This window comes from Myotis yumanensis, unplaced genomic scaffold, assembly GCF_028538775.1.
Source record: "Myotis yumanensis isolate MYYU_CA2020_CCGP unplaced genomic scaffold, mMyoYum1.0.hap1 SCAF_3, whole genome shotgun sequence".
NCBI lineage: Eukaryota > Metazoa > Chordata > Mammalia > Chiroptera > Vespertilionidae > Myotis > Myotis yumanensis.
The window spans coordinates 87,269,359-87,537,132 of NW_027223754.1; the positions used below are offsets into that span (position 1 = coordinate 87,269,359).

General features: G+C 40.9%; 2 protein-coding genes and 1 non-coding gene across 6 annotated transcripts; 2 read left to right on the plus strand and 1 right to left on the minus strand.

Moving 5' to 3' along the window:
- Positions 1 to 25,390: 25,390 nt before the first annotated feature.
- Positions 25,391 to 228,006, plus strand: FNDC3A (fibronectin type III domain containing 3A). Of its 4 annotated transcripts, none has more exons than XM_070409066.1 (27): positions 25,391 to 25,637; positions 56,515 to 56,753; positions 68,745 to 68,882; positions 83,662 to 83,737; positions 142,988 to 143,064; positions 157,573 to 157,810; positions 164,575 to 164,844; positions 165,337 to 165,395; positions 175,713 to 175,870; positions 178,209 to 178,268; positions 179,364 to 179,502; positions 189,674 to 189,727; positions 192,510 to 192,634; positions 192,977 to 193,151; positions 194,757 to 194,843; positions 204,696 to 204,834; positions 205,371 to 205,439; positions 206,511 to 206,629; positions 209,204 to 209,309; positions 209,397 to 209,572; positions 210,951 to 211,064; positions 211,773 to 211,922; positions 212,019 to 212,302; positions 212,405 to 212,617; positions 214,064 to 214,230; positions 215,451 to 215,578; positions 224,245 to 228,006. In XM_070409066.1, exons 3-27 carry the CDS (start codon positions 68,784 to 68,786, stop codon positions 224,557 to 224,559), a joined length of 3,597 nt encoding a protein of 1,198 aa, XP_070265167.1. In that variant the 5' UTR covers positions 25,391 to 25,637; positions 56,515 to 56,753; positions 68,745 to 68,783; the 3' UTR covers positions 224,560 to 228,006. The 4 variants fall into 4 exon arrangements, with proteins under 4 accessions (XP_070265167.1, XP_070265165.1, XP_070265166.1 ...); XM_070409065.1 differs by lacking the exon at positions 25,391 to 25,637 and adding an exon at positions 26,229 to 26,317; XM_070409064.1 differs by lacking the exon at positions 56,515 to 56,753.
- Positions 228,007 to 232,175: 4,169 nt separating this feature from the next.
- MLNR (motilin receptor) lies at positions 232,176 to 236,993 on the plus strand. The gene is made up of 3 exons (XM_070407470.1): positions 232,176 to 233,091; positions 233,729 to 234,109; positions 236,402 to 236,993. The coding sequence occupies exons 1-3, from the start codon at positions 232,176 to 232,178 to the stop codon at positions 236,428 to 236,430; spliced, it is 1,326 nt and encodes a 441-aa protein (XP_070263571.1). The 3' UTR covers positions 236,431 to 236,993.
- On the minus strand, positions 235,095 to 235,226 carry LOC139007841 (small nucleolar RNA SNORA72). Its single transcript, XR_011470987.1, has one exon. It is a non-coding gene; the product is annotated as a small nucleolar RNA SNORA72 (small nucleolar RNA).
- Positions 236,994 to 267,774: the final 30,781 nt, after the last annotated feature.

Genomic DNA, 267,774 nt, shown 5'->3' on the forward strand with positions numbered 1-267,774 from the left:
TTCAAAGCATAGATAGTCCCCAACTTGCAAATGGGTTATATTCCAAAAGTTAATTTGAAAGTCAGTTGTTTAGAACTTGCAAAGGCACTTTGTCATGGAAACAGAGTTATAAATGACAGTTGAATTTCCAGGGTAGCCCACGAAAGTCTATCTAACCAATAATGTGTCTGAATCCAATTGCTTCAAGGAGAGGTTTATAACAGAACATAATAGTTCACTAACAGGATGATTGGGAGCCCATGTAATCAGTGTCTCTCAATTTAGTGTTGTTGACTTGCCATTTTGATATTTCTTCATTTTAGCCCCTGAAGATGTATTAGTCAAATAACAACACCATTCTATAAAAAGTACTTAATTCATTTCTCATAGCCATGTGAATTATTTTAGGACTTTGATTTATCTTAAAACAAGGAACGTATTCTTTCTCTGTGATAAAAGTCAGTTTCTTTCTTCAAAAGATTTTTGTTTGTTGTGGGTTTTTTTTTAGATTAAATCTTTATTGTTCAGATTATTACAGTTGTTCCTCTTTTTTCCCCCCATAACTCCCCTCCACCCGGTTCCCACCCCACCCTCTGCCCTTACCCCCCGCCACCCACTGTTCTCATCCATAGGTGTACGATTTTTGTCCAGTCTCTTCCCACACCCCCCACACCCCTTTCCCTCCTGCGCCCGAGAATAGTCAGTCTACTCCCTTTCTATGCCCCTGATTCTATTATAATCACCAGGTTTCTCTGTTCATCAGATTATTTATTCACTTGATTTTTAGATTCACTTGTTGATAGATGTGTATTTGTTGTTCATAATTTGTATCTTTACATATTTCTTCTTCTTCCTCTTCTTAAAGGATACCTTTCAGCATTTCATATAATACTGGTTTGGTGGTGATGAACTCCATTAGCTTTTCCTTATCTGTGAAGCTCTTTATCTGACCTTCAATTCTGAATGATAGCTTTGCTGGTAAAGTAATCTTGGTTGTAGGTTCTTGCTATTCATCACTTTGAATATTTCTTGCCACTCCCTTCTGGCCTGCATAGTTTCTGTTGAGAAATCAGCTGACAGTCGTATGGGTACTCCCTTGTAGGTAACTAACTGCATTTCTCTTGCTGCTTTTAAGATTCTCTCTTTGTCTTTTGCTCTTGGCATTTTAATGATGATGTGTCTTGGTGTGGTCCTCTTTGGATTCCTTTTGTTTGGGGTTCTCTGCGTTTCCTGGACTTGTAAGTCTATTTCTTTCACCAGGTAGGGGAAGTTTTCTGTCATTATTTCTTCAAATAGGTTTTCAATATCTTGCTCTCTCTCTTCTTCTGGCACCCCCATAATTCGGATGTTGGTACGCTTGAAGTTGTCCCAGAGGCTCCTTACACTATCTTCGTATTTTTGGATTCTTTTTTCTTTTTGCTTTTCTGGTTGGGTGTTTTTTGCTTCTTCGTATTTCAAGTCTTTGACTTGATTCTTGCAATCCTCTAGTCTGCTGTTGGAACTCTGTATAATATTGTTTATTTCAGTCAGTGTATGCTTAATTTCTAGTTGGTCCTTTTTCATATCCTCGAGGGTCTCAGTAGATTTATGGAGAGTCTCACTAAATTTATCAGCGGTTTCTAGAAAATTCTTGGAAAACCTTATAAGTGTGGTTTTGAACTCTATATCCAGTAGTTTGCTTTCCTCCATTTCTGTCATTTGTGACCTGTTTCTTTGTCTCCGCATTTTGTATGCTTCCCTGTGTTGATAGAGTGGCTTTCTGTACTAGGTGTCCTATAGGGCCCAGTGGCTCAGCCTCCCCAATTAGCTGAGGTGGACACTCTTGGTGCACCCCTTTGTGGGCTTTGTGCACAGTCTTGTAGTTAAGCATTGATTGTTGTAGGTATCACTGGGAGGAATTGACCTCCAGGCCAACTGGCTGTGAGAATCAGCTGTGTCTATGGTGGGAGAACTTCTGTGCTGGAGACACGCTTCTGGGGCAAGACTTGCTTCGGTGGGGCTTTGGTGCTCACTGTGTCTGCCCCCTGAGTGTGTCCCTTATGGATCTGAGGAGTTGTAATCTGGATGGTCCCACTCTGACCACTGGGTACACTGGCTCTTGGATCTCTAAGGAGGTGCTAATTTAGCCTCTGTCTGAGGCTACCCAGCAGGAGCTATGGAGAGATCTGCAGATTCCTCTTCTTTGTTTGAGGTTTGGAGGTGCTCAGATGAGGGCCAGCTGTGAAGCAATGCAAGCTGCTGTGGGGCCTTGGGCCTTCTTTTGGAAGTTCTGGGTCTCTTGACCCAGCTGTAGTTTGTTAGGTGATTTTCAGATTGCAAAGGGCCAGGCCTTTCATATGCAAAAGCCTCTGGGCACAGCTTGGATGGGGCGGGGTCTCAGGGGATCAACAGGGCGGAGCAAGCATCTATGGCTCCTCCTCAGTCCTACCCTAAGAGGCCCTGCGTCTCAGTGTCCTGGTAATCTAATCGCTGCAAGCACCTCTGAGAGAAAGCCACCTTCGAGTTCCAACCAATGCCAGACAGTCCAGTTTCTCCTATATGAGTCTGGGTCCCCAGAGACTCACCCAGAACTGGAGTTCAGAGCAGTCAGGAGCTTGAGACACCCTCCCGATTGAAAAAGACAACCGTGTCCTCAGTGGCCAGCCCTTTCCACATGCGCCTCCGTACCTCTGCACTTTACTCCCGCACCTCCTCTGAGTCTCAGTGTGCTTTTATCTTTCCTTCTAGTTGTAGAATTTCCACTCAGCCAGCCTTCCTGTGGTTCTGGTTGTTGTGTTTTTTAATTATCCTAAAATTTATGAAAAGTTAAAATTCCTTTTCTAATCATTTGTTTTGATAGCAGTAATCCATACAGGTTTATTTTCTCTTGTTTTAATTTTTTGATAATTTAAGAAGCCTTTGATAACATCAATGGCTTGACAAATATCAGTGATGAAGTCCATTAAACATGTAATACCAAATATGTTTCACTTTTGCCATTTTACTTCTCTGACCCCTGATTAAACAATAAGTGGTTCCTGGTTCCAAAATTAAGTGAAAGCTACATTGACTTTCTCCCAAGATCAAACTAGAATTACAACTAAAATACAGAAAAACCATCCTGAATAATCAACTGGAGACTACCTGGAGAGACTCCTGATAACCAAGAATGGAAAGTGGAGACCACATAGAAAGTGGTAAGAACTGGGGAGGCAAAAGGAAGCTGGCCTGGCACCCACAGGCAGTAGCTGAAGTTCTGGAGGAATATTTCAGCTGTAGGGGGGATTCCCACTGAGAACTCTGGTGTCTAAACCCAGAGACCATAGCATCAGAACTGAAAAAGGTGCACACATAACATCTGGTTGTGAAAAGCAGTAGGGTTGCTGTCTGCCAAGGAGAGATAGCTGGGAAAGCAGGCACCCTCTTAAAGGATCAATGCACAAAATTTTGTGTGAAGCCACTCACCTTGGACTCTGGCAGAGGAAGGGCAGAGTGAATTAGAGCTGTATGTGGAGAATCCATGGTTGGGAGCTCTGTGATTAGAGCTCAGAGCTCCAGTCTCCTGTGCTGAGGCATTCTCTCATACTGCAGAGGACATCTTTCTCAGGCAGCCCTTTTCCATCCAGGCAGCTTTTGCCTGGAGGTAGGGGAGAAAACAATTGCTCCATCCTGTTGGAAAACATCTCTCTCCACCCTGTGGAGTCTATATCATGCTATGGTCTATAGGCTGAGGCTTATTAAAACTGAGAATAACAGACTGAAGGCAGAGGTTGATCTCTGGAGGCTTTGAGTCTTTGCTTGATCTCCTTCTGGACCTGAGGCTAGGAAAAGCAGACCCTGGTGCACACCTTTCCAAAGGCATCCAGTCCCAGCAGATCAAGCCACAAGCCATGGATAGCTGATAGCTCCAAATAGTACTCAGATCCAGTCACAAACAGTATCTAAAGTTGTCCTGCACCAGAGACTGGGAGTTGTAGCAGATCTACATAATACATAAACACAAACCCAAACACAGTCAAAATGGGGAGACAAAAAAAAAGTCCCAAAAGAAGAAAAAAAAGAGAATTCTCTAGAAGAGCTAAAAGAAATGGAGAGATAAGAAGTTTATCAGATATAGAGTTCAGAATAATGATTACAAGGATGCTCAAAAGCATGACAAAAGAAATAGAAACTATGAAAAAGGACCAGTCAGAAATGAAGAATAACATACCAATATTAAAGAACATATTGGAAGGAATACACAGCAGATTAGGGGAAGCCAAGGATTGGATCAGTGAATTAGAAGCCAGGGTAGAAAAAAGTCAATCAGAGAACCAAAAGAAAAAAAAACAATTATAAAACAGGCATACTGCTTAAGGGAGCTGTGGTATAACATAAAATGTAACAATATTAGCATCATAAAAGTGCCAGAAGCTGAAGAAATTGAGCAAGGGATAGAAAACGTGATTGAAGAAATAATAGCAGAAAACTTCCCCAACCTGGTGAAGGAAAAAGTCACACAAGTCAGAAGGCATAGAGAGTCATAAGCAAGAAGAACCCAAGCAGATCCATGTCCAGAGACATCATAATTAAAATGACAAAATTAAAGATAAGGAGAGAAATCTTAAAGGCAGCAGGAAAAAAGCAATTTGTTACCTACAAAGGAGCTCCCATAAGGTTGTCAGCTGATTTCTCAACAGAAACTCTACAGGCCAGAAGGGAATGGCATGAAGTATTCAAAGTAATAAAAAGCAAGGATCTGAAACCAAGATTACTATATCCAGCAAGGCTATCATTCAAAATTGAAGGTGAAATTTTTTTCAAAAAGGCTAAAGGAGTTTATCACCACAAAACCAGCACTGCAAGAAATGTTAAAGGGACTGCTGTAATAATAAGAAGAAATAGAGAGAGAGAAAAAACATAGGGATAAAGAATTAAAATGGTAATAAATAAGTACCAACCAATAACAAACTTAAATGTAAATGGCTTAAATGCTCCAATCAAAAGACATAAGGTAGCTGAATGAATACAAAAACATGACCCAAATATATGGTGTCTACAAGAGACCTACCTCAGAACAAAAGACTGCCACATGGTGAGATTTAAGGAATGGAAATGAAAAAAAAGTTTGGGTAGCAATACTCATATCTGACAAAATAGACTTAAAAATGAAGGCCATGAGAAGAGACAATAAAGGGCACTACATAGCACTAAAGGGATTGATACAACAAGAGGATATAACCCTGGTAAACATATATGCACCCAATATAAGAGCACTTAAATATATAAAAAATTTCTGGAGGACTTTAAGGGAGAGATTGACAGCAATAAAGTCATAGTAGGGGACTTAAACACCCCACTGACTTCACTGGATATATCCTCTAGACAAAAAAAAATCAACAATAAAACAGTGATTCTAGATGTTACACAGGATCAGATGGATTTAATTGACATTTACAGAAAATTTCACCCCACAGTTGCAGACTATACATTTTTTTCAAGTGCACATGGATCATTCTCAAAGATAGAACACGTTAGGACACAAAATGAGCCTGTACAAGTTCAAAAAGATTAAAATCAAATCAAGAATCTTCTCAAATCACAATGGAATGAAATTAGAAATTAACTACAGTAAAAACACTCAAAAAATTTAAACACATGGAGGTAAATAAACACATGGAGGTTATTAAACAATGAATAGGTTATCAAGAAAGAAATCAAAACTTCCTGAAAACAAATGAAAATGAACATACATCAACCCCAAATCTATGGGACACAGCAAAAGCAATCCTGAGAGGGAAGTTCATAGCTCTACAGGCCTTCCTCAAAAAACAAGAAAAATTATTACAAAAAAATATCTAATCCTACAACTTAAAGAATGAGAAAGAGAAAAACAAGAAAATCCAAGTAGAAGGAAGGAAGTAATAAAGATTAGAAGGGAAATAAATGACATAGAGACTAAAAAAAAAAAAATAAGTGAACCAAGAGCTGGTTCTTGAAAAGATAAAAAAGACTGATGAAACTTTAGCCAGACACATCAATAAATAAAGAGAGAGCCCTAACCAGTTTGGCTCAGTGGATAGAGCGTCAGCCTGTGGACTCAAGGGTCCCAGGTTTTATTCTGGTCAAGGGCATGTACCTTGGTTGTGGGCACATACCCAGTAGGGAGTGTGCAGGAGGCAGCTGATCAATGTTTCTCTCTCATCAATGTTTCTAACTCTCTATCCCTCTCCCTTCCTCTCTGTAAAAAATCAATGAAATATATTTAATAAAAAAAAGAAATAAAGAGAGAGGACCCAAATAGTCAGAAACAAAAGCAGTGAAGTAACAACTGACAACAAAAATACAAAGAATTGTAAAAAAATACTATGAACAACTATATGCCAACAAGGTGGACAGTATAGATGAAATGGACAAATTTCCTAGAAAAATACCATCTTCCAAAACTGAATCAGGAAGAATCAGAAAACCTGAATAGGCCAAACACAACTGATGAAATAGAAGTGGTAATCAAAACACTCCCAGCAAATAAAAGCCCTCGTTCAGACAGCTTCACAGGAAAATTTTACTAAACATTCAAAAAGAACTAACACCTATCCCCCTAAAACTATTCAAAAAAAAAAAAAAAAACCATGAGGAAGGAACACTTCGAAGCTCTTTTCATGAGGCCAGCATTATCCTAATTCAAAAACCAGATAAACACACTACAAAGAAAGAATTATAGGCCAATATCCCTGATGAACATAGATGCTAAAATCTTCAATAAAAGATCATATACCATGACCAAGTGGGATTTATTCTAGGGATGCAAGGTTGGTACAATATTCTAAAATCAATAAGTGTGATATATCACATAAACATATTGAAAGACAAAAATTGCATGATCATATCAATAGACACAGAAAAAGCACTTGATAAAATCCAACATCCTATTTTTTATTATTATATTTTTTTGTTAATCCTCACCCAACGATATTTTTCCATTGAGTTTTAGAGAGAGTGAAGGGAGAGGAAGAGACAGAGAGAGAAACATTAATGTGAGAGATACACATCAATTGGTTGCTTCACCCATATGCCCTTACCAGGGCCGGGGATTGAACCTGCAACCAAGGTGCATGCCCTTGACTAGAATCGAACCCGGGACCCTTCAGTCCACAGGCCGACGCTTTATCCACTGAGTCAAACCAGTTAGGGCCCAACACCTTCTTTTTGATAAAAACACTCATTAAAGTGGGAATAGAAGGATTATACCTGAACATAATAAAGGCCATGTATGACAAACCTACAGCCAACATCATACTCAATGCACAAAAACTAAAACCATTTCCCCTAAGAACAGGAACAAGACAGGGATGTCCATCTTCATCACTCTTATTCAACATAGTACTGGAAGTCTTAGCCACAGCCACCAGACAAGAAGAAAATATAAAAGGCATCCAACTTAGAAAGGAGGAAGTAAAATGGTCATTATTTGCAGATGACATGATAATGTACATTAAAAACCCTAAAGACTCTACCAAAAAACGATTAGATTTTATAAATGAATTCAGCAATGAAGCAGGATACAAAATTAACATCCAGAAACTGATGGCATTTTTATACACCAACAATATTTCAGAAAGAAAAACTAAAAAAAAATTTCAATTTACCATTGCAACAAAAATTTAAGATACTTAGGAATAAACTTAACTAAAGAGGTAAAGACTTGTATTCAGAAAACTACAGGATGTTGAGAAAAAGAGCGAGAGGAATATATGAACAAGTGGAAGAATATACAGCATTCATGGACTGGTTGAATTAACACCATTAAAATGTCCATACTACCCAAAGTATGAATATATATATATATATTCAATACAATTCCTATTAAAATACCAATACCATATTTCACAGATCTTGAACAAATACTCCAAAACTGTATATGGAACAACAAAAAAAAAAAGACCTTGAGTAGCCATAGCAATCTTGAAAAAGAAGAACAAAGTTGGAGGGATCACACTACCAGATAGCAAGTTATATTAGAAAGCCACTGTAATCAAAGCAGCCTGGTATTGTCACAAGAACAGGCATGTAGATTAATGGAACAGAACAGAGAACTCAGAAATTGACCCAAGCCATTAAGCTTAATTAATATTTGACAAAGGAGGCAAGAGCATTCAATGGAGTTAAGACAGTCTCTTCAATAAATGGTGTTGGGAAAATTGGACAGGTATATGCAAAAAAAATGAAACTAGACCACCAACTTACACCATACACAAGAATAAACTCAAAAAGGATAAAAGACTTAAATGTAAGTCGTAAAACCATAAAAATCCTAGAAAACATGGGCAGCAAAATCTCAGACAAATTGTGTTCATAGCAGCACAATTTACAATAGCTGAGATCTGGAAACAGCCCAATTGCCCATCCTAATATAGAAAAAGCCAGGGACTGATACAACTGAAACAACCGGATGGCAGGGGGGTTAGTGAGGAATGACCAAACGACTGAACAGCAGGCTGAGTGGGGCGACCAGGCTGGCAGGGGGGGCAGTTGGGGGCGACCAGGCCAGCGAGGGGGGCAGATGGGGGTGACCAGGCCGGCAGGGGGGGCTGTTGTAGGTGACCAGGCAGGTGGGGGGTCAGTTAGGGGCGACCAGGCTGGCAGGGGGGAAGTGAGGGATGACTAGGCCAGCGGGGGGGGGGGGGGGCAGTTGGGGGCAACCAGGCTCGCATGGGGGGAGCAATTGGGGGGTTCAGGCTGGCAGGGGGGGCAGTTAGGGGCAATCAGGCAGGCAAGCAGGTGAGCAGTTAGGAGCCAGCGGTCCCGGATTGTGAGAGGGATGTCTCACATCCACCAAGGAGTACCAGATTGGAAAGGATGCAGGCTGGGCTGAGGGGACCCTCCTCTTGTGCATGAATTTCGTGCACCAGGCCTCTAGTCAGTAGATAAGTGGATAAAAAAAAGTGTGGTATTTACACCATGGAATACTGGGCAGTGTTAAAAAAGAAAAGAAGGATATCTTACCCTTTGAGACAGCATGGGGGACCTGGAGATCATTATGCTAAGAGAAATAAGTCAGTCAGAGAAAGACAAGTTCCACATGATCTCACTCATATATAGAATCTAATGAACAAAATAAACTGATGAAGACAACAGATCCAAAGACATAGAAACATGGAACAGAGTGTTGAAACTCAGAGGAAAGGCAGGGTAGGTAGGTGAGTGGGAAGAGATTAACCAAAGAACTTGTATGCCTATATGCATAACCCATGGACACAGATAATATTGTGACAAAGATCTAGGGCTGGTGGTAGGGGTTGGCTAGAAGATGTCAATGGGGGAAAAGGGGAGACATATGTAATACGGTATTTTCAACAATACAGATTAAATAATAAAATAAGTGGTTCCTAAATTCCTCATGTGTCCCCGTATTAATCTAGCCGAACATAGTTTTCCTGCCCTGTGTTTCCAATACTTTCCATCACAAACTTTTGTGCCAATTTATTTCTTACCTCTAAACACACTTGGCATTTTCCCAATCTTATCCCTTTGTTACCTGTTGTTCCCATTAAAGTACTTTCTCTTGACCATTCTATTTGAAGCCTATTCAAGGTTCATCTCAAATTTCACCCCTTCTGAACTAATATGGAATGAATTAATCACACAGACCTAGGTATGAATACCAGCTCTGCTACTTTCTTAGTTGTCTATATGTGAACATACGTAGAGCCGAAATTTCTCATCTATAGAATGGAACTAATAGAACTTTGTTGACAAAGTTGAAGATTAAATAAAAGAAATTAAATTTTAAAAGCACAAAGTTTGTGTCTGGTCATCCCATAACAACTGATTGCTTGCCTTTTTGAATTCATGCAGCAAATTTTATCTGAACTGTTCATTTCAAATGCTATATCACTGAGTGTCTTTTTGCATGAGTATATTTTGTTTCCCTATCCAAAATTTATCTGATTAAAACCTGCAAAGTGTAGGCAGGATATAAAATATCATGCTAGGTATTCCAAACAGAGGAATTTAATTCAAGAAATTAGTCAGAAAGATATTGAAAAACTGAAATCTCAAATGAGGGACACTGGAGGATGTTAGCTAATAGGCCGAGGTGGGGCAGGGAACTAAATGGGAAAAAAACAAAAACAACAACCTAGTTACTTGGAGGGAAGAGTCCTCAGGACTCATATAGTTAGTTAGTACTCAGATTTCCAAGGGAGATTTTGTAGGCTAATGCTTATGTTAACCAGGGACACAGTTGGCTAGTCCTGGTAGCCATGAAGGGATGTGAATCAACTAGTGCTAAATATGCCAAAAGACATTAAGGCTATTTTGTAGCTCTCATTTTTTTTTATAGGAATTGCAACTAGGAAGCAAGTCCTATTCTGCTTCACTTGCTTTCCAATCTCGTTCTAGTTGCTACAGCCTCCATTTGTGGATCCTAATTGGAAAGCTGTTGGATCCAGACCTAGCCTAGTATACTAGAGCAGAGTATTAGATGATGGGTTTGGAGCTGAGAGCAAAAGATAATTAGCACAAAAAGTAAATGTATTGTTGTCAGGACATTTGTTCTTTGTACAGAGCCTTTAACATAAAAGGTATTCTATAAATATGTCCTGATTGATTCTCTCCTTTGCACTGAACCCCTCTCTGAAGCATATTTGGATTATCATTTTAAATTAGATTCTTAAAGAAAAAAGTTTGCTCTTATTCTATGTTAAGAAAGATGCTTAGTGTAAAATCAATGCTCAATAGACATTGTTATTAAGAAAATTAATATCTCTCTATATAAAAGCCTAATAGGCAAATTGTACTCTCAGGAGGTCGACTGGGAGACCAAGAGTTCACTCACTCACTATGACATGTGCTGATGACCAAGGGGCAGCACAGAATGAAGGAAAGCCCCGCCTGGCAGCCAGCAGCCAGGGAAGGGAGGCCCCACCTGGCAGCCAGGAGGAAGGCCCCAGCCGGCAGCCGGAAGGCCCCGATTGGCCCTGATCGTCAGCCAGGCATAGGGACCCTACCTGTGCATGAATTTTGTGCACCAGGCCTCTAGTAATAAATAATTTCAGTAGCATCCACATCCCTCATCCAACATACTTAATTGTTTTTGTAGCTGGGGTCACAGCTTGAGCTTAAACTGTTTTTTGCCCTAGGATTTGAGCATGTTTGGGCATGTCTATAGAGCTGGTAGAGCAGGTCTATTTAGAAAGGAAGGAAAAAAAACTCTTCCTAAGAGAAGAGACATATGAAAAGTTTGCTTCAAGCTCAATTGCCATGTGTTAAAAGCCTTAGTGCAACAGGTTGTCTATTCTATGAATTCATGTCCTAGTGCTAGAGCTTCAAACAAATTATATAATTACTAGAGGCCTAGTGCATGAAATTCATGTATGGGTAGGGTCCCTAGGACTGGCTAGTGATCAGGGCCAATCAGGACCTTCCTTCCCCTGGCTGCCAGCTGGGGCCTTCCTTCATTCTACACTGCCCCCAGGTGGTCAGCGCACATCAGGGTGAGCGGTCAAACTCCCAGTTGGTCGAACTCCCAAGGGGACAATTTGCATATTAGCTTTTTATTTTGTAGGATATGCTTCACTATGATGGACATGGGAATTTGGGAACTGAAGACACAGCAACAGGAGATGGTGCCCCTGAAAAATTATATCATGGTACAGTCATGGGTGCCCTTATCAGGGGTTGATAGTCAGCATAGACGCACTGTAGTGGGGGAAGCTTTGTTGGCTATCTAAACAATAGGATAGAACACTTCAATACGCCAAAAGGGAAAGGAGGAAGGTGGTGAAAGTCATGTAATTGCTCAGGGGACTAATTCTTGGAGTGTAGCTGCGCAAATCCTGGGGATTCTTAGAATCACCTGGAACAAATCTATAATAATGAAAGTGTAATAGGCTAATTGGACCGGACAGCCAAATGACCTTCTGGACGTCATTCCGGATGTCCTTCCGGATGAAGCCGCGGAGGTGGGGGCCAAGGCAGAGGCAGTTAGGAGCTATTAGGCAGGCAGGCAGGCAGACTGGTTAGGGGCGATCAGGCAGGAACGCGAGTAGTTAGGGTGATCAGGGAGGCAGGCAGGTGAGTGGTTAGGAGCCAGTGGTCTGGACTGCGAGAGGGATGTCCAACTGCCTGTGGGATCAGGCCTAAACCAGCAGTCGGACATCCCCCAAGGGGTCCCAGATTGCAAGACAGTGCAGGCCAGGCTGAGGGACGACCCCCCATGCATGAATTTCGTGAACCAGGCCTCTATTTTGAGTATAATGAGAAAAGAGTAAGAGGCTACTCTTTGAGAATTTAACCATGACCTATTTTTACTCTTAGTCTTATGTAGCTTGGGAAAATTGGTTACATTTAAATTTCCAAAGTTTTAAGTCATTAGCTTTTCTAATTTGAAGACTCTAAATAAAGCTCAAGTGCTCATCAGTAGATGAGTGGATAAAAAAAGCTCTGGTACATTTATATAATGAAATACTATGCAGCTATAGGAAAGAAGAATCTCTTACCTTTTTCCACAGCATGGATGAGCCAGTATTATGCTAAGTGGAATAAGCCAGTCAGAGAAAGACAAATATCACTTATATGTAAAACATAATGAACAAAATAAACTGGTGAACAAAATAGGTCCAGAGGCATGGATGCATGGGACAGACTGACAGATCTCGGAGGGGAGGGGAGTGGGGGACAGGAAGAGATCAACCAAAGGACTTATATACATACTAGAGGCTCGGTGCATGAAATTCGTGCATGGGGGGGTGGGGGGGAGTTTTCTCAGCCCAGCCTGCACCCTCTCCAATCTGGGACCCCTTGGGGGATATCTGACTGCCTCTCGAAATCCAGGACCGCTGGCTTCTAACTGCTCACCTGCCTGCCTGCCTGATTGCCCCTAACCCCTCTGCCTGCCTGCCTGATCACCCCTGACTGCCTCTGCCTCACCCCGCACCCCGGACCCAGGATTCCCTCCTCCAGCCAGTCGCAGGCACCCAGGACCCAGGCTTCCCTCCCTCTGGCCAGCTGTAGTCACCCAGGACCTGGGCCAGCTTCACTTGGGCTGGCCACAGCCACAGGGGACCATGGGCAGGCTGCTTCACCTGGGGCGCAGCCACAGGTGCCCAGGACCACGGGACAGGTGGCTTGTCTCTCTCCCAGGCCGCAGCCACAGGCACTGGTGCCTGGGACCATGGGGTGGGAGGCTTGTCCCTCTCCTGGGCTGCAGGTGCAGGCGCTGGCACCCGGGACTGTAGGGGCCGTGGGGCATGCAGATTGTCCCTCTCCCAGGCTGCAGGCACAGCCCCAGCCACTGGTGCCCAGGACGGCGTGGCATGCAGCTTATTCCTCTACCGGGCCACAGGTGCAAGTGCAGGTGCAGCTGCAGGCACCTGGGACCGCAGGGCAGGCGGCTTGTCCCTCTCCCAGGCCACAGCCTGGCTGGTCCCCTTTCCTCTCTCATGAGCTCATTTGTGCCTGGCGGTCCCCATTCCTCTCTCCCCAGTGTTGAGTGTCTGAGCAGTTAAGTCATGACCGCATGAGGGCGTGATGATGTGAGGGTGTGATGACCATTTGCATATTAGCTCTCCATTATATAGGATATACTAGTATATGGTCCATGGTCACAGACAATAGTGTGTTGAAGGCCCCGGGTAGAGAAGGGGCTGGGTGGAGGGAGATAATGGGTGGAGGGGAAATAGGGGACATTTGTAATACTGTCAACAATAAAAAATAAATATATTTAAAAAGAGCCTTTTTATTTTACTTTCTTTTGGTAATGGAAATTACTATAATAAATTAATTTTAGCTTTTGTCTTTTCAACATAATAGTACTTGGTTTATATCTTGTATGGTGAAAGAGAAAGTAAGATCAAAGTTCAGATGTGCCTTAATTTTTAAAATTTTATACATAAAAATTTGAAATAATAAATACAATTGGTATTTTTATTTACTTCATTAAAATTATTCAATTTACAAATGATTTCCCTGGTTTTTCCCATTATTATACATCATTGTCCTTATTTAAAAGATGCCTGTTTCATTTGTATTTTACATATAAAAATCAAAAACAGCATGGCCAGTGTTGCCAAGTGGTTGGAGTGTCAACCCACAGACCAAAGGGTCTCAGGTTCGATTCCTAGTCAAGGGCAGGGACTTGGGTTGCAGGTTCAATTTCTGGCTCCGGTTGGGGCATGTTCAGGAGGTAACCAATCCATGTGGCTCTCTCACATTGATGTTTCTCTCTCCCCCCCCTTCCCATTCTCTCTAAAAGTCAATGGAAAAAATATCCTTTGGTAAGGACTAACAACAATATAAAAACAAAGCCCAGCCGGTGTTGCTAGGTGGTTGAGCATCGCCCTATGAACCAGGAGGTCAAAGTTTGATTCCAGGTCAGGGTACATGCCTTTTTGGGGCTTCATCCCCAGAAGGGGGTGTGCAGGGGGCAGCTGATCAATGATTTTCTCTCATAATTGATGTTTCTATCTCTCCCCCTCTCCCTTCCTCTCTGGAAATAACATTTTTTTAAACTTACCATATAAGGATATTTACTATTTATGAAAGTTGATTTGTCTAGTAATTTAAAAATGCAATTTGGTTTAAATATTTAATTCTAAAATTTGAGGAAGAGCATTAAATTTGGTGACAACTCAATGTAAATTATCTGAATTTTCATTTCCTAAATCACTTAAATTTTATTTTTATTTTTTTTCAAGATTAAAATCTCATTGTAATCTTGATAAAGCATTGCTCCATTTTGAAATTTTCTTTTTGTAATAAAAAAGGCAGGTAATTTGAGGACAGTTTATTCAAATCCCAAGCACCTTTGGCCCCATTATTTTTACAGATGCCTATCACCTTCTTCTGTTTTTAACATTGATTCATATGTCACCTAGAAATGCTGAATTATGATCATTGTGTGTTCAACCCCAAGGCAGCTATCGGAGCCTTCTAAAGCTGTATAAAACATCAAAGAGCTATTGATAGTCTAAAAGACAGCTATAGAAATCTTTTTTTTTCCAACCTAAAGAAAATCCTTATAACCGGTCTATTATTGTATAACCCCTTCAGGTCAGGAACCTATTCAATAAGTCCTGGACAGTAACTAGATAAAACTTTCTCTTCTCTGAAAGTAAGACTGTCTCTAGTAGCAATGCTTTGAAACCGTATCATTAACATTGATTAACATTCAAAATCTTTTATAATGGACTATTAGGATTACCATTTTGTGATTAAAGAATTTCTTGGTCTTTCCTAATTAGTTTCCCTATTTAAAAAAAACACAACATTATTAAAGACTTAAACCATAGATGAGCAGTTTTCTTGACCAATTGAGTCAATTCTAGTTTAACTCCATGTCACAGGGAGAAAAAACTATCTTATTTGTGAAAGTTGACATGTTTGAGCGGCTTTATGATGTGCAAAGCATGGCTCATGTATTACCCACATCAGAATCTGTTACAGTGCTTATAAAATGCAGATTTTGGTATCCAAATCTCAGTGTGGAGGACACATGGTAGAACCACTATATATTAAGGAAGCTTCCTATGTGATTTTTGTTCATGCAAAGTTTAAGAATTACTCAAGAAAAGAGTTGCTCTTTAGTTTAGCAAATCACTTGAATGGATCTTTTTTTTATTTTGGAAAGGAAGCTAAAGTGTCCAAGGCTATTCTGGATAAAAATGAGGACAGAAAACAAATTTCTCTGAGTAATAATAAATTAACAGGAATTTGGGAACTGTCCTCAGGTAGCTTTAAAGGGAAGTGGCTTTAAAAGGGTCCCCCAAATTTATAAAACTGTAGAGAAGATCCTTGTTAGAATGAGTGTCCATAGCAATATCATGGCAGAATAGGGGTCTGAGAAGAATGATGGCCAATGAGAAATTCCCTGCAGTGGAAATAGCCAATGTTCAATATCAAGTTGTTTCCTATTTTGTGTCTTATTTCCTTTGCTTTTAGGAATGGAGCTGTTCCATCCACGAAGTAAAGCATAGCTGGGAAAGCATAGTGAGGCGTAGAGATTGCAACAGGATCAAGAATTTGGAGCAAGACTTGATCCTGGCCAAATCTCTTCCAAGTGTCTTTGTAAACATTGAGGAATGATCTTGACTTCCCTAACTTCACCAGGTCATAATTAGCAAGGACAGTCTAATCATATAGCTATCATTTATTTATTGAGCATCAGGCATGTGCCAGGAATTTTTATGCATTATGTCAATTAATCCTGCAAAGTAGGTATTTTCTCTCTAGTTTACAGTTGAAGAACTGAGGCTCAGAAGAATAACACATTCAAGATCAATCATTCAGAAAGAGAGCTGAGATTCAGCCCACATTTACCTGACCCCAAAGCCTGTCTCTCTTCCCCCACATAATAACACTTCTCAGAGACAAAATACTTCTGGCTTTTTAAACTCATGTGCCTTCAGATCAACTGCTTTCACCTCTTTCAGACTTGTACCAGTTCCCCATCTAAAGGGAAGAGCAATGGCTGTGTTCTTTCTGCCTGCCTTTAGAATTAGGACCCCCCAATGTTGCTTAGAGAATTCAGTCAGCATAATCCTCCCACCTCAATCTCCTGCTGTCCTAGCTTTCTCCTGCACCAAACTTCTATTTTCCCAACTTCTTAAAAGATGTCTCCAATTGCAGTTTGACTTCTTCATCTCCTTCTTTCTCTTCAACCCACTGTACTAGTATCTTATCAAGAGCTATGAAGGGTCTGCAATCTTAATAACTTACCTACTATGGTTTCTTGGATGCTAGCAGAAGACCTGAGTCTTCTGGGTCAAAGGACTATATCACATATGGCACAGCAAACAGCACAAGCTTTATGTCAATGACAATTTCTTTGCCTCCCAGGTCTCAGCCAGGGACAACATGGAGTGGCCCAGGTGATGCTGGTTTGCATCACAGTTGAGGAACCCCATGATTCAAAATGGGCTACAAGGAAGCCTGCGCAATCTTTTCCAGAGAAGGAGACATCATCATATTGAATGATAAACACTGGTGCCTGCTACTCTGGTAGAAAACACTATTTCTGTCTTCCAAGGCTGTTTGCTATACAACCATCCTGGAAAAGATAGTCTGAAACAAAAGCTGCTAGTGCCACTGCTCACAAGATGTACAGAAATATGACAGTCCCATGGAGAATTGTGTCCTAATATATTCTTGTATCTCTTCCCACTAATCATACAGAAGATTGCTCTCTTAAAAGTGATCAATTGCATGTTTCAACAACCTTCTAGAATCTTCAAAGGGGCCTCAAAGAACATTAAATCGTCCAAAAAATATTTGTTGGACACCTACCACATGTGTTAGCAAAATTATGCACTATTTTCCTCATAAAGGAGCAACAGACATACTTAGTATTCACACATACTGAAATGTTATTGTTATATTGTAAATCAGTGAGCTGAACATAAGACGCCTTAATAAGCCAAATTAATTTGGAGTCTTTTATTATGCTAGTGGGCTCAGAGGAATATTGCTTCCAGAGTCTAAGCAAAGCAACATGGAGGAAGTTTTCCCTTTATACTTTCCTAATGTCTTTGTCTCCTAACTATGGGGTTTCTGGTCCCTTTTGCAAGTTTTCAAAAGAGCCCTATGAATGCTTAGCAGATATCTCGCAGGAAGCCTGTAGCCTTGAGTACAACACAGTTCAGTAACCTTGAGTACAGATAACTAAAAGACACCTGGTATGGGGGTAGCTAGGGACAGCAGTGGAGCGGCTTATAAGGTCAGACAGTTGAGCTTATTTTTCCTATCATTAGAACAAATGCGTCCAATAATAGCAGAATGAATTCACAAAACAAAGGGTTGTCTATGTCTAGTGGAAATTTCAAACAACAGTTTTTACAAAATAGAGGTTATTATGCTTCATTACAAGTTGTGGTTAAGGCAGAGGGAAAGGTAAATGTTAGAAGAGCTGACATCAACAAGGGGTCGTGAACTTGTCTGGGAATTCAGGAATGCCTTTTGCTTACTTGGATGAGTAAGAGAAAATGGTTAAAAGGAAAAGGAAGAGCAATGCAGAGAGCCTGTGGCTATTGGGATCACAGCACATTTGAGAAACTAAAAGAAAGTCAGGAAGTCTCCCACTTAGTAAGCAAGGAGAGTGAGATGAGATGAGAATGAAAAAGGCAAGACCCCTCACATGGTCTGGTAGGCACCTTCAAAATTCTAGTCTTTCCTCAGAGCAATGAGAAGTTGTTTAAGAGTTTCATATGAGAAGTGATATGTAGTCTTATTTGCTTTTCAAAAATCATTTTGGCTGAAAAGTAGAGAAGGGCTCCAATTGTATGCGGTGAGACCAGATTAAATTGGTGGCAATTGGAAAGAAGTAGACCAATTTGCAAGATTTTGGAGATAAAATTGCCAGGACTTGGTGGTGCAATGAATATGGGGACTGAAGGTAAGGAAGATATGACTACTACATATTTGATGTGAACAATTGGATAGAGAGGGGAAAGAAGACAAGAAGAATTTATGAATTCAGTTAGCCTAAACCAGTGGTCGCTAAACTCATTAGTCAATAGAGCCAAATATCAACAGTACAACGACTGAAATTTCTCTTGAGAGCCAAATTTTTTAAACTTAAACTATATAGGTAGGTACATTGTTATTAACTTAATTAGGGTACTCCTAAGCTGGCCTTTGCTAAAAACATCCTCAATCTGATTGAGGTATGTTCGATGAGGTCGACCCCTTCCAACTCTCCCATCCTCACTTGTCTTGTATACTTGTTTCGTCTATCTCCTTTAGTTCATCTTCTCTGTATGTCCAAACCATCTCAACATACCTTTCTCAATCCTTGACACTACATCTTCTTTCACTCCACAACGTTCCCTAAAATTAACTTAATAAACTTTACTTTTGTCACCCGCACGCGATTTGCTGATGTGACTAGCACTAACCACTGCACAATGAGACTGCTGACTGACTGGCTCACTCAACTCGTGCATGAATCGCGCGCGCCTCCCCCACACTGTGTATCCCGAGGCCCGCCTGCGCAGCGTCTCCTGACCTATTGACACCCCCCACTTCTTCTAACGCCACTTCTTCAAAATAGACTCGCCCAAGCCGAAAACCGATTTCTGCGCATGGGCCACGAAGTTTCAATCGCACTGTACGTGCGTGCCCGCACGTGGTGTTTTGTGGAAGACCCACACTCAAGGGGCCAAAGAGCCACATGTGGCTCGCGAGCTGCAGTTTGCCGACCACTGGCCTAAACTGTTGTGACATTAGTGAACATGTCATTGAAACAGCTGGTATCAGATCTGGAATTTAAGGGGAAGGTCTGGGCTAGAGACACATATTTGGAAATCATCAGCATATAAATGATAACTAAAACCACTGGTGTGGGTGATGTTTAGATCAAGAGATTATAATGAAAACAGAAAAGAACCCAAATGAAATTGAGAGGTAGCCCTATATTTAATAACTAGGGAGAAGAAAATAATCTGCAAGGGAATTAGAGAAGCAGCACCCAGAAATATAAAAACAAACAAACAAAACCAAAAATTGCAAGGAAATTATAATGCCAAAGGAAGAATAAATATTCAAGGAAGTAAGTTGTCAAAGTGTTGAGTATTGTTGAAAGCTCAATAAAGATGAGGACTGAAAATGACCCTTATTTTATTGATTAAAAAAATGAAGCACTGAAAAGTGATTTGTTCATAGCCAACATAAATTCTTGTCCCTCTCTGGATTCTCAGAAAATTCATGCTGATGCCCATGCTAGGGTTATGTGTGTGATCCATTCTCTCCACAAGACATACATTTCCCAGTCCTCACTTGACTACACTTACAGCATTGTATATTGTTAACTACCATCTCTAGGTCTACTTCAATGATATTCCTGAATTGTGTCTTATTCTCTTTCAAAATAGCTGTTCTTTGTTGTTTCATATACACATGTAGGTATGCCCAAGAAATGCTTTAAATCCTCATACTTAAAAACAATATAGAGTTATGCTTTAGTTATTCAGAGATCAGCTTTCCAGCAATTTTGTCTGAAAGAGGACCAAATCTAGAAGCTAAGAAAAGGGGAGGGGATTGAGTACAAACTTCCAGTTATAAAATAAGCTTCAGGGATATAATGTACAGTATAGGGAATAGAACAGATAATATAATAACTATGTCTGATTGTTGGGGTTCAACTCCATCAGGTCCAGGGGTTCCCAAAGGTGTGGACGGAGTCAGCGAAGAAGGGATGACACAGAGACAGTGTTCAGTTGATCAGCATAGCGAGGTTCTCCAGCCAGGTTCTGTTGCCAGGTTCTCCAGCCAGGTTCTCGCCAGGTTCTCACCAGGTTCTGTCCAGGATCTCCAGCCAGGTTCTGTCTTTTATTGTCTTGTTACATCTGTATTTATACCAGTTGATTTTAATCCTGTCAATTTCTATTCCAAAGGTTAGCGTGTTTCTTATCTCCATTCCAGGGAGTAAAGATTATGTAGCTTAAGGGTGATTGTTCGTAGTTAAAGTGATTAACTACCCGCCTGGCATTTAGTTAAGGGGTTTTATTCCCTCCCTAACTTCAGGGGAAAATCCCTACCTGGGGAAACAACCTTTCTCGGAGAGGTGACCTTGGTTAAAACACATAGTGCCAAGAAGGTGAGCAAACATATTAAGAACAGTATGCCATATACGCCAGGTCCCTTGAAACATATGCTGTGCAGATGTTTCATCCCTGCAGCGACTGTGTCAAGCAGCAAGGATGGACCGGCTTCCGGCAAATTCCCCCCTTTTATTTTTTAAATGATAGCTCATGTAAATCAGCGGCCACCTCTTGGATTGGGTTGTTTAAGACTCGGAAGAAGTCTGACAAGCAATGATAGCAAGCATAGCTATAAACATAGTGGATGGAGTACACAAGGAGCCTTGTTCCTTTAGAAGGTTGCTGGCCTCTTCAGTCAAGGGATTTCAGCTGTTCTCAAGTCGGGGGTTTGGTTGTCCTTGTTGATCTGGCTAGTGGGCGGCGTCATTGGTGATGGGCTTCCTTCCCGAAGTGTCAGTGAGTTGAAGGGCTGCATCAAAGGGTCCATCAGGGCCGTGCTTGATGGTGGTTTCGGTGTCCGGGGAGGAGTCAGCTATGCCCTCTGGGTTGGCCGATATGGATGATACTGGGGAGGAGGATGAGGCAGAGATGGAGGGTAGTAGAGAGAAAAAGAAGAGAAAGCAAAAGAACTACAAGGCATGGAAGTGTTTAGAAAAAAGAGGGAGAAGAAAGGGAAGAAGGCAGCATCCTGACACAGCCCTTTCCTTCAGCTGCCCCTTTCCCTGTGGTCCAAGGTAGAAATGGGAAACAAGTCCTGTTGCAGTGAGAGGGCAGCTGCTGTCAGCCAGTCTCTGTCTTTACCTGGGTCCCGATCTGAGCTGGGCGTGGGAAGCGAAGCAGCCATGGGGGCAGGAGACCTCCCTCAGAAGGGGTGAGGGTTCAGGCCTCTGCAAAGTTGGGGGGGTGAGGGTCTGTGCCCCATCTCTGTTGACCCCCAAGTTGTCTCCTGATGGCCCCTCTGCGACTGTGCCTGTCTTAGGTTGTTCCTTCCCTGAGGAATCTTACCCGTCTCTGGCTAAACAGCCATCCTCTGGGGCCAAGCAGGGTGATGTGAGGTGTGCGAATGAGGGAAGGGAAGTGCCCCCCTGCAAGAGGCTCAGTTCTGTCTCCTTGGTAGCCTATGCCCCTGGGCCTCCACGCCCAGCACCTGCCTTGGGCTCCCCTCGCCTGCTGGCGGGGCCCCGGCTCTGGTCACATCTCTTGGGGAACCCAGGTTTCTTCTCCAGGGAGGGCCCAGCTCACACCATTGGGCGAGAGACAGATTCATGGCACCGGCCACCACGAGTCCTCAACTTCAGCGTGAACAGAGAGCCCAGGCAACAGCTGTGGGCAAATGGACTGTGAGAAGGGGGTCCCTCTTGACACAAGGGCAAGAGGGGCCAATACTGGACAAAGGAGAGTCCCGAGACAGGGCTTTCTCAGCCTAGGATGTCAGGCTCTTGGCACAAGACAACTCCACATATGGGGCATAAACCAGACACCCCCAGTCACGGCAGAAAAGGGAGGTGCCCTTCCTGGAACAGTAGGGTAGGGAGATTCTAGAAAAGGCTGTGTTCAGGAGAGAAGAAGAAAGGCCAAAGAACCAGCAAACAAGTAGTCAGATTAAAAAAAAGAAAAAGGAAAGGAGATGTGGGGCAAAGCTGGGACATATGAACAGACAAAAAGGAGGCACATGTGATCCTCCCAATGGACAAGTGGTTCCAGCTCAGGGCTGCACATCTGCTGCAGACGGGCACTGGTCAGGTGTGCTAGGGTGAGGTGGAGACGGAGGGTGGTGAGACATAAGGTCTGACTAGACGGTCTGGAATCCACACAGGTGAGTCTGCATCCTGTGGAAATATACAAGCATATCCTCTCCCCCTGGTTAAAAGTACATCAGGTCCCTTCCAGGCTCCTGTAAGCAAGTCTCTCCATTTGACAAGGGCTTTAGGTTTAGTTAGATCAGGGTTTCAATGTCTGTACATCGGGGAATTTCCCTCAGAATCTACATTTAATATATTAATTACAAATAGAGTATGTTGTAGAACATGATGAGGAGAGGAATATTTAAACTCATTTTCTTGTAATTTTTTTGTAACAGGAGTAAATCAAACACTGTTGGGGCTATATAATAGAACGGGGCTATATAATAGAACTCCCATTTGAGATAAGATATCTCTTCCCCATAATGTAAAGGGGATACTTGTAATTACATAGGGACAGAATGTTCCTGAATGTTGATCTTCATCAGCTCAAGTTAAAATCTGAGAACTCTTTTTTACATTAGATGCCTTGCCTAGTCCTACTAGGGAAGTGGAGGTGGTGTGCGTGGGCCATGAAGAGGGCCAATCCTTCCCTGCTATGCAGGAAACATCTGCTCCTGTATCCAATAGACCTTCAATTGGTTTTCCCTGAATTTGTAAAATTTTTGTAGGTCTAGCAGCATGGATTTCTTGTATCCAAAATGCTGCATCACTAGATCCAAAGCCTCTGGCCCCTCTGGCTTCCTGGGTAACAGCTGTCCCTATTTTATGTATTGGTAACAGGAGTAATTGGGCAATTCTCTGGTTGGGCTGAATCTGTATAGTTGTGGTGCGTGGGGAAAGTAAAATCTGTATTTCTCCTGTGTAGTCTGCATCAACAACTCCTGGGATGACTAAGATCCCCTGTAACGAGGTGGAGCTCCATCCTAATATTAAACCTACAGTTCCCTCAGGCAGCGGCCCGGACACTCCTGTAGGAATGGCTGCTACCTGCGAGTCTGGGGTTAGTATTGCGTGGGTGGTTGAATGGAGGTCCAATCCTGCACTGCCTGGGGTTGCCCTGAAGAGGTCACTGACGGATTGAAATTCGCAGCAGAGGGGTTGAGGGTCGATGCCCCTATTATTGCAGGGGCCTGGGGCTAGCCCCCTCTCAAGTTTCCCAATTGAGGTGATGGGAAATAACCTCCTAGGGAGCGGTTTGTAGAATTTAAAGACCGACCATTTTTATGGTATTTTGATCTACATTCCTGTGCCCAATGGAATCCTTTCTGACGTCGGGGACAAACAGTTTTTGGAGGGTTAATATTATTCCCTGATATATTTCCAGGCTGTTGAGGAGCTTGCCATCTGGCCTGAGTATTATTATTTCTATTTGGGCATTCTCTGCTAAAGTGCCCAGATAAGCCACAAGAGTAGCAGTTCATATTTCTCTTATTAACTGTATTATTGCTGGCTTGTCCTATGCCCTGTACATATTAAGGGTATGTCTCCCCTTTGAGAGCTGCAGCTATAGCTACACCCTGTATAAATGCTGGACTTACATCAGCACACAGTTTTATAAAATCATTTATAGTTCTCGTTCTGCGAATCGGCCTTAATAAAGCCTGACAGGTATGGACCGGCTTCCGGCATCTGTTGACAGTTGGTTACTTGTCATATTGTGGTGGTCACTTTATAAGGCATATAAATGTTCAATCACTATGCTGTCGTACACCTGAAACTAATATGTTGTATATCTACTTTAATTAAAATAAAAAATTTAAAATATACTAATTTTTAAAGAAAATTAAAGAAAATGAAACACCTCTCACAGGAAAATAACTTTTGATAATGAACAGCAATAAAAATATCTCAAGATACCACTTGATATAGAGTCACTGCCCTATTTACTGATGGAAAGAAAAAAATTTTCATTAGCTGGATGTAGATAGAAACATCTGATTATTCATCACCTGGAGCCATAGAGAAAAGCAGTCAAGAAAGGAGAAAATAATAAAAAATAAACAGTAAAACAGGAAGGATGAGAGGAAGGACCAGAGGCGGGGAGGGGGGGTGGTGAGCAGATGAAGAGATGAGAAGCAGTGACAGTCACTAGAAAAGGAGATGAGAACATGCCAAAGGAAATAAAAGAGATCACTAGAGTGAGGATCCTACATATTTCAGCAATCCCCTGGGACTTAAGCGCAAGGCCACGGTATGGAATTGAAGGGTCAATCATCAACAAAAGATTTCATCCATCATTGTATTCTTTAAGAATCTAGGCAGGGAGTACCTTGTGAAAGGATTTCTGTGAAAAGGTTAAAATAAAAATACTGCTCTTTTAAAAGGCAGCCCCGTTTAAAAAAATAACACTGACATAAAGCCAGAACAGGGACCCTGGTGGCGCCCGGCACGGCTGTGGCAGGAGCAGTGCCCGGGCGGGCTCCCGCTCCAGGACCCCCCTTCCCGAGCCCCCGGGGCTCAGTGCGGAAGTAGGCGCCGCCGGCCCGCAGGCGGCTCCCGCAGGCGGCCCGCAGCGCCCCCCGGAGCCGGAGGTGGAGGCGGTCGCTGCCGAGTTCACCTGTAGCTCTTCGCGCTGTGGTCCAAACTCAGGTACAGTCGTGGGTTTTCACGCGGTTTGACTGGGGAACAGACGGAGGAACTACCTCCCACGGCTCGGACTGAAGTAAACACCTAAGTGTGTTTGCTGGCGGGCGAGGTCCCGGGCTGCAGTGCTCAGGGCCGGAGGTCGTCTCCTTATCCCGAGGGGGAGTGTCTGTGCGGGCACTGGCCCCGCGTTAAATTCGCGAAGAGGCGGACCCGCCGCGTCCCGGGAAGCGGGGTTGGCGGGGGGCGGGGGGACGGGGGGGTTGCAATTTGGGCTGAGAATTGTGAGGGGCCCCGGGAACTTCAATTAACGCCACATTTCCCCGCTGTGGCCCGGGTCCGGCCACGGCAGAGGCTTCGAGAACCAGGCGCAGCCGGGCCTCGGGTAAAGGCCTGCAGCCGCGGAGGGCGGGGAGCTGAGGGGGCGCTGAGAGGGCGCTCGGACATCGCCGCCCCGCGGGCAGCTCGCGCTCCCGGGAGAGACCCGGGGCCGCGGAGTCCGGGCCGCCGGGGGCGCCGTCGGCGGGGCTCGCGCAGCCGCACTGGGCGCGCCGACGCCGGGCTCCTCCTCCCGGCTCCGTAGTAAGCATGGCGGCGGCGGCGTTCGTGGTCCCTCGGGTGAAACAGAAAGCGGGAGCTGCGCGGAGAGGGAGCGAAGAGCGGGGCTGAGGCGGCGCCGTCACAGCCGGGAAGACACCCCAAGAGTCAGCGCGCCGGCGGCCGCGGCGGCCCCCGAGCCGGCTCTGCCTCTGAGGCGGAGCGAGAGCGGTCAGTCACCGAAGACGAGGCGCCAGGGTAGCCGCCTTCCTCCGCCCCGAAGCGGCGTGACTCGGAGGTGAGAGCGCGGGCACTCCCTTCGGTGAAGGTGGGAGAGACCGATCCACCCCCGCCCAGCCCCGCCCCTCGGCCGGCGTCACGGAAACCGTTAGGCTGGGGCTGCGGGGGCCGGTGCGCCGAGCGGGGCTCGGGCCGTCGAGGGCCTGGACCTCCCCGTCCGGTGGGCGCGTCGTGGGCCGAGGGGAGTGGGGGCCGCACGGGACCCGGCCGCCGGCGGGGCATCTGCGGGTGGGGGTCTCACCTCCGGGCGATTCCGGGGGCGCGGCCCGGCCGCCAGCCTGAGGAGGCGGCGCAGGGGCGCGGGCAACATCCCCCGCCCCCTATTCAGCCCCCCTCCCGCCCCCCGGGCCCGCGGCGCCGCTCCGGGAGGCGCGGGGGCGGGAGTGGAGCCCTGGGCAGAGGATCGGGGAGCGGCCGCCGCGCCTTCGGTTTTGGCCTCCCGGCAGCCGCCGGACTTGCAACGCGTTTCTGAAGAGAATTTTCCCCGCTCAGCGTGGGGTTAAAACCTCGAAAACCCGCCCTGTGTGTTTGGTCTTGGTGGGTTGTACCTGGTCGTCCCTCCGCCCGGCGGAGGTACCACCTGTTCCGTCGGGAGGAGGACGGGCTGCCGTCCTCGCCCTGGCAGCAGCCGGCATCCGTGAACTTTTGAGACGGCTGTGGAGGGACATCCAGCGTTAGGTAAAGGAAAATGAACAAATGATTTAGTCGTAAAATCGCGGCGGCTGTTTTAATTAAGGTAGTCGGTCATCGTTCTTTTACTAAACTGCGTTCAAAGCCTTGGGATATTTTGGGAGGGGGTGGGTGCATAATGATTGCCGAGGTGCTAAGAACCGTGAATTAAGAAATTTTCTTTTGTGAGATTTTGTGAAAACCTTTGTGTCTCAGCATCGATTAAGAATAACAGGCTGACAAGATTTATTTTTTACAGTATAATCCTCACTCACGTACGTGTTCACCGTGGGCTCTTAAAACTGAGCAACATAATTAATCTGCTGCTTAACTGTGGTCTGTGTTTATAGTTCTTGAAACCAAAGTTTTTCTGTATTATAAGAATGAAATAGCAAAAGCTGAGCTGTTACTATAATATTTTATCACCATGCCGTTACCAGCACCAGTGCTAAACATATGCTCCTCAGGAGTTGGAACCATATGTTAGGCAGAAACTAATTGGGTTTTGTGACTACGTGCGTGTGTTTGGATGAATATTTAGCTTTTATGTATTTGTTAAATCTGTAATTCTTGCCATCGTGCAAGTTTTATTTAAGTCACCTAAAAATATTCAAGAGAAATGAGCCCCTGCCTTTTTGATATTTTCTTGGTTGAATTGACTTTTCTCATGTCATGAGATAAAGTGCCCACTGAGACAGATGGTGGACTTCACAGAAAAGAATGATAGGAATTATTTTTAACACATCTTTTATAATATAGAACCTACAATTTTGCTTTCAGCGTTTTAGCCCACTGATATTGTTGCCATAAGTAATAATACCAGTTAGTGGGAAGAAGGGATGATGATTTGACAGGAAAAAAATCTTGTTCAAAATTTTTATTAAAAATTCTATATTTAAACACTTTAGCACTATCACAGTATATTTTACTATATTTTCCTTTCGTACATACATCATCTCAGTTTTCTTATGTAAATTAACTGAAATTTTTTAAATTTCAGTCTGGCTGCCTTTAGCCACCTGTATGCTTCTGAATTAACTCCCTCTTTTTCCTTTTGTCCGACTCCTCAGAATCATTTAATGCTCAGGAAAAATAAACTTCTGGTTAATACTGGCTTCAGTCAAACATAATTATGAAGGTAATTTGCTTCTCCCAAAGTAAAGATATGGCTTTGAAAAAACTGATTCTAGGATTATCTTTTGATTCTATGATATCTTTTGGTATCATCTGTTTTATCACTTCCCCTCTTCATATGAGTAATTGAGAGTGGATTTCTTTTACCATGCATTTAATAATTGTTTCGATTGTGAAATTTCTACAGTGTAATACTAAGCATATTACTAATTTTAAAAATTTCCCCGTTTTCTGACTAGCTAGGCATAGGTCAGGTCAAGAGACTATAAAACCAAGAAAAAAGAGAAGGAATCCACAATTAATATTCTCATGTCTTTTGTGGCTTTACTTAGGTAAAGAGCATTTAATTTATAATTTGTCAATTTTTAGTCTAGTCCCAGAGTGGGGCAAAATAGATTTACAGTTATTTGTATGGAAAATAATACAATAAATAATAATACAAGAATAAACTGTGTTTCTTGTACTCACAATTGTAAATTTACTTTTGTCCCATCTCTGTACTTAAGCTTCTTTTAAAAATTTGCATTTTTTAATGTTTATACATCCAAGGCTTATGCACCTTACGTTTTTGCCTATATTTTTAAATTACAATTTGAAGTAACCTAAAAAGTCTTTTTGAAAAATGTTTTTGGTGCTTTTTAAATAAAAATGAATCTAGGTGGTATCTTTAAGAGTGATGTAAGAATATGCACAAGATTTTTCATTTTATTAATCAGGTAATCAAAAGATAAATGATTGTGTATGTTTTATATTCCTAGCATTTTCTAGGAAACTTCAAATAAATTCACAATATTGTAAATTCAGAAATGTAGAATACTTTGCTTATCTATCCCATTGAATCTTTTACTGCCTCAGTTTATGACTTTGCTAAAAAGAAAATAAAAATTAAAAATGGCCCCTCTGGATATCAATGTCAAGAGCTGCCTTTTTAAAAAAATATATATTTTTATTGATTTCTTAAAGGAGGGGAGAGGGAGAGAGAGATAGAAACATCAATGAGAGAGAATCATTGATCAGCTGCCTCCTGCACACCCCCTACTGGGAATCAAGCCAGCAACCCAGGCATGTGCCCTTGACCTGAATTGAACCTGGGACCCTTCAGTCTGCAGGCCCATGCTCTATCCACTGAGCCAAACCGGCCAGGGCAAGAGCTGCTTCTTAAAAAGCAATGAATGTCTAATAGTGTTGAATTCAGGGTGGATTTTTTTTTTTTTACATGATTAAGAGCTTTTATAATTTTCTTAATATTTTGGACTCATTTTTTTTTAGAGTATTATTTAGTGGTCTCTTTTTATCTCTTGATCCTTATCTCTCTGTTCTCCCCCTATTATAGTTTTGCTTGTTTATCACATACACTTTCTAAGTTCTCAGTGTAACCCTATGGTCTTCCATCAAGTTCTTTTGTGGGTGTCATCTTTTGATATTTCCAGTCACTTACTACCCTTTACCCAGCCCTCGGGCTATTTTTCTCCAAGATAGAGAGGTACACCTGGGAGATGACGTGTGCTTAGAAGATGATGAGCTGTTATTAAAATGGAGATACAGATAAAAGCAGTGTGATGTGTTTCCTTCCTTCAAGTAGTTTACAAATTAGTTGGGGATACTAGATTAACACATGGGAAATCATTAGCAAAAAATAACATGATATTATTAAGTTGTGTAGCAAGGACTAAAATTTAAAGGAGAATGAGGGCCACTAGAGGGCTAGAAAGATCTTGAAAGGCAATCAGAGGAAGTCAGAATTGAACTTAGGAAAGATTTAGATAGCAAAAGGAATGACATTCCTAAAAAGACTAATAGACATAGCTGGTACTAGTAGCAAGGAGACCATTCTGAGAACATCCAAGAACAAGTATTAGGAGAATGAAAGAAGGGTAGAGATTTTGGCTAAGCCTTATGGCATGGTCAAGAGAGGAATAGGCAGGGCTGGACAAGACAGTTTGGCTGTATCATGATGAACCCATCACTGAAACAACGATACATTTACTTTGACATATTCACAACTTAAGCTTTATATATAAGGGATGTCTTATATGTGTTTGCTTATTATAGCTTAGACCAAGGTTTGGCAGATTTTTTCTTTAGACTGGGAGGTAGTATTTAGGCCTGGTGGGCCACTTAGAGTCTCTGTTGGATATTCTTTTTTTGTGTTTTTTTTGTTTTGTTTTTTTTTGTTGTTTTTTTTTTTACAATCTTTTAAAAACAAAAAACATCTTTACCTCAAGGGCCAAACTGAAACAAGTCAGCTTTGGGTAGGGTTTGGCCAGTGGGCCTAATTTGCTGACCCTTGGCTAATAATTGTCTAGATAATTGTCCATATAGCATATGTGAGGGCCTTATTTCATTTGTCTACATGGTTATTTAGTGTGTTTTGTTATGTCATTTGTATTTTCCCCTATGTTATAGTAAAAATAAAAATATGCAGAAATAACTACTGTTGTCATTGTTATTTTGTGGCCATACCTTAGCAACAACCCAGATTAGGTCTTAGAACTAGGAAGTGAAAGAAGAAAAACTTTTTAAAAAACATATATTTTATTGATTTTTTACAGAGAGGAAGAGAGAGGGATAGAGAGCCAGAAACATTGATGAGAGAGAAGCATCGATCAGCTGCCTCCTGCACACCTCCTACTGGGGATGTGCCAGCAACCAAGGTACATGCCCCCGACCGGAATCGAACCTGGGACCTTTCAGTCCGAAGCTTGACGCCCTATCCACTGAGCCAAACCGGTTAGGGCAAGAAGAAAAACTTTTGAGCCAGGCCTTAGAGCAGTGAAAATTGCTACATCCAGGCTGATTTAGAATTTGTGTATGGTTAAATATATGAACTGCCTGTTTTGGTTTTACATATTTTAAAATACAACTGGCATTTTAGAAACTTTGGCTAGGGTGCTGGGAGCAGATAGTAGGAAACCTTGTTTTTGAAAGTAGTTTAGGGTGAGTTAGTGAAGAAAAAAACAATTGGACAACCCTCAATAACTAAGAAAACACACTGTTTGTAGGTCAGCCTAATCCTATATAATAAAGAGCTAATATGCAAATGGTCATCACGCCCTCAAGCCTTCACAGGTAATGGGTCAGACACTCAACACTGGGGAGAGAGGAATGAGGACCAGCCAGACACAAGTGAGCTTGTGAGAGAGGAATGGGGACCCACCAGGCACAAATGAGCTTGCAAGAGAGGAATTGGGACCAACCAGGCTGCGGCCCAGGAGAGGGACAAGCCACCCGCCCAGCAGTCCAGATGCCAGCAGTTGCACCTGCGGCCAGGGAGAGGGATAAGCTGCACGCTTCGCGATCCCAGGTGCCAGCGGCTGTGGCTATGCCTGTGGCCGCGCCTGCACCTGTGGCCCGGGAGAGGGACAATCTGCCTGCCCCATGGTCTCGGGCACTAGTGGCTGGGGTTGTGGCCTGGCCTGGGAGAGGGACAATCTGCACGCCACACAGTCCCTGCAGTCTGGGGACCAGCAGCTGTGTCTGCACCTGCAGCCCGGGAGAGGGACAATCTGCCTGCCCCGTGGATCCAGGTGCCAACAGCTGCGCCATCGGCCCAGGAGAGGGACAAGCTGCCCGCCCTGCAGTCCCGGGCACCTGTGGCTGCGGCCTGGGTGAAGCCGCCCGTCCACGGTCCCCTGTGGTTGCGTCTGGCCCTGGCAAAGCTGGCCTGGGTCCTGGGTGCCTGCGGCCAGCCAGAGGGAGGAAAGCCCGGGTCCTGGGTTCCTGCGACTGGTCGGAGGAGGGAATCCTGGGTCCCGGGTGCGTGGCGAGGCAGAGGTGGTTAGGGGCAATCAGGCCAACAGAGGAGCAGTTAGCGGCGATCAGGCCAGTAGGGGAGCAGTTAGGGGTGATCAGGCCGGCAGAGGTGGTTAGGGGCGATCAGGCAGTCAGGCAGGCGAGCATTTAGGAGCCAGCAGTCCCGGATTGCGAGAGGCAGTTGGACATCCCCCAAGGGGTCCCGGATTGGGGGGGGGTGCAAGCTGGGCTGAAGGAACTCCCCCATATGCATGAATTTCATGCACCGGGCCTCTAGTCTATAATAATAAAAGCATAATATACTTAATTAGACCGGACAGCCGAATGGCCTTCCAGACATCATTCTGGACGAAGCCACGGGGGCCAAGGCAGAGGTGGTTAGGGGTGATGAGGCAGGCAGGCAGAGTGGTTAGGGGTGATGAGGCAGGCAGGCGAGCAATTAGGGGCAATCAGGCAGGCAGGCCAGTGGTTAGGGGTGGTGAGGCAGGCAGGCAGAGTGGTTAGGGGTGATGAGGCAGGCAGGCGAATGATTAGGGGCGATCAGGGAGGCGAGTGGTTAGGAGCCAGTGATCTGGGTTTGTGAGAGGAATGTCCCACTGCTGGTTTCGGCCCGAGCTTGCAGGGATCGGACCTAAACCGGCAGACATCCCCCAAGAGGTTCCGGATTGCGAGAGAGTGCAGGCCAGGCTGAGGCACCCCACCTCCTCACCCCGTGCATGAATTTCATGTACCAGGCCTCTAGTCTATATAAAACCCTAATATGCAAATAGACCGAATGGCAGAACAACCGGTTGCTATGACATGTGCTGACCACCAGGGGGCATGCGCGGAACATAGTGGGCATTGGCAGCCAGCGGCAGAGTGCAGAACATGGCGGGTGTTGCTTTCAGTGGGATGGTGGAGCAGGTGAGTGGGGGTGCCAGACCAAGGTAGGGCACCGGTCACTGTCATTGGGTTAAGCCTCTGGTGGTTACTGAAAATTATTTGCTCCCTCGTGCCGCAGTCCCACCCGGTCCTCACATCTGCTGCCGGCACCAGCCCTGATCACACCGGCTGCCAGCGCCAGAGCCACCGTTTGCACCTGCTGCCAGCCCTGATCGCTCGGCACCATCAGTGGGTGTGAGTGGCGGCTGCCAGCCCCGATTGCCCCTCAGGGCTTCTCCACCTCCCCCTGTTCCTGAGGGGTGATCGGAGCAGCACCTGCCACTTGCACCTGCTGCTGGTGCTGGCCCCGGCCCCACTCGCTCTGCGCTGTCGGCGGGTGCAAGCAGGGCTGGCACTATCAGTGTGTGGGAGCGGCGGCAGCGGGAGCGGCGGCAGCGGGAGCAGGGCTGCTGGCAGACGGGACTGGGGGCCAAGGCAGGAGGGGCCAGGTGGGTACCTGGAGGAAAGGAACCTTGTAGCCCACAGTTCCTTTCAAGGTGCACAAATTAGTGCACTGGGCCACTAGTAATTGATATTTACATTGATGAGTTGGAGTCATCAGAAAAGGTTATATTGTGTGCAGATTAAGGCAGAGAAGAAAGACCTAGACATCTTTTTAAAGATTTCCATTATGATTGTTTAAAAATAAGTTATGGTGATTTAAAGGTATCAGTAATTTTGAAAATTCATTTACATGAGCTCTCTCTTTGAAGTTTCTAAATTTATAGATGTGTATTTCTAAGGCGTTCTGTTTTCTTTCACACATTGTGTTTTATTTAATCATTGTCAGGTGAATAGTGGTGCATTGAGTTATGGTTGCATTAATCAGTTGGCTAGGGTTACTCTGTATTTTGTGTCATCAGAAAAACGCAAATACATTATGTATATCAGAGATAGTATTAAGTGCTGGAAAAAGTAAAGATGTATAGGATGGAGAGCTGCCTGGATAAAATCAGTGGTGCTTTTTTTCCTTTTAAAAGCATTAAAGCCAAACAAACCCCCAACATTTAAGTTAACTTTGTATTTTTATTTATACTAGCATTTTCTATACTTCATAAATGTGTATGTTCTCTTAAGTTTTAAGGCAATATCAACCCTTTGCCAGTTTGGGTCAGTGGATGGAGCATTGGCATGTGGACTGAAGGGTCCTGGTTCGATTCTGGTCAAGGGCAGCACATGCCTGTGTTGCAGGTTGATCCCCAGTAGGGGGCATGTAGGAGGCAGCCAATCAATGATTCCCTCTCATCATTGATGTTTCCATTTCTCTCTCCCTCTCCCTTTGTCTCTGAAATCAATAAAAATATATTTTTTAAAAATAATAAAGTTCAGCCTTCATAAAGTGCTGCCTAATAAAAGTTTATTTTAAAAATTTTTTGGTATAAGGAGAAATTAACAATTCACTCTCCCACTCCCCTTTAATTTTAGAAATTAAAATCACACCATAATTTCTGCTGCATCAGTTATTATGACTTCTGTCTCTATTTCAGAGTCTATACTCTGTCGATATCCTGTGACTATATCTATTTCCTACTGCTCTCCAACTTTGTGTAGTACAAAGGGCATATGTTTTGCATTAAGGAGATAATGGGTTTGTGTGCTGGCTGTTTCTCTTACTGGCTATGTATAAATGAGCAATTTACCTCTCTGAGTCTTAGTTCCTTCACTTTCGGCAAGGGTAATAATAGGATCTAAGAAGAATTGGCTATTATAAGAATTAAAAAAGAGAGTCTATTTAATATGGCAGGTAAAATGCTTGCCATAGAATATTTATATCTAGAACTTAGTCGCACGTGTCTAATCATTGCAACCTAGGTGTTCTATTTTTGTTTCACCATTGTTATCCATCTATCACTTGTTAAAAATCTTAAATGTCCTAGATACTTAGAATATGAATGTCAGAAAAATGAATGTCATACTCCCTTTCCTCTGGTAAATCACACACTAGGATAAGAGATAAAGACATGTAAACAAATGCATATTTTAAAATAATTAAAAGTAAATAAAATATCTCTTCTTTTGCCTCTTCACTTGTGTGAATCCTTCCTGTCATTTAGTATTGAATTACTATATTTCCATAGTAACACAGTATCATGATTGAGTACTTATCATACTATAGCATTTATATTTCTTCACTTGTCTTTCTCATCTATTAAACTATGAACTTTCTGAGTTTGAACAGTTCTGGGGTTGGCAATTTTTTTTCTGTAAAGGAACAGATAACCAATATTTTAGGCTTTGTGGCCACATGGACTCTGTTGCATTTACTTAACTGTGCTGTAGGAGCATAAAAATGACTACAGGTATAGAATTTACCTGGTTTGGCTGTGTTCCAGTAAAACTTGATTTATAAAAACAGGCAAAAGGCCAGATTTAGCCCACAGGCCTTACTTTGCAAACTCCAGCAATGCTGCCGTGTGCCTGGCTAATGTAAGGCACTTAGTAAATAAGAATATGTATTAAACAATTCTTATATTCTGGGTGCTGTTGAAAACAACTTTACATGTATCGATTTACTGAATCCTTAGAACAACCCTCTGATGTATATACTGTTGTCACCATTTTAAAAATGAGGAAACTGAAGGATAGGGAAGTTAAATAACATTGTAAGATCATATAGCTAGTTAGTGACAGATTTGGGATTTGAACTCAGGAATTCTGACTCCAGAGCCTGGGCTTTCAGTTATTAAGTTACACCAGTTCTGATATGTTGAATCCCAGTAGTGCAATATTGATTCAGTATTAGAAAACATATTAATGTAATTCACTATATTAATAGATGAAAGGGGAAAACTATATGAGAGTAAAAACAAAATGGCAAAACTTTTAGGAGAAGTGAACTAAAAATTATGGGAGCGGGGTAAAGAAAGCCTTTTCAGGTGAGACATAAAACTTAAATGCCATTTTAATCAGTTAACTGCCATAAGCGTCTATAAATAGATGCAAGCGGCAGACCTTTTTTAATTAAAATATCGTGGCAGTTAACTGGTTAAAAAGGCAAGCAATAGATTGTGATAAACTTTTTGACATGTAATAGACAAATTAAATATTCAGAGTTTGCAAGGTGTGTCTAAGTTTGAAAAAGACAACCTGGTAGGAAATGAGAAAAAATGTAAGTAGGAAAATCATGGAAGTAGAAAACTAGCCTATAAAGTTTTGAAGAGATACTCAACCACACCAGTAATCTGAGAAATTTCAATTACAACATTAATGAAATAGGATTCCAAAAAAATATTTACTACTACTAATAAAATTGGCAAAATGTGGAAAATTTTATTAGTGTCAAATTGGAAAGTATGCATTAAACTACTGAAATGAGTATAAATAGGTTCATCTTTTTAGGAGAAAAATTTGGCAGTATCTATCAATTTTTAAAGTGCATACTTCTGTATATCTATAATACAGAAATGCTATGACAGGTTCCTAGAGAATGTTACATGGTTATTCCCTCCAGAGGGAGAAATGTATGAAGAAAAATAGAAGCAATCTGTCTCAGCATTCATTAGAATAGTGAAATAATGGTATGTCCTTACAGTAGAATATTAGGCAGCCATGAAAAAGAATGAAATAGATACAGAAATAGTTCTTTAGGAAAATAGGAAAATTTTAATGATATTTTACACAAAAAAGCAAGACACTGACCAGTACATGTGATTTCATTTATGTAACAACTACTGCCAGAAAGCCTCATATACAGATAAGTGCAGAGAAGAAATCTGAAAGGGTACATCCCACAGAGGGTAGCTGTAGAAATGGGAATTGGATTTGGGGGCAGGAGTAATAGTTAAAAATAATGTCTGTATGTTTTCCAGTACTGTATAAAATGTATAGCTTTTGTGATGTAACAAAAATAATGAAAAAGAAGAAGGTTTGAATTTGGTGATTATGATTAGTCCTTTTTTGAGCCATACTTGCTAGTTGGACAGCCTTGATTTACTAGTATGTCTGTTTTCCCTGTGTAGTTTTTATTTATTTATTTTTAAATATATTTTATTGATTTTTTACAGAGAGGAAGGGAGAGGGAGAGGGATAGAGAGTTAGAAACATCGATGAGGGAGAAACATTGATTCAGCTGCCTCTTGCACGCCCCCCACTGGGGATGTGCCCGCAACCCAGGTACATGCCGTTGACTGGAATCAAACCTGGGACCCTTCAGTCCGCAGGCCGACGCTCTATCCGCTGAGCCAAACCAGCTAGGGCTCCCTGTGTAGTTTTTAATAGCACTTCTTCCTTTCACTCACAAAAGCCTCCAATTGTTGTGTGAAGTCATTGGTACTTTTAAAAATAGCCATCTCAGCTCTAGCTGGTGTAGCTCAGTTGGTTGGTTGTCATCCTGTGCACCAAAGCATTGCCAGTTTGATTCCAGTCAGGATACGTGCCGAGGTTGTGGGCTTGATCCCGGGTGTGGGGATGTGCAGAAGATAGCCAGTCAATGTTACACTCTAACATCAATGTTTATCTCCCTTACTTTCTCTCAAACAATCAATAAACAAACAAAAAATAGCCATTTCAGTACATTATTGAGTCTAAAGCTATGTATAGTGGGTTAAAGAAGTGAGAATTATAACAAGTCATTCTCAGCTTTTAAGTGCCAATTAGGACATAAAATTGTCTGTGTACTTTATTTTGTAAATCTCCAATATAAAAGTGGTTTCTTTTCCAAATATAAAACAGTCTCAAATACCTGGATATTTTTACCCTCCATTTTAATATTAGAACCTAATGTTTTTAAAAAGTTGGTAAATTTCAGCTTAAGCTAAAAGAGTAAAGAGAAGGAAGGTTCTTTAAAAAAAAAAAAAAGATGAGGGAATAAGAACTTGTTTAGATAATTTTTAACTCAGGCATAGGTGTAGATTTATAAACAAAGAATTTGGTTATTTCAGAAGTGAGCACATTACAATACTGGGTTGTACAAACTTTTTTTCATGGAAAATACAGAAATGTTTCTTGATTTTCTTATGATAAAATTTTCTTTTTGAAAGTAATTAATGGAGGAAACTTATTAAATGTGGTAAAGTTATTATAAGCCAGTAGCTTTTAAAGAGGAATTCAAATCCTTTTGTTGTGAACCTAGATGTTTAGGTGATAAATTAAATGGTCAAGAACATTTAAATAGTTATGATTGTATTAGATACACTGACAAAACTAGAGGAGAGATTGAACATGTTAAGGACAAGTGTCTTCTAGATTAAAATTATAGTGTCAAAGATACAATACAGTGGATGAGATTAATGGCATGTTAGACATTACTGAAGAAAAGATTAGTGGACACGAAGACATAGCAGTATAAACTACCTAAAATGAAAAACAGAGAAAAGAGAATTGTTTAAAAACATGAACTAAGCCTGGTTATGTGGCTCAATTGGTTGAGGATCATCTTGTCCCCCAAAAAGGTGGTAGATTAGATTACTAGTTAGGGCACATACCTAGGTTGCAGGTTCAATCGCCATTTGGGGAGTGTACGGGAGGCAACCCATTGATGTTTCTCTCTCACATCGATGTCTCTTTCTCTCTCTTTTTCTGTTTTCCTCCCTCCCTCTCTAAAATCAATAAAAACTTAACCTTGGGTGAGGATTTTTTTTTTAAAGATGAATTGAAAAATTATATGAAGAAATAATCCCCAAAATTTCTAAACTTGATAGACTATAAACTGAGAAATACAATAAGCATAAGATGAATAAAAATGACACTAAGGAACATCATAAGGAAGTTGCTTAAAACAAGTGATTAAAAAGCAGCCAAAGAAAAACAGAACTAAGATAAGGGTAACAGCAGATTTCCATTAGAAGCAATGTAAGCTAGAAGATAATGGAGCAATATCTTTAGAACACTAAAAGAAAAAATTGTCAGACTCTGGTCAAGATGACAGAATAGGTAAATACTGTGTTTACCTCCTCCTATGACCACATCAAAATTTCAGCTAAATTATAGAATCACCCTTGAGAACTGCCTGAAGACTAGCTAAATAGAACTCTTATAACTATGTATATAAAGAAGAAACCACCTGAAACTGTTAAGAGGGGTGGAGATGGGAAACAGGCTGGTACATACCTGCACGTGTTGGTTAAGAATCAGGAGGGGGGTCTTGGCAGTGGAGGTCTTAATGAGTTAGGGGTCCCACCCCCACATGAGGCAACCTGAACCCAGACCACCAGTGCTGGGAACGTGTTCCAACAGCAACTTAACTGTGAAAATCATTGGGAATTCTGTCTGGGTGAGACAGAGGGCTGCTGGAGGCCCAGGTGTTCCTTTTATATGGCCCACACATGGACTTACTTGCTGAAGAATGCACTTGCTCTCACCTCTAGCACTGGGTAGCAGCTGGAAAAGCACCAGGGACATATGGGGAGAAACAATGTTTGGCTTCAAGGTGAGGGCTGGAGGGGCAGCACTCTTTACCATTTAGTTAATTTGTTGAGTCCTCCCAACAGAGGGGTGCCAAATTCTTTTGCTGAGCCCGCCTCCTACTCAGCAGTCAGGTGCCAAATCTGAGACTCCATCAAACTCACCCCACCCTGGTGATTCCCTGAGAATCTACCCTACCCAACTTGCACACAGGCTGGAACCTCTTTCAGCAGCTATTATAAGTAGTTGTCCTCAACCCATGCTATTAGACATTCCAAAAACCTCTGAAAAGTCCACAAACCCCAAACAAGCAGCACTTGCATCATTATGCCACTGTGCCCCTTGTTAAGTGGCCCCAGCCTTGCACCAGTGGCCGTTTGGCATTGGTTTGAAGCATAGCCTCTCTGAGGCACATCCAAGCCCAGCACAGGCAGCTATCAACTGTGGATCACTTTGTAGCTTTTATAGGTGGCGCCAAGCCAGAAACAGGCAGGTTTGCACCAGAGTCCTTCCCAAGATTCCTCAGAATCAGCATACCCAGTGATTAGCTTCACATCACACCAGAGTACCACTCAGTTAGCTCTACAACAACACACATGAAGGGTGGACTTAATGGGCACCAAAGCCCTGCAACAGCAAATCCCATTCTGTTGGGTCAGTCCACACAACCATTCATCTGCTGTAGTTCTGGCCAGTCCTCAGCCAATCAGCCTGAAGATCAGTTCTATCCACTGATGTACCGAAAGCAGTTAAGGCTCAAACACAACCGGAGAGCATACACAGCCCACACAAGGGATACCCTGAAGCACCTGCTCAGGTGACCACAGCTTCTGTGCCACTGGGTTTCACAGGACACCTACTACATAAGGCCACCCAGCCAAGACTTAGGAAAAGGAGAAGATCTACCTAATAGGTAAAAACAAAGAGAAGCTGCCAGAATGAGATAAACATGTCCCAAATGAAAGGATAGGACTCCAGAAGAAAGAAAAAAACTAAGCAAAAGGGAGGCAAGCAATCTAACCAGATACATAGTTCAAAACACTGGTTAGAAGGATGCTCCATGAATTTAGGGGAAAAAGAGATGAGCTCAATAAGAAAGTTAGGAAATATTAAAAAGGACATAAAAGCCCTGGCTGGATAGTTCAGTTGGTTAGAGCATTGTCCCAATATTCCAATGCTGTGGGTTTCATTCCTGGTCAGAGGACGTACAAGAATCAGCCAATGAATGCATAAATAGTTGGAACAACAAGTTGATGTTTCTCCCCCCCCCCCCATCTCTAAAATAATCAATCAATTAAAAAACACGCACATAGAAACCATAAAAAGAACCAGTCAGAAATGAAGAATATATTACATGGAATCAACAGAAGACTATATAAAGCAGAAGATCTAATCCGTGATTTGAAAGACAATGTAGCAGAAAACACCCTATCAGAACAGCAAAAAGAAAAAGAAAAGATTGTTTAAGGCAGCAGTCGCCAACTGGTGGTCCACGGACCACTGATGGTCCATGAGGTCTGAAAGGTTGGCGACCGCTGGATAAGGAAACCTTTGGAACAGTGGTTGCCAACTGGTGGTCCTTGGACCACTGATGCTCTGTGAGATACAAAAGGTTGGCAACCGCTTCTTGGACCTCTCAGACAGCTTCAATCCTGAAAAGGTTCACACGATAGGTGTGCCAGAAAGAGAAGAGAGTGAGCAAGGAATTGAAAACCTATTTGAAGAAATAATGATGGAAAACTTAATCTGGTGAAGGAAATAGACACACAAGTCTAGGAAGTGCAGAATTGCAAACAAGATGACTCCAAAGAGGCCCACATCAAAACAAATCATAATTAAAATGCCAAAAGTTAAACACAAAGAGAATCTTAAAAGCATCAAGAGAAAGGTAGGTAGTTACATACAAGAGAGCTCCCATAAGACTGCCAGCTGATTTCTCCAAGCCAGAATGGATTGGCATGAAATTTTCAAAGTGATGAAAATTAATGACTTACAGCCCAGATAACTCTACATAGCAAGGCTATCATTTAGAATCAGAGAAGTGATAAGGAGTATTCCAGACAAGCAAAAGCTAAAGGAGTTCATCACCACTAATGCAGTATTACAAGAAATGTTAAAGGCTCTTCAAGAAGAAGAAAAAAAGATTAAAAAATATGAATATTAAAAAGGCAGTAACCACATACCTACCAATAATAAGTTAAATGCTTCGATCAGGAGACTGGGTGGCTGAATGGATAAGAATACAAGACCCATAGATATGCTGCCTCCAAGAGACTGGCTTTAGATCCATATACATGTACAAAGTAAAAGGGTAGAAACAGATATTTAATGCAAGTGGAAATGGGGGGAAAAAACCTGTAGTAACAATATTTACATCAGATAAAATAAGCAACAAAGGACATTACATAACGATAAAGGGATCAGTTTATTAAGAGGATATAACTGTTGTAAACTGTAATGCACCCAATGCAGGAGCACCTAAATATATTAAAGCAAATATTGAGGGACGTAAAGGGAGAGATTGATAGTAATACAGTCACAGTATGGGACTTTAACAGCCCATTTATACCTATGGGTAGATCATCCAGATAGAAAGTCAACAAAGAAACAGTGAGTGACCATATATGATACATTATAACAGACTGATTTAATTGGTATTTTTAGAACATTTAACCCCAATGAAGCAGAGTATACATTCTTTTCAAGCATATATGCAACATTTTCGAGGATAGACCATGTTAAGCCACAAAACAAGTCTTAGTAAATTTAAGGAGATTGAAATTACACCAAGTTTCTTCAGTCACAATGGTATAAAATGAAATCAGTAACAAAAAGAATACAGAAAAACACACAAACACATGGAGGCTAAAAAACGTGTATTAAGCAATGAATGGGTTAACAACAAGATCAAGGAAGAAATAAAAAGTTACCTTGAGACAAATGAAAATAAAAACACAACAACTCAAAATATATGGGACACAGTGAAAGCAGATCTAAGTGGGAAATTCATAGCAATGCAGGCCTAACTTAAGAAATAAGAAAAATCTTAAATAGTATAACCATACACCTAAAATAACTAGAAAAAGAACAACAACTGAAGGAAGGAAATAATAAAGACCATAGTCTGAAATAGAGTCTCAAAAGCAAAACAAAAGATCAATGAAACCAAGAGCTGGTTCTTTGAAAAGGTAAACAAAACTGGTAAACCTTTAACCAGACTCTTCAAGAAAAAAAAGAGAGGACCCAAAACTGATACCACAGAAATAGGATTATTAGAAAATACTACAATAATATGACAACCAGAGGCCCGGTGAATGAAATTCGTGCTTTTGGGGTGGGGGGGTGTCCCTCAGCCCAGCCTGTACCCTCTCCAATCTGGGACCCCTCAGGGGATGTCCGACTGCCGATCCACAGGGATCGGGCCTAAACCGGCAGTCGGACATCCCTCTCACAATCCAGGACTGCTGGTTCCCAAACACTTGCCTGCCTGCCTGCCTAATTGCCCCTAACAGCTTCTGTTCGCCAGCCAGATCACCCCCTAACCACTCCCCTGCCGACCTGGTCATCCCCAACTGCCCTCCCCTGCTGGCCTGGTCCCCCGCAACTGCCCTCTCCTGCCGGCCCAGTCAGCCCTAACTACCCTCCCCTGCCGGCCTGTTTGCCCCTAACCACCCTCCCCTGCAGGCCTGGTCACCCCCAACTGCCCTCCCCTGCTGGCCTGGTCGCCCCTAACTGTCCTCTCCTGTTGGCCTGATTGCCCACAACTGCCCTCCCCTGCCGACCATCTTGTGGCTATGGGTGCCACCATTTTTGAGGGTGTGACAGTCACTTAGGATATTCCCTCCTTATTGGCTGTGGGTGCCACCATCTTTGCAGCCTGCTGCTCAGTCGTTTGGTCATCCCTCACTAAGCCCCCTGTTGGCCTGGGGTCACCCCACACAGCCTGCTGCTCATTCGTTTGGTCGTCTCTCACTAACACCCCTGCTGGCCTGGTTGCCCCACGCAGCCTGTTTGGTTGGGATGGTCGCTTAGGCTTTTATATATATAGATAAGTAGGACAAACGAAGAAATGGATACATTTTTAGAAATACAATCTTCTGAGACTGAATCAAGTAGAAACAATATATGAACAGACCAATTATTACCAACAAAATTGTATCACTAATATGAAGATATATACATCCTTATGTTCATTGCAATATTATTTATTATTTATACCCAAGCTATGGGAGCATATATCAATGGATGATTGGATAAAGAGGTACATATATACAATGGAATATTACTCGGCCATAAAAAAGAATGAAATCTTACCATTTGTGACAACATAGATGGACCTTGAGAGTCCATTATTATGTTAAGTGAAATAAGTGAGACAGATAAAGACAAGTACCCATATGATTTCACTCAAATCTGGAATCTGAAAAACAAATGAACAAACAAAACAGAAAGAAACTTACAGATACAGAGAACAAACTGATGGTTACCAAGTAGGAGGGTGCTTGTGGGGTGGGTGAAAAAAGTGAAGGGATTAAGGAGTATGAATGGGAAGATAACAAGTCACAGAGATGCCCAGTACACCTGAGGGAACATAGTAAATAATCCTATCTTATATGATAATCTTATATAATAAAAGGGTAATATGCAAATCGACTGAACCACGGAACGACTGGTTACTATGACGCGCGCTGACCACCAGAGGGCAAACACTCAATACAGGACCCAAAGGCTGAGTGCCGCTCAGCCACAAGCTAGGCTGACAGCTGGTGAGCACAGCGGCGACGGTGGGGAGCGGGCCTGAGCCATCAGTCACACATTCCCCAAGGGCTCCCGGACTGCTAAAGGGCACAGGCTGGGCTGAGGGACCCCCTCCTCCTCCCTGAGTGCACAAATGTCATGCACCGGGCCTCTAGTAATGTAATAAATATGTATGGTGTCAGATGGATCTTCACCTTTTTTCATCCACCATATTGGAAGGATCACTTTGTAAGTTATAAATGTCTAACCCCTATGCTAAGAACCTGAACCTATATAATTCAATGTCAACTGTAATTGAAATATTTTAAAAAATTTTTAACTGTCAATCAAGGATTCTTTACTCAGCAAAATTATCTTTCAAGAACAAAGGCAAAATAAAGCCTTTTCAAACATAGCAAAGCTGAAGGAATTCATTGCCTTCAATCCTTGCTAACACTAAAGTTATGTGGAGTCCTTAAGAAGAAGAAAAATTAAACTATATGAATATCTGGATCTATAGAAAGGAATGTGGAACACTGGAAATGGTAACTATATGGGTAAGTATATAAGGTTCTATTTAGATATCTTTATAAGACAATTGACTGTTTAATGTAAATATAATGGTTGCAGGGTTTATAACATATAAATTAAAATCTACACTAATAAAAGAGAAACATGGTAATTAGCGTACAACCGCTACCCTTTTCATTGGCTAATCAGTGAGTATATGCAAATTAACTGTCAGCCAAGTTGGCGGCCGGCAGCCAGGCAGCTGGAAGCGAACATGAGGCTTGCTTGCTGCAGTGAAGGAGGACTCCAACGTTCCCCGCCTCCGCTGCCGGCCTCTGAGCTGCAACTCTAAGAAACTTTGTAACAAATATAGAAGCTAAACAAAACCCCAGGATCTCAGAGCTGGAGTTATACATTGTTTCGATTATAGAACGCAAACAAACCAGCAGAAGCCTCAGAGCTAGAGCCAGAGCTAAAGCTGGCCCAGAATAAAATTTAAAAAAGAAAAAAAAAGGAGCAGTTGGGAGCTTCAGTCAACAACCACCAGCCTGAAAGCAGCCCTCATCCCCTCATCCAGGCTGGCCAGGCACCCCAGTGGGGACCCCCACCCTGATCCAGGACACCCTTCAGGGCAAACCAGCCGGCCCCCAGGCCTCTATCCTATATAGTAAAAGGGTACTATGCCTCCCAGCACCGGGATCAGCAGAGCCTCGAGGCCTCCTGGCACTGGATCAGCGTGATAGGGGGCAGCGCCCAAACCCCCTGATTGCCCTGAGACTCTGTGTGTGATAGGGGGCGGGGCCACAACCTCCCTATCCGCCCTGCTCTGTTCATGACAGGGGAAGGCGCCCCAATCCCCTGATCACCCTGCGGCTCTGTGTGTGACAGGGTGCGGCGTCCCAACCCCCTGATCGGCCCTGCTCTGTGACAGGGTGCGGCGCCCCAACCCCCACCCCCCCCCCACAGGCCCTGCTCTGTGTGTGACAGGGTAGAGCCATAACCTCCCCATTGGCCCTGCCCTGAGTGTGACAGTGGCGGTGCCCCAACCCCCTGATCGGCCCTGCTCTGTGGGTGATAGAGGGCGGCGCCCCAACCCCCTGATCTGCCCTGCTCTGTGTGTGACAGGGGTCGGTGCCCTAACTCCCCTATTAGCCCTACTCTGTGAGTGACAGGGGCGAGCTCCCCAACCCCCTGATGGGCCCTGCTCTGTGCATGACGGGGCAGCGCCCAACCCCCTGATTGGCCCTGCTCTGTGTGTGACGGGGTGGCGCCTCAACCTCCCCATCGACCCTGCCTTGAGTGTGACAGGGGGCAGTGCCCCAAACCCCCAATCGGCCCTACCCTGAGCATGACTGAGGGTGGCATCGCAACCTCCCGATCCGCCCTGCTCTGTGCATGACGGGGCGGCGCCCCAACTCCCCAATCAGCCCTGCTCTGAGCCCGACCAGGGGCTGCACCTAGGGATTGGGCCTGTCCTCTGCCACCCAGGAGCAGGCCCAAGCCAGCAAGTTGTTATCTCCCGAGGGGTCCCAGACTGCGAGAGGGCACAGGCCGGGCTGAGGGACCCCCCCCTCCCCTCCCCCGAGTGCACAAATTTTTGTGCACTGGGCCTCTAGTCCTATATAATAAAAGTCTAATATGCAAATAGACCAAATGGTGGAAAGACCGGTCACTATGATGCTCATTGACCACTGGGGGCAGACGCTCAATGCAGGAGCTGTCCCCTGGTGGTCAGTGTGCTCCCACAGGGGAGTGTCACTCAGCCAGAAGCCGGGCTTATGGCTGGCGAGTGCAGCGGCGGTGGTGGGAGCCTCTCCTGCCTCCGTGGCAGCACTAAGGCTGTCCAACTGCTGGCTTAGGCCTGCTCCCCCCCCCCAGGCCTAAGCCATCAGTCGGACATCCCCCAAGGGCTCCCAGACTGCAAGAGGGCGCAGGCCGGGCTAAGGGAACCCCTCCCCCCCACCCCGAATGCACAAATTTCGTGCACCGGGCCTCTAGTATATAATAGCACAAGGAAGAGGAGAAATTGCAGGTATATTATTGTAAGGTTTTCTGATACTTATACCTGGAGTAGTATAAGTTAAACTTATACTACTTATATGGTAATAAATTAGATTATGAAAAGTTAGACTGTGGTAAGTTTAACATGTATATTATAAACCCTAGAGCAACCACTAAAGTAACAAAACAAAGAATGATACTTTATATGACAACAAGAGAGATAAAATGACATAAGAAGAAATTATCCAAGACAAAACAAATAAAGAGGGAAAAGGGGATGAAGAACACATGGGACAAAAAGAAAACAAATAGGATGGCAGATTTAACCCAATCATATCAATAATCACGTTACATATAAATGGTCTAAACACTGATTAAAAGGCAGAGATCATTGTATCCTATTTTTAAAAAATCAGAAACCAAGTATATCACAAGAGTTCCACTTTAAATATAAATACACATATCTATTAAAAGTAAAATGTTTGAAAATATTTACTGTGCTGCCCTGGCTGGTGTGGCTCAGTTGGTTGGGCATCACCCTGTGCACCAAAAAGGTTGCTTGTTCCATTCCTAGTCAGGACACATGCCCAGGTTGCAGGCTTAATTCCTGGAGGGGAGTGTGCAGGAGGCAGCCCATTGATGCATTTGTTCTCACATAGATACTTCTCTCCCTCTCTCTGTCTCTCTAAAAAAAGAATCAATTTAAGAAAGAACATATTTACTGTGCTAACCCTATGCAGAAGAAAGCTAGAGTGACTAGATTAGATTAGAAGTTAGATTTCACAGCAAAGATAACTACTACCAGGGATAAAGAGGGTCATTTCATAATAATAATGGGATTAATTCATCAGGAGGACATAATCCTAAATTTTTATGAATCTAATAAAAGAGTCAAATTACATAATAGAATTGCAAAGAGAGATAATATGCAATTTTAGATTCCAATATCCCTCTCTTAATAATTGATAGAACAAGTAGAATGTAAAACCTAAAAGAATAAAATTTCATGAATAAAACAGAAGAAAAATTTTGTGACTTGTATTAGGCAAAGATCTCTTTATTTTTTATTTTTATTTATTTTTAAAAACGTTTTTATTGATTTCAGAGAGGAAGGGAGAGGGAGAGAGAAGCATCAGTGATGAGAGAGACTCATTGATTGGCTGCCTCCTGCACACCCCCAGCTGGGTATCGAGCCCACAACTGGGGCATGTGCCCTTGACCAGAATCGAACCTGGGACCCCTCAGTCTGCAGGCTGACTGAGCCGAAGGGCTAGGCAAAGATCTCTTTAGATACAGCACCAAAAACAACAAAATAACAAATTGATAAGCTGCACTTTATCATAATTAAAACTGCTCTTATCTGTGTTAAGAGAACACAGATAAGCCACTGGGAGAAAATCTTAGTAAACCACTTGATAAAGGACTGGTATCTGGACTATATAAAGCACTATCAAAACTGAGTAATAAGAAAACAAAACAACTCAGTAACAAAATGGGCCAAAGTATTGAACAGATCCTTAACCAAAAAGCTATAGGGTGGAAATAAACACATGAAAACATGTGTAACAATTATTGAAATGAAAACTTGGGATTACAAATAGTAAGAAAATTTGGAGGTTGATGGGTAGGTTTATTATCTTGATTGTAGTAATGGTGTTATAATGTGTTTATTCATGTGTCAAAATTTATCAAGTTGTGCACTTTAAACATGTTCATTGATATATGTCAGTTATAACTCAGTAAAGCTATTTTAAAAATCTAGAGTAGTTGCTATTCTGTATTTGCTGGATACATGTTTGTTTAATACATTTAACTAATATCTCTGCCATTTCCCAAAAACATTTCAAAGTTCTGTTTTTTCTTAAACCTATAGGAAATAGTAGCTTCAATCTGAGAGGAAAATTGATTTGGCTCATAGTATATTGATTTGAATGAAATATCCAAGGGCAATTTCGAAGACCTCATTAAACTTGACTACTTTATAAACACGTTCTTCTCCTTAAGGAAACTATATTTTATCTATTTATAGTTGAAGAACAGGAATGTATTCACATATGGGATGGGGCATTCAACAATGAAGCAAACCTTACCTTGTTATCAACTTGACATCATTATCACTTAATACCTATGTCCTGTGCCCTCTCACAGTCTGGAACCCCTTGCTCCTTACCGCCCACCTGATTGCTGCTCCCTACCGCTTGGCTCACTGCTCCTTACTGCTGCCACGGAGGTTCCTGCCACCTCCACTGCACTCGCCAGCCGTGAGCCCGGCTTCTGGCTGACAAGCACTCCTCCTGTGTGAGCGCATTGAAAACCAGGGGACAGCTCCTATGTTGAGTATCTGCCCCCTGGTGGTCAGTTCATAGCGACCAGTCATTCCACCGTTCGGTCGATTTGCATATTAGGGTTTTATTATATAGGATATTCACTATTCCATACTTTGTTTCTCCATGACTATTCTGTAACTACCAATTTGTACATCTAATTCCCTTCCCCTTTTTTGCTTATACCCAAAACCTCCCTCCCATCTGGCAACTGTCAAAATGTTCTCTGTATCTATGAATCTGTTTCTGTTCTACGTGTTCATTTATTTTGTTCTTAGATTCCACATTTAAGTGAATACATCTGGCATTTGTTTTTCTTCGACTTATTTTCCTCAGCACAATACCCTCTACGTTCATACATGTTGTTACAGATAGCAAGATACTCTTTTTTGTGACTGAATCATATTCCATTGTACATATGCAATTCTTCTTATCTATTGATGGATACTTAAGTTGCTTTCATATCTTGGATATCTATAATAATAAAAGCAAAATATGCAAATCAAACAAACAGCTGAACAGCAGAACTACTGTATAGACGACCTTCTGGACGACCTCGCTATGACATGCACTGGCGCCAGGCCAGCCAAGGCAGGTGCGATACGATTGGTCAGGGGGCCCCGCCATCGCCCCATGATCACCCCACAAAGGGAGGCCTAGGCCACCCTCTGCAGGGCAATTGATGGGGGCTCCACGATTGATTGTCCCAAAGGGGGAGGCCCAGGCCACAGGTTGGGAGGGGCGATTGATCATGGGGGGTTCTGCAATCACCCCAAAGAGGGAGGCACATGCTACCCAGCTGGCGGCACTGTGGTGAGTGGGCAGGACCTCCCTCTGCTGGGCTATCAATCGCAGAGCCCCGCATTCGATCACTCCAAAGAAGGAGGCCCAGGCTACTCGGCCGGCGGTGCTGCGGCAGGTGGGAAGGGCTTCCCTCTGCTGGGCAATAGAACATGGGTTGCGAGAGGGCGCAGGCTGGCCTGAGGGACACTCCCCCCCGTGCTTGAATTTTGTGCACTGGACCTCTAGTTGTAAATAATCTATATAATAAAAGCCTAAGCTACCATTATGGCAGAACGACTGGTCACTATGATGCGCACTTACCACCAGGGGGAAGACGCTCAACGCAGGAGCTGCTCCCTGGGTGGTCATTGTGCTCCCACATAGGGAGTGCCGCTCAGCCAGAAACCAGGCTCATGGCTGGCGAGTGCAGCGGCGGTGGCAGGAGCCTCTCCCTCCTCCACAGCAGTGCTAAGGAGCAGTGAGCTGAGTGGTAAGGAGCAGCGAGCAGGCAGGCAGTAAGGAGCGAGGGGTCTGGACTGTGAGAGGGATGTCTGACTGCCAACAGGCTGACATTTCCCCAAGGGGTCCTGGACTGCGAGAGGGCGCAGTTGAGAAATCAACTGACAGTCTTATGGGAGCTTCCTTGTACGTAAATAACTGCTTTTTTCTTGCTGCTTTTTTCTAATCCTCACTCAAAGATATGTTTCTATTGATTTCAGAGAGGGAGGGAGAGGGAGAGACAGAGACAGAGAGAGAGACATTGATGTGAGAGGGACACATAAATTGGTTGCCTGCCATATGCACCCCAACTGAGGATTGAATCCACAATCTGCATATGTTCCCTGACCAGGAATCAAACTTACAATCTTTTGGTGTACCAGATGATACTCCAATTCACTGAGCCACACTGGGCAGGGGTCTCTTGCTACTTTTAAGATTCTCTCTTTGAGTTTAATCTTTGGCACTTTAATTTTGATGTTTCTTGGTGCAGGCCTCTTTGGGTTCATCTTGTTTGGGATTCTCTGTGCTTCTTGGACTTGTATGTCTGTTTTCTTAAACAGGTTAAGGAAGTTTTTTGTCATTTTTTTCGGCTAGCTTTTCTTGCTCTGTCTCTTATCCTTCCAGCTCCCCATGATATGAATGTTGGTACTATTGAAATTGTCTTAGTGGTCCCTTATACTTAGTGGCCTCTTAGTGGTTCCATTTTTTTTATTATTATAGTGGCCCAGTGCATGAATTCGTGCACATTGAAAGGCAGTTAATTAGAAGAAATATTTTAATAACGCTATTTGCCCTTTCTCTATAATAGAAGTGTCAACCAAATTCACAATCGACAATGACAGATCGAAACACTGTGTGATTAGCGCCAGCGAGAGCTTTATATGTATTGCGCATGTGCGAGTCAACTTAGCCTTTTATAGATATAGAATAAACTTGCTTAATTAGACCTGCTTTCTGATGTAACTAAACTTTTCCAGCCCAGTGAAGCACCCCAGCTTCTCTTTCAGGTAATTGTCAGCAACATAGCAGTAAATATCAACATGAAGCAGATTATTATTGTAGATCACACAGAGAGAACAAAGGGTAAAATATTTAACTGCAGCAGTGTTTGACTATATTCTGTGCAGTGAGGAAAACCTGAAGTCATTTTTAAGGTCCACCATTTCTTCTTTTCAGTCGGGTCAAGTTTCTAAGCTTTCTAAATCTCCATTTTCCAGCTAATGAAAAGAAGATAGGATTCTACCGAGTCTCCTATCTACCAACAATTACTCCAGGACTTCTGTGAGGATCAAATGAGATGAGGCATGGGAAAACACTTCACAGGCATTTGGTTAAAGTGTGAAATATTTGCCTTTGGCTGTAAAGCAAGTTGTGATTCTGGGCTGAAGAAACTGCAAGGAGGCTAGTTGTCACTAGGGAGAGGAAGCCAGGCATTGCTACGTGATGTCATTACCCAGCACCCAAGTGACTGTTCAGGGCTGGGTTGGATGTGGGCCACGTTTTGTACCATGGGGTCTTAGCAGCGATTTGGTGGGGTGTTGCTCCGGGGTGGTGGCGGGGCCTGTGTTCCCCTTGGGGGAAGCCGAGTGTTGCTTTGTTGGTGTCAGTTCTGCACGCCGATTCTTTGTAAATGGCAAGTGCGCATCACGGCAGCTCCTGTGTTGAGTGCCTGCCCCCTGGTGGTCAGTTTGCATCATAGCGACTGGTCGTACGGTGCGAGGGACACTTAGCATATTAGCCTTTTATATATATATGTGTGTATATATATATATATATATATATATATAGACTAGAGGTCCAGTGCACAAATTTGTACACGGGGGAGGGGCCGTGGGCAGTTGGCAGGCTGGCTCTGCCCCCTGGTCCAACTCCCGGTCCAACTCTCGGTCTAGGGGACAATTTGCATATTAGCCTTTTATTATATTGGATTGTTTTTGCTGTTCTGAATGGGTATTTTCTGCTCCCTTATCTTCCAAATCTCTGATTTGTTCTTCTGCTTCATCTAATCTACTGTTGATTCCTTCTAATGTATTCATTTTATCTATTGTATTCCTCATTTTTTACTTTTTTAAAAGTTTTCTATCTTCATTTTTATGTTTCTTATATCTTTAATGAAATTCTCATTTCATTTCTCTATTATTCCCCTAAGTTCTTTCCATTTTGTTTAGTTCTCATTCTGGAGTTTTGTTCTGTTTTTCCATTTGGAATATATTTTCTTATCTCCTCATTTTGGCTACCTCCCTGTGTTTGTATCTATGTACTAGGTAGAGCTGCTATGTCTCCCAGTCTTGGTATAGTGACCTCATGTAGTAAGTGTCCTGAAGGGCTCATTGGTGCAGCCTCTCCAGTCACTCCAAGTACACCCCCCCAAAATGTCCTGTGTACACACTCCTGTGGTAGTTGCACTTTGATTGCTATTGATATGTTAGTTGGAAGAATTTACCTGCAGGCTGAGCGGCTATGAAGATTGGCCATAACAACCATGGAGGATCTGCTGTCCAGGGGCTGATCCCATGAGGAGATCTCACTTCAGCAGGGCTCAGGTACTGAGTTGACTTCAGAGTGTGTTGCACATGGAGGTGCTTGGGTGGTGTTTCGTTGTAGTTTGAAACCATCTATAGTGTTCACTGATTCTGGGGCCTCCTGGGATGTACAGGTCAAGGTCAACCACCACCTATGCCCTGCCTGGGGTTACCTGTCATGAACTGCAAAGTGATCTGTAGATGGCTGCTACTTGTGCTGGGATTGGCCCAGAAGAGACCAAGCTGTGAACCAAGCTTGGCTACCACTAATGCTGGACCTGGTGCCAAACAGCAAGAATTACGGGATACAAGCCAGATGCTGCTTGTTTGATCGATTTTAGTAAAGTCAGAATGAACCAAGACAGACCATTTGTATGGAATAGCCATTAGAAACAGCTTAAGTGGGCCTTCAAGTTGGGTGGGGAAGAATTCCAGAGAATCACCTGAGGGGCCTAACAATGTTAGCCTTGTTGATGGAGATTCAGATCTGGTGCCCGCCTGCTGCCTCTGTGGGCAGGGCTCAGCAAAGGAATTATGGTCTCTGCCAGCACTTGTGTCTGGGAATAAGTTGCCCAGCCCTTGCCTTGATGCCAAACAATTTAGTTTCTACCTTTATGTCCCTGGCACCTTTTGAGCTGCTGTCCTGGTGCTAGAGCTAAGTCTGACTCAGTCCAAGTAAATCTGTGGGCCCTTTAAGTGGAATTCTTGGGACTCCAGCAGCCCTTTGTTGAACTCAGCCACAGTGTCCGCTGGCTTTTACAGCCAGAAATTATGGGGACTTCTCTTTCTGGTATTGAAACTCTTGGTTGGGGGGCCTGCTGTTGGGCTGGGACCTCTTGCTCCTCAGCTGAGACCTCCACAACCAAAATATCCTTCCTGATTTTGAGCCGCATCTCCTACCAGTCTTGATGTAACTTCCTTTTTATATCCATAGTTATAGGACTTGATTTCAGGTGGCTGTAAGTGATATTTTTCTGTAATTTAGTTGTAATTTAATATAGTTGTGGGAAGTTTCAAGTATTACATTTACCTATGCCACCATCTTGACGAAGCCTAATGTTTTCTAAATTACCTACATTGAGTGACTCAATATATCAAGATGATAAGATTCATTAGTTATACCTATACTAGAGGCCCAGTGCACAAAATTTGTGCACTTGATTCGGGGTTGTCCCTCAGCCCAGCCTGCACCCTCTCGCAATCTGGGAGCCCCCGAAGAGGCTCCCGCCACTGCTGCTGCTCTCGCTAGCCATGAGGCCGGCTTCTGGCTGAATGGCGCTTCCCCTGTGGGAGCCCACTGACCACCAGGGGGCAGCTCCTGCGTTGAGTGTCTGCCCCCTGGTGGTCAGTGCGCGTCATAGTGACAAGTCATTCTGCTGTTCTGTCAATTTGCATATTAGCCTTGTATTATATAGGATGGTCTAGTTATTGTCACCTTAAAGGACAGGCATAAATTATTGTTTTTAAAAACATTTTATAGGAATCACGACACTCAAATAGAAAATAATTAAGGTTAAAAGAGGTTTTAAAAGACATGAAAGCTAATGGTAATGTGTGCATTTAGTATGAATTTTGATTCAAACAAATTTTAAAAAATAATGAGAATTTGAAATTTGAACACAGCATATTTGATGAACTAAGGAATTATTTATTTTTACTTTTAGGTAATTTTTTTATTGGTTATTTTTTCCTTGCTGACATTTTGTTATTATGTCTTACATTTTTAATAGTCTACAATGTTTATATTTACACTCTGAATCATTAATGACATTATTGTGGTTATGTCGCTTTGTTGTGTGTGGTTTTTTTTAATTCTGAGGATATGTTGTTGTTGATTTTTTTTTTTTTTTTTTGAAGCACATAAGTTATCTGGTTTCACAGGTTCATGTCTGGAGAAGAATTTTGCCCCAGGATGAATTATACCCTCAGGCAATGAATGTATTTTGCATGCAAGAAGGACATGAATTTTGGAGGGCCGGAGGAAGAATGTATGAACTAAATTTTGTGTCCTTCTGATATGGATAGGTTGAACCCTTAAGCTTGTTGTGATGGTATTAAGAGGTGGAGCCTTTGGGAGGTAATTAGGTTTAGATGAAGTCTGAAGGGTGGAGTTCCATGATGGGGTTAGTGCCCTTATAATCTAAAAAGAGGAAGAGTGACCAGAGCTCCCTCTCAGCCCTGTGAGGATACATCAAGAAAGTGGCTCTTACTTAGCAAGCCAGGAAGAGGGTCCTCACCAAAAACCTGATGATGCTGGCACCCAGACCTTGGACTTTCCAACCTCCAGAACCATGAGAAATAACTGTCTGTTCTTTAAGCCACCCAGTCTGTGGTATTTTATAGCAACTGGAGCAAAGTTTGCAAATATTTTTTCCCATTCTGTAGGTTGTCTTTTCACTCTGTTGAATGTGCCCTCTGATGCACAAAAAATTTCAAGTTTGATATAGTCCCATTTTCATTTTTGCTTTTATGGTCTTCACTTTTGGTGTTATATCTAAGAAGTCTTTATCAAGTCTAATGCCATAAAGCATTTTTCATGTTTTCTTCTTGAAGCTTTATAATTGTAGGTCTTAGACTTAGGTCTTAATTCCATTTTGAGTTAATTTTATATATGGTGTAAGTTGCAGGTCCAACTTTTTTCTTTATAAGAAGATATGCAGTTTTCCCATCAACATTTGTTGGAGAGACTGTCCTTCCCGTCATGTGGTTTTGGCACTCTTGTTGAATATCATTTGACCATAAACATGAGAGTTTATTTCTGGTCTCTCTATTCTATTCCGTCGGTATATTTATCTGTCTTCATAACAATGCCACACAGTTTTGATTATTGTGGCTTTGTAATGCATCTTGAAATTGGGAATTTTGAATCTTCCTACTTTGCTCTTCTTTTTCAAAATTATTTTGGCTGTTAGGGGGTCCCTTCAGATTCCATATGAAATTTATAATGAATTTTTCTATATCTAAAAAAAAAGCCACTTAGATTTTGACAGGGATTGCATTGATTTTGTAGATTGCTTAGAGTAGTATGGATATCTTAACAATATTCTGTCTTCCAATGGTGAACACAGGATGTTTCCAGAATGTCTTCTTTAATTTTTTAGCAATATTTTGTCAGTTTTCAGTATATAAATCTTTCATCTCCTTGATTAGATTTACTTCTAGGTATTGTATTCTTTTTGATGCAGTTGTAGATTGAATGTTTTTCTTAATTTCCTTTTCAGATTAATTGGCTAGTGTATAGAAATGCAACTGTTGTATTTTGGTTTTATATCTTGCTTTTTTTATTGAATTTGTTTATTGGTTCTAACAAGTTGTGTTTGTTTTTTTGTGTGTTTTTTTGTTTTAATCTTTAGGATTTTCTACATATAAGATGATGTTATCTGTGAACAAAGATAGTTTTACTTCTTCCTTTCCAAGTTGGGTGCCTTTTTTTTTTTTTTTTTCCAGGCCTAACTGCTCTGGCTAGGACTTCCAATACTATGAATGGATGTGGTGAGAGAGTGGACATCTTACCTTGTTCCCAATCTTGGAGGAAAAGTTCTCAGTCTTTAGTCACTGAGTATGATGTTAGCCACTGACTTTTAATGTGTGGCCTTTAATATGTTGAGATAATTTCCTTCTATTACTAGTTTGAGTGTTCTTTATTATGAAAGGGCATTGAATCTTGTCAAATGCTTTTTTCTCTATCAGTTTAGATCACCATGTGGTCATTTTAACTTAAAAATTTTTTTATTGACGTATACATGGAAAAGTACGTATATAGGGTGGGGCAAAAGTGGGTTCACAGGTGTGAGTACTCGAAACTGTTTATTCTGGTATTATTATTGATTGGTTATTCTATTATTTTCCATAAGAACAACTTAAATTTATTTTTGTCTCACTCTCTATATCAGTGTATAGCTCAATTCATAATGCAATGGCAGCTACCATATAAATGTCCCAAGTCAAGACATAGAACAGTACCAGCACTCCATAAACTGCCTTCATGCTTCTTCCACTCTCCATCCTTTATTCATCTCCAAAGGCACCTTTTGCTATCTTGACTGTTAATAATATAGATTGGTTTTATTGGTTTTTGAACTTTCTATTTAAAAAGTTGTATAGTATATACTTTTCTGTGTCTGTTTTTCACCCTCCTTAAATTTGTGAAATTTATTCATGTTGTTCCCTGTATCACAAGTTCATTAATTTTCATTGTATAGTTATCCAATTGGATGAATCAGATATGGTTTACTATTTACTGTGGAGGGTTGTTTAGGATATTTATAGTCTTGAGCTATTAAAGAATAACGCTGCTGTGTGCCGTCATTTACTTATCTTTTGGTGCACAAGTGCATGCATTTCTTTCTGGTGTACGCTAGGATCTAATAACTGGATTTTAAATAGGTCATAGAATACTTATATGTTCAACTTTGGTAGATCATATCAAATTGGTTCCCAAAGTGATTTTGAGTTTTCATTCTGTATCAGTGTGCCAATTACTCTGTAGCATCACTAATACTTGATATTGTGATATGGTAGTATTTTATGGTTTTAAATTAGCTTTAGCCTAGTAATAATTTGAGAATCTTTATATATGTAAAACCTGTCTTGAGTTTACAATATTTTGTGAAGAGCGTATTCAGGTCCCTTGACATTTTTTTGTTTCTTTTTTTTTTTTTAAATCAATTTGTAGGAGGCCTGTATATGCCTGGTAGGGTGAAAGTAGGTTTATAGTGGAGGAGAACCAAGATGGCGGCATAGGTAAACACCAGAGACTGCTGCCGCAAACAACCACTTCAAAAACACAACTAAAAGACGGAACAGACATCACCCAGAACCACAGGAAAGCTGGCTGAGGAGAGACTCTTCAACTAGAAGGAAAGAGAACAGCAAACCGAGGCTCAGAGGAGGCGCAGTGTGGAAAATACAAAGGTACCGAGGTGCGCGCGCAAAGCGGGCTGGTGGCTGAGGGCGCGGTTGTCGTTTTCAGTCGGGAGGGAGTCTCAGACTCTGGGTTCCAGATCCGGGCGAGTCTCTAGGGACTCAGACTCAGACGGGAGAAGCAGGATTGTCCGGCATCAGTTGGAATCTGAGGGCAGCTTTCTCTCCGAGGTTTGCAGCGGCTGCCGGGGTTCTGAGAAGCAGAGCCTCTGGGAACGGGACTGAGAGCAGCCGTAACTGCTCCCTCCGCCCACCCTGTTGATCCCGCCCCGCCCAAGCCCTGCGCAGAGCCATTTGCCGGATCGCCTCAGGCAAAGGCTAGATTAGCACCTCCCCAGAGTACAGAAGTTTTCCACACAGCTGATTCTCACAGCCAGTCAGCCTGGGGGTCAAATCCCTCTAGTATTAACTACAACAATCAAGGCTTAACTAGAACAAGACTGCGCACAAAGACCACAAGAGGGTGCACCAAGAAAGCATAAAAAATGCGGAGACAAAAAAACATGACAGAAATGGAGGATATAGAGCTAAAAAACGCAATTTTGAGGGCTTGCAAAAAACTTGAGGAGAGCCTCACAAAAACTAATGAGACCCTCGATGCTACGATAAAGAAACTAGAAATTAAGCATACACGGACTGAAATAAAGAATATTATACCCAATAGCAGACCAGAGGAGTGCAAGAATCAAGCCAAAGATTTGAAATACGAAGAAGCAGAAAACACCCAACCGGAAAAGCAAAATGAAAAAAGAATCCGAAAATACGAAGATAGTGTAAGGAGCCTCTGGGACAGCTTCAAGCGCACTAATATCAGAATTATTGGGGTGCCAGAAGATGAGAGACAGCAAGATATTGAAAATCTATTTGAAGAAATAATGGCAGAAAACTTCCCCCACCTGGTGAAAGAAATGGACTTACAGGTCCAAGAAGCGCAGAGAACCCCAAACAAAAGGAATCCAAAGAGGACCACACCAAGACACATCATAATTAAAATGCCAAGAGCAAAAGACAAAGAGAGAATCTTAAAAGCAGCAAGAGAAAGAAACTCAGTTACCTACAAGGGAATACCCATACGACTGTCAGCTGATTTCTCAACAGAAACTATGCAGGCCAGAAGAGAATGGCAAGAAATATTCAAAGTGATGAATACCAAGAACCTACAACCAAGATTACTTTATCCAGCAAAGCTATCATTCAGAATTGAAGGTCAGATAAAGAGCTTCACAGATAAGGAAAAGCTAAAGGAGTTCATCACCACTAAACCAGTATTATATGAAATGCTGAAAGGTATCCTTTAAGAAGAGGAAGAAGAAAAAGGTAAAGATACAAATTGTGAACAACAAACATGCATCTATCAACAAGTGAATCTAAGAATCAAGTGAATAAATAATCTGATGTACAGAATGAACTGGTGATTATAATGAATCAGGGACATAGAAAGGGAATGGACAGACTATTCTTGCGGGGGAAAGGGGAATGGGAGATTCGGGAAGAGACTGGACAAAAATCGTGCACCTATGGATGAGGACAGTGGGTGGGGAGTGAGGGCGGAGGGTGGGGCGGGAACTGGGAGGAGGGGAGTCATGGGGGGGAAACAAAAGAGGAACAAATGTAATCTGAACAATAAAGATTTAATTAAAAAAAAAAAGAAAGAAAGTAGGTTTATAGTTGTGAATACATGAAACACGGTTTATTTTTCTATTATTATGTATTGTATTATTTTCTGTGGGGAAGCACGGGACTTGGTTGGAATGTCTGTAAGGAGGATTCTTTGAAAGGTTGGGGGGCATCTGAGGGGGCTTTGCTGAAGACGGCAGCCCCTACCTTGACTTTTCCAAACAATTCCAATCCCCTGGGGTGGTTTGCTAGAATCTCTATGTATAGTCTTTAAAGACCTGACCTTGTAGGAGCATATACTTTCTTAAGAATGCTTGCCCTGCTGATTGTATCTCAATGTTAATCTGAGTTCAAGCTGTTACTAAAAAGCCAACAAGGCAGGCGAACAGGACTGCTTTTACCACTGAAGTAAAAGAGTTCCTTAACCCTCTCTTTTACAGAAACCTATGTCACAGAAACCTATGTTCATCTGTCACTCAGGGTCTGCTGGTCAGCCCCGGCAATTTATACAAACAATTGTAAACCTACTTTTGCCCCACCCTGTGTTCTAAATATGTGGTATTTTTCAGTATGTATGTTATAAATATCTTTCAGTCTGATTTGCCTTTTCATTCTCTTAAAGATAATTCTTAGTGAATAGCAGTTATTAACTTTAATGAAGTTCAGTGTATCATTCTTTTTCTCTATGACTTAAGAAATATAATTTATATCCTGTTTGAAAAAAATCTTTCTCTGTCCTACAGTTATTAAGATACTTTTTTGTGTTTTCTTTTAGAAGCTTTTTTTGTTTTACCTTTACATTCAGATATGCAACCTGACATTAATATTTTTAAATAGTTTAATTTGACATTAATTAAAATGTCAGACTTACAGATTTTTTTCACTCAAATTCCTAAAATGTTAAGATTTTATTATGTTATTAGTGGCCCGGTGCATGAAATTTGTGCACATTAAAAGGGAATTAATTAGAGGAAATATTTTAATATTGCTATTTGCCCTTTCTCTATAATAGAAGTGTCAGAGATGAAAGGAAATTAGTAAAATGTGTATGAAAATCTTCCTCCTATCAGGGTCTGGGGCACGCCGTGGGACCAAGAGTCAAGTCCCCGCCTACCCACATGTGCCTCAAAATTGTGCGAGACCCAGACCAGGCCGGCCCCACCCCATTGGGCGAGATCTAGACCCAGTTGGCCCTACCCCTGTCAAGCCCCGCTGAGCGGGGGGCACAGCTTCAGGTCCCCCGGCACCAGGGTGGGAGGCACGGCCTGAGGTTCCCCCAGCCCAGTGCTGGGGTGGAGGGCGTGGCCTCAGGTCCCCCAGTCCAGGGCGGGGGGCATGGCCTCAGGTCCCCCGTCAAGCCCCGCCAGGTTGGGGGCATGGCCTGAGGTCCCCTGTAAAGCCCTGCTGGGCAGGAGGTGCGGCCTGAGGTCCTCCGTCAAGCCCTACCAGGCGGGGTGGTGCAGCCTCAGGTCCCCGGCCCAGCACCATGCAATCTAAGGTTCCTGCTGATCGCTCGTTATGGCTTGTTATGGGAACCCCGCCTCCACTGTGGGTGCAGCCATCTTGTGTTACGGGAACCCTGCCTCTGCTGTGGGCGCAGCCATCTTGTGATGGTATGATGGAGTGAGGGTCAATTTGTATATTACCTCTTTATTATATAGGATTACTACAATGATAGGTGAATATTGATATACAAATTCTATATAATAAAAGCCTGATGTGCAAATTGCTCTCTCAGGCGGTCGTTCAACCAGGAGACCGGGAGTTTGACCGCTCGTTATGACATCCGCTGACCACCAGGGGTCGGCATAGAACATGGTAGACATCGGTGACACGCTGTGACCTCTTGCTGGCTACCTGGGGGCAGTGGTGATGGGGACGGAGGTGCAGTGAGAATGCTGAGTGTCCGCTGAGCTCGCTCTCAATCCCTCTGCTACCCTCCCCCAGTACACCAGGGCTCATGCACCGGGGAAGCCCCCATGCTCAGGTGCTGGGCACCCACGAGGTGCCTGCCCCGCATTCGCGTGGCGTCTTCCCAGTGAGCTGGGCCGAGCCGCTGGGACCACAGGGGCTGGTCGGGCTCCCCATGCAGGAGCTGGTCTGCAAGGCTGGCCAGGAGAGAATGCGCTGCCTGCCTGGCTTCCGTGAAGCACCGCTGGGCGGCCCAGAGGTCCACGCTGCACCCCGGCCCGCAGCATTCGGCTGCGCTCACCACATCTCTGCGTGGAGACTTGGGTGCTGTGACTCAGGCGGAGGGGGGTGTATGCTGCCCAGGGCCCAGAGGATAGCTGGGACCTGCCCTTTTATGCCAGACAGCCGCGCTTCAATTGCCGGCTGTGCATGAATTTTGTGCACCAGGCCTCTAGTTTATACTAATAAAAGGGTAGTATACTAATTAGACTGGGCGTCTTCCAGACAACCATCCAGATGTCCTTCTGGACAAAGCCGCAGCAGCTGCCTGAGGCTCAGGGAAGCCGCGGATGGTGGCTGCTGCTGCCCAGGGCTGGCCCGAGGTGCAGACAAGCCATGGATGGTGGCAGCCACTGCCCAGGGCTGGTCCGAGGCTCAAGCAAGCCACAGATGGTGGCTGCCTCTGTGAGGGCCTGAGGCTCAGGCAATGAGGGCTGAGTGGAGACTCAGGCAAGCCACGGTGGCTGCGAGGGCTGAGGCTCAGGCAGAGGAGGTGTTATAGGGGCATCACCTTGCCTCCCACAGAGGGAAGCCAGAGGCAGCAGCAGCCAGAGGGTGATGGGGGTGGTGTCCTTCCCTGATTGGCTCGTTGCCTCCTGCAGAGGGAGGCCAGACTGCACCGTAGGACCGATCCCCGCCTAAGCCATTAGTAGGACATCCCTAAGGGCTCCCGGACTGTGAGAGGGGTCAGGCCGGGCTGAGGGACCCCCGTCAGTTTTTTGTGCACCGGGCCTCTAGTCTACACTAATAAAAGAGAAAGATGCAAATTGGCCATACCTTCATGATGCCCACCAGCCAATCAGGAGTGAGTATGCAAATTAACCTCATTGCCTCTGTGGAGACTGACAGCAGGGAGGAGGCAGCTCCCAGCACTACACAGCCTGCTTGGCCGTTGCCACTGTGACTGGGGAGCAGGCAAGCATGGCCCGCGGGCAGCTCCCAGCACAGCCTGCTCAGCCGTTGCCGCGGCGACCGGGGAGCAGGCAAGCCCAGCCCGCAGGCAGCACCCAGCACAACCTGCTTGGCAGTCACTGCAGTGTGGAGCAGGCAGGCCCTGCAGAGAGCAGAGAACCATGAGGAGCGGGCCTAAGCCATCAGTATGACATCCCCTGAGGGCTCCCAGATTGGTGAGGGTGCAGGTCAGGCTGAGGGACATACACACACACACATACACACACACACACACACATACCCACACACACACACCATGCATGAATTTCGTGCACCGGGCCTCTATTATAGATATAAACATTGAAATGCTAGAACCATCTTGTAATTGTATACAAAAGTTGATGATTAAAAATTCAAAAATTTTCATGTCAATATTAAATCATGATAACTTGAAATGAGACATAGAGGAGTATTTATTTCATGGAAATTAGCAAATGCAAGAAATCACTCTTTCCCCCTTTTTTATATCAAAGTACATTATCTAAAAAAGTAAAAATAAATGCATAACTTAAAATAAGTGGGTGTGTGTTGTCACAAGATAAGAATGTAGGAAGTGAGTAGTAACACAATTAGAAGAAATAGATTGAAAGAAGGTAACAGTGTTCTCTATGCAAGAATTCAGGAATTTTTAGGTTCTTAAATGTGACATTTCAGTTGCATGACCAAAGTTTTCAATTTGCAAGCTGAAATAAAACCAACTACTTTGCCTATAGTATGATGAATATGGCTATACAATAAATCAATTCTTAAATGAAACCATTTTTAATTGAAACTTTAAATGGATTATTGCTTTACAAAAAATGAAATGAGATAACACTTCACTAGAATGATAATATTGAAACTTAGCATATAGCTTCAGATCCAGTCTATAATAGCAGTGTTTTTGGAATTAATTGGTGGTTCAGGAGAAATTTGTATTTGTAAAGCTTGTATTGTAGTCTTATCACCTCTTGAAAACAAACTATGGTTGTAATTTCAGGATTACTTTCTAAAATTTAAATAATGTGATTTGCAGTTTTAGTAAAACGTATTTAAAATTATCTTATCTAATAAAGAGTGGATATGCAAATTGAGCATCATGCCATAACGGTCACAATGGCTGCTCCCACAGTGGAGGCAGGGATTCTGTAACACAAGATGGCTGCACCCACAGCGGAGTCAGGGATTTCCTAACCCAAGATGACTGCACCCATAGCGGAGGCAGGGATTCCGTAACACAAGATGGCTACGTCCATAGCGGAGGCCGAGTTCCATAACAAGCCTTAATGAGCAAGCAGCAGGGACCTGAGGCTTCGTGACGCTGGGCCGGGGCTGGGGACCTGAGGCTGCATCCCCCGCCTGGTGGGGCTTGATAGGGGACCTCAGGCCGCGCCCCGCCCTGGCACCAGGCTGGGGGACCTCAGGCTGCGCCCCCTGCCCAGCAGAGTTTGACGGTGGACCTCAGGCCACGACCCCCACCCCAATGCCGGGCCGGGGGACCTCAGGCTGCGCCCCCCGCCTGGCGGGGCTTGATGGGGGTGGGATCAGCTGGGTCTCGATCTAGCCCAGTGTGGGTGGGGCCAGCCAGGTCTGGGTCTCGCGCGATTTTGAGGTGCATGTGATGGGCAGGGACTTGACTCTGGTTCCCATGGCGTGCCCCAGCCTCTGACAGGAGGAAGATTTTTATATACATTTTACTAATTTCCTTTCATCTCTGACACTTCTATTATAGAGAAAGGGCAAATAGCAATATTAAAATATTTCCTCTAATTCCCTTTTAATGTGCACAAATTTCGTGCACCGGGTCACTGGTAAATATAATAAAATGACAAAATAAAAATTACCCAATGGTTATTTTTAAAAATTTACTAATTTACAGAAAATGAATTACTTACAAACTTTAACTCTCGTTAATCCTGAGTAGTTAGCTTCCCTAAAGTGTTTCTTCTTAAACTAAATGCAAGAGTGAAAATAATAAATTGACTCATTCCCATTTTATCATTCGTTTGTATATGCCATGGATTAAAATTATTTGACATGATTTAAAGTATTCAGTAATTTTATTGAATTTTAGGAAATATACCAATACAGATTAAGCCAGAAGTTAGATTTGTGTACCCCTTTTCTATATACTCATATATACTCATACACATATATATACAATAGGTAATATTTATATAAATATATATCTGTTACGCTTACATTGCACCTATTTTATGAGAATGTTTTATGTTATGGATTTACATATCAAATCATGAAGTAGATGCCTGTATTGGATATTTTTAAAAATCTTACAAGTTTTTATGTATCTCCATAGAGAATTGTCCTAAGGTTAATCAACTTGTATGAGAGTTTCTGCAAAGACTCAAGATTTTAAATAAATAAAACATTTTCTGTGAACAACTATATATATTCCAACAAATTGGACAATTTGGGCAAAATGGACAATTTCCTAGAATCTTCCCAAATTCAATCAGGAAGAATCAGAAAACCTGACTAGACCTATAAAAACTAATGAAGCAGCAATCAAAAAACTTCCAGCAAACAAAAGTCTTACTACAAATGGCTTCACAGGTGAATTTTACCAAACATTCAAAGAAGAACTGACACCCATCCTCCTCAGATTGTTCCAAAAAATTTTCAAGAAGAAGGAAGACTTCTAAACTCTTTTTACAAGGCCAGCATTATCCTAGTTCCAAACCACATAAAGACACTACACAGAAAGAAAATTATAGGCCAGTATCCCTGATGAACAAAATATTAGCAAATAGGAACCAGCAATATATTATAAAAATCATAAACCATGACCAACTGGGATTTATTTTGGGGATGCAAAGTTGGTACAGTACTTATGAATCAATAAATGCAATACACCACATAAAATGAAGGATAAAAAACACATGAATATATCAATAGATGCAGAAAAGCATTTGACAGAATCCAGCACCCATATATGATAAAAACTCTCACTAAGGTGGGAATAGAGGGGTCATACCTCAACATAATAAAGGCCTACATATGAAAATAATCTACAGCCAACATCATAATGGTCAAAAACTAAAAGCATTTCCCTTAAAACGAGGAACAAAATAGGGATGTCCCCTTTCACTTCTCATTCAACATAGTACTGAAAGTACTAGCCACAGTGATCGGACAAGAAGAAAAAATAAAAGGCATTCAAATTGGAAAGGAGGAAGTAAAGCTATCATTATTTGCAGATGGCATGATATTGTATATAGAAAACCCTCAAGACTCTATCAAAAAGTAATTAATAAATGAATTTGGCAAGCTAGCAGAAAACAAAATTAGCATCCAGAAATTGATGGCATTTTTATATAGCAATGATGAAGTCTCAGAAAGAGAAACTAAAAAAAATAAAAAACAACAATCCCATTGCCTTGGCTGGTGTCACTCAGTGGTTGGAGTGTAGGCCCTCAAACCATAGGGTCGCAGGGTTGATTCCTAGTCAAGGGCATGTACTTGGGTTGCATGCTTGATCCCTGGCCACAGTCAGGATGTTCATGAGGCAACCACGTATCTCTCACATGGATGTTTTTTTCTCTCTGTCCCCCACTCCTCTTTCTACCATTCTCTCTAGAAAATTAGTGGAAAAAATATCCTGGGGTGAGGATTAACAACAAAAATCCCATTTACCATTGCAATAAATAAAACAAGTTTTTACCTTGGAATAAACTTAACCCAAGATGACAAATACCTGTACTCGGAAAATTACAAGATACTGAAAAAAGAAATAGAGGAAGATACAAACAACTGGAAGCATATACCATGTTCATGGATTGGAAGAATTAACATCATTAAAATGTTCACACTAAAGCAATCTATAGATTCATTGTAATCCCTGTTAAAATACCAATGGTATATTTCACAGATCTTGAACAAATATTTCAAAAATTTATATGGAACAAAAAAATGAAAAACTCCAGCAGCCACAGCAACCTTGAAAGAAAAGAACAAAGTTGGAGGAATCATAATACCAGATATCAAGTTATACTGCAAAGCCACTGTAATCAAAACAGCCTGGTACTGTCAAAAGAACAAGCATATTGATCAATGGGACAGAACAGAGAACCCAGAAATTTACCCAAGCCATAATGCTCAATTAATATTTGACAAAGGAGGCAAAAGCACACAATAGAGTCAATTCAATCTCTTTAATAAATAGTGTTGGGAAAATTGGATGAATACATGCAAAAGAATGAAACTATACCACCAACTTACTTATACCATACATAAGAATAATCTCAAAATGGATTTTAAAAAAACCTTAAGTGTAAGTGGTGATACCATAAGAAATCCTAGAAGAAACCATAGGCAGCAAAATCTCAGACATCTCTCATAGCAATGTATTTGCCTATACATCTCCTAGGGCAGTGGTCAGCAAACTGCAGCTCGCGAGGCACATGTGGCTCTTTGGCCCCTTGAGTGTGGCTCTTCCTAAGCCTTAGGAGTACCTTAATTAAGATAATAACAATGTACCTACCTATATAGTTTAAGTTTAAAAAATTTGGCTCTCAAAAGAAATTTCAATCGTTGTACTATTGATATTTGGCTCTGTTTACTAATGAGTTTGCCGACCACTGTCCTAGGGCAAGGGAAACAAAAGAGAAAATAAACAAATGAGATATCTACACCAATAAAATAAAGACATGCAAATTGATGTCACTCCACTATGCCCACCAGCCAATCAGAGCGACTGCAAATTAACCCAACAAAGATGGCGGTTAATTTGCATACACAGGCGCTGAGCGAAGACTGAAGGCTCCGGCCAGAGTGAAGACTGAAGAGGCTTGGCTTCTCCGCTGCAGCTGCAGCGGAGAAGCCAAGCCGCGTTGCGGCCTTAGCAGAGAAGCCAAGTCTCGAGGCCAAGCAGCTGTGGCCTGGGTCCTGGGTCCCAGAGGAAAACCAGTGCCTGCAGCCAGGGGAAGGAAGGCCTATTGCGTGAATCTTCATGCACTGGGCTTCTAGTATCAAAATAAAAAGCTTCTTCACAGCAAAAGAAACTATCAACAAAATGAGAAAGGAGCCCACTGTATGGGAGAACGTATTTGCCAATGATACATCTGATAAAGGGTTAACTTCCAAAATATATAAGGAACTCCTACAACTTAACAAAAGGCAAACCAACAGTCCAATTTAAAAATGGGCAAAGGACCTAACTAGACACTTCTCCAAAGTGGACATACAGATGGCCAATAGACATAAAAAAAAATGTTTAATGTCACTAATCATCAGAGAGGTGCCAATTAAAATGACAATGAGGTATCACCTCACACCAGTCAAAATGGCTACCATCAACAAATCAACAAATGACAAGTGCTAGTGAGAATGTGGAGAAAAGGGAACTGTAGAACACACTGTTAGTGGGAATGCAGACTGGTGCAGCCTTTATGGAAAACCCATATGAAGTTTCCTCAAATTAAGTATGGAACTGCCATTTGACTGAGTGATCTCACTTCTAGGAATATATCCTAAGAAACATGAAACACTACTTAGAAAGAATATATGCACCCCGATGTTCATAAGCAGCACAGTTTACAATACCCGAGATCTGGAAACAGCCCACGTGCCCATTGGTAGATGAATGGATAAAAAAGCTTTGATACATTTACACAGGAATGCTATGCAGCTGTAAAAAGAAGAAACTCTTACCCTTTGCCATACATGGAGGGACCTGGAGAGTATTATGTTAAGTGAAATAATCCAGTCAAAGAAAGACAAGTATCACATGATCTTACTTATATGTGGAATCTAATGAATAAAATAAAATGACAAAATAGGACCAGAGGTATGGGTACAGGGAATAGATTGGCAAATCTCAGAAGGGAGGTGGTTGGGGGACTGGAATAAATCAACCAAAGAACATACATGCATAACCCCTGGACACAGACAGTAATGTGAAAGCCTGGGGTGGGATGGGGGAAGGAAGTAGGGGATTAAAGATGTGGGGAAATGAGGACATCTGCAATACTATAAACAAGTTTTGAAGTTAAGCATTTTGACACTACTGAATTGTAGAATGCTGCAAGTATCCTAAAATGTTTGTTATTTTGCCTTTCAGTATAGATTCAATAAAATTTATGATTGAGCTCTATTGTTTTCATCCTAACATGTAATTGGCTGATGTTTTATTGGTTGACATATGTGATAAACTAATATTGCATATGCAGGTCCTCTACTTTTTATACAAGTGACATCTGTTTAAGGATTTCTAAATGTATGTGGTTTTATCACTGAAATGATTTGGTTTATAGTAAAGTAGGTGTCACTTAGAAAAGAAAAATAAAACCAGAATGGTAGAAGGCCAATGTCAGAACATAAAAGTTAGGACTTGAAGGGTCTTATTCTAATCCTGAGCAAATTTTTCTGTCATTTTGCTCTGTCTGAGGAATCAGTGAAAAATCATAATTCCTATGTAGTTCCTAGAGACTGATAGGATGATGAGGAGGGATTGAGTTTTCATAATCATCATCTTTCCTCGTAAAAAATAAGAAGAGTGGTAGAATTGCTTCACTCAGTCATTGCATTTAGTGCCTATCCCAGTGTTTAACTAAAGTGGTGTGGTAGTTGAATTAAATAAATATTGTATAGAGATGAAATGGATAGAGAAACAGATTTTAAATAGACGGTGCTGATATATTGGCTTTCTTAGATCTTAGTTTATTGTCTATAATGACAGACAGTTGGTTAAATTGTAAGAAATGTATTTCCTTAAATGGTCTGTTGACTAAAAAGTAGTCAACAGAATATTGTAAAATTTCCTTTGACAAGACTATCTCTTTAGGTTAAAGAATAAGACAAATCTTGAGGCTCTCTCTGAAGCATAACCATACCTTTCTTCCCTCTCAGGCGTGCATCTTTACTTTTCTCTCCTATACTCTAAGGGTCCTCAAGAAACTTGCAGCCAGGAGAGCAGCTGGCAGCAGCAGTTCATCCTGAGCTTACTCCCCCGAACCTGTCTCCTAGACCCCCTTTCTCTGACTTTTCATTGAGCTAACAGCAGCTCACTATGGCTCACTTTAAACTAAAACATTTCTAGAGAACCAAAATCAGAGCACCACCTAGGCACTCTCCTGTTGCTTTTTCTATCCTAATCCCTTCTTTTGGTTTCACTGCCCCAGGTTTAATAAACATACTCTCGAAATAAATGTATAACCTAAGAAAACAAATCTTGGATGTATCATATTTTAAGGATATATAAATATGCTATATATTTTTGTTTTTCAGAGTTGGAGAGTTATCCGGTATATTAATGTCTTATTGATAATGGCAGAACATCCACCACTACTGGATACATCTCAGATTTTAACTAGTGATATTTCTCTTCTATCAGCCCCTATTGTAAGTGCAGATGGAACACAACAGGTAAGGAAAATAAATGTTTATTTCCTTATGTCTAGTACCCATGTATTTCTTTCAGAAGAATGCAAAATTTAAAACAATAAATATCACCTTAGTGGGTTCCTGTTAATTCATGTTTTAAACTCCAGTTCAAAATGTTGTTTTGGTTTCATAAGACAATGAAATGAGACCATACATGTTTTTGAAGTCACTTCTAAAATGTCGTAGTAATTCATGCTTAAATTTTGTGTATGTATATAAAGTTGTTTTTGTTTTCCTTTAGAAAAAAATGTAGTTGTCTCTGAGTGTTTTTTTAACTAACTTTAACCTGGTTCTTCATGATTATTATAAATTATGACTTGAAGTCATTATTTAATTATATAATTAAATGGCTGCCGGTATTATATAATAATTAACTTTATCTTCTTTTACCTCCTACTCCTGTCTACACTCCCTCCTCCCAAAAGGAAATACACAGTTTTTGAAAAGCTGCTGTGTTTTTCCCACCAACCCATGGCTTTATAAGTATAGTTCTGTAAAGGGATGAGAATGATGGGCTTATATTAAGTACCTCTTAATCACCAAGCAATGTGCTTAGTTTTCACAGCAACCCTACGTGTAGGGATTTTAATATTGTAAGAGAGGAAACAAAGACTAAGAAGAACAGAATAATAATGAGGAGGAGAAGGAACATTTTGAGTGCTCACTATGTAAAAAACATTGTACTAAGATCTTTATGATCTTATTTTTTTAACAATCTTATGAAGCAGGTATACTTGTGTCCATTTTGCAGATGAAAGAAAATGAAAGGCTCAAGATCACATAAAGTTGCCCTGACTGGTTTGGCTCAGTGGATAGAGCATCGGCCTGTGGACTGAAGAGTCCCAGGTTCGATTCTGGTCAAGGGCATGTGCCTTGGTTGCGGGCACATCCCCGGTGGAGGGTGTTCAGGAGGCAGCTGATCGATGTTTCTCTCTCATCAATGTTTCTGGCTCTCTATCCCTCTCCCTTCCTCTCTGTAAAAAAATCAATAAAATATATATATATTTTTTAAAAAGATCACATAAAGCTTTTGCTCATACTGCCTCCCTGGGAAACTACGAAAAAATTAGTCATATTTTGTTTCTTTACAAACTTAGTGGGCAATTATGATTTTCTTACAAGATAGGAGGCTTTTTTTGTTAACTGCTGTTGAAAATGCAAGAGTGGGTTGAATTGTAATTTTTTCTGTTTTGAATAAATATGGCATGATAAGTGTATCCTGGGTTTAATTAACTTATAGCAGCAACTTCATTTCACTAACTTTTCTTTATGGTCAAATTTAAGTCTGTTAAGATTCTTTTTTTCCTGCAAAAAGAATAAATATGGCAGGTATTCATTTACTTTGAGGTTCCAGGAGTGTCTTCAGTTGTCATTGTTGTTTCAGGCAGATCACTGGCTTCATGTTATTTAGATAGTCCAATGCATAAAAGAATCTATTAAGCAATTAATTACAGTACTATACATTGATGTTGCTACAGTGTGTAGTCCAAGCATGTCAAACTCGTGACCTGCGGGCCACATGTGGCCCACAGCGAATATTTTTGTGGCCCAGCCAATATAACGGTATGTAAGAAACGTTTTAATAAAAATTTTGTAACTTAATTTTTACAATATCCTGTTATACATAATTATTAAGAACTAGCTACAACGTTCGCTAATGACTGATTACTACAATCGTGTTGCATTCATTTCCCTTACGCACCTTTTGCACAGGCACACCCTTTCTCTCCACTAATACTAGCAGCGGATATTTTAGCAGCCAATTGCCATGTCATTAGTCTTGGACTGACTTGTTTGGTGTGTGCAACAGGAAATATTTCGCTTTCAGAGAACAAGATAAATAGGTTTATTAGCATTATGCTTATTAATGTCTGGTAAGTAAGTTAATGTTCAAGAAGAAAAAGATATTAATTTTTGTTAAAATGTTCTATTATTTTATGTTAACTATTACTCATTTATTTCAGCCCTTTGTATTCAGCTTGTCTCTATCGAAATAAACCTACGTTTCTATGAAAACTGAAGCTTTCAGCTTTTTTTGCAGCCCACATAAATTTAAACCTCATTTATTTGGCTGTGTTAGCCTTTGAGTTTGACATCCTTGGTGTAGTCTGTTAAAAAGAAGGCAGTAGGCTGAAATAAGACCACCTGCCCTCCTGAAATCTTGATGGGGGACCATGCTAGCAAGTGACAGTAGTGGCATTGATGGATGCAGTAAACCTTGATTTTATGAACCTTGATTTAATGGACTTCGAATTTAATGGAAGCAATTTCTGGTCCATATGTAATATGTGAAAATTAACACCCTGTTAATTTTAAAATGCTTTTAACCAAGATTTGCTTATAATTAAATTAGCAGGTTATTTTTTTATTATTAATTCACTGTTATTTTTAACAAATTTTAGCAAATAGCCATATGTTGGAAGAAACAGTCATTTGCCAACATAAGTAAATATTACATATCTATAGCTATAGTCTGCATATTTAATTCCACAAATCACTGCTCATAAACAACGTTCAGCGAATGATTACCACGTGATCACACTGCATCTCATGTGGTAATTGGTTCTGTTGTTTTATGACGTGACTTTCTGCAGCAGTTTTAACATGCTCTAAGCCACACCCCAGCCATGTGCATTTGTTTACTCACAGTGACTGGTGATTGCAAGCATTTACTAGACCTATTCAGTATAAATTTAAGGTACAGTAATACATATAGAAAACTTTTCTGTGAAATTAAGCTTTCATACATACTTAATTTTAATTATATAAATGTATGTACAGAAGTAAAAAAAGTAAACTAGTCTAGCCAGTCTGATTCAGCGGTTGAGCATTGACCCAGGAACCAAGAGGTCATGGGTTCAATTCCAGGTCAGGGCACATGCCTGGGTTGTGGGCTTGATCCCCAGTAGGGGGCATGCAGGAGGCAGCTGATCAATGATGTGTCTTTCTCATTGATGTTTCTATCTCTCTATCTATCTCCCTTCCTCTCTCTCTAAAAAACATTGGTAAAAAAAAAAATCCCCAAACATTAAAAACAAATAACAACTAAACTGATTTGTCAATTTTTTTAACATATACATTTGGGAAACCTACTTTATTATATGATAGACTTTTGGCTTTAAGGGACAACATCTCACCTGAATTAATCCGTTATATTAAGGTTTTACTGTATAGAGAAAGGGGCTAGGAATAGAAGAATCTACTAGAACAAGATTTGAAGGATCAGATATGGTTATTATGTCTAGAGGACAGGTTTTTAGATAGGATTTGAAAAATAGGTTTCAGGAGGTGTAGTAAAACCTTAAATTCTAACTAGCAGAGTATCTTGTAGTTTTATAGGGAGAGATAAAGAGGAGTGGGAAGTATACATGACTTGGTTCATAGATTTATACTTGATTTGAGTGCACTCAGACAAGTTTTTAAACTTCTCTAATTGCTCTAAAATGGAAGTAATAATAGCTTCTTTAGAGTAGCTATAGCTATGAGGGTGAAATGAGCCTGAAGGAGCTCAGTAAATGTTTGCTGAATCTGAATTGAAGCACTCAATAAATGTTTGAAATACTGAAGAAATTTATAGAAATGCCTGTCAGGACTTAAATCAATAGATGTAGTTATAGTAAACAGTAGATCAAGAAACTAAGAGGTAGTTATACTAAAGTGTAAATGTGAAGCAAAAGTGGACCAATAGCTGTGGTAGAAATGGAAGGAACTGAACAAAAGTAGGTAATAATTTCCCTAGCTGGGCTAAGTGGATAGAGCATCGTCCTGTGGACTGAAGGGCCCCAGGTTCGATTCCCTGTCAGGCCACATGCTGGGTTGTGGGCTCAATCCCCAGTAGGGGACGTGCAGGAGGAAGGCGATCAACGGTTCTCTCTCATCATTGATATTTCTATCTCTCCCTCTTTCCTCTCTGAAATCAGTAATATATATATATATATATATATATATATATATGTATATGCAGCTAACAATTAGAGGTGGGAAGTAAATAAACTTAAAAACAGGCATTTCTTTGTCTTAATTTAGGAACTTATTGGTATGCCATACATGATCAAGTTAGAGCTTTCCTGTAGAGATATGACACCTGGTTGGTGCCTGGAGTAAAAAAGCAAACCCAAAGATACTTCCTGATAGGAGGAAGTGTCAAGTGCATGCATGATGTTAAAAACTCTTATAGTTGGCCATCCAGATTATCCATTGCCTCATCTGTATTTTCTGGTTTTATATAGTAAACGTTTGATACTATGCCATATTATATATAGTGGGTCTTTTGGCATATGAATTATACTAGAGGGAATCCCTCCTGACATTATTGTTACTAGTGTTGCTTTTAGGGAAGCTGTAATATACATTTTTTATTCATTTTGACTAGCAGCATTTGAACTCTTTTGTGTTTGAAGAATCTTCATCACCCTTTAAAAAAAATTATTAAACTTTATTTTTAGAGCAGTTGTAGGTAACAAAAAGTAGAGAGCTTTCATATATCTGAGATAGTACCAGTTCCCTATTATTAACATCTTATATGGATGAGGTACATCTGTCACAATTATTAACTTCCACAGTTTATGTTAGGGTTCACTTGGTATTTTACAGTTCTTTGGTTTTGACAAATGTATAATGTCATATATCACCATTAAAATATCATAGAGAATAGTTTAACTACCCTAAAAATCTTCTGTGCTCTACTTGGTCATCCCTTCCTCACTTTCCATCCCACCCCAATCCATGGCAACCACCAATATTTATACTGTCCCTATAATTTTATCTTTTCCAGAATGTCATATAATTGGTTTCATACATTATGTAACCCTTTCAAACCAACTTCTTTCACATAGCAGTGTGTTCTAGATAATTTATTTTCATGGCTTAATCGCTCATTTCTTTTTATTATTGAGTGATACTTCATTGTACCATAGTGTTTATTCACCTAATGAAGGACTTGGTTGTTTCCAGTTTTTTAGTATGATGTTAGCTGTGGGCTTGTCATATATAGTTTTTGTTATGTTGAGATACATTTCCTCTATATTTAATTTGTTAAGGGTTTTTGTCATGAACAGATTTTGAATGTGGTCAGATGTTTTCTCCATGTCTATAGAGATATCGTTTTTTATTTTATTCTATCAATGTGATATATCATATTTATTGATTTGTGTATGGTAAACCATCCTTGCATGCCAGAGGTAAATCCCACTTGATTATGGTGAATGATCCTTTCAATATGCTACTAAGTTTGATTTGCTAGTATTTTATTGAGAGTTTTTACGTTTTTATTCATCAGGGATTTTGGCCTGTAGGTTTTTTTTGGGGGGGTTGGGTGGGGTGGATTTTCTTATGGTGTCATTTTTTGCCTTTGGCATCAGGGTTATATTGGCCTCATAAAACAAGTTTGGGAGTGTTACCTCCCTTTTAATTTTTTGGGGAAGAGTTTGAGAAGGATTGGCATTAATTATTTAAATGGTTGGTAAAATTCGCCAATGAAGCCATCCTATCCTGGGCTTTTCTTTGATGGGAGATTTTTAATTACTGATTTACCTTCTTATACGAATTGATCTGTTCAGATTCTCTATTTCTTCCTGATTCAGTCTTTGTTAAGTATCTTTTTAAGAAATTTTCATTTCTTCTCAGTTGTCCAGTTTTTGCATATAGTTGTTCGTAATAGCCCTTTATGATCCTTTGTACTTCTGTGGCTTGAGTTGTAATGTCTCTTTAATTCAAATTTTCATGATTTGGGTTCTCCCTTTTTTCCATGGTTAGTCTAGCTAAAGTTTTTTTCTGTTTGCACATGGCTTGATCTTGTTCATAGAAAATCTCAAAGAATCTTCAAAAAATGACTAGAGGCTTGGAGTCAAGATGGCAGCAGAATTACAACTAAACTACAGAACAGCTATCATTCAGATTTAATTTCTAGCTGAACAAAAGTCCTAAAACTATAGATATAAAGAATGCAGATTGAGAGTGGTAGGAGGGACAGAGATGTGGAACCAGCTGGTCCAACACTCACCTGTGGTGGTTAAAAATCAGGAGGGATATCTCAGCTGCAGGGGCTCCCCTGAGGAATGGTAGGTCCCAGCCCCACATTAGTCCCCCCAGGTCAGAGTTCCCATGCCAGGAAAAGAAGTCCCCATAACTTCTGGCTGTAAAAGCCAGTAGGAACTATGATTGAATGAGGGAGGGCTTCATTTCCAGACATTCCTCTTAAAGGGACCACACACAGACTTACTTGGACTTACTCACTCTGAGCTACAGCATTGGGGCAGCACTTCGAAAGGCACTTGGGACGTTTGGGGAGGAATTGAAGTGTCTGGCATCAGGATGAAAGCTGGATGGGTAGCTTTCTCCCAAGCAGAAGTGCTAGCGGAGGTCATTATTCCTTTTCTGAACCCCCCCCCCCCCCCAACACACGCACACACACACACACAGAGCTGGCAGATCAGCACCATATCTGAGTCTCCATCAACCTGGCTAAAGTGATTCGCCTCACCCTGGTGATTCCCTGAGACCCTGCCATGCCCTACTTGTCCACTCAAACTGTTTCCAGTGGCTTTTCCAGATAAGTGGCCTGTCTTGACTCATGCTTCAGACTTTCCTAAAATCTCTTAAACAAGCAGCATCTGGACTTGGCGTGCCCCATATCTCATGCTAAGTGACCCCAAGTCTGGCACTAGTGCAGCTGGCCTTAGTTGACAGCTTGGCCTCTCCTGGGCTCCACTAAGCCTAGCACAAGTGCATGTGCAAATCGCTTTGTAGCTCATGCCAGGTGGCGCTAGGGCAGCGGTTCTCAACCTGTGGGTCGTGACCCCTTTGGCGGTCGAATGACCCTTTCACAAGGGGTTGCCTAAGACCATCCTGCATATCTGATATTTACATTACGATTCATAACAGTAGCAACATTACAGTTATGAAGTAGCAACGAAAATAATTTTATGGTTGGGTTACAACATGAGGAACTGTATTTAAAGGGCCAGAAGGTTGAGAACCACTGCGCTAGGGAGAACACAGGTGGTGGCTAACGGCCTGCACCTCCTAGGAGGCACCAGAGCCAGACCACATTGAAGCACCACCCAACTACCTCCACAAGTGACACATTCAAGGAGTGGACTCAGCAGTCACCAGGGACCCACTAAAGCAAGTCCTGCTCCATAACTGATCCAACATAGTGGTTTCAGTCAGTCCTTGTACCTGATTGGCCTGGGGATAAATCCCTTCTATTAGGGTGCCAATCAAGGCTCAACTACAACAGGAGGTTGCACACAGCTCCTATGGGGCTAGGTGGGTTGGAATGACACACCTGGAGTGTCCAGCTTGGGTGTGCCACTGGACCATACAGAACACCTACTATATAAGGTCACTCTACCAAGATCAGGAGACATAGCAGCTCTACCTAATGCATAGAAAAAATAAAGAGAGGCTGTGAAAATGAGAAGACAGAGAAACATGTCTCAAATGAAACAGAACAGAACTCCAGAAAAAGAAATAAACAAAATTGAGACAAGCAATCTAGTAGATTCAGAGTTTAAAATACTGGTTATAAGGAGGTCAAGAGTAGATGAACCTAGGGAGAACTTCAACAAATAGATAGAAAACATAAAAATGAAATTAGCATAAAAAAGAACTAGTCAGAAATGAAGAATCATTAACTGAAAAGAATACATTACAGGGATTTGACAGTGGAGTAGATGAAGCAGAGTGTAAAATCAGAGATTTGGAAGATAAGGAAGCAGAAAACTCCCAATCAGATCAGCAAAAAGAAGAGAAAATCCAAAAAAAAAAAATGAGGTTAGTATATGGATACACTGGGACAACTTCAAGAGTACCAGCATTCACATGATGGGATGCTGGAATGAAAAGAAAGAGCAAGAAATTGAAAACCTATGTGAAAAAACTATGACCTCAAACTTTCCTAGCCAGATGAAGGAAATAGACATACAAGTCTAAGCAGCACAGAGTCCCAAACAAAACGAACCCAAAGAAACCCACATCAAACACATCATAATTAAAATGCCAAACATTATACACAAAAAGAGAGTCTTAAAAGCAGCAAGAGAAAAGCAGTTAGTTACCTACAAAGAAGCTACCATAAGACTGTCAGCTGATTTCTCAATAGAAACATTTCAGGCCAGAAAGGACTGGCAAGAAATATTTAAAGTGATAAAAAGCAAGGACCTACAACCAAAGTTACCCTACCCAGCAAAGCTATCATTAGAATGGAAGGACATATAAAGAGCTTCCCAAATAAGAAAAAACTAAAGGAGTTCATCACCTTCAAACCAGTATTACATAAAATTTTAAAGGGTCTTCTTTAAGACAAGGAAGAAAATAATAAGAATAATAAAATGGCAATAAATAGCTATCAACATTTGAATCTAAAAAACAAAACAAATGACATCTCAAACAGAAGCAGACTCATAGATACTGTGAATATTTGACAATAGCCATACGGGAGGTAAGTTGGGAGGGTGGATAAAAAAGATGAAGGGATTAAGAAGTACAAATTGGGAGAATCAAGATGGTGGCATAGGCAAATGCTTGTACTTGCCGCCTCCCACAACCACATTAAAATTACAACTAAAATACAGAACAACCATCATCCAGTACTGCCTGAAAGCTGGCTGAATGGAAGTCCTACAACTAGAGAAGTAAGGATGAAAGCACATTGAGACTGGTAAGAGGGGCAGAGGTGTGGAACAGGCTACACCGGCACCCACATGTACCTTTTTTTTAATCGGGAGGGAAATTATCTCTCCAGAGACCCCCCCCCCCCCCCCCATGAGGAGCAAGGAGTCCCAGCCCTACACCACACCTCAAGTCCAGGCTCCCAGAGCTTGGAAAAGAAGTCCTCATAACTATGGGCTGTAAAAACCAATGGGTATTGGGGCTCAGTGACATGGAGGCTGCTGGTGACTCAGCTTTACCTCTTAAACTGAACTTACAAGTTCCTGCTTCCTCTGAGCTCCAGCATCAGGGCGAGGCTCTGGGGGGGTCACAGACACATATGAGGAAGAACTGGATTGTTTGGCATCAGGGCAGGAACTCAGGGGCAGCTTTCTCCTAAACAAAAGTGCTTGAAGGGGTCATTGATCCTATGCTGGGACCTCCCCAGTCATAGGACTGATGGGCAGCCACCTTTTTTTAAATTTTTTTTTCTTTATTGATTAAGATATTACAAATGTGTCCTTATCACCCCCATTGTCCCCTCATTGGGCAGCCATTTCTGTTTGCTCTGTCTGGTGATTCTCTGAGATAATTTTTTTTTTCTTTTAAAAAATAAATATTTACAAACTTAGGGAGGAAGATTCAAAGAATCAGAGCATTTTCTCTCCAAAAGCACAAATGTCCCATGTGAGTCAAACCAGTGTAAGTCCACCAACCCACTAATGCAACAGCCCCCACCCCTGGGAACTCTCCCTGAGGCAAGAGCAGGGAGCTGGTCTCTGGCTCCGAGCCCCTTAGTCCCCCTTGGTGATCAGGTCTTCGATGTAGGCATCCAGCTTGTCATCTGTATTGATGTCAATGTCCCAGACAAATGTGGGAACCCCATGCAATTTTCAGCCCCACCCAACCTATGTGCTGTGCTTTTGCATATGAATGGCCTGTTCTTGATCAAGCTTCAGACCTTTGCTAAAATCTCTCAAACAAGCTGCAGCTAGGTCAGGGAGCCCCAAACCTATCAGTAAAAGGCCCAAGACCTGGCACTAGCACCAGCCTGCCTTGCTTCACAGATGGGCCTCATCTGGGCACTTCCAAACCTGATACAAATAGGATGAATCTGCCTATCTCTCTGTAGCTCCTGTCAGGTGGCCCCAGGATTTTTTTCTGATTATCTGGGATGAGTAGAACCTATAGGACATTGTTTATATCCCTATTATACCACTGTGACACTGTACAGTTGAGTACCTGTCTGTCTCCCTCACTAGAATGTGAACTCTTGAGGCCTTAGACTGTGATTTATTTTTTTTCTTGGTACCTACAGTACATCTTATCTAATAAAAGAGAAGCATGCAAATTGACCGTACCTCCGCTACACTCACAAGCCACGCCCATAAGCCACGCCCACTGGCCAGTCAGAGCAACTATATGCAAATTAACACAACCAAGATGGCGGCTGGCAGCCACGGAGCTGGAGCAAGCAGGAGGCTTGGTTGCCCTGGCGATGGAGGAAGCCAAGCTTCCCGCCTGTCCTGGCCAGCTGTGGCCTCCGCTCAAGGCAACAAAGTTTCAATTATAGAAGATAAATAAATCCCAGATACCTGCTTCCAGCCAGCCTCCACTGGGAGCTTGGGTGGCTGGGGGCTGTGGCCAGCCTGAAAACAGCCATCAGCCCCTCACCCAGGCTGGCCAGGCACCCCAACAGGACCCCCACCCTGATCTGGGACACCATTCAGGGCAAACCAGCCGGCCCCCACCCGTGCACTAGGCCTCTATCCTATATAATAAAAGGGTAGTATGCAAATTGACCCTAACAGCAGAACAACTGGGAATGACTGGTCACTGTGACACACACTGACCACCAGGGGGAAGACGCTCAATGCAGGAGCTTCCCCCTGGTGGTCAGTGTGCTCCCACAAGAGGAGCTTTGCTCAGCCACAAGCCAGGCTGATGGCTGCCAGGACAGCGCTGGTGGCAGGAGCCTCTCCTGCCTCCTCAGCAGCGCTAAGGATGTCTGACTGCAGCTTAGGCCTGCTCCCCGCTGGCAAGTGGACATCCCCCGAGGGGTCCCAGACTGTGAGAGGGCACAGGCCTGGCTGAGGGACCCCCTCCCCCCGAGTGCACAAAGTTTTGTGCACCGGGCCTCTATTATAAAAATAGGCATCAAACAATGGGTGTTTAATATATGATTTTCAGATAAATTAATTTTATTGCTTACTATTTTCTGGATCATATAATTGAAAAGAGGCCTGTTTCTCCTTTTTATTTAATAGCAGGATATATTATTTATGTATATGTCATGTTTGGTTTTCTTAGTTTTATTTATTTTTGTCAACCTTGTAGTGAATGAATTCATTAAAGCAGAAATTAGTGTTTTATAGAACTTCTCAGTACCAGGACTGTGAGATGATCATGATTTTAAAGAAATAACATGTATATAAAGCAAACAGCATTATGTGACACAGTAAGGACTACTTTAGGTCTTGGACACCATTAAGAATTTAATGAAATCTAAAGAAAACAGTGAACCCTTTTCTAGAAAATGGTAATATCTACAGAAAGTTTCCTATACAATTCTGGGTAGTTCATAAAGGCTGTGAATAGTTATCTATGGCCCCTCGTTAAGAACTCTCCTGTTTTAACCCAATGCTGGCTTCGGGTAACATCCTTCAATAATTCACCACCTCTACCAAATTTCAACACTAACTAGAAAAGAGTGAAAAAGACAGAATGAGTTAAAAATAAGAACCAGGATTTGTTGGGATTGACAAAAATATATTGGAAATAAAAGCAAACTGAAAATCCTCTAGCCCATTTTACAAATTTTGTTTTCTTTTTTTTTTTTTTTAATATTTTATTGATTTTTTACAGAGAAGAAGGGAGAGGGACAGAGAATTAGAAACATCGATGAGAGAGATCGATCAGCTGCCTCCTGCAAACCCCCCACTGGGGATGTGTCCGCAACTAAGGTACATGCCCTTGACCGGAATCGAACCCGGGACCCTTGAGTCCGCAGGCAGACGCTCTATCCACTGAGCCAAACCGGTTCGGCAAATTTTGTTTTCTTTAAAACAATTCTTGGATCACAGGAAATTAACAACAAAATAACAGAAAATTATAAAAAAATACTAGTGAAAATATTCTATGTGGTTAAAACTGAGTTCAATAAAGTTTAGAGTCTTAAAGTGCATATACTACTAAAAAAAGAATGAAATAGGTATTCAAATGAAAAAGTTAGAAAAACTTCATGGTAAGTTTAAGGAAAACAAAAGAAAATAATAAAAACCTATACTAACAAAAGGGTAATATGCTAATTTGACCGGATAGACCAGACGTCATTCCTGATGTCCTTCATGACAAAGTCGGGGCCCGGGTGAAGCCACCCTGGGTCCCAGGTGCCTGCAGCCGGCTAGAGGGAGGGAAGTCCGGGTCCCGGTTGCCTGTTGCCAGCCAGAGGGAAGGAAGCCAGGGTCCCAGTTGCCTGTGGCCAGCCAGAGGGAGGAAAGCCTGGGTCCTGGTTGCCTGCTAGAAGCTGGAGGAGGGGAGCCTGGGTCTTAGGTGCCGGAGGAAAGCTGTTGCCAGCAGCCAGGGGAAGGAAGGCCTACTTTTGCACGAATTTTCGTGCATTGGGCCTCTAGTTGTAAATAAAAGTTAATGCATTAAGCCTGGCCCATGTGGTTCAGTTGGTTGAATGTCGTCCCATATACCAAGAGGTCACAGGTTTGATTCCTGGTCTAGGTACATGCAGATTTCGGCTCAGTCCCCAGTGGGGGCGTGTGCAGGAGGCAGCCTATCAATGTTTCTTTCTCATCGATGTTTCTGTCTCTCTCCCCCTCCCTCTCTCTCTAAAAGTTAGTGAAACACATTTTTTTTTTTTTTAGTGAAACACATTTAAAAAATATAAATAAGTTAATGCATTAAAAGAAACCCACTTAAATAACTGCTATAGCCTCCTGACAGGTCTTCCTGTACATACCTGATTGCTACAGTGCAGCCAGACTGATTCTCCATAGCACTACCTGCATAAATAACACTCTTCATTGCCCTTAAAATGACTCACAAGACCCTTTATAACGGACTTGTGCCTACCTTTAAAAATTATAGTAGCCACATTAAAAAAGTAAAAACATATGAAATTAACTGTGGTAGTGTTTACTTAACTCAGTATGCCCAGAATATTATTTCAACATGTAATCAATATAAAAACTATTAACAAGGTATTTACATTGTTTGGTGTTTTTTGTAATGCCTTTGAAATCCAATATGTGTTTTACACTTACAGCATATCTAAATAGAGACTAGCCACATTTCAAGAGCTTGATAACCAGCCATAAGTTAAATTTAGAAGCAGTAGAAGATGGTCACCAAGACAAAAATAGATAACATTGGCTATAAGAAAATAATCAACTGTGCTAAAAATTAAGAAGAAAAGGAAATAGGAATATAATTGCAGTATAATATAGAACAATATCATTTTTTAAATATATTTTTATTGAGTTGAGGGATGGGGGGAAGAGAGAAACATCCATGAGAGAGAAACATCAGTCAGCTGCCTCCTGCATGCCCCTTACTAGGGATTGAGCCCAAAATCCAGGCATGTGTCCTCACTAAGAATCGAGCTGGCAACCTTTCTCTGTACATGGGATGATGCTCAACTGACCCACACCTGCCAGGGCTTATTACTATTATTAATATGCAAAGAATACAAATCACTAGGAACACTTAAGACCCCAAAAGATAACATAAACAGCCAGTTTATAAAAGAGCTAGTAACAAAAATAAAAGATCGCATTTAACCTCATTAAAAATTGAATACAAATTTAAAAGATAGTAATATACTATTTTCATCTAGCAAGGTGGCAAAGATTTTAAAACTATAATTTCCAGGTTTATGGAAAATGTGGTAAAAGGCTGTTCCCAACGACTATGTAGGGAGAATATGAATTAGTAAAACCTATGTTAAAAGCAGTTTAACAATAGACACAAGAATTAGGAATATATCAAAAGGGAGCAATATTAATTATATAGAGGGGAAAAGTACATACCAAAATGTTCACTTCTGCATTATTTATAATAATAGCAAACTAAAACTACCTAATTTTCTTACATTAAGAGAATGGTAGAATAGCTTATGGTATAGTCATTTGATGAAATACTGTGAATAATAACGTGGAAAAGTCTTTTTATAATATTTGAATACATAACAGGAGATCATATATCTATGTTTAAGGAGAAAAATTAAGCCTATGTGTAGAGAACAAGACTAAGAAATTTATCAGAATGTTAACAATCTTAGGATAGGACCTCAGATTTTTTTCCAGTTTTCCGTTTTTCAAATGCCATAAAATTGGTGAGTACAGTAGGTCCTTGGGTTACGTCGGAGATCCGTTCCTACAGCTCGATTTCCACCGTAAGTCAGAACCCACCTACATAAGCACCTACGTCACTCACATGGAGCACATACACAGCAGTAATGAAGTGAAACAGTAAAAAAAATTGAAAAGAAAGACAACAATTCCTGACTTTTACTTGTGGTAAGTAAATAATAAAAAACATAAAGCGCATATATACATATGTCAAAATGACGGAACTTTTTTTAAAATAAATAAATGGGAGATGGTGACGTAACCACGAAATGATGTACGTCGAGTCCAACGTAACCCGAGGACTACCTGTATTATCTATAAAATTACAAGAAAACTTCTTAAAGTGGTGGGATTCTTACATATAATTTTAAAAGTCATATTGATTCAAATATGCTCTACTTACAAAGCTGTATTTTATGTTTTAATGAATGCAGTGCTTAGCAGCAGATGAACTAAATGTAAATGATCCAAATACTCTGTGGTTTGACTTTGCATGTTTCATAGCGACGTTTATTAACTTTCCAGTAAAAGTTTGCCACTATCTTTTTCTTATTCCCTTATTTTTGACTTAAGTCTGACCTCTAGAAAAGTGAAATAATACTTTTTTAACTAATGTGTAAAATGTGTAATCCCCATTTTCCTTTCCCATTTCATAGGGTAAAATAGCTCATATCTACTCTCTTACTAGCTTTTGATATACTAATTTGCTCTACTGTTGTTTTGATTAATACTTCTTCCCTCTTTTTAAGGTTATTCTGGTACAAGTTAACCCAGGAGAAGCATTTACAATAAGAAGAGAAGATGGACAGTTTCAGTGCATTACAGGTAAGAATGGTAATTTATTATTGTTTGAAATGAGAAAAATTTATAATACATAAAAATATATATGCTGGTGATCACTTCCTTTCTTTCTCACTATCACTACACCAAGTCAAACTCTGAATATCTTATAGCTTAACAACTGCAGCATCCTAATTAGTCTCTTTGCCCTGGTTTCTTGATTAATCTTACTATAATATTACTAGAAGCCTGGTGCACGAATTCATGTACATTGAACGGAAATTAATTAGAAGAAATATTTTAATATCGCTGTTTGCCATCTACACTAATAAAAGAGAAACATGGTAATTAGCGTACGACCGCTACCCTTTTCATTGGCTGATCAGTGAGTATATGCAAATTAACTGTCAGCCAAGATGGCAGCTGGCAGACAGGCAGCTGAGAACAAGATGCTTGGTTGCCCCAGCGATAGAGGAAACCAAGGTTCCCGCCTGCAGCTGCGGGGCTCTGAGCTCCTGAAGGAACAGCTCCAAAAGATACAATGTTTCAATTATAGAAGCTAAAAGATGGCGGTTAATCTGCATACTCAGACTCCAAGCGGTAGAGCGAAGCCAAACAGCCCTGAAGCCGCAGAGCAGAGAGGCCTCCCGGCCCGGGTTTCAGCGGAGCCGAGAGGCCTCCCGGCCCCAGGATCAGCGGAGCCAAGAGGCCTCCCAGCCCCGGGATCAGCGGAGCCTAATGGAAGCCCTGTGTGTTTATGCACCCTGGGGGTTCAGAGGTCCTGTTCTAGGCAGAGGCCTATGGCGAAATTTTCGACTCTGAGAATCAGCCTACGGGCTGGAAGGCGGCTCCTCTGACCTCAGTGCTGGAGAAGACCATTAAGCAGAAAACTAAAGAAACCGATTTTACATCATTTCCCAGGTGGAGAACAGTTGGCATGTAAGCCCCTGACCAGTGCCCAGCCTCTCCTCTGTCAGTCTGTCTCACTCTTAGGTACCATGTTCTTTGTTCTGTCTTAACTGCAACTCATTTTTAAACTAGATTGCTTTTAAAAGAAGACAATAAAGTTTCCCTTAAGTTATTTAGGTGGTGCTGGGGCTGCTGGGGGACTGATAGAAGACACAAACACGCCAACAGGGGGCCTGTACCCAGCAGCCCCAAGGTCCGCCACCTTGGTGCTGGGGCTGCTGGGGGTATCAGAGACACAAACCCGCAGGCCTGGCACCCAGCAGACCCAAGGCCTTCGTGGCAGCACTAAGGAGCAGCAAGCCAAGCAGTAGGAAGCAGCAAGCAGGTGGGCAGTAACAAGGGAGGGGTCCCAGACTGCAAGAGGGCACATGCTGGGCTAAGGGACCCCCCACCCATCCCCAGTGCACGAATTTCGTGCACCGGGCCTCTAGTTTCTCTATAATAGAAGTGTCAACCAAATTCACAGTCAACAATGACAGATTGAAACATGCATGCGATTGGCCCCAGCGAGAGCTTTATATGTATCGCGCATGTCGAGTCAACTTAGCCTTTTATAGATATAGAATAAACTTGCTTAATTAGACCTGCTTTCTGATGTAACTAAACTTTTTCAGCCCAGTGAAGCACCACAGCTTGTCTTTCAGGTAATTGTCAGCAACACAGCAGTAAATACCAACACAAAGCAGATTATTATTATAGATCACACAGAGAGAACAAAGGGTAAAATATTTAACTGCAGCAGTGTTTGACTATATTCTGCACAGTGAGAAAACCTGAAGTCATTTTCAAGGTCCACCATTTCTTCTTTTCAGTTGGGTCAAGTTTCTAAGCTTTCTAAATCTCCTTTTTCTGGCTAATGAAAAGAAAATAGGATTCCACCGAGTTTCCTATCTTCCTACTCCAGGTCTTCTGTGAGGATCAAATGAGATGGGCACGGGAAAACACTTCACGGACATTTGTTTAAAGTGTGAAATGTTTGCACCTGGCTATAAAGCAAGTTGTGTTCCTAGGCTGAAGAAATTGCAAGGAGGCTAGTTGTCGCTAGGGAGAGGAAGCTGGGCATTGCTACATGATGTCATTACCCAGCACCCACAGCAACCATTTCAGGGCTGGACTGGGATATGGGCCACATTTTGCGCCATGGGGTCCCAGCAGCGTCGGCTGCAATTTGATGGGCTGTTGCTCCGGGGTGGTGGCGGGGCCTGTGTCCCACTTGGGGGAAGCCAGGTGTTGCTTTGTGTGTGTCCGTCCATGGTGCCATTTCTGTGTGTGCATCACTGCAGCTCCTGCGTTAAGTATCTGCCCTCTGGTGGTCAGTGCGCATCATAGCGACTGGTTGGACGGTAAGACACTTAGCATATTAGCCTTTTATATATATAGATATTGTTTATGTTACTCACCTGCTCAAAAATCTTCAGTGAATCCAATTCAGGTTCCTTAATCTTTTTTAAAAGATCATTTTATCTTTCTAGTCTTTCAACTCATTTTCCCTTCAGCACTCTTTTACTTCTAGCTTGGTAAATTATTCACTGTCTTTTGAATCTGTCTTGTACTTACTGTACTATTCTTCTTATCTAGAATTCACCCTTATCACCACCACCCCTAGCCTATCCAAATGCAAGACTGAGCTCAGATCTTATCGTTAAAAGGTTTTTTGTCATTTTAATTTGATGATTAGTGACTTTGAGCATTTTTTCATGTGTCTCTTGGTCATCTGTATGTCCTCTTTGAAGAAGTGTCTATTAAGGAAATATATCCTAAGAATCCTGAAACACCAGTCAGAAAGAATATATGTGCCCCTTTGTTTATAGCACCACTATTTACAATAGCTAAGATCTGGAAACAGCCCAAGTGCCCATCAATAGATGAGTAGATAAAAAAAACTGGTACATTTGCTTAATGGAACACTATACAACTTTTAAAAAGAATGATCTTTTAACCTTTGAGACAGCATGGAGGGGCCTCGAGAGTATTATGCTAAGAGAAATAAGCCAGTCAGAGAAAGACAAGTATCACATGATCTCATTTATATGTTGAATAAAATGAAAATAAACTGACGAACAAAATATCCAGAGACATGGAAGCATGGAACAGACTGGAGAATCTCAGAGGCAAGGGGGGATTGGTAGGGGGAAGGCTGGCAAGAAGTTAAACAAAGAACTTATATGCATATATCCATAATCCATGGACACAGACTGTAATTAGTGTGGTAAGCCTGGGATGGGCCGGGACCAGGTGGAGAGGGACAATAGGGGGCGGGGGGAAGGAGGACATTTGTAATACTCTCAACAATAAAGATAAAGTAAAAGATATTTTTAAATAAAAAATAAATTAACGATTTTTGTAAAGTCTTCAGTGAGTATTACCTCCACATTGCTCACTAGCCATCCCTTCCCTCCCCCCACATTACTCACCCCCTACAAACACACTTGTAACAAACAAAGATGTCTCCAGATACCACCAGATGTTCCAGGGTGGTGGGATTGAGGGGTGGGCACAAAATCACCCCCAGTTGAAACCATCTGCTCTATGTGAAGACAAAAGCAATATAAAGGTCACTGGCTTTGTATTTAGAGAACCTGGGTTTAAATCCCAACTCTGTCACTGATTGTCTGTGTAAACTTTCATATGTTATTTAACCTCTATCAGGTACATTTCTTATCTGTAAAATTTCCATTCTTGTGAGAATAATAGTACACCTCATAGGATAATTGTGAGGATTAACTGATAGGTGTGTAAAGCACTCTAGAGCAGATCTGGCACATATAAGGCACTCATTAAATTGTGATGTCGGGTGCTGTGATGTTAATTATTTCATAGAAAGTTACTCCATCTTCTGTGAAACTTCATAATACCAATTATTGTGCCATTATTTAGCAAGTAACTATGTTCTTTTTTAGAACATTTCTTCTTGTTTTATTTTTTAAAGCCATTAAAATTTTGTGTGTTTAACTTGAAATGTTTATTTAGTCTCTTCAACTTAAGTTTTGAGCACTTTAAGAGCAGATACCAGCCCTAACCGGTTTGGCTCAGTGGATAGAGCGTCGGCCTGCGGACTGAAGAGTCCCAGGTTCGATTCCGGTCAAGGGCATGTACCTTGGTTGCGGGCACATCCCCAGTAGGGAGTGTGCAGGAGGCAGCTGATTGATGTTTCTCCCTCATCGATGTTTCTAACTCTCTATCCCTCTCCCTTCCTCTCTGTAAAAAATCAATAAAATATATATTTAAAAAAAAAAAAGAGCAGATACCATTTCTTACATTTCTTTGCATACCCTTCAGTTATTGGCCTTCCATATATTGAGTATCTAAATAATAGGCTTTCATTTGAAAAGAGCACATTAGAAGTAGGGTGACCATATGCCTTATCATCCAACCCAGCATACTTCTGAGAACGAAAGAGGACTCTCTAGCAATTACTCCAAGACAACTGTTGTCAGCCAAGATTATCCTAGGAAACCAGGGCTTATGATACCTCCCATTTTACCTGGTCTGTCTATTCGATTTAATCAAAGAAGAAATAGATCTGACTCTTTCTAGAGAAGCAGTTAGCTCAGTACTTACAATTAAAAATTTTAGCCTGCCATCTAAACCTTACATGTCTTGGAGTTAGCACTTTCTCTAAGTTAATTTAAGCCGTTTGTATGGCAAAAAAGGTAACTTCAAAAAAGGAAGGATCCACATATTATGAGCTTAAAAGAAACCACATAACAGGTCTTTATGCAATATAGTAAATTTTGCCTCTTTACTGGTCAATTAGGTTTTCATAAAAATTATTTTTTATTGGGTACCTCTTAGAATGTAAGTTTCTAAGAGCACCCACCTTAGGTTTGTTTGTATATCTCTTTTCAAATTGTCTTCAATAAATATTGTTTATGATGGAAGCATTTTAACTAATATAACATTGGTCTTTTTAAACACATCTGCAGATGAGGATACTGTACTCATTACTATTTTAATGTGGCTAAAAATATAAAAACTGCTAATTGCACTTGGATAACCAGACTCTGATTTTTAAATAACATATTTTAAAAGTCAATTATAACTATAAATTTTAAATCCCCCCTCCTCATAATATTAATTAAATTGATTTTTATATGGCAGTTACCTCTTCAGTCAGGACCAAAAAAGTCTGTCTAATTTATAATGTACCTGTAGTACTAACAGTATCCTAATAGTAGAAACTGCTTATGATATGAAGATATTTTTAGGCAGGAACACATTTCTTTGCTTCAGTAGAGAACAGGGAGACTCCTTTCTCTATATGACCAATTATAAGAGCGAAAACTTTGTTTTAAAATTACAAGGTAGTTTTCTAAAACACAGGAAAGGATAAGGCGAACCAGACAAAGTAAAAAACTCTTCCCTCTTTGTTTTTGTTAGTCCAAAATTAAAACATGGGATGTAATGGAAAGAGTAGTGATGGACAGGTGACTAGGGTTTAAGTCTTTGTAAAGACCAGTGTGCCCTCACTCCAAGCAAGAGAAGGAGATGGGATGAGAAAGTAATTGCTGGATCTCATCTTTTTCCTTTTCTTCCCCTTTGCCATCACTAATTTCTATCACATGGCAGTCATCTTCCTGAATTAGTTCTGGAGCTAGGTAAAAAAAAATAAGAGTAAAAGTAGAAGTAGAAGTGGAGGCAGCAGATAAAGAGAAAGTCTTAAGAGAGAAAATAATATGCCAGTAAAGCTGAGAGAAAAATAGGGCCTTACAGCCAGCCCTAAGGCCATCCAGTTCTGAAAGCTTTTCTCTTTACAACCATTATTGTAATAAAATAAACCTTTATAATGAAACCTAAAGAATTGAGTTAAATCCAGTATAATTTAATAAGCATTTTAATTAAAGACTTCTTTTTAATGTGGTTTATTACCTAACAAGAATTGTTAGAGATCACAGGGAAATTTAGAGATCTAAATCACTTATTGTAGTGGAAGTTCAGAATTGGTCAGTTATAGCTAATTATGGATAGAGCTCAGTATAGTACTTTTTCTACTATAGCATACTGCTTGAAAAGACAGATTGCTAATACTTATTTCATGAATTTACTAAGTATCTGCTGAGGTATAATGTGCCAGCAGCCAGGAACTCAAAGAAAACTAAAACACAATTCTTGCCATTCAAGAACACAGTAAGGAAGAAAGAAGGAAAATTAACAATTATATCCTATATAATAAAAGGCTAATATGCAAATTGACCAAACAGCGGAACGACCAGTCACCATGACACAAACTCACCATGAGGGGGCAGATGCTCAATGCAGGAGCTGCCCCCTGGTGGTCAGTGCACTCCCACAGTGGGGAGTGCTGCTCAGCCACAAGCTGGGCTCACAGCTGGCGAGCACAGCGGTGGTGGCGGGAGCTGCTCCTGCCTCCATGCTAAGGATGTCTGACTGCCGACTTAGGCTCAATCCCCATGGGGAGTGGGCCAAAGTCGGCAGTCGGACATCCCCCGAGGACTCCCGAACTGTGAGAGGGAGCAGGCTGGACTGAGGCCCCCCCCCCCACACACACACACACACACTCCAGTGCACAGATTTTGTGCACCGGGCTTCTAGTTACAATATAAAAAGAACCATTGAAGCCCTGGCCCATGTGGCTCTGATCAGAGCTTCAGCCTGAGCCCTGGTTGCAGGTCAACCCCTGGCCAGGTGTGTGTGGGAGGCAACCAATGTGTCTCTCTTGCATCTCTCTCTTCCTCTCCCTCTCTCCCCCCCTTCCTTCCTCCCTTCCACTCTCTCTAAAAAATCAATGGAAAAAATATTATCGGGTGAGAAGTAACAACAAATAGAACCTTTACAGACATGCATAGAGTGTTAAGGGAGCATAAGAGGGGTACTCTAACACAGAGTGATAAGTCAGGAAAAGAATTCTTCAAGAAGAAGGTGACATGTGACCTCTCTTTAAGGAAAATAGTAGTTGGTCAAATGGAAAAAGGTCAAGAAAGCATTTTATGCAGAGAAATAGTGTGCAAAAGCAACAGAAGGAAACAATAACTTGCCTTTTTTAAGATAACTGCAAAGAGATCAAAATTGCTAAAAAGTTTTTAAAAAGGAATGTGAAAGGAGACAAATTTGAAAATGTAGTCACATCTTGAAATGGCTTAATGGCTATACTAAGAACTGTAAACTTTATTGTAAAGGTAAGTAAGAGCCATTGAAGGAGATCATACAGAAGAGTTAACATCCATTTAACAGTAGGGAAAGATTAGTGATGTCTCCCTGTTTTCGGTTACTTATTAACCTAAAAATCTTCTTACTACAAACATCTAGAAATGTTCAATAAAATGTCACAAGTATTCTTTTAAATGCATTCTCTCTCTTCCCTCTACCCCCACACCACCTCTCCAAAAAAAGAGGGGGGAAAGGAAATAAATTATGGGCTAGAAAAAGGACTTTGAGGTATTTGTTTTTCAAAATACGTTTCATATTTATAATGAAAAGAATACACTTTGTTCATTTGATTTGATCATTTTTTATTGAGTCCCATCCAAAATCAGATGTCTGTCTTCCCTTATTATTTACCTTATTTCATGTCCTTTTAGGTCCTGCACAACTCCTAAATATCTAGATGTGTAGCTTCCTACCTTTTACTACTTTCCAGTTTGCCATTCTGCTCATTGGTTAGATTTATCTATACTGCTTGATTCAGACCCATATCTCATTTTTCCATCTTACTCCCAGTATTTGGTGGTTTCAACACAAACACATTATTCCTTTTAAAATTAGGGTACTACCTTAAATCTGTCTCAGTTTTTATTCCTATTAAAAGGTATTTTTGAGCCTGGCCCATATGGTTCAGTGGTTGAGCGTCAACCTATTAACCAGGAGGTCACTGTTTGATTCCCAGTCAGGGCACATGCCTAGGTTGCAGGCTTGACACCCCCCAGTAGCGGGTGTGCAGGAGGCAGCCAGACAATGGAAACTAAGGAGAAAATAAACAAATGAGACTATATCAAAATAAAAAGCTTCTGCACTGCAAAAGAAGCCATCATCAAAATAACAAGAGAGCCTACTACATGGGAAAACATATTTGCCAATGATACATCTGATAAGGGGTTAATCTCCAAAATATATAGGGAACTCATACAACTTAACAAAAGGAAGTCCAGGAGTGCTAGAGGGCACTCTGCAAAGTTGCTGTCACTCAGCAGCTCCTGCATTGAGCATCTGCCCCCTCGTGGTCATTGCACGTCATAGCTACCAGCCGGTCAGCCAGTTGCTTAGGCTTTTATATATATAGACTAGTGGCCCAGTGCACGATATTTCTGCAAGGGGGGGCGGTCTCTCAACCCAGCCTCTGCACCCTCTCCAATCAGGGACCCCTTGGAGGATGTCCAACTGCCAGTTTCGGCCCGATCCCACCAGCAGTTGGACATCCCTCTTGCAATCTGGGACCAATGGCTCCTAAGCGCTCACCTGCCTGCCTGCCTGATCACCCCTAACTGACTCTGCCTGCCTGCCTTTTTGCCTTTAACCCCTCTGCCTGCCTGCTTGATTGCCCCTAACTGCCCTCTCCTGCTGGCCTGCTCTTGCCCCCAACTACCCTCCCCTGCCAGCCTGGTTGCCCCCAACTGCCCTCCCCTAAAGGGCTGATCTCGCCCCCAACTGCCCTCCCCTGCTGTCCAATTTGGTTCTGATTGGTCCATTTCTATGCCAGTCAGCTTCTCCGGGCCTGATCAGAGAGGCGGGGCTGATCAGCAGCCTCCATGGAGGCCCAGAGAAAAACAGGCGTGGCTGCTGCCAAAGCCTGGAGAGGGGGAGAGAGGCAACAGCTGATCAACAGCTGCCACAGAGGCTGCAGATCAGACCCTGCCTCTCTCTTCAGGCCTCTCTCTGGGTCTGATCCACAGCCCCCTCGGCAGTCAGTGCTGGGTCGCCGCGCCCGCACAGGGGCAGTCAGTGCTGGGTCACCATGGACTGACTTCCAGTGTTCAATTGAGCCTTCGGTCGGTCATTACAAACCCTGGGTTTTTATATATTAGGGTAAGCATATCCTGTGGACACAGACAATGGGGTGGTTAGGGCCTGGGGTGAGGGGACAACAGGAAAGGGCTGGAAGATGTTAATGAGGAAAAAAGAAAGACCTATGTTATAATTGCAACAAGAAAGTTTGTTTTTAAAAAATCCTATATAATAAAAGTTTAATATGCCAATTGTCCCCCCGGGCAGTTGTTCGACCAGGAGTCAGAGTGTTTGACTGCTCGCTATGACGTGCGCTGACCACCAGGCGGTGGCGCAGAACATGGCAGGCGTCGGTGACGCACTGCCACCTCTCCTGGGCTACCTGGGGGCAGGGGTGATGGGACAGAGGTGCGGTGAGAATGCAGGGTGTCTGCTGAGCTCACATTCCCCCTGCTAGCCTCCCACAGGATGCCAGGGCTTGTGCACCAGGGAAGCCCCCTCACTCAGGTACCGGGCCTCTGCAAGGAGCCTTCCCCACACCTGCATGGTGTCTTCAGGTGAGCTGGGCTGCAGCTGCTGGGACCATGGGGACTATTCGGTTTCCCCGTGAGTTCACCCAGGATCTGGTCTGCAAGGCTGGCTGGGAGAGAGCGCACTGCCCTCCTGGCTTTTGTGCAGCCACGCTAGGCGGCCAGAGGTTCATGCTGTGCCCCAGCCCACGGAATTTGGCTGTGCTCACCGCATCTCTGTGTAGGGACTTGGGTGCCATGACTCAGGCAGAGGGTGGTGCATGGGGGCCCGGGGGCCCAGGTGCTGCCCAGGACCCAGAGTTCAGCTGGGACCTGTCCTTTCACACCAGATGCTTGCACTTCATTCGCTGGCTAGGCCTAGGGACCGCACCTGTGCAGAATTTCATGCACTGGGCCTCTAGTAAATAAATAAAATTTTTTTTAAAGTTTAACAGGTTGGTAATTATAGGCCTTTTTTTTGTTTTCCAGTAGATGGTGCTATATTATAGGTTTTAGTTTTTCTTACCTGGGCTGACTCTCATTGTATTTGAGAGCCAGCATTTTCTACCCTTCACCACCTCTGGCAAAGGTGTTGCAGATGCCCTCTTCATCATTGCTTTTGCCTCCAAGGTCACTAGTGCCTTTCATCTCCTGTGGATGCTGTAGTCATGGGTATTGCTGCTTGTGTCAGCAGAATGGTGAATGCCCTCACTATGTCAGGGGGTTACCTTGGTCTCGAGCTCCACCACCATAGTGGGGGGATGGTGTGGGTGAAAGGGAAGCCGCGGTCTTGAGGTATGCGACCATTGCTATCCATTTCTCTGTGACCACTGCCACTACTGTGTCCAGGAATCAAGTGTGCTACCTCTGCTGCTACTACCAGGATCTCTGGTAGTATGGGCAACATCACAACTGTGGGAGGGAGCTGGAGTCACACGCTCCAATTCCACAACTACCCTTCTTTTTCTTCACCATGGTGGTTGGGAGGATAGGCAGAATCAGGGTCAAGGGGCCTGCCTCTTTTGCTGCTACTGCACTCTCACTGAGGTTGCAGGCTCAACTGGGGAATGGGATCACAGATATTGTTCCTGCCATTCCCCTCATTCTACCTCTTCTATTTATTCCAATCCACCAACCTTCAGATGTGCAGATATGTGGATCTCTCTGGCATCTATAATAATAAAAGCATAATATGCTAATTAGACCAGACAGCTGAACGACCTTCCGGACGTCCTTCTGGACGAAGCCATGGCAACGGGGGCCGAGACAGAAGTGCTTAGGGGTGATCAGGCAGGCAGGCAGAGTGATTAGGGGTGATCAGGCAAGCAAGCGAGCAGTTAGGGATGATCAGGCAGGCAGAGTGGTTAGGGGCCATCAGGCAGGCAAGTGGTAGGGGCAATCAGGCAGGCAGGCAAGTGTTTATGGGCAGTCAGGCAGGCGAGTGGTTAGGGGTGATCAGGCAGAGTGGTTAAGGGCGACCAGGCAGGTAGGTGCAAGCAGTTAGGGGCATCAGGCAGGCAGGCAGAGGCGATTAGGGGCGATCAGGCAGGCAGGCATGCAGAAGGGTTAGGGATGATCAGGCAGGCAGACAGGCGAGCGGTTAGGAGCCAGCGGTCCCAGATTGCGAGAGGGATGTCTGACTGCTGGTTTAAGCCAACCCGGACATCCCCCAAGGAGTCCCGTATTGCGAGAGGATGCAGGCTGGGCTGAAGGATCCCCCCTCCGCCATGCACGAATTTCATGGATCAGGCCTCTAGTCTTTGTATGTTGAATAGAGGAACTTTTTTAAAATTCCAGATGTCCCCACTGGTTTTACATAGAAAGGAAGAGGCTAAAGGCACATCTCTCCCACCATAATGACACCACTCTCCTTTAAACTTTTTAAATAATAGGTAGATCAGTACTCTAAGAATATTATTTTTTATAACCACTAATTGTCTTTGACTCACTGACTTTTCCTCTGTACAAATCTGACTGAATTTAACCCAATTCTTTAGCTTCTATGGAAATTATAAGTAACTCAAGTTGATTCTTATTCCTATACTAGAGGCCTGGTGCACGAAATTCGTGTACAGGGGGAGGGGTCCCCTCAGCCCAGCCTGTACCCTCTCCAATCTGGGACGCCTCGGGGGATGTCGGAATGATGGTTTAGGCCCAATCTTGGGGAATGGGCCTAAACCGGCAGTCAGACATCCCTCTCACAATCCGGGACCGCTGGCTCCTAACTGCTCACCTGCCTGCCTGCCTGATCGCCCTTACTGGCCCCCCTGCCAGCCTAATCACCCCTAACCACCTCTGCCTGCCGGCTTGGTCTCCCCCAATTGCCCCCTCCCTCCGCCAACCTGGTCACCCCCACCTGCCCCATCCCTGCTGGCCTGGTCACCCCTAACTGTCCACCCCACCAGCATGGTTTCCCCTTACTGCCCCACCCCCCTGCTGGCCTGGTCACCCCTCACTGCCCTCCTCTGCCGGCCTGGTCGCCCCATGCAGCCTGCTGCTCTGTCGTTTGGTCGTCTTTTACTGCCCCCCACCCCCCCGCCAGCCTGGTTGCCGTACGCAGCCTGCTGCTTAGTCGTTTGGTTGTCCCTCACTGACCCCCTGCCGACCTGTCGCCCCAGCAGGCTGCTGCTCAGTCGTTTGGTCGTCCCTCACTATCCCCCCTGCTGGCCTGGTCACCCCACTCAGCCTGTTCAGTTGTCCATTCAGTTGCGATGGCCCCTGGTTCTTTATATGTATAGATTATATGTATAGATGAGTAGGTATTACTTAGTTTTTCATAATTTAGCAAACTAAACCGTGTCCTTTATACATTACTTAGAAAATCTTACCTAGCCTTAGAAAATGCTGTAAAGTAAAAGTAACTATTTTTCATAATGCTGGAAATAATATAATTATATTAAAAACGTTGCACTTTACAAGTACTCCTTCTAAGATAAAAACATCAGTTCTAGTAGAGAGGCTCAAAATATTAGTTTTGAAACATTAATGAGTCTTGTTTGTGAAAATGAATTATAACTTAATTCATAAATTCAGCTCATTTTAGGTTAAGTGAATGACTATGACTCATCCTAAGTACATTGTGTAATTGGCCCAGGTTGCCCCTAAAAGCTATTAAGTGTTGCTTTTCAAGAGAAACCATGTTATATATGACTTAGTTAAGAGAAAATTGCAACATTTATGCTAAAAAGGAACATATAGGCAAATTAAAATGTCATCATTTTTTGTGTTCCCAGTGAATAAAATGACACTGTTACAGTTCTTTTGGAATCAGGAAATCTAAAGCAATTTAATGAGTTCTATTAAAATAACTGACAAAACAAAAATCCCATTTAATGAGTGATGGCAAAAGGATATTAAGATGCAGAAATGTAAATATATGAAATAGTTTCTTTAACCCATTGCATCTGACACTTTTTAAATATTAGTGAATAAAATGGATCTATCAGGATCTGTGCCTTCTCTGAATTGGCCTCACAAAATGGTATTTTAATAAATAGGCAGAAATATGAATTTAAAAAATGTTTGTTTTGGGTGCAGTTTTCTCTCTCTTTTAAGTGACCCATTTTAGGAAAGAAACCACCTATTAAAGGTAGATAAGCGCTAGGGACTGAGGAGGATAGGAAAACAGATTGACATAGAATTGGGGGGAAAATGGCAAATTAGATCATTTTAAAGGCAAGAAAGAAAGATGAATTTGAATGCTTTAAATAGAATCAAAAGTCAAAGAAGAGCTAAAGTATCTTCATTTTAAGGAGCTTTTAAACTAATTACTCTTAAGAGCTACATGTCGAAGCTAGTTTCTGCTCAGTTTGGTTTTTATAGCTACTTTTTAAAAAATATGCTTAACAGTTATACATTGAGTATATCTAAGTAAATGAAATTGATAACATGTTTTCATGAGTTGGAGGTTGGTAGGTGTTTAAAATTAAGTGACCATTCACATGGTCAGTTATATCTGTTTCAAAGTATTTATGTTCTAGGTGATGGATAGGAAATTAGAAACAATCAGTTTTCTAGAGAAGAAACATGTTGCTGTGTTCTTAATTTTTCAGATGTTTCCCTTTCCCTATATTATTATGATTGGATTTTTATTAGAATTAAATTTACTGAAGCCCTGGGTTAGAATTGGCATTATTACTTGCTTGTTTAGATGAAAGTTAGTTCAATAGGCAAACTGTTTTTTTACTGACCATTCAATTTTTTTTTTAAATCTTAACATTTTTTATATCTGAAACAATTAAAGAAATGTTCAATTATAATGAAGTTATTTCTGGCATGATGTAAACACTCAGTAAATATAAATGGAATAAATGATCTTAGTAGATAGTTATGTACATATAGGTAATCTCTTTAATTTTTTTCATTTTGATTTTGTATTGGTTTCAGATGTACAGCTTAGTGGTTACATAGTTATTTACTTTACCTAGTATCACTCTCGATATTTACAATACCCCAACTGCAATATTATTGACTATATTTTCTATGTTTAACTTACTTCTCCATGATTATTTTGTAACTACCAATTTGTGCTTCTTAGTCTCTTCACCTCTTTCACCCAGAGCCCCAATACATTCTCCCCTCTTGCAATCTCAAGTTTTCTCTCTCTGTATTTATAAATCTGTTTCAGTTTTGTTTCTTCATTTATTTTGGTCGTTAGAGTCCACATATAAGTGAAATCATATGGTATTTGTCTTTTTCTGACTTATTTCACTGATTAAAATACCCTCTAGGTTCATCCATGCTGTCACAATGGTAAGATTTTATTTGTTTTTATGGCTGAGTAACATTCAATTGTACCACAGCGTTTTTATCCACTCATCGATTGATGGGCACTTGAATTGCTTCTATATCTTGGTTATTGTAAATACAGGTGTATATATTCTTTCAAATTAGTGTATTGGGTTTCTTCAGGTAAATCTGCAAAAATGGAATCACTAGGTCAAAAGGCAAATCCATTTTTAATTTTTTGAGGAAACTTCATACTGTTTTCCACAGTGGCTACACCAATCTACATTCCCACCATGTACAAGGATTCCCTTTTCTCCACATTTGTGGATTAATTGATGATTCCCATTCTGACAAGTGTGAGATGATATTTCACTGTGATTTTAATTTACATTCTCTGAAAATTGGTGACATTGGGCATCTTTTCATATGTCTATCAACCTTCTGTATGTCCTGTTAGGAGAAGATAATCTGTTCATTTGTTTTATTTGAATTGTTTGTTTTTCTGGTGTTGATTGGTATGAGTTCTTTATAAATTTTGGATATTAACCCCTTATCAGATAATCATTGGTGATTATGGTCTCCGTTTATCCATTTCATCCAGGTTGTCCAATCTACTTTTAGTAGGTTGTCTCTTCATTGTTGTTTTTTACTGTTTTCTTTACTGTTTCCTTTACTTTTTAGTTTGATATAATCCCATTTATTTTTTTTCCCCTTACCTGAGGAGATATATCAAAAAAATATTTTTTAAAAAATATCTCAGATTTTACTGCCTATGTTTTATTGGAGGATTTTTATGGTTTCGAGTCTTACATTTAAGTCTTTAATTTGTGTTTATCTTATATACAGTATAAGAAGGTGGTCTACTTTCATTTTTTTGCCTGTATCTGTCCATTTTCCCAGCACCATTTATTGAATAGATTGTCTTTACTCCATTGTAAGTTCTTCCCTTCTTTGACAAATGTTAATTAACTACATAGGCATGGGTTTATTTCTGGGCTCTCTACTTTGTTCTATTGATCTATATATCTGTTTTTGTGTCAGTATCATGGTGTTTTGATAACTGTGACCTTACACTATACTTTGATATCAGGTAGTGTGATAACCCTAATTTTGTTCTTCTTTCTCAATATTGCTGAAGCTTTTCGGGATTTTGGGACATTCCATATAAATTTTTTAATTATTTGTTCTAATTCTATAAAATACACCATGAATATTTTGATAGTGATGGCATTGAATTCATAGATTGCTTTGGGTAGTATGGACATTTTAATATTAAATTCTTTCTATCAATGAACATGACATATGCTTTCATTTACTTGTATCTTCTTTGAGTTTTCTTCAGTGCCCTATAATTTTTCAAGTACAGGTGTCTAACCTTCTTGGTTAAATTTATTACTAGGTATTTTATTTTTTATGACACAATTATGGATGGGATTGTTTTTTTTAGTTCCCTTTCTGATAGTTTATTATTGATGTATAAAAATACACCTAATTTCTGAATATTTATTTTGTATCCTGCTACTTATTAAAATTCATTTATCAGCTCTAATAATTTTTTAGTGGAATCTTTACTATTTTCTCTAAATAGTATCATCTCATTTGCATATAATGACAGTTTTACTTCTTCCTATCCAATTTGGATGGTATTTATTTCTTGTCTGATTGCTGTGGCCAGGACTTCAGTACTATCTATAATAATAAAAGCATAATATGCTAATTAGACTGGACGTCCTTCCAGATGACCCTCCGGATGAAGCCAGGGCTGCGGCTGCGGGATCCAAACAGCTGCCCCCGCTGCGAAGGCCTACTCTTGCATGAGTTTCATGCATCGGGCTTCTAGTGTTGAATAAGAGTGGTGAAAGGGGACGTCCCTGTCTTGTTCCTGATCTTAAGAGAAATGCATTTAGTTTTTCCCCATTGAGTAAAATGGTACTGTGGATTTGTCATATATGGACTTTATTATGTTCACATTTTGCTGAGAGTTATCATAAACGAGAGGCCCGGTGCATGAAATTCGTGCATGGGGGGGAGGGTTCCCCTCAGCCCAGCCTGCACCGTCTCCAAACTGGGACCCCTTGGGGGATGTCCGACTGCCGGTTTAGGCCCAATCCGGGATCAGGCCTAAACCGGCAGTTGAACATCCCTCTCACAATCCTGGACCACTGGCTCCTAATCACTCACCTGCCTGCCTGCCTGATTGCCCCTAACTACCCCTCCCCTGCTGGCCTGATCGCCCTCTAACTGCCCCCCCATCAACCTGGTTGCCCCTAACTGTCCCCCCTGTCAGCCTGGTTGCCCCCAACTGCCCCCTCCCACCAACCTTGTCGCCCCTCACTGCCCCCCAGCCTAATCACCCCCAACTGCCCCCCCTGCCAGCCTGGTTGCCCCCAACTGCACCTCCCTCGCTGGCCTGGTCTCTTCTTACTGCCCCCCCTGCTGGCATGGTTGCTCCCTACTGCCCCCCTCTGCAGCCTGGTAGCCCCTCACAGCCCCCTCCCCCGCCAGCCTGGTTGCCTCATGCAGCCTGCTGTTCAGTCGTTTGGTCGTTCCTCACTAACCCCGCTGCCAGCCTGGTCTTATGCAACCATCTTGTGAGGGTGTGAGGGTTAATTTGCATATTATTTCTTTATTATATAGGAGAGGATGGGTGCTGGATCATATATATAAATACTTTTTCTGCATCTACTGATATGATTACATGAATTTTATCCTTCATTTTGTTTATGTGATATATGACATTAATTGCTTTGTGGATATTGTAACCCACCTTGCATCCCAGGAATAAATCCCCTTGATGATGTTGTATGGTCTTCTTAATGTATTGCTGGATCTGGTTGGCTAATATTTTGTTGAGGATTTTTACATCTGTGTTCATCAGGGCTGTTGGCTTACACTTTTCTTTCTGTGTAGTGTCTTTATCTAGTTTTGGAATTAGGATAATGCTGGCCTCATAAAATGAGCTAGGGAATCTTCTCTCCTCGTGAATTTTTTAGAAATGTTTTAGAAGGATTGGTGTTAGTTCTTTGAAGCCATCCAATTTAAGACTTTTGTTTGCTGGGAGTTTTCTCAATAGTGCTTCAATTTCATTGGTTGTAATCAGTCTTTGCAGATTTTCCGATTCTTCCTGATTCAGTTTTGGAAGATTGTATTTTCTAGGAACTTATCCATTCATCCAATTTGTCCAATTTGTTGGCATATGGTTGTTCATAATACTTTTCTTGCAATCCTTTGTGTTTCTGTGGTGTTAGTTGTTACTTCTCTTTCATTTCTGATTTTATTTATTTTCGATCCTCTCTCTATTTTCTTTGTGAGTCTTGTTAAAGGTTTGTCAATCTTTTCAAAGAATCAGATTTTGATTTCATTTATCTTTTGTATTGTTTTTTTAGTCTCTTTGTCATTGATTTCCGCTCTGATCTTTATTATTTCCTTTCTTCCTTCTCCTCACTTAGGACTTTATTTATTTTTCTTTTTTTGGTTAGTTTAGGTATAAGGGTAGATTGTATATTTGAGGAAGACCTGAATTACTATGAACTCCTAGGACTGCTTTTGCTGTGTCCCATACATTTTCAGCTGTTATATGTTCATTTTTATTTGTCTCAAGGTATCTTTTGATTTCTTTCTTGATCTCACTGTTGACCCATTAATAATGTGTTATTTAGCCTACGTGTGTTTATGAAGTTTTCTGTTATTTTTTCCTTTTTTTAAAAAAAGTTTTTAGTGATTTTAATCAATAATCAATAAAAATCTATTTTTATTGATTCACTGACTGGGAATCGAACCAGCATCCTCTTGGTGCATGGGTCAACGCTCAACCACTAAGCAACACCAGCCGAGCTCAGTTTTTTTTTATAATTGATTTTTACTTTCATGCTATTGTGATAAGAGAAGCTGCTTGATATGATTTTAATCTTCTTAAATTTCTTGAGATTTGTTTTGTGTTCTAACATGTGGCTTATCCTAGAAAATGTTTCATGTGCACTTGATCAAACTGTATTCTGCTGCTTTGGAGGAAATGCTGTGAAAGTATCAAATCCATCTGATCTAGTGTGTCATGTTGTTTAAGGCTGCAGTTTCCTTGTTGAATTTTTGTCTGAAAGATTTAGCCATTGATGTCAATAGAATATTAAAATTCCCTACAGTAACTGTATTCATGTCAATCTCTCCCTGTATGTTTGTCAAGATTTTATTTACATATTTAGATGCTCCTATGTTGTGTGCACAAATGTATCCAAGGTTTAGTATATCCTCTTGTTGGGTTGATCACTTTATCATTATGTAATGTCCTTTATATCTTATTATAGTTTTTGTTTTAAAGTCTATTTTGTCTGATATTAGTACAGCCACCCAGCTTTCTTTTGTTTCTATTTGCATGATATATCCTTTTTTTATCCCTTTACTTTCATTTCAGTCTGTGTGTTTCATTCTCAGGTGTGTCTCTTGTAGACGATTAGATATAGATATAGATATAGATATAGATATAGATATAGATATAGATATATCTTGTTCTCTTATCCATTTAGCTACCCTATGTCTTCTTATTGGAGCATTTAATTCATTTACATTTAACATGAGTATTGATAGGTACATATTTATTGCCAATTTGTTCTTTATAACTATGTTCCTCATTTTTTTCTACCTCTTAAAGAAGGCTCTTTAACATTTCTTATAATACTGTTTTGGTGCTAATGTTCTCCTTTAGCTTTTTCTTATCTGGGAAACTCTTTATTTCATCTTTAATTTTTTTTTTTTTTTTTTTTTTTTTTTTTTTTTACAGAGAGGAAGGGAGAGAGATAGAGAGTCAGAAACATCGATGAGAGAGCAACATCGATCAGCCACCTCCTGCACACCCCCTACTGGGGATGTGCCCACAACCCAGGTACATGCCCTTGACCGGAATCGAACCTGGGACCCTTCAGTCCGCAGGCCAACGCTCTATCCACCAAGCCAAACTGGCTAGGGCTATTTCATCTTTAATTTTGAATGATAGAATTGCTGGGTAGAGTAGTCTTGGTTGTAGGTCCTTGTGTTTCATCACTTTGAATATTTCATGCCAATCCTTTCTGGCCTGAAATGTTTAGTTGGAAGTCTTATGGGAACTCCCTTGTAGGTGACTAGCCAGTTTTCTCTTGCTGCTTTTAACATTCTTTGCATTTAAGTTTTGCCATTTTAATTTTGATGTGTCTTGGTATAGGCATCTTTGGGTACATGTTGTTTGGGAATCTCTGTGCTTTCTGGACCTGTGTATCTTTTTCCTAAACCAAATTAGGGAATTTTTCAGCCAGTATTTCTTCAAATACATTCTTGATTCCCTGGTCTCTCTTTTCTCCTTTGGTACCCCTATGATGTGGATGTTGTTATGCTTCATATTGTTTCAGAGGTCACCTAGACTATCCTCATTTTTGTAAATTCTTTTTTCTTTTTGCTGCTCTGATTGTTTTCTGCTACCTTGCCTTTTAAATTGCTTATTCACTGCTCTGCTTCATCTAGACTGCTATTTATTTCTTCTAGTATTTTCTTCATTGTTAATATTGTATTATTTATTTCTGACTGATTCTTTTTCATGGCTTTTATGTCTTTTTTCATGTTGTTGAAGTTCTCACTAAGTTCTTTGAGCATTTTTATAACCATTGGTTTGAACTCTGTATCTGATAGCTTGCTTGCCTTTATATTCTTTAGTTCTTTTTGGGAGGATTTCTCCTGGTCTTTCATTTGGGGCATGTTTCTTTGTCTCCGCATTTTGGCCTCTCTGTATTTACTTATGTGTATTAAGTAGATATGCTATGCCTTGGTATGGTGGCCTTATGTAGTAGGTGTCTTGTGGGGCTCAGAGACACAGTCTCCCTAATTGCCTGAGCTGGGTGCTTCAGGAATGTTGCCCTGTGTGTTTTATTTAAATTCTCCTAATATAGTTCAGTCTTGATTACTGTTTGCCCTTCCGTGAGTGGAGTTGTCCTTATGGCTGGCTGTGAGGATTGACCCTAGTGCAATGTATAGGGTGTCCCAAAATTCACACAAGATTTGAATTTTGCGTGAGCATTAACAACAACAAAAATATATAAAAGCCTAATTTTACTTGGTTTATTGAATCAGATTCTAATATCTGTTGCCCTTTGATTTCAATCCCTTCAATTTGATAAGCATTACCAAGTACCAATTATGGCCCAGGAGCAGGGACAATGAAGACCAATGAAGACCACGGCTTTGCATATGTGCCAGCAAAGCCGTGGAGGCCATTTACCTGATGTGCTATTCCATACATAACCCTATACTGTATACTTTACGAATCAATAAAAAATTTACACTTTTTAATTATAAACCTGTGTTTTCTATCAAAATTACTTCTTGCGTGAATTTTGGGACACCCTATATGAGTTGTTGTGCAGGGACTGGCTCCACAAAGCTGAATTTACCCCAACAAGGTCTGATGTCTGGGGAGATCTCTGTTTGTGTGTGCCACTTGTGGAGCTAATTGGGTAGTGCTTTGATATGGTCTGAACTACTGGTTATGATGGGTCTGGGGCATCTTGAGAGGGGAACCAGTGCTTGTCAATGTAAGTGCTATCAGTGATAGGCCCTAGGCTAATTGTTTTGGAGCTACAAAGCAATCCACAGTTTGTGGCTTTCTCTGCTGGGTCTGATTATGTGTGGGAAGGGCCTAGCTGCTCACCAAGGCAGGTTTTCAGCAGCACCAAGCCTGGAAATAGGTCAGTAAAAGGCGCAAGGCTCCCCAAGATCTGCTCTCACCTGTTAGCTGCCCATTAGGCCAAGTTTCAGAAAGAATCTCTGCCAGTCACCAGGTAGGAGCAAGCAGTGTTCAGAAGATTGAAGCAGATTTACACTCCTCATCAGTGCTGGATTTGAGGCCACTGAGCAATGCTCTCAGGGTTTACCAGCATTAGCCATCAAATACCATGTCCCCATGGATCTTTGTGGTGGGGTCAGGTGTCACAGATTCATCAGGGTAAGGCCAGCAGTGTTCATCAGACTCACACAAACCAAGCTTTGGCTATGTGAAGGGAGGGCTCTGCACAGGACTGGTGGCACTGTTTTGGTGTGTGTGGATAAAATAGCCGCACCCAAGAGCTACACAACTCAGTTTTTTCCAGAATCTACTGGACCTTCTGGAAAGTCTTCTGCACCAGGGACCAGGCTGACCACAGTAGGCTGAGAACACTGAGGAACACAAGTTCAGCAGGGCAGGTTCACCAGGAGATAGGAGAATGGAGCTAATGGTTTTCCCCTGATGTGGCCAGTGGGTCTCCCTTGGGGGGTTGGGATGCAGCTACTCTGGCTGTGGGGGGCTTGGGGTGTTCTGGTTGGCCAGTGGTTCTATTGCTATGGCCATGGGGGTCAGTGCACTCTAGGTCAGTGTGTGTGAGAGTTAGGGGAGGTTCTGTTCTCATGGCAGGAGCAGGGCAGAGGACTCTAGACCGGTGGATGGCTCTGCTGCTCATATACATCATCCCTTAATTTTTTACTACCCATGTTTTTCTCTGAAATATTTTCTTTAAAATCCCATTTCATTGTGAAATGATTTGGAAACTGAGGACAAAGAGATTGTCTTTGGGTTGTTTTATGCCACTCAGACTCTGGAAATCTCATACCAGGGGAAATAATCCATAATAGTAGTAACCATGGTAATCAGATAATACTAATGCTTATAGAGAATTCTTGTGTCACACTCTTGTCAAGGTCACCAATGACCTCTATGCTACCAAAATGTGTGATCTCAGTTCTCATCATAACTTGACCTCTTCAGTGTTATTTGACACGGTGTATTATTTCCTCCTTCTTGGAGCATTGTTCTTTTGACTGTTCCTTCTGTAATTTACATATTCTCCTGATTTTTCTCCTACCTCACTAAAAATCCTTCTCAGTCTTTCTTTTATGTATGTTAAGACACAAGTTCAAAAGTATGTAACAGATAAGTGAAATAAGCTAGTCACAAAAAGCCAAATACTGTATGATTCCACTTTAGAGTCAGAAAGTAGAATGGTGATTACTAGAGCCAGAAGGAAAATGGAGAGTTAATTATTTAATGTAGAGTTTCAGTTTTTTAAGATGCAAAACGTTATGGAGATGGATGGTGGCAATGATTGTGCAACAATGTGAATGTACTTAATGTCACTAAACTGTGCTCTTGAAAATAGTTAAAATGGCCCTGGCTCGGTATATCAGTTGGTTAGAGTAGCAGTCGCCAACCTTTTGGACCTCACAGACCACCAGTGGTCCATGGACCACTGGTTGGTGACCGCTTTTCCAAAGGTTTGCTTAAACCAGCGGCCCCCAACTTTTCAGACCTCACGGACCACCAGCGGTCTGCAGACCACCGGTTGGCAACCACTGGGTTAGAGCATCATCCCCAAATGCCAAGGTTGTCAATCCTAGTCAGGACACATACAAGAATCAACCAAGGAATGCATAAGTAAATGGAACAACAAATTGTTATTTCTCTCTCCCTCTCTCTCAAAAAAACCCTCTATGCAATAAAAGCCCAGCAACCATTACAGCGGAACAACCAGAATGACCAGGCGACCAGCCGATAGCTATGACGTGCACTGACCCAGACCTTGCTGTCGGCACCCTAACAGCCCTGAATCCCATTCACCCGCACCCCAGACCCTGACAGCAGGGAGGCGGGAGCCCCATTCCTAGCAGAATTGGCTCCATTCCTGGCAGAATCGGCTGTTGGTCAGCTTGCTGTCCATGCCCTGACAGCCCTGAATCCCGTTCTCTCGCACCCCGGGCCCTGACAGTAGGGAGGTGGGAGCCCCATTCCTCGCGGAATCTACCATTGGTCAGCTTGCTGATCATGCCCTGACAGCCCAGAATCCCGTTCACCCATACCCCGGACCCTGACCAATCTCATGCAATCACAAGATTAGCTATTCATTTGCCAAATGATCAGAATTTGTATTTTCATACCGATGATTTTGCTGAAGTTATAGATAGGGCTAAAAGACATAACTCGACTTTGGTGGCTTGGTTTTTATTGAATAGAGAAGATTCCGATGAGCATAATTATTATTATTGGGAGATTCCAAAACATTATGTGTTTAATAATTCTTCGTGGAGAAAACGCCAAAAGAACGGAAATAAAGTATTAGGTAGACTGTTGACTGTGAGCTTTAGAGAACCAGAACAATATTACCTTAGACTTTTGCTTCTGCATGTAAAAGGTGTGGTTAGTTTTGCTGATCTACGAAATGTAGGAGGTATAATTTATGATACATTTTGTGAAGCTGCTAAACATAGAGGATTATTAATTGAAGACACCATCTGGAAAGATGCAATTGACGATGCAATCATCCTTAATATGCCCAAACAACTACGGCAACTTTTTGCATATATGCTATGCGTGTTTGGATGTCCCTCTGATGCAGACAAATTATGGGATGAGAATAAACCTGATTTTCTTGAAGATTTTTGTTGGAAATTACACCAAAGAGAAGGTACCTCTGTGAATTGTGAAATGCATGCCCTTAATGAAATTCAAGAAGTATTCACATTGCATGGAATGAAATATTGGCATTTCATACTTCCAGACTATCCTTTATTAACGAATACAACTACATGTGATGAATTGTATGAGCGAAAACAGGCAGAGGTTTTGATAAATTCTCTGAACAATGAACATTTGAGAGCCTTTCAGACTCTAACTTCCGCCATCAAAGATCAAACTGCACATCCCAAATGCTTTTTCTTGGATGGCCTAGCCCAGTGATGGCTAACCTTTTGAGCTCTGCGTGTCAGCATTTTGAAAAACCCTAACTTAACTCTGGTGCCGTGTCACATATAGAAATTTTTTGATATTTGCAACCATAGTAAAACAAAGACTTATATTTTTGATATTTATTTTATATATTTAAATGCCATTTAACAAAGAAAAATCAACCAAAAGAATGAGTACACGTGTCACCTCTGACACACGTGTCATAGTTTCGCCATCACTGGCCTAGGTGGTAGTGGAAAAACATATCTTTATAAAGTTTTAATACATTATATTAGAGGTCATGGTGGTACTGTTTTACCCACAGCATCTACAGGAATTGCTGCAAATTTACTTCTCACTGGAAGAACCGTTTATTTCCAATATAAATTCCATTAATTGAAACTTCAATTTCTAGACTCGATATAAAGAGTGAAGTTGCTAAAACCATTAAAAAGGTCCAACTTCTCATTATTGATGAATGCACCATGGCATCCAGTCATGCTATAAACGCCATAGACAGATTACTAAGAGATTATGAATTTGAATGTTGCATTTGGTGGGAAAGTTCTCCTTCTCAGAGGGGATTTTCAAAAATGTCTCAGTGTTGTGCCACATGCTGTGCGATCAGCCATAGTACAAATGAGTTTAAAGTACTCTAGTGTTTGGGGATGTTTCAGAAAGTTTTCTCTTAAAACAAATATGAGATCAGAGGATTCTACTTATAGTGAATGGTTAGTAAAACTTGGGGATGACAAACTTGATAGCAGTTTTCATTTTAGGAATGGATATTATTGAAATTTCCCATGAAATGATTTGTAATGGATTTATTATTAAAACTACCTTTGGAAATAGTATATCTATAGATAATATTAAAAATATATCTAAACGTGCAATTTCTTGTGCAAAAATTTAGCATGTTCATAAATTAAATGAAGAAATTTTGGGTATACTTGATGGAGATTTTCACACCTATTTGAGTAATGATTGCATCGATTCAATGGATGATGCCAAAAAGGAAAATTTTCCCAACGAATTTCTTAATAGTATTACTCCTGCAGGAATGGCATGTCATAAATTAAAATTGAAAGACTGTGCAATCATCATGCTACTGAGAAATCTTAATAGTAAATGGCGTCTTTGTAATGGTACTAGATTTATCATCAAAAGATTGCGATCTAACGCAATCAAAGCTGAAGTATTAACAGGATCTGAGGAAGGAGAGATTGTTCTGATTCCAAGAATTGATTTATCCCCGTCTGACACTGGCCTCCCATTTAAATTAATTCAAAGACAGTTTCCCATGATGCCAGCATTTGCAATGACAGTTAATAAATCACAAGGACAAACTCTAGACAGAGTAGGAATATTTCTACCTACACCCGTTTTCGGATTTGGTCAGTTATATGTTGCTTTCTCTCGAGTTCGAAGAGTGTGTAACGTTAAAGTTAAAGTTGTAAATACTTCATCACAAGAAATCAATCAAGCACTCTGAAAGTGTTTTTACTCAATGTGGTGTACAGGGAAATATTAGGATAAGTTTAATCAATTTATCAATCATTGTTTGTATCAATGTTGTTTTTATATCATATTTTTATTGTTTTTATGTCATGTCTTTGTTGTTATATCATGTTATTGTTTATTTATTAATAAATTTATATATTACTTTCATATACATTTTACTAATTTTCTTTAATCTCTGACACTTCTATTATAGAGAAAGGGCAAATAGCGATATTAAAATATTTCTTCTAATTCCCCTTCAATGTGCACAAATTTGTGCACTGGGCCACTAGTCAATAAATAAAAATTTTTTTAAAAATAGTTAAAATGGTAAAGTTGGTTATGTATATTTTAACAACAACTTTTTAAAATAAGTTTTAAAAATGTATTTTCTCCCTGGATGGTGTGGCTCAGGTGGTTGGAGCATCTTCCCATACAGCAAAAGATCACAGGTTCAATTCCTGGTCAGGGCTTCAATTCCTTAGGTTGTGGGTTCAGTCCCCGGTAGGGGCATATATGAGAGGCAACCAATTGATGTTTCTCTCTCACATCAATGTTTCTCTATATATATTCCTTCCTCTTAAAAAAAAAAATTCAATAAACATCCTCAGGTGAGGATTTAAAAAATTTATTCACTTTTAACAACAAAAAAGTACCTGAGGAAAACCTGAGGTCAGATTTGGTGATGTGGTAGATAGAATTCTAAGATGTCTCTCAAGAGTATTGCCCCCATTGCGCACACCATACATAATTCCTGGGACTATAAATATGATGAATTTTACTTTCAAGATTGTGTTATATAATATGGTAGAGTTCACTTTTAGGAAAGCGAGATGGTCTGGAATAATCTCACCTAATCAAGTGAGCCCTTAAGAAGAGACTGTGCTCTTCTAGAAGTAATATATTTGGGAAAGGGCCACATGACAAGGTATGTGGGTCTAGGAGCTAAGAGTAGCTCCCAGCTGACAGCAAACGGGAAATGAGGATCTTTGTCCTACAACTGCAAGAATATGAATTCTGCCACAACCACAGGAATTTGGAAAAGGACTCCAATCTCCAGATGAGAACACACCCTTGGCCAACACTTTGATTTTTATCTTGTAAGACCCTGAGAAGACAATTCATTCACACTGTGTCTGGACTTTTGAACTACAGCTGTGAGTTAATAAATGAGTACTTTTGTAAACCACTAAGTTTGTGCTAATGTTACACAGCAATAGAAAACTAAGACAACTTTTTTATTTTTCAAAAGTAGGCAATTAATGCTTATATGGACTTCTCTGCCCCATGAATGATACAGGGACCCAGGTTACTTCTATCTTGTTCTGCCATCCTAGGATACTGTGCTCATATACATGATCCAGGGTGGCTACCCACCATGTCCATGTCCTAGACAGAATGGAAAAAGGGAAAAGAAAGAAGAAATATGAGATTTGCCCTCTTTCTTTAAGGACACATCTGGAGATAGTACAGATCACTTCTCACATTCTTATTGCCCATAACTTAGTTCACTGCTTGTAGCTCGAAGCAGGGAGGGGGGGACAATGCCCTTGGTTGGGATAACCATGTACCAACTAAAATTCAGGGGGTTAGCCTATCTGGTGTTGCTCAGTGGTTAGAGCATGGGTGGGCAAACTTTTTGACTCGAGGGCCACAATGGGTTCTTAAACTGGACCGGAGGACCAGAACAAAAGCATAGATGGAGTGTTTGTGTGAACTAATATAAATTCAAAGTAAACATCATTACATAAAAGGGTACGGTCTTTTTTTTTTTTTTTTTTTAGTTTTATTCATTTCAAACAGGCTGGATCCGACCCGCGGGCCGTAGTTTGCCCACGGCTGGGTTAGAGTGTTGGCCCTCACATCAAAGGGTCCTGGGTTTGATTACCGGTCAAGGGCATATACTTGGGTTTTGGGCTTGCTCCCCACTCCCTGGTTGGGGCATGTGCAGGAGGCAACCAGCAATGTGTCTCACATCGATGTTTCTCTCTCTCTTACTCCTCTGCCCCTTCATTTCCTCCCTCCCCTCCTTTCCTTCCACTCTCTTTGAAAAACAATAGAAAAAAAAAATCCTCTGGTGAGGATTAACACTCAAAAAAAAAAAACAATTCAGGGAGTTAAAATATTTAGGAGATAATTACTGTGGAAGAAGGAAAGAATAAATAGTAGAAGGTGACTAATAGATACCACAGACTCTAAAAATAATAATAAATCTTGAAATATCATCCAAAAGTAATTACAGTGTTTACCTATGGAGTGGTAGTGCATAAGATGAGGAACAGGAATGGAGTGAAAGTTTTCCCTCTACCTTTTTATAATTTTCATTTTTGAATCTTCTAAATGTACTTCCTACTTAAAATAATGTATTTTATTTATTTAAAAAAATAAGGGCTATATACAAGGTATGTGTGTATATCTGTTATTTATTAATTAGAGGCCCAGTGCATGAAATTTGTGCGCTGGTAGCGGTGTGAGGGGGGAGGGAGTCCCCTCAGCTCAGCCTGCACCCTCTTCAATCCGGGACCCTTCAGGGGATGTCCGACTGCCAGTTTAGGCCCGATTCTCGGGATTAGGCCTAAACTGACAGTCAGATATCCCTCTCACAATCCAGGACCACTGGCTCCTAACTGCTCACCTGCCTGCCTGCCTGATCATCTCCAACCACCCCCCCCAACCGGCCTGGTCACCCCTCACAGCCCCCCAGCAGGCCTGGTCACCCCAGGCAGCCTGCTGCTCGGTCGTTTGGTCACCCCTCACTGACCCCCACTGCCGGCCTGGCCGCCCCACGCAGCCTGTTTGGTCGTCCGTTCGGTTGTGATGGTTGCTTAGGCTTTTATATATATAGACTACAGGCCTGGTGCATGAAATTCGTGCACTCAGGGTGGGGAGGTCCTCAGCCCGGCCTGTGCCTCTTGCAGTCCAGGAGCCCTCTGTGGATGTCCAACTGATGGCTTAGGCCCACTCCCCATGGGAGAGGCTCCTGCCACCACAGCTGCACTTGCCAGCAGTGAGCCTGGCTCAGGACTTCTGGCTGAGTGGCATTCCCCCTGTGGGAGCGCACTGACCACCAGGGGAAGCTCCTGCATTGATCATCTGCCCCCTGGTGGTCAGTGCATGTCATAGCAATTGGTCATTCCGCTGCTTGCTCGATTTGCGTATTAGCCTTTTATTATATAGAATTACATATTACTTTAATGTCTCATTTCCCAATATATGACAGTCACTTCTTAAAGTATGTTTAGGCTGCCTGGCTGGTGTTTCTCAGTGGTTGAGCATCAACCTATGAATCAAGAAGTCACAGTTCGATTCCTGGTCAGGGCACATGCCCAAGTTGCAGGCTAGATTCCCCAGTGTGGGGTATGCAGGAGGAAGCTGGTCAATGATTCTCTCTCATCATTGATGTTTCTATCTTCCTCTCCCTCTCCCTGCCTCTCTAAAATTAACAATAAAAATATATTCAAGTATGTTTAGGCTAAAAATTTACAGTCCTTTGGTATTACCCAAACAATTTAAATATTTGTAGAAAAAGTAAAAACCTACTTTTTCAATAGTTTATCAGTATTACTACTGAGTCCACAAACAATGAAAATAACAAAAGACCTACTCTTTTACTTCCTTTTAAATTCCAATTATTGAATCATAAATGGTACTCCATTTGAGATGATATTTTATGCAGAATTTTTGGTGAATTATACTGAACTGTTAGTATGATTTCTTCAGAGTTCTTAATCAGGATAAATCCTCTTTCATTTTTCAGGGTTACTGAGCTGTAGAATTAGATCTTGATGTCACTATTTATCTTCAGATGGTAATATGACATAATGGAGATTAGCATGGACTCTGAACGTTGAGGACCCAAGCTCAAATAATAAGTGACTTGCAGTGCTAGAAAACACTTAAATTTAACTCCACCTGTGCATGAAACATAAATGTAGAGATCAAACTTCTTTACATATGTAACACCCAGTATAAGATGTAGAGTCTTTTTCAAGATTTTAGAAGTTTCTTTCATCCCCCCTTCTGATTACTACCCTCAGAATTTCTTAATTTTCTGACCTTTATAATCATTGATAGTACCATCAGTTCATGAAACTCATATCAGTGGATTTATATGATGTATTCTCATTTGTGTCTCACTTCTTTTGCTCAACATAATATCTATGAAATTAACCTATATTGTTCTTCATATCAGGATTTTATTCTTTTTTTGTAGGTGTGTAGTATTCTATTATTTGAATTTACTACCATTCTTCCATTTCCTGTAGGCAGATTTGTCAATTGTTTCTAATTTTAAAATATTATGAAGGTACTCTAAACATCCTTTCACATATGATTTTGACGACCTATATGCTCATGTCTTTTGGATATATAAAAGCAGTAAATTTAATGACTCACGCTGCAGGCATTTGTTTAGTTTTAGTAGATATAGTTTTGCATCCTTTTATCCAAGTTATACAACCACCTGCAGTGAATGAGAGTTCCAGATCCTGCAGATACTTGCCAATAATTAATATTATAAACCTATTTAATTTTAGCTATCCTGGTAAGTAAGTAATGGAGGAATAAATTTGAGTTTACCTGGAGAGATGATATTGAATATATTCCATATATATTTTGAGATTTGGATATTATTCTTTATCAATTCTTGTTTCCATTTGTGTTTTCTCTTTCCTGAGGTGCCTTGATTTTCCTCATATTGCTGAAGAATATTGTCATTGGAAATAGGACTCTGTTGACAGTTCTTCTAATTTTAGACTTTATGGTTTCTAATGGAAAACCTATTGTCATGAGAATTACCTTTTCCGTATAGATACAGTGTTATTTGTGATTCAGAACTTTCAAGATTTTTTTCTTTGTTTTTATTTTTCAGAAGTTTGACTATGATGTGAGTGTTGCTATCTTTGGGTTTATCTCATTTTGTATTTCTGCACCTTAAAATTGAGGATTTCTGTCTTTTGACCAATTGGAAGAGTTTTCAGCCATTATCTCTTCAAGTACTCTGTCGGCTCCATCTTCTTTAATTTTTTCCTGGGCTCCAAATGTTACAGTTTTATTTATTTATTTTTGTTGTTGTTGTTGTTATGACTCCACTGGTTCCTGTGGTTCTGATGTTTTTCTGTTGTTGTTTTCAAGCCCATGTTCTCCCTATTCTCATTGGATATTTTTATTGTTATATTTTCTAGTTTCCTCTGTTCCATCCATTCTGCTTTGAGCCTATTCACTGATTTATTTATTTCAATTATTATATTCTTCTGTACTACAATTTTCATTTGGTTCTTCTTATAGCTTCATTTTCTTTGCTGAGACTTTCTATTTACTTGCCATAACTTTCTTTTTTTCCCATTTAAGCGACTTTCAGTGATTTAAGGATGTTCAAAATCACTCATGTAAAGATTGTTTTGATGGCTGCTTTAAACTTATTATCAAATAACTGTCATCTCTACTATCTCAGTGTTAGTATCTATTATCTTTTTTGTTCAGTTTTAGATCATTCTGCTTCTTTGTATGAATAATTGATAATTGAAACCTAGAAATTTTGAGCATTATGAACTCTGGATCTTTTTCAACCCTGTGTTATCTGGCTTTGCTTTGATACTGCTCTGGTAAGGGAAGGGTAAGATGCCACCTCATTATTTCAAGAAGAGAGTAGAAGTTCAGGTTCCCCACTTGGCCCAAGGTTTGTAGTGTGTGTGTCGGGGGGGAGGGGGGTGGGTATTCATTATTGTTATGAGATGGAGAGAGTTCTGGCTCACTGCTATTCTTCTAGCAATATCTCCCCATGTGGAGGGATAGGTCTGCCTTGTTTCTATTTCTTATGGTTTCCACTTACATGACCCAGGACTGACTCCCACCCAGCACGGCCAGACCCGGCACTGATTCCTGCCCCGAACTGACTCCCGCCCGGGACTGACTCCCGCCCTGCATAGCGACCGCAGCCACGGCAACCCAGCACTGACTTCTGGTCTGGTTGAGCCTTAGGTCGTAAGGGTCCTTATACCCTGGCTCTTTATTATATAGGATTGTATCGTCCATACAAACAACTATAAACTTACGTTTGCTCCACCCTTTCTTTTTACCCAAAAAAAGATACTTATGTGCCTTTTCTCAATCACATTTCACCTGTCCCTTTGGGATTAGTGTTCTTTTTTTTTTTCTTTGTATCTCTTGAGACTTTTGTCATTTGGAGTTTAGCCAGTGATCCTGATCCTGGCCCAAAGGAGGCTATGCCAGATACAGATTGATCTTTCAATCAATAAATGGATAGATCAAGATTAAATATTTTAAGTGTTTTATACATCCCAATGTATTTCACAACAATTAATAGAAGGAGGTTTATCCCATTTTTGTTGTCATTGCATATGCACAGTATTTTAACTACATTTTAGGCCATGTCAGTTTTTATTGGTGCATTTTTATGTATTTATACTACCATTTGTAAAGTTGAGAGAGCAGAGTAGTGCATTCTGGATTTGAAATATCCATCTTGCCTATTCACTTGCTAACAAGTTGAGAATTAGCTATAGGAAGCAACTTCTTGTTAAGTGAGGAAACCAAGGCTAGATATATTATGATTTAATTAAATCTACCTAACTACCTGTATAATTGGGAGAATGTCCACAATAGCCACATTGCAGTTTTTGAACTAGATTTGATTAAAATTTGTCACAAAAGTCCATGTTTAACATGTATTACACCTAACTGAGTAGTTTTATGGCCTTTCAAGAGCATTAGTCCCACATTAATCTTATTTAAAGTTGAAAAGAGTGAGAAACCAAAGGTTCATTAGAGTCTCATACCTATTTATTGGAAGATCTGAGACTCAAATGAAGGTTTTCTGTCTGCAAAGACTATGATTTATATCACTACACAAAGGGATCTCAGAATCAACTGGGAAGTTTAAGCATACAGATTTCTGAACCCATATCTACCTTTCTTAAGTGATTATGGTACAAAATCATGGCACTATAGTATCCTCCCTATGTTCTAAATCTCCTTCCCCTCCTCATAGCACCTAGAGCTGCCCCTTACATATATAGAAACTCGGGAAATGTTTATTGACTTCTTTTAGGAATAAATGGTAGTATTTTTTTCATTTTAGCACTTATTCATTTCTAATTGCAAGATCGATGCCTTCTAGATCCTCAAGTAATGAAAAAAGGGGAGAATGTGATTTTGTAATTTATTTAGCATATGTGATATTAGCTAATGGTTATTGAGCAGTGACTACAAGTTTCTGTTGTAAACATTCTACATGTAAATTAACCTATTTAATACTCCCAACAACCCTGTGAGACAGCTGTTGTTTACTTCATTTTATGGACAAAGGAAACTGAGACATAGGTTAATAACTTGTTCAGAGTTACCAGTTAATGAGTGGCTGAGTTGGGACCTGAATTCTAGAATGTCTTATTTCTAAAGATCTACAACCAGGCCTGGCTAGTGTGGCTCCGAGATTGAGCATTGACCTATGAACCAGGAGGTCTAGGTTCGATTCCCAATCAGGGCACATGCCAAGGTTGCAGGCTTTCTCCCCCGTAGGGTTAATGCAAGAGGCAGCCAATCAATGATTCTCATCATTGTTGTTTCTATCTCTCTCCTCTTCTCTTTTTCTCTGAAATCAATAAAAAATTTAAAATTTAAAAAAATCTGCAACCAAATACTATAAGCCAAGAACCTTACACATAATTCCTCTCTGAACTCCAAGACCATCCTATAAAAAGTGTGACTTAGCTTTATATACACTAGGGGCCCGGTGTACGAAATTCGTGCACTCGGGGTGGGGATCCCCCAGCCTGGCCTGTGCCCTGTCACAGTACGGGAGCTCCACAATCGATTGCCCCAAAGAGGTAGGCCGGAACCAGGGGTCCTGCCTCTGCACTGCGTGGAGCCAGGAGGCGGGACTCCCAGGCAGGCTCCATGCCGGGCATGCAGCGTCAAGCCCCACCCCGCCCACCTGCACGTGCCCGCTGTGTGCGCATCCATCTTTTGAGGGCATCATGGCATGAGTACCACTTAGGTTTCATTAGTAAGGATAGTATTATATGATGATGGGTCAAACAAAATCTCTTTTAATTGCAAAATGTAACTTTTCCTCTCAGCATTGAACGAACATGTTTCATTTCACTTACTAATCCTGTTCTTTGTGGTGGGAGTCCACCAAAATAATATTAAGGAGTAAACAATACCGTCTACTAGTCCTATATAATAAAAGGGTAATATGCAAATTGACCCTAAGGTGGAATGACCAGTCACTATGATATGCTCTGACCACCAGGGGGCAGATGCTCAATACAGGAGCTGCCCCCTGGTGGTCACTGCATTTCCACAGGGGAAGCGCCACTAAGCCAGAAGCCGGCTCATGGCTGGCCTGTGCAGTGGCAGTGGCGGGAGCCTCTCCCGCCTCTGCAGCAGTGCTAAGGATGTCTGACCAACGGCTTGGGCCGCTCTGAGCAGGCCTAAGCTGTTGGTCAGACATCCCCTGCGAGCTCCCAGGCTGCCAGAGGGATGTCTGACTGCCAGCTTAGGCCCAATTCCCCAGGTAGCAGGCCTAAGCTGGCAGGTGGACATCCCCCAAGGGGTCCCGGACTGCGAGAGGGTGCAGGCCAGGCTGAGGGAATCCTTCCCCCCCTTTGAGTAATATGGCCATTTCTCTAGTATAATAATAAAAGCGTAATATGCTAATTAGACCAATATCCTTCCAGAAGACCTTCCAGACAAAGCTGGGGCTGTAAGGCAAGACCGAGTCTTGGGTATCTGCCGGCAGCCAGAAGGAAGCCCAGGTCCCAGGTGCCAGAGGGAAGCCGGTGTCTGCAGCTGGGGGAAGGAAGGCCTACTTTTGCACGAATTTCATACTTCGGGTCTCTAGTATTTTATAAAACACTAAGTATTAGAATTTGAAGTTTCCCTATCATTTATACTTAGGGAAGATCTTAATTTTCATTACCCTAAAAGTGGAGGGAAGATTAATATCATTTAATTCCATTTCTCATCTTTTGGGAAGAAATCTTCATCAGTTGGCTTCAAGATGTTTTTGCTAAAGATGATATTATTAGAGTTAATAACTAAAGGCATAAAAGTGTGTGCTTTAAATTTTAACCTGGTGCAGAGTATTCTTATAAAACACCTTTCTGCTTTGTTGAAAACCTTTTTCCAACTTACATTACTGAAAATGTTTACAAAATAAACACTTAAATTTAACCTTGGTAAACAGAATATACTGAAAATAATTCAGAATATGCCAGTGCTCTAAATTATTGTAAGCATTCATACTCATTGTATGATAACATAGTGTGATTATTTAGAAGATTACATTGAATAAATTGCTGAGTTTAGATTATAATCTAAACTGGAAGTTCCTTTTTAAACCAAGTCTTTTATTTAACAAATTATTTTGAATTTAATATGTAAAATCAGTATTCCAAAACTCTGAAAATTTAGTGATGAGTAAGATAGACTCTATCCCTGCCCCACACAAAGTTACAGTCTCCTAGGGAAGACAGCAAAAGTATTCAATAGTGAAAAAACGTTCCGTGATTAAAAAGAACAGAAAGGGTGCTATGGAAGCTCACAGCAGGAGTATTGAAACCAGTCAGGGTTTATGCTTCCTAGAGGACACATAAAGGATGAGTCCTGGTTTTTACATTTTACCTCCCCAAAATTAAAGACTTAAAAGTTTTATTAATAGGTTTAATTTATCAAGATTGGAATCTTTAAAAAAATGTTTTATTAAATTTACTGTGGTGACATTGCTTAATAAGATTATATAGGTTTGAAGTATACAATTCAATAATACATCATCTGTATATTACATTGTGTGTTTATCACCCAAAGTCAGATCTCCTTCCATCACTATAAATTTTACTCTTTACTACCTCATCCCACCCCCCAAAAAAACTATCCCTCTGGTAACCACCATGCTGTTGTCTGTGTCTACGAGTTTTCCTGTTTGTCTTGTTTGTTCATTTGTTGCTTTAAGTTTGTATTCCACATATGAGTGAAATTATATGTTCTTGACTTTTTTTGTCTGATTTATTTCACTTAGCATGATATTCTCAAGATCCATCCATGTTGTCATCTTTTCTTATGGCAGAGTAGTATTCCATTGTATATATTCACCACATCTTCTTTATCTGATCACCTAACAAAGGATACTTCAATTTTTTCCATGTCTTAGCCACCTTGCATAATGCTGCAATGAATATAGGGGTACATATGTCTTTATGAATAAACTAGAGGCCTGTTGCACGAAGAGATTCATGCAACAGGCCTTCCCTTCTCCTGGCTGTGGGCACCGATTTTCCTCCGGCACCCAGGACCCAGGCCTTCGCTCTGGCCGGAGCCGCCTTCTGTCCTGCAACTTTATTTGTTTATTGTGTTTTAATAGTTTATAATGGCGTCTTTAGGGTTTCTATATAAAGAATCATGCCATCTGCAAAAAGTGACTATTACTTCTGCATTCCCAGTTTGGATGTCTTTAATTTCTTTCTCTTGCCTGATTGCTCTGGCTAGAACTTCCAGTACTATGTTGAGTATCAGTGGTGAGAGTGGGTATCCTAGTCTTATTCCTGATCTTAGAGGAAAAGCTTTTAGTTTTTCACCATTGAATAGGCTATTAGCTGAGGATTTGTCATATATGTCCTTTATTATGTTGAGGTACTCTCCTTCTATACCCATTTATTGAGTGTTTTAATCATAAATGGATGTTATATCTTATCAAATGTTTTTTCTGCATCTATTGATATAATCATATAATTTTTATCCTTTATTTTGTTAAAGTGGTGTATTATGTTGATTGATTTGCATATGTTGAACTGTCTTGTGCCCCTGGAATGTACCCTACTTGATCGTGATGTATTATTTTTTTTAATGTATTGTTGTATTCAGTTTACTAGTATTTTGTTTAGGATTTTTGCATCTTTATTCATCAGATATACTGTCCTCTAGTTTTCTTTTTTTGCGTGTTATTCTTAGTATCACTATAATGTTGGCCTCATAAAATGTATTAGGAAGTATTGCTTCTTATTCAACTTTTTGGAAGAGTTTGAGAAAGATAGGTATTAAATCTTTGAATGTTTGATAGAATTCACTAGTGAAGCCATCTGGTCCTGGAGTTTTACTTTTGGAGATGATTTTGATGATTGTTTCAATTTCCTCACTGTTGGTGATCTGTTTAGCTTTTCCAGTTCTTCATGATTCAGTCTAGGAAGGTTATATATTTCTAAGAACTTGTCTATTTCTTCTAGTTTATTGAATTTGGTAGTGTGTAGTCTTTCATAGAATTCTTGTATGATCCTTTAATTCTCTGGTGACTTCTCTTTCATTTCTAATTTTGTTTATTTGAGTCTTTTCTTTCTCTCTCTCTCTCTCTCTCTCTCTCTCTCTCTCTCTCTCTCTCTCTCGTCTAGCCAGAGATTTGTCAATTTCATTAATCTTTTCAAAGAACCAGCACTTCGTTGCATTAATTTTTTGTATTGTCTTTTCTCCATTTCATTTAATTCTGTGCTAAATTTTATTATTTCATTTATTTTGCTGACTTCAAACTGCATTTGTTCTTTTTCTGGCTCTTTATTTGGGATTTGTGTTGTTTGAGAAAGGCCTGCTATGATATCATATAAACTTTTCTCTCATTACTGCCTTAGCTGCATTCTAAAAGTTTTGATATTGCGTATTGTCATTCTCATTTTTCTTTATGTATCTTTTGATCTCTCCTTTATTTCATTTTGACCCAGTCATTTTTAGTAGCATGTTGTTTGATCTCCACATATTTGTGGTTTTTCCCACTTTCTTTTTGCAGTTGATTTCCAATTTCAAAGCATTGTGCTCATAGAATATACGTGGTATGATTTCAATCTTCTAAAATTTGTTAAAGCTAGTTTTGTGTCTCAACATATAGTTTATCTTTGAGAATGTGCCATGTGCTCTGGAAAAGAACGTATAATCTAGTGTTCCAGGATGAAAGGCTCTATAAATGTTAATTATGTCCATTTGGTCTAATGTGTCATTTAAGGCTGATATTTTCTTTTCTTTTTTTAATATATTTTATTGATTTTTTACAGAGAGGAAGGGAGAGGGACAGAGAGTTAGAAACATCGATGAAAGAGGAACATCGATCAGCTGCTTCCTGCACATCTCCTCCTGGGGATGTGCCCGCAACCCAGGTACATGCCCTTGACCAGAATCGAACCCGGCAGCATATGGTTGGGTTTTGTTTTTTTGAACCAATCTGCTACTCTGCCATTTTAGTGGTGAATTCAGTCCATTTACATTTAGGGTGATTATTGATGTATAAGGATTTCTTATAGCCATGTTATCTTTTGTTTTCTGGTACTTTGTGTCTCCATTGTTTTCTTTTTCCTTGTGTTTCTGTCGTTTTAGTTTAACAGTATTCTATGATTTTTTTCTTCTGTTTCCTCTATGTTTAAGTTATATATCTCAGTTTTGGATGTTTTTATGTGTGTGGTTATGCAAAAGAAAATTTCATATGTACAGTAGTCTTTTTTCTTCTGAATGCATCTTCGTTCTCCTTTGCAAATTCAGACCTTTATGTTTCTGTTATCACATATTATCCCTATTTATGCTATTAGTTCATTTCTGAATTGTAATAGCTATTGTCTTCTTCTATTTTTACCTCCTTTAACCAATATGTTATATTTAAGTGTAAGATGCCCTATTCTGAAAAAGGGTTGCAATATCCTGCTTCTGTTTGTTAATAATCTTACTGATAGTTTTGAATTCTTTTATCTTATTTCTGGTAGAATAACACCCCCCCCCCCCCCTCAGTTATTTCCTGTAATGGAGGTCTTGTGGTACTAAATTCCCTCAGCTTCTGTATGTTTGGCAAAGTCTTTATTTCTCCTTTATATGTAAAGGATAACTTTGCTTTATATACTCTTCTTGGCTGGTAATTTCTCTTTCAATAGTTTGAATATTTGACTCCACTCTCTCCTAGCTTGTAGGGTTTCTACTAAAAAAAATATTTTCTTTATAGGTTACCATGTTCTTTTCCTGGCTGTTTGAGAATTCTTTCTTTGTCATTAATTTTTGACAGTTGTTTTTTTTTTTCATTCTGTACATCAGATTATTTATTCACTTGATTCTTAGATTCACTTGTTGATAGATGCATGTTTGTTGTTCATAATTTGTATCTTTACCTTTTTCTTCTTCTTCTTCTTCTTCTTCTTCTTAAAGGATACCTTTCAGCATTTCGTATAATACTGGTTTGGTGGTGATGAACTCCTTTAGCTTTTCCTTATCTGTGAAGCTCTTTATCTGACCTTTAATTCTGAATGATAGCTTTGCTGGATAAAGTAATCTTGGTTGTAGGTTCTTGGTATTCAGCACTTTGAATATTTCTTGCCATTCCCTTCTGGCCTGCAAAGTTTCTATTGAGAAATCAGCTGACAGTCGTATGGGTATTCCCTTGTAGGTAATTGACTTTCTTTCTCTTGCTGCTTTTAAGATTCTCTCTTTGTCTTTTGCTCTTGGCATTTTAATTATGATGTGTCTTGGTGTGGTCCTCTTTGGATTCCTTTTGTTTGGGGTTCTCTGCGCTTCTTGGACCTGTAAGTCCATTTCTTTCACCAGGTGGGGGAAGTTTTCTGTCATTATTTCTTCAAATAGGTTTTCAATATCTTGCTCTCTCTCATCTTCTGGCACCCCTATAATTCTGATGTTTGTACGCTTGAAGCTGTCCCAGAGGCTCCTTACGCTATCTTCGTATTTTCGGATTCTTTTTTAATTTTGCTTTTCCAGTTGGGTGTTTTTTGCTTCTTCGAATTTCAAATCTTTGACTTGATTCTTGCGATCCTCTGGTCTGCTGTTGGGTGTCTGTATAATATTCTTTATTTCAGTCAGTGAATGCTTAATTTCTAGTTGGTTCTTTATCACAACATCGAGGGTCTCATTAGTTTTCTTGAGGCTCTCATCAAGTTTATCGGCAGTTTCTAGAAAATTATTGAAAGCCCTTAAAAGTGCGATTTTTAGCTCTAAATCCTCCATTTCTGTCATGTTTCTTTGTCTCCGAATTTTTTATGCTTTCTTGGTGCACCCCCTTGTGGTCTTTGTGCGCAGTCTTGTTGTAGTTAAGCCTTGATTGTTGTCGGCAATACTGGGGGTGAATTGACCTCCAGGCTAACTGGCTATGAGAGTCAGCTGTGTCTGCAGTGGGAGAGCTTCTGTCGACAGTTTTAATATAATGTGCCTTGGAAGAAGGCCTTTTTGAATTGAGAAAATTGGGTGTTCTGTTTGCTTCTACAATTCAAGGATCAAACTCTTTCCAGTGCTATGGGAAGTTCCCATGAATTATTTGAATAGGCTGTCTGTTCCCTTCTCCCTTTCGTGTCCTTCTGATATCCCCATTATTTTTATATTGCTCTTTCTGATGGAATCAGACAGTTTTCATAGAATTCTTTTTTTTTTTACTCTCAAATCTCTCTCTTTCATCTGTGTCATTTCTAGATTTCAGTCTTCGATATCACTAATTCTTTTCTCCATATGGTCAACTCAATTTTCTAGATCATTCTTCATCTCTTTTATTGAGTTTCTCATCTCCAAAATTTCTTTTTGATTAAAATTTACTAAGAGTGAATCATCTTTAATGTTTTTAAAGCTGCAGTCTCTTTAGTAAAGTACTTCTTTTGTTGTTTGTTTTTATTTCTGAGCTCATTAACTGCCTGTGTTTTCTTGTATCTCATTGAGTTGTTTTAGAACTGCATTCTTGAATTCCCTATCATTTAAATCATGTATTTCCATGTCTCCAAGTTTATTTTCTGGAGATTTTAAAATTTTCTTAGCTGTTTTGTTCATTGGTTATTCATGGTATTTAATGGATTCCTTCTCTGTCTATGAGAATGAGAACTGCTTTTTATTTTTAAGAGTGGCACTTTTTATTTGGTAGGCTGATAAGAAGTCTTTCTGTTGTTTTCCAGTAGATGGCCCTGAGCGTAAGTTTTTTAGTTTCTCTTGCACTGCTCTGGCTTCTCCTATCTCTATAGGGTGGTAGAAAATGCCTTGTATTCTCTGGAGAGGAGGAGTCTCCTCTGTGACTAGTTTGCCTCAGTCTCAGGTACCACCTCTAATGGGGGCATGTGGTGAGTGATGGGGCTCTGAGCTTGTGGAATCCCAGGCTGTCCCCTACAACCAGACACTGCCAGCAGTGCAGCCACTGTGGCTGAGGACAAGGTGAGCTGGGAGTGGCCAGCTGGTGCATTTGTGGTTTTGTTCTCACAGCAATGACGACTGCCAGGTATTGGCTGCCTTAGTGAGAGCCTGCTAATGCTCAAGGAAAAAAAATTCTTCTGTCACTCCAGTTCTTAGGGTTGCAGTTAATGTACTCTGTAGCCTGGCTCTCACTACTACAGCTTAGTCTGAGGCCCACTGCTAGCTCTGGGAGGGTGTGGGGAGGTTGCCAGGCTCTGTGGCTTTGTTCTTATGCCTGGCATTGGCAGCCACCAGACAACCAAGGTCATACCTCTGTACTGCAACTCTGCCCAGGTCACTGGGTTCAGCTGCACTTCCTATAGACCACTCAGGCAGGAACCCTGGCCTAACTGAATCTCTCTGTGCCTCCTGGCTGCAGGGAGTGCAGGTGACAACCTGATTAGTCCCTTCTCCTGAGACCTACATGTCCATGACACACATCTCTGCTCTTCTCCTTTCCCTCCTTTCCACTTGCTCTGACAGCCCACCTTAATATGTTTCAGTGAGCAGATCTCTCAGATATGTTTGTGTGTTGAACAGGGAATCTTTTGTTGAATTATAGCTGTTCAAATTGTATCTTCAAGGGGAGACCAGAGGAACCTCTCCTGCCACTATTCCTCTAGGACTTGAATCTTGATGGCCTTTAAAGTACATATACATTTCAGAGAGGAAGGAAGAGAGATAGAAACATCAATGATGATAGATAATCATTGATTGGCTGCCTCCTGCATGCCCCACACTGGGGGATTGAGCCCGTAACTCAGGTGCCCCGACCAGGAATTGAACTGTGACTTCCTGATTCATAAGTCGACGCTCAACCACTGAGCCACACCGACTGGGCTTGATGGCCATTTATTTGATTACACATTATTAAGAATGTCAACAGAATTAGACCTTTTTGTAATAAGGAAAAATATTACTTTTAATGAAGATATATACATCAGAAATAATTTTGGCACATTTCCTTCAAGTGCCTGTCATATGATAGGATTACAGGAGTGTGTGTTTTTGTGATATGATAGGATTACAGGAGTATGCTTTCTATATAATTAGATAATTTTGACAAGCATTAATTCATTAAATAATCATTAATGATGTTTTAACCCCTTCTAAATTTTGTTCAATTTTATTTTATAAAATTTATAGATTTTTTTCTTTAAAGCTGTTATCCTAAGCTCATTAGGGAAATTGGTAAACCTATTATTGGTGCATACAATCTATTTTGGTGCAGATAAGAAAATGCAAACTGAACTACATTAAGATGTTATTTTCACCTTTCAGATTGAACTAGTGAGGATATGTTAATGAGACTATACATTAGTTCAAACTCTAAGATTTAGTAATGTTAAAAATGTAAATTCTCTTTGATATAGCCATTCTACTTCTAGTAATTTATCCTACAGATATACTAACCCATTTATGAAATGTTGTCTGTGCAAAGATATTCATTGCAGCATTGTTTGTAATAGCAACAGGTTGAATACAACTTGACCCTCTATCAATAGGGGAATAGTTAAATAAATTGTGGTTCATTGTTACAGTGTAATAATTTGCAGCCAATAAAAGACTCTACATGTACAATATGGAAAAATCTCTAAGCTATATTATTAAGGTGCAGAACAGTATTATAGTATACCAACATTTGTATTTTTAAATATACACATAATTGCTTTTATATGCATAGAATATTTTTAAAAGGATTTACAGAAACAAAGAATGGTTGTTTTTGAGAGGGAAACTATATAGCTGGGGCACAAGGTTGAAAAGGAAGGTCCCAAACCTCCAAAATGTTTCATAGTCACAGGCAACGAGCCTGGGGAAAAATCTGTCTCCTGCCGTTCTCTACTTAATCTTATTATAAACTAGAGGTCAGGTGCACAAATTCGTGCACCAGTGGGGTCCATCAGCCTGGCCTGCAGGATCGGGCCAAAACCGGCTCTCTGACATGCCCCGAGAGGGCAGAGGCTGGATGCAGGAGGTTGGCCAGCCAGGGAGGGACCGCGGAAGGGCTCCAGGGTGTGTCCGGCCCATCTATAGATCAGCTGGACCCCAGCAGCAAGTTAACCTACCGGTTGGAGCGTCTGCCCCCTGGTGGTCAGTACAGATCATAGTGACTGGTTGACCAGTCAACTTTCTGCCCCCTGGTGGTCAGTGCACATCATAGCAAGTGGTTGAGAGACCTTAGCATATCATTAGCATATTACACTTTGATTGGTTGAATGGCCAACCGGTTGACTGAACACTTAGCATATTAGGCTTTTATTAGATAGGATTATCCTATCTAATAAAAGAAACATGGTAATTAGCGTACGAACTCTACCCTTCCCATTGGCTAATCAGGGCGATATGCAAATTAACTGCCAGCCAAGATGGCGGTTAACCGCCAGCAAAGATGGCGGCTAATTTGCATATCCTGCAATGATGGGAGGCAAGAGAGGAAGAATGGAAAAATGGTGATCGGAAACCCAGGCGCAGGCAAGAAATGGGGGCGGGCAAAGGCGGCCATCAGAAAGCGGGGCTGGCCTGTGGCCTCATGATCCCCGAGGTGATTGGGGTGAGCGGGAGCCCGGGCGCAGGCCGTGTGATCCCCAGGCAATCTGGGCGAGCGGGAGCCCGGGCGCTGGCCATGTGATCCCCGCCAGGCCGGCTGCGTGATCCCTCAGCGAGCAGGAGCCTGGGCGCTGGCCGCGTGATCCCCGCATGAGCGGGAGCCTGGGCGCAGGCTGGCCGTGTGATCCCCGCAGCGATGGGGGCGAGCGGGAGCCCGGTGTGATCCTGGCGGCAATCGAGCAAGAGGGAGCCCGGAGGCAGGCCCGCAGCGTGATCCCCGGGGCGATAGGGGCAAGCGGGAGCCCAGGAACCCCAGCACCTGACATGCAAAGGTCGGGGATGAAATGACTTTTCCCAACCACATCTGCAAATATCCTGGGGAAGGCATCACTGAAGAGTTCACAACTCATTACTTGGCAAGGAAGAAAACAGTTGGCAACGGAAACAATCCCTTACATCAAAGTTAAGATCCGTCTGGGTAAAAAAGAATATTTCCAATGTAAAGGAGGGAGCAGGCAAAAATAATATGTTCTCATGACTTCCACTGAAGATTGAGCATATGACAGAGTCAAAACGAACATACAGATTAAAACAGACAGTGGACATTCAGATGACCCGAATCAACTGTCACTGTTTGTGCCAATAGCAGCAATGCTTATGTGATAATATAGTTTAACAAACATACAAAACAAGTCACATGATAAGAGAGGTTCAGCTTCTAAAGTAAATTGAATATGTTCTTTAAAAATTCTCATGTCCTCCCCTCTGACTATAATTCTTAATTTTCCAATCAGAAAATTACCCCAGGTGATCCAGTAACATGTAGAACTCCAGTAACCTAACTTATTTAAAAAGCAAACATCCAAACCATTTTTAAAATATTTAAATTGATATTTTAGGGTTAAAATTATAGAAGATATTTAGATCGAAATATATTTTCTGAATAGAAAATACTTCAGTTTTTGATTTAAAAAAAATAAACATAAAAAATATATAAGTGACACATTTTCCCAAGGAACTCTGAATTAGTACCTTTCCCTCTAACTTTCTTCAAATTAAGAGAACCTATGGAGTTCCCTATACTGCACAAGTTTTAATGAAAGAAAATAAGACCTTCTAAGAGCATCAAATACATGTTTTCTTATTTACAAACATATATACTCTTCTCTCTCTCTCTTTAAAATATATTCTTACTGATTCAGAGAGGAAGGGAGAGGGAGAAAGATAGAAACATCAATGATGAGAGAGAATCATTGATTGGCTGCCTCCTACACGCCCCTGTACTGGGTATCAAGCCCACAACCTGGGCATGTGGCCTGACCTGGAATCAAACTGTGACTTCAGGTTCATAGGTCAATGCTAAAACACTGAGTCACACCCGCCGGGCTTAATTCTTATTTATAAATTAATTCCAAGGACATATATAGCTTGAAAAGCTTTGGAAGCAGTTTCAAAAAAAAACTATCTTTTAAGTAGCAAGAAAACAGTTATAGAAGAAAGTTTAAATTAAAAGAAAAAAATTGTTTTAATTTATTCAAGAGTGGGAACATCCTCCATGAAAATGTGTACCTTGAGTGTGGATGGCTGGGTGGCCTTATCACACCTTAGAAATTCAAATGCTTTTTACAATGACAAGAAAGAGAGAGTTTCATCTCATTTCTCTCCCAGGGTAGGTGTCTGTCAACAGAAGGTGGACATCAATAAAAGGAGGGTCTTGCACAATCAATCCAGAAAGTCAACAATCTATGAATAATCCAGAACTGAGTATTTATCTCCTCTGCCACACACCCTCCCTCCCAGCCAGTGAGCAAGATAATTACTCTCAAGTCAAGCTAAGTGCCCCCCAATCATAGAGGCCCAATGCTGACATACAAAGCATACAAATAAACCTCACTCTGGCATAAAAGTGACAAATTTCTTGGAAGAAAAGCAGATACTGTAAGTTTCTCAAAGTCTTCCTGAAACATTTATTAAAGTAATTTTTACTTCTTTAGAAAAAATGCATACATGGCAAACCATCTGTAATAAAAGGCCCATTCTATAAAATTTTACCTGGTCCTACTCATACCTGCAATCATAATCATATTTACAGACAAATGTATCTATACTAATAAAAGAGTAATATGCTAATTAGACTGGGAGACCTTCCAGGAGACCTTCCATATGTTCTTCTGGACAAAGCCATGGTGGCGGGGGCCGAGGTAGAGGCGGTTAGAGGTCAAGAGGGGAGGGCAGTTGTGGGTGATCAGGCTGGTGGGGGGTGGGGCCATTGGGGGTAAGCAGACCAGCAGGGGTGGCAGTTGGGGGGCAAGCAGGCCATTAGTGGGGGTCAGTTGGAGGTGATCAGGATAGCAGGGGGGCAGTTTGGAGTAAGCAGGCCAGCAGGGTGACGGTTGGGGATGAGCAGGCCAGTGGGGAAGGAAAGTAGGGGCAAGCAGGCCATCAGTGGGGGCAGTTGGGGGTGAGCAGGCTGGCGGGGGGGGGGGGGCAGTTGGGGGCGAGCAGGCCGGCAGGTGGAGTGGTTAGAGGCAATCGGGCAGGCAGGCAGGCAGGCAGGTGAGCGGTTAGGAGCCAGCAGTCCTGGATTACGAGAGGGATGTCCGACTGCTGATTTAGGCCCGATCCCTGTAAACTGGCAGGACATTTTTCGAGGGGTCCCAAATTGGAGAGGGTGCAAGCCAGGCTGAGGAACACATCCTCCCCTATGCATGAATTTCGTGCACCGGGCCACTAGTCTACATAAATAAGACTCTATTTTCCAGTCCGGTAATGTTTGAACCTGAAGTGAATGAGAGGGAAATGAGGCCTCTATTCCTACCTTTGCCTTTTGTGGAGTTTTCTCCTAACTCTTTGCAGTCTTTCACATGTCAACAACACAGTGAATTTTTAATCTCCCTTTTCCATTTAAGACCCTATTAGTTGACAGGGACTTGCCCAGAGAAGGTTGGAATGAGTAGGATAAATTAGGGAAAGACAGCAGATGATCACAATATGCAAATCGTGATAGAGGAAAAATAAGACCTTATAGTCCAGTCGCCTCCTGATGAAAGTTGATATATAGTAAGTATAGAAGTGTTTTCCATTAGAAATAGCATTTATTCTTTACCATAGAAAATCCAGATTTAAAGAGTGCCCCTCAAAAAGAAATATGAAGACAACTATTTAGTCATTTTTGTTTTGTTTTTGTTTTTTTAATCCTCACCTGAGGATATGTTTATTGATTTTTTTTATGTTTTTGGAGAGAAGGGGTTGGGGGAGGGAGAGAAATACTGATGTGAGAGAGAAGCATCAATTGGTTACCTCCCATACTTGCCTGACCAGGTATCAAACCTGCAACCTAGGTATGAGCCCTGACCAGGAATCAAACCCACCACTTCATGGTGTACAGGATGACACTCCAACCACTGAGTAACACCAGCCAGGGCACTGTCTCAGTAATTTTTATATTTTCCAGATATTTCTTTCAGATAATTAACAGTTTAAAAAACAAATGAACCTTTTCCTTTTTCTTTTCTTTGTTTTCCTTTTTTTCAATTTCTCATAAGAAACAAACTAGCAAGTGCCTGAGAGCATAGGAAAGGATCCTTGGCATGTTTTCAAGTTAGGCTGATTATGTCAAGTTAATGATGATACAAGAAAAGATATTAAACATCTCCAGTTGTCATATCCCTTTGACTGTCCAGTTCTCCTGGGAAGTGATAAAATAGAAGGAAGGATAATGCTATAAAGTCTAGAAGCCTAGTTTCTTTTCAAAAGAACCTACAGCAGAATGGGAACATTCTGTGTCAAGCCTCCAGGGATAGGTTCCATTCTGTTACAGGAGAGGAAATCTCAAATTTCAGGTAGGTATGTTTAATTAAGGGAGAAGATATTTTGAAACATTATATATGGTTACTCATAATAAGTCATCTTCTCCAATCATCTGTAATCATAATAGATATTAGTATTTTGATGTCAATAAAACTAAAAGCAATAAAAACCCCCAAAAAGGTGACAGTGGGAAAAAGATTCTGAAGTAACAATGAATTGTGAGACCACCCTGTAATGTTCCAAATCTAAACCTAAATGTTACTTGTCAAGCATAACATTTTACATAAAACTAGAGGCCCAGTGCATGAATTTGTACACCATTGAGATCCCTCAGCCTGGCCTGCGGGATCGGGCCAAAACCGGCTCACCCACGTCCCCCGAGGGGTCCTGGACTGTGAGAAGGCGCAGGCCAGGCCAAGGGACCCCACCGGTGCACAATCAGGGTTGGGGAGGGACGCAGGAGGTTGGCCAGCCAGGGAGGGATTGCAGGAGGGCTCCAGGGCATGTCTGGTCCATCTCACTCAGTCCCGATCAGCTGGACCCCAGTAGCAAGCTAACCTACCAGTCAGAGCATTTGCCCCCTGGTGGTCAGTACATGTCATAGTGACTGGTCAACTGGTTGACTGTCTGCCCCCTGGTGGTCAGTGCTTGTCATAGCGAGCGGTTGAGCAGCCTTAGCATATCATTAGCATATTACGCTTTGATTGGTTGAACGGCTGACCAGCCAACTGGACACTTAGCATATTAGGCTTTTATTATATAGGATGCTTAATTAATGGTGGCTCATTCTACAACATGTGTGTCCAAAGAACCTAGATAACTCATATGCACTAGTGGAACCTTAAGGTCGACCTTAAACCACAGAAACTGTGAGGAAACTTAAATATAGTCTGTCATGTGGGAAATCTATAATCTAAAATTTTAAAGCTTACCTAATATGTAAAAAGAACCTAGCACAACCCTTTTCAACATTAGCAGTAATGATTTAATGCAGTCTGTGCACGTGTTGGATGACTGGTTTGCCCTGTCACATGGGCACTTTTTTTTTCAACCCTTCTTGCCTTAATGTTAGATTCTGATAGGATTTGCATCATTGATCCATATCACTGCCTGATGTCAGCATGTAGATGTGCAGTTATTGAGACATAGTTAACCTAATGTGCTGCAGTTAATCCCAAGCACTATTTCCTACTAGGATAACAAAGAATGATTCATCATTGTTCACTTTAGACTGATACTAAAAATAGCAGTGTTCACAAGCTGCTGTATGTATGCACATTAATATCAGCCTTTGTAGCTTTCTAAAAAGCACTAAAAATACTTTTGTTTCGAAACAGATGCAGTCATGCTTCAAACTTTCTCAGTGTGCTTCTCAATGATATATATAAATCCTTAGCAATACAATTATAGGAATATTCAATTACCTGTACACAGATAAATGAAATTGCCCATAATTCTGAATCATACTTAGGCCCCAAATCATCTAAGCAGTGAATAATGACCATGATTTTTTTACAGAGAGGAAGGGAGTGGGATAGAGAATTAGAAACATCGATGAGAGAGAAACATCGATCAGCTGGTCTTGCACGCCCCATACTGGGGATGTGCCCGCAAGCAAGGTACATGCCCTTGACTGGAATCGAACCTGGGACGCTTCAGTCTGCAGGCCAACGCTCTATCCACTGAGCCAAAACAGTCAGGGCGACCATGATTTTTTATCTTCTGTAATTTTCTGCCTGATTCTATTCTCAAATTATAATCACCAATTAGTGAAATTTCTAGACTTAAGGCAATTACTACTTGCCTACCTCATGTGAATAAATGTTGCCAGGTATTATGTAGCCTTAACAAATAAGCATTTCCTATCAATAGGAAATTCTATTTTCAGCTTGCTAGCTGTGAGACTTTGCAAGTTACTTAATATCTTTGTATCTTAGTTTCCTCACCTATGAAATGGAAATAGTAGTTGTTCGATTTCATAGGAATATTATACAGATTAAATAAGTTAATATCTGTAAAGCCCTTAGATTAGTGCCTGAAACCCAACCCAGTAAGTGCTTCTAAACAATATCACCCAAGTATAGTGCTAGTGATTGTGTTGACAAGCCTACCTGAAAATTAGTAGTTCAGATATGTGTTAAAATGTTACCAGGAATTCCATACAATTGGTATAACATGTCATGGTTTAATTTAAGAGAGCCCTCTGCAAAATAATTGCTAGTGTTTTTGAAAAACAAAAACAAAAACCGGTTCATACTAACTTTTCTAAAATTGTCATTTTATCAGGTAAGAAAGGGAAAATGGAAACTATGCAGCCAACATGTGTCCTCAGTAGAGACTTTCTTAGCTCTTGAGGAGGTTCAAGCAGTCTCAGGGAGTGTCGGAGATGGGTATGTGGAGAAGCTGCATTTTGTGGCTCTGGGAAAGGGGCCATTTTTCTCCCCTGTGAGCCTGACCAATAACACACCACCCTTACAGGAGGTCCACTAGCCCCACCCTCCTGACTCCCTGTATCCCCACCCTGCCAATCTTGCACCCTGCAGAGGAGTCTGCTGGCTGTAGTCAGGCTGCGCCCAATGTGCAGACATGCAGACTCAGGAGTTGGTTGAACAGCTGGCAGGCAGAGGCAGATCTGTCTTGTGACTTTTGTTGACCTGCCCCTGGGCTTGGCATGGGTGGCAGCTGGCCTTGGTATACAGCTTGGGCCCTCCCATGTACAACCAGGTTTAGAAGATGCAACCACAAACTGTGGATCTCTTTGTAACCCCAAAAAGGTAGCCCAGGGCTGGTCACAGGCAGCATATGACATTGACCTGTGCCAGAGATCCTTTCAGGAGGCACCAGAATCAGCACTGTCCTGTGGAAACCTTCAGACCACATCTGAGCATGACCCAACTAGCTCTGCAAGTGGCACACCCAAAGGGAGATCTCAGCGGCACCAGATCATGCTGGGGCAAATTTCACTTCATCGGGTCAGCTCCCACAGTACAACTTGTGCACTGTGGTCAAGGTCAATCCTCGGAGTCAGCCAGTCTGAGAGTCAACCCCACCCACTGACAGGCCAAAAGCAATCAAGACTCAACTACAACAGAAGGCTCACAGAACCGACACACTGGACATTTCTGGAGCACCTCCAATAATCATCAGACTGTGTCATTGAAACTCACAAGATACCTACTACATTAGGCAACCATACCAAGACTGGAGACAGCAGATCTACTTAATATACAGAAACAAGTACAGAGAGACAGCTAAAATGGGGATACAAAAAACATGCCCCAAATGAAAGAATAAGAGCAATCTGGAGAAAAAGAACTAAATAAAATAAAGGCTAGAGGTCAAAACAATGTACAGAGATTATGAAATGTTAAAAGGATTTCTTTAAGAAGAAAGAAAAAGAAGGCCAACATAATTATAAAGAATACAGTGGCAATAAATATGTACCTATCAGTAATCACTTTAAGTGTAAATGGATTAAATGCTCCAATCAAAAAACTCAGGGAGCTGAATGGATATGAAAACAAGACCCATGTATATGTATGCTTTCTATAGGAAACCCACATCAAAACAAAAGACAAAGATTGAAAGTAAAGGAATGGAAAATTATATTTTATGTAAATAGAGACCAAAAAACTGGGGTACCAATACTTAAATCTAACAAAGTAGATATTAAAACAAAAACTATAATAAGAGAAAAAGAAGGACATTACATAATGATAAAGGGATTAATCCAACAAAGGATATAAGCCTTGTAAACATTTATGCACACAACATAAAAGCCTCTTCTCTAACCACAATGGTATGAAACTAGTAACCAATTTCAAGAAAAAATTTTTGAAAAACACAAACACATCAAGGCTAACTAATATGTTACTAAACATAAATGGGTTAACAATGAGATGAAGGAAGAAATCAAAAGTTACCTTGAGACAAATGAAAACTCAAAATCTCTGGGACACAGCAAAAGCAATCCTGAAAGGGAAATTTATAGTATTATAGGCCTACCTCAAGAAACAAGAAAAAGCTTAATCTAATTTTACACTTAAAGGAACTAGAAAAAGACCAACGAAGTCCAAAGTGAATAGAAGAATGAAAATAATGATCAGTATGGGGATAAATGGAATAGTCTAAAAAAAATACAAAAGATCAAAGAAACCAGGAGCTGGTTCTTTGAAAAGATAAACAAGAAAAAAAGAGAGGGGCCCCAAATAAATAAAATCAGAAATGAAAGAAGAAAAGTAACAACTGGCACCACAGAAATACAAAGGGATTATAAGAAAATACTATGAACAACTATGTGCCAACAGATTGGACAATCTGCATAAATTTCTAAATACATACAATCTTTCAAAATTGAGTCAAGAAGAAACAAAATCTGAACAAACTAGTTACAACCAATGAAATCAAAAACTCCAACAAATGTTCTGGACTGGATGACTTCACGGGTGAATTTTACAGGATATTCAAAGAAGAACTAACATCTACCCTTCTCAAACTATTCCAGAAATTCAAGAAAATGTAAAATATGCTCATCGCTGTATAATGCATTTCTATAATTGTAATACTCTCAGTGTATCCTCTCACTTTGTTTTATATGGAAATTTTTGACTTATGCACTTTCTTGAATTAACAAGTTCTTTAGGAAATATAAAATACATCTATTTTATACTTTCTTCATTATAACTGAAAGACCCTTGAAAGTATGGATCATGTCACTAATTCTCAGCATTAGAACTTTGTGGCAATTGCAACAATAGTAAAGGTATAGAACGGAGTCTCCTTAGAATGGTCCTAAAGACAGGTGAAAATACTGAATGAGACCAAAATGACCAATAAAGCAAAGACCCAGTGGAGAAGAAAGTGGAGGTAATAACAAGTGTAAATGTGGAGAGATAGCTTTGACCTAGTAAAGGAACAATAATTCTGAAAATAACATTGAAAGGGTTCAATTTTATGCTGAGATATGTGGATGAGGTCAGTTTGGGGAAGGTCTTTAAAGAGTAGTGAGGCCCTGACTGGTTTGGCTCAGTGGATAGAACGTCAGCCTGCACACTCAAAGGTCCCGGGTTTGATTCCAGCCAAGGGCATGTACCTTGGTTGCGGGCACATACCCAGTAGGGAGTGTGCAGGAGGCAGCTGATCGATGTTTCTCTCTCATCAATGTTTCTAACTCTCTGTCCCTCTCCCTTCCTCTCTGTAGAAAAAATCAATAAAATATATATATATTTTTTAAAAAAGAGTAGTGAGGATCTCTGATAATCTCTCTAGAAAACAGGATGGTTATTAATCATTGATAAATTCCTGAAAGAACTCCTGAGCAATACTGACAGTTGAGTTGAAGTTGTAGATAACTAAATTTATAAGCATGACAGTCTGAGTGCTATTTTTTAAATATATTTTTATTGTCTTCAGAGAGGAAGGGAGCAGGAGAGAAAGATAAAAACATCAATGATGGGAAGAATGATTGGTTGCCTCCTACATGCCCTCTGCTGGGGATCAAGCCCACAACCCAGGCATGTGCCCTTGATGGTAATCGAACCCAAGACTCTTCAGTCCACAGGCTGACACCCTATCCATTGAGCCAAACCAGCTAGGGCTTGAGTGTTATTTGATTTCTACAGTTCAGGTCTAAGAGAAGGGAAGGTGATTATCTGATTGATTGGATTTGGGGATTTTTCAGGGGAGAGGTTGGGAAAGAAAATCAGTCTATGAAGGCAGTGTTGAATCAGAAGAAAGGGGAGATCATTATGAGAAAAAAACACATGTAGAAGAGAACTGGAGAGGTGAAAGATAGATATGGTGGCCAGAGACTTAAACATTAAACTTTTTAAAAATGTATCTTTAGCCGAACCGGTTTGGCTCAGTGGATAGAGCGTCGGCCTGCGGACTCAAGGGTCCCAGGTTCGATTCCGGTCAAGGGCATGTACCTTGGTTGCAGGCACATCCCCGGTGGGGAGTGTGCAGGAGGCAGCTGATCGATGTTTCTCTCTCATCGATGTTTCTAGCTCTCTATCTCTCTCCCTTCCTCTCTGTAAAAAATCAATAAAATATATTTTTTTAAAAATGTATCTTTATTGTTGAAAGTATTACAGATGTCCTTTATTCCCCCATTGACCCCTTCCACCCCGCATCCACCTCTCCCAGGCCTTCACTGCACTATTGTCTGTGTCCATGGGCTTTGCATATAAGTTCCCCAGTTAATCACTCTCTACCCACCCCTGCTTTCCTTCTGAGATTTGTCAGTCTGTTCCATACTTCTATGTTTCTGGATCTCTTTTGTTCATCAGTTTATTTTGTTCATGAAACTAAGATTTCTAACATGAGAGTGGAATTCTAAGTGAAAGTTTCATGATATGTCTTTGAACAGAATGGAAGAGAAGAGGTCAAGAAAGTTTGAGGCTAGATTTTTGAAAACTGTGAAATAGTGCCAAAGTTCTCAGTGAGGACTGAGCATGACAGCAGTTAGATGGGGTAGAAAGTTACATACTCATATGGTATAACCTCAAGGAAAAAGAAACTTTAGCATGAAATGGGAACAACAGTGGTAATGAGGAAGCAGCCTTGGGGTATCTGGAGACTGCCTCAGAAGAGAAAGGGAGGTCTCTGCTCCCAGGGGCTGCTAGAAAAACTGTCCTAGGGGAGAGCCAGGTTTCATTTAAGGGAAGTATATGAACAGCTGTTCTGTGAAAAGGTTGAGAACATAAGGGAATTTATAACGGGGGAAATGGTTCTACTGAGCACAATTGAAAAGGTAACCAGTGGGTGGAAGGGGGCAAAAGGGAGAAATGGGGACATCTATCATACTGTCAACAATAAAAATTAATTTTAAAAAAAAAGAAAGAAATGGAAACACAGCTGTGTGAGAACACAGCCAAAATGAGGAAGTGGGCTTGCAGGGGCTTGCTTTTTGTTTAGGGACTGAAGATCAGAGGCATGGTTGGAATTATTTCAGTCCAGCCTTGCCTTTTAGTAGGAACTCAGAAGTTAACAATTACCCTTCCTCGTGTGTGAGAATGGTCTTTTAAGGTCTTATCTTGATGTCATCCCTTGTCAGTTCTTGTTCACTTATTTTGGAGACTGGCCTTTTGAACATGGTTAACTGTTTAATATAGCCTTAGATACTGAATTTTCTTCATTGTGTGCCCTTAGCATATTACTTAACTTCATTTAGTTTCTTTGCCTGATGCCTACTTTAATTATTATGAAGATTACGTGGGTTAAACATGTAAAACACTCCTGATGATGCCTGGTATATACTCTGCACTCTATAACTTTATTTTTTTGGGGGGGGGGGGGGGAGGCAGGGAATAGTGATCATACTTTTATGTATATTAACTATCATTTATTGAGCAGTGCCAACCATATTTAGTACTTTAAATTTATCAAATATGATTCTCACAATGCTATGAGGTTATTTTAACCTTTTTGCGGAAGGAAGCAGATTCAAAGAATAAATTGCCTTGCTAATAAATATGGAAGCTGTTATTAAAACTTATCTTTTTATACCAAAATTCATTTTCTTTCCATTCTGCAACTTGTTACAAATCATAATAATTATCATTACCTGTATATTTGTGTTAACTATTAATACATTTCCTTAACTAACATATCACCATAAAGTGATGAAAAGGCCTCCAAAAGTTTTTACAGTCTTCTTCCCCTCTCTTGTAATCTTTGGTCTCCTTCCTGGTCTCCATCTGTGCCTGGGTAAAGTGCTCTAAGCCTAAACCCAAACCCATGATCTATCTTTTCAGTTTTCACAGATATGAGTAAAAATGCCATCCACCAAATATCCGTATTAATATCCAGGGTAAATCTTAAATTTTAAAAGAGAGAGAGAAAAAGAAAAGAAAAAGAAAACCAAAATAAAAGTAGTAGCCGTTATTATTAGCTTCAGGGGTAAATACCAGCCTGAAACATAAATCCCCCTTTGGGGAATACATTGATCAAGCTTATGTTCTTAGTCAATTCTTTATGGGCATTTTTAAGGGCTGAGTATGGAATGTGGATCAAGTTACACAAAGATATTCTACAGTGAATCCTCTAAATTAATGTTATACATATCCTAAACTTTCTAAAGGAAAAGTGCAGGCTGGATAATAAAATTTGAATTAGAAGATTTTGCCTGGGATATTACTGGAGGAGCACGTAAACAAAGAGAATCGCTTTACATCAAATATTTTTGTACTTGTATTTTAATGAGCGTTTGAGTTGGCTTATAAGGGAATTTGAAAGAAGGTCAAATTCAAGGCAGCGACAGGAGAAATCATTTAATCATTTACTATATCCGAAACGCTGCCTACAGGAACGGTTGCTTTTCCTTCTTCCCTTTCCGCGGTTAACTGCAGGCCACGTGATAGCGTCACGTGACTCGGTCAAAGGCTCTTTCCTCAGCTTTGGGGGAAAAAAAGCGAACCGTTCTCCAATTAAAACTGTTAACGTGTACTACGCTGTTTCCTTGTTGGATTTTCTTGTTCCCTGCTGCTACTGTAAAAACAAAATGAGTGGTAAGATTTGCTGACTGTTTTTGAACCTTCTGTTTTTATTTTAAAGCATAGGAAGTGCTGTATTAAGCTAACGTGTGCTTCCGTGTGTGTGTGTGTGTGTGTGTGTGTGTGTGTATGTGTGTGTTTCAGTAGCTGCCAAACCTATCGCTATAAAAATATTTTAAATTGTTGCCACGCAGTTATAAAAGATAAGACTCTAGAGTTGGGCTGATTTTATATTTCACAGAATATTTCTTTCCAGCGTTTTTATCTCTTTTTTGTTTTTACAACTGAAATCTGAACATTGGCATCAGAATATTTGGAAGCCATTGTGAAAGCTTGCTTATAAAGAGAATGTGTAGCACATCAGCAGCTCGTTTCATTTTAAGAATTTAAACTCAGAAATATTTGTACATTCGTTTAAAAGAACTTAAATGTGAACGTATGCTAATAAAGAAAATAGAATTTTACTTGTACTAGATGATATATCACCTTTAATAAGTTATTGATGGCACTTCTAAGGAATTGAGGTGAGGGGGCTCTCAAATTTCTTAAGATGATTGGTGAATAAAAATGTTTCTTCTTCTGCAAGATTTTGGAATAAGAAATATGACCTTAAAAATAATAGCTCTATGACTTGGGGCAGATTTTGCTCAAATCATATAGATTATTCAGAAGCTGCTGGGTGTATCTACGGTGATTCAGATATAGCTACTCATATGCAGATGTGCATTTAATGGTACAATCTGTAACACATTTAGCTGCTTCATTGGAATAAAATTCCCCTCACTGCTTTTAATTAGGGTTTGTAGTTAATCTTTTAGTATTTCCCTAAATTAAAAAGTATCATTGTATTAAGGAGGTAATCAATCATTTGCATCAAGTATGTAAGGTTTTAGGACTTAGCTACTATAGTCAGGAATAGCAACAGAAATGTAAATATTGTAGTTCGAAACATCAGTACTTGTATTTGCTATATTTACACAATGGTAGTTTTATGTAAAGTTCAGTTTTCAGTGTTACTTCACACCAGTATTTTAGATATAAATATAGTACCCCTGAATTGCCTCTTTAAAAGCTAACCATGCACCATTTCCACCTCAGGATAAGGAAATTTACTTGCTAGCGTGAAATGATTACTTCCTAGGGAAATTAGTTAATCATTATTCCAATACTGCAACTAGTAATATATTTACAACTGGTTTATTTTGGGTTGGGTTTGTTTTATTCTGTTTTCAGTAACACACTTAAATACAATTAAAGGCTAAAGTAGAATTTCATACTACTAAATTATAAACTATTTGACAGCTTTCAAAGTATAATATTGTTTGAATTATAACCACATATTGATGTTTTTAGTAAAAGAAGGGCAACCCAAAGTAGTTATGTAGTTTTACAGTTTTAAATTTAATCAGCAGTAACTTTTTTACCCTGATGGCTAAAAAGAAAAAACAAAAAACACTACACTGATGACTTGATACAAGGATTAAATTTGACAACATGTGAAAGGAATCACAGTCCGTGGCATATATAGTAGAAACTCAATAAATGTTAAATTCCTTTATTAAGATTACAAACAAGATTTTCAAGGAATTCTCTTTCTGGTTCCCAGTTAAATTTCACATATGATTAATAATATCTGTCTAAGCCAACTGTCAGGATTCAGAAGTAAACCAGCATTAGTTAAAACTGTTCTCGTTTTTTCTTGAGTCCAGCGTATAGAAGTTAAAAGGTGAGTTTTAGATGAAGCCTTTCTTGCCTCACAAATTTTATTTAGCACCTCACAAATTTTATTTAGTAAATTAATAAGTAACGTCTTAAATTTCAGAAAAATTTGTTTTTCCTTTCTTTTTCAAGAGTATAAAGATAATGAGGCCTTAACCTTTCTTAGAAACATCAGCACATGCTTAAGTCTCAAATTACATTAGTTACCAGTAATGCATAATATTCTATTTTAATGTTTCCTGAATATGTAATTGAACTATATCCTTAGAAATGAAACTGCCTGATTTTGTATCCTGATTTTACCACTTAGGTAAGCTTAACCTCTCTGCCTTAATTTCCACATCAGGAAAATGAGAGTAATAATATTTCCCTAATAGAATAAGTATAAAGAGGAAAAAAAAACCATAAAAGGCCTGGCACACAGTAAGTTAGTATTAGCTATATATAATTAGATATTGTAAGATAGTATTCTGAACAACTTCATGTATTTAGTGGGCTAGATTTGAATGGGAAGAGTATTTTATTGAAAAGTTATTTTTATAATCATCTATTACATAGCATAATTTGGTAGTCTGCCCCCCACACATACATACACATGCACTCCATACTTCCTCTTAACTACTTGAGTGTTTTCCCTACTCTTCCTTCCCTACCCCTTCTCTTCCCTTTCTCCTATTCCTTTCTTTACTCTCCCCTTCTCTCCTTTCCTTCCAGCCCCTCTGTATTCTCTTCCTGTCCTCTCCCTTACCCTCCCTATTCTTCTGTTGCTTCTCCTCCTCTGCCCCTCCCTTCCTCTCTCCCTTCTTGCCTTTATCTTGTTCCCTACCCTCCCTTCTCTCCTCTCTCCCCTTTTCCCTTTCCACTGTTTAGTATTTCCTTTCCTGGATCCCCCTTTTTCCTACATTCTTTTTTCAGTTTCTTTCCCTATCTCTCACCTCCCTTTTCCTACTCCCACTACCACTTTGTTGTTGATCATTACCCCTTATTCCTTAGAAAGAGGAACGGTGCTATCTATAGAATTGCTGGCAACCTCCATGCTCTTTATTTTGTTTTTCTGACTTATGTGTAATGTTACCAGTGAAATTTGTTTCTTTCCTGCCCTATAATTAAGTTTTTCCTCTTTTATAACTAAGATCCATTATATGTACTACAGGTTGAAATTCTACATATAAAAGGAACTCTTTCCCCATTACGTTCTTCATCAGACTCTTGGGTACCTCTCTTTCCTTAGAAATGAGTAAGGCTCTTTGAGAAAGTTTCATTTCAAGTTATTAAAACAATTGGGTGACGGGACAATGCAGTCTAAAGTTACCAGGAAAAGGGGATCTGAAGGTGAGATTTTCTTTTTAAGTTAAATAAAGCAAGTAACATTTTAGTTCCTAGAAAGAATAAAACACACCTTCCAAAGTGTCTGTTTTATCTCAGAAAGGTTAAGAGAGAAGGTAAACAAGATATATTTATAAAAGTTGTTTGGAAAAGGTAACACTGTAAAAATGAAAGGAAATGTAGAATAAAACAAGCTGAATTTTCTTTCTTTTTAAAGAACTTCTCAGTGTAAGAAACAAAAACCTTTTTTCTGTGACTAAAAATACATGTGGTGTTTTTATTTGTTCTCAGGCCCGCACAGACATGACTTATGCATTACACAAGAGGCTTATTTAACCCTAACAAAGCAAGTTCCAAATTCCTAACTATTCTTCCTTTTATTGTTTTTTTCCTCTTGAGTTTTTCTTGATTTTTCCTATTACTTTTCAAAATTTTGCCTTTTTATCTTTCATTTGTTTTATATGCAAAGTTTGGTTTTATTTTCCTCGAGATCAGTGTTTCTACATTTGCACAATAATAAGAGTCACCTGGGATATTTGTAAAGTAAATATACTGATTCAGGACTCCATTTACTATAAGCATACTAAATAAAAATCTTTAGGAGAGCCTGGAAATCTATATTTTTAAAAGTTTCTCTGGTAACTATTAAGATCACCAGGCAAGTTTGAGAAACAGCTGCAGGTAAAGCAGTCAGTGTACTTTATAAGATAAAGTTTTATATATTATAACTTTTGAATCATCTGAGTTTCTTTTTATAGTTATATAGTTCCTATTAGTTTGAGTGTTTCGTTTAAATGAAGTATTCAGGTGTAATTCAAATTGTTTTCAACTTTAGCTTGCTAAGTAATCCTGGATTAATACATTATTTCTGTGGCCCATTCAGGTCCTGCTCAGGTTCCAATGATGTCTCCAAATGGTTCTGTGCCTCCTATTTACGTGCCTCCTGGTTATGCCCCACAGGTATGTTTTTATGTTATTTTTCTTTTAATATCTATATAATAGAGAGCATAATGTTACTTTAATTTCCCAATACAGTGTATCTTTGGTAAATTTCAGGTACTGTAGTACATTTGGTGTATTTGGAAAGGAGAAAACAATTAAAGTGGTAGCACTCATCATTTAGTTTTTCTTTGGGTGTTGAATTATAATAGAGAATAAATTCTAGAGTTTTGTTCCCTGAATATGTGACTATTGTAAGTACTATAAAGGTTAAAAGGTACCTACACTAACATTTTTAAAATTATTTGCTTAGAAGTAACCCAAAATATGCTTCAACCTTATTCATACAATGGCTCACAGATACCCAGCACATTGTAGTAAATCGAAGGGAACTGAGACCTGTAAACCTGCAACTCTAAGGACTAAGAGGATCAATACTATCACACACCTGTAAGGCTTCCCTGCACACCAGTTGGGAACTTCTGACTTAAAGAATAAAGTATAACTAACTTACTTACACAGGCAAACTGAATTAAACTATAATATACTGCAGATGTTCAGTATATTCTGCTACTAAGATTCTGCGTAATTTGTACTCATTCCTAAAATCCTTTTGGAGTACAAAGTTTTTTTTCCTAGCAATGAATTTATACTTGAAATTTTCTTCAGACTCTCTCTTATTTCCTTCCTATTTTATGCCAGAATATTGTGAGGTTCTGTATCTTTAGGCCAAGAGCCACTAAAATAATCTTCCCATATTACTTTGAGCTTTTCACTTCTTATCATAAAGAGCCTTTAGTTGGCTGGTTCACTCAAGGAAGTCTAGATTTCTTGACATAATAAAGCCTTACACAGTTCTGTCCTACCTTTCTCTTGATAGGTCTAATCACATATCTAATCATTTTTGCAGCCAAACATGATTACTCACATACTCATGTGATGTTTTCCTTTCTCCATGGTTTTGTTAATGCTGTTACCTGGGCATCTTATTCATTCCTTCATTACTGCCTCTTAAAATTCTACCCATCCTTGAAGACCTAGGTCAAGTTATTTGTAACACTTCTTGGTTATGTATTTATACACCACCTAATATTATGATGTACATATATTTTTTTCTCTTAGGGGATTTTAAGTTCCTTAAGGCTAAGAGATGCCTTTTAACTATTTTTGTTCTGTGGTAACTAGAATATAGTAGTTATAAATATTTGTCAAATAAGTGAATGAGCTTTAGCAGTAATCTTACTAGAAGGATTATGTGAGGCTAGTGGGCTACTATTATCAATCTTAATTTAAGATTATCTCTAGGAAGTGTATCATTTTCCATTACACAGGGTAATCCAAAGACAAAAATCTAGTCTTATAAGGATTGAAATAATGTAAGTACCCACTGTGTAAGAATGGATTCTAGCATTTTGACATCACTGTGAAAATGCAATTTCTGACTTTAGAAAATACTTATTAGTTCTAGCACAGCTAAGCACTTGATAATTATCCACATCTTGACATATAAGCAAACATAATTATATAGCAAATTTAGAAGCTATGAATTGAACTAAATGTTAAGACACACAAGTGACTATAATAAAGTATAGGTTGTATATGGCTCAATTGGAGCCACATAGCACACATGCTAAACCTATAAATAGCTATCTATAGTCTCCTTTCAGACTTTTGCACTGATCTCTCCTCAAGGCATCAGGTTTAATCACCTTCATCCCTTGCCTTATGTGTTGTTGTTGACTCAAGGAAGGTCAAATAATGTTTTTGCTGTATCATCATGTGATTTTGCTGTATCATCAATGGGATTCAGCAAATATATATATCCTAAAAAGTTTGATCAGAAAAACAAGGACTACAAAAATAAAAATCCAGTGGCTGGCCAGTGTGGCTCAGTGGTTGATCATCGGCCCGTGAACCAGGAGGTCACAGTTTGATTCCCCTCCAGGCACATGTCCAGGTTATGGGCTTGATCCCCCAGTAGGGTGTGTGCCGGAAGCCACCAAACAATGATTCTCTCTCATCATTGATATTTCTCTCTCTCCCTCCCTTCCTCTCTGAAATCAATAGAAACATCTATACCAATAAAAGGGTAATATGCAAATTGGTCAGGACACCTTCACAGTAATGACTGAACAGCAGGCTGCACGGGGCGACAAGACTGGCAGGGGGTTAGTGAGGGACGACCAAATGACTGAACAGCAGGCTGCGTGAGGCAACCAGGCTGGCAGGGGTGACCATGAGGGGCTGCCAGGCGGGGGGGGGGGCGGGGGGGGGGGGCAGGAGGGGGGGCAGTTGGCGGCGACCAGGCCAGCGGGGGGGGGGGGGGGCAGTTAGGGGTGACCAGGCCAGCAGGGGGGGCAATTGGGGGTGACCTGGCCAGCGGGGGGGCGGGGGGGACAGTAGGGGGTGACCAGGCTGGCAGTGGGGGCAATTAGGGGCGATCAGTCCGGCAGGCAGAGGCGGTTAGGGGTGATCAGGCTAGCAGTGGGGGCAGTTAGGGGCCATCAGGCAGGCAGGCAGGTGAGCAGTTAGGAGCAGCAGTCCCGGATTGTGAGAGGATGTCCAGCTGCTGGTTTAGGCCCGATCGGACATCCCCTGAGGGGTACCAAATTGGAGAGGGTGTAGGCTGGGCTGAGGCCCCCCTCCCCCATGTACAGATTTCGTGCACTGGGCCTCTGGTATAAAATAAAAATCCAGTGTTGGGACTTTTTAGCTCTATCACTGAGGAAATAATGTGGCATACATACACCTAAGAGTATATTAAGTATATTAGAGAAGAAAAATTAAAAGTCCCAGAGATAAATCAATCTTAATTTAAGATTAAGATCAAAATTTAATCAAAGTACTTAATAGAAGAAACTTATGAAGAAATCATGATTTACCTAGGGTATAACAACCTTCAAATTTGTGATATTTGTCCTAATGGCATGTCCCTATTAAGTTGAGAACCACTTCAAAAATGAATTCATTAACTCTTGCATATATTTTAACTCATTAACATGAGACAGTCAGGATGTCATACATTGGGTAGCTTTGGGAGTAAATGGTTTTATATTTCTCATTTGCAGAATTTGCACAGTCCAGACCTGCTATTAAAATTGCCAGTTATGTTAGACAGCCTTTATATTCTTACCCAGGAGTTCTACAGTATTGTTTATTTTATAATCTTTGCACCTTACTCCTATGATACTGTAGCATTCTACTCAACAATAATGGGAATCGTGACTTAGTTTTTTAGTAATACACATAATTTTTATTATCAAATCAGAAAAATGGATCACAATTTTTAAAAAATTATTAATTAAAAAAAATTTTGTTTACCATAACACTACTGTTCAATATAATAGGGAGACCTAAAGCTAATTAAAAATGATATGCATAAAGCAAAATGAAATTGTTCACCAGCAGCTTAAATAAAAAGGAATATTAATTTTGTAAATAAGGCAATTAAAATCTATTTTGTGATAAATAACAAATATAGTTGTACATTTTAAACTACTTTTCTGATCATTGTTATGTAGAAAAACTTGGGAAATATATAAAAAGGTAGAGAAAAAAATTACATTGAATATTGTAATCCAGAAATACTTTCTGTAAACACTTAGTATATTTTTCTTTAGCCCTTTTTCTAATTGCAAACATAATTTTAGACGTGACCTTAATGAGCTTTATTATTGTAGTTCAACACATAAGAAAGGAAAGTTTGTGAGAGTTTAACATACTGCATAGAGGCAGAAATGTGTGCCAACTGAATGAACTAAGATATTAAATGGGGAAACACAAACTGTAAAACTCAAACACAAAGCAGTTAATGACAGAAAGCAAAAGGTGACAGGAGTCAAAGGAGCTTAACTTACTGGCAAATAATACTGACTTATAGGCACTAAAAGCATAACACTTGGTATTTTAGGGATGAATATAGACCACCTGAATGGGACTCCTGAAAGGTAACATCCAAAGTTCTCTCCTGCCTTTCTTGTAATGGCTCCCTGTTTTTTATGGACTGTGGATAGTTATGGTATGAAAGGGTACTCAACAGGGAGGGGTAGATCTCATAACGCAGGGAGAGGGCCTGTATCAAATCAGGTGAAGTTTCAGATTATGATTTTGAGCTGCACTTGACCTTTATGTCAGCATGCATCAATGGAGGTCATTAAATTTTCCAAAGATTCTCCAAACCAGTCTGAGCTCAGTCTTCTCTGTCTCTCCTGTAGAAAACAGCCAAAAAAGATGGGTAGGATAAGAAATTGGAAAATAGGGGGATATAGAGGTTTAAATAGGATGACGACTTATAGTTAGAGCTATAGAGAAAAAGTATGGTGTGTGTGTGTGTGTGTGTGTGTGTGTGTGTGTGTGTGTAGATAGGTAAAATAAAGATCTGTTGAATGAATGGTCAGAAATATCTATATTGTTGAATAGCTTGAAGTAGGAATAGTTTGGATTCAGGGTAAGGCCATAGAGTAGAAGGGAAGCAAAATTTTTGAGAATTGAAGAAATCACAGATCCCTGTTAGCTTGGCGTTCCTTTTTTTTTCTTACATTTTTATTGATTTCAGAGAGGAAGGGAGAGGGAAAGAGATAGAAACATCAATGATAAGATAGAATCATTGATTGTCTGCCTCCTGCATGCCCCCCACAACCCAGGCATGTGCCCTTTACTGGAATCGAACCTGGGACCCTTTATTCCATAGGCCCAATGTTCTATCCACTGAGCCAAACCAGCTAGGACTTGGTGTTCTTAGGGGGGGGGTGGGATGTAGCATTCTAGTAAAACTAATAGAAGACATTTGTTTCTTTTCATTATCATTCACTCAACAAAAAAATTTTTGAGCAGGTGCTGAGTGTACTACACCAGGAAAAAATGATAAATAAAATAAATTTCTCATGGACTGTATAGTATGGTGAAGAAGACACATACACAGTATAAAATATCAGTAAACAAAAACACCTTTCTCTGCAGCCCCTCTCAGTTATGTCTATGTTCAAGAAAAGAAAACAGGGCTTTTCCTAATTAGAAATTAGGTGGCATATGTGGTTACTGTGATATCCCCATTTGATTTATATTTCATTGTCTTTGTTTTAATTTTTATTTACATAAATTAATTTGGATTATATTTTATCTTTTTTTTTCCTTTTTACAACTTGTTGATTTTATTTTAATCATCAGTGTACCCTGGTGATATAAAATTAATTGTCTACATGGTTGGCCATTTCTCAGCAGCTGGAGGACTTAGCACAGGGGTCCTCAAACTACGGCCCGCGGGCCACATGCAAATACAAATATTGTATTTGTTCCCATTTTGTTTTTTTACTTCAAAATAAGATATGTGCAGTGTGCATAGGAATTTGTTCATAGTTTTTTTTTAAACTATAGTCCAGCCCTCCAGCGGTCTGAGAGACAGTGAACTGGCCCCCTGTTTAAAAAGTTTGAGGACCCCTGACTTAGCAGATAGTTTTGAGGTTTCCACACTCACTTAGTCCTCATCTTGCCCCTTTTTTCCCTCAACATCTTAGCTTTTTGTTATTTTTAATTGTGGTAAAATACATATAACAAAAAATTTACCATAAACATTTTAAATGTATAGTTCAGTGGCATTAAGTACTTTCACACTGTTGTACTATCACTATCATCGTTTCATCTTGCAAAGCTGAAACTATATCTATTAAACAATAACTCCTGCCCTGGCTGGTGTTTCTCAATGGTTAGAGTGTCGGCCCATGCACCAAAGGGTCGCAGTTTTGAATCCCAGTCAAGGGCACCTACCTGGGTTGCAGATTTGATCCCTGGGCCCAATTGATGTCTCTATCCCGTTGATGTTTCTATTTCTATCTCTCCACCCCACCCCCTTCTTTCTACACTCTCTTAAAAAAAGGTGGGGGGGGGGATATCCTTGGGTGAGGATTAACAACAAATAATAATAACTCCCCATTCTCCCTCCCCCTTAGCTTGTCTTTGTACTTTAAATGTTCTTTTTCAGCAGAAAAAATGGTTTTTTGTGTTTTTTTTTTAAATCTTTATTGTTCAGATTATTACATTTGTTCCTCTTTTTTCCCCCCATAACTCCCCTCCTTCCAGCTCCCACCCCACCCTCCACCCTCACTCCCCACCCACTGTGTTCATCCATAGGTGCATGATTTTTGTCCAGTCACTTCCCGCATCTCCCACACCCCTTTTCCCCCCAAGAATAGTCAGTCCATTCCCTATCTATGTCCCTGATTCTATTATAATCACCAGTTCATTCTGTATATCAGGTTATTTATTCACTTGATTCTTAGATTCATTTGTTGATAGATGCATATTTGTTGTTCATAGTTTGTATCTTTACCTTTTTCTTCTTCTTCCTCTTCTTAAAGGATACCTTTCAGCATTTCATATAATACTGGTTTGGCGGTGGTGAACTCCTTTAGCTTTTCCTTATCTGTGAAGCTCTTTATCTGACCTTCAATTCTGAATGATAGCTTTGCTGGATAAAGTAATCTTGGTTGTAGGTTCTTGGTATTCAGCACTTTGAATATTTCCTGCCATTCCCTTCTGGCCTGCAAAGTTTCTGTTGAGAAATCAGCTGACAGTCGTATGGGTATTCCCTTGTAGGTAACTGAGTTTCTTTCTCTTGCTGCTTTTAAGATTTTCTCTTTGTCTTTTTGCTCTTGGCATTTTAATGATGATGTGTCTTGGTGTGGTCCTCTTTGGATTCCTTTTGTTTGGGGTTCTCTGCGCTTCTTGAACCTGTAAGTCCATTTCTTTCTCCAGGTGGGGGAAGTTTTCTGCCATTATTTCTTGAAATAGGTTTTCAATATCTTGCTGTCTCTCATCTTCTGGCACTCCAATAATTCTGATATTAGTCCGCTTAAAGCTGTCCCAGAGGCTCCTTACACTATCTTCACATTTTCGGATTCTTTTTTCATTTTGCTTTTCCAATTGGGTGTTTTTTGTCGGATCTTTGGTTTGATTCTTGAGCTCCTCTGGTCTGCTATTGGGTATAATATTCTTTATTTCAGTCCATGTATGCTTACTTTCTAATTTCTTTATCGTAGCATCGAGGGTCTCATTAGTTTTCGTGAGGCTCTGCACAAATTTATGGCAAGCCCTCAAAATTGCGATTCTTAGCTCCATATCCTCCATTTCTGTCATGTTTTTTTGTCTCCGCATCTTTTATGCTTTCTTGGTGCACCCCCTTGTGGTCTCTGTGCGCAGTCTTGTTCTAGCCAAGCCTTAATTGTTGTAGTTAACACTAGAGGGATTTGACCACCAGGCCGACTGGCTGTAGCAATCAGCTGAGCGGAAAACGTCTGTCCAGAAAAAATGGTTTTAATTTCATAAGCAGTTTAGCCATTTCCTTTTTCACCAGTGAGAACTCATCTGTGTTGGGAAATTTCAAAAAACAAAACAGAAAGCTAGAAGACCAAGTACTTGTGGATGCTATACCCATAAAGTGGATAAGAACATTGAAGCCAAATTGCCTGAGTTTAAATACTATGTAACCTTAGCAAGTTATTTAACATTTCTGTGCCTGTTAACCCATCTAAAAAATAGAGATGATAATAGTACCTCTTAGTAGCATTGTTATGAGGGTTAAATAGTTAATACATGTCCCTTGAAGAACTTAGAGTTAAGTTATAGAGTAAGACATATACATCTGTAAAATTAACGAATACTACAGTGTTATACCTAACAAGTGATACAAAACAAATGCAATAGAAATGATAGGAGAGAGACATCAGTTAGATTGTGCTGCCCAGGAAAGGGTTCATGGAGAGCAATCTAAAGAAACCATCCATAGTCTCCTAGCTCCACATCTCTATGAGCATCTAGAATTACGTGCTTTACCTTGTCATCTCGTGCCACACACTCTTAGGCTCAATGCCCCTACTGGGATCCTGGATCCTGTGCCCTTTTGCCTGTTCAAGGACATTAAGCTAGCACAGTGGTCAGCAAACTCATTAGTCAACAGAGCCAAATATCAACAGTACAACGATTGAAATTTCTTTTGAGAGCCAAATTTTTTAAGCTGAAACTATATAGGTAGGTACATTGTTATTAACTTAATTAGGGCACTCCTAAACTGGCCTTTGCTAAAAACGTCTTCGATCTGATTGAGGTACGTTCACCGAGGTTGACCCTGCGCCGCGTCTCCTGTCGCCCCGATCTACCAATAACCCCCACTTCTTCTAATGTCACTTCTTCAAAATAGACTCACCCAGGCCGAAAACCAACTTCTGCGCATGGGCCACGAAGTTACCATCGTACTGTACGTGCACACCCGCACGTGGTATTTTGTGGAAGAGCCACACTCAGGGGGCCAAAGAGCCACATGTGGCTCGCGAGCCATGGTTTGCTGACCACTGCTCTAGCATTTTTAGCATTTTTCTTTTCTCTTTTCTACATCATCAATTTCTTCCTTTCTAATGGATCATTTTTATTAGTATGTCAGCATGTTGTAATTGCTCTCAATAAAAACAACAAATTTTAAAGTTTCTTGATTGCACTACTATCAGCCACCAGCCAATTTCCATATTTCCCTCTGCAGCAAAACTTTCCAAAATTGTGCTATTAGTTCTTTAATTCTCCTCCCCCATTTTCTCTCTTAAACCCACACCAGTCAGGCTTTGCCCCTATGATTACACCAAAACTGCTCTCATCAAGGTCACAATGACTTCCACATTGCTAAATCCAGTGATCAGTTCTTAGTCTTCATCTTGACCTGTCAGCAGCATACTCTCTTAATTTTCTTCCCACCTCACTTGGTTGTCCTTTCCCAATCGTTCCAGAACTGCAAACTACTATATCTAGCTGCCTACTCCAAATTTTCACTTAGATGTTTCATAAACTTAACCAAACTCATCCAAACCAAAAACTCCAAATCTGTTTTCCCAAATAATTTATTCTTACCCTACAGCCTTTCCCATCATAGTTAGTAGAAGACCGTCCTCTATAAACTCTTTTCTCACATCTCCTATAGAATCATGAGTTAATCTTTGTGGTTTACCTTTATATATATGCAGATTATATATATAGCACCTCCACTGCTACCACCCTGGTCCAAGTCACCACCATATCTTGTCTAAATAACTACAATAGTTTTCTGAATGGTTTCCCTGATTTTGCCCTTGCCCTGCATTCTATTCTTAATCCAACAGCCAGAGTAACCCTATTAAATATAAGACTATATCAGGATTTCTTTTTTTTTTTTAATTAAAATTTTCTTGTTCAGATTATTACAGTTGTTCCTCTTTTTTTCCCCCATAGCTCCCCTCCACCCGGTTCCCACCCCACCCTCTGCCCTTACCCCTCCCCCACCGTCCTCATCCATAGGCGTACGATTTTTGTCCAGTCTCTTCCTGCACCCCCCACACCCCTTTCTCCCCCAAGAATTGTCAGTCCACTCACTTTCTATGCCCCTGATTCTATTATATTCACCAGTTTATTCTGTTCATCAGATTTTTTATTCACTTGATTTTTAGATTCACTTGTTGATAGATATGTACTTGTTGGTCATAATTTTTATCTTTACCTTTTTCTTCTTCTTCCTCTTCTTAAAGAATACCTTTCAGCATTTCCTATAATACTGGTTTGGTGGTGATGAAATGCTTCAGCTTTTTCTTATCTGTGAAGCTCTTTATCTGACCTTCAATTCTGAATGATAGCTTTGCTGGGTAAAGTAATCTTGGTTGTAGGTTCTTGCTATTCATCACTTTGAATATTTCTTGCCACTCCCTTCTGGCCTGCATAGTTTCTGTTGAGAAATCAGCTGGCAGTCTTATGGGTACTCCCTTGTAGTAACTAACTGTTTTTTCTCTTGCTGCTTTTAAGATTCTCTCTTTGTCTTTTGCTCTTGGCATTTTAATTATGATGTGTCTTGGTGTGGTCCTCTTTGGATGATTCCTTTTGTTTGGGGTTCTCTGCGCATCCTGGACTTGTAAGTCTATTTCTTTCACCAGGTAGGGGAAGTTTTCTGTCATTATTTCTTCAAATAGGTTTTCAATATCTTGCTCTCTCTCTCCTTCTGGCACCCCTATAATTCGGATGTTGGTTTGCTTGAAGTTGTCCCAGAGACTCCGTACACTATCTACATATTTTTGGATTCTTTTTTCTTTTTGTTTTTCCGGTTGGGTGTTTTTTACTTCTTCGTATTTCAAATCTTTGCCTTGATTCTTGCGATTCTCTAGTCTCCTGTTGGATCTCGGTATAATATTCTTTATTTCAGTCAGTGTATGCTTAATTTCTGTTTGGTCCTTTTTCATATCCTCGAGGGTCTCACTAGATTTATTGAGGGTCTCACTAAATTTATCGGCGGTTTCTAGAAAATTCTTGAAAAACCTTATAACCGTGGTTTTGAACTCTATATCCAGTAGTTTGCTTTCCTCCATTTCTGTCATTTGTGACCTGTTTCTTTGCCTCCACATTTTGGCTGCTTCCCTGTGTTGATAGGGTGGCTTCCCTGTGTTGATAGGGTGGCCGCTAGGTGTCCTATAGAGCCCAGTAGCTCAGCCTCCCCAATTACCACAGGTGGACACTCTTGGTGCACCCCTTTGTGGGCTGTGTGCACAGTCTTGTTGTAGTTAAGCCTTGATTGTTGTAGGTATCACTGGGAGGAATTGACCTCCAGGCCAATTGTCTGTGAGAATCAGCTGTGTCTGCAGTGGGAGAACTACTGTGCTGGAGACACCCTTCTGGAGCAAGATTTGTTTCAGTGGGGCTTTGGTGCTCACTGAGTCTGCCCCCTGAGTGTGTCCCTTATGGATCTGAGGAGTTGTAATCTGGATGGTCCCACTCTGACCACTGGATACACTGGCACTTGGATCTCTAAGGAGGTGCTAATTTAGCCTCTGCCTGAGGCTACCCAGCAGGAGCTATGGAGAGATCTGCAGATTCCTCTTCCTTGTTTGGGGTTTGGAGGTGCACAGATGAGGCTCAGCTGTGAAGCAGTGCAAGCTGCTGTGGGGCCTTGGACCTTCTTTTGGATGATCTGGGTCTCTCTGACCCAGCTGCAGTTTGTTAGGTAATTTTAGATTGCAAAGGAGCAGGTCATTCATATGCACACAGCTGGGGTGGGGTGGGGTCTCAGGGAATCAACAGGGTGGAGCAAACAGCTATAGCTGATCCTCAGCCCTGCCCTAAGAGGCCCTGGGTCTCAGTGTCCCGCGGTAATCACTGCAAGCACCTCTGAGAGAAAGCCGCCCTCGAGTTCCGCCCGCTGCCAGACAGTCCAGTTTCTCCCCATATGAGTCTGGTCCCCAGAGACTCACCTGGAACTGGAGTCAGGGCCGTCGGGAGCTTGAATCTCCCTCCCGATTGAAAAAGACAACCACGTCCTCAGTTGCCAGCCCTTTCCGCGTGAGCCTCTGTACCTCTGTACCTCTGTACTTTACTTCCGCACCTCTTCAGAGTCTCAGTGTGCTTTTCTCTTTCCTTCTAGTTGTAGAATTTCCACTCAGCCAACCTTCCTGTGGTTCTGGATGATGTCCGTTTTGTCTTTTAGTTGTATTTTTGAAGTGGTTGTGTGAGGCAGCAATTTCAGGTGTTTACCTATGCCGCCATCTTGGTTTCGACACTTGGTTTTGGCACTATAGGCATTGTAGTTCTGGTAATTTTTTGTTGTAGGGGTTTGTCTTCTGTGTTATAGGGTAATTAGCATCATTCCTGGCATTTGGCCTATACCCAGTGGATGACAGTAGTACCCCCACCCCCAAATTGTGACAACCAAAAATATCTCCAGATACTGCCAAATGTCTGTGGGGCAAAATCACCTCTGGCTAGGAACCACTGGCTTTTATCATTTTTACCCCCAAGATTCTGTAGTGGTTCCCCATTTTGCTGAGAGTAAATGCTAAAGTCTAAGTCCTTAATAGCTAATACAGCCCTACCTGACCTGGGTTCTCCTCACTCCCTATCTCTTTGACCTCATATGCTTCTGTCCTTTGTCCTCCTCCTTTATGCTGATCCAGTCACTTCTACCATACTTTAGCTTTTTTTTTTAACTCTCCCCTCTACCCAGAACACTCGTCCAGATTTCTGCATAGCTAATTCCTTCAGTTTCTTCAAGTCTGTTCTCAAATTTCATTTTGCCAATAAGGCCTATTTTGATCACTCTATTTTATACTATGACTTGTCCCCTTCTAACTCACCCTTTTAAAAAGTTTTTATTGATTTCAGAGAGGAAAGGAGAGGGAGAGAGAAAAAAAAACATCAGTGATGAGAGAAAATCATCCATCTGCTGCCTCCTGCACACCCCATTCTGGGGATCAAGCCTTAAACCCAGGCATGTGGGGCAGGAATCTAACCATGACCTCCTGGTTCATGAGGTGACACTCAACAACTGAACCACACCAGCCAGGCTAATTCACCCTTTTATTTCCATAGTATTTATCACTTTTCAACATGCTAAATAATTTACTTTCGTTGTTCTCTTTGTCTGCCCCTGTGTGTATGAGCCCCCACAAAGACACCACTCTAATGTTTTTTCTCTCCTAAATTATCAGTGTTTTGTTTTATTCATAAACAGATATGTTTTTTAAATGAGTAGAGGAGGTAAAGTTAGAAGTAGATTTGGAAGAATAGATGAGATAGATCCATGTAGTTTTAGATTAAGGAAAAGCAAAGTGAACAGGAAAGATACAGAAATGTATATATGAAGATAGGTTTTTAAGTATACCAGCCTAGCTAGAGTTAAGGGTTCAGGATTTGGTGTAGAAGAAAGACACAGCTAGGAAGATAGGTTATAGAGCCAGGTTGAATGGCAGGTCAAAGGATATGGACTTTAATCCTATCAGAAATGGGGTCATTTGAGATTTGTGAGTTGGAGAGTTGATAAAGGGTAATAACAGTATATTGTAACAGACCCTGTGGTTTGGCCACTTAAAATTCATTCTAAACTTCTTCTAATGCCCCTTTCTGTAAGTGAGAGGCTACGAAGCTATGAACAGTTTCCAGATTCTCTTCAGCTAGGGCATCAGATACAATTTTGTGTCCAGATATATGCACTTGTCTGAGTTTGAATCCAGAACTGAGTTAATTAGGGAGAAAGATGGGATATTGAGGCATCCATTTTGCTGGAAGCAAGGCATTCCAATTCTAGAGCTAGTATATTTTTTAAAAAACACAGTGAATTTATTTGGTCTTCTAGACCTATATTCCAGGCAAGTCATCTCACACTTGGGGGGGGGGGGGGCGGGGGGGAGGCGGGGGAATTTAATGGACTATTTAATAGTAACTATCTTCTTTCTAAAGCAGTAATTTATTTTTACTTTAGGCTTACCTATACCCCCAAATAAGTATGTTTTCTAATATATCTACCAAGCACATAATATGTTTATATATAAAATTTGCTATTTTTAAGCATAATAAAATTTGTTTTTCCTGAAAAAATATCTGGATTTTCCTTTAAGTTAGTACTTTACATTTTAATTATTTTTTGTTTCCTTAGGAAAGGTATTATTAGCCATTTTTTCTACCTCAACAGTAACCAATTAAGTCTAAAGAGAGTAAAGACCCTATTTTAATAGAGGGATTCCAATTTTTGAGATAAAGTCCTATATCCTTTTGATGTTTCCTATATGTCCTTGCTGCTTCAGTGAGGTTTAAAGGGAAAAAAATTCATGATTTAAAAAAATCCTTTCCCACAATTCCTTTTGTCTCATATTAGAGTTATTTTAACAGCCAGAGTATACACTTCCTTTGCTTTGTATATCATTCATCTCTTCTTCAGCTTCCAATTATTTATGTACCTAATTAATGTACACCAATGTTAATTGCATCATCATTCTAATCCAATACCTTTTTTTTCTTTATAATGAAGGAAGTTGAGTTTCAGGGACATTGTTTTCTAAACAAAATAAATGAGTATTGTTTCCAGGATTTTTAAAAAAAAAAAAAAAAAAAAAAAAAAAAGGTCCTTTCCCACAATGTAGCCCCTATTTTAAAATGTGTAATTTCTAAGACTTTGAAGCCACAAATATTTTTTTCTTAAGTGGTGTTATATTAGATGTTTGTCTCCCTTAAAATTATCTTCAGCTATTAAAATTGTACTGGTCATGGTCATAAGAATTTTGTACCTGAATTCAATATATGGTTGAGCTTTAGGAGTCTGGATCCAGTTTTTTACCTATTTCTATTTCGCAATGTCTTGTTTTCCCTCAACTCCTACCCATAATACAGTAAAGGAAAATAATTCATGACCCTATTGTGTCCAAACCAAAAATTCCCTTGAATCTCCCTTCATTTTTACCACATCACTAGATGCACATAACACATTGGATAATATCTAATAGCATAGCTCATTGTTTATATTATTATTTTGCTAATCTCATTAGTGTTTTAAGATTTATATTGTATTATATAACAAAAACTACTTCATATTCAATGCTAATTCATATATACTTAATGTATTTAAAGTCTTTTCAAATTGATTCTGTAATATTTTTTAAATTAAAATTTTTAATGGTGTAAAAATTCTTACTCTAAAGTAACATATTTCAAAAGAATTGCTTACAGTTTATGGAAGAAACTTTTGATCTAATGTTTATTTTATAGGTTATTGAAGACAATGGTGTTCGAAGAGTTGTTGTGGTTCCTCAAGCACCAGAGTTTCATCCTGGTGGTCACACAGTCATACATCGTTCTCCTCATCCTCCTCTGCCAGGTTTCATTCCTGTCCCAACCATGATTCCCCCTCCACCACGCCACATGTACTCACCTGTGACTGGAGCTGGAGACATGGCAACACAGTATATGCCACAATATCAATCTTCACAAGTATATGGAGATGTAGGTAAGACATTAAAAATATTCCTGTTTTATGGAGTTGGCTCTTCTCTGCTTGATATAATAGATGCTATTATATTATATAAAAGAAACAAAAAATGATAACAGTATCACAATCATTTTCTGTTATCTAAGCACTAGGCTAAGTATTTCATTCTCGTGCTCATCCTTCAAGGCAGATGAGTAAACAGAAAATCAAAGAGGATAAGTAACATATATCATGTAGCAATATATAGTGGGGACACATTCAAACAAGAGGTCCTCTCCTCTGTTAGGCTGACTAGGCTCTTTAAAAAATTTGCACCCAGGAATTATCACATCATTGTTAAATCCTGAAGGCTATCATGCCACTAACCCAAGTTGCTAGGTTCTGTTGAGAGATTGAGGAAAAAAACAACAGTAAGACAAACGTAACTTCTGCCTTCAAGGGAGTTAATAAATTGTTGGGAAGAATAGACAACCCTACACACAAAGTAGTTTTCTTATTTTTTCCTGTGGCTTGAAATACCATCTATATACTGAGAGCTCTCAAATTTGTATCTTCACCAAAACCTCTTCTCTGAGCCACACACTTATATTTCTAACTGGCTTCTTGATAACTCCACTTAAATGCCCTCCTACATCTCAGTTATACCATTTCTAAAACATAAATCTAATCATGGAACCTGCTTTTCTCGATCATCTTTATCTCAATATATAGTACCACTGTCCATTTAATTTGCTCAAGTGAAAATCAGATGGTAAAATTTGATTCCTCCACATCATTTGATATTAGTCTTATTTTTAGAAATTTCCCAGATCTATTTTTTCTTAACTGCTACTCAGATCTAATCCACCATCACCTCTTGTCAAGACAAGTGCAACATCATCTTCCCAGTTGGTTTTTTGCTGTCATTCTTGCCTCCAATCATCCAGGAGCAGCCAGAATAATCATTTAAAAATATAAATCAGACTATTCTATTTTAGTGACTTCCCTTTGCATTTAAAATAAAGTCCTAACCCCTTCCCAGACCAGGATTTCTCCACCTTAGTACTCTTGATGTTTGGGATGGATAAGTGTTTGTTGTGGAGAACATGACTTGGCTTTGTTGTAGTATGTTTAGCAGAATCTCTGCCTTCTACCCACTAGATACAAGTAGTACTCTACTACAACCCTCCCTTCACCTTAACCAGTTGTGACAACTAAAAATATCTCCAGAAATTGCCAAATGACCCCTAGGAGCCAAAATTGGCCCTAGTTGCAACCATTGCCCTGGACAAAGCTCTGCCCTATGGCTTCTAATTGCCATTTCCCTCTTGTCCCCACCAGCCCCCTTCAGTTTTTCAGAACCTCCAAGCTTTCTTGCCTCAGAGCCTCCGCACATGGTTTTCTCTCCACCAGGAATGCTCTTCTCCCTTTTCCTTGGAAAGCTGCTTTTTTTTTCCCCTTTAGATTATATCTTTCAGAGAAACCATCCATAACCTTGCCTTATCAGTCTCTAGCACTGAAATCTATTTGTTTCTTTCACAGAACTGAGCACAATTTGAATTTTTTGTATGACTTTCTCCCTTACTTGACTGTAAATCCCTTAAAAACTGAATCTGCTTTATTCATCACTGTTTCCCTTGCAGTTAGTTAGCAGAACCTGTCATTTATGCTTAGTAAATCTGAAGAAGATATAACTCTAAATACAAAATTTAAAATATGCAATACAGCCTATAAGTAGTAGATACAATCTATTTTTCAAACTTATTTTTATTGCCCAATTAATGCATATTGATTCTGTACGTCTGGATTGGGTTTCTACATTTCTAGCAAACTCCCAGGTGAGACTCATGCAGTATTCTAATGAATATACTTTTGAGTAGCAAGTTTTTTGTTTTAATGATTTTTAGAGAGCAGAAGAGGGGGAAGACAGAGGGACATCCATGTGAGAGAGAAACATCTATTGTTTGCATCCTGCATGCTCCCCAACCAGGGATAGAACCTGCAGTTTGGTATTTGCCCTGACTGGGAATTTAACCCACCATCTTTTACTATACAGGATGATGCTCCAATCACCTGGCACACACTGGCCAGGGCTTGAGTAGCAACAGTTTATATTACAAATCAGTCTCTTCTGTTTTCTTACTGCTAATTATGACTTAGTTTTTTTAAATGTGTTTGAGAAAATTTAAGAAAAATTAGGTGTTGCAGTTACTACTGTTTTGCATTGTTAAAAACCATTCTTATTCAAAGGGGATATACATTAGACTAAATATGATTCACAGTGATGTGAAGGAAAGTGAAGCATACAAACCCATGAAGAGTATAAATCTTAAAAACTAGCTACCTGGTGGTGGAAGACAAGAGCCATCCTATCTAATAAAAGAGAAACATGGTAATTAGCCATACATCCGCTACCCTTCCCATTGGCTAATCAGGGCGATATGCAAATTAACTGCCAGCCAAGATGGCGGCCAGCAGCCATGCAGTGAAGCGAACAGGGAGGCTTGCTTGCTCCAGTGACGGCGGACTCCAACGTTCCCCGCCTGACTTGCCGGCCTCTCAGCTGCAACTCTAAGCAACTATGTTGCAAATATAGAAGCTAAACAAAACCACAGAAACCTGCTTTAGTCAGCTGGGCTTCAGCCAGCCGGACTGCAACATTGTATCAAATACAGAAGGTAAACAAAGGCCAGAAACCTGATTTCAGCAGCCGAGGCCTCAGAGCTAAAGCTGGCCCAGAATTTTAAAAAAGAAAAAAAGGAGCGCTTGGAAGCTTCAGTCACCCGCCAGCCTGAAAACGGCCCTCAGCCCCTCAGCCAGACTGGCCAGGCACCCCAGTGGGGACCCCCACCCTAATCCAGGACACCCTTCAGGGCAAACAAGCCGGCCCCCACCCGTGCACCAGGCCTCTATTCTACATAGTAAAAGGGTAATATGCCTCCCGGCACCGGGATCAGCGTGACAGGGGGCAGCGCCCAAACCCCCTGATCGCCTGCGGCTCTGTGTGTGACAGGGGGCGAGGCCACAACCTCCCTATCTGCCCTGCTCTGTGTGTGACAGGGTGTGGCGCCCCAACCCCCTGATCGACCCTGCTCTGTGTGTGACAGGGTGCAGCGCCCCAACCCCCAGATTGGCCCTGCTCTGTGGGTGATAGAGGGTGGCGACCCAACCCCCCCCCCCCAAGGGCCCTGCTCTGTGTGTGACGGGGTAGAGCCATAACCTCCCCATCGGCCCTGCCCTGAGTGTGACAGTGGTGGCGCCCCAACCCCCTGATCCACCCTGCCCTGTGTGTGACAGGGGGCAGTGCCCCAACTCCCCTATCAGCCCTACTCTGTGAGTGACAGGGGGGAGCTCCTCAACCCCCTGATGGGCCCTGCTCTGTGCGTGACAGGGAGGAGCTCCCCAACCCTCTGATGGGCCCTGCTCTGTGCGTGACAAGGGGGAGCTCCTCAACCCCCTGATCAGCCCTGCTCTGTGTGTGACAGGGTACGGAGCCCCAACCCCCCTGATGGGCCCTGCTCTGTGCATGACAGGGGGCAGCGCCCCAATCCCCTGATCCGCCCTGCTCTATGTGTGACAGGGGGCGGTGCCCCAACTCCCCTATTGGCCCTACTCTGTGAGTGACAGGGTGGAGCTCCTCAACCCCCTCATCGGCCCTGCTCTGTGTGTGATAGGGGGTGGCACCGCAACTTCCCTATCGACCCTGCCGTGAGTGTGACAGGGGTGGCATCGCAACCTCCCAATCCGCCCTTCTCTGTGCATGACAGGGGGCAGCGCCCCAACTCCCCAATCGGCCCTGCTCTGAGCCCAACCAGGGGCTGCACCTAGGGATTGGGCCTGCCCTCTGCCACCTGGGAGCAGGCCTAAACCAGCAGGTCGTTATCTCTTGAGGGGTCCCAGACTGCGAGAGGGCACGGGATGGGCTGAGGGACCCCCTCTCCCCCCCGAGTGCACAAATTTTTGTGCACCGAGCCTCTAGTATTGTATATGAGGTTATAAGCCAAGGAAATTACCACTGGATCTTAATAACAGACAATTCATTTTATAACCCATAGCTGTTTCCATGATCCTTTTCCATATTTTGTATAGATTCCCAAAGTGGTACTTAATCCAACATTTCACTGTTAATAACTACCATTATTGATCCTGAACTTTGCTAGACACTGTGCTGATACATAGATTATATCACTTAAGCCTCAATAAAATTCTGCAAAATAACAGATAAAGAAACCGAGACTCAGTAATGTTAAGTAATTTTTGCATGGCCCCTGCTTGTTCATTGCTGAAGATTTTAACCCTATAAGATCTTTTTTATAATAAAGTTCCTGCTCTTCTACTACATATTCTTTGTAGTCCCCTCCCCACTCCACCATGGTTGCTTTATTATTTTATTTATATTGAGTAATAAATATAAAGGCATTTGGATAACTACATTTTAAAAGTACATACTAATTACAGTTTCTGTGTTTTTTCTTTTTTTATTGAGGTATAATTTATGTAACAAAATCTACCACTTTAAAGTGTACAATTCAGTGGTTTTTAGTATATTCACTATATATCATATTCACTACTCCTAACTAATTCCTGAACATTTCTATCATCCCAAAAAGAAACTCTGTGTCTATTAACAGTCAGTTCCATTTTCCTTTACCCTATCTCCTAATCTACTTTCTATCTCTATGTATTTTCCTATTCTAGATATTTTCTATAAGTGTACATACATATGTATATTTGATATAAATGTTTATGCAATGTGTAGCCTATTGTGTGTGGCTTTCTTCACTTAACATATTTTTTTCAAGGTTTATATATTTCAAGTTTGTAGCATGACTAGTACTCCATTCCTTAGTATTCTTAAAATACTCCATTATGTGGATATAATTTTATTTACCCATTTGTTAGTTGATGGACATTTGGGTTATTTCCATTTTTTGTTTATTATGAATATCAATGCTGTGACATTTGTATACAGTTTTTGTGTAGACATATGTTTTTATTTCTTCTGGGTATATACCTAACAGTAGAATTGCTGGCTCACATGGTAATTCTATATTTAACTTTATGGGTATACCCACTAGAAAATTGTTTGCCCTATTTTACATTCCTACCAGCAATGTATGAGGGCTCTGATTTCTCCATTTACTTGCCAAAACTTCTTATTATCTGGCTTTTGATTCTAGCCATCCTGGAATGTGAAGTTTTATCTCATTATAATTTTGATTTGCTTGTCCCTAAATAACTACAGGTGTTGAGAATCTTTTCATCTTCTTTGGAGAGATGTCTGTTCAAATCCTTCACCCATTTTTTTAATTGGGTTATTTGGTTTTTCTATTGTTGAGTTATAAGAGTTTTTATATATTCTGGATACAAGAACCTTTTCAGATATATGATTTATAGATTTTTCTCTCATGTTGTCTTTTCACTTTCTTGATGGTATCTTTTGATACAGAAAAGTTTTTAATCTTGATTAAGTCAGATTCTTTTTATTGCTTGTGCTTTGGTTGTCATTTCTAAGAAACTATTATCTAATCAAATGTCATGCAGCTTTACACCTATGTTTTATTCTATAAGTTTTATAGATTTAGTGTCTTCATTTAGGTCTTTGATGCATTTTGAGTTAATTTTTCTATATGGTGTTAAGAGTCCAAACTCGTTCTCTTTTTAACATGTAGATAGCCAGATTCCTATGTTTTTTATTCTAATGTTATTGTACATACCCTTATAGTACTTATTTCAAGAAAATTATAGTACTGCCCTGGCCAGTATAGCTAAGTGATTAGAGTGCTGGCCCATGCACCAAAGGGTCACAGGTTCAATTCCTGGTAAGGGACACATACCTAGTTGCATGTTCAATCCCTGGCCCGGTCCTGGCACATGCTGGAGGCAGCCAATCAATGTGTATCTCTCACATCGATATTTGTCTCTCCTCCTCTTTCTTTCTCCTCCTCCTTCCCTCCCTTCCACTCTTTCTAAAAATCAGTGGAAAAAATATTCTCTGGTGAGGATTAATAGAACAAAAAAATGAATATTATACCAAATTTGTTAGAGCATTGATAAATTAAAACTTGACTGATTTTTGTGACTTCGTTTTAAAATGTTATTTTTACAGATTTTAAATTTAAAATAAAAATAAGATGAGGACAGTTGCTTTAACAGTATTGAGTATATTAATTTTATTATATTGTTGTGTGACTTTTATTTGAAATAATACATTTTTAAAAATCATAACCTTGAATTTACAATATCCAAAGATTCTATTAGTAAACGATCCACTCATTTCTTTTTGCTAACTCCTAAAACTTTATTTTTTAGTGATGATTTGCTTTTTTGAATCATAAGGGAATTTAAATTGAGGCAGGTGGTGGTTGGTGGTTTTCTTTTCCCTATTTTATATGTTTGAAGTTAAAAGAGATGCTAAGAGTAATGGGTACAAAAGAGTAAAAGAAAAAGAACTGTCCACATCTCAATTCAGGTCTTATTCCCCACCTATGATAATCATAGCATACCACTATGCTATTTCTATGAAGAGTAACAGTTACTTGGGAAGAGTTGAAGGAAAGGAATGTCTCTGTAAATTTATTTTATATATATATAAAATCAAGTCATAAAACTTGGTTCTGTCAGTTGGAGAAACAAAAATAGGTTTTGTTTTCTGTTTTTGTTTTTTTTTTGCAAAATTATTCTTCAAAATATTTTGTTTTATATAATTATGATAGATTTATTTCCTGTTCTTTTCTCATTCCATAAATGTATTTGGAGAAAGTGACCTTGTAAATGTCTTTTTATTTTTTATTTTTTCATAGATACTCACTCTACACATGGAAGGTCCAACTTTAGAGATGAAAGATCTAGTAAAACTTATGAACGTTTGCAGAAAAAATTAAAGGATCGCCAAGGAACACAGAAAGATAAAATGAGTAGTCCACCATCATCACCCCAGAAATGCCCTTCTCCCATAAGTGAACATAATGGACTTATAAAAGGGCAGAATGCTAGTGGGGTAAACACAGGATTAGCAAAGAACAAGTCAGGAAAAGGTAAAGGTGGTGCACAAATGGATACAGAAATCGAAGGTAACTATTTAAAATACTCAGATATTCTTTTTGGTATTATTTCTCCTCTATATTTAACTTAGTAAAAAGTATATTCTAACCTTTTGGTCATTTAGTCATGCTCCAAATGTCATGTTTTCTACAGAGAACAAGTATTTTTTACAACTATGAATAAAAATATACTTTCTATATGTAAATCTTATTGACTAGTTTATATATATATTTAAATATATATATACACACATACACATATATATGTGTGTGTGTGTGTGTGTGTGTGTGTGTGTGTGTGTATATATATAATATATATATATATTAGTAATCATGGTTAAAATGAAAATAGAAACTGAAGCAGAAGAATCCTGGAGAGCCACAAGCTACTAAGAATGAACTAAGGAGTAAAAGCTAGAAAGTAAAAATCTCAAATAATAACCTATTTTACAAGACATATTGTGTGGGAGTGGGATGATTGCATTTAAGCTCATTTTTTAATTTTCAAAAAAATTTTTTTAGAAAAAGATGAAGAAACTAAAGCCTTTGAAGCACTTCTTTCCAACATTGTCAAACCGGTGGTAAGTATTTCGTTGATTTTCTTTACATTTATATTTACTATGTTCATAGAGGATTTTGGTATATTTTGATTTAAGCCTTACTTCATACTTAATTCTATATGAGGAATATGAGGTCAATTATGAATCAATATGGATCTGACAGGAGAGAAAAGTTATCAGTAAAGCAGAATATTCAAACAAGAATTCATTTTTTTAAAACAAGGATTTAGATATGCTATTGAAAATCATTTGGACCAGGCAAAGATTAATAAAGAATGTGGATACAACTAATTACCAAGTTTTAAAAAAACTATACATGTGATTTCCATATAAAATATATCCAACTAACTCCAGACACAAAAATAGTTAATTAATATCAACCTATACAAAAAAATTAATGTTCCTCAATCCTTTATAAGTGTAGGTATATTAGAAGAAATCAACAAAGGGTATGTCAGCAGAAATGGCTACCTATAATTTTCTGCATGTTTTTTAGATAGCCTAATAGAAAAAAAAACTTGCATCAAATATAAGAAAATTTGCATCAGATTAACAATAAGTGAAGTCATTATACAGTGATATTTTTTTAAACCCATTAAGACCCTAAAGACTTCTTCACTAGTAATCAAGAGAAATATAAATTTAACTTCTATGAAACTGTGTAGTCCTGTTTCTCAATAAAAAGCTATGAAAACAAAAACGTGTGAACAACTATATGTTAACAAACTGGACAACCTGAGCAAAATGGACAATCCTAAAAATTCCTAAAAATAGATAATCTTCCAAAACTGAATCAGGAAACCTGAATAACAACTGATGAAATAGAAGCAGTAATCAAAAAATTCCCAGCAAACAAAAGCATTAGTCTGGACAGCTTCACAGGAGAGTTTTAACAAACTTCAAAGAATAACCAACACCTATCCTCCTCAAACTATTCCAAAAAATCCAAGAGGAAGGAACACTTCCATGCTCTTTTTTATGAGGCCAGCATTATCCTAATTCCAAAATCAGATAAAGACATTACAAAGAAAGAGAATTACAGGCCAATTACCTGATGAACATAGATGCTAAAATCCTCAACAAAGTATTCGCAGAATGGATCCAGCAATATATTAAAAAGATCAGGCACCATGACCAAGTGGGATTTGTTCTGGGGATGCAAAGCTGTTACATTATTTGCAAATCAATGAATGTGATACATAAACAAATTAAAAGACAAAAATCACATGATCTTTCAATATGTGCAAAAAAAGCATTCTACAAAATCTAACACCCATTTTTAATAAAAACTCTCAGCAAAGTGGGGATAGAGGTATCTCCACCCCTCAACATTAAAAGGTCATATATGACAAATCTATAGCCAACATCACACTCAATGGGAAAAAACTGAAGCCATTTCCCCTAAGAACAGGAACAAGACAGGGATGTACGCTTTCACCACTCTTATTCAACATAGTACTAGCAGTCCTAGCCACAGTGATCAGAAAAGAAGAAGAAATAATAGGCATCCAAATTGTAAAGGAGGAAGTAAAATACTCATTCACAGATGACATGAATATTGTACATAGAAAACCTTAAAGATTCCACCAAAAAACTAGACTTAATAAATGAATTTAGCAATGTAGCAGAATACAAAGTTAACACCCAAAAATCCATGGCATTTTTATACACCAGTAATGACTTAGCAGAAAGAGAAACTAAAAAAGCAATCCCATTGCTATTGCAACAAAAAAATAAGATACTAAGGAATAAACTTAAGCAGGGAGGTAAAAGACTTGTACTTCAAAAACTACAGGTCATTGAAAAAAGAGATAGAGGAAGATATAAACAAGTGGAAGAATATACCATGTTCATGGATTGATAGAATCAACATCATTAAAATGTCCATAGTACCTAAAGCATTCTACAGATTAATGAAATCCTTATTAAAATACCAAAAGCTTATTTCACAGACCTAGAACAAATACTCCAAAAATTTATATGTAATCAAAAAAGACCCCAAATAGCCACAGCAATCTTGAGAAAGAACTATGTTGGAGGAATCACAATACCAGATATCAAGTTATACTACAAAGCCACTGTAATTAAAACAGCCTGGTATTGGCACAAGAACAGGCATATAGTTCAATGGAACAGGACAGAAACCCCAGAAATTAACCCAAGCCATTACACTCAATTAGTATTTGATAAAGGAGACAAGACCATACAATGGAGTTAAGACAGTCTCTTCAATAAATGGTGTTGGGAAAATTGGACACATAAATGCAAAAAAATGAAACTAGACCACCAACTGACACGATTCGCAAGAATAAACTCAAAATGGGTAAAAGACTTAAGTGTAAGTTGTAAAACCATAAAAATTCTAAAGGAAACCATAGGCAGCAAAATCTCAGACATCTCCCATAGCAATATGTTTGCCATACATCTCATAGAGCAAAGGAAACTAAGATGAAAATAAACAAATTGGACTATATCAAAATAAAGAGTTTCTGCTCAGCCAAAGAAACCATCAACAAGATGAAAAAGGAGCCCACTGTATGGTAGAACATATTTGGCAATGATACATCTGATAAAGTGTTAAATCCAAATATATAAGGAACTCATACAACTTAACAAAAGTAAGACAAACAGTCCAGTTGAAAAATTGGCAAAGAACCTGAATAGACACTTCTCCAAAGTTAATATACAGATGGCTAAGAGACATGAAAAAATGCTCAAAGTCACTGATCATCAGAGAGATTCAAATTAAAAGGACAATGAGTTAGCACCTTACACCTGTCAGTATGGCACCCATCAACAAATGACAAGTGCTGACAAGGATATGGAGAAAAGGAAACCCTAGTGCACTGCTGGTGGGAACCCTAGTACACTGCAGCCACTATGGAAAACAGTATTGAGTTTCCTCAAAAAATTAAATATGGCACTGTCATTTGACCCAATGATCCCACTTCTAGGAATATATCCTAAAAGACCCAAAACACCAATCAGAAAGAATGTATGTACCCTATGTTCATAGCAGTGCAGTTTACAATAGCTAAGACTTAACAGCCCAATGTCCATCAGTAAATCTATAATAACAAAAGCATAATATGCAAATCGACCTAACGACGAAACAACAGAACAACCATCCGGATGAACTTCCAGACAACCACGCTCTGACATACACTGGTGCCAGGCCAGCCAAGGCAGGTATAATGCGATTGGTTGAGGGGCCCCACCATCACCCCACAATCGCCCGCAGAGGGAAGCCCAGGCTACCTAGCTGGCGGTGCTGTGGCAGGTGGGTGGGGCCTCCCTGTGGGTGACGACCCATCTGGGGGCTCCACGATCAATTGCCCCACAGAGGAAGGCCCAGGCCAGCCAAGCAATCACACCCCTTGCCTGTCACCCGCAGAGGGAAGCAACCAGTGCTGGGGGGGCAGGGGCAGGCAGCACCACACAGCTGGCAAGCAGTGGCAGCGGTGGGGGCTGGGCCAGCTGCCAGAAGCTGTGGGAAGGAAATCCAAGATAGGCCTTGATCACCAGCCAGGCCTAGGGACCCTACCTGAGGGATCCCGGATTGCAAGAGGGCACAGGCCAGCCTGAGGGACAACCGCCTCCCTCCCTCACCTACCCTTACCTTCCCCCCTTCTCCCCCGCCCCCCCCGCACAAATTTCGTGCACCAGGCCTCTAGTGAATAGATAAAGAAGCTGTGATGCATTTACACCAAGGAATACTATGCAACAATAAAAGAGAAGGATCTCTTACCCTTTGAGATAGCATGGATGGACCTGGAGAGTATTATGCTAAGCAAAATAAGCCAATAAAAGAAAGATAAGTATCACATGATTTCACTCATATGTGGAATTTAATGAACAAAATAAACTGATGAACAATATATATCCAGAGTCATAGAAACATGGAACAGACTGAGGAATCTCATAGGGAAGGTGGGAGTGGGTGGGTGGGAAGAGATCAGCCAAAGAACTTATATGCATATATGCATAACCCATGGACACAGTCAGTAGGGTGATGATGGCCTGGGTGGGAGGATCAAGGTGGGTTAGAAGAGGTCGGGGGGGGGGGGGGGGGGGGACCTATGTAATACTTTCAGCACTACAGATTTTTTTAAAAAGGGAAAAAAAATGTATGTTCCAGCACTAATATTAACAAAAATAAAACAAAGGAATGCATAGATAAATTAGAATGTTTTTACTGGCCAGAATGATATAGCCACTTAAAAATATGGTTTTGGCTCTGGCCGGTGTAACTTGGTTGGTTGAGTGTCATCCCAGCACTGAAAGGTTACCAGTTCAATTCCTGGTCAGGGCACATGCCCAGTTTGCAGGTTTGGTCCCCTTTATGAGGAAACTGATTAATATTTCTCTCTCACATTGATGTTTCTCTTTCTCCCTCCCCTCTCTCTCTCTAAAATCACTAAAAATATATATATTTGTATATTTGAAGACTGCAAAAACTTACAACAATGCTTTTGTAAGGAAAAGTGCTGGGGGTCAAACTATTTGGACTTCATGATTACAGCCATATGAAGAAAAGCCTTTGAAAAAATTAGAGTAAGACTAGAAGAGAAAACCAAAATATCACAGTAGTTCATATTACTAGTCTTTTTCTTTCTCTGTTTTTTTAAGAGTTATGACTTCATTTCATTTGAAAAGCAGCTAACAAGTGCCAGTGACTAATTGAATCCCAATATTTTATAATTAATATGGTAAAATATGTAAGTAACACATAAATGTAGAGAGTAAAAATAAATTTCTTTTTACCCACTTGCTCAATTTAATCACGCTTAACAGTTTGGGATTCCTTCCAGTACTATTTCAGTTTATTTGTATGTGTCTGTCCAGCAAAATATAAATTTTTTCTTTTGTCTCTTTATGAAAAAGGGGTTATACTGTACCCTATTGCTTGTGGCGAGCACTGTTATGCCTTAGCAATCTTTCTATGTTATTACATTATTCTTTGAAGAGCTGCATAGTTATCCATGTGGTCAGTTCATCAAAATATTTATCACCATGACAATCAAAATATGTATTGAGCCCTTGCTATATGCCAATAAATAAAAAACAAATATACAAATCGTGTGTGGTTGTAAAAAGTGCTACTACAGAAATAGGGTGATATGATAAGTTACTGGGAAAAGGGGAGTTATTTAAATAGAGCAATCAGAAAAGCTTTCTCTGAGCCTCTGAAGAGTTACAAAAGGCACAAAAGTTGGAAGGAATAGGAAAGGGAGAGCAGAAATAAGCATGGCAAGCTTGCCAGATAGAAAGAACCATTATCATTTATTAAACACTGATAAAAGTATTTTTTGGTGTCCAAAAGAAAAAACTCTACCTGTGCCCCACCACCTCCAAAAAAAATCCATGGAAAAATATTTTGTGCTAAGTTATCTAAAAAATTATTTGCTGTAACTTTTGTACAAGGATAGTTGTTACTCTTAACACTTTCTCCACAAAGGATTACCTTTTCATTTTACCCCATTTTAGGAAGTTTGAGTAAGATAGTCACTAATCTAATAGGCTACTATGGTCTTGTTTCTTCTGACAACCCTAAATAATAGATTTGGATGCTATAATTTTCCTTCTAATTTGTTCTCTCTTAAGAATTGAGCTGTATGTATACATAAAAATTAATGTAAACATATACAGAATTATTTCATAATAACAGCTAACATAAGTTTCCTAGTGTCAGACTCTGTCCAAAGTACTTTGAATACACATATACATTACTTTCTTTAATTTCTACAACAACCTTCTGTACTATTTTCCCTATTTTACAGATGAGGAAAGAGTGGGTTTAATAAGTAGTATTAAAGCTGAGATTGAAATTCAGGCATTATTCTTCCAAGATCTAGATATATCCGAATTAGATGAACTTTAAAAGTAATTTGATAGCCTTAATAGAATTATTTGAATGATATAATAACTAGTGCTAGAAGCATTTCTCATTATATAATACTAAAAGTATAATTTTTCCAGGCAAATAAAGCTTGAAACAATTTTTTAAAGAATTTCTTGCCCAATATTATGGGGAAGAGGTAATTTAATAAAACAGTAGCCCTGTATCATAAAACATAAAGTAATGCTGATGGTTTTGTTTTGCTTTACTTTGTTTTAAGGGTTTTTTTTAACAGTTTGGGTAGCTATGCCTTTTTTATTAAATCATTTAGAATACCAAATTAAATTTATTCATTTACTTAATCATTCCACAAATACGTGACCATTTACAAAATGTGAGATACTGTGGTAGAAGCTGTAGATAGAATGGAAAGCAAAAGGCAGGCATGGCCTCTGCCCTCAGAACTGCGGTTAATAGAGTAAGCATCATGCAATAAATATAAAACTATATCTATGAGGTGTCACAACAAAGAGAGTACTATAAGAATCTACACTAATAAAAGAGAAACATGGTAATTGGCGTACGACCGCTACCCTTCCCATTGGCTAATTAGCGAGATATGCAAATTAATCACCAGCCAAGATGGCGGTTAACTGTCAACAAAGATGGCGGTTAATTTGCATATGTAGGCACAATGCAGGGAGGCAAAATGGAAAGCACAGAAGAAGCCCCCTGGCACTGACAGTGATCGGAAACCCAGGGGGGAGCTAAGAGCCGGGGGGGCAGGGCAAAGGCGGCCCCCAGGGCCGCCTTTGCCCTGCCCCCCAGCCATGATCAGAGAATCCTGGCCTTTGCCGCACTGGCCAGTGATAGCAGGAAGTAGGGGTGGAGCCAGCAATGGGAGCTGGGCAGAGGTGGAGCCAGGGATCTCGGGGTGGCTGCAGCTGCTGCCTGGAGCCCACGATCAGGGAGCGGTTGCAGCTGGGTGGGGGGGGCGGCTGCAGCTGGGGGTCCCCGCTGCCCTAGCCTCGGCCAGAGGCATTAGGCACAGGCAGGGGCAGAGCCCATCAGGGGGCGGCTGCAGCTTGGGGGATCCTCTGCCCGGGCCTAAGCCTCCGCCAGAGGCAAAAGGCCCGGGCAGGGGCGGAGCCCACGATCGGGGGGCGACTGCAGCTGCGGGGGGTCCCCTGCCCAGCCTAACGCCTTGGCCAGAGGCGTTAGGCTGGGCAGGGGCAGCTGCAGCTGGGGGTCCCCACTGCCCGGGCCTCACGCCTCAGCCAGAGGCATAAGGCCCGGGCAGTGGCGGATTGTGGCGGGGGGGGGGGGGGGGGGGGGGCTGCAGCTGCGGGGGGGGCCCCTGCCCAGCCTAACGCCTCGGCCAGAGGCATAAGGCCCGGGCAGGGGCGGAGCCCGCGATCGGGGAGCGGCTGCAGCTGCTGGGCAGGGGCAGCTGCAGCTGGGGGTCCCCACTGCCCGGGCCTCACGCCTCAGCCAGAGGCATAAGGTCCGGGCAGGGGCGGAGCCCACGATCGTGGCGGGGGGCGGCTGCAGCTGCAGGGGGTCCCCTGCCCAGCCTAATGCCTTGGCCAGAGGCGTTAGGCTGGGCAGGGGCAGCTGCAGCTGGGGGTCCCCACTGCCCGGGCCTCACGCCTCAGCCAGAGGCATAAGGCCCGGGCAGCGGCGGAGCCCACAATCGTGGCGGGAGGGGCGGGGGGGGGGGGGGGGGCGGCTGCAGCTGCGGGGGGTCCCCTGCCCAGCCTAAAGCCTCGGCCAGAGGCATAAGGCCCGGGCAGGGGCGGAGCCCGCGATCGGGGAGCGGCTGCAGCTGCAGGGGGTCCCCTGCCCAGCCTAACGCCTCGGCCAGAGGCGTTAGGCTGGGCAGGGGCAGCTGCAGCTGGGGGTCCCCACTGCCCCGGCCTCACGCCTCAGCCAGAGGCATAAGGTCCGGGCAGGGGCGGAGCCCACGATCGTGGCAGGGGGGCGGCTGCAGCTGCGGGGGGTCCCCTGCCCAGCCTAATGCCTCAGCCAGAGGCGTTAGCGAGGTGTTAGGCTGGGCAGGGGCAGCTGCAGCTGGGGGTCCCCACTGCCCGGGCCTCACGCCTCAGCCAGAGGAGTAAGGCCCAGGCAGGGGTGGAGCCCACGATCGCAGGCGGCTGCAACTGGGGGGGTCCCTTGCCCAGGCCTAACGCCTAGGCCAGAGGAGGTGTTAGGCCGGGGCAGGAGCAGCTGCAGCTGGGGGTCCCCGCTACCCGGGCCCAATGCCTCGGCCAGAGGCATAAGGCCCGGGCAGGGGTGGAGCCCATGATCTTGGGAGGCTGCAGCTGCGGGGGTCCCCTGCCCAGGCCTAATGCCTTGGCCAGAGGCATTAGGCCTGGGCAGGAGCAGTGCCAGCGATCATGGGGAGCAGGGTCACAGTCGCTGATGGTGGGAGCTTGGGGTCCCCTGCCCAGGCCTAATGCCTTGGCCACAGGCGTTAGGCCTGGGAAGGGGTGGAGCAGGAGGTCCCTTGGAGAGCTGTGGGTCCCCTGCCCAGGACTAATGCCTGGGCGAGAGGCATTAGGGCGGAGCGGTCAATTGCAGGGAGCAGGGGCCGAGTTGATGATGGTGGGGAGCTGGGGGTCTCTTGCCCAGGCCTAATGCCTTGGCCAGAGGTGTTAGGCGTGAGCATGGGCAGAGCCAGCGATCGCGAGCAGGGGCGGCGTGGGCGATCGTAGGGAGCTGGGGGTCCCCTGCCCACCCTGATCTGGGACACCCTTCAGGGCAAACCAGCTGGCTCCCACCTGTGCACCAGGCTTCTATCCTATATAATAAAAGGGTAATGTGCACATGCAATTTTTTTCCCCAAATATATTTTATTGATTTTTTACAGAGAGGAAGGGAGAGTGATAGAGAGTTAGAAACATTGATGAGAGCGAAAATTTGATCAGCTGCCTCCTGCACACCCCCTACTGGGGATGTGTACACAACCAGAGTACATGCCCTTGACGAGAATCGAACCTGAGACCCTTCAGTCCGCAGGCCGATGCTCTATCCACTGAGCCAAACCCGTTAGGGCGGTAATGTGCAAATTGACCCTAACAGCAGAACGACTGGGAATGACTGGTCATTATGACACACACTGACCACCAGGGGGCAGATGCTCAATGCAGGAGCTGCCCCCTGGTAGTCAGTGCACTCCCACAGGGGGAGCTCTGCTCAGCCACAAGCCAGGCTGAAGGCATCACATTGGCGATGGTGGGAGCCTCTCCTGCCTCCTCAGCAGCTCTGTGGATGTTCAACTGCAGCTTTGGCCTGTTGGCAAGTGGACATCCCCCAAGGGATGTATCACTGCCAGCTTAGGCACAGTCCCCCGGTGAGCAGGCCTAAGCCAGCAGGTGGACATCCCCGGAGGGGTCCCAGACTGCGAGAGAGCACAGGCTGGGCTGAGGGACCCCCGAGTGCACAAATTTTTGTGCACGGGGCCTCTAGTCTGTATATATAAAAGCCTAAGCCACCATCTGACTGGTAGCTATGAGGCGCAGTGACCACCAGGGGCAGATGCTCGATTCAGGAACTACCGAGCTGTGTTGACTTGGCAGTGGTGGTTCTTGGGTGACACACCCAGAACCAGAGAGAGGGAGCCCGATTCTGGGGTGTGTCACCCAAGAACCGCCCTCTCACAATCCGGGACCCCTTTGGGGGATGTTGGAGAGCCAGTTTTGGCCCAATCCCCACAGGCCAGGCCGAGGGACCCCACTGGTGTACGAATCTGTGCACTGGGCCTCTAGTATGTAATAATAGGGAGACTAGAGCTTGACAGGGATGTCAAACAAAGGTCCCTAAGGAAGGATGATTGAACCAAAATTTAAAGAAAAAGTAGTGGCCTGGCACTGTGGACAGTGGGAGAGTGTGGGGATAGTATTGCAAACAACCAGCATTTGAAAAGAACTGAAATGTGACACATTTGAGGAGCCAAAATAAAAGAAGAAAAGCTCAATCATGTGACTCAAGTGTAGTGTATGCGAGAGATTATCAAGCTAGTCTCAGCCTTAGATGTGCACTCAGGAGTTGAGTGATCTGGGATAAGTCACTTAACTTTTTTTAATCTTTTTCTTGCATAAAATGGAGCATGATGTTATTGTAGATCCTCACATGCTGGTGGATAAAAAATGGCATCTTGTTTTAGTTAACATGTATTTAATTATGATGCAGTTACACATAATTTCATATATTACCCATTTATATTTATGAGTCTTTGGACAGTCCATGTTCTTTCCTCATTTTTCTCTTGAGTTTTTTGTTTTTTTCTTTTGGTCTTTAAACTTTTGTTTAACCCACCTGCCCATTCAGAATAAATTATATCTCATCTACAAATGAATGGGTTTCTATTTGTAATCCATTGTATGTAAGTAGACACATGTATATATTTTATTTAATCTTGAAACACCATTAGATTTTTCACTGTTCATTGTGTACGTTACAGTTGCTTCCTAGAGCTTTTAAATATTGTGTTTTTGCAGGCCTCAGACATCCAGGCACGGACAGTAGTACTTACCTGGTCACCTCCTTCCAGCTTCATTAACGGCGAAACAGATGAGACTACTGTACCAGAGCTCTATGGTTATGAAATTCTGGTCTCAAGTACTGGAAAAGATGGGAAATATAAAAGTGTATATGTGTAGGTATTTGTTATATCTTACTCCCTCCCATTACATAAGTTGTGGTTTATCATAAGGCGCTTAATACTACCTTTGTTCTACTTTTCTCTTTTCGTGCTTTTATTTTGTACTATAATTTGAGCAGTGATAGTGATTTCAACGTAAATAATCCAAATGCTGGCTGGTACACACAGGGAAAGCCCTTGCTTTCACTGACCAATTCAGCTTTCTTATTTTTCAGTAGGTTCTCTAACAGATGGTTCACTATTCACATATTCCTGAGACATAAATATAAATTGTAATATGTAGAAGCCAGGACCAAAACTGAGAACTCTTAGATTACAAACTCATGAAATATGGTAATGCTCCTCTGAAGAGTTAGATTTAATTCTTATTTGTATAAGCTCATGTCCTATTGCAAAATGAATTTAGTGCCATTATTCCTCATTTGTATGTTGGTTTATTAATAATCGTAATTTGAAAACCTATCATAGTTCTCTTTTCTTGCTACAAAGTGTATTTATTATACATCAAGTAGCCTTAGAAAGGGTCACTGGCTAAAATTGTGACATTTTTGATTGACTAGTTGTAAAATAAATTATTTTTCTGCTCTGCTGGTGTGGCTCAGTGGTTAAATGTTGACCTATGGCCGAAACCGGTTTGGCTTAGTGGATGGAGCGTCGGCCTGCGGACTGAAGGGTCCCAGGTTCGATTGCAGTCAAGGGCATGTACCTGGGTTGCGGGCACATCCCCAGTGCGAGATGTGCAGGAGGGAGCTGATCAATGTTTCTCTCTCATCGATGTTTCTAACTATCTCTCTCCCTTCCTCTCTGTGAAGGATCAATAAAATATATTTAAAAAAAAAAAATGTTGACCTATGAACCAGGAGGTCATGGTCAGGGCACATGCCTGGATTGTAGGCTCAATCCCCACTAAGAGTGGTTAGTGTGTGTTGGGGGGGGGAGGGGCATAGGGGGGGCACAGGAGGCAGCCTCTCTCATCATTGAATTTTCTATCCCTCTTCCTTCCTCTCTAAAATCAATAAAAATATATTTTAAAAAATAATAAATTATTTTTCTGTCCTTATTCATATAGAAATTGCTTATTCTAATGAAAAAATAGAGTAAAGTTGATTATTAGTTATAATTTAAGCACCAGAAATATTGTAAATAAGGTTGGTTAATCATTCAAATGATCATAATTAATACAGAATACTGGATACATCAGCCTTTTTTTTGTGTGTCTTTTTTCCAAAAATAGCTAGTATAGGGAAGAAAGGAAAGTGAAATTACCCCAGTAATTATCATCTGGTAGCATAAGATTATAAAAATGTTGTCTCCTATCTCTCTTGAGACTTCCTTGTGTTTGTTCTATTCATTTTTCTCAAAAGAGACAAACCTACCTACCTTTATCCCCTTTTTACTCCCTATCTAAGGGGATAAAGGACCATCAACATAAAGGGAGTTTTTGTGTGTTACTAGTCGTCTATAATTAGCTATGGTTGCTTTTTAAGAGGTTTTGTCTCCATTTGCAGCCTGACAAGAGAGAACAGGAGGAAAATTAGTCACTTCCTTTACCCTCCATTAAGGTCTATCTCTGAGGATGCTGCTGTAACTGCCCAATTCATTAAAATGTATTTTCACCAATGAGACCTGTTTGTTTTTTTCTCATATTTACTGGTTTTGATTTGAGAAACAAGGTAGCTGGAAAACAGGGAGGAGGGGATTGCAGAAGTCCAAAAAGTGGAGAGGAGAGAAACTTGGATGAAGGAAATGAAGCAGAGAACAGTGATTTTATTTTTTTTTTTTGAAGAAATAGAAAAGAGTCTGGTTTGTTGGCTACATACCAAGTAATAGTTGTATGAAATGATTATTTTAAGAAGATGAGTATTGTTGTGTTTAAAAATGTCATAGTGGCTATGGGAAATGCTTTACTTTAAATTGTGATTATTGCTTTTTCTTATCTACTCATTAAACTGTAACATTTTAAAGTTTCATGTTATATTTTAATAAAATGCAATAGTGGCAGACTCCATGTAAAAATTTGGTAGTTTTTATTTCAGTATTACATGTGTTATTTCTCATTTCAACTATGTGCAAAATGGATTTTTAAATAATATAAAATGGTTCTATATCTTGATTTGCTTACCACACTTATTTTAAAGTAGTATGCAGGTACATACTTAAGTTTGGCACATATTCTAATTAAAGAAATTCCATATTAGGGGAATTTGAATATGATCACAGGTTATAAAGTAAGAAGCAGTATAATTTTATAAATTACCTACAGTGTACATAATGCATATCCTCCAGAAATGCTTTATTTACCAAACAATGAAATATTACCTTTTTTCCCCAGAGGAGAAGAAACAAGTGTCACTTTAAATGATCTCAAACCAGCTACGGAATACCATGCAAAGTAAGAAACCTCCTACATGTAGCTTTTCTATGATAGAACATAGGTAGTGTTATTTTTAATCATTTTCTTAAAAATCTCGAATGTAATTTAATTATTCACTTTGTATTAAAAACATGGACTTTCATAAGGTTTTTTTTGGCACAATTATCAATACTTTCCCACAAAAGTAGAACATTTTAACTAGGTTGTTATATTGAAGGATTAGTCACCCTGTTTGTAGGACATAAGGATTGGAATAAATACACAGTTAATATATATATGTCTACAATATCTGGTTTAGCACTAGAAATTGTCCCAGCTTATGAAATTTTTATAAAACAGAATCAAATAATATGTAACTTATACTTATGTATCTTTATTACATCTTTTTTTGGAATGAGTTTGAGATACTAAAATTCTTACAATTTCACATTTAATTGGGGATAACTTAGAAACTGTTTTACTCTGCATAGGTCTTCCATTGTAATTTACCAAAATTATAGACTCCAGGGACTTCCCTGGTTGGGACTGAGCATAATGCATTTACTTAGTCATCTTCATTTTGAAAAAGAACATTTGTGGATAGGATTATTCCTATTAAACTATTAAATTAAATCTTCAGTTTACTTCCTGTAGATGAACACAATGTATTGTCTAACCTAGTATTCTTCAAACTGTGGATTGCAGCCATTATTGGATCGTGTAATTAATGTTGTAGGGTTATATTCAGCATTTAAAAAAATTAAATGTTATCAAATGGAATGGAAGAGTATCAGTATATGTATTACTCTAGTTAAGGATATTGTTTCGGGACACTTGTTTTGCACATGTGTACACACACTAGTATTAGTGTGCCTGTGGATAATACATATTGCACAGACAGTTATGTCACAGTTTAAAATGTATTTTTTTACTTTTGGTTTGCAGTAAAAAAAGGTAAAAGCCACTAGTCTATCTTTTTTTTTCCTTTTTAATGGCCACCCTTTTAATGTGCATATTTTCTTAATAAACCGTTTAGAGGGGAACTTTCTAATTTGCAAGTGCTTAAAGGTGATGCTATTGAAGGGCTGTTTGCAATGATTCTGCAGGATAAAACTATTTGTTTAATCACCATAGAGTCCAGGCCGAATACAATTGTATAAAGGGAACTCCTTCAGAAACTGAAAGCTTTACCACCTTGAGCTGTGAACCTGACATACCTAATCCACCAAGGATAGCAAATCGGACCAAAAATTCACTCACTTTGCAATGGAAGGTAAGAATATTCTCTGGAATATTTCCAACTGGACATTTATTTCCTTTTTTCCCTGAATAGTATTTCAATTATTTTTGGAGACAAAAAAATCTTTAAGCTAACCTGCTCTTTACATATCTATATATATAAAAAGCCAGCAACTGGAATGACCGGTTGCTGTAATGCCCACTGCGGCCAGTGAATCAGCCTGATCTGGGGGGGTGGGGCCAGCCAGCCAACCTCCCATGGCCCCTTCCCTCAGCCAGTCCCGCCCCTGATCAGACTCTCCCACTCCGATCAAGGGTGGGACAACCGGCCAACCCCTCCACGGCCCTTCCCCCTGGCTGGTCCCGCCCCCGATGGGCCACCACCACCCCAACTGGCATGCAGCCCCTCCCCTAGGCCAGCCCCACTCCTGATTGCCCCCTCTACCCCAATACAGGGTGGGGGCGGATGGCCAACCTCCTTCAACCCCTCTCCTCCAGCCAGCCTCCCCTCCCCAAAAGGCCCCCACCACCCCAGTCAGCCTGCAGCCCCTCCCTTCAGCCAGCTTTGTCCCCAGTCGGCCCCCCGACTCTGATCAGGGGCAGGGCCAGCTGGCCAACTACCCATGTCTCTTCCCCAGGCCACTGGCCCCCAATCAGCCCCTCCCACCCCATTGGTGGCGGGGCCATCCAGCCCACCACTCATAGCCCCTCCCCACAGCTGGCCCCACCCCTGATCAGCCCCCCCTCACACCAATCGGGGGTGGGGCTGGCCAGCCAACCTCCTACAGCCCCTCCCTCCAGCTGGCCTCGCCCCCGATGGGCCTCCACCACCCCAGTCGGCCCACGGCCCCTCCCCCCAGCCAGCTCCACCCCCACTCGGCTCCCCCCACTTTGATCAGGGGCAGGGCCAGCAGGCCAACCACCCATGGCCCCTTCCCCGGGCTCCTGGCCCCCAATTGGCCCCACCCACCTCATTGGGGCGGGGCCCGCCAGCCAATTGTCCGTGGCCCCTCCCCCCAGCCGTCCCAGCCCTGATTGGGCCCGATCAGGGTGGGCCAGCCGGCCAATCTCCCGCCATCACCTCCTCCCGATAGGCCCAGACCCGATACACCCCAGTTGGGGCTGGACCCCACCAGTGCACAAATTCATGCCCTGGGCCTCTAGTCTATCTAAGAAAAGCCTAAGTGACGGTTATGGTCGCTATGATGCTCACTGACCACCAGGGGGCAGGGATCCACAGGGGGAGCGCTGCTCAGCCAGAAGCCGGGCTCACAGCTGGCAAGTGCAGCGGTGGTGGCGGGAGCCTCTCCCACCTCTATGTCAGCACTAAGGAGCAGCGAGCTGAGTGGTAAGGAGCAGTGAGCAGGTGAGCGGTAAGGCACGAGGGGTTCTGGACTGTGAGAGGGTGCAGGCCAGGCTGAGGGACCCCCACTCTCTTCCCCAGTGCACAAATTTTGTGCACCGGGCCTTTAGTATCCTATCTAATAATAGATAAACATGGTAATTGACCATACCGTCGCTACACCTCCCATTGGCTAGTCAGCGTGATATGCAAATTAAGCGCCAACAAAGATGGCGACTAATTTGCATACTGCAGGCAGGGCCGGCAGCACGTGAAGCTGCCCCGGGCCCCGGACCCCTGACCTGGTGAGGCGGGGCTGGCAGCGCGCGACGCTGCCTGCGGGACCTGGGCCCCGGATCCCTGACCCGGCGAGGGAGCAAAGCCCGCGGAGAAGGGAGAGAGCCCAGGTGGCAGAGAAGGGAGGGAGCGAGGCAGCAGAGAAGGGAGGGAGCTGCGGTCTCAGGAAGCCCTATTCTTGCAGGAATCTTCCTGCAACGGGCCTCTAGTATGTATATAAAAGCCTAAGCGACCATTACAACCGAACGACCAGTCGCTATGACACACACTGACCACAAGGGGGCAGATGCTCAACGCAGGAGCTGCCCCCTGATAGTCAGTGCACTCCCTCAGCCAACCTCCCACAGCCCCTCCCCCTGGCTGGCTAGCCCCCATTGGCCCCTGGTGCTAAGCCATTTGTAGAGACCTGCTTCTGGGTTGGGATTTCGTACATAGCAGAGTAGCTCTCTCACTGCGATCTATTGAAAGTCAGCCCTTGACACAAGGGTTTGTCTCACTCCAGTCCTCTCCCTTTCCCAGGGGCCGCATGCCGCAGTGGCGGTGCGGCAGCAAGGGAGGGGGGTAGGGAGGGAGGTGGGAAACCATGCAGTGGCGGGGTGCCAACAGTGGCCTCAGCATCTGGCATCCATTCCTTCTGCGCCCAGCCCGGCGACTGTTGCCTCCTGTCTGACCCCACAGGGGCCCTTGGGCCTGGGCTGGGATGGGGAACGGGGTGTGGGTAGCAGCAGAAATGGCCCCTTTCCCAGGGGGTCTCAGGACTGGCTCCCTCCTTGGGGCTGGCGGCCAACCTCCCGTGGTCCCTTCCCCCCAATTTACTCAGAGTCCTCAGACTTGGCTGCTCAAGACTTTACAGAAGACTGGCAGCTAACCAATGCTAGAATAGCCAGAAACATGATTGAGGGAGTAATTTCCCCATCTTGCTTTTCTACCATCTGCTGGGCCTTAATTGTTAACTTCTTCAGCTGACCCCATGTTGGCACCTCGGTACCTTGTGTAGCCTTTGTCATCGTCCTTTTCTTTATTGCTGTCATTGGTGCAACTCTCAGTCTTTTGAGCGAAGGGACAAGGAGCTTCTCTGGGTCCATTGTGGTGACACACGTAATGCTCTGGCACCCAAATTGGTTGCGCTGCTCCTTCTGGAAAGATACAAACACAACTTCTGCCCCACATCATTGCTGGATCTGGTCCAAACCATTGTCCAGTTTGTGTATCTTACCACCAGGCTAACACCACGGAGGCTATTGTACAGGAGGCCCAATGCCTTTTGGCTGCTGTACGACCCTCTGCATCACAATTCAAAAAATTTAAAGTATAAAGAGCATGACTGAGTTTGTTTTGAGGTGACACATAACATCCTTCTCCCCCTTTCTGTTTTAGTAATTGCATTTTAAGAGTATGATTGGCTCTTTCCACTATTGCTTGACCTTGAGGGTTGTAAGGGATACCAGTTTTATGACAAACTAGAGGCCTGATGCACAAAATTCTTGCAAGAGTAGGCCTTCCTTCCTCCGGCTACCGGCACCAGCTTCCCTCTGGCACCCAAGACCCGGGCTTCCCTCGCAGCCCTGGCTTCATCCAGAAGGTCGTCCAGAAGAACATCTGGTCTAATTAACATATTGTGCTTTTATTATAGATTTGATATTGCTGACAAAAATGCTTAAAAGCAGAACTAGCCTATGTGGGTCCATTGTCTATTTTTAGCTCTAAGGAGGACCTAGTAGTGCAAAGGCGGCTAAGCAATGATTAATTACATGCTTGGCACTCTCCCGTTTGGGGAGTCGCAAAGATAAAGCGGGAGCAGGTATCTATATTAACATGTACCCATCTATGCTTACCAAATTCCAGTATGTGAGTAACATCCATATGCCAGATTTGATTAGGTTTAAGACCCCTAGGATTAACCCCCAACGATTGTACAAGGCAAAGAATTACACACTGAAAGCACTGCTTAACAATTTGACAAGCTTGCTCCCGAGAAATACGGAATTGTTTGCATAAGGCAGCAGCATTTTGATGATGCAAAACATGGGAGGACTGGGCAAGAGAAAATTGAGTAGCCTCTTGCATTACAGCAAGGAGGCAATCAATAGTGTCATTCCTATAGCTAACGGACCAGGGAGACCTGAATGAGATCGGATATGACCAATAAAGCAGGGAAATTGTCATTCTCTAATGACTTTTTGAAGGTTGAAAAATAAATGAAAGAGTTACTCCGAATTAGTGTGCCCTATAGTAGCCGTTTCAATCATTTTGGCCATACTTACAACATAGGCACTATCACTATATAGGTTAATGCAGTGGTCGGCAAACTGTGGCTCACCAGCCACATGCGGCTCTTTGGCCCCTTGAGTGTGGCTCTTCCACAAAATACCACGTGCAAGCGTGCATGTACAGTGTGATTGAAACTTCGTGGCCCATGCACAGAAATCAGTATTTTGTGGAAGAGCCACACTCAAGGGGCCAAAGAGCCACATGTGGCTCGCGAGCCGCAGTTTGCCTACCACTGGGTTAATGGGCTCCATAGCAAAATCTGTCAAAGCATAAATAAGAGCTTATATTTCTACCCGTTGTGCTGAAATATAAGGGGTTTGAAGGACCTTTGCACCTCTGCTACAGTAGTATCCAGCCTTTCCAGAGCTGGATCCATCTGTAAAAATAGTTAATGCCTGAGGTATAGGTTATGACTTCGCTATCTTTGGGAAGGTAAAGGTAGTAACTGAGAGAAGGTAGGAAAGCAACTTAAAGATCGTTATAGTTTGAAGGTCCAGGGAGAATCCCTCTCTCTACTTTCAGTCTGTGGTCCCTGATTTGGGACTGCCTAGAGCAGCGGTTCTCAACCTCTGGGTCGCAACCCCTTTGGGGGTCGAACAACCCTTTCACAGGGGTCACCTAAGACCATTGGAAAACACATATATAATTACATATTATTTTTTGTGATTAATCACTATGCTTTAATTATGTTCAATTTGTAACAATGAAATTGGGGGTCACCACAACATGAGGAACTGTATTAAAGGGTCGCGGCATTAGGAAGGTTGAGAACCACTGGCCTAGAGCCCATTCCTGAAAGGGAATGGATGAATATAGCAGGGGAACTTAGACAGATAGTGGAAGGTTACCAGAGGCTTAATATTGTTGCAAAGACTTGTCTCTCACCTGAAGACTACTTATTATGGAAGTATTATATTCGTGTTTGTTATTATATTGCCATTGGACCAGCCTACGTTCAAGGAGCAGTATTAGCTGCCGCATTAAAGGATATATTACTTGCTAGTCAGCAGAAAAAGAAAGGGGGCTGCTTTAACTGTGGCAAACTAAGGCATTTTGCTAAAAACAGCAATACAGAAGAGCTGGCCCGGCACATGTGGCACCCAACGTGGAGTGCCACATGTGCTGGGCCAGCTCCGCCAAGGGTTCGGTGAGCCTAAGGGGGGGTGGCGAAGGATGTAGAAAAGACAAAGAGAATAAGCTGGGTCTAGGTCAGGGGTGGGCAAACTTTTTGACTCAAGGGCCACAGTGGGTTCTTAAACTGGACTGGAGGGCCGGAACAAAAGCATGGATGGAGTGTTTGTGTGAACTAATATAAATTCAAAGTAAACATCATTACATAAAAGGGTACAGTCTTTTTTTTTTTTTTTTTTTTTTTTTTTTTTTTTTTTTTTTTTTTAGTTTTATTCATTTCAAAGGGGCTGGATCCGGCCCGCGGGCCGTAGTTTGCCCACGGCTGGTCTAGGTGGATCTTGCAGTGCCTGGCTGAGGAGGCAAGCTGAGCCTTTATTTTATAGCCAGAGGTAAACAAGGTAGTGGTCACCAGAGTTACAGTGTTCTTGTGAGTTTCACTTGTTTGGGCAGCACTTGCTGCATCTCCCTCAGCCCATTAGCTACCCAGATAAGATCTAGGGAGCATCATAAGGTCAAGCCTAATTATGCTATGAGAGCTGTGCCCTCTAAACTGGGACTTTGTGGCTTTGCCAACAGGTCAGTCCAAGGCTTAACCCTATAGCTGCTCCCTACAATATAGGTCTTGGGAAATTTCTGAGCAAAATTAAGTATAGTCTCTCTTAAATTGCACAGTAGTTGCATTTTGGGAAAATTCAGTAACTGTTAAAACTGTACAAAAAAACACCTTATAAAATGGAGTTAGGTTCTAGGCTCTGATAATTATAAACAGATATTTCACCTACATAGCTATCCAGTAGGACAGCCAAAAGTCCATCCTAGAGGGAGAGAACAATTCTTTATTGTACTGATTGTCCCACACTCTGCAGGACTGTTAGCTTCTTGATCCAACCCCTCTATTAATAAGCTCCTCTACCCATCATTATTCTGATGGTTAGAAGCACCTCCTACAAAATTTCAAGACATTCCCTAAAAAGGAGTACCACCTCTGTTAGCAACCATTGATTTGCAGTGAAAAAAGAACTAATTATCTTGATTTTATTATCTCATCTTACCTCAAGAGTAAAACTCAGGACTAGCTTTATTTGTGAAAGCTTTTGAATATTTGGAACTTACTATTTGTTTGGGGTTTGTTAGTCCCCACCCAATTCTTCGAAGGATATTAGAGCTTTGTGTAGTTAAAAACTATTAGCACGTGTAAATCAGACAAGTATGATTAATTTTATTTCTTCTCACTTAGAGTAATGTTTTATTTATAAATTAGTGACCCCCTGCACGGATTCATGCACATTGAAAGGAAATTAATTAGAAGGTGGCTGGCGGGGCAGGACTGGGTAAAAAGGGCCGGACATGCCCAAGAGCCAACCTCCCACGGTCCCTCCCTGGCTGGCTGCACCGGGGGTGGCGCCTTGGCTTGAAAGGCTTCTGCGGAGTGAGCAGGGTCCCTCAGCAGGTGGGGTCCCTCTGCCTGGCCTGTGGGGATCGGTCGAATCCAGCTTTCCAACATCCCTTAAGGGGTCCAGAGTGCAAGAGGGCACTCTGCAAAGTTGCTGTCATACAGGGTGTAGAACACAAATGCAAGTGTGCAGTAAACCAGATTTGGGGTCCACAGTGCCCCAGCAACAACATAATCCCCTGCCGAAAGTGGAATTGTGCAGCCCCACGAGGAATCGGGCTCCCTCCTCTCTGGTTTCGGGTTGCGTCACCCAAGAACTGCTGCTGCCAAGTCACTGCAGCTCAGCAGCTCCTGCATTGAGTGTCTGCCCTCTAATGGTCAGTGCGCATCCTAGTGACTGGTCAGATGGTCGGACACTTAGCATATTAGCCTTTTATATATATAGATATGTTAAGGCCCTTTCCTTTGGTAGGGCAAATGGGGTAGCAGTCCAGTGCCCTTCATGTAGGTTGGGATTTCTTTAGCGTACTCTATACTGATGATAGTCACAATTGAATTTTGAAATTTCTGTCTTTAACAATATCTCAAGAGGCCTATACAAGAAGTAAACAGTGCTGCTATCTCTTAGTTGCCCACACAGATTACCCAGCTTGCACACTTCTAGAAATGGCCCAGTATACACACATACAGTAATCAGCATGATTGGGGAAAGAGATAGGTATTATTGTTATTGGTAATAGTGTTGTATGCAGTTATGTGCCACCTAATGATATTTTGGTCAATGACAGACTGCATGTATGGCAGTGGTCCCAATAATATAGTAATGGAGCTGAAAAATTATTATCTCCTAGTGAAGCCTTAGCTATCATGAGGTTGTAGCACAATGCATCACTCACGTGTTTGTAGAGATCTTGGTGTAAACAAACCTATTGCACTGTACAGTACATAATACTTGATAATGATAATAAGTGACTATGTTACTGAATTAGGTATTTACTATGCTTTTTATTGTTATTCTAGAGTGTACTCTTTCTACTTATTAAAAAGAAAAGTTTGCTATAAAACAGTATGCCCTGTTATTCTACCAGCAGCCTAATACAGCTCATGTTTATAATGTCTCTTGATTGCATCATTTTGTCTTGTGCTTCATTTAATCACCAATAGTTTTATACAGTAACATGCTGTACAGGCTGATCGCCTAGGAGCAATAGGCTGTACCATATAACCTAAGTATGTCATAGGCTATACCAGTGATGGCGAACCTATGACACACGTGTCAGAGGTGACACGTGAACTCATTTTTTTGGTTGATTTTTCTTTGTTAAATGGCATTTAAATATATAAAATAAATATCAAAAATATAAGTCTTTGTTTTACTATGGTTGCAAATATCAAAAAATTTCTATATGTGACACGGCATCAGAGTTAAGTTAGGGTTTTTCAAAATACTGACACGCCGAGCTCAAAAGGTTCACCATCACTGGGCTATACCATTTAGATTTGTGTAAGCACACTCTAAGATGTTCACACAGTGACGAAATCACCTAACAATGCATTTCTCAGAACATATCCCCATTGTTGAGCAGTGCATAACTGTACCACAGAGTTGTTGGGAAGATTATCAGATAATATCTGTATAGCTTGTAGCATAATGCCTGGAACATAATAAGCACAATAACTATTGTTTTTTCATTTTAAATTTGAGGAAAACTAGATTAGTGACTTAAATATCAAATCTTTTGACTCTACTGCCTCAATTAATCTAAAAGCATAACTGTGAGGGTTAACATGGAATGAGAACAGTGACATGCAGTAGCAGTTGAGAGAAGTACTTTATTAACTGACATTACTTAAAATTGCTAGTGCATGGTGATGATAAAAAGTTGACTGAAGTTGGTTGTTAACTCTGTTGTTATTGCTGGAATATTTCTGGGTAGGAACACTATATTGTGTCAGGTAGAACAAATTCAGTTCCAATCCACTCTTAGTGAATGTGACCTAGGATAACTTATTTGGGCTCTTCGCAGCCTCCTTTCTTCTTTCATACAGTTGGATAACTCAGAGAAAAGCTGGAGGATAGGTCACAGGTCATTCATGGTGGACATTTTCACAACCTCACAAAGAAGTAGAAAAAAATAAGTAAATGTGAGACCTTAACAATTAGACTAGAACAATCTGGAGTCATTTACTCTAGAGAAATGTATTTTTATACCACTCACTTCCTGCTGAGACTTGCAACCTTACCTACCTTTGGATTCGCTCTCCTGCTACATAAGAGCTGGCATTTCCCAAGGATTCTTCCTCTACCCTTTCTCCATACAGTCACTTTTAACTGCCACTGCTGTGCTAGTCAGTAAGCTATTCCTATAACTTAATAGAAAATTTTAGTCATGCTAACTAGTTAAAAATTACAATTTAAAAAAAATTTTAAATGCAAGATCTGTTAGCATTTAACAAATAACTTGGAACTTCGTGTTATAAAAATTCAGTTAAAACTCGACAGTCCTTGATTGCTGTCTTACATCGTAGTTGGCAATATTATATAAAAACTGGATAGAGTCCAGAAAATTATAGACATTCACTAGAGAACCAGTTAAAAAAAACTAAGAATGTTTTCCCCTTGGAAAATTTTCTTTTGCTTTATTTTTTATTAAATTTATTGGGGTGACATTGTTTAATAAAATTATATAGGTTTCAAGTGTACAATTATATGCTACATCATCTGTAGATTATTTAACTTTGATAAGAGTCTTAGAGTCAGTTGTGTTCAAATAGATGAAATTTCATTTAAGGACTGTAATGATCATTTGTTGTGAATCAAAGTGAGTACTAAAAAGGAAATAGGTTGAAATTATAGAAAGAAAATTCAGGTAGAAATAAGGTTGAAAATCTTGAGTGATTAAATACTGAAATAAAATGCCAAGGGAGATGGAAGATTAACAGATTGATGAATTAGTAGTCCTAGGTAAGTAGCACATTGAGTTTAGAAGCAGAGATCCAGACAGTATGCCCTCTTGGAGTTCCTTTCAGCACCCTACTTTTATCTTTGGTGTATTATACCAGCAGTCGCCAACCAGTGGTCCACAGACCACTGGTGGTCCATGAGATCCGAAAGATTGGCGACCACTGTATTATACAATACTAGAGGCCAGGTGCATGAAATTTGTGCACTTGGGGGGGGGGGGTCCCTTCGCCTGGCCTGCACCCTCTCGTAGTCCGGGATGTCCACAGAGATGGGAGAGGCTCCCTCCACAGCCGCTGCATAGCCAGCCATGAGCCCAGCTTCTGGCTGAGTGGCGTTCCCCCTGTGGGAACACACTGACCACCAGGGGGGCAGCTCTTGTGTTGAGCGTCTGCCCCCTAGTGGTCAGTGCACATCATAGCAACTGGTCGTTCCACCATTCATGTCAGTTTGCATATTAGCCTTTTATTATATAGGATTACTTTTAGATTGTAAGGTGAGTTTTAATAAAAACTCAGCTTTAGGAGCTTAAAGCTAATAAAAGGCAAAGGGATTTTTTAAAAAGGATTATAAAAGTTAAGATCTTGTTTAAAAAGGTATTTTAATATTCAGAAAAACTTGAATAACTTCTCGCTTTGTTCTTTACTTGCATTTAAGAGGATTATGGGGTATGCAATACATATATTTTTGTGCAAATTTTTCTAGGGCCAAGTCACAGAGAACATCTGTAACAGTATAGATTCCTTAGATTAGATCATCACAGTATCTTTTACAAAAGTACTAATTTGTACTCATTTTGTTTGTTTTAGACACCTAGTGACAATGGTTCTAAAATCCAAAGCTTTATTTTAGAATGGGATGAGGTAAGTAAATTGAATCTTTAAATTAGGCTAAAATTATGTGCATATCCTCAGGCAGAAATAACTTTTGTTTAATAGTTAAGTTTTTCCTCTTTTAAAAACAATGTGAATGGTTTCATGTGGAACATGAGCGAACTGACAGTATTCTTAGAAAATATTACTGACTGGACCTCCCTATGTTTTGTTTTGTTTTATTTTGTTTTGTTTTGTTTTTAACTAAACCACCATTAAGCTGTTACTTGGGTAATTACCTTGATTTAAAAAGATTACTTTTTTACATTAGCTTTAAAGGCTAATAGTCATTGTTTATGCCTGTTTTTACAAATTACCACAAACCTGGTGGTTTAAAACAATACACATTTATTCTCTTATAGTTCTGGAAGCTAGAAATTTTGTTTGTTTATTTTTATCCTCTACTGAGGATATGTTTATTGATTGTTGTTGGGGGTGGAGAAACATCCATTGACCAGGGATTGAACCCATAACCTTTTGGCATACAGGATGACACTCCGAACACCTGGCCAGGGCATGGAAACCAGAAATTTAAAATGGGTTTCATTGAGCCAAAAACAAGGTATCACAATGGCCATGCTTCCTCCAGAAACTCTAGAGGAGAATAATCTATTGCTTAGCCTTTTCCAGCTTTTGGAGTTCTCCTCATTACTTGGTTAATGGCCACATTAAATGCCTTTTCTCCTCCTGCTCCCATTATCACATTGCCTTTTACCTCTTCTGTCTTCAAGTCCTTCTCTGCCTCCCTCTAAAAAGAATACTTGTAATTCCATTTAGGGCTTATCCAGATAACCAGGATAATCTCTCCATCTCAAGAGCCTTAATTTAATCACATCTGTACAGTCCCTGTTGCCATATAAGGTAACATTCACAGGTCCTAGGTAGTATTAGGACCTGGATATCTTGGGGGCCATTATTCAGCCTACCACAGCAAGATTACTGGGCTTTATTGTTTAGTACTCTGTTTTACTATCATTTATCATGTTTTCTCATACCCTGCTGCTTACACAACAGCTAAAATAGGAAGGACTAAAGAGAGTAGAAGAAATTCCTTTGGTAATTTGGAAATTCAGCAGTAATGAGGACCAATCAAGTGGGTTTTATTCCAGAAGTTCTAAGAGAATTCAAAATTAGGAAACCTATTACTATATGATAGTAATTTAGAAGAAAAACTATAGCATCTTGACAAATTATGAAAAGGTATTTGATAAAAATTTAGCACCCATTTCAGTTAAAATTCAAAACAAATTAGGACTTGAAAGGTAATTCCTTATTTGATAGTTATTTTTGTATTAAGTAAAATACCATCACTAAACAATGAAAACATTCTGGTTACAGCAGAAACAAGTGAAAGTTGCCAGTTATCCTCACCTTTATTTAACATTATTCAGGAAGTTATAGTTAATGCAGTAAGATTTGGAACAAGACAAGAAGTATAGCCATGATGGCTAGCCTGGGGAGCAAAATTATCATTATTTAGAGATGATATGATTTTCTATTTAGACAACTCAGTAGAATTAACTATAAATGCTATTAAAACTAACAAGAGTTCAGTAAAGCAGACTGACAAAGACTAAAGGTTTTCTTTGAAGCAGAAGTTACTCTAACCACCCTTTACCTCTATTGACAAAATAAGCAAAAATGGTTGGAGAATGAGAACCTAGTCCTTTTTATGTAGCACCCTAAATTTCTAAAACTCTTTAGTTGTCCTGACCTGCAGACTTTTCTCTTTCCCTTATACTCCTTTTTCTTTTCTGCTTGTACTCTTTCATTGTTAAATCTAAGCAGTAGCAGCTCCAAAATCTTTATTGTAAAAAAGCTTAGTAGCTATCTAGGTGGAGGTCTGGAGATGTATATGGACATTTTCTTTTTTTTTTTAAATATATTTTTTATTGATTTTTTTACAGAGAGGAAGGGAGAGAGATAGAGAGTTAGAAAGATCGATGAGAGAGAAACATCGACCAGCTGCCTCCTGCACATCTCCCACTGGGGATGTGCCCGCAACCCAGGACATGCCCTTGACCGGAATCGAACCTGGGACCCTTGAGTCCGCAGGCTGACGCTCTATCCACTGAGCCAAACCGGTTTCGGCTATGGACATTTTCTTAAAACTCTGCATAGAACTTTTCATAAGCTGAGGAACACCACCAGTGGTGCATATCAAAGATGACCATTGCCACCACTGCCAATCCCCCCCCCTTGAGATTATGGGTTCCATACCTGGAAAGAGTTTATTTTATTAAAGCCAGAGGTTTAGTATCAGCTAAAACAGGCACTTAGTTCAAGAAGTTATACAAAGATACCTATTCTCCAATTTTTGAATTCTGCATTTAACAAAGAGTAACTATCATATAAAAGATCTATGTAATCTCATCATTCTCTTGAGATCCGTGACATGCATGTAATTAAGATGACTTTTGGCCTTGCCAGTTTGGCTCAGTAGATAGAACGTTGGCCCTTAGACTGAAGGGTCAAGGATCCGATTCCAATCAAGGGCATGTACCTCAGTTGCAGGCTCAATCCCCAGGCCTGATCAGGGCGCAGGCGGGAGACAACCTATTGATGTGTCTCTCTCACATCATTGTTTCTCTGCCTCTCCCCCTCCTTCCACTCTCTCTAAAAATCAGTGGGAAAATGTCCTCGGGTAAGGATTAACAACAAAAACAACAAAAAATGTATGATAGTTAATATGTTACTATCAAGTAGGAATTGATGTGGATTTATCTTTTTACAATAATGTACCTGACATGTAATAATTAACCATTTCTTTTAGGGAAAAGGAAATGGAGAATTTTGTCAGTGTTACATGGGCTCACAGAAGCAATTTAAAATTACTAAACTATCACCAGCAATGGGATGTAAATTTAGACTATCAGCCAAAAATGAGTATGGCACAAGGTAAAATACACTTTAATGTAGATATTTTAGCTTATCCAGTCAACTTTATTTGTGTAAATTATTTACAGTCCCAATTATCTGCTAAAATTCTGCTTTGTTATCATTTTATTGCTATAGTTGTATTAAAAGCTATAAGAAATGTGTTAGTTGCATAAACTGCAGTTTTAAAAGAATGCTAATTTATTTTTAGGTGTTTGTCTTGGTTACTGTAAAGATATCAAATTCAAGATATATTATTTAAGTTATAATTAGTTATCAGAAATGTCATTTATCAAAAGTTAATTCTTTATAAAAATAACTTTTTCTCATTTCTTCTTAAACAAATTTCATTTGTTTCAACAGTGGTTTTAGTGAAGAAGTTTTATATTACACCTCAGGCTGTGCCCCTTCTATGCCAGCAAGTCCTATATTAACTAAGGCTGGTGTTACTTGGTTATCCTTACTATGGCGTAAACCCTCAGGAACACCATCAGATGAAGGAATTTCTTACATTTTAGAGATGGAAGATGAAACTTCAGTGAGTATGAATATGTATTTTAAATGGGATATTTAAAACATTTCAGTGTGGTATTAATCCTAATACTGTACATATTGCTACAATAGTTAGATCCTTCCCCAAATCTTTTGAATCCTTAGTTGGTTATATTTTGGAGGTATTGGGAGTGAAGGAGAACTCAGCCTTTATTTTTCTTGATGTGTAGGGATGAGTTTTGTTTTTTATGTTTTTGTATGTATGTTTGTGCCTGGGAATAACATCAAGAGTATGTCAAATATATATGTTTTGCGGGAAATAAAGAGAGGGGAAAATCACCCAGCCTTCTAAACTAAGCAACTCTAAAAGATAAGGAAATACTATGTCTGCCTTCTCCAACTGTGTTTATACACTGCTTTCCCAAGTGCCATGGGAGACTTAAAGAACCTCACATGAGATTCTATAGTACAACCTAAATCTAGTTACTACTGGCTCATTTTCTGTGAACTGGAATCAAGCTGAATAAAAGTTAGGCTGTCCTGTATTAGTTCTATATAGTTCCATAGCTTTTTAGAGCTACTTTGAAACAATATGAATAAAAATAGCATTGGTTTACTCCTAGGTATATATCCAGGAGAATTGAAAACACATGTTCGTACAAAAATTTCTACATGAATTTTCATAGCAGCATCATTCATAATAGTCAAAAAGTAGAAACAACCCAAATGTCCATCAACTGCTGAATGGATAAACAAAATGTGATATAGCTATACAATGGAATATCATTCGGCCAAATAAAGGAATGAAGTACTGACACATGCCACAACATAAGTGAATCTTGAAAACATTGTACTAAGTCAAAGAATTCTGTCACAAAAGATCTCATATTATGTTATTTAATTTGATGGATATAGGCAAATCTGTAAAGACAGAAAGTATATTAGTAGATGAGAAAAGAGGGGAAGTGACTACTAACCAAAAAATCAAGTACAGGCTCTATTCTGGAATTAGGTATTAAATGATGGTTATAAGTGAGGTGTTGAGTGACTCACAACCTTGTGAATATACTATAAACCATTGAATTTCATACTTTAAAATGGGAATTTTTTGGTACATGTATTATAGCTCAAATTTTTAAAACATTAAAAATAGCATTGGAAAATTAATGAAGCATTGTCACTGGGGCTATAAATAGCAATCCCAAACCTAAATGACATTCCTACCTGCCAGGACAACCAACCGTCATTTATTCATCTAAACACAACTATGTGTTCAGGGCAACTTAAATACATTAGTTATAGCTGTGTTTAGCTCTTAGAACATCTGTCTGGGAAATTTCTGTTCTAGAGATAAAGTTACTGATAGTCAAATTACCATTGCTTCTCACTCTTCCCTCAACACAAAAATCTTCTCTTGGATACTCTTTTTACTGAGAATAAGTGTTCTCCTTCATCCTTCTACATTTGTTAGTAGCATTTCTGGATCTGTCCACTCAAGTTAGAAACATCAATGTGAGAATTACACTAAACAGCATTGATCACATAGCACATAGGTGAAGATAAAGAAAACCTGGGTCTTTTCACATAATCATTATTCCCCATATTTCTGCTGTTAGACATCTAATGAAGATTTGTTTTTTCCCCTTTCCAGGGATATGGTTTTAAGCCTAAATATGATGGAGAAGATCTTACTTACACAGTGAAAAATCTCAGACGTAGTACAAAGTATAAATTTAAGGTAAGCTTAGGAAACCCCCTAAAAGATTTATTTGTTGTTCTTGTTATTCCTTGGTTTTAAAGCCAAGTGTGTACTTCACTCCTTTGGTTTTAAAATCTTAAATAATTTTGGCCTTTTCTAATGTGCTTTGTTTTACTTTCTTACTATATAATAGTGCTCCTCAAACATTATGTACAGTAGTCCCATCTCTCTTATCTGCAGTTTTACTTTCCATGGTTTCAGTTACTGATGACAACAGAAATCTGAAAGTAGTAAATGGGAATAAATAATTAATAAACTTTAAATTGCGCACTATTCTTACTATCATGATGATACTAAAATTGAAAAAAGAAATTCATGCTAGTTTTACTGTCACACCTTAGACAGTGGAAGTTATAGACACAGTGTGTGAAGACATGAACAGAAAACGTGTTCCACTTGTTGGCAACATGTGCCAGAAAGTATGGAGCTTATTAGGAGACTTGAGCAAGGGATCCTCTGAAACAAGTGATCACAGTCACACAACTTTTATTACAGTATCCTATCTAATAATAGACAAACATAGTAATTGACCGTACTTTCGCTACGCCTCTCATTGGCTAATCAGTGTGATATGCAAATTAACCCAACCAAGATGGCGGCCGGCAGCCACGCAGCTGAAGCAAGCAGGAGGCTTGCTTGCTCCAGTGATGGAGGAAGCCAAGGTTCCCCGCCTGCTGCGGCCTGGCTCTGAGCTCCGAAAGCAACAAAGTTTCAATTATAGAAGGTAAATAAATCCCAGAGTAAAAAAAAAGAAAAGAAAAAAAGGAGAGGCTTGGAGCTTCAGTCGCCAGCCAGCCTGAAAACGGCCCTCAGCCCCTCACCCAGACTGGCCAGGCACCCCAGTGGGGACCCCCACCCTAAAGGGGGTGTGGCCAGCCTGAAAACAGCCATCAGCCCCTCATCCAGGCTGGCCAGGCACCCAAGCGGGACACCCACCTTGATCCGGGACACCCTTCGGGGCAAACCAGCCAGCCCCCACCTGTGCACCAGGCCTCTATCCTATATAGTAAAAGGGTAATATGCAGACTGACTCTAACAGCAGAAAAACTGGGAATGACTGGTCACTATGACACACACTGACCACCAGGGGGCAGACACTCAATGCAGGAGCTGCCCTCTGGTGGTCAGTTTGCTCCCACATGGGGGAGCTCTGCTCAGCCACAAGCCAGGCTGATGGCTGCCAGTACAGCGGTGGTGGTGGGAGCCTCTCCTGCCTCCTCAGCAGCGCTAAGGATGTCCTACTGCAGCTTAGGTCTGCTCCCCGCTGGCAAGTGGACATCTCCCGAGAGCTGCCGGGCTGCCAGAGGGATGTCTGATTGCCAGCTTAGGCCCAATCCCCCGGGAGCAGGCCTAAGCCAGCAAGTGGTCATCCCCCAAGGGGTCCCAGACTGTGAGAGGGCACAGGCTGGGCTGAGGGACACCCCCCCCCCCCCCAGTGCACAAATTTTTGTGCACCGGGCCTCTAGTGTTGTTATAATGGTCTATTTTTATTAGTTGTTTTAATAACACTTGCTTACTGTGCCTAATTTATAAGTTAAACTTTACCATAGTTATGTATGTAAAGAACATAGTACATATAGGATTCAGTAATACCCCAGTTTCAGGCATCTACAGGCATCTACTGGGGGTCTTGGAACTTATCCCCCACAGGTAAGGGGGACTACTATATTTAAATTCAAAACAGTTTTAATGTTTTATGGAACTCTTATTTGTAAATGTGAACAAATATCTTTTAAAATGTGCATGTTTTTAAACATAATCAGAATACAATCTTTGGCAAGGATATCAAAGTAATGTTACTTTATTCCCGGTGCATCATATCAAGTGGTACACAATTTCAGTTCATTGCATTACTGACTCTCACTTGGTGAAGGTGATATCTACCATATTTCTTCACTGTAAAGTTGTTCTTTTTCCCTTTATAATAAGTATTTTGTAAATACTATGTAAACATCTTGTTCCTCATCAAACTTTTACCCATAGTTTTAACACCCATTGATAATTCCTGCTTGAATCATTACTATGATTAATCGTTGCTAAGTGGTGATTTTTTTATTTTATCATTCCTTCTACATTTATTAGTTGGCATTATAATATAAGGAAAAGCTTTCTCTTTTCATTAATTTATATCATCAATATGAACTCATGGGTTGCTTTTTATTGAGTGGGCTATATTTTGTTACTGTGATTACCAGTTATGAGATAAGACTCAAATTGTCTCAGGTTTGGGAGTCCCTTCAATCTGGCTTCTGAATACTTTAGACATGCCGCTCCCCTCATTATTCTTTGAGCCCTTCCTTTCTGGCACATGGAATTCCAGTTTCGTACGTTCCCTTCTTTAACCTTGGAATTTGCTGTTTCTCAAAGTACCTGGGTCCTTTTAGTGGACAGTGATATTTAGAAACCAAGATCTGGTAGTATACTTACTGCTATAAGGGTTTGCTACTCCTGGACACCCTCTCACGGAACAGAGCTAGGAACTATGTGGTGTGTGTGTGTGTGTGTGTGTGTGCACGCGCGCGCGCGCAAAATAAATACCTCCAGTTTTAATCCAATGCCACAGGTTAATTCTAGTTTTCTCCCTTTATTTCTGACTCCCTTCATTGTCAGTGAGAAAAATTGCCCAAGTTGTGTTTAATATATTTACTTATTGGATCAAACGCTTCCCCTTTCCCTTATACTCTTTCCTATTCAGGGTGCTTGAGTTCCTACTGGGCACATGCTACTGCCTCCACTCCTGTCCACACATACTTGCCTTATTTAGTCCATCTGTTGATTTTGGACTGAATTATTTTAGACTGAATTATTTTGGAAGAAAGGCAGAGAAGAATGCATGTTATTCTTGCTTACTGAGGCATGGAGACCCTACATGTTATTCTTGCTCACTTGAGACAGTAGCAAGCTTTGAAAAGTATTGGATATATTTTACCTCTGACTTGGTCCATGATGTATATCACTATTTCTTGACAGACAGTGATTGCATTAACATACCAGTTAATAAAAGCCAGCCTACATTTTTGTGCAGAAGTTTACACAAAAATGTACCAGGATACTATTAGTTGATAAACTCAGCATTTGAGTTTTTCTGTAGGTCTTGTTTAATCAAACATCCTATCTAATAATAGCCAAACATGGTAATTGACCATACCTTAGCTACGCCTCCCTTTGGCTAATCAGCAAGATATGCAAATTAACCACCAACAAAGATAGCAGCTAATTTGCATACTGCAGGCAGGGCAGGACAGCACGAGCCGCCAGCGCCAGCCACCATCCAGGCCCCCGTGGGCAATGCGAGAAGCCGCTTGCCTGCCCCGCAAGCCCCAGGAGCCGCCTGCCTGCCGCCAGGGACCTGATCCTATCCCAGGCCACAGGCACGCTGGCCCCACAAGCTCCAGGAGCTGCCAGATATGGCAGTAACTCTATCAATAAGCACTCTGAAAGTCAGTGGCATAAATGCACCAATTAAAAGACAGATTATGAGGGTGAATCAAAAACAAAACCCACTTTAAATATAAAGACACACATAGATTAAAAGTAAATGAATTAAGCTGCAGCCTGTTTTGCTCAGTGGATACAGCATTAGCCCTTGGACTGAAGGGTCCCAGGTTAGATTCCAGTCAAGGGCTTGTACCTCAGTTGCTGGCTTGATCCCCAGTCCCTATCAGAGCATGTGCAGGAGGCAACCAATCAATGTGTCTCACCCTTTCCCTTCACTCTCTCTAAAATTCAATGGAAAAATATCCTTGGGTGAAGATTAACAAAAACAAAGTAAATGGATTAAGTAACATTAAAGAGATTATAAGAAAAATATATTCCAAATTTTGTTAGTTGTATAATGGTTATGTTTAAATTATTAACACCTAAGAAATTGGGTGAAGAGTACATATAATATGCTGTAGTATTTTATAGTTTTTTTACATGTATGAGATTATTTCAAATTAAAATATTAAAAAATTAAAAATTAATAAAATATTCATTGAAATGTATCTGCATTACATGAAAAATCTCCTAATTGATTCTAGCATAATTTATTAAATTGTGCTAAAATTTACAAGGGTTCAATTAAAAAATATCTTAATTCTAAATGATATAATAGAAAATATATAATAGTGCAGTTATAAGCACTTATCTGAAAATAAAAATTTAAAGAAGTGAATTTAAAGAAGGGGTTAGCCAAAGAAAATATATGGACAACCCATGGACATAGACAACAGTATGGTGATGGCCAGAGAGAAGTGGGGGGCAAGAGCTGGGTTGAGGGGGCAAAAGGGGGGAAATAGGGACATCCTATATAATAATAATAAAAGACTAATATGCAAATTGACTGAACGGCAGAATGGCCGGTTGCTATGATGCTCACTGGCCACCAGGGGGCAGACGCTCAATGCAGGAGCTGCCCACTGGTGGTCAGTGCACTTCTATATGGGGAGTGCCACTCAGCCAGAAGCTGGCTCATAGCTGGCCAGCGCAGAGGTGGTGGCAGAAGCCTCTCCCACCTCCGTGGCAGCACTAAGAATGTCCAACTAACGGTTTAGGCCCGATCCCTTGGGAGCCTAAGCCTTTAGTCGGACATCCCTCGAGGGCTCCCTGGCTGCCAGAAGGATGTCTGACTGCAAGCTTAGGCCTGATCCCCCAGGGAGTGGGCCTAAGTCAACAGGTGGACATCCCCCAAGGGGTCCTGGACTGCAAATGGGCGCAGGCCGGGCTGAGGGATTCCCCCCCCCCCCCCCCCGTGCACAGATTTTTGTGCACCGGGCCTCTAGTTTCAAATAAATGATAAAAGCCACGCCACTATAAATTGTTTTAACTTTCAAAGATCTAAAATAAATTTATTACTCCTTAAGAACCTTAGAAAGAACATTTTAATTATAATGGTAACTTTGATTATACAGGGCATAATTATATCTGTTATACTGTGCTTTATATATTAGTTTCATTTTCAGAACTTCTAGTAACACTGGATTATTTTAATTTCTAAATAGTTTTCATATTTATAGGAATTATAAAATACCTGAGATGTATATACATTTATTCTAGTATTCCTCTGATGATGATACTGAATTGTATTTTTGCTTCAATAATGATTATCAACAGGACTTCTGAGCAAGTTGTCCGTGTCTTCATAATTTAGTAAATTTATTAAAATTCTTAGAATTCTACTACCGTGTAACAGCATGGTGCTATTGCAACATAGAGACAAAATGTATACCTAAAAGTAGGAGTTAAATTCCTTACTAATTCACTATAAGCAAATCACCAATTTATATTCAAAACTGTTTCACTATGGCAGTCACTCTCAAATTGCAGGATATACAAATCCGAGATCTAGAACAGTAGTTCTCAAAGTGTTATCATCAAACCATTCTATCAACATCACTTGGGAATTGTTAGAAATATTAATTCACTGGCCCCAACCCAGATTTATTCAATCGGAAATTCTGGGGGTAAAGCCTAGCGATCTGTATCTTAGAAAGCCCTCCAAATGATCCTGATGCTTACTGAAATTTGAGAACCACAGATCTAGAGCAGAAAAAAAAATGTTAGGAAAGAGAAAATGATGACTGTATAAAGTTTTCTAGAAGCCCAGACATTTATTTTGAATCTACCATGTACTGGGTACCAGCTGAGAGGGTTTAAATTATTAAATATTACTGCAATGTCTGTCTTTCTTTTCTGACGTGGCATTGCAGACTCCTCTTTCAAGGAAACATGTACAAAATCTTAACTTAGAAATCTTAGAATACTAAGCAAAAGCAATAAAAATATAATACAGGATGTAATGACTAAATAGTATGTTATTTTTTTAAAGAAACAATAAGGATATGAATTACATAAAATTCTAAAATGACTAAGTTTTCCAAATGCTAGAGTTCTCGATTCGATACTAAGGACAGTCCTAGGACATGCAAAGTACTAAAACAAAATTAGAACAATAAAAGAATTTAAAGGATAAAATAAAAATGAAAGTAAAGATTTAAAGCATAAGAAAGCAGTCATTTCTTAAAATAAAGCAAACAATGCTAATTTCATCAAATGGTTCACTGGAAGCTGAGCCAAGACCTGAAAAGAAGAAGAATTAAAGGCTTCAGAGGCTAGTAGCCAGTTCCTGTGATTCTGAGCCACTAGAAAGCTGGTGCCTTGTTTCCTGAAAAATAGTTTTTCAAGTAACAAGGCTTCTATAGTCCAAGGCAGCGGTTCTCAACCTGTGGGTCGCGACCCCTTTGGGGGTCGAACGACCCTTTCACAGGGGTTGCCTAAGACCATCGGAAAACATATATATAATCACATATTGTTTTTGTGATTAATCACTATGCTTTAATTATGTTCAATTTGTAACAATGAAATTGGGGGTCATCACACATGAGAAACTGTAAGGATTGCGGCATTAGGAAGGTTTAGAACCACTGGTCTAAGGGCTGAGAGTCCTTAGATACTTTCACTTTTACTTGTTACCTGTTTTTTTGAGGCCTTTCATCAATGAAGAAAAGCAAAGCAGTATAAAACAGTATCTGAAGCTGGCTCGTAACCCAAATTTTAGCTCACAAGTCAAAGCAAAAAATCGGCCGAGAGACGGCTAGTATCTCGAAAAACTCGTTAGTTGGGACACTCGTAAGTCAAGGCCCCACTGTATAAATCAGCATCTATGACAGTACATAGTCATCTTCCCTTCCTTTTTTCTCATCTTGTCTGCCTTCCTTTCTCCTCTGTCATTTCTGTCTTTAAGAATACTAAATCTCCAAACCTGTTGTGTATTGCTTTCAGGCTATTCTCTTGCCTTCTAATCCAAGTTCTATTTTATAGCTAGATTTACCTTTCTGAAACAGCTTTCCCTCTGAAAACCATTTTCCTTAGTTTGACATAGGTGTTGTTGTTTTTTTATTATTCTGACCAATTCAGTTATTTAAATGTACTGCTTTTTATTCCTTATATAAACAGGCTACCTTACTAGATTGATTACTCATTTTTTCCTGAGCAGAGCTCGCTATTTTGCTGTTCACTTCTGCTCTTATACTCAGGGTTTTCTGTTCTGTCTTACCCAATAGTAGATTTATTTAAATCCTCGTCGATAGTCCCCTTTCACTGCTGCCCCATATTACTTACATTTGCCTTTTTAAAGGATTCCTGAATCATTTTTTAAGCCATAGTCATCTTTTTGTGTGTGTAATTCTTTTGGTATGCATATTGCCTGTCTTTTGCATAAAGATTCTAATTAAGGTAAGGTGTGCACCACACCTAGAATTTTTAGCACCATGCTCCCTCTATGGTGGCCACTAAATGAATGTTTTGATTATTTGTAAAATTGGGATGGGCTGAGATAACCTTATAGCTTTATTAGAGGCCCGGTGCACGAATTCGTGCATGGTGGGGTCCAGCCACCTGCCCTAATCAGGGGCAGGACCAGCTTGGGGGAGAGGCCATGGGAGGTTGAGGGGAACCCATTGGGGCCCCGATTGGGCTGGTTGGCCACCGCCGTGCATATTATAGCGACCAGTCATTCCATCATTCTGGTCACTTGGCTTTTATATATAGAGATACATTTATGACCAACTGAAGTAAAAGGAGTCAATGATGAAATATTATATACCTTTAAAAACATAATTAGTGAATCTTTATGGTCTTTAGGAAATCTGGGTGTTTTTTTTTCTTTTTAATCTTCACCTGAAGATACATTCTTATTGATTTCCGAGAGGTGGGGGGCGGAGAGAGAGAGAGAGAGAGAGAGAGAGAGAGAGAGAGAGAGACAGACATCAACCGGTTGCCTTCCATACACATCCCAACTGGGGATCGAACTCAAAGCCTGGATATGCGCCCTGACTGGGAATTGAACCCGTGACCTTTGGGTATATGAGGTGACACTTCAACCAACTGAGCCACATCGTCCAGGGCCTGTTCTTATTATTAAAGTTTTCTGTAGTTATTAGGTTTTAATAGACACTCTGTACCATATTGGGAAGTGTTTTGATCCCCTTTGTAGTCTAATTTGTATAGCAGCAGAATGAAGAGACATCCTGAAAATCTATCTGAATAGTCCTTTGGGACGACTGAGGAAACCTGAGCAAAATTGAGCAATTAGACTAAATTTTACTGAGTTCTCATGGGCTGCATGAGTTATTTGGGGTAGATTTATTTAGATCCTCATCTATAGTGTCATGGCATGTCATAATGGTCCCTGTCTATGAATCACTCAATAATTATTGAGCATTTACTCTATGATAAGCACTGTTCTAAAAACTAGGAATACAACAGTGATCAAAATAACTAATATTCTAGTGGAGGCAATAGAAAGTCAAACAAATATCAGATAGTTATAAGTTAACTAAAATAGAGTGACATGGCAATTACTTGGGTAGTCAAGGAAGTCTTCTCAGAAATGACATTTGAACATATACAAATAGAAAGAAGGAGGTAGCATGCCAAGATCAGAAAGAACATTCCAGACAGGGTGAATAATTACTAATGCAAAAGGTCCTAAAGTGGAGTTAGTCGGGTGAAATCACATAGGCCAGTGGTCGGCAAACTCATTAGTCAACAGAGCCAAATATCAACAGTACAACGATTGAAATTTCTTTTGAGAGCCAAATTTTTTAAACTTAAACTATATAGGTAGGTACATTGTTATTAACTTAATTAGGGTACTCCTAAGCTGGTCTTTGCTAAAAATGTCCTCAATCTGATTGAGGTACGTTTCAGTTGCCACAAAGTTTCAATCGCACTGTATGTGCGCGCCCACACATGGTATTTTGTGGAAGAGCCACACTCAAGGGGCCAAAGAGCCGCATGTGGCTCGTGAGTTGCGGTTTGCCGACCACTGACATGGGCCATAATAAGGAATTTAGATTTTATTCTGAATAAGATAAGAAGCCATTGATGGGTTCTAGGCTGAAAAGTGATAAAGTCCCACTGGCTGAAGTGTAGAAAGTAAATGGGGTTGAGGGAAGGAATGGAAGCTGGAAACTAGTTGGTGGTATAGTGTAGCCATTCTGAAAAGATAGGATAAAGGAGGCATTGACTAAGGTGGTGGTAGTAGTAAAAACAAAAGTAGAGAAAGTTGACGGTATTTACTGATACAGTAGTCCCTCCCCCTTATTTGTGGGGGATATATTCCAAGACCCCCAGTGGATGCCTGAAACTGCAAATAGTACCAAATCCTATATGTACTTTTTTTCTATACATACATTCCTATGATAGAGTTTAACTTATAAATTAGGCACAATAAGCAATTAATAACGAATAAAATAGAACAATTATAACAATATACTGTAATAAAAGTTAGGTAAATGTGCTGTGAGGCACATGTGCATTATCTCTCTCTCCCCCTCTCTTCTTCACTCCTCCTCACTCTGATAACCAAGAAGGCTGCTAAATGACTTAACGGGTGGGCAGTATGTATACATTGTGGATGCGTTAAACAAATGGATAATTCATGTCATAGACCAGCTGCAGTAGGACAGCGCAAGATTTCATCAGGCTACTCAGAACAGTCACAATTTAAAACTTATGAATTATTTCTGGAATTTTCCTTTTAATGTTTTCAGACTGCAGTTGACCACAGGTCAGGGAAACTGGAAAGTCCATCAAGTATCATCAGATTTAGCTTGTTCTTGTGATGACTTTTGCTTAGTATCAAAATGTTAGATTTACACTGAATACTTCTAGGACTGAATACTCTTTATATATGCTTAGTCCCTATAAAAAACATAAATAAGCCTGATGGCTTATCACAGTGTGAAAACTGTATCATTTGATTGAGCCTTTATGTCTCTCACCACTTTGTTCATTAAGCCAATATCATTGTCTCAAACATTATTTTGTTTTTGTGTCTCATCACAGGTTATTGCTTACAACTCAGAAGGTAAAAGTAATCCAAGTGAAATAGTAGAATTCACTACATGTCCTGATAAACCAGGAGTACCCATAAAGCCTTCAGTTAAAGGAAAGATACATTCACACAGTTTTAAAATAACTTGGGGTAAGATTTTATGCATATTTGTACATCATTACTTCTATATTTGATTAAAATTATTTGAATAGTAAGATAATTTTTAAAATACGTAAATAAATATGTTAGAGCAAGTTTAATAGGAAATGTAAGAGTCATGGTTTGAGGATCTTTTTTGTGAACAGCTATGTATGTACTCACACATACTAAGTTCAGATTTGATACATGAAGAATCTGGGGTCTACTGTAGAACTGTTGGCAGGGCAGCACTGTGTAAAATGGAAGATTGCTGAACTTGTAGTTAATGTCACCTAGGTCATCCTGGCTCTCATGAGAAATGAAAATCACTTATTCATTTAAAACAAACATTTATTAAACACCTACTTATATACTACTTAATGCAAAAGCAATAGATTAATGAGTTGCTGATATTAATAAAAAAGCATTGTAGGTGATTTCTTTTTTCTTTTTAAGCAATACTAGATTTGATATTATGTTTATTAAGATTTTCTGTCATTTTAAATTGCATGTACTTTGCCTAATACTACTATTGTTTCTTTGGATAGACCCACCAAAAGACAATGGAGGGGCATCCATCAATAAATATATAGTGGAGATGGCAGAAGGTTCTAATGGTAAGAATAAAAGGCTAATATGCAAATCAACCGAACAGCGGGATGACCGGTTGCTATGATGCACACTGACCACCAGGGGGCAGATGCTCAATGCACGAGCTGCCCCCAGGTGGTCAGTGTGCTCCCACAGGGGGAGCGCCGCTCAGCCAGAAGCCAGGCTCACAGCTGGCGAGTGCAGCAGGGGTGGCGGGAGCCTCTCCCACCTCCACAGCAGACATACCCCCAAGAGCTCCCAGACTGAGAGAAGGCCCAGGCTGGGTTGAGGGGCCACCCCCCACCCCCCCCCCCCCCCCCCCGCACAAATTTCGTGCACCAGGCCTCTAGCTTTATATGATCTTTTTTCTTTTCTCTTGGGTTTTTTTTCCTTTGTTTGTAGCAGTTAGGATTTTGCATATTACGAACCACTTTAAGTTGTAATCTTTAGAAATAAATCAAATGTGAGACTATTGTATACTTACATGATTTCATTTACATTTTCTTCTTTTGTTTGCATTGCTCAAGTCCAGTATACCTAAACTCTTCTGAAATTAGTTTATTCAGTTAGATTATACCCAGATGTACCAGAGAAAATTTATCTTCTAAAATTTAGTTAACTTACATAATACTAATTTTAATAAGAAATTTTATGCCTACTAAACTTTATTTTTGAATGACACATTGAACAGTCTTTATTTCTTGAAATGACCTATTGCCTGCAAAAAAATAAGGATGTCTTTTAATTAAGACTAAACTTCCTGTGGTATTGGTTCTTTCTTTGTGTGTTATAATGTTATTACTGGCCCAGTAAACACATTTAAAATGCTTAATTAAAAGCAAATTATCAATCTCAGCCAAAGTCTGTACAGAGTTACGGAGATATTTCCCTTCAACAAAGCCATGCAAAATTTGTCTAGGAAGCTACACACATAAAGAAAATTAGATCATTTCCAGGAAACTCGAAACAAGCTTAAATTGTTTCTGACAAATTACATAAACACTTATTTAGTGAAGCTAGGATACCTGCCGTGTCCATGATACCAAAACGTTAAACATTACCTTGGAGCTGATTGAACATAATTCTTCACCTTACAGGAAACAAATGGGATATGATATACAGTGGAGCTACTAGGGAACATCTTTGTGATCGACTGAGTCCAGGCTGTTTCTATCGTTTACGAGTTTACTGCATCAGTGATGGAGGACAGAGTGCGGTAATATTTATATAGAGATTTTTTTTCAAGTTTGATCAAATTAAATGAGATGACCAGATGACACTTCAATATTAAAATGTATTTATACATGTATAAAAGTAATTTCTGTCACCAGCTGATTAATTTTATAGTGACCAGAATATTCTAATAATAGTACTTAGTGCATATCTGTATTCAGTGAATATCTATTTTCAACTTTGGAAAAACAAATATATGAAAACATTGTAGAAAATTTTATAAAGATAAATTTTATGCCCTAGCCCAGTAGTTGGCAAACTCATTAGTCAACAGAGCCAAATATCAACAGTACAATGATTGAAATTTCTTTTGAGAGCTAAATTTTTTAAACTTAAACTATATAGGTAGGTACATTGTTATGAACTTAATTAGGGTACTCCTAAGGCTTAGGAAGAGCCACACTCAAGGGGCCAAAGAGCCGCATGTGGCTCACAAGTGGCGGTTTGCCGACTACTGCCCTAGCCGATTAGGCTCAATGGATAGCACATCAGCCTACGGACTAAAGGGTCCCAGGTCCAATTCCGGTCAAGGGCACATGCTGGGGTTGCAGGCTCCATCCCCAGTAAGGGGCGTGCAGGAGGCAGCCAATCAGTGATTCTCTCTCATCATTGATGTTTCTCTTTCTCCCTCTTCCTTCCTCTCGGAAATCAATAAAAATATTTTTGAAAAAAAGATAAATTTTAGTATGTTGCTTAATAACCATACATAACAAATAGAAATAAAATAATTGTAAACTGATGTATTGCTCCATAAATTGCCAGGATAAACCATAAAATGTCATTCACTGTTTAATATTTATTAAGTAAATATTATGATATTTACTTATTTCCAAAAAGGTGGTAATTATTTTTATTATTAGAGACCCAATAGCCAAAATGAACTTAAATTTGTACCATTGACTATATATGAGACATATGTAATGTTCTGGAAAAGTACGGGGGTTTTGGGGGGGTTTTTTTGTTGGTTTAATTTATTTTATAGAGGGAGGAAGAGAAAGAAAGGGAATCATCAATGTGAGAGAGATACATTGATTGGTTGCCTCCCATATGCGCCCCGACTGGGGATCAATCCTGCAACCTAGGTATGTGCCCTGACTAGGAATCAAACCTGAAACCTTCCCATGCATGGGACGACACTCAACCAACTGAGCCACACTGGCCAGTATTCAGAAGTATGTTTTTTAATGGGAGTAATTTTTTCTTTTTAATGAATTTAACCAAGAGTGGTTTCTTAGAGCATTCATAATTGTTATTATATTTCAAATGGAATTTAATGTAGTAAAAGTACTTTTAAAAAATGAATTGTTGAAAATGCAAGTATTCTGAAACTGCATGCAAGTCCTGCCCAACAGGCTTGGGATCCAGTTGCTTCATTTTCTCTAATAAGAAAATCTTCCTGGATTCTAAAAAAAAAACAACCTCCTACTCCCCTTCCCACTCCCACCCCCCAAAAAAGCTATTTTTCTAATATAACATTATAGCATTCTTATATAAGATACATTTCTGGCCGAAACCGGTTTGGCTCAGTGGATAGAGCGTCGGCCTGCGGACTGAAGGGTCCCGGGTTTGATTCCGGTCAAGGGCATGTACCTGGGTTGCGGGCACATCCCCAATAGGAGATGTGCAGGAGGCGGCTGATCGATGTTTCTCTCTCATCGATGTTTCTAACTCTCTATCTCTCTCACTTCCTCTCTGTAAAAAATCAATAAAATATATATTTAAAAAAAAAAAAAGATACATTTCTGAATAAGGTGATGACCAAATATTTTATTTATCTTTGGAAAGAAAGTTAAGTGTAAATCTTAACACAGTGCAGATAAGGCATATATGGCACTGGGTTTCTGTCAATGTTTTTAAGAAAATGTCTTTTAAAATAAAAGACTTTTTTTAAAAAATGGCATAGAAGCTAAAAGTAATACCAAACACCTGGAAAGATGATAGATACTTGGAAAAACTTATCTAATTTTTTAAATTATTTTTAGGTGGAAAGGAAGAAGAAAATCACTTTTTTAAATTAATAAGTAAATTAAACAGGTCAAAAATACAGTATGCAGTAAAGTGGCCAAAATAGTCTAAATCTCCTGAAAACATGGTAAATTGCATTCACAGAATGTTAAAACATCCTTCCTTAGAAGAGATTTGTGGATCCATTTGGACAGGGTCAAAATAATGTCCATTAGGTTGTGTTGGATGTAAGGGTTTTTTGGTTTTTATTTATGTTTTGGTTTTTTTTTGAGTTTTCTTTTTCTCTTTTTTGTTTTGTTTTTTATTTATGAAAAAGAAAAGAAAAGGAAGAGCTTTTCTTTTTATTTATTTTGGTAACTTATTTTGTATATAGTATTCAGTGTCTTTATTTGTGTATATAAAATTTTAGTTTTAATGACTTGCTCTTGATTTTATAACGTTTGATTTTATTCAGAACTTTATTTTCAGTCAATAGTCAAGTATAATTTCAAATTTGGTACAATCTTTGTGTTTATGTTATTTTTCTTTAACAAAAGCAATCTCACTATTTAGTTTGGGGCATTTTGTTTTGTTTTTGCTTTTGTTTTGGCAGGTATCTGAAACTTTACTTGTGCAGACTCCAGCTGTGCCTCCTGGCCCATGCCTCCCTCCCAGATTACAGGGTAGACCCAAAGCAAAAGAAATACAATTACGATGGGGTAATTTCCATTTTGGTAACAAATTATAATTAAGTTAATATTAAATATATTCCTCTTGTTAAGTTGCACAAATCTTTCCATCTTTAGGACCCCCTCTGATTGATGGCGGATCTCCCATTTCCTGCTACAGTGTGGAAATGTCTTCTGTAGAAAAAGATGAACCCAAAGAAGTTTACCAAGGTTCTGAAATAGAATGTACAGTGAGCAACCTTCTCCCTGGAAAGACTTACAGCTTCAGACTACACGCAGCTAACAAAATGGGGGTAGGAAGACTGTGATGAGTGAATTATAATCACAGTGTGTTTCATGTAACATGTAATTGCACCTCTTATTTGTGACTCCATATTTCACAATTTATAGCTGTAAATCTATACTGATAAATAAGATATGGTGAAATTATATTATTGTTACAGAACCTCAGTATTTTCAAATCCCACTTACAATTTGTGACATTTTAGACTTGAACTGAGCTAAAATTTGCCTTTCAGGTAGTACTTATAGGGTTTACTTACTAGTAAATTTAGGAGAAGAAACAAGATCATAAGATGAAGTATTTGTTTTTTGGGCTGGTTATATGCAGCATTTACTTTCCATTGACAACTAATTGTGATTCTTGTTTTGCCTAAGGAAAAAAAAACTTTACATTTTAAGCACTTCTGGTTTTGTGTGGATTTTTTAAAATATTATCTAAATATCTGTACAACTCCATAATTGAACAAAAGATAGGTGATATCTCATTTTACAACTAAGGCAGCTGGGGCTCAGATCTTGCCCACAGTTACACAAACTAAGAAGTGGTAAAGATAAGCCTTAGACTTAGGTTTGTCAGACTCCACTCAATTGTGTCAACCTCTCTGCATTAAAGCAGGTTCTCAAAGGTCAAAGCAGTAATTTCTTACCTCAATTGAGTAACACTGTTTCTTTGAACTATTCTGTAATTAAAATTTCACAAGATTAAACTGAGCCTCTTCCCTCCCTATTATTTAAGGTTTTAGTGAACTGTGCTATATTTTATGTTCTCCAAATATCTATAACCTTATTTTTAAATTTCTTACATCAACTTTATATACTTTGTTGGCAGTTCATACATAAGTCATCATCTTGAAAGCCCCACAAGGCTGCAGTACTTTGGGATCACACCTTTAATACTACTATCCTTAATCTGTATTTCTAGGTTTGTAATAATTTGTCTAAATCATCTTAAGTAAATACTTGCTTTCTGTATTTTTCAAAGAATATACCTGTCAGACTCATGTTAAATTATTGTAAATTTTAAGATAGAATTTATGCCTTACCATCTCTTATGCTTTTAATTGATATCTGTTTCTTCACTCCTCACAATTTTTTCTGACTGATCCCACCTACCTAATTCCCTAATGCTATGCCTTTCTAACAAAAAAAACAGTTCATGAAGGAATAAGGGACAGGAGAAGAAAATATAGTAAATGAAACTTAAAAATACCCCACATATTCACTTCTATGATCTTTAAATCTTTTTACTTTCTGTGAATGCTTTTAGACTTATATTATGACCAATTAGTCTTGAAGGACAGTGATTATGCACTTACTTGTGAGTTTTTATAGAGAGCTATGCACTCGATAGGTGAAAAATGGAAATGGTGGTTACATTTGTTTTTCTAGTTTGGACCATTTTCAGAAAAATGTGATATTACTACAGCCCCTGGACCACCAGATCAATGCAAGCCCCCTCAAGTGACATGCAGATCTGCAAATTGCGCACAAGTGAATTGGGAGGTATTGTCATTTCCACTGACTTATATTTACTTTCTTAGTCAATTAGGATAGTTTATATAAAATAATAAAGATACTGTTTATATCCTCATAAGTTATACAAAGAGTAAGTCTCCTTAAATTCACATGGTAAAAAGTGAGGGTTTTTTCTCTTAGAAGCATTTAAGTAAGGTATATTTGCATTGCAGATATTTAGATTCTTATTCATGATGTGCTTTGTGTTTTATCTAAGGTTTTGTCTCAGTAATGAAATATTTAGCCATTGACTAGCTTAATGTTCAGAACAAACATTCCTGGGAATTAGTATAATACTATTTCTCATTATCTCCAGTGATTTATTGTGTATAATAATGACAATTACATTTTCAGTTTCCTTTGAAATTTAACAAAGAAAATATCCTTGTATGATCTACCATTTTATATTACTTCATAGAATTATTTAGAAGTATATTTACCTTAGAGTACTTTTTATAAAGTGATTCAATCATATTTCCAATTGAAAACAAAGTTATATTTTTTTGACTAATCTTAAATTCAGGTGGCCTTAATAAATAAAAATGTAATATTGGGTAGTCTTAATTCTGCTTAAACATTTTAAAGAAATTCAAAAGCAATCCAGTTTTTTATATGTTTGGGTAAAGAACATTTTTTCCCAAAAGCTGTTTAATCAATGTTGAAACTTAAAACCTTTACCCTTTTCTTAATTTAAAGGTCCCTTTGAGTAATGGAACTGAAGTCACTGAATATCGATTGGAGTGGGGAGGAGTTGAAGGAAGTATGCAGATATGTTACTGTGGGCCCAGTCTCAGTTATGAATTAAAAGGACTTTCACCAGCAACTACCTATTATTGCAGAGTCCAGGTAAAGGCAATAAGGGCCTCGTCACTTACTCTCTACGGTTTTGTGAGCATTTTCATGGCCAAGTCTTAGTTAACTATGGGCTCTGTTCATTTGTAGGCTCTGAGTATTGTGGGGGCAGGTCCTTTCAGTGAAGTAGTAGCCTGTGTGACTCCACCATCAGTTCCTGCTATTGTGACTTGTCTTCAAGAAATAAGTGATGAAGATATAGAAAATCCCGATTATTCACCTTCTACATGCCTTGCAATAAACTGGGAAAAGCCTTGTGACCATGGTTCAGAAATCCTTGCCTACAGCATAGACTTTGGAGATAAACAGCCCTTGACAGTAGGAAAGGTTACAAGCTATATTCTAGACAATTTGCAACCAGATACAACATACAGGTATACTGTAAAAACTATGCTAATTTTTGCCTAGACCAGAGAGACACTTTAAATAGAATAATCATAAACTAAACTTATTTTTCTTTTTTATATGGCACTTAGAATACGAATTCAAGCCTTGAATAGCCTTGGAGCTGGTCCTTTCAGCCACATGATAAAGTTAAAAACTAAGCCCCTCCCTCCTGATCCACCTCGTCTGGAATGTGTTGCCTTCAGCCACCAGAACCTTAAGCTGAAATGGGGAGAAGGAACCCCAAAAATACTGTCAACAGATTCTATTCAGTACCACCTTCAGATGGAGGATAAGAACGGAAGGTTGGTGTTTTAAATTACTTCTTTATGTAGTTTCTTGGGTCTTGAATATATTTTTATAAATAATAGAAGTAAATAAAATAAATTTTCAAAGAGAATTTGCATAAGAATTTTGAAGTGTGCTGTTTTTGAAGCATTAGAGGAAACAATGACGATTTTCTGTTTTTCACTTGTGAGTGGGATGTCAAGAGAGAAAAACTTTAGTGGTCTATTCTATGGCTCACTTCTCTAACCCAGTGATTTTCACCTTTTTTGTCTCATGGCACATATAAACTAATTCCTAAAATTCTGTGGCACATTAAAAAAAAATGTTATCTTTTTTGACAGTCTGACAAAAAAATAGGCATAATTTTGATTCATTCACACTGGATGCCTATTGTGTTGGCTGTTGTTTTTTTTACTTGACAACCTAAGGGAAAAGAGATGAGTGACCTGACTAAATAGTCAGGTATTGCACATTTTAAAAATTCTTACGGGATACTAGTTGAAAATCACTGTTCTAACCCTTTTACTCCCTTCGTGCTTGTAAAAGAAACTTAATCTTTGCTAGGGCTTGAATGCTTATTTCCAGCAAGAGGCAATTTTTATAGTAAATGATTGATTGGCTTAGAGTGTTAGCCCATGCACCAGATAGTCACAGTTTGATTCCAATCAAGGGCACATTTAACGCAATTTGCAGGTTTTAATCCCCAGCGCCAGTCGAGGCGTGTGGGGAGGCAACCAATCTGTGTGCGTCTCACATTGATGTTTCTCTCTTTCTCTCTCTTTCCCTCCCTTCTTACTCTCTGTAAAAATCAGTGGAAGAAATATCCTTGAGTGAGGATTAACAATATATAGAGAGAGAAAGAGAGAACTGTATGAGCATTCATTATTCATTCTCCAACTTCCAAAAAGCTAAACAACAGTCAGTCAGAAATATTGAGGAACATTCAACTTATAAGTAACATATGTTATTAAACTTCCCATCAAACAGTTTGAGAAGATAATTCATAGGAAATTATATATTCTCTTATACTGCTATATAAATCGCTAGAAAACATCACCAAATCAACTAAAATTATGCCTGGGAATTGAGAGTTACCTTTTTTTATGTGATAAATTGTATGCCTATGACTCTAATTAGAAATAATTTATAATGAAAATTGTGGTGTTCTGAGTACCTTTAAAAATGTGTACATCAAAACAATCAGAATCCTGAAAAGAAACAGTTACCATGGTTGGATAGGAAATTTAGCAATACTTTTTCAGAAAACTATGCCAAATTCAAAAACTTACCTGTTCTGTAATTGTCATCATCTGATGAAAAAGCACATTATTTATCTGGAGTGACAAATCAATTCTGGCATTAAATTCTAGGAGTAAGTTATTATTCCTAAATTATGTCCCAATCAGTACTTTATAAACATAATGTAGTCAAGGATTATTTTTAATGAATCTTTTCCATTTTAGGTTTGTATCCTTATACAGAGGTCCATGTCATACATACAAAGTACAAAGACTTAATGAGTCGACATCCTATAAATTCTGTATTCAAGCTTGTAATGAAGCAGGGGAAGGTCCTCTCTCCCAAGAATATATTTTCACTACTACAAAATCTGTTCCAGCTGCCTTGAAAGGTAAGTTATACATCTTCAAGTTATTTTCTTTTATAACAAATGATTTTTAAATGCATTTTCATCAAGTGCTTTATGTACTGTTATTAAAATTTATCATCCAGTATATGTCCAACATTTAAATTAATCTAATATAAAAATACTAAATTGAGCCCTGGACAGTGTGGTTCAGTAAGTGTGTCTGTCTCTCTTTCTGTCTCTGTCTCTCCCTCTCCCTCTCCTTACCTCTCTCTCTAAAAATCAAAGAAAACATTTTTTTAAAAAAATACTAAATTGAAAAGATAGGCTGGTTTTCTAATAAGGCCATTAGCTGTTTCTGCTCTTACTACTTAAAGGGGGAAAAATCACAAATTCTGGTTGCTTTGAGTCATTGTTATTTCATTCATTTCTATTTTAGGGAGAGACCCAGGTTGTTTGTTAAGCAAAACATAAATTCTTAGTTGATTTGAATCTTTAAATCGAATTTACACACACACACACACATTTGTCCATACATGTATCTTTAAAATCAATTTCAGAGGGGTCCTTATTTTAAAGCGACTGCAGCAAGATTATACTTTGTGCATTTAGCCGAAAACACTGAATTTCCTCACACTCTGAGGACAAATCACAAAGACTTCTAATACAGTGTCCTCAATCATGTACTTGAATATACCATTTGTTAGGCAAATCCATAATAAACAGGACTGTTCTCGAATAGTGTTTCTAATAATGTTGACAGAGTTCCACTGAGTCATTTTTCTGTTCTCTTGACCAGTTTAGTGTCTGTTAGCCTTAATAAGATTGCTGATTTTGACCCCTTTGTACCCCACTATTGAGTGAAACCGTCATATGTGGTTGAAGAACTAGGGGTAGTTTTCAGCTCATCCTCTTAGATTAAATTATAAATTTCATGTTCTAGTTGTGCTCTTAAAAGTACCATAGTTGTTTTTTTTAATGCCATATACCCCTCGATTGGCTTTTTAACGCAATAAAATAGTGCTTAACTTGACAGATCTTTTAGTCAGTCTAGCCATTGTAGCATCTGAAGATTGTATGAGCTAAAGATAGTAAGAGTGAACTATTGACCATTTCTCTACAAATTTCAAAATCCACTGATGTTTATTTCAAGTTAATAATTAAGTTTTACAGTTTTATTGATTTTGATTAACGTGTCTGTGTAATGTTCCAAGTAAAAATTAAGTAGAGCAGATTTTTTTATTTATATTTTTTGCTCTCTACAGCCCCCAAAATAGAGAAAGTAAATGATCACATTTGTGAAATTACATGGGAGTGTTTACAGCCAATGAAAGGTGATCCAATTATTTATAGTCTTCAAGTTATGGTGGGGAAGGATTCCGAATTCAAACAGGTATGTGCCAAAATATAATTCTGTGGATATATACTTTTACCTTTCTCATGTTTATGAATTTTCCAATGTAAGATTTGACTGTCTTTATCTTTCTAATTCAAAAACATTTGTTCAACTGATAGATACAGAGAATAAATAGATTGTCACCAGATAATAGGTTGGAGGTAAAAAAAAAAAAAAAAGGTAAGATTAGGAAGTACAAATTGACAGCTATACAAATAGGCTCAGGATGAAAAGTACACCATAGGGAATATAGTCAATAATATTGTAATGACTATGTATGGTGTCAGGTACTAGACTTATTGGGATGATCACAAGTTATATGAGTGTCTAAATCGGTACACCTGAAACTAATATAAGATTGTATGTCATGTGTAATTGAAAAAAAAAAAAAAAAAAAAAAAAAAAAAACATTTTATTCAGTACTTACAATCTTCCAAACATTAGTAACTAGTGTCTCAGTATCCAAAATCTTTTGGATGTGAGCTATACTTAAACAGAATGTTCATTCATTTGACAAGTATTTATTGAACTTTGTACCAGGGACCCAGGATACAACACTGAATAAAAAGTCCTTGCCTCCATGGAACTTACATACTAGTAGAAAAAGAGATACTAAAAGCAACAAAACACATTACTGTATCATATGTTGGATAGTGGTAATTGCAGTGGAGAAAAAATAAAACTGGGTAAAAGGTATAGGGAGTACTGGGGGGGACAGGCAGCTAGTGTTATTTTATACAGGGAGTCAAGTGACATTTGAATAGAGACCCAAAGGAAGTAAATATTGGGAGAAGAGTGTTCCAAGGAGAGGAAACAATAGGTACAAAGGCCCGAGGCAAGAGTTTGATTGTTAAATTTAATGAAAAACAAAGAGGCCAGTATGGCTAGGGCAGTGTGAGCAAGGGGAAGAATGGTAGATAAAGTCAGGGGGTGGGGAGTTTTATGAGTGGTGTCGATGTCATGTAGGGCATATAGGCCATACTATGACTTTTACTCCACGTAAAATGAGAAGCCAATAGAGGATTTAGACCAGAGTTGTCACATGATCAGACACAAGGTCATTTTGGCTAGAGTGGGACAAGTACAGGAGCAGAGAGACCATTATGGAGGCTTTTACAATAATAGTAATAGTCATAATACACACAGTTATTGTGGAAGCCTAGAGGAATTATCAGCTTCCCAGCCAAAAAAATTCAAAGATAAAGAACTTGTTATGCAACTTAAAAGCCTGATTTAATTTCTATATTTATTTCATCTGATTTTCCATTTTTTGCTGTCAACCTTCTTGATTTTGAGGGCTTTTAAGCTGTGTTGTTTTGCCCTAATCGGTTTGGCTCAGTGGATAGAGCATCAGTCTCCGGACTCAAGGGTCCCGGGTTCGATTCCAGGCAAGGGCATGTACCTTGGTTGCGGTCACATCCCCAGTGGGGGATGTGCAGGAGGCAGCTGATCGATGTTTCTCTCTCATTGATGTTTCTAACTCTCTATCCCTCTCCCTTCCTCTCTGTAAAAAATCAATAAAATATATTTAAAAATAAATAAACTGTGTTGTTTTGGTTTTAGTATCTCATCTTGGGGTTTTTTTCCCCACTAGAAAACCAATCATTCATTTTTATTTCAGTCTTCCGTTATGACTATTAATAATAAAATATTTTCCAATAAAAAATTTTTTTTTTCGCCCTGACCGGTTTGGCTCAGCAGATAGAGCATCGGCCTGCGGACTCAAGGGTCCCAGGTTCGATTCCAGTCAGGGGCATGTGCCTTGGTTGCGGGCACATACCCAGTAGGTAGTGTGCAGGAGGCAGCTGATCGATGTTTCTCTCTCATCGATGTTTCTAGCTCTCTATCCCTTTCCCTTCCTCTCTGTGAAAATCAATAAAATATATTAAAAATATATATATATATTCTCTCATTTTGTTAAGTGTAGAAGTGGAATTTCTTAACTGAAATTACAAAAGACCCGAAAGAGTCATATTAAATTTGGCATGTGATTGTTTTTCTTCAGTAAGCCATCTGCAAATTGACATGATAATTAGATTTAAATATAATTTACAGATAAACAGGTTTCCTTCCAAAGAGGAAGCAAAATTAATATTAAAGAAAATGTAATTGTATTACCTGTTTAAAGGAAATAGGGACCCCACATTTGAGTAATAAATGAATTTTAATGAACATATCGCTACATAAAGAGCAATGCTAATTCTAATTTAACTTAAAAGCTAAACCCTATCATCACTTTCACTTATTTTAGATTATAAGCACTGTAAAACTTAAAATACTAATTTCCTTAGAAACTTCATTTTATGTATGCTCATCTAAGTCTCTCAAAAGTCTTTTTTTAAGAATTCAATATCATTCATAGAATTTGATACTTTAAAATTTATTTGATATTCAACACATGTATTTAATATTACATTTGAAGAATTATGGGGGGCTGTATTATTAACTTACTGTTCCGATTTTAAAAAACTTGTTTAGAATTAAATTTAAGAAGCAAGCAGAAATTTTATAAACATGCCATTTTATTTAGCCAAACAAATAAAAGATAATGAAGATAAAAGTCTACCTTATAAAAAGGAATGCTTTATTCTAGATAGACTTTAGAATATTTTCCAAAAGGGGTGTCACTTAAGTGAGTCTTTTGGGGAACTGGTGAGCTTAGGAGGAACTATGAACTCTCAGGTGTGACTCAGAAATGGAGTATGTGGAAGAAGAGAGGGCCAGGTCTAGGTGGGTCTTTATTCTATAGCAGTAGGAACTGTTGATGTTTTTAAGAAGGGGGGATATTATAAACTAAAGGCCCAGTGCACGAAATTTGTGCATGGGGGGAGGGTCCCTCAGCCCAGCCTGCTCCCTCTCCAATCTGGAACCCCTAGGGGGATGTCCGACTGCTGGGACTCCTAGGATGATGTCCCTCACAATCCGGGTCTGCTGGCTACTAACTGCTCACCTGCCTACCTGCCTGATCGCTCCCTAACCGCTCCCCTGCCAGCCTGATCAACACCTAACTGCTTCCCTGCTGGCCCGATCACCCCTAACTGCCCTCCCCTGCAGGCCTGGTCCCCCCAACTGCCCTCCCCTGCAGGCCTGGTCGCCCCTAACTGCCCCTCTGCCAGTCTGGTCACCCCTAACTCCCCTCCCCTGTGGGCCTGGTCCCCCCCCGCCCAACTGCCCTCCCCTGCCGGCCTGATCACCCACAACTGCCCTCCCCTGCCAGCCTTCTTGTGGTGGCCATCTTTGACCACACAGGGGTGGCCATCTTGTGCGAGGGCATGATGGTCAATTTGCATTTTACGTCTTTATTATATAGGATTGGTGGTTACGTTTCTAGACTAGCCTCTAAAACCCTGTTTAACCTATAAATGGTGCTAGGTTTGAGGATTTGGAAGCAAATTAATGGGACGACAACAACAATTTATTTCTTTGCATTCTTCCCTTTCTTTATCCCTCTTTGATCAGTCAGTGGCTCTCACCAACCCTTGCTGCCTTCTTGTGGCTCTGTGCCCTGCATGCTGAATAGCACCTCACCTAGACTTGCCCCCTTTCTCTAAAATTATAATCTCCTTCTGACTCCTTCCTCCCTCTCTCACACATACAACTCTCATATATACAGAATAGCTGACTTTACTGGCATTAAAGAAAGACTATTTTCTTGGGAAAATTCATGCCAAAAGTCAGATATCTCCTGGCTTAAGAACTGGTTGATCCAGAAACTCAATGAAGTCATCAGAGTTTCTCTCACAGTGCTCCCCTTAGCCATAGGGAACTTACTCTTCCTTATTCACATTGGGCAGGGGACACTTAGAGTTACAAAGCCATCCCTGGACCAGTGACTATGTCAGGGTTCAAGCCAACCAGGGCCCACATCTGGAGTTAAGAGGCAGGCCAGCTCCTCCTAGTACATAGCCTGGGTAAGGGAGAGTTTGACACCCATCCAAAATCAGGATACTATTGGCAGTCAGAGAATGGGTACTGGAACAGAGGCCTATTGGATTCTGTACAACTTCTTCCTCTCTGAACTTAAATTCTCAAAAAAGTGTTCCTCAAATGCCCTGCAGACCTAATGAACGTGAATATCTGGGAGTGGGATCCACAATATTTATTCTTTTTGTTTGTTTCTTTCAAGTGGTGCTTGTGCACAATAAATTTAAGAACTGCTCTAAAAACTCCAGGTTTACTCTGGCTGGTGTAGCTCAGTTGATTGGGTATTGTTTTGTGCACAGAAAGGTTGCTGGTTTGATTCCCGGTCAGAGCACATGCCTGGGTTGTGGGCTTAGTCCCTGGTAGAGAGCTTGCAGGATGCAACCCATATTTCGATCTCTCACTTCAGTGTCTTTCTCTCCCTCCCCATTCCTCCCTCTCTAAATATCAATAAAAATATTTTTAAATAAATGAAATAAAAGCTCCAACTTCTCTTACAAATCCCTCAGCAATAATAAAGGGGAGTAATGGTAGAGACAAGAGCTATGTGGTTATTTGTCTATCACTTTTTTGTGAGTGTTTTTACTGTTCTCTTCATGCACTGACACTACAAAATAATTATTTGCCATAGCATATACATAGGACCACATGTGACCATATGTGCCAAATTATATGACAGCATATACCTTATGTGTCATTATGAATAATTATTTTTAAAACTTAATCAAATGCATCATATATAATAAAGCAGTAATATGCAAATTAACCCTCACGCCCTCACAAGATGGCTGCCTCAGCCAGGCCGGCAGGAAGGTTAGTGAGGGACAACCAGGCCGGCAGAGGGGGACAGTTGGGGGTAACCAGGCCTGCAGGGGGAGGCAATAAGAGGCGACCAGGCCAGCTGGGCGGGTGGGGGGGTGGTTAGAGATGACCAGGCCGGCGGATGGGGGGGAGCAGTTGTGGGCGATTAGGCTGGCAGGGGAGGCAGTTGGGAGCGACCGGGCTGGCAGGGCAGGCAGTAAGGGGTGACCAGGTTGGCGGGGGGAGGGGTGCGGAGGAGGACAGTTAGGAGCAACCAGGCCAGCAGGGAGGAGGTAGTTGGAGGCAACCTGGCCAGCAGGGAGGGCAGTTAGGGGCGATCAGGCCAGCGGGGGCGGGGGGGAGTGGCAGTTAGGGGTGACCAGGCAGGCAGGCAGGTGAGCAATTAGGATTGTGAGAGGGATGTCCAGGATTGTGAGGGATGTCCAACTGCTGGTTTAGGGGATCGGGCCTAAACCAACAGTCGGACATCCCCTGAGGTGTCCCAGATTGGAGAGGGTGCAGGCTGGGCTGAGGGTACCTACCCTCCCCCATGCACGAATTTCGTGCACCAAGCCTCTAGTATTAAATATTAAGAGAAGGTTTAAATAAGTTCACTCAGTCTAAAAGTAATGTATTGCTGAAATCATTGTCTTATAGTTACTGCTATAAATAATGTATACTGTGCATATTCTTCAATGTAAAATCAGATATGGATATGTAATGTACACAGAAAGTAAAACTAATTAGCCATAACTGGTTTGGCTCAGTGGATAGAGCGTCGGCCTGTGGACTGAAAGATCCCAGGTTCAATTCCAGTCAAGGGCATGTACCTTGGTTGCGGGCCCATCTCCAGTAGGGGTTGTGCAGGAGGCAGCTGATCGGTGTTTCTAACTCTCTATCTCTCTCCCTCCCTCTCTGTAAAAAATCAATAAAATATATATTTTTTTAAAAAGTAAAACTAATTAAACAGAATTTGTTCCTCTGTAATGACAGTTTCAAAAGTGGTTATCTTTGATAGTAAACATGTACACGTATCCTTAAAAGATAGGACTATTTTGAAATTTTCGTATTAAAGTATTTGGTAAATCAATCTAGCCAACCAAATAAGTTTTTAGAATGTGGGTATAAAAACCCACAAAGAGATATAAACAGGCAAGATACTGATTTCAATTTTTATTGGCTCTAGTTCTACAACTGTTATTTTCTCCATGCTATGATATATTCAGAAAGCTAAAATAAAGACAAATACCAATTTGTGGGGGTCTAAATTTTCTTCAAAGGTTTTCCTATAAAAGTATGTTGCAGTTGGCATACTATCTCAAAGTTCTTGGTCAACTAAACATGCACAAACTTCACGAGCTTTGGGTTAGTCTGTAATTCTCTTTTTTTTGAATATATATATTTTTATTGATTTCAGAGAGGAAGGAAGAGGGAGAGAGAGATAGAAACATCAGTGATGAGAGAATCATTTATCGGCTGCCTCCTGTATGCCCCACACTGGGGATCTAGCCCGCAACCTGGGCATGTGCCCCGATCGGGAATTGAACCATGACCTCCTGGTTCATGGGTCGATGCTCAACCAGTGAGCCACGCTGGCCAGGCTTGTCTGTATTCCTTAATTAAAATGAGAAGTGAAAATTATTCTTTACCTTCCATTGTCTTCCATTGTAAATCTGCACTAATTGATATTTGCCACACTGTCCTTATAAAAGGGTAGTTGATTGATAGCAAAGATGGGGCTATTTTGTTTTTGTTTTGTTTTAAATTTATGTAATACAATCTCGAGCAATAGCTGTGGGCCAAAAAAACTATAAATTAGAGTTCTTACTTGCCCTTTACTATTTATTAAGGCCACAACAATTTTATCTTGTCAATATGAAAAGGGTGGGAGAGCAAAAATGGCGTTATTCATTTTAATCTTATTTTTCATTCTGAGACCCTACCCCAGCTCATCTCGAGCTTAATGCTTATTTTGAATAGCTTCGCTTAAGTATAAAAATCCCTTTAAATTAGTTTTAAGCAAGTTCATCTGTTTTCTTCAGTCCTGTATCTACAGTTGTCTATAAGATGTCTCCCTATATACATATCCTCCTAACATCTAAAACACAAAATTGAAAATCTCATCATCTATCTTCCCTCCCGATCTCTCCTCCCCAACTTCTTTCTTACTTCATCAGCGTCATAAACACTAACTTCACTTTGGTGCCTAAGCTTTAAACTCTTGGAAGAATTAGGGCTTACGGGCTATTAACTCTTAAGTAATAGTCATTTCTAAAAATGATCCATAAAAACTATGCTAAGGCCTCATAACCTTATGCTTAAGCCCTGTCCTGCCCACCCCCCTCAATCTCCCCCTTAGCCTTATGATCAGGATTCCTTAAAACACCTTTTAAATATCATACACCTAAAGTAGCCCCTGTGGATTCAAATCTAAGTTTTCAACTAGTGTATTAACATATTCCTCCTCATTGTCATATCTCTTACCTATCACCTTCATGCCACTTGTTGAGTTTTTTCTCCTAACCATATTAATATGTTTATTTGGAAATAAATGGAAAGCAAAGAAAATTTTAAAGACAAAAATAAATATTGTACCCATTAGATAAATACATACTGTTTTTTACTCTTACAAAACTGTCCTCATTGTATATGTGCTGTTTCTACACTGCAGCCTAATGCAACCTTCTGAATTACTTAAGTTAATCCTTTACCATTGCCTAATTATGAACCTATTCTACATTCCCACTCAGAACATTCATCTGCATCCTCAAAACTAATGCTAATCACCATTTTCTTTAAGACTCATCTTAAGGCTTACCTCTTTATTAAATAAAGGTTATATATACACACACTCAGCATCCACTGATAATACATTTTGAAGTACAAATAGTCAATGGTTCATTAATTTTGTTGCCTTTTATTAAGTACCTATTATATTCTGGATTCTAAAGACACAAAAATGAGCACAGTTCTTACCTCATTCCCCTTGGAGCAAACTAGTATGTAAAAAACTTAGATCTACAACACAGATGTAATTGAGGCAGCTAAGATTGCTTGAAAGAATGGTAGCCCAGGTTTTGGTTAATCTGACTTCCAGCCCACCAGCTAGCTGGGGGTACTCAATTGGAAGGTCACTGTGAGCCTTGGTTTTCCCACATACAGAATCATGGAAGGGACTCATTAAAGGGAAATGATAGCTTCATATATTGAGCACTCACTATATGCTGGGCACTGTGCTAAGTGCTTTAACAAGTAGTGACTTATTTCAATATCATAATTACCATGCAAGATAACTACTATTATGCTTGTTACATAAGGTAGTCGGGGTCTAAGATCACATGGACTGTAAAGTGATAGAGCACAGCTTGGACCCAGGGGTGACCAATTCTAATACATATTCTCTTAATCCCTAGCACACACTCTTGAAAATCCATGGAATTTCTTTATTATTATTTCCTTTCTAAGGCAGAGGACTTTGGGTTTTAAGATCCAATTCTGTGATTCTAAGTGATTCTTCTCTTTAAAGTCTATTAAATGATTTGTCATAGACACCTATAGAAAGCTCCTTATTCATTAATTGTTTCATTTTGAAATTGTGCAAAACCAGTTATACAAAGATGAGATTAGATACTTCCTCCTCTCATGGAATGATTTCACAAAAGTTTGACTTTTTACATTTGAGGAAACCAGGGACATGTCCGTGGGCTGATTTTGCCTGTTCTCCAGCTACTTTAGGAGTACATCTTTACTTCTTAACTGGTCTACAAGTTCTACGAGGGTAGAGCTTACATTGTAACTTTTCAGATTTATCCATACGTATTTTTTAAATATCATTTGAAAGATAATAGCACCGTCCATGTTTAAAAATAATTCTGAAACTAGCCGATTTTAACAGATTTTTCTTCCCACACGTAATTCTTTTTCTAATACCTTACGCACAGATTTACAAGGGTCCCGACACTTCACTCCGGTATTCAAGCCTTCAGCTGAACTGTGAATATCGTTTCCGCGTGTGTGCCATTCGCCAGTGCCAAGACCCTGTGGGGCATCAGGACCTAGTAGGTCCCTACAGCACAACAGTGTTCTTCATCGCTCAGAGGACTGAACCAGCAGCCAGCACCAACAGAGACACTGTGGAAAGCACCAGGACCCGGCGAGCACTTAGTGACGAGCAGTGTGCAGCCGTTATCCTTGTGCTGTTTGCTTTCTTTTCCATTTTAATTGCCTTTATAATTCAATACTTTGTAATCAAGTGAAAATACAACTTTATTTTTAATACTGTATTACATTTTATTTTGTCATGTACTAAAATTATTTCTGTATTGCTTTTCCAAAACAGTGGCATTTAGCACTGGCATTGAAACTATAGTACATCATTTTTTGCCATTTTCAGTGCTTATATTGTTAGGTAGAGGCTTGCACCTCATTAGAATGCAAGCCACAGAAATAGCAATTTTTGGTTTTTTTGTTTGGTTTGGGTATTTTTTTCCCCTTGTCTTTTTTTCTTCTGTCCTTCCTTTCTTTTTCTTTTATTTCTTGTCTTTTTCACATGCCTTCTTGTCAAACAAATCTTCTAAAAGGCAAGAATACATAATGGATATTTTGACCAGTCAGCATGAGTGTAACACTGACAACCTGATCTGTTTGTTTTAAAGATTATTACCTAGTGAATGATTCAGAATGATTAAAATTTACACTAAAACATGCTATATAAAAATGTTAAAGTCTGATGCTGTGAAAGCAATCTAGTGCTATATTTCTACCTCCTCATTTGTCTTAATTATTTGGTAAGTGGGATTATGATGAATAACTGGAGGAGCTTAGCAAACAAAAACTGGGTGAAAGAATATGCATGAAAAAAAGAACCACTTGTTTGATGAATGTGGAGTTCTTTATTACACTATATTTTCATGAATTCACAGATAAATCACTTAAAGAAAGCACAGACAGTTTACTTGGCCTAAATTAATTTAATGTTTACTCAAAAGGCACCTCTTCAGGTGTTGAGAATATGGAAAAGAACAGAGGGCTTTTAGATAGTTACTTTCTTTTAAGTAATTATAGTCAACTCTGAATTTCAAACCTATTTAATTTGGTTTTGTGAACCTTTGAACTATTTGTATATGTATAAAGACATACATGTACATATGTGGCATATAAATAAACTATACATACCAAGTGTGAAAATAACACACACACACTCACATTCATCTAACTGATATTGGCTCATTTTTAAGAACTCCTCTAAGTTTTGCTGCTTCTTCCATAACTACTGCCATCACCATCAGAATTCATAATCAAATTTAACCTTTTTGTTTGGAACACCAAATTTAAAGATAAAATTAATTTGCACCAGTAAACTTCAAGCTGCTTTCTTTCTTAAACTAATGTTTAATGTCATGTCTGTTTGGATACTTCCAAATTGTTGATTGCATGTGTTTAATGTTGCATTAGAGCACTTTGCAATTGCATAATTCATTAATGTTTTGTGAGCTTGCATTTGTGAGTTATTGGATGATCAGATTGTATTTTGACAAGAATCACATTGTACATCTTGCATAGATGTCAATGACTGCCAGTAATAATACAGTTTGTAATGAAACTTTCTAAAATTCTTGTTTTATCACATCTGTTATCTGTAAAACACTTGTAACTAGTCTTTTTAATTTATTATTTGAATTTTAGGATAGTGAATCACTAATTTTTAGTTGCTGAAGTTAGCATTTTAGTGATTACTAAGCACTTGTGTCAGTCTTTGATAAAGGACGTATGTTTTGTACTTTTGAAGATCTCTGAAGAATTTCTCTTATATTAGAATGGGCATGTGTTGTAATTGTTTTATGTCAAATGATCCATGCCGTAGAAAAAAACATTAACCTTTGTTCAAAAAAGAAATGGATAAACTTGGCCTTTCCAAGTGGTAAGAATGATCTGTCAATATAATATATTGTATGTTTACATTTTATTTAAATTTAATCTCTTATGTATAGGCTGAAAACTCCCAAAAAAACAAGTGATTGTGATTGTTTTCTAGAAACTTCTTAAAAGTGCCACATTTGGCAGTACAAATGAGTTTGAGTGTAATAGCCCAGAGATTTCTATAATAGTTGAATGTCTAAAATGGTAAAATGTACCACTGTGACAGTTACAGTGGCTTATGTTTTTCATAGTAATGGAAATGAACTCCTATTTTTGATAGTAAATGTCATTTAATAGTGTATTTGCCATTTGAACCTCACTGCAAAATTAGTGCAGAAGAGAAAACAATTTTTAATGTAATCTTGATTTTACCTCATATACTGTACATTCCAAAAACTCTAAACTTTTTAAAGATTATAGATACACTACCAAACATATCACTTTAAAATTGTATAAGGTTGAACTTCATACAAGTGAAAAAATATTATCTCATAAAAATACATAAACTATGTAGCAAAAATATCTTTAAAATCCATGCAAAATAAAAGTGGTATCATTCTTTTTTGAGATATGTTTATTGTATTCATGTACATTCATTATTTACTGCCCCTTTTTTTATTGTTAATCCTCACCTGATGATATTTTTTCCATTGATTTTTAGAGAAAGTAATGGGGGAGGGATGGCGAGTGGATAAGAGAAACAGGAAGAAACATCTATGTGAGAAAGACACATCGATTGATTGCCTCAACTTACCTGGACCAGGGCTGGGGATCAAACCTGAAACCCAGGTACTTGCTCTTGACCAGGAATCGAACCCACGACTTCAGTGCTAACCATTGAGTAATGCCAGCCAGGGCTGCTGCCTCTTTTAGAAAATGTTAAGACTCCACTCTTGCAATGGGCTTACAACAATTTTCCTACCAGTATTCAAATCTTCAACAGATTTAAGGACCTATATTCAAGGAGGTAAATACCAGTAGATTAAAGAATAAAATTAGAAGTTTTATCTTAGTGACTTAATTCTGTGCAGTTCATTAGGTACCTTGCTTCTAAGTAGCTCTCTGATTGCCACAAATGCAGGTATCACAATAAAACTTAAAATGTTAAGCTGGTGAAGAGATACTTTGTGGAGGATCAATCCACAGAAACAATAAGTATGAGTCCAGCCTTGAAAAGAATGTGATCCTGATTTACAGTGTTGCACATCATCCTTTTGCCCCTAGATTAGAACTAGGAAATACACCCAGGTTTGAGCATTCCCGGGGTTGGTTTCCAACATTAATACCTTCTCACTATTGTAAGTTCTCTGCAGGAGGATCCCATGTATATGGTGGCTCAGTCAGGCAAACAGACTACAAAGGAATGGTTTCCCAACACCTAACATCTTGCATCCTGTAACCTAACCACCTACCATCAACATAGATGATGATAATGCATTATTTTAAAAAAGCTCTTTAAATACTCTTCATTTTCTCCCTGATATTCTTAAAGGGGAGAAAAGACTCCAAAAAAACAAAAGTTGACAACAAATATTTTAATAGTTGTCATTAAATTCTCACTTCAGAGTGTTGCCTTCAAATGTTTACATGTTACAAAGAGCTATTTTTCATCTTATATAATAAATAGGATGATATTTGCTATGAGAAATTTGCCGAAAGAGTTTTGAAAATAGATTTTGAACCCATTCAAATCATAATGGCTAGCATCTATTCATCACTCAGTGTGTGCTAGGCATTGTGTTCAGTGCCTGACCATCCTATATAATAAAGAGCTAATATGCAAATGGTTGTCATGTCTTCATGCCGTAACAGCTCAGACACAACACTGGGGAAAGAAGAATGGGGACCAGCCAGGCTGTGGCCCAGGAAAGGGACAAGCCGCCCACCCTGCAGTCCTGGGCATAAGCGGCTGCACCTGTGCCTGCACCTGCAGCCCAGAAGAGGGACAAGCCGCATGCCCCCCGGTCCCAGGCGCCAGCAACTATGGCTGTGGCCGGGGAGAGGGACAAGCCGCCCATCCTGCAGTCCCGGGTGCCAGCGGCTGCAGCCCAGGCAAAGCCGCCCAGCCACTGTCCCCTGCAGCTGTGGCCAGCCCGGACAAAGCCGGTCTGGGTCCTGGGTGCCTGCGACTGGCCAGAGGAGGGAATCCTAGGTCCCAGGTGCAGGGCGAGACAGAGGTGGTTAGGGACAATCAGGCCAGTAGGGAAGCAGTTAGGGGCAATCAGGCAGGCAGACAGGTGAGTGGTTAGGAACCAGTGTTCCCAGATTGTGAGAGGCAGTCGGACATCCCCCAAGGGGTCCTGGATTGGAGAGGGTGCAGGCTGGGCTGAAGGACTCCCCACCCCCACCCCGTGCATGAATTTTGTGCACCGGGCCTCTAGTATTTACATAATCTTCCTAATTGCTCTATTAAGAATAAACACACACACAGAAGTCAAGCGCTCTGCCAAAGTCATATGGCTAAGAAATAATGGAGTTGAGGTTTGAATCCAGGTGCCCCCACACTCGACCACTGTCCTCTATGTGTCTCCTAGAAGTCCTGTATTCTAAGAAGAAAATGGAAATACAGTGGGGCCTTGACTTACAAGTGTCCCGACTAAGGAGTTTTTCGAGATACGAGCCATCTCTCGGCTGATTTTTTGCTTTGAGTTGCGAGCTAAAATTCGGGTTATGAGCCAGCTTCAGATACCCCACCGCTAGTTGGTGCAGCGAATGTCACAGTGAACGCCACAACATCAGCCCAGCATCACGTGTCTCACTCATTCACTTTTTGATTTGACATACGAATAATTTGAGTTATGAGCTCCGTCACAGAACGAATTAAACTCGTAAGTCAAGGCCCCACTGTAATGGACTTTAATAATGCATTTATGATAGCATTTATCGAGCAGTTTATGTAAGCCAGATATGATGCTAAACACTTGTCCATATCCATAACAACCCACAACCCTCTAAGGCAGCGGTTCTCAACCTGTGGGTCGTCAACCTGTGGGTCGCGACCCCTTTGGGGGTCGAACGACCCTTTCACAGGGGTCGCCTAAGACCATGGGAAAACACATATATAATTACATATTGTTTTTGTGATTAATCACTATGCTTTAATTATGTTCAATTTGTAATAATGAAAATACATCCTGCATATCAGATATTTACATTATGATTCATAACAGTAGCAAAGTTATAGTTATGAAGTAGCAACGAAAATAATTTTATGGTTGGGGGTCACCACAACACGAGGAACTGTATTAAAGGGTCGCGGCATTAGGAAGGTTGAGAACCACTGTATTAGAGAAAGTGAGCTAGCAAGATGGGTGGTATGACTGAAATGGAAATGATGGAGGTTCCCAGATCCTTGCAATAATACAGTATAAGGGATGTCCATAGGAGCCACTGCCCTCGATGGGGAGACAACAAGATCAGATAGAAAGGAGAAACCAAGGCATGGCCAGACTCATGTGTGGCTGTAAATTTTATCAGGAGGAATGCTTGAGAGAGTGGCAGGCAGCAAAATCCTCAGGGGTGAGGGTGAGTGATGAGGGAGGGCTGGAAAATCTGAGGAAGTTGGTTTCAAGACTAAGTTTTAGGATGACTGGAACAGCAGTGATGAGGAAGGTAAAAATACTAGTGGTGTTCATGCAGAGATAAATAACTCCCAGCAAAGTTGCAGAGCAATCTGTGGTGCTTCGGGTGAGGACTGCAGCGCTAGATGACTGTGGGGGCACAGCAAAGCAGTTTGGTGGCACATCATAGGGCCTGCAGGCTTGGGAATCAGGCTGGCCAGAGTTCAAATCCCATCCCTGCATCTTGCTACCTGTGTGATCTCAAGAGAATCCCACTTTGCTCATGAGTGAAATGAGCTCCTAAGGACATGATTAAATGGAAACCACAGGGCCAAACACATCCTGAGTACTCAGTAAGTGTTAGCTATTGACATTAAGACCACGTGAATTAGCACTACTGTGAACATAAGGGTGTATATATCCTTTCTGATTGGTGTTTCAGGATTCTTAGGATATATTCCTAGAAGTGGGACCACTGGGCCAAATGGCAGTTCCATTTTTAATTTTTTGAGGAAACTCCATACTGTTTTCCATAGTGGCTGCATTTCCACCAGCAGTGTACTAGCCCCTTTCTCCCACATCCTGGACAGCACTTGTCATTTGTTAATGGTAGCCATTCTGGCAGGTGTGAGGTGATACCTGATTGTCATTTTAATTTGCATCTCTCTGATGATTAGTGACTTTGAGCATTTTTTCGTAGGTCTCTTGGCCATCTGTATGTCTTCTATGGAGAAGTGTCTATTTAGGTCCTTTGCCAATTTTTTAAAAATATTTATGTTGATTTCAGACAGGAAGCGAAAGGGAGAAGTAGAAACATCAATGATGAGAGAGGATCATTGATTGACTGCCTCCTGCACGCCCCACACTGGGAATCGAGCCCCCATACTGGGCATCTGCCCTGACTGGGAATCCAACGTGACCTCCTGGTTCATAGGTCAATGTTTAACCACTGAGCAACTCAGGCCGGGCCCTTTGCCCATTTTTTAATTGGGTGTTTTTCTTCCCTTTGTCAAGTTGTATGAGTTCTTTATATACTTTGGAAATTAACCCCTTATCAGATGTATCATTGGCAAATATGCCCATCAGTAGATGAATGGATAAAAAAGCTGTGGTACATTTATGCCATGGAATACTATGCAGCTGTAAAAAAGAAGGATCAATTACCCTTTGAGAAAGCTTGCAGAAACCTGGAGAGTATTATGCTAAGTGAAATAAGCCAGTCAGAGAAAAAAAAGTATCACATGATCTTACTTATATGTGGAATCTAATGAACAAAATAAACTGACAAACAAAATAGATCCAGAGACATGAAAGCATGCAACAGACTGACAAATCTCAGAGGGAAGGTGGGGGGTGGGAGATGGGAAGAGATTAACCAAAGAACTTATATGCATATATGCATAACCCTTGGACACAGACAATAGTGCCTGAAGGCCTGGCGGGCGGGGCCTAGAGCGGGGTAGAGGAGGGCAATGGGGGGGGGGGGGGGATGAAGGAGACATTTATAATACTTTCAACAATAAAGATAAATAAATAAATAAATAAATAATGACCACCTGAATTAACTCAGTTTGAGTCTTTCCCCCAGAATTTTAGTTCTTTTTCGTGTTGGCAAATACTCGGCTTTTTAAGTTTATAAAATATTTTGTACACAGGAACAATACGGCACATGTTTAAGTACTCAAATATACACGCAAATACTTAAGCCTTGTTCTTTAAGATGAGTAGACACGGTCATGCCCATGGATTTCAGTTGTAAGAGATCGTTGAAATTATTTACAGAAGAGAACTAGGCTGAATAAGGCTGGGCTGATCCAAGAGCACTCGGTTGTGGAGCAAGAACTGGAGCCCGGGAGGAACTCTATTTCTGGTCTAAGCTCCTCGCACACTCCAGTGTTGCGGCAGCCTTCCCTGGCCATCAGGAAGCTGCCACCAGCAGGCGTGCCCCCGGAGGTCCCCGCGGTACCGACCAACAGAAGCGCCGGCGCCCAGCCCACGCGGTAACCAGCCTCACTGGGTTCGGAAATCGCTCCCCGAGCCGAGGCGGGGCTGGTGCTCTCGGCCGCGCCCCGCGTTCCAGTTGGTGGAGAGGGAAGCATCCTGGAAAACGACGGGCCTGGGAAAGGATGCGGGAGAGGGACGGCCGGGGCCGGAGGCGGAGACTGCGCGCTACCCTCTGGGTAGCGCCCCAACGGGGACCCCGCAGAACTGCGTTCCCGCGCGGCCGGGCTCGGGCAGGGCTGCCGGGTCTGCAGAGTGGGCAGCGGCCGCGCGCCCGCCAAAGGAAGCGCTTCGCCAGCGGAGCCAGGCGCTAGGCGCCCGGCCCACCTGGGGGCGCGGCGGCGCCGAGGGACCCCGCGGGTGTCCGTGCGTCCGGCCCCCGCGGCACGCCCATGGGCAGCCCCTGGAACCGCAGCGACGGCGCGGAGGGCGCGGGGGAGCCGCTGTGGACCGCGCTGCCTCCCTGCGACGAGCGCCGCTGCTCGCCCTTCCCGCTGGGGACGCTGGTGCCGGTGACCGCCGTGTGCCTGGGACTGTTCGCCGTCGGGGTGAGCGGCAACGTGGTGACGGTGCTGCTCATTGGGCGCTACCGGGACATGCGGACCACCACCAACCTGTACCTGGGCAGCATGGCGGTGTCCGACCTGCTCATCCTGCTCGGGCTGCCCTTCGACCTGTACCGCCTCTGGCGCTCGCGGCCCTGGGTGTTCGGGCCGCTGCTCTGTCGCCTCTCGCTCTACGTGGGCGAGGGCTGCACCTACGCCTCGCTGCTGCACATGACGGCGCTCAGCGTGGAGCGCTACCTCGCCATCTGCCGCCCGCTCCGCGCCCGCGTCCTCATCACCCGGCCCCGCGTCCGCGCGCTCATCGGGGCGCTCTGGGCGGTGGCTCTGCTCTCCGCCGGGCCCTTCTTCTTCCTGGTGGGTGTCGAGCAGGACCCCCGCGTCGACCCGCTGCCGGACCTGAACGGCACCGCGCAGCTCACCCCCTCGCCCGGCTCCTCGCCACCACGGACACCGTCGGCCCTCGGGTCCTCTGCGGCGACCACGCTGCCCCCGCCGTCGGGGCGCGAGGCGGCGGCGGCGGCCGCCGCGCTGTTCAGCCGCGAGTGCCGGCCGAGCCCCTCGCAGCTGGGCGCGCTGCGGGTCATGCTGTGGGTCACCACCGCCTACTTCTTCCTGCCCTTCCTGTGCCTCAGCGTCCTCTACGGGCTCATCGGGCGGGAGCTGTGGAGGAGCCCGGGGCCGCTGCGAGGCCCGGCGGCCTCCGGGCGGGAACGGGGCCACCGGCAGACGGTCCGCGTCCTGCGTAAGTGGCGCCACGTCTGTTCCACACACATCAACCCGCTGGTCTCCCAGCCCTTGGCGCCTCCGCTCCTGGGCCCCCGGGGCGGCCCTGAGGGTGGGCTACCAGGTCCTGTAAACAGCAGCGCTTTTCAGAGCCGCTGGGATCGGTGAGCTGCTGATCGAGGACAGGAATTGGAGGCTCTTAGATGTCCCTGTTGGAGGCCGCAGATGGGGGTTCTCACAGTATCCTTGAGAAGACAGGGTAGATCACGTTAAGCTAAAATGTCTTTACTTAATGCTAAGTTTTCCTGAAGGTTAAAGTGAACCATGCCCATAACAATAAATAAACACATACATAAAAGACGCGTTGCAGAATTCTTTTCAGCGGAAAGCAGAGAACATGTCGTTGAGTGGCTGTGTGGAAGGGAGCCTGTCAGCTTAATAGAAATCGCTCCTTCTGCTTTATGTCCAGCCTTGGTAGCACATATATTAGCCAAATATGCAACTTTAAAGCAAATATAGATAGGCTGGGGACTTGGTTAGGTCAAGGTTTTATCTAATTTGTTTTGCTGTTACTTATTACTTCCGATGGTTTCTTGGGGACCCTTGTTCGTTTTTAAATGCTTTAGCTAATCCGGTGCCTGTGTCTTGTTTTGCAGTGGTGGTGGTTCTGTCATTTATAGTTTGCTGGTTGCCTTTCCACGTTGGCAGAATCATTTACATAAACACGGAAGATTCTCAGATGATGTACTTTTCTCAGTACTTTAACATTGTTGCATTGCAACTTTTCTATCTAAGTGCATCCATTAACCCAATCCTCTACAACCTCATTTCAAAGAAGTATAGAGCCGCGGCCTGGAAGCTACTTCGAGGGAGACAGCCGGCACTGAGAGGTTTCTGTAGGAACAGAAACACAGAGGGGACCACGGGAGGAGACTCGGCTGGCTACACCGAGACCAGCACTAGCCTGCGGACGCCTGCTGCTAGCGTGGCCAAGCAAGTCGCCTCCTCGCACAGTTCTGGGACTTCGGAGAAAACAGGTCTGTAGGACCATAAGGACTGAAAGGGGAGACTACGCTGTTAGGAAGAATTAGAAAGAGCGGTGCACATTTTGTAAGTTGGCCAGTAACTTTATTAGCATAATTTTTTTTTTCAATCAAGATACAAAAGTGTACCAATCTTTCTAGTTTTCCTGTCATGTACTTCCTCAGAGACATTCATTTTAGCCTCATGAAATTCCAATCACGAAATGTGCTCTTGGGAGGTTTTACACGTCTTCATTCTCCTGGTCTTTGGAAATATGGTTGTTCATTTTACAGTTCGTAAGATACAGAGAGATGCTGCAATAAAAATGGTTGCCTTTGAGGTCAAAGGTGTATTTTGTTTTTATGCTTTGTAAATAAATGTTATGATGCATATACAAGGAACCCAGGATAATGACAGTATTGATCCAAGAAATTATTTAATGCCTATTCATGGCAGCAAAAGTTTTTAGAAGCAAGTGAAAGGAATTCTGGGCTGAGTTCAATGTTCAGAGCCCTACCTCTCTCCTGGCTCAGACCAAATCATAAAGTTTAGGCACAGTGCCTTCCTGCCGAACTACTGTGCATAAGCAACTGTTGCAACCTACTTATCAGGCCAGGAGGTAGCAAACTCAGGCAGGAAGCCTGAGGGCAAGGAGCTGCAGCAAGACCTGGCTTCCGGACATTTATAAAGAGCTTTAATACACCTTATTTGCCTCAGGTTGGTGGCTAAGTGTTGTCATGATTACTGCTTTAGTAGTGATAAAACTGAGTCTTAGATTTCCCAAATAGGAACTGATGGGTCTTAAGAACTCCAGTCTTTAAGATCTTTTATTTTAAAAATAAAACAATAACTTTACAACTCATTTAACAGCAGCTGGTAATCCTGAAATTAGCCGTGGTTATCTTATTGCGCTAGCGGTGCTGTCATTTCCTGAGGTTGACCAAAGTCACCTGGAGTCACGCATTTCCCACTTAAGATGCATCATATAAATTAGACTTGGTTTATCACCAGCATTTATAAAACCAGACCCAGGGAAAGAACTAGGTCTGGGCACACATGCCTGGTCTTAATATAGCGAATGTGTAGCCTGCCCTCATTATTACAAAATCAGAACAGGGAGATTATTTGCAATCTTTAAGATCTATACCCACTCCACTCGTGAAAAACACAAGTCAGCGGATGTAGTCAAGGGTGAAGGAGAATGTGTTGGACATTCTGACCAACAACTCTGTAACCTTGTTTTATTTTTTACAGTTTATTAAAACATAAACCTGTTTCCAGAGGGCCTCACTCACATGCAGTCTGTGTGAATGGTGCCCCCTGGAGGTGGGAAGGCACAACTTGCTTGGTTGTAAACTACAACCAAGTGAATCCATCAAGGGTCACTCAACATGCCCACAAAGTTCTGCTTTGTCACTTGGTTAGCCAAGTACAGTGTTGCCTCCACATCCCCTTGGCTAGTGGAAGAAGCAGACAGCAGCAGTCCCTAAACTCTGTTCCGCAGATTTTCGAGGATTATTTGAAAAGTCTTTCTACTCACAGAGTTCCTGTCTGGGCAGTCAAAAGTGGCTGCTTCCCTGTGGAAGGTCACAGTTAAGAACTTTACTGATGCCAACCTATGAACCAGGAGGTCAGGGTTTGATTCCCTGTCAGGGCACATGCCGGAGTTGCAGGCTCCATCTCCAGTTGGGCAGGAGACAGCTGATCAATGATTCTCATCATTGATATTTTTCTCTCTCCCTCTCCTTAACTCTCTGAAAACAATAAAAAAAATATATTTTAAAAAGAGCCTTACTGATATTTTATTTATAGTATAATAGTTTAGGTATAGAAGTAAAGTCCTCTCCTAGGAGCTTTCTTGTTCTGATTCTAGAAAAGGATTTACATCAGACTTTCCTGTGATGTAAGAGTGTCTGCAGGTGTGGGCGTGGTGCAGGATCCTTCACTGCAGGGTCCCTGAGGTGGAGTGCCTGCGCCCATCCCTCTAGCGGATCACTGTACCATTGTTTTCAAAATGCTGGTCTCACCCATTAGTAGATTGTGAAATCAGTGGAGTGGGTCACATTTTTCTTTAATGGAAAGGAGTGGGCAAGAATAGAATTGATAAATCAGTTCATCCTACACATTAAGGGTAACTGCTGTATTGTGAAACTTTTGTCCAATAATATGTTGGTTGGTGTCTTCCTGGTTCACAAAATAAAATGTTTACCTGCTGTGGGTCATGGTAAAAAATATTAGAAAAATTGTTCTAAAATCTAAAATTGTTCTCAACCCCAGCTGAGAGTGTCCTTCTCCTGTACTTACAGGAGGAGTCCTGGAAGATCCCGCATGGTAGAGAGAAGATCCACTGGAGAGGGACAGCAGGGTGTGGCTTTCCGACGTGGACCTTCCTCCCCGGGGGCCGTATCACGGAGACTCTCCCTGTACCCAGACAGAGCCCTGAACTGGCGTCCCTACAGGGAACTCTTTGAGCCTCCTCTCCTTTCGGCAGGCCACACCATTTGTGTTGGGTGAGGAACAACCTTTGGGGAAAGGTTTTTCTTTCATTCATTCAATTGGCAAATAGTTACCAAACAACTGCTAAGTGCTAGATGTGTATGACAAAATACACTAGAAAAATTAGCTCATGTCATGGTGTCCAAATCAATCAACTTTTCAATGCATTTTTTGGCTATTGTATGTGATTGTGTCTTCTTGACTAACCACAGACACAGCTCTTCTATATATATATAAAAGGCTAAGTGGCTGACTATTTGTCCATCGGACCGACCGACTGACCAACAGTACATATGACGCACACTGGAAATTTAAAAATAAATGTCTTCTAATTAATTTCCTTTCAATGTGCATGAATCCATGCACTGGGCCACTAGTAGGTTAATAAAAGCACTTATCTCAGATGGGCCTGCCAAATATCAGGTTAGTGTCATCCACACAGACATTCCTTGTCTTTTCTATAGAAGATGTTTTCACTTCTGAAGGAAATGTTCAAAAAAGCTATTGCACAGCACCTCCTGGGGACCGAGAGCCCCCTGTGCCGGATCCTCAAGGGCACATAAGAGCAGCATGTTGATGATGTCTGAAGTCTGAACATGACCTCTCCTGGCCATTTATACTCATGTGATAGTAACATTTGCCAGAATGTGGAAGCTTTTTGTGTATAAGTGATAGTGCTTGAACGGGTCAAGTGTTGTAAGTGGAGCTTTAAAACAGCTTTTCTTAAACTTAGGTATGAGGCAATTTTTTATTGTGAGCCAACATTCTAAAGGTTCCTAACTCTAAATATTATACAGACTCTGGCAGTTCTGAGCAGCCTTCAAATACCAACATTTTTTCTCCTGGGAGCACAGGAACATTTGTCATTGAGCAAGCGCGAGCTCCACGGGCATGTTTTGTGCCCACTCGGTGTGTCCCGGGCTCTCTGTAAGCTACAAGGACGTGGCAGAGACTGACTCTACTTGCCAACTTCATAGGAAAACAGCACATACCTTTTGAAGAATTATGGACTCCTGTGTAATTTTAAGGGCTAGAAAGTGCCAGCCAGACCAGGAGAATAGAGTGTGGGCTGGAATCTCTTGCATGGCACTTCGTGTATGGCAGTAGCTAGTTCCCAGGAATTGTAACTTGCTCCCTAAGGGCAGACTGGGTTTTATTCCCCCTTAGCATCTCTTGCCCAGATAGACAATGTGAGTTGAACTCAGCTGGCAGCAAGGGAGGGTACAGGAATCTGCACCCCAGCAGACTGACAGATGGAGGCTGAGCTAGCAGATGACTGGAACATCCATTCTAATCTGGCAAGCACCAGACAGGAGCAAGAAGGGCACACACAGGGAGAGGGTGCTGAAGGGAGTAGAGGAAGGGCCTTGGAGAAAAAGGCAAGGGCACCTGGTATAACCAGAAGCTGGAGCTTGCAAAACACCTCACCATAGTGGGTTTGGTGGTGGTGGTTGGGGGGGTGGGGGTACAGCCTGAGCCTGGGAGGCCAGTTGGGACCAGTTATTTGCCGTAATCCAGGCACGGGGCACTCATGGGTTAATGTGGTGACACTGGAGCAATGACACTGCCACTTTCAACACCTCCCCTCACCGAGACCTCTAGCAATGTTGCAGCCTCAGAGCAGCGAGGTCCCTTTCCCCATCCTTAATCCGCAGCCCTAGGCACTCCCACCACATCAGTACCAGGGCCAGTTGTCATCTCTTTCCTCTCGCCTTTGCAGTGAGTGTGCAGGTTCCGAAAGTGTTCTAAGAGATTCTACATTGTGATGATAGCGAGATAAAAAAATTTTAAGTAAATATGTGCTGATTTCAAGGTTATGTCTTAATGTTGCTGTAATAATTATACCTGTTTATAGCTGGAACATAAATAGAGCCAAATGTGACCTTTCTTTGTTTCTTTCTTACTCCCACAATAATTCATTACTTGTCCTTATAGTGAATGTCAGCTCCCTTCTTTCTGGATTTCTTGAATTCTCTAGAGCAGCGATTTTCATCTGGTGTGCCGCAAGTGCTTGCACTATTTAGTCAGGGGCATTGATCTCTTTTCCCTTAGATTGTCAAATAAAAAAATGACAACAGTCACAAAACAATAGCCATCTGGTGTGGACGAATCATATTCTACCTATTTTTTGTCAGATCAGCAAAAATAACTTCTGGCGTGCCTCAGAATTTCAGTAATTAGTTTATGTGTGCCATGAGATGGAAAAGGTTGCACGAGAGCAGGGGTGGGCAACCCCTGGCACGCGTGCCAAACATGGCACACCAGTAACTTTTGCTGGCACACGAAACCCTCTCTTATAATCTTCCATTTACAATTTTTTTCTTAATATCTTTTTTATTTTTTAGATAAATTCAGTGTAGGTGCATCTTAGATAACTAAATAATTTTACATAACAAGTTATCTTAAAGACCATAGACATGCATTGACGAGAGAGGGGAAGAGCAATTTCAATAGTGCCGAAAACGAACTATTGAGGACTTGGAATGCCATTCCAGAACATTTTTTCTGTTTAAAAAACTTTGCAACAGCATTACTCTCCATGTTTTCATCCAACTACGCTTGTGAATCTTTGTTCTCAGTGATGAATTTTGTTAAGTCTCATAATAGGAGTAGCCTGACGGATGAAAGTAGTAGCTCGTGCATATCTCTGAAGGTCACGAAATATAAACCTGATGTAAAATCTCTGTCATCAGTGATGCAGCAGCAAAAATCCCACTGATAATATCAAATGGAGTCATAAAGTTTTCTGTCAGACTCTCAGTGTACATGTATACATTAAAAAATAAATGTATTTTTCATCATCATATACTGTGTTTTTGTCGCTCGAATGAATTTTATTATTTCTTCAAGGTTCTTCACATACGTACACCTTAAGAGATATCAAGTAGGCATAACATGTTCTCAAAAAATTAGGGTTGGCACGCAGAAGAATTGTGAGTCAGAGATTTTGCTGGTTTTGGCACGCACTCACAAAAAGGTTGCCCACCCCTGCTCTAGAGCATGCATAAGAATCGCCTAGATGGTGGGTTAAAACATAGATTGCTGGGCTCCACTGTGAAGGTGAGACCCCTCTATGACATGTCTGTCCCACAAGCTGGACCCGACCCAGCATGGAGGGTGCTTTCTGAAATCCCCCTTAGAGACTGCCTGATGGTAACTCATGCTCATTCTGACATAAATAAGCATCCCTCCCTGCCTTCTGCTCCGTGCTGGTTCCTGGAACAGGTTGTTGTCCTGACCTGGTCAAACATGTAAAGTGATTTCTGTACCTGGTAGCATTCACATACTTGTTCCCATGACTACCCACCCCTTTACCTTATATAATTCCCCTGCCAAGTAGCGAGGGGAACCATTTTGTAGCGCAGTCACCCAAGACACACCTTGTATGTATGTTTCCCTTAATAAACTCTACTAGTTACCAGACTGGACTGACCAGCCTCTTTCTTCAGTCTTTCCCTGTTCTCCACTTCCAGAGGTAGATTTCCAGTCTCAGGGTTTTCGTTGTTTCTTGCTGTATGAACATCCACCCCCTGAGTTTCTGATTCAGAGAGTCTGAGTTGGGGCCCTAGAATGTGCATTTCTCTCCAGTGTCCAGTGATGCTGATTCTGATGGTCTGGGGATGACCCTCTGAGAACCCCTACTGTAGATTGTTGCTGTAGAAAATGAGATCCCCAGACCAGTGGCATTAGCATCACCTGGGATCTTGTTAAATTGCAGATTTTCAGGTCTCACCACAAACCTTCGGAATCAGAATCTGCATTTTAACAAGATCCCCAGGTGATTCCGACGCACATAAATATTTGATTCATTAATCTGGAGACTAGACCGGTGCCATCAGAATCTCTGGGGGTTTGACCCAGACATATTTTTTAAAAGTTCCCCAGTCTCTTTCATTCTCATTCCACCCAACTCCCCCTTCCCACCCCTTTCCTTCCTTTTCCTCTGTTTACCCCAGGATAAAGGAAGAGATACAAAGAGAGTAAACAAAGATACTAAATGTGGGTTTGGGTGGTGGATTCATGTGAAAGTCACTTATGTTCTAACAAAAACTCATGACTGTGATCCAGTAATGACTCCCTGGCTCCTTAGCCCTTCAGTCCCCCTGATCTCCACCTGTGGGAGCAGCCAAGTCACTGTCAGTGCTGACTGAGGTCCTTCTCCCTGCAGGCCAGGCTGAGTCCCGTCGTCTCTGACTGCTCATTTCAACAACTAGGCCTCCACCACAGCTCCTGCTCTTCAAAACACGTTGTTTAACTTGTTCAATACCTGATTTGGTTCCTTGACCTCTTCCTCATCTTCCAGGACAGACCTACTCAGCTCTTCAGGGCCCTCTTGGGTTCTATCCCTGATTCCTTGACTGCATGTCACCTGTGGGCCTGTGGGTAGGTCTGGAGCATTCCACCTGCTGCCCCAGACTCCTGCCTCGTGCTAGTTGCTGAGATCAGCCAGAGTTGCCTTTCAGGTGGACGGACTGGTCTCCAGGTTCCATTGAAGGGCTGCCTCCTGAGTGTTGACTCTGATAAGCCACAACAGCTTGCTTGTCCCCCGAAAGTCATCTTGGGTCTCTAACCTTTCAACACTGAGTCCCTAAAACTCAGAGGCTGATTGGATATGAGAGAAGAGGAAGCCATAACTCCAGTATTTTAAGCCTATGTATGTAGGAGGACATTTGTGCTATTTGAAAGAAATAGGCTGTCAGAGGTAGCGATGATTAGCAGGGGACGATAATGAATTCTGTTTTGATTTCTCTGTTTCCAATGAAGCCATTCATTTGTTGTTGGGTTTTCCACAACCTCCTGGAAATAAGTCCCAACAGTAAATTATTTTAAGAAATGCTGCAATGCCATGTAAACTCCTTTTGACCATAGAGCAGTGGTTCTCAACCTTGGCTGCACATTAGAATCACCTGGGAATCTTTTTAAAATCCTGATTTCTGGGCCTCATCCTCCGGAAATTCTGTTTCTTTGTTACTAATGTTGTGGCCCCACCCCATAACAAAGAAACAGAATTTCCGGAGGATGAGGCCCAGAAATCAGGATTTTAAAAAGATTCCCAGGTACAGTGGGGCCTTGACTTATGAGTGTCCCGACTAACGAGTTTTTTGAGATACCAGCTGTCTCTCCGCCGAATTTTGCATTGAGTTGACAGAGTAATTTGAGTTAACGAGCTCCTTAATGAGCTCCTTAACGAGCTCGGTCTCGGAAGGAATTAAACTCGTAAGTCAAGGCCCCTCTGTAATTCTAATGTGCAGCCAAGGTTGAGAACCACTGCCATCGAGCTTGTTTTCTTTTCTTTGCTTTCATGTATTAACATTCAAAGAAAAAAGAAAGAAAGGAAGAAAGAAAGAGCATATATCAGCATTCCACAGAACATTCCAGTTTGAAATACTAGAGAGAAGTTTGAGTGTGAAATCTAGGCTAATAAGATTTGTAAGACAACAGCATAGAAGTGATCGTTTAAACCAATGGTTCTCAAACTTTATCTTGCATCTGAAACAACTAAAGGGCTTCTTAAAATACAGACTGCCAAGCCTAACCCAGAAGACCTGATTCTGTAGGTCTGGGTTGGAGTATGAGAATTTGCATTTCTGTAGAGTTTCCAGGCAATGCTGCTGGTGCTGGTTCAGGACCCCACTTTAAGATCCACATTCTTGCCCTAGCTGGTTTGGCTCAGTGGATAGAGCATTGGCCTGCGGACTGAAGGGTCCAGGGTTCCTTCCAGTCAAGGACACATGCCTGGGTTACGGATTCAATCCCCAGTAGGGGGCGTGCAGGAGGCAGCCAATCAATGATTCTTTCTCCTTGATGTTTCTATCTCTCTCTCCTTCTCCCTTCCTCTCTGAAGTCATTAAAAATATATATTTTTTAAAAAGAACCATACTCTGCCCTGACCATGTGGCTCACTTGGTTGGAGCATGGTCCCATAACTGGGGAAAGTAGGAACTACGTAAAAATGAGGGTAAGTAAAATAAGATTGTACCAAGGAGAAAATAAGGACTCAAAAATCATGCCCTGGTGTCTGGTTAGGGACATTATATGATTCACAGGAGACAGGAAAAATTGTGAGAACTCTAAGATGGCAATTTTGTAAAGTAGAAAATCTTGTTGTTCAGCAGTGGGGCAAAGGTATCCTTGCTTTTGTGACATATGACAGATCAAATGGCCCACAGCGCCTACTAGTAAAATATTTCCTATTCGGCCTTTCCAGAAAAAGTTGGTCAACACTGAGCTAAATAAAACTCTGCTACCTGCTCCTTAACTAGCATGAAAAATTTGCTTTTTAACATCAGTTAATGATGATAGATGATGTAATCTAAAAGAGTGCTTGGTAAAAGCAATTCTACAGAAGGCTAAAATACTACTGGGGAATACCATGGACTCCGAATCTCCAGGGGATAGACCCAGGAATCCAGGTTTTAACATAGTCTCTGGGGGGACCTTATGCTTGGATTCCTCTGGTCTAGCTGAGTGGTTCTGTACAGACCCTTGACAATGTAGGTCTGAAGTGGGGGCCAAGACTGCATTTCTAGCAAGCTCCTGAGCGATGTTCATGTTGGTGGCCCAAGGGCCTTAGTTTCCTTACCTGTAAAATGGAAATGATAAAAATCTGTGTCACAAGGTTGCTGTGAGTATTAAATGAAGCACACTTACATCCTACTCCCACCCCTTTCAAGCTATCTGCTTGAGCAAGTTACTAAATGTCTTGGTTCCCATAAGCAGAGACAATGATAATAATACCCACTTCATAAGGATTCTGAAAGGCATTAATGAGATAACATACATAAAGTAGCTAGAACATAGTAAATGCTCAATAATGTAAGATACTATTATTACTATCATTATTGTTACAGAAGGTATCTGATGCATTGCAGATATTTCATCAGTGATAGTTCTCTCTCTACTCCCTCTTTCTCCTCTCATTCCTACTCCTCCCTCTAGTCCCTTCTGTTGATTTCTAACATATCTAATTACAGACCCTCTTCAGGAATGCTGATTCAGAAATACCCAAACCCAGTCCAGAGGGCACCACACAAATGAGGATTCAAAAGGAGCTTGGACATAGACTGGTGCCCAGACCCACCTGCCCACCCTCTTTTGGGTGGCCTGTAGCAGAGCACCTCAGGACAACATGGCAAGTGGGCTTGCCAATCCTTCCCACTTTGTGGAGCACAGACATTCCCAGGGTTCCTGGATATTCTTACTTTGTAGCACATTAATCTATGTGGCACCAAGTTTACTTTTCTGAGGACACCATTACTTTCTGATGCTGTTGCTGGCGCTACTGCATTTGGGACAATATACGGAAAACCTGAGAAGCCATTTGTCTTTGTCAGCACTGCCCTCCATAACAAAGTGAATGTTCCATGAAGGGTATCTGGATTTTGTTTCAGGCTTCTCTTTGCTTCCTCAGGGTTTAAGTGCAGCCAGGAACTGCCTTCTGAGAATTGTTTAGGAAACCTTAATTTCCAGATTTAGGATGGTGCTTATGGGTATAGCTTTTGCCCAAAATGACCAAATTAGGGTTAATCCTGCCCACAGGGGTGCACTGGCCACCGTTAGTCCCTGTTTTTTCTATGGCCACCTTATCTCCAGGAGTGCAGAAGACACGGTCACTGGTCATGGTGGGCCTTCCACGTAGAAGAGCAGACTGGACTGTGTGTTGTACATTTTCATCTACAAGCCAGGATCAACAAATCCAGTATAGATACCTTATGTGTATGATCAGTTCCATGGGACCTTAACCTGTTTTGTTGTAAGAAGATTCTGTCCAAATAAAGATACTGCTAGGACGATATTCCAAACCAACAGGACCTAGATTAAACATTGAAGATTCAGGTTACCTGTAGAGAACAAGCAAATGAAATACAAAGTAGAGAGGCACAATAATTAATGATATTGAGCACCTATTCTTTGCCACATTCTATGCTATTTGGGATCATTGAATTTTTAAAAAACCAGGAAAACTGTATTTCCCCTTCCCCTCCCTTTTCTTCCCTTTCCTCAGAGACAAAAGGAGCTGTGGAGGCCACAGTAGAGGGTCTGTGAAGCCAAAGAGGCAACTGGTGTGCTAGGAAGATTAGTCAGGTACAACAGGTGAATGGGGGAGGAGGTAAGAAAAAACTATACTAAGAATAATGGGAGTTGGGTTTCTTGCTGTTGGAGAAGACATTTACCAAAATAGCAAGGGGGAAGGCTACAAATAATCCTGATGTGCTGGACTGGAATTGAAGATATCAACATGAACTGTTTTAGAGAGATAGCCATTGAAAGAGAAACATACACATGATTGTGGTTTCTGTGTATACGTAGAGATATGTGTATATCTAAACTTCCATTTTTGGTATCTTCCTCTGTTTCTTTTTTCAGTGTCCTATAGTTTTCCAAGTACAGGTGTTTTACCTCTTTGGCTAAGTTTATTCCTAAGCATCTTATTATTTTTTTTGTAGCAATGGTAAATGGGGTTGTTTGTTTAGTTTCTCTTTCTGAAAATTCATTATTGGTGTATTAAAATGCTGTCGATTTCTGGATGTTGATTTTGTATCATGCTGCATTGCCAAATTCATTTATCAAGTCTAGTAGTTTCTTGGTGGAGTCTTTAGGGTTTTCTATGTACAATATTATGATGTCATCTGTGAATAATGACAGTTTTACTTCCTCCTTTCCAATTTGGATGCCTTTTATGTTTTCTTTTTGTCTGATCATTGTGGCTAGGACTTCTAGTACTATGTTGAATCAGAGTGGTGAAAGTGGACTTCTTTGTGTTGTTCCTGTTCTTAAGGGAAACACTTTTAGTTTTTGCCCATTGAATATTATGTTGGCTGTAGGTTTGTCATACATGACCTTTATTATGTTGAGGTGTGACCAGTCTATTCTCACGTTGCTGACAGTTTTTATCAAAAAAGGGTGCTGGATTTTGTCAAATACTTTTTCTGCAACTATTGATATGATCATGTGATTTTTGACTTTCATTTTGTTTATATGATGTACTAGAGGCCGGGTGCACAAAAATTTGTGCACTCGCAGGGGAGCAAGGGTCCCTCAGCCCGGCCTGTGCCCTCTCGCAGTCTGGGACCCCTCATGAGATAACGACCTGCTTGCTTAGGCCTGCTCCCGGGTGGCAGAGGGCAGGCCCAATCCCTAGGTGCAGCCCCTGGTCAGGCTCAGAGCAGGGCTGATTGGGGAGTTGGGGCGCCGCCCCCTGTCATGCACAGAGCAGGGCGGATCGGGAGGTTGTGATGCCACCCTCAGTCATGCTCAGGGTGGGGCCGATTGAGGGGTTGGGGCACCGCCCCCTGTCACACTCAAGGCAGGGTTAATGGGGAGGTTGCGGTGCCACCCCGTCACGCACAGAGCAGGGCCAATCGGGGGGTTGGGGCGCTGCCCCCTGTCATGCACAGAGTAGGGCGGATAGGGGAGTTAGGGCACCGCCCCCTGTCACACACACAGCAGGGCGGATCAGGGGGTTGGGGCGCCGCCACTGTCACACTCAGGGCAGGGCCGATGGGGAGGTTATGGCTCTACCCCGTCACACACAGAGCAGGGCCCATCAGGGGGTTGGGGCACCTTTCCCTGTCATGAACAGAGCAGGGCGGATAGGGAGGTTGTGGCCCCGCCCCGTCACACACAGAGCTGCAGGGCGATCAGGGAGTTTGGGCGCTGCCACCTGTCATGCTGATCTGGTGCCAAGAGGCCTCCCGGCTCCGCTGATCCCGGTGCTGGGAGGCATATTACCCTTTTACTATATAGGCAGCCGGCTGGTTTGCCCTGAAGGGTGTCCTGGATCAGGGTGGGGGTCCCCACTGGGGTGCCTGGCCAGCCTGGATGAGGGGATGATGGCTGTTTGCAGCTGTTCACACACCCTTCAGGGTGGGGGTCCCCACTGGGGTGCCTGGCCAGTCTGGGTGAGGGGCTGAGGGCTGCTTTCAGGCTGGCGGTTGTTGACTGAAGCTCCCAACTGCTCCTTTTTTTTCTCTTTTTTTAATTTTATTCTCGGCCAGCTTTAGCTCTGGCTCTAGCTCTGAGGCTTCGTATCTGGTTTGTTTGCCGTTCTATAATCAAAACAATGTATAACTTCAGGCTGAAAGCTGGTTTCTTGGGTTTTGTTTAGCTTCTACATTTGCAACATAGTACATAGTTGCTTAGAGTTGCAACTCAGAGGCCGGCAAGTCAGGCGGGGAACGTTGGAGTCTGCAGTCACTGGAGCAAGCAAGCCTCATGTTCGCTTCCAGCTGCCTGGCTGCCGGCCGCCATCTTGGCTGACAGTTAATTTGCATAAGGATATGCTGATTAGCCAATGGGAAGGGTAGTGGTCGTACGCCAATTACCATGTTTCTCTTTTATTAGTGTAGATATGTTTATTGATTTTCAAATATTGTACCAGCCTTGCATCCCTGGAATAAATCCCACCTGATCTGATGTATGATCTTTTTAATATATTGCTAAATCTGATTTGATTTACTAATATTTTGTTGAGGATTTTAGCATCTGTGTTTATAAGGGATATTGGCCTGTAATTTCCTTCTTTGCAGTGTCTTTATCTGGTTCTGAACTAAAGATAATGCTGCACCCAAAAAAAGAGCTTGGAAGTGGTCCTCCCTCTTGGATTTTTTGCAATAGTTTGAGGAGGATAGGTATTACTTCTTCTTTGGAAGTTTGGTAAAATTCTCCTGTAAACCCATCTGGTCCAGGACTTTGGTTTGCTGGGAATATTTCAATTACTGCTTCAATTTCATCAGTTGTTATTAGCCTATTCAGGTTTTCTGATTCTTCCTGATTCACTTTTGGAAGATTGTACATTTCTAGGAATTTTTCCATTTCACCCAGGTTGTCAGGTTTGTTGACATATAGTTGTTCATAGTATTTTCTCACAATCCTTTGTTTTTCTGTAGTGTTCATTGTTATACCACCTCTTTAATTTCTGATTTTATTTATTTGGGTGCTCTCTCTTTGTTTCTTGATAAGTCTGGCTAAGGGTTCTTCAATTATGTTTCAAAGAACCAGAACTTAGATCCATTGATTTTTTTATATATATTTTTAGTCTCTATATCAATTTTTTCTGCTCTGATCTTTATTATTTCTTTCCTTCTACCTCCTCTGGGCTTTCCTTGCTGTTCTCTTTCTTTAAAAAAAATCATCCTTATCGAAAGTATTATAGATGTCCCCTTTGTTTTGTTTTGTTTTTCCATTGACCCCCTTCACCCAACACCCACCCCACCAAGGCCTTCACCACATTATTGTCTGTGTCCATGGGATATGCATATATGCATATAAATTTCCCAGTTAATCTCTCCCCACCCACCCCACACACCCATGCCTTCCCTCTGAAAATTGTCAGTCTATTCCATGCTTCTATGTCTCTGGATCGACTTTGTTCATCAGTTTATTTTGTTCATTAGATTCCACATATGAGTGAGATCATGTGATACTTGTCTTTCTCGGTCTTATTTCACTTAGCATATTACTCTCCAGGTCTATCCATGCTGTCTCAAAGAGTAAGAGATCCTTTATTACTGCCATGTAGTATTACATTGTGTAAATGTACCACTACTTTTTTATCCATTAATTTGCTAATGGGCACTTGGACAGGTTCCACATCTTAGCTATTGTAAATTTTGTTACTATGAACATAGGGATGGGTGTATTCTTTTTGATTGGTGTTTTGGGTTTCTCAGGATATGTTCCTAGAAGTGGGATCACTGGGTCAAATGAGTTCGATTTTTAATTTTTTGAGGAAACTCCATACTGTTTTCTACAGTGGCTGCACCAGTCCGCATTCCCACCAGCAGTGTACTAGGGTTCCCTTTTCCTCACATCCTTGTCAACACTTGTTGCTTGTTGGTTTGTTGATGATAGCCATTCTGACAGGTGTGAGGTGATACCTCATTGTCTTTTAATTTGAAGCTCTCAGACAATTAGTAACTTTGATCATTTTTTAAAAATATATTTTATTGATTCTTTACAGAGAGGAAGGGAGAGGGATAGAGAGCTAGAAACATCGATGAGAGAGCAACATTGATCAGCTGCCTCCAGCACACCCCCTATTGGAGATGTGCCCACAACCAAGGTACATGCCCTTGACCGGAATCGAACCTGGGACCCTTCAGTCCACAGGCCGACACTCTATCCACTGAGCCAAACTGGTAAGGGCTGATCATTTTTTCATATGTTTCTTAGCCATCTATATGTCCTCTTTGGAAAAGTGTTTAGGTTCTTTGCCAATTTTTAAATTGGATTTTTTGTCTTTCTTTTGTTAAGTTGTATGAGTTCCTTATATATTTTTTAAATTAACCCCTTATCAGATGTGTTGAGCTCTCTTTTCGTTTTGTTGATAGTTTCTTTTGCTGTGCCTAAGTTTTTATTTGTCCCATTTGTTTATTTTATCCTTAGTTTCCTTTGCCGTAGGAGATGCATCCACAAATATATTGCCCTGAGAGATGTCTGACATTTTGCTTATTTCTTCCAAGATTTTTATGGCTTCATGACTTACATTTAAATCTTATATCCATTTTGAGTTTATTCCTGTGTATTGTGTAAGTTGATGGTCTAGTTTCATTTTTTTTTTTGGCATGTATCTATTCAATTTTCCCAACACCATTTATTGAAGAGACTGTCTTTACTCCAATGTATGTTCTAGCCTCCTTTGTCAAACATTAATTGAGAATAATGGCTTGGGTCAATTTCTGGGGTCTCCGTTCTGTTCCACTGATCTCTATGCCTATTCTTGTGCCAGTATCAGGCTCTTTTGAGTATAGTGACTTTGTAGTATAACTTGTTATCTGATATTGTGATGCCTCCAACTTTGTTCTTCATTCTCAAGATTGCTGCAGCTATTCGGGGTCTTTTTTAGTTCCATATAAATTTTGGAGTGCTTGTTCTAGGGCTGTGAAATATGCCGTTGGTATTTTAATAGGGATTGCATTGAATCTATAGATTGCTTTGGGTAGTATGAATATTTTAATGATGTTAATTCTACCAATCCATGAACACGGTATATACTTCCACTTCCTCTATCTCATTTTTCAATGTCCTGTAGTTTTCTGAGCATGGGTCTTTTATCTCCCTGGTTAAGTTATTCCTTAGTATCTTAAGTTTTTTGTTGCAATGGTAAATGGGATTATTTGTTTAGTTTCTCTTTCTGAGAATTCATTATTGTTGTATAAAAATGCCATCTATTTCTGGATGTTAATTTTATATCTGTCTATGTTGCCATATTCACTTATTAAATCTAGTAGTGTTTTGGTGGAGTCTTTAGGGTTTTCAATGTACTATATCATGTCATCTGTGAATAATGACAGCCCTCCTTTCCAATTTGGATGCCATTTATCTCTTCTTGTCTGTTCGCTGTGACTAGGACTTCTAGTACTATGTTGAATAAGAGTGGTGAAAGACAAAAAATCAACAATAATGCTGTCTTGTTCTTGTTCTTAGAGGAAATGCTTTTAGTTTTTGCCCATTGAGTATGATGTTGGCTGTAGGTTTGTCATATATGGCCTTTATTATATTGAGGTATGATCCCTCTATTCCCACTTTGCTGAGAGTTTTTATCAGAAAAGGGAGGTGGGTTTTGTCAAATGCTTTTTCTGTGTCAATTGATATGATCATGTGATTTTTGTCTTCTAATTTGTTTATGTGCTGTATCATATTTATTGACTTGCAAATATTGTACCAACCTTGGATCCTCAGAATAAATCCCACTTGGTCATGGTGTATGATCTTTTTAATATATTGCTGGATTAAATTTGCTAATATTTTGTTGAGGATTTTAGCATCTATGTTCATCAGGGATATTGGCCTGTAATTCTCTTTCTTTATAATATCTTTATCTGGTTTTGGAATTAGGTTAATGCAAGCCTCGTAAAAAGAGCTTGGAAGTGTTCTTTCCTCTTGGATTTTTTTTGGATAGTTTGAGGAGAATAGTGTTATTTCTTCTTTGAATGTTTGGTAAAACTACCCTGAGAAGTTGTTCAGACCTGGGCTTTTGTTTGACTGAAGTTTTTTTTTTTATTACTACTTCAATTGTATCAGTTGTTATCTTCTTAGGTTTTCTGATTCTTCCTGATTGAGTTTTGGAAGGTCGTATTTTTCTAGGAATATGTCCATTTTGTCCAGGTTGTCCAGCTTGTTGGAATGTAGTTGTTTATAGTATACTAGAGGCCCAGTGCACGAAATTCATGTAGGCGGGGGATGGGGGGTCCCTCAGCCCACCCTGCAGTCAGACATCCCTCTCACAATCTGGGACTGCTGGCTCCTAACCGCTCACCTGCCTGCCTGCCTGATCGCCCCTAACCACTCTGCCTGCCTGTGTGATCGCCCCTAACCGCCTCTGCCTCAGCCCTCACCACCACAGCTTCATCGTTCATCCAGAAGGATGTCCAGAAAGACGTCTGGAAGGTCATCAGCAGTCCGGTCTAATTAGCATATTACACTTTTATTATTATAGATTTTTTTTTTACAATCTTTTGTATTTCTGTGGGGCCAGTTGTTACTTCATCTCTTTCATTTATGATTTTTATTTATTTGGGTACTCTCTCTTTGTTTCATGGTGAGTCTGGCTAAAGGTTCATCAATCTTGTTTATCTTTTCAGAGAATCAGCTCTTGATTTTATTGATCTTTTGTATTTTTTTTAGTCTTAGGTCATTTATTTCTGCTCTGATCTTTATTATTTCTTTTCTTCTACTTATTCTTTGCTTTTATTGTTTTCTTTCTAATTGTTTAGGTGGTAGGGTTAGGTAGTTTATTAGAAGTTTTTCATGTTTTGTGAGGTAGGCCTGTATTGCTATGAACTTTCCTCTCAGGTCTACTTTCACTGTGTTCCATAGATTTGGGTTGTTGTGTGTTCATTTTCATTAGTTTCTAGGAATTTTTTAATTTTGTTCTTGATCTCATTGGTAACCCATTCATTGTCTAATAACATGGTATTTAGTTTCCATGTGTTTGAATGTTTGAGTGTTTTATTGTAGTTGATTTCTTATGTCATGCCATTGTGATCTGAGAAGATGCTTGATATGATTTCAATCTTCTTGAACTTGTAGAGACTTAGTTTGTGTCCTAACATACCGGGAGCCGGTCCATCCTTGCTGCTTGACACAATCGCTGCAGGAAAGAAACATCTGCACAGCATATGTTTCAATGGACCTGGCATATATAGCATACTGTTCTTAATATGTTTGCTCCCTTTAGCGCCATGTGTTTTAACCAAGGTCACCTCTCCGAGAAAGGTTGTTTCCCCAGGCGGGGATCTTTCCCTGAGGTTAGGGAGGGGATACAACCCCTTAATTAAGTGCCAGGCGGGTAGTTAAGCTACATAATCTTTACTCCCTGGAATGGAGATAAGAAACGCCCTAACCTTTGTAATAGAAATTGACAGGATTAAAATCGGCTGGTATAAATATGGATGTAACAAGACAATAAACATCAGAACCTCATCAGTTCCTAACCAGAGCTCCGACCAGAACTTTGGCTGGAAATCCTGGCTATAGGTCCTGACTAGGCTGCTGATCAACTGAAGGCTGTCTTCGTGTCATCCCTTCTTCGCCGACTCCGTCCACACCTTTGGGGACCCCTGGACCCGCTGGGATTGGACCCCAGCACTAACATGTGGTCTATCTTTGAAAATGTCCAATGTACACTTGAGAAGATTGTATATTCTGTTGCTTTGGGGTGAAATGTTCTGTAAATGTCAATTAATTCCATCTGATCTAGTGTGTCATTTAGGATTGCTGTTTCCTTGTTAGTTTTTTTGGCTAGTATATCTATCCAATGATGTCAGTGGGGTGTTAAAGTCCCCTACTATCATTGTATTGCTGTCGATTTCTCCCTTAAAATCCTCTAGAAGTTCTTTTATATATTTGGTTGCTCATGTGTTGGGTATATGTATGTTTACCAGTTTTATTCTCTTGTTGTATCGATTCCCTTAGTATTATGAAGTGACATTTATTTTCTCTTGTTATGACCTTCACTTTGAAGTTTATTTTGTCAGACGTGAATATTGTGGCCCCAGCGTGTTTTTCGTTTGTTTGTTTTTTCATTTCCATTTGCCTTGAAAATTTTTTCCAGCCCTTCACTTTCAGTTTGTGTGAGTCCTTTGTTCTGAGTTGGGTCTCTTGTAGACAGCATTTATATGGGTCATGCTTTCTTATCCATTTAGCTGCCTTATGTCTTTTGATTGGAGCATTTAAGCCATTTACATTTCAGGTTATTATTTATAGGTACTTATTTATTGCCATTTTTATTTTTATGCCTTATTTTATACCTGTGTTCTTCTCTTTCTATTTCTTCTTACAATGGTCCCTTTTGCATTCCTTGCAGTGCTGATTTGGTAGTAATAAATACTTTTAGCCTTTTTTTCTGTGAAGCTCCTGATTTCACCTTCAAATTTAAATGCTAGCCTTGCTGAATAGTCTACTGTTGAATTCAGTCCCTTGTCTTTCATTACTTTGTATATTTCATGCAACTCCCTTCTGGCCTGAAGAGTTTCTATTGAGAAATCAGGTGACAATCTAATGGGAGCTCTGCTGTAGGGAACTTTCTGTGTCTCTCTTGCAGCCCTTAAGATTCTTTCTTTGACTTTAATGTTTCCCATTCTAATTCTGATGTGTCTAGCTGTGGGTCTTTTGTGGTTCATCTTGATTGGGACTCTGTGTTTTCTGAACTTGGGTGACCTTTTCCTTCACCAGGTTAGGGAAATTTTTTACTATTATTTCTTCAAACAGGTTCTCTATTCCATGCTTGGATTCTTCTCCTTCTGGTACCCTTATGATACAAATGTTGTTATATTTCATGTTATCCAAAAGCTCTCTTGAACTCTACTCATGCTTTTCAATATTTTTTTCATTTGCTGTTCTAGATGGGTGTTTTTTTCTACCTTGCTTTCTAATTTGCTGAATCAGTACACAGCTTCTTCTAGTCTACTGTTGAATCCTTCCATGGTGTTCTTTATTTCAGCTATGTCATTCATCATTTGATTCTTATTTATCATTTCAACCTCATTCAGCTCCTTATAATTCTCATTAAGTTGCTTGCAGTTTTCAGTGAGTTGTTTGAGCATCCTTATTACCATTACTCTGAATTCTTTATCTAAAAAATTGCTTGCCTCAATTTCAATTAGTTTCTTTTCTGGCTATTCTTTTTTTTCTTTCATTTGGGGGTTGTTTCTTTGCCACCCCATTTTTTAAAATTTTAATTAAAGCTTTATTGTTCAGATTATTACAGTTGTTCCTCTTTTTCCCTCCATAGCTCCCTCCACCCAGTTCCCACCCCACCTCTCTGCCTTTACCCCCTCCACTGTCCTCATCCATAGGTGTACGATATTTTTCCAGTCTCTTCCCGAACCCCCCACACCCTTTTCCCCCCGAGAATTGTCAGTCCACTCCCTTTCTATGCCCCTGATTCTATTATATTCACCAGTTTATTCTGTTCATCAGATTATTTATCCACTTGATTTTTAGATTCACTTGTTGATAGATATGTATTTGTTGTTTATAATTTTTATCTTTACCTTTTTCTTCTTCCTCTTTTTAAAGGATACCTTCCATCATTTCATATAATACTGGTTTGGTGGTGATGAACTCCTTTAGCTTTTCCTTATCTGTGAAGCTCTTTATCTGACCTTCAATTCTGAATGATAGCTTTGCTGGGTAAAGTAATCTTGGTTGTAGGTTCTTGTTATTCATCACTTTGAATATTTCTTGCCACTCCCTTCTGGCCTGCATAGTTTCTATTGAGAAATCAGCTGACAGTCGTATGGGTACTCCCTTGTAGGTAACTAACTGTTTTTTCTCTTGCTGCTTTTAAGATTCTTTCTTTGTCTTTTGCTCTTGGCATTTTAATTATGATGTGTCTTGGTGTGGTCCTCTTTGGATTCCTTTTGTTTGGGGTTCTCTGTGCATCCTGGACTTGTAAGTCTATTTCTTTCACCAGGTAGGGGAAGTTTTCTATCATTATTTCTTCAAATAGGTTTTCAATATCTTGCTTTCTCTCTTCTTCTGGCACCCCCATAATTTGGATGTTGGTACGCTTGAAGTTGTCCCAGAGGCTCCTTACACTATCTTCATATTTTTGGATTCTTTTTTCTTTTTGCTTTTCCAGTTGGGTGTTTTTTGCTTCTTCATATTTCAAATCTTTGACTTGATTCTTGTGATCCTCTTGTCTGCTGTTGGAACTCTGTGTAATATTCTTTATTTCAGTCAGTGTATGCTTAATTTCTGTTTGGTCCTTTTTCATATCCTCGAGGGTCTCAGTAGATTTATGGAGGGTCTCACTAAATTTATTGGCGGTTTCTAGAAAATTCTTGAAAAACCTTATAACCGTGGCTTTGAACTCTATATCCGATAGTTTGCTTTTCTCCATTTCTATCATTTGTGACCTGTTTCTTTGTCTCCGAATTTTGGCTGCTTCCCTGTGTTGATAGAGTGGTTTTCTGTGCTAGGTCTCCTATAGGGCCCAGTGGCTCAGCCTCCCCAATTACCTGAGGTGGACACTCTTGGTGCACCCCTTTGTGGACTTTGTGCACAGTCTTGTTGTAGTTAAGCCTTGATTGTTGTAGGTATCACTGGGAGGAATTGACCTCCAGGCCAATTGGCTGTGAGAATCTGCTGTGTCTACAGTGGGAGAACTTCTGTGCTGGAGACACCCTTCTGGGGCAAGACTTGCTTCAGTGGGGCTTTGGTGCTCACTGAGTCTGCCTCCTGAGTGTGTCCCTTATGGATCTGAGGAGTTGTGAAATGGATGGTCCCACTCTGACCACTGGCTCTTGGATCTCTAAGGAGGTGCTAATTTAGCCTCTGCCTGAAGCTACCCAGCAAGAGCTAAGGAGAGATCTGCAGCTTCCTCTTCTTTGTTTGGGGTTTGGAGGTGCTCAGATGAGACTCAGCTGTGAAGCAATGCAAGCTGCTATGGGGCCTTGGGCCTTCTTTTGGATGTTCTGGGTCTCTCTGACCCAGCTGCAGTTTGTTAGGTAATTTTAGATTGCAAAGGGCCAGGCCATTCTTATGCAAAAGCCTCTGCACACAGCTTGGGTGGGGTGGGGTCTCAGGGAATCAACAGGTCGGAGCAAACAGCTGTGGCTGATCCTCAGTCCTGCCCTAAGGGGCCCCACATCTCAGTGTCCCAGTAATCGCTGCAAGCACCTCTGAGAGAAAGCCACCCTCGAGTTCCACCCGCTGCCAGACAGTCCAGTTTCTCCCCGTATGAGTCTGAGTCCCTAGAGAATCGCCTGGAACTGGAGTTCAGAGCAGTCAGGAGCTTGAGATTCCCTCCCGATTGAAAAAGACAACCACGTCCTCAGTTGCCAGCCCTTTTCACGTGCGCCTCCGTACCTCTGCACTTTACTTCCGCACCTCCTCTGAGTCTCAATGCGCTTTTCTCTTTCCTTCTAGTTGTAGAATTTCCACTCAGCCAGCCTTCCTGTGGTTCTGGATGATGTCCGTTTTGTCTTTTAGTTGTATTTTTGAAGTGGTTGTGCGAGGCAGCAATTTCAGGTGTTTACCTATGCCGCCATCTTGGTTTCTCCCACCCCATTTTTGCTGTCCCTTTGTATTTGTTTCTAACTGTATTAGACCAAAGTGCTATTCCTCCCAGACTTTGTGGGTGGTGTTATGTAGTAGGTGTTTTGTGGAACCCAGTGATACAGTCTTTTAGATATCCTGAGCTGGGTGCTCTAGGAAAGCCCCTTGTTTGAGTTATTTCGGTTCTCCTGTTGTATGTAAGTCTTAAAAGTTATTCTCCCATTTATAGATGGAATCTCCTCTCAGTCTGGCTGGCTATGTGGTTCACCCTTGACCATTTCATATGAGCTGTTGTGGGGGTGCTGAAAGACCAAAACAAAATACAACACAACAAATGTGGGGAAAAAGAAACAAAAATAACAATACACAAGACCCCTACAGCAACAACAAAAGCCAGCACCAGAGAAGAGAGAGTCAGGAAAAAGAAAAGATTCAAGAATGATAGAAGAAAAGAAAAAGAAAGTATGAGGAGAAAAAATAGCTAACCAAACACCCCTCCCCTTTCCCCCCACACACAGAAACAAATAACAAAACAAAACAAAAAAAGGTGGGGAGAGAGAAAGGACTATATAGGTGCAGAGCTAAAATAAATAAAATAAGGATAAAGAATTAGGGGAATAGGGGAAAGAAAAACAGTTTAAATTAAGGAGGAAGAAAAGAAAAGCCAAAAAAAGTTTTGAAAAGGAAAATAGAGGAGAAAGCAGAAAAGACCCAAAATTAGAAAAGGGGAAAAAATGAGAAAGCAGGGGAAAAGGAAAAGAGAGAAGGTAAAAAGAAGATCGAGCAGGAACAGGGAAGAAGAAAATTAGATATATGAATGAAACAATAGAGAATAGAATAACAGCAAATCAATAAATCAGATAGATAAAGAAGATAAATAAAAAATGGAATAAAGAAAAGAAGAAAATTTAAAAAGGAAAAGAAAAAAGAGAAGAAAAAATAAAGAAAATAAAAAAATGTAAAGTGGCATTCACTTCAGCAGAGTTTAGTGCCCCGTGGTAGCTCCATTTGTGTGCTACTCTTCTGATGACTGTGGCTGACCGTTATGTCTGCCAATTTTGAACTTCCCATGAGGTATTCAGGTGATAACCACTGTCAGAAACTGTCCTCCTTTGGCTTTCAGCAACCTGCTTGAAGCTCCAAGCAATTCACGGTTTGTGTCCTGTGACTTGGCTGCAAGCAGGAGGGGCCAATCTGCCCTCTAAAGCAGGTTTGTTAGCAGCATGGGGCCCAGGGCAGGGTCAGCACACTTCCCCTGGGTCCCCGGGCTCTACCTCTGCCAGCCTTTGCCTGCTAGTCAGCTGTCAATCTTAATCACTCAAAAGTCTGTTCCTGAAAGGGCTTTAGGTGGGGAAGGTGCTATTCAGATTTCAGGGGATGTGGTGGGTGTGTTTCCCTGTCCCAGAGCTACTCCTCCGCAAGAGGCTCAAAATATTACTCTGCCCTCAGCTAGGCAGAGATCCTTGTATGCAGTTCAGTGGCATCAGCTGGAACTTGGAGGTTCTGTCAGCTCTCCTGTGTTGGGAAAGTGGCAGTCAGGTTCCCGGGATAGTGGGGTGGAAGGCACCTCCCCCAACCCAGTCTCTGATACTCCCTGAGACTGTTCAAACACACAGGCTTGGCCTCTGTTTTGTTTCCCCTGAAAAGGTCAAAATGCAGGGTGTGGCAGGCAGGGCTCCTGAGGTTGGGGCAGGCAGTATCACTAGAGCAGGTTTTTGTTTGTTTGTTTGTTTGTTTGTTGTTGTTGTTGTTGTTGTTTTTACTAGGGCAGGTTTTTTGTTGTTGTTCTTTTTCCTTTACCTGCCCTGTGGTTACTGGGAGTAGCTAGCTCCTCTCAGGAAAAATGTCTGTTTCTGTTTGGGTGCATATGACCAAATGCAGGGCTCCTGGCTGCTGCTTTTCCATGTCTCCCTGCAATGTTTCCCACCCCAGCCTCTCCTTAGGCATCTCAAGCCCACACCTCTCCCGCTGCACCAAAGCCTCGGGTGCATAGCTGCAAATGAAAACCCCCGCTCTCTCGGTTTAGAAAAGCAACAACAAAAATACAAAACGAAAACTGTGGCTTTCTCTCTGACCAGCCTGTTATACTGGCTGCAGGCTCCACCATGGCCAGCAGCCCTGCTGCGTTTCCCAGCTGGATGTTTTGTGGGCCGCAGGTCTTGGCACTGGTGCTCTGGGCTGTAGAGCCCAGCCTGAGTTCCAGGCCTCCGTCTTCTGAGGGAACAGACCTTCCTGTAGCAGGGAGCTCCCTCCTCACTCTCGACCTACTGGCCTGCTACCCCGGGACCTGGGTCAGCTCCTCTCCATACCTTGCCCTTCCTACCAGTCTCCAGGTGTTTTTTGTCCTTCCTTGATATAAGTCTCCTTTCAGTTGAACCTCATTTGATAATTCTGGATGTATGTTCCCCACTTTAGTTTTACTTCCAGTCTGGCCCTGGGAGGAGGAACAAGACTGGTCTGCCTATTCCATTTTCTCCTTCCCTCACTGTTCTCTAATTCATTTAGTTGTAGGGTTAGATAGTTTATTAGTGCTTTTTTTGTTTGCTTGTTTCCTGAGGTAGGCTTGTAATGCTACGAACTTCCCTCTCAGGACTGCTCTTGCCATGTCCCATATGTTTTGGGTTGTTGTGTGCTCATTTTCATTTATTTCCAGAAAGTTTTCTATTTCTTCCTTGATCTCATTGGTAACCCATTCATCCTATATAATAAAAGGCTAATATGCAAATAGACTGAACAGCAGAACAACCGGAACAACTGAACAACCAGTCGCTGTGACATGAGCTGACCACCAGGGGGCGTACGTGAACCATGGTGGGCGTCAGCCATGGGAGGATGGTGGAGTAGGTGAATGGAGGCACCAGACCAAGGCAGGGTGCTGGTCACTGTCATCGGGGCAAGCCTCTGGTGGTTACTGAAAATTCTTTGCTCCTGTGTGTCACGGTCGCGCCTGGTGCTTGCACCTGCTGCCAGCACTGGCCCCACTCACACCCACTGCCGGTGCCAGAGCTGCTGCTCACACCCACTGCCGGCGCCGGCCCCGCTTGCACCCACAATCAGCGGTGCCTGGTGCTGGTCCCAATCGCTCGGTGCTGTGAGCGGGTGCACGCGGCGGCTGCCGGCCCCAATCACCCCTCAGGCCTTTTTCACCTCTCCCTGCTTCTGAGGGGCGATCGAGCTGGCAGCCGCCATGTGCACCCACTGCTGGCGACGGCCCTTCTCACACCTGCAGCTGGTGCTGGAACCACTGCTCGCACCCGCTGCCACCGCCTGGTGCAGGTCCCGATTGCTCAGCACTGTCAGAGGGTGTGAATGGCAGCTACGGGCCCCGATTACCCCTGAGGACTTCTCCACCTCCCCCTGCTCCTGAGGGGTGATTGGGACAGCAGCTGCTGCTTGCACCCACTGACAGCGCTGGCCCAAATCACTCCATGCTGCTCTCACCCGCTGACAGTGCCAAGTGATCTGGAACAGCAGCAGTGGGAGCAGGGCTGCTGGCAGAGAGGGGACAGGGGGCTGCGGAAGGAGGGGCCAGGCGGTGGTGCAGAGAATGGGCCAAGACCCACCCCTGTGCCCACTGCAGCCTCACAGCCCACAGTTCCTTTCAAGGTGCACAAATTCGTGCACTGGGCCCCTAGTTGTTTAATAACATGCTATTTAGCCTCCATGTATTTGAGTGTTTTTGAGTTTTTGTATTGTAGTTGATTTCTAACTTCATGCCATTGTGATCCGAGATGTTTGGTATTACAGTAGATCCTCAGGTTACTTTGGAGATCTGTTCCTACGGCACAACGTAATGCGTGTTTTGCCGTAAGTTGGAACCCACCTACATAAGCACCTACATCACTCACATGGAGCACATACACAGCAGTAATGAAGTGAAACAGTAAAAAGAATTTAAAAGAAATATAACAATTCCTGACCTTTACTTGTGGTAAATAAGTAAAAAAAAAAAAAAAAAATAAAGCATATATGTACATATGTCGAAATGATGGAACTTTTTTAAAATAAATAAATAAATGAATAAGTGACCATGAAACGATGTACATCGAGTCCAATGTAACCCGAGGACTGTCTGTACATCAATATTCTTGAATTTGTATAGACTTTGTTTGTGTCCTCACATGTGGTCTATCTTTGAGAATGTTTCATGTGCTCTTGAGAAGAATGTATATTCTGTTGCTTTGGGGTGAAATGTTTGTAAATATTAGATAAATCTATCTGATTTCGTGTGTCATTTAAGACCTCTGTTCTCTTGTTGATTTTTTTGTCTGGATGATCTAGCTCCAGTGATGTCACTGGGGTGTTAAAGTCCCCTACTATGACTGTATTGCTGTTGATATCTCCTTTAAAACCTCCCAAGAGAGTGTGTGTGTGTGTGTATATATATATATATTTGGGTGCTCCTGTATAGGGTACAAATATGTTTAAAAGTGTTATACTTTCTTGTTGAATCATTCCCTTTAGTGTTATGTAGTGGCCTTCTTTGTCTCTTGTTATGGCCTTGGTTTTGAAGTCTATTTTGTCAGATATGAGTATTGGTACCCCAACTTTTTTTTTCTTTGCATTGGCGTGTAATATTTTTTTTCATCCCTTCACTTTCAGTGTGTGTGTATGTTTTGTTCTGAGGTGGGTCTCTTGTAGACAGTATATATATGTTCATGTTTCCTTATCTATTCAATCACCCTATGTCTTTTGATTGGAGTTTTTAATCTATTTACATTTAAGGTTATTATTGATAGGTATTTGTTAATTGCCATTTTTATTTTCATTATGCCTATGATCCTCTCTCCTTTTCTTCTTCTTAAAGCAGTCCCTTTAACATTTCTTGCATAGTTGATTTGGGGTAATGCACTCCTTTAACCTTTTTTTTCTGGAGAGCTTTTCATTTCAATTTCCATTTTAAATGATAGCCTTGCTGGATGCAGTAGTCTTGGATTCAGGACTTTGCTTTTCATTACTTTGAATACTTATGATGTATGTAGGTGTGGGTATCTTTGGGTTCATCTTGATTAGGAATCTCTGTGCCTCCTGAACTTATGTGAATTTTTCCTTCTCCAGGTTGAGGAAGTTTTTAGTCATTATTTCTTCAAATAAGTTCTCTGTTCCTTGGTCACATTCTTCTCCTTCTGGTATTCTTATGATGTGGATATTGTTATGTTTCATGTTGTCCCAGAGCTCTCTTAAGCTATCTTCCTGCTTTGTAATTCTTTTTTCAATTTGCTGCTCTAATTGGGTATTTATTTATACTTTGTCTTCCAAATCCACGATTTAATCCTTTGCTTCATTCAATCTACTTTTAATTTCTTCCAGTGTGTTCTTGATATCAGATATGTTATTCTTCATTTCTGTCTCATTCTTGTTCATAGTTTCTATTTCCATTTTCATGCTGTTGTGGGTCCCACTGAGTTCCTTGTACTTTTCACTAAGTTCCCTAAGCACGTTTATTACCATTACTTTGAACTCTTTCTAATAGGTTGCTTGCCTTCATTTCATTTAGTTCTTTGGGGGTTGTTTGTATCCCCATTTGTTTCTATGTATTAGACAGAACCGTCATGCTTCCCAGTCTTTGTGGGATGGCCTTATGTTGAAAGTGTCTTGAGGCGTCCAGTGGTACAGTCTCTTTGATCTCCTGAGCTGGATGCTCTAGGAATACCCCTTGTGTATGTTATTTGGGCTCTCTTATTGTTACTAGGATTTGATTATTTATGTCCTGTTCATGGGACTGATCTCCCCTATGACTTGCTGACAGGCTCAACCCCAACCTTGTCATGCCAGTTGTTATACAGGTGCTGACAAAACAGAACAAGACACAATAGGACTGAACTAAAAACACCACAAAAATCAAGCTATGCAAAGCAACAACAACAGGAAAGACTAAGAAGGAAAAAGAAGAGAAAGCAAAGCAAAGAAAAATGAAAAGAATACTAAAAGACATGAGACCAAAGACTTACAGGGGATGAAAGAAAAAGGGAGAAAGAAGAAGAAAAATGGCAATATTGAAGCAAGAAGGAAGCTAAATGAACTAGTATACTAGTAGAGATAAAGATAAAGAAATAATTTAAATAATAATATATAATTTAAAATGCAGTAATAATGGGTATATTAAGACATAGATAGGAAAAGTAAAATGGAAAAAGGAGAAAAGAAAAATAAAATAAATTAATAATGATAATAAAAAGAGACAAAAAGAGAATAGAATCAAAGGAAAGAAAGAAATTAGAGATATACAAGAAGAAAAGGGGAAAAACAAACTCTAAAAAAAACAAAACAAAAATAAACACCACACACACACACACAAAGAAAACCACCCATACTCATACTCAAAAACCTTTGGGTGCACTATTTGTGGAGCTGACTGAATTTTGCTTTGATGTTGTTGAATCTGGTCCCTTGGTGTGTCTATCCTGGGCCTCCTGGGAGCTTCTTTGGTACAGGCCAATGTGAGTCACTGTCCCTTTCTGTCCCTAGGCAACCTGATTGAGGTTCAATAGGTTGGAGCCCCTAATAGTCCAGTGGGTGGGGACTCCTTAGCCCAGAGGCTGGGTCTGCCTCAGTTCTCACATCTTGATTGTCCCTGTTCTGAGCTGTTCTCCCTTCCCCCCACAGAGTCCAGCTCTGTGGGCATATCCTGGTATTGGCCTATAGTGTTTGATCAGACTCTTTTGGGGGTGGTGCTAGTAGCTTGTAGGAAGGGGGAGGGGAGAGCCATTCCTCTTTTTCCAATGCCTCAGCTTTGCCCGACTTGCTGGCACCTCCTCACTGCCACCTGCAAGGGCACAGATTTCCAGCCAGGGCTGTTTCCCCTTACCTCAGGTCACTGCAGGTGAGGTCAGAAGCAGCTGTTTTGCCAGCAGGAAAGAGGGGACCCCCACCTTTCCTGCTTTCCAGGTGGGCAGGGTTGATCCTTTCCAGGTGGGCAGGGTTGATCCTTTCCAGGTGGGCAGGGAGTGGTGTGGCTGTAGCAGTTGCTCCCAGGCGAGGAGAGCCCAAACCACCCACCCCTGAAACTCCTGCACGCGATCGGACTCGTGCGCGCGCACACACACATGCGCGCATGCACTCCTCCTCTCACATTCAAGAACCCAGCAGGAATGAGGTCCTGTTGGCCGCTGTTCTGGAATCAGCGACAAAATACATTCAATTTTCATTTAACATCTCTCTCTCTCTCTCTCTCTCTCTCTATATATATATATATATATATATATATATATTATTGATTTTTTACAGAGAGGAAGGGAGAGGGATAGAGAGTTAGAAACATCAATGAGAGAGAAACATCGATCAGCTGCCGCCTGCACACCCCCTACTGGGGATGTGCCGGCAGCCAAGGTACATGCCCTTGACCGGAATCCAACCTGGGACCATTCAGTCCACAGGGCGACGTTCTATCCACTGAGCCAAACCGGTTAGGGCTCATTTAACATCTTATCAGCTTTTAAAGTGTGTATACATTTTTTGGGACACTGTGTGTGTGTGTGTGTGTGTGTGTGTGTGTGTAAAAATCACATATATACATACCTGTATATAACATTCAGGTAGTATATAGATATCAATATATTTTATTTTGAAAGAGTTTAAGATTCAAAACAAGTTTCAAAAATAATAGAAGAGCCCTAACTGGTGAGAACCTCAGCCTGGGGACGGAAGGGTCCCTGGTTTGATTCTGGGTCAGGGCACATGCCTGTGTTGAGGGCTTAATCCCAGTAGGGGGTGTGCAGGAGGCAGCCAATCAACAATTCTCTCTCATCATTGATATTTCTATCTCTCTCTCTTCCTCTCTGAAATCAATTAAAATACATTAAAAAATAATAGTTTCTATTTATCTTTCTCTCAGCTTCTGCAATGATAATCTACTAATAATAGAGGAATATGCAAATTGGCTGGAATACCATCAGGTAAGGACCAATCAGGACCGGGGCGGGGCTGCGGCAGAGAGCACTCAGCACACCTGCACCAGGGTCCAAAGGGCACAGAGAGGAAGAGAAAGCAGATAGGCAGTTAGGGAGGTCAGGCCAGGAGGGGAGAGCAGACAGGCAGTTAGGGGGATCAGGCCAGGAGGGGAGAGCAAATAGGCAGTTAGGGGGATCAGGCCAGGAAGGGAGAGCAGTTAGGGAGATCAGGTTGGCAGGAGGGAGCAGTTAGGCAGTTAGGGTGATCAGACCGTCAGGGGAGGGCAGTTAGGGCCATCAGGCTGGCAAGGGAGCAGTTAGGGCCATCAGGCCAGCAGGGGAGCAGTTAGGGGCATCAGGTAGGCAGGCAGGTGAGCAGTTAGGAGCCAGTGGTTCCAGATTGCAAAAGGGATCCTGGATTGGAGAGGGTGCAGGCCGGACTGAGGGACCCCCCACCCCGCTGCCTCCCATGCACGAATTTTGTGCATTGGATCTCTAGTATCTATATATTCACAGTACTTTTGAAAAACCAGGAAACTGACATTGGTACAGTACTACTAATTTGGGTATAGACCGTATTTTTATTTTGCTAGCTTTTAATACACTACTTTTGTTTTTAGGTGTATAGTTCTGTTACTGGTGTTGGGGTTCTTGGGTTCCCCAAGATAGAAATCAAGAGGAAACCAGAGAAATTTCCAGACATATTTTATTAAGCTTATACTGAAGTACAAGGGAGGCAGCACAGTCCTCTGAACTGGCTCAGAGGTTGGCTCTGCTTGGCTGCTTTTATAAGCTGAGGACAAAGCAGGCTTATATAAAAAGGCGGGCTTTTTTTAAAGCAGACTTGAGGAATTTTCCATTTTAGGGTTGGTGACTTCCTTTTCAAGTGTGTTGCCTAAGTTAGTGCCTGCGCTGTTGGGGAAAGATGGCATACTGCTCATTACTGCAACCCTAGGAAGGTCCTCTGGCAGTCAAACCTTGATCAACTGTGCATGCCAGTTAGAAGGGAGATAAAATCAGCTACCTCTGTGTATTTGAGTAAGGGAGTGGAGGGGTGGTGACATTTTTGTAGTCAGCTTATCCCAAGTTCCTTCTGACCAACTGGTCTTAACTTGGCTTCCTGGTCACCCTGTATTTTCCATTTCTGGGCCCAAGTTCCTATGCTATCTCAGTTCTATGAAATTTTTTCATCTGTATAGATATGAGTGACTATCAACACAAGTAAATTCCCTTTAGTTACCTTAATAGTCAGTCACACCCTTCTCCCAAACAAAGCACTTGGCAACCACTGATTTATTCTCCATCACTATAGTAGTTTCACTTTGAGAATGGTATGTAAAATAGAATAATACAGTGCCTAACCCATTAAGACTGGCTTTTTCAACTTAGCACAGTGCTCTGGACATTCATCCAAGATGATGCATGAATCAATAGTTCTTTCATTTTTTTTTTCTTTAACCCTCACCCAAGGATATGTGTCCATTGATTTCAAAGAGAGAGAGAGAAAGTGAGAGAGAGAGAAACATTGGTCAGTTGCCTCCTGTATGAGCCCTGATTGGGAATCAAACTTGCAACCTTTCAGTATATGGGACAATGTGCCAACCAACTGAGCCATCTAGCCAGGGGAGTTCCTTCCTTTTTATTGCTAAGTAGTATTTAATTTCATAGATATTCCTTAGTTTCGTTACCATTCACTCATTGTGGGTTATTTGGCTTCTTTCCAGTTTTTTATTATCTACACTAATAAAAGAGAAAGATGCAAATTGACTGTACCTTTGTGACACCCACTAGCCAATCAGGAGTGAGTATGCAAATTAAACCAACAAAGATGGTGGGTTGATTTGCATATGCAGGTGCCGAGCAGCTGGGGGCGGTATGCTTGCATCGTCGCCATGGTGACAATGCAGGCGTTCCACATCGCCCCAGCCGCTCCGGGCCTCTGGGCAGTGTGGGAAGGTGGAAAGGTGGCTCCGGGCCGGAGCAAAGGTGGTGCCGGCAGCAGGGGAGGGAAGGCCCATTCTTGCATGAATCTTCGTGCATTGGGCCTCTAGTTACAAATAAAACTTCTATGAACATTTATGTATAGAGTTTTATGTGAACATAAGTTTTCATTCTTCTAAAATGAAGACCCAGGAATGTGATTGCTGGGTGATATGATAAGCATATGTTTAACTTTATAAGAAACTGTCAAACTGTTTTCCAGAGTGACTACACCATTTTATATTCCTATCTGCAGTATATGAAAGATCCAGCTGCCCTGCATTCTTGCCAACATTTGGTTCTGTCGGTACTTTTATAATAGGTATACAGTGATATCTCATCATGGTTTTAATTTGCATTTCCTGAATTGCTAATGATGGTGAACTCTTTTTTTTCCATGTGCTCAATTGTCATCTGTATACCTTCTTTTATGGTGTGACTATTCAAGTCGTTTGCCCATTATGAAAAAAAATATATTTTTATTGATTTTAGAGAGGAAGGGAGAGAGAGAGAGAGAGAGAGAGAGAGAGAGACATTAGTGATGAGAGAGAATCATTGATTGGCTGCCTCCTGCACACCCCACACTGGGGATGGAGCCCACAACCCAGGCATGTGCCCTGACCAGGAATTGAACCATGGGGACATAGAGCTATGTAAATTGGTCTAATCTCTTTGAAAAGCTTTTCAGCTTTATTTCATAAATTGATAGTAGCAACACAAAAATTCTACTTATAAGTATAGTCTCTAAAGAAACTCTTTTATAAGAACACTAGAGGCCCGGTGCATGAAATTTATGCACGGGGGGGGGGGCCCTCAGCCCAGAATGCACCCTCTCACAGTTCGGGAGCCCTTGGGGGATGTCTGACTGCCGGGGAGCGGGCCTAAGCCATCATTTGGACATCCTTAGCACTGCTGTGGAGGTGGGAGAGGTTCCCACCACTGCTGCTGCACTCGCCAGCTGTGAGCTCAGGGCTTCTGGCTGAGCAGCGCTCCCCCTGTGGGAGCACACTGACCACCAGGGGGCAGCTCCTGTATTGAGCGCCCGCCCCCTGGTGGTCAGTGCACGTCATAGCTACTGGTCGTTCTGCCGTTCGGTCAATTTGCATATTAGCCTTTTATTATATAGGAATATAGGATAAGGAAACATGTAGAAACATGTTTATAGCAGCATTGTTTGCAATAGCATAAACCTGGAGATGGTCCAAATGTTAATGTAAGAAACATTCAAACCTGTGAAGAATTTTTGTGAGTTTATTTGAGCCAAACTGTCGACAATTGCCAGGAAACAGAATCTCAATGGATTGAGATATTGCTCCAGAGAATGGCAGTTTTGCATCTTGTTTTGTACATTATAATCAAAAGAGGAGATGTAAGTGGGATACATGAAATCTACTGATGATAGATTAGGGAGGCAGGAAAAAGCAAAGTGGGGAACTTCTGGGATTGGACAAAAAGTAAAATGATAGACACATACATCTTTTACTTAGATGGGTGCAGGATAGTTAAAAGTCAACAATTAACTCAATAATAATGAGGGTATTTGTCATCTTGCAGAGTGGTGCCTGTGCTTTGAGGGGTCTGGAAAAAGGAAAATTACTTTGAATTTCAACAACATGTTACTGTAGATGCAAAAAGATAATAGGCTCAGTTAAGGTAAAGATTGACCTTTGTCAGGGAAAATACAGGCCTAGGATATGACTGTATTTTTAAATACATAACTGCTTTTTTAATTAAAATTTTTCATTTCAGACCATCCTTTGTGGTTACTTTAGGTCTCTCAGTTTGCAAGGCCACCACACAAGCCTTCC

What these genes read in the sequence shown, in the direction of transcription:
- FNDC3A (XM_070409066.1), top strand. Translation starts at nt 68,784, where the DNA reads ATGGCAGAACATCCACCACTACTGGATACATCTCAGATTTTAACTAGT. An exon ending in AATGGATACAGAAATCGAAG is followed by an intron (nt 164,845 to 165,336) that starts GTAACTATTTAA and finishes AAATTTTTTTAG; the next exon opens with AAAAAGATGAAGAAACTAAA. An exon ending in GTACAAAGTATAAATTTAAG is followed by an intron (nt 194,844 to 204,695) that starts GTAAGCTTAGGA and finishes GTCTCATCACAG; the next exon opens with GTTATTGCTTACAACTCAGA.
- MLNR (XM_070407470.1), top strand. Translation starts at nt 232,176, where the DNA reads ATGGGCAGCCCCTGGAACCGCAGCGACGGCGCGGAGGGCGCGGGGGAG. An exon ending in GCAGACGGTCCGCGTCCTGC is followed by an intron (nt 233,092 to 233,728) that starts GTAAGTGGCGCC and finishes CTTGTTTTGCAG; the next exon opens with TGGTGGTGGTTCTGTCATTT. An exon ending in TGGGACTTCGGAGAAAACAG is followed by an intron (nt 234,110 to 236,401) that starts GTCTGTAGGACC and finishes CTGTACTTACAG; the next exon opens with GAGGAGTCCTGGAAGATCCC.